Raw genomic sequence first — 279,958 nt, forward strand, 5'->3', positions numbered from 1 at the left:
AAGACATGCTAAAACCTAAGAAAAAAATGGCCATGCACAAAAAATGGCAATCATTAATCATGGCGGTAAGATGGAATGATTCTGTCACTTTTTGGAGACTGACAAACCAGAATAATAATCTAAGTAAATTGGGCTTCGCTAATTCAATAACACTAGTGGACTAGGTGGAGCATTTTTCTAAACTTTTTACAAATCACCAACCCTCTTTGGGATATTATATTTCACTGAATAACACACCTACATGTCTCTCTGTAACCAGAAGAAGTCACGCTTATGATCTCCAAATTAAAGGCTGGGAAAGCCCCAGGAAATGATTTTATATCTCCAGAGCTATTGAAAGTCAATAGCACCGCCCAGAGCCCTCCGGGGATGGGGCGGTATACCAAATTGAATGAATGAATGAATGAATGAATGAATGAATGAATGAATGAATGAATGAATGAATGAATGAATGAATGAATGAATGAATGAATGAATGAATGAATGAATGAATGACATGAATGGTAGCCCAACAAATAAACAAATAAACAAATAACAACAACAACAATGTAACAACAACAACAACAGCAGCCACTAGGGCCAGAACTTTAAAGAGCATCTTCAAATTCGACCCAAGGAAAATTAACATCTGTCAAATGGGGTCAGAAGGCAGCCCTGCTGGGATCCGCATGAATACTACGCCGATACATTACAACTTCCCAGGCCTCTGGGTGAGGCTCGAATTGTAAGGAAGGCCAACAACCAGCTAAAGATCTGGCAGCTGTGAAATCTATAATAATAATAATAATAATAATAATAATAATAATAATAATAATAATAATAATAATAATAATAATAATAATAATAATAATATTGATTGGTGGGCCACAATTCTAGCTGAACTTTTCACCTATATTAACAATACAGGCCATATTCCAACAGATTGGAAAGAAACACCTAATAATGAATTATTCTAAAACCAAAATAGTGCATTTTAATGCCAGGTTCAAGAAGGAAAGATGGACGATTGTAGGGCACCCAATTGATCAGGTCAAATGCTTCAGATACTTGGGGGTAATCTTCAAATATAACAGCAAACCCACACCTCATATCCAATCCCTTATCCAATCCGCTCAAAAGAGCGCCCAAGCAATACTGAGATTCTATTGCACTCAGGAGGGAGGATATATTCCAGCTGCTGTTAAATTGTTCACAGCAAAATCTATTTCACAATTAACATACAGAGCTCAATTAGGTAATATATCTAACTTTACACTTCTGGAAAAAGTCATGACGTTCCTTAGATCTCTATTTAACATCCCAAAATGTACACCCAACATTGAACTGAGACATGAGGCAAGAATAGCTAAAGTGGAAACTACAGTCTGGAAGAGAGCCATTAAATACTGGATCAAAGCATCTATACCTCCAGGGCCTATTATCATCATTTTTGCCAACATCACCATACGCAACCTGGTCAGAGAAGATTATTCTGAAGCTTAAACAGATTGGACTAAAGCTAGACCCTATGTTGGTCCTTCAATGGGTTGTGCCCTGAGCAATTAAGATGGTCTATCAACGATTGGATGACAATGATTCCCAAAATGATAATGCCTCATTTCCTGCTCTATATAGACTGCTGAAATCTTGGATTGGCATGGTAATGGCTCCTTACATTCAACACATTACCACAGCTAAATACCAATGGGCCTTTTCTAGAGCACGGTTTGATGCATTTCCGTCATCCATGCTTATGGGCAGATTCAGGAAAGCCCCATGGCATTTGAGGAAATGTGTTTGTAATTCTGGGGATGAGGATTCTGTGACGCATATTTTGCTGCACTACAGGCTGCCTGAGGCAGAAAGAGAGCTCTTCATTTTACCTCTACTTGTTCAGCATGGCCTGATAATTGCAAAAGATCCTGATCAAGAGATTAGGAAAATGTTGTCAGAAGACAAGGATGTAACTGTCTCTCGGCAGGTAGCAAAAGTTTATGCATTAGCTTATAAAAAATTCAAGGTCCTACTTAGCCAGGGAACGAGCTGAAAGTCAAATATTTATTCAACTGGTTAGTTGTTCCGTAATTGTTGTAATCTGCTGTTATGGATGCATGTTTTTGTTGTTTTTACTGGCCTTTGGCCATATTAAACTATTGAAAATAGGACATAAAAATAAATCAATGGTAGCTGGTACTCTGATGCTGTTCATGTACTTGTAGTGACTCTCCAGACTTCACACACCTGCTGCTGATTCCCCCCACCACTTAGTTTGGGTTTTTTAAAGATGACCAGTAGTAGTATTCTATTGAAATTACCTTGAAACACACACACCCTCCCCACCACCACCTTTGGTGAATATGCTTATGAACATGGTGGAGTATTTAAAGGAATAGTTAAGGGAGTTTCTGGTGTTTGTTGTAAATAACTGAGAACTTCTTGATCAAAAAAAAAAGCAGTCCTGTTTTATCCCAACTGTTTTTAATTACAAAACTTATACTCCATATATATTAAGAGAGAAGCTTGGGCAATAGACCAAGCAATTTTCTTTTGCTTAGCATGAAAATCACTAACTTCTTCCAGTCTTTCTGAGAATGTGACAGCCCCACCTAGTGGGGAAGGTTAGCTAGAGCATGGGGATGTTATCTTGAAGCTGAGGAGTTTCTTCAATAGAAGACTGAAGGGAAGATTGAAGGGAAGGCAGAGATTTAAAGGGAAATTTGCGTTGCTGTACCTCACATGGCACAATTAAGGGGTGAGAGGAATACCCCTTTCACTGATGCTGAAATTCTATGCAAATGTAAGAGCGTAAGAGCCAGTTATCTCAGCAGAATGTATCTCAGCCTGATCATGTCTAGGATTATGTTACAAAAAGCAAGAGATTTGGAGCTGCAGCACATATTTGTATACTATCTTTTTTGCTGTCAAGCCACAGCAGACTTACAGTGACCCCCTTAGGGATTTCAAGGCAAGAGCTATTTAGAGGCGGTTTGCCATTGCTTGCCTCCATGTTGCAACCCTCGTATACCTTGGTATGCAAATACTGATCAGGGCTCACCCTGCTTAACTTCTGAGATATGATGAGATCAGGATAGCCCAGGCTAACCAGCGTAGGGCATCACATATTATCAACTGTCTGTTATATTTTTATTCTACCTTTTCTCCAAAGTACTCAGGGTAATGCACGTTTTAGCTTCATAACAAATCCTGCCAAGAATTGCAAAAGAAATATTTCCACTGGGGACTCCTCAAACTGCCTAGATCAAACCCACCCTCCGTATAAAAACAAATCAAATTATGTACTTGACTTCCAGGGTGGCAGGATTTTTTTCCCTTTAATGCTCCTCACACCACCGGGGATTCTGATAACAATCCAATGAGGTAGACTTAACTGAGTGAGGGAGAGCAAGAGTGACCCAAGGCCACCAGTGAGCTTCATGGCAGAGCTATGATGGGGATCTTACACTGTTATACTTTAACCACTACACCACCCTGTCTATTTGGGCTGACTTAATAGTCCTTTTGGCATAAAACCTAAAGGCCAAGTCCTGCTACTCACTGCAATGCATCCTAACAAGCATTTACTCTAATATATTTATGTCCCATATGGCTTTTTTTGTGTTGGGGAGGGATATTGGTATGTTGCTTTCTGTGTTTTGGAGATTACATAAATACTTTGCTCACATAGTGATTCAAGATGCATGGAGTTGCCCCAAGGCTTTCTGGGGACTGTGTGGCTTGCCCCTTCTACTTCACTGTAACTAGACAGCCCCTTCTTCCTCAAATTAAAATGGGAATCCCACAACTCTGGTATTCCTAGGGAGAGACCACATCCAAATGCATCAAATCAGAGGAGTATTGTAGTCAAGGGTGATTATTCCCCAGTCAGTGGGAAAAATCCTACATTTGTATTTCCTGTATTACAGGAGATCATTTTTAGAAATGTGTTTTTCTTTGACAAGGGAGAACATCAGCCTCATCAGCCTGGAAATACTGTACCCAATATAGTTATTTTAATAGATTTGTCTGATGTAGTTAGACATGGGAGATAAAATCAAGAGAAGTCGTTTTCTTTCCCTCATCCCCTTTCTCTAGCTCTCTCTCTCTTCTTTTGTTATCATAGCCAAGAATACCCTTCCCCCCTACTGAATAAACCTACCAGAGTTGCAGATAAAATACTGATGAGCTTTGTCGAGAGCCTAATTGTATTCACACTCATTTCTGAGTGCCTGACAGCCTATATTTTGCTTTTGGTGGAGGGGGGAAAAATCACATTTTTCCACAAGATGAATGATGGCAAACCCCACCTGCAAATCTGTTTCTGTCCCAGCAATGAACAAGTTCTTAAAATCCTGTCACTGGTGGTGCCTTGTAAGCCGTCTAGTCCAACTTCCCACAGTCGAAAACAAGAGCATCCCAGTAAAGCTCCAGCCCAGGAAATTCCCCCTCCCAGGTCATTACTTTCATTGTTGAATAGCTGTTACCATTAAGAACTTTCCCCAAACATTCCGTTGAGATCTGATGCCCCGTACTTTATGCTTATTAGAGCTACTCTTGCTCTATGGAGTAGGGCTAAGCAGTGGTCCTTCACTGGCCCACATGGGGAGGGGGCTTGAGGTTGAGAGTAGGAGGCTCAGTGGGGGGTACTAAAGGCCATGGAGGTCACCTTCCAAAGTCACCATTTTCTCAAGGGAACTGTGATGGGATAGTGCTGTAAAGTTAGCAACATCACACCTACATGTTAAAATGGTCTTTGATCACCAGATGGGGAAACCAAAAGGCCATGGAAATATACCCAGGATAGGAAGATGCCCAAATAAGGCACTTCAAAGGCTTTGGGTAACTGCATGGCAAGGAGGAAAGTTTCCTTGGAAAGTGAAGGGACAAAGACCAGTGTGACTCTATCATGGGCTAAGCTAAGAGAAGCACCTCTTGGCAGGAGGTCCCTACAGAGCCATGAGAATGTATTCAGCTGAGCAATCTCTGTAACTGCATTTATGTTTTATTTCTTTGATATCTATTTTTCAATAAATCCTAGATAACTCAGCTGGTCTGGAGTCATTGGAGGGAAGAGGACCTGGGATTGGGGCGAGATAGCATGGCTCTCCCAACCTTGATCTCAGCCTCAATCATCATAGGAACTGATTTCTGTAGCCTGGAGATTAGCTGTGATTCTGGGGGAATCCCCAGGTCCCACCTGGAGGCTGGCATCCTTACTCTGGAGCAGTGGAGGACAAAGATGTGTCCTCTTCGATGTGAGAACCCTTCGAGTACTGAGCAGGTATGATCATGTCTGCTTTCTCTTTTCTAAGCTGCTCAGTTCTTTCAACCTTTCATCAAACATCTTTGTTTACCAAATGTCCGCATGGAACGGCTCGCTTGCTCACCCTCTTCTCACGCACTCCCAACACTTCAAGAAATTCAGTCAGGGGGCACAGCAGTTCAATGGCGGAGGACAAGCTGAAGGTCTCTTTTCCTCCAATCCTCTTCATCAGGGGTTTGTAAACAGTGACTTTTGCAAACACAATCACAGCTCCGTACACTGTTGTCCAAACAACAGAGAGCCAGAGAGGGCAACAAACGAGGCTTTCAGGGACCTAGGTGTCGGTCCCACTTCCCGCTGTGACATCCTTCCAGATGTCAGTAGAGAATGAGCGTCAAGGTGATGGAGGGTGCCAGTCTGGAGGTGGTGGAAGATGTTCCTTAGATGCGGGACCCCTTCCTTAGCTGGTGGTCAGATATCCTCTCGCGACTGAGGATTCCCCTGGGGATGTGGGGGCTCCCTTGTAGTGGGCGGATCTCATCATTAGGAATATAGAGAGTTGAGCTCTGTGGAGAGGCTGATGACAGAGCATGGTGATCTGGTTCGCCTGGTGCGAAGGTTATGCGATGCTCACGCTTCGCCTAGATAGGCTGTTAGACAGCGCTGCGGAGTCAGCAGTTGTATCCACATTGGTACTCAGTGATACTGGGAATGTAGCCGGGAGGTTCTGGAAGCTAAAATTTAGGCTGCTAGGAAAATAAGTTAAAATCCAGAACTCTAAGGTGGCATTCTCCAAAATGCTACCTGTTCCGACGCGCAAGAGGGCTTGAAGCAGAAGTAAGCCGAGATACAGGGTCTCAACGCGTGGATGATGAGAAGGTGGTGTAAGGCAGAGGGTTTCAGCTTATCAGGAACTGGGGAACTCTTTTGGGATAAGGTAGGCCTGCATAAAAGGGACGGGCCTTCATCTTAACTCAAAGAGGAAACTAGGTTGCTAAGGCTACCAACGCTAAAAAAAAGGTGGAGAACAGCTTTTAAACTGGATCCTTGGGGGGAAAGCCGGCAGGAGCTTTTCGAGGTGACTCTTCGTCTCGGAATACAGAGTCCATGGGGATGCAGACAGAGAGGGGAGGTTTTTCTAAATCAAATTCACATACAAGCGAGGAGCATAGCAATGCGATAAGTGATAGTGTCTACAAAAGCTAGAGTGGGCAAAAAAACACATAAATCCTAGGTTAGGGACAGAGATAGAGTATACAAGGTGCTCTATGCTAATAGTAGAAGCATTCGACCTAAAAAATGGGGAGCTGGAGTACAGAGTTTTGAAGGAGGACTTTGATAGTGGGCACTCAAGCAGAGACATGGTGGAATGGAGGAGAACTAGTGGGATGCTGTTATCCCAGGCGTCATGGCAAGGCCTCTTACAGGTTGCATAGGATTGGTATGTATTAAAGTGGGGCGGTCCCTCTACATCAAAGAGAGCATAGTGCGTCACATAAAATAGATAATGCAGGGGAGCTGATTCCTCTACAGAAGCACTGGTGGATATCAATACCTACAGGGTGAAGCATAGTTTAACAGTAGGAATATATTATCGCCCCCCCCCCTGACCAAAGCGATTGGGCAAGAGGATTCTGGAGATGGAAAAAGAAATTAGAGAGGCCAAACAAAAGCAAAAAATGTCGCGGGTAATGGGCGAGCATTTTAACTATCCCTACATAAACTGGAAAAATGCATGTTCAGGCTATAGTAAGGGGAGAATATTCCTGGATATGCTAAAATGACTGTGGCTTAGAAGTATATTTTGTGGTTGTAGAACCAAATCCAGGGAGATGTGATCCTAGATCTAATTCTAGCTATGTGGGACTCCAGGACCTGGTGTGTAAGTCAGTGTTGTTGAGTCGATAGGGAACAGCCAATTACAATGCTGTCAGATTCTGCATCTCTGCATGCATCATCAAGTGATAAATCTTAATAATGTAGTTTATCTCATTTCAGAAAGGGAAATTTCAAAGATGAGGGGAGAAAAGCGTTAGGAAGCTGAAAAGGAAAAATCAAGAGAGCTTCTCAAAAAAATGTCCAAGGCAAAGCTTGAGGTTATTTAAAACATTGACAGTCTTGGGCAAGCTCTGCTGGAATGTGTTCCAGAGGGTTAGGAAAGGCAGCTCAGTCCAAAAGAAAGCCACCTATGGTTAACACAAGGGAGGTTGAGGGAACTGCATTAGGAAAAAAAAAGATGTCTTTAGAAATGGAAGTTCAATCCTAACTCGATGAAGCAATACCAGAGAGAACACAAATGGCGGCAAAAGAGAAGCGCTAGCCTGTAAGGGAGGCAAAAGGATTATGAGGAACGCATGGCTGCGTAATAACATCAAGATTCAGCAGCAAACAGTTCTTCAAGCACATCGCTAAGTGGAAGCCAGGCTTAGGGAAGCGGAAAAGTCCAAGCTAGGATGATGAAGGAACAAAAGTGTGCTAAAAGATGACAGGAGATTGCAGAGAAGCTTGAATGAATTCTTTGCATCTGTCTTCACCTAAGAGGAAGTGAGGAAAATTCCTGCACCTGAACCAAGCTCTTTAGGAGGTGAACTTATGAACCAGCCGGCTTAAGTTAGTGGCAGACATGCAAGGAAGAAGTTCCCAAGCAGCCATTGATAAACTAAATGCTACCAAATCCCCTGGCCCAGATTGCATCTCATCCAAGAGTTCTTAAAGAGCCCAAGCATGAAATTCGCTGATGTTCCCTACATTAATATGCACCTTATCCCTGAAATCTGGTGGGCTTCTCCATCCCTGAAGACTGAAGATGGCCAATGTCACACTAATCTTTAAGAAAGGGTCTAGGGGACCTGAACCATTACAGGGGCCAGTCAGTTTGACATCTGTCCCTCGGTAAAATAGTAGAATCTACTATTAAAGATAAAATTATTAAACATGTAGAAAAGCAAGACCTGGGCTGGAGGAAGAGAGCCAGCATGGCTTTTGTAGAGGCAAGTCCTGTCTTAAGCAAACTTACTAGAGTTCTTTGAGGGTGTAACAGACATGTGCATATGGGGAACCAGTGGATACTTGGTCTACTTGGATTTTAAAAGTTGCTTTTGATGTTCTCACCAGAGACTGTTGAGAAAATCCCTCGAGCAATGGAAAGGAATAAGAGGGAAGTCCTCCTAAGGAATTAAAAAAAACTGGGTTGAGAACAGGGAAACAAAGCGGGTATAAATGTAGCTCCTCGCCAATGGAGAGATGTAGTATAAAAGTCCTCTGGCTGATCCGCTTTGTAATTCAGTGCTCTTTAACTTTTATTCATAAAATGACCTAAAGGTAGGATAGTGTGGTGGCCAAGCTTGTAGATGATAACAATTATGTAGGGTGGTAAGAACCACAAAGCGATTGCGCATGATTCCGCAAGCGCATCTCTTGATAAATTCTTCCAGGTGAGAGGGCTTTAAGAAAATGGCAAAAATGCAGTTCAACGTAGCAAAATGTAAAGTGATACAGGGGCATAGCAAAATCCAAACTGGCATATTATTAATTTGGCAGGGAATAAAGTGCATTTCAGTCACAGACCAGGAAATGGATTTAGGCTGCCTGAGCTGATAGTTCCATGGGAATGCTCAACCCTAATGCATGGCAGCTGTGAAAAGGCAAACTCTATGCTGGGATAAATTGTGGGAAAAGGAGCTTGATAACAAAACTGCAAGGATTGTCATGCCCTTATATATAAAGCAGCAGTGGTGCGACTGCGACTTGGAGTACTGTGTTCAAGGTCTCACGCTTACATCTCAAAAAAAAAAAAAAAAAAGGATATCAAGAGATAGAAAAAAAAGTGCAGAGAAGGGCAACAAGGATGATTGAAGCTGAATGGAGCACCTTCCCTTATGATGAGAGAGGCTTTGGCAGCGTTGGGGACTCTTTTAGTCGCTTGTAGAGTGAGACGTCTGAGCCGGGATAAGGATTGAAGTCCGCTATAAATTATGCATGGAGGGTAGAAAAATGCTGACAGAGAGACATTTTTCCTTTTCTCACAATACTAGGAACCAGGGGCATTCATTGAAAATGCTGTGGGGAAGAATTAGACTCACTAAAAGGAAACACTTCTTCACTTAACGCAGGATTGAAGTTTGGAATATGCTGCCACAGGAGGTGGCGGATGGCCACTCTAACCTGATAGCTTTAAAAGGGGCTTCTGATAGATTTATGGAGGAGAAGTCAATCCATGGCTACAAATCTTGATCCTCCTTGATCCTCAGGGATTGCAAATGCCTTAGCAGACTTAGGTGCCCAGGAGCAGCAGCAGCAGCAGAAGGGCTATTGCTTTCACATCCTGCATGTGAACTCCCTAAAGGCACCTGGTGGGCTAACACTGTGGAGTAGCAGAATGCTGGACTAGATGGACTCTGGTCTGATCCAGCAGGCTAGTTCTTATGTTCTTATGTTCTTAACAAAGTTCACAGATTTATTAGCAAAAATTATTAAAGCCTGTGATAACCATTTTCAGGTGTGATTAGGCAAAAAGAAAGATTGCAGGAAACAGAAGTCAACCCTCATACAATGCCCCAACCATCTTTTTTTTTGCCTTTCTCTCAACCTGTGCCAATTGGCTAATTTCTTTCTTTAAAAGTGATGTGCACAACTAGACATAGTACTGCAAAGGAAGCCTAGCTGTCAGGGAAGAAAGTGCAGGTTTTCTGTCTCATTTTGGATATCATGCTTCTATTAATGCTACTAAAATTGCATTAGCCTTTTTGACAGCCACATCATGTTCCCACAAAGCCAGGGAGGTTCCAAGTGAGAACTGAAGAGTTTCTGATGCACATAGCAACGCTAGCACCCAAAGGGTGATAGTTCTTTTCCTCTTCTTTTGTTTCCCCAACTCTGATAAAACTATATAAGCTTTAAGCAATTTCAACATTCCCTCAAGAACAGAAACAGGAAAGCCTAAGAAAAAACGGGGAAGAAGAAGTACCACCAACAGCACCTGCAGACAAAGCAGTGACCCTTCTGAAACTGCCGGTCATGGAGGGGCAGAGGCGGAGCTACCAGGAGGCAGGGCATTGCACCGGGCACATGCCTGGGGTGTGAAAAAAATCACTCCCCCCCCCATCCCTTCCATTCTGGTGACACTTAACTCTAGTGGAAATATGCAGGGTTGAGATGGACTCCAGCTCTTCAGGGTTGAATGGGAGTCGAGCCTGGTGGGAACTCACACTTCCCAGGAGACTCCCTAGAGCCTCTGGGTCTCATGGGAAGTATAGTTCCCACCAGGCCATTTTCAGCCTGTAGGAAACAGGCCACTTTTCCAGGCTGAACTAAGGTAAGGGGGACGAAGGGACAGGACACCACGGAAGGGGGGGCAAGGAAAACACAGAGCAGGCACTAGGCGGGCACCAGGCCCAGAAGCTGACGCCTCTGTGGGAGGGCTTGATAATGCACATCTTCCTCAGTTCCTCCCTCTGCATTTGAAGTCATGGGGGATTTTGTCAAAAGCTTTGCTGAGATCAAGATGAATTATATCTAAAATAATATTTTAATAGAAAGATGATACTGTGCTCACATGGTGCATTTGCCACAAATTTCCTAGCCAGTTAAATTCTCTGTATTCTCCGCACTAGTAAGTTTCAGTTTCTTTAAAACCAATCAAAATTAATATGGCATGGCAGGATTTGTCTTCTGACAAGTCCATGCTGTTTTCTTCTAATAACTGTATATTTTAAGATGCTTCCTGGCTGATCCCTTTATAATGTAACTTGCATCTTCTCTGATATCAATTGCAGCTTAAATCTGTCTGTAGTTTCCCATAGCCTCTACTTTTTGAAAATTGAAACTGTATTTGTCTATTTCCCGATCTGTTGCACTTCGCTGGTGTGCTAGGATTTCTCCCAGGCAATGGAAATTCTGACAGTACCTCAGCAAGTTCCTTTTGTACCCCGGAATCCAGTTCATCTGATTCTGAAGGCTTGTACTTATTTAAAGAAGGCAGGTATTACCTGACTAACCCCTTATCAGTCTTCACCTGCAGTCTCTAGTTCCTTCATCATCTGCTATTTTGCCTATTGGGTGGGTTATTGTAAATTGTTTACCTTTGGGAAAAAGACTGAGGTAAAATGTAAGGTTTAAACATTTTATTTCAGTAAAATGAACATAGACTTAAAACATCAATGTTCATATTCTTACAGAATATATCGAACTTACTGTCTTACACATTACTCTGTCTTTTCAGTGTATCTTCATACCTCATAACGTATTTGTTATAAAACGTATATTGCCTAAATCTTTTTTTTTCTGTGTTGGTTAACCTTATTTTAGTGCATTTTTAAATTTTAGATATATTTCTTAAAATTCTGAAATTAATCTATTATGTATAGAGAATGTTAATTTTGCCATTACTGCCTATTCAGTTAGTTTACTCATCCCTTCATTCAAATATGGAGTCTTCTTTTCATCATCAATTAACATTTCACCATCATTACTGTCATAAACCTGCCCTGGGTCTATGTGTGCTTACATTTTATTATTTATTTATTTATTGATTCTTAATAGGACTGCCTCCCTCGAAGGGCTCTAGTGTATAATGTTTCAATGCAAAAAAACAATATAAAAACAATCTACAATACAAATATGGATTAAAACCAATATTCCAATATACATAAAATACAAAAAGAAATCAGATGGCTGAATGGTATCTTGTTACACATTGCGAGAGTAGGCCAGATAGTAATCTGAAGCATATAACACAGAGCCAAGTTTCAGTTCTCAAAGTCCAGTTCCAAGGTTCAAGCACCAAACACAGAAAATTCCCAAGCTCACAGTGGTAAGTCCCAGGGTAATCCGAAAGCAGAAGGCAAGAAATTAAAGCCAAGGTCAAGCTGGAGCAGACAACCTAACGCATTAGCAATTAGGATAGCGCATTTCCACACAGTTATACCCTTTCCTGCTGCTCATAAACCTGGTACACCTGTAATGCTGTACATCTGCCGGCTGTCTCAGACCTGCTGTTGTGAACACTCATCTTCACTGTTGATGCTGGATCAAGCCAGATTCAGCACTTCTCACTTCTATCTTGTAGGACTCCTGCAACCTTCCTCCTGTGCAATTTCTGAGGCTCCATTGGATAAGTTGAATGGAGGACTGGTTTCTCTACAGCCAGCCGCCCAGAGCTTCTAGGGGCTGAGGGGTTGCTGTGCTGGTTCCTGGCTGAGAGTTCAAGTGGGGGCTCCGTGGGGGCTGCTTCTTCCCATAACACTTCCTCTGCTGGTAGTGGATCAGATCCAAAATCTCTGGCTGACTTGCAATTGGAGGAATCTTTGGTTACTACTGGATTCAGCTGGTCAATGTAATGGGTGAGGAGGACCAGGTTGGATGAGGAAAGGGATCTCAGCTGGGTATAATGCCAAATCGTCCACCTTCCAAAGCATCTATTTTCTCCAGGGGAGCTCATCTTTGTGGTCTGGAGATCAGCCGTAATTCCAGAAAATCTCTAGGCTCTACTGAAAGGTTGGCAACACTAACCTGCATTGGTGGAACACATTTTCAATGCCCTGTTCACAGATTACACTGAACACACATGCAATTTGTGAACAGCGTACACTTGATGCATTCAGTGCACATACAGTTGAACATGTGATTAAAACTGCACATTTATCCAGGTACTGGTCCGCAGCTTCATTTGTAAATTTACATTGGCTCTTTCTTACAAGCAGATGCACATGCACACATATATATGTAGAAGTTACATGCATTCTCTGTAACAAGTGAACTGGGACACAGTCTTCTGAATTCCCTTCTGCTTTGACAGCATCCATACATGACACAAAAAACGCAAGAAGGCATCAAATGCATTTAAAAAAACATGTTCCAAAAGCAATAGGATTCTGCTCTGTGGCTCCTCAGAATATCTCTTATCAAAAGGAAAACCCAGCCAAAACTGTTCTGTCATTGGAGTGTAAAAAACTGGGCATAAGATAACCACACAAATTTTGAGTATTTGTGGATCGTGTCCAACCCCAGAAGTGTTACAGCAGTTTCATAGTAGGGATAAAAAATGAGGGAAACTGAAATGTAAGGCAAGATTGCTCCTTGAATGTCTAAACACCGATCGTGGCAAAGAGACTTCTCAGCAGCTCTAAAAATAATTCAAAGAATGTTATCTCTGTTACAAATACCAAACCCTGCAACATAATGAGAAGGCCTTTCTGTTTATCACAATTTCCATCTCACGCCCTGCTAAAAGTATCTTTTCTTCTGTGCTAATTGAGCCGGCAGTCCAGATATTTGACATCAGAAACTAACAGAATTTCCCAGGGTGGCAAATTTGACAGGACATCACAAAACATTCTGATCTTCTATACGCACATAGAATCCACGCTCCTATCAATAAGCAGTATAATGCTAAAAATCCCAGTGGATGCTGCGCAAATGAATTAGTGCCAGAAAAAGAGAACTGTCGTCAGCTTATAATTTTGCTGTCAGTGGAACTGCTAAGATTACTGCCAGCAGTAGATAGTGTGTGCATGTGGGAGGTGGGGGGGGGGGTGTTGAATAATAAAGTTGCAAAGGAAAGATGAGCTTTGGGTAAAGTTAAACCACGAATGGGGAGGGTATAAAAACAATTGAGAGATAGCTTTGATTTGAAAAATAACCAGTGTGAGAAAGATTAAATGATAGTTCGGCTCAGTTCCTGATTGCAGTTTATAAAACTGGGATACCAGTGTATATGAAATCAAGAGAATTTTTATGATTAGCATCAAAATGAAGTACAAACTTATATAGAAAATATAAATTGTCTGAATGGTTTCACATATGGTCACATGATGAACCTCTAGACTATCATCAACTGTGATTGGAAATCTCAGAAATATGGCATATTTGGAGGTCTGCATAAGTTGGAAGTCTGCAGCAGGAGAGAGGGAATCAGCAAAAAGTACCAGTTTGTTTTATTTAGTTGGGTTAGGGAAATCTATAGAGAAAAATGGGCTAGAATTATTAACTGAGATCTTACAAACCAATGTCCGATTAAAAGAGGGACAAGACAAGGGTGTCCTCTCTCACCTCTACTTTTTAAATTAGCTGTTTCAATGATACAATTAGGAACAATTATAATATTAAAAGAATGAAAGTTAAAAAGGAAATTTTAAAATTGAGAGTTTATGGTGATTATCCAGTTCTAATCTTAAAAGACTCACCAATTTGTCACATATGCAGAGGTGAGCTACGAGGACAGGGGTGGAATCACCTCCCCTGCCCCACTGCGGCACCCTCCTGCCCTCTTGCACTCCCCTAAACTACCTTAGTGAACAGTGCAGGCTGGAGAAGTGGACCTGTTTCCTTCCAGGTTGAAAATGGCCTGGCAACTCTTTACTCCTGAAGATACTGTGAGCCCTGCTGTCCAAGTGGGAAGTATAGTTCTACTATGGCTGTTTCTAGCCCGAAGTGAACAGGCCACTCTTCCAGTCTGAACTAAGGTATGCGGGAAAGGGGTAGGGGAACAGGTGTCATTAGCACAGAGTTCCGTAATCGGCACATTATGGCCCAGCTACATATCTGTACATATGGAGAAGAAACTCTGGAGAGTTTTGGGAAAGTTTCAGGTTTGAATGTTAATAGAGAAAAATGTAAAATATTAGTGAATGCTCATAAAGCACGTCTCCCACAACAATGGAAATGATGAGCCATCGGACAACCATTGTTAATAAAACACACACTCACGCAAATGCTTTTTCAAAATAATTATGAAAAACTATGAAAGGATGTGAAGAATGATTTTCAAAATTTGGAGAAATTAAAATTATTGTTGATGGGAAATTTTCTGTTGTAAAAATGAATATCTTGTCATTAGTTTTATTTCTTTTTCAATTTTAAGCTGTATTTTGAAGTTACATGTATAGTTTGGTTGGTTTATATTGAAAAACACTAGGCTTCTGGTGTTGGAAGGTATGGGGTTGATATTCAGTTGGCACACCTATCTCTGGTATAATAAGGATAAAGTTAACAAATAGTTCCTCCACTATCCCAAGATTGTACCCTCAGTTGCCACTTTGGTTTCATAAATATGTCCACTCTGTTTGTAGATGTAAGACAGATAATGATATTGATAAAAATAACTTAGATATAGTTGAAAAAAAGAAATGTAAAATTAAAATATAGACTAAAATCACAGGAGGAGATCAACATATCTGGGAGAAACTGTAATAGACAGCTTAAGAACTGTTTTTATAAAGAGAAGAAATTTTTTAAGATGGTAAGAGACACAGATGTATTAGAGAATTACTTATTGAAGACCAACTCACATCCGATAAAAAAGATGTTTGAAGTCTGTCTAGCTTTAGACATGGAGAAAGAGAATGTAAAGGACTGTATAATCAGTTGGGCAAGAAATGTGGGACATAATATTATGATAGACACCTGGGAAAAATTATGGACCAAAGACTTAAACTTCACAAAGAGTTATTATATTAAAGAGAACTAATGTAAGATATTTTTTTTGTTCATACATGACACCTCATAAGCTAGCTAAGATGAAATAAAGTTCTGACAGGTATTGGAAATGTGGAGAGGAATTAGGTACTTTATTTAATTCATGGTGGACTTGCAGGAAGGCTAGAGTTTTCTGACAACAGATACATAAAGAAATATCAAAGGTCTTGAATGAAAAGATAGAGATGAAGCCTGAAATGTACTCGCTAGGAATACTAGATTTTGAAAAAGATAAGAGATATGCTGATTTGTTTAGATACCTATCCACTTTTGCAAGAATAAATTGGGCCAAAAATTGGAAAACGTCAAGCATTCCAATGGTGTAAGAATGACATCTTAAAGTCATGGAATTTGTAAGAATGGCTAAACTGACTGGTTATATTTTATGCAAGTCTGATATAGAATTCCAATTAGAGTGGAAAAAATGGGTGGATTATATTTGACAAGGTTATTAGAATGATAATATTGCAGCAGATTGTATAATGTTATAAATAGTTAAAATATAATTATAATGTTATTAATAGATAAGCATATATACAGTTTGAAGAAAGTTGGTGAAGGTAACTGGAAGTAATGTTCAAATATTAATGTATTGATTGATATTGTTCTTGTTACAAATGTTGGATAAGTGGTATAATCATGTAATGTATGTTACTTTTTCATAACGTAAAGGCATGAAGAATGTATTATTTTAATAAAGATTTGCACACACCCACAAAAAGAAAATAGTATATCAAATAGTGGATAATCTTTAAAGTATAAGGTTTATAAGAGCTGTTGCAGAAATTGTAAAAATAAATATGACAAAGTAGAAAATATTACCAGCCTCTACCCACTGAAACCCTCCAAGGAATCTGTGATACTAAGATAGGATCCACATGCCATTAAATGTTGCTCTGTTGGAATCATTCACTTCCTGGATTTTTCATTACGGGCTACACTAATGTAATAGTGCAATATGTGGGTATGATCAAAGTTAATTGGAAGTTCAGTCTATGAAATATGGACACTCTGGTCATTTCTGTACAGCATAATAACTTGTTACATTTGTTATTTTTGGACCCAGGTCTATTTTATTCTGGTTTCTCCCTTTGCAGGGTGCCTGTTTTCCGTGAAGCAAACAATCAATTTTTTTCTGCCCCTTTACATGAATCCCCCTCCCTTTTTTTACAATGCAAAGTGCAAGTGCAAACATCCCGTTCATCCTGCATTCTGATTGGCTGTTCCATCATCACAGTCTCCCTTCCGCTTGTTCCCACCCTCTGCTAAGGGAATGCTTCCAATTGGTGGAGAATCTACAGTAACTTGGGGACCCCAAGCAGGAACTCCCCCTTTCATTTCTCCAGTGTGGAAAAAAAAATTGAACTTTGAAACCACGACAAATGTAAATATGAAGCATGCAGCACACCCCCTTAAAACTGTGATATTCAAAATAATAAAATCTATCCAAATAGGGAGCAAAGCAATATGTCCCATCCACATCCAAAGGTGTGAATCTGCCTAGCTATGTGCTCTGAGCACCCAAAAAAGAAAAGGAAACGGGGCCATTGCGTGTTAACAGCCCCATTTGTTGAGAATCCATTGCTGTACACATTTGAATGAAATGGTGCTTAGACGCTGCCATCAGGAGAAAACGTGTTTGGGGGATGTTTTGGAATGGGTGGGCTGCCACACCAGTCAGTGGCTCAACAGAAATGAAACTGACATGTCATAAGGAGGGGAGAATGGGCAGCAGGGTGGGGAAAATAAAGTGGTTGGGTGCCCGTGGTGCTCCCATGGAAGCAGGTTCAATGCGGGATTTTTTGAAAAAGAGGTATTTTACCATTTTAAAAAAAACTTGGGATGAGGGAAATCTTGTAGGACAATCCCATTTTAGGGATGGGATCCACGTGAAGTTCTTGCCCAAAACAGGATATTTCCCTTTGTCAACCCAGTTTATTAGTACCCTGTGGAATCAGCCTCTGAGCCATTTCCTTCCTCTCTCACTTTTGGTGAATTATTCATTGAGTCCCTAAGTTGCTGATTATGCTATCCTATAAAATATCCAACCACAGTATGTCATTAATATGGAAAAATGGCATTAGTCCACACCCTGTGCAGAATCTGTTTCAGAAGAGTTCACATGGAATCTATGGAACTCATTGCCAACTCATTGTTCTGGGTCAGGGATCTGCAACCTGCGGCTCTCCAGATGTTCATGGACTACAAATCCCATCAGCCCCTGCCAGCATGGCCAATTGTAGTCCATGAACATCTGGAGAGGCACAGGTTGCAGACCCCTGTTCTAAGTGATCTAGTAGAATGACTCCAAATTGCTAGATGGACTCTGGTCTGATCCAGCAGGGTAGTTCTTATGTTCTTATGCTATAGACACTTTTCTTATTGCGAGTCAGGAACCTTTTCTGAAGTGTGCTAAATCATTCATTGATCATTTAGACATGGCATCCTGCAGTTCCAGTCAAGAGGAGCACTCATTGGGATGAATTCTGTAAAGTGCCTAAGGTAATAAGTCTGTGAATATGACCTACAGACACTTTCCTAAGAGTAAGTCTCAATGTGTAGTCCTGAGTAGGAGACTGAATAGAACTACTTGCAAGGTGTAGGGGTCAGGAGCAGGTGGACTCTAATCTGGATAACTGGGTTTGATTCCCCATGCCTCCACATGAGCAGTCAACTCTTATCTAGTGAACTGGATTTGTTTCCCCACTCCTACATTCCTGCTGGGTGACCTTGGGCTAGTCATAGTTTGTTCAAAACTCTCTCATCCCCACCTACCCCCAGAGGCATATCTAGAAGAAATGTGGTCCAGTGCAAAATTCCGCGCCTCCCTCCGCCCCATGACCAAACAACCTGATCATCCAGTCATCCTTAATATGCCACAAATCTGCTGTTTTTGTTGCACCAGGTAACACAACTATCCCTATTACTATGGAGGCAGTAAACAGATTTTTCTGCAAACATAAGGGACCCCCTCCACAAATCAACAGAAAAATCTGAAAACTTTTTTAAGAATGGGAAGAGTGGTTTAATTTCCCCAAAGACAAGAATGTAGTCTGTGCTTCGGCAGACTGTGCTCCAACATCAGCTTGAAGTTCTACAACTGTGCGAGCAAAGGAGAGCAAGAATTTCCAATGTTCCCTGCAAAGCAGCAGGGAGCAGCAGGCAGTGGTGAAGCTGCAGGCAGGGGGAGGAGTCACAGCTTGCCCGCTGTTGGAGGAAGGTGGAGGGACAAGAGTTACAGCTTGCCCCCTGGGTGAAGGATGATGATGTGACTGTGACAGAAGCCACCTCCACTCCTCCTGTGAAGCTGCAGATAGTAGGGGAGAAGGAGGAGTGGGAATGGCTGCTGCCCCATGTATGCTGCCTCATACCTGCTGTGGGGTGGCCAGGTGAACAGGGCAACAGCAGGACACCACTGCAACTAGGGATCCCCCACCCATATCAGATCCTTATGGACCTTGTAAAGATTTAAATAAATAAAATCCATCAACCAAATGAATATCCCTGTTAACACCTTCCGACCAAATTCTGTATAAAAGCTGCTATGTCATAAATGAAAAGTAAACTTCTGTGGCTGATGAGCTCTTAAAATTAGTGTGTCCTGTGTTGGGTAGATGTTCTTTTTAATAGTAGGGATTTGAATGCTGAAAGGGTGACATTATAATCATGCAGTGGGAGAACTGGTGTTTCTTCTGCATAGATTTTTCTTTTGAGGCTGCTAGATCAGGCATCACCTGCTCTTTGAAGCCAGAGCTAAGAGGTGAAGTATTCATCTAATAAATGTTAATCTGCCTCAGTGGTAACAAATGAGAAACAGAAGTTAGGATGTATTTATTTTATTTATTTCCTGCCTTTCCTCATATGGAGGACCCATAGAGGCATACACTGCTCTCCTCTGTATACACTGCATACCCACAACAACCCTGTGAGGTAGAGTAGGCTGAAAGAATATGATGGTCTGAAGGTCCGAAAGCTTCCATGGCAGAGTGACTTAATTCTGTTTCCCAGATTCTAGTCCAACACTGTAACCACTACCCAAGCTTAGCTGCTATTGAAAATAGCATTGGGGGGGGGGAGTGTCTGGAGATGACTGGAGTCAGGAAAAATATTTCAATTCATTTCTTTTGTGGCTGGCCTTGGAACTGCCAAGATCATCTTGAAGCTGATGGCCAGTTTGAAGGCTCCCAGTTTTATTTTCTGAGTTAACTCAGCCACAAATTGGCAGATGGACATGTGGGTCTTATTGTTATTATAGGTCCATGGCAACAGCATGTTACTGTTAAAGTGATGGGGTTTTCATTCTGCTTTCCAGATGTCGCCTATGAAATAGCTGCATTTAGAAGTCCCTTTGGTTTCAGTCTGTCAGCAGAAGGCTGGGTATTAGAGACCCTCTGTTCAAACATAGCCTACTGTCCCAGTTTAAATGGCATTTTAATCCCTTACCTTTACAGTAGGTTATACTGAGAGTATATTACTGGCACAAGATCACCAAGCAAGGAAGGATTAGAAAGCAGGTCTTCCAGATTCCCAGCTTGCCATTCTGACTGTTGAATTACACTGGCTTTGCCAACTCTGTTCCTTTTGCAGCAGCAACGCTTAGTTTTTTAGATGAACACCATGAATGAAGCTGTCTGTTTTTTTCTTTCCTGCTGTAAACTCTAAACTGATTTTATCCTTGTGGGGACCTCAGTGGGAATACAAGCAGCTTGGGGTATGAGGGTTTTCCCCCCAGCTGGTGATGAAAGGGTTAAAATCCTCCCTCCCTCCCCCCTCCCTCTCTGTGCTCCTCTTTAAAAAAAAGCAAGCTCAGCCACCATGTTTGCAAAAAGAAAACAAAGGTAATTCAAATAAAATTCAGATAAAAATGTCATACGTGAGCAACAGGAGGGTTATTTGAACCCAGGTCAAGCACCATCCTGGCGGGTCCCTTTGGCTCGAAGATTCATAAGTTGAGCATGCTTAGCACAGAATGGGTCCAACTGTACCTATTTAACAGACACATTATTCATTTTGTCACCATGGTTACACAGTTTCCATTCTGTACATAATTTATATCTAATGAATTTACCACAGCTCTGTGGTATTTAAATAGGTTACTAACCGTGTTTCAAGATTATGAAAACTTTAGAGGTTCCCTCTGGCAAAACCCCTTTGTCCCTTTAGGTGATGCTTGGGTCAAGAGCAAAACACAACAAGGGGAGTGAATCCTCACTGCCCTATGGTAAGGAACCACCCCCAGCAACCCCCCAGGTAGGAGACTGAGGGACCAAGTCTCCAGTCTCACTCCAGGTATTAACGAATCTACTTATTAGTCATATTAAAGAGTTGGGGCCATGTGTAAATATAGAAGATTCTGTATAAATCTAAATATAACAATATAGAGTAACAGCCCAATCCCAATGGGGACAGGCAGAATGTGGCTTGGGTAGAGGCAGCGCCGGGCTTATCATGCCACAATACATTTGTGCTTATCCCCGGGCTGAAAGCAGTACTTTTCAACTGATACAGCATAAATTCCTTGAGGGTGAGAGAGCAAATAGGACCTTAATCTCACCTCCTTTGGAAGCCGCTTGCCTTCCCAGGAGCTTGTGTCGACCTAACTTGTAGGCTAGTGCAAGTGTGGGCACCCTGGAGACATTTCCAGAGGCAGACATTGGGCTTTCACCGCAGGAATACTGGCAGTGGGAAGGACAGATTTACTGGTGGTGGGAAGGACCCTTTTGGATGGTTTAAATCCATGTTCTCTTATAGAGGGCTTTTGGGCAGCCAGGGAGGCTTTTTGTTTCTTCTGCCTCCCCACACTGCCTGAAAGCTCCCTGGAGGTTACAGGGAGGGAGGCGCAGGAGCAGCAGGAGCAACACTATCCCCGGTCATCTCTGGGGTCTGGATTGTGCTGCCCATGTCAGACTCCAACATCAAAGTAGAGTCCAGGACTGTCTCCTTCGGGGCTTGCCTTGGAGGAAGAACCTCAGAAAATAACAAGGAGAGGTGGAGATTGCAGGACTCTTTCTCACTCCTGCCAGTAATACCTCCCTGTTTACCTTCAGTGAGGTCTGGTCCACCCTACTTGGTTCTCCCAGGGCTTATTTTTAAAGGGCTGCTTATGGGTGGGACAACTCTTGCCTCACACTCCCTACATCCTGGGGAGTGGTGGGCCCTTGGCCCAATGGGAAGCTGCCTGTCTGAGGTCATTTTTTCCTTCTCCTCTCTCATGGGGTAGCCTTATAGGACTTCTCCTCTAGTCCCTGCTGGGGAGGTAACGGTTGATTCCCCACAGTCAATTTATCGCGTGATACTCAAGCGAAATATCAAGGTTTCAGCAAGAATTCCCCACTGCTTAACTGCCAATCACAGATTCATCCCAGTTCTGGCGAGCACTCTTTCCTTTATCATGTGTTTTTTAGAAACCTGCATGGAAGTGCACCTTTTTTAAAAACACACACGCCGAAGCAGGATTGGTGAGGAGGTTCAGGGGACAGAATCTAGGTTTATTTTCCTGCCTTAGGGAGTGACACGGAGCCTTCCAGCCAATCAGAGTGCAGTGGGCTGTGCGTGAAGTGCACACAGCCCTTTTTTTTGTTTCGCGCTGGAGGAGGCTACGTTGAAACATGGCTACGTGGAAACGTGTTTTGACTTGTATGCCAACTGTAAATTGTAAACAGAAATTAGACTTTCAGGCCAATGAAGCTGCATGCGTAAAGAGTTTAGAAAATGTTGAAGCCCCGCATAAACGTGGCTGTGCGCAAAAAACAGCTATCGTTCCTGCTCCAACACAATAGCCAATCAGAAGAAAGCTCCTCCCTGCATAGGCGGGGAAATTCTATCTACATATCTACATGGTGACGTAGCTGCGGGGGGAAAAGTTTTAAAGAACTCCCGCCCCAACACAACACAACAGCCAATCAGGACGAGGAAGAACAGAGCTGCTGAGTAGATCGCGCGTTCGTGGGGAGTGCTGCACTGTTTGAAACCGTGATAGACATTGATGTCCTCATCAGTCACATGCTACAGCTATGTAAGGTGAACCACAAGCTGAAAAGGTTCTTGTTTCTTTTGAAATCCATTGTATCTCGGGCTTTGACCCCTTGACAGTGGGGAAATCACCAACTGCAGCCTGTTTCCTGCCCCACCTTCCAAAGAAATCTCCCTGGCTCCCAGAAAAGAGGAGAAATAGGCCATCACCTGTGGCGGGTTCTGCTGCTTCCCATTCTTGTTGTCTTGTGCTTCTGCTGTTGCCTCAGATCCTGGCCTGCCCAGCATCTCTGGGTGTCATGGCAAGCTTGAAAGCTGCTCCAGTGGCATCACACTGGGGTTCTTCAGTCCTTCCTGGACGTTTCCCTTGGCACGGTCTGGAGACCTCTGTCTCCTTGAAGGTAAGTGTGGGAGTAGGAGGTCTAACCCCAGACAGTAAGCAAGGAGAAATTAAGTCCAAATCCATTCAAAAGCAACAGTATAAGAGCCTATTTTTTTCACAAATTAGAGTTACATGTCTAGGTTAGCAGAACCGATTTTCTTCCTCAGTTTTTTCATACTTTATACCTATTATCACTGGGACCAAAACCTTTCCTCTTTTCTTCATGCCAGTAAGGAATCCAGCAAGTACAATTTTTCATGCTATGGAGATGCAACTTTGAGGAAAGTGGTGCTTGTCTTGCCCAGTTTCTCATTATTATGCAGCTGGTACAAGTTCAGGGACATTGGCCAGCAAAGGAGTAGTTTACCCTGGATAGCATTTCAGGGCCAATGGTGTTGTTAATAAATATTAAGTCTGAGGGCAAACCTGGCTAGATGAAGTATAAGTGCTGAGCCAAACCTTTTTCCTATGAGATGAATGGCACTTCTGCATGCTTGTGAGGGGCAGGGAGAGGATGTCCCCTTCTCATGAAAACTAATACCCCCAGCTGTTCATGAGAACCCCCAAATCCTTCACACAGCACTTTGGGAGATGCACAGGGATGGAGTAAGAAGGTGGAGGTAAGAAAGATCCATTCTAAAATAGAGTCCTGTTTACCATACTTTGGAGCCAACCCAATCTATGCCATTCCTCAAAGATAATTTCCACTTTGGAAAGTAGCTAATTAACTTGACACTGAACATTCTGTATGCAAAGTACTTTGCTTTGATCCAACAAGTTCAGCACAAATTATCTAAAGTTTTTACCAAGAGCTTGGGTTGGATCCAACCAGTTTTTCTACTAGCAAGGAGGCGTCATCAAAACAATTATGTCAGGATGATGGGCCCTTTGAACTGTAGACAAAGGCTAGGTAAAACTGAGACTGCAGTGACAGGAAGGCAATTTGGCAACATCTAACAGCAAAACTGGTAGAATCTGATCCCTCCAGCTTTTTTTCAAGTGTTTCAGGGTGTTTTCACACCCTGGTTGCCTTTTTTTAAAGCAGAATGCAGAGAGCAGTGGCTCTAGAACAGTCTCAGAAGTGCAGCTAGTTATCACTTAAGTTTATTTTTATTTATTTTATTTTATTACTAGCAGGGCCCGGCCACACGTTGCTGTGACTTATTGTGGTGAAATGGGAAAGGAACAGTAGCAGCAAATCAATTCAGAGGCCAGCAATATGTGCTCATGCAAACACACAGCCTGATACTGTGCGATGTCATTGTGTGTGCCCGCATTCCTTGGGGGGGGAATGGAAAGGCTCCCCTCCCACACATCTAGGCTGGCTGGTCATGATCCTTTACCTGGGAGTAAGTTTTGTTGGTGGCAATGGGTGTTGCTTCTGAGGAAACCCTCTGAGGGTCACGACGCAGCCATTCAAAGTATGTCACGGTTGCTGCACCGAGCTTACTCCTGAGTAATGCGTGCCTGGTTTTCTTAACTTTACCTGCAGTATTCAGGGAATCTAGGGTGCCTGGCCCCTCCCTCCCGTCCCTTGCATGTCGCCCCTCACTCTCTTCCCTCCCACACTTCTCTTCCCTTGCATGCCACCCCTCACTGTCTCCCCTCTCTCACTTCTCTTCCCTTGCATGGCTCCCACTCCATCCCTTTCCTTTCCCTCCCTCTCTTCCCTTGCATGCCACCCCTCCCCCTCCCTCCCTCCCTTCCCCCTCTCTCGTGTGTATGTGTGTGTATGTGTTTCACTTCCACTCGAGTAATTGCCTATGTACTGTTTCCACTGCTCATATCTGGCCATCTGAGTGAACATTCTAAGCAGCACGAACATTCTAAAAGTGACAGTTACACACAGGCAGTTGCATGTCCTTCACCAGGGATCACCAGGAAAAAGGTGTTTTACCTGGGCCAGGTGTGAAATTTCAGATATGTGAACATCTAAAAACACTCTCGCCTGGTTGACTATAGTGGCTGGGAATTTTCAGAGGAATTGGCCCAGCAGTTACTGAGGTATATTGTCATCAACAAAAACACTGTTAGCTTTTTATATATATATAGACTAGCGGGCCCGGGCACGCTTTGCTGTGGCTGAGTCGGGTGAAGTGGAAAAGGAAGAAAAGGGGAAGCGAACGGTTTCAACCTGTGTCATTGCACAATGATTGCAAGGGAGGGGAGAGGCAAGGGGCCACTCGCTCCCCTCCCTCTCTCCCGTTCCCTTGCATGGCAACCCTGCAGGTCCCTCCCTAACATTCCCCTTCCTCTGCTAGGGTGGGTGGGCCATGTCCAGGTGGGCTGATCCTGTCCCTTTCACTCCCTTCCCTTGCAGGCGAATTATCTAGCGTAAAACAAGCTGGGAGGCATGAGCCACGTTGTGTTCAAATTTCAGAACATTTGGTCCAGCAAACCCCTGGACCCTCCCTCACCTTCCCCTTCCTCCGCTAGGGTGGGTGGACCATGTGCAGATAGCCCGCCCCATCCCTTTCACTCCATAAGGCAGTGGTTTTGAAGGAAGGCATGGTTGTTTCCCTTGTATCAGAGGGTGTTGCTTTGACGGCCAGCAGATGGCGCTGTTGCAGAACAGAACTGTGGTTCCAACTGTCACAGGTGTAGCATGTACACAATAATGGGCACATTTGTGACATGTACGCAACAGGAAGTGTGGAAACAGTATGAAAACCTGGCTGCACGTGAATGCGACGTTGTGTGAAAATTTCGAAGTAATCGGTCCAGTAGTTTGGGAGATTACCTGTCAGCAGAAAAACGAACTGATAGATTTTTATATAGATAGATGTTTACGCCATGCCCAATTCCCGAAAGAAGCTGGGCTCAGAGTGGCTTGCAATGTAAATCAAAATCTTTCTGCAAACCTAAAATAACTTCAAAAGTCAACGCATTTTGCCATATGGCTTGGTCCCCCCCCTTGCCCATGTGACCTATTGCAGCAAACAAGCAAACAAAAACTCTTAATTTTTTCATAACGCATTGCTCCAGGAAAGCTGCTTTGAACCTGTCTTTGGGCAGGACAGGGTATAAATTTGATCAATAAATAAACACTAGTGAAATCTTTGAACCATAGTGCAGAAAATATACCGGGGGTAATTTTCTCACAAGTATAAATCAGCAGATTTTTTTTAAAAAGAACAGTAGCAAATGTCCCAGCCTAGGAAGATTTGCTTGCAAGGTTCACAGCAAACATGAAATAAAGTGTCACAAATGCCTGTAGGTTGGTACAACCAATAAACTTGCTTATTTATTAGCCATAGAAACACATATTCTGCAGACAGTATTAGAATGTACTAATGTTGGATGCTTAGTTAAAAATTGTTTTATCCATACAACAAAGGGGGGCTTGTGCAACCAGAGTAAAAAAGGAACGTACATTATTTGCACAAGAAATGGCTAGCAGAAAAAAAGACTGAATACATCTCACAATTATTTACCCACTGGGACAATAACTGTACTTGTGAGGTTAGCTGAAAGCGAGGATAACTGCGGAACTTTGAAAATACCACAAGCCTCTGAAGACATATTCAAAGCCAGTAATATACCAGATACTGGCCAGCTTGTGGGTTTTTGATATTACATTAGAGATCCTTATTCATTTGTGTTGAAAAAGTTGATTGAGTTTGAATCTCACTTGATTGTGAAATGTCTGTGAGACAAACTGATTTTTGAAAAGTGGAACTAAGCTTGAGTTGCTAGCCACTTTCCTACATTGTGTCAATACTAATTGTTGAGTGAAACTGTGAGTGTATTCAGTTGTTTTGACTCCTAGCCATTTCTTGTGCAAATAATTTATGTTCCTTTGACTGTGTGTGTGCTAATTCCTTAGGTTCAGAACTTTGTTTTTGTTTGCTGAAACTGAAAATAAAAATGACAGCTTTATAAAGGAGCAAAAGTAGTGTGAGTTATTCAGTAGGCAAAGAGGGACTGGTACATATACTCAAAGGAAAAAACTGTGCCTCATGCAAAAGTCGGTTTTCAAGCTACGGACACTTTTATGTTCTCAATGACTTCTGGCTCCGCAAACATTATTGGTTTTGTGGGATCTATTCTGCCCCCATGATACACTGGAATTTGGCTTGGGTTAGACATGATACCTCAATTGCAATTTTTTAAAACAAAATTGTTTGTGTGAGTTAGGATGAATGTCTAAGACAACTGTGCTAGTAGAATGCTCTCATCTGAGTCATTCAAGAAATATTTACGAGGGATGCCTATTTTAGAATTTACAGAGCACAATACTTTACCCCAATAAAAAAGAAAAAGCCATTAAGCCTTCATATGTAAAGATTTATTGATTTATAATCCATCCTTAGTGGTGTCTAAGTCTCCTGCAGTGTCTTTTCTAAAGTACTGCAACATTTACAATACCATCTAAATTCTAAAAGCTTTCTTTCATACCAAATATTTGATGTAAAATGCTGTAGCTTCAGAACAAAAGCTGAAGATTATAAACTGTAGATTTGAAAACCCTGCTGAGATTCTACTTTGTCTTTATCAATGTGAGCTCACTGTTTTTTCTTCTGTTATAAAATGGGACTTCTACATGACTACATCCCTTACCCCTCCTATACCTTCCTTTCTCTTGAATTGTAAATAGCCAATAAAAATGGCATTCCTTGATCTGACAGCAGGGGGCAAACCAACTTACTTCTCAAAGTACCTTGTTAACCTCAATAAGTATGAGAGTGGGAAATGGTTATCTTGGTTCTGTATTTAAACTGATTTGGTTCTAACAACGGCCTTTCTGTGGACATCCAGTGGCCTTACGTCGAGACCAAGAGTAAATTTTAAAGAAAACAGATGGCATTAATATGAGCCAGTGTGGTATAGCAGTGAAGAGTGTTTGACTAGTATCTGAAAGAGATGGATTCAGATCTCCACTTGTGCCTTAAAAGCTTGCTGGGAGACCTTGTGCCATTCGCAGTCTCTCAGCCTAACCTACCTCACAGGGTTATTGTGATAATAAAATGAAGGAGAGGAAAACAACGTAAGAAGCTTTGGGTCCCCTTTGCAGAAAAAGGTGGGATTCACGCCAATAAAATAAAATAATTTTAAAACAAATTAAAATGTGTATCACCATTAAGTGTAATCTTTGTTAAGATTGACAGTTTAGCTCTGTGGTGGCGAACCTTTGGCACTCCAGATGTTAGGGACTACAATTCCCATCAGCCCCTGCCAGCATGGCCAATTGTCCATGGGAATTGTAGTCCATAACATCTGGAGTGCCAAAGGTTTGTCACCACTGGTTTAGCTCATAAGATGTTTTGCCTTTAATAACTGCATGCTAAGCATAAAAGTACAGACATTTTGTCAGAAACACAGGAGGAAACCTGATGGATGAAGTCTTAAAAATTGTTCCTTTTACCACTTGAACCCAGTTGGCATTAGAATAATATTGTATAAGGTTGATATGGGAACATGTTCAAAACACATGAAGACCGAGTGAGCCAATCCGAAGAAGAAAAGTTACCATAATTGAAATATAATAGCACTGGCAACAATTTAATAAAGTAAAGATAACATGTACTGTCTAGAAGTTCCCGTCTTGTATCTCCTGAGCCACACTGTGAAAGGCACTCTTTGTGTGTAAACATATTTATACAACAGAAAAGAAATTCCTTGCTTCGAAGAGACTGTAACCTATTTATCTCACACAGAAGGACAATAAGGGCATTGTTAGGCCAGTAGTACTAAGAAAGGGGATTAACAACTGGAACTGAATGTTATCAACAACGATTTCTCCACAATCAAGGTCCCTCCAGTACTGTCTGAAAAGAGAAAATGATAGTTTCCCCAGAATGTTACAGGCACCTCAGCTACTGAATCCAGTTATTGTTACATCCCAGCTGTATTTATGTCTTCTAGTGTCCAACCTAGGCTAACTTGTCATGTGACTACTACAGGGCTTGCAATAAGGTAACTCTCTGGCAAACAGTAAACTGCTTTTATCCCCATAATAATATAGAGGTCCTTCTGATGGTCACTCTGTTGGTGGCAGTAACAGCAACAGAAGAAGAAAGAAGTTTGAATTTATATCCCACGTTTCTCAACTGTAAGGAGACTCAAAGTGGCTTACAACCTCCTTCCCCTTCCTCTCCCCACAACAGACACCTGTCCTCGTGAAGCAGGTGGGGCTGAGAGAGTTCTGAGACAACACAGGCCCAATGTCACCTAGCAGGCTTCATGTGTAGGAGTGGAGAAACAAACCTGGCTCACCAGAAAAGAGTCTGCCACTCATGGGGAGGAGTGGGGAATAAAACCTGGTTCTCCATATTAGAATCCACCACTCTTAACCACTACATTACACTGGTTCAAGAGTTTGATGTCAATATAGGAGGGGGTGACACAACTGCTAGGCATTATAAAGGGTATTGTTTCTCCCTTTCCAGTGTGTATCTGTGTGACCAGGATGATGTTTCAGACGTCCAGAAACAATAAAGTGGCACTACCAAGGAATCTTGGTAAACAGTTTGAAAATGTAGAGAGACAACAGGTGCATGCCTTCACTTTGCACTCACACACCCCCAACCTGTGCTCATTTATTTAGAAACAAATCCCATCCCATACCACAGGACTTCCTCTCGGGGAATGTGCCCACGCTCGTGACCACCGAGCTCGTCCCAAGCGTGTTTATTTGGAAGAAAATCCTTTAAGGCTTAAACACGGATAGGTTTGCAGCTTCAAAAACAAACCAACCACTCTCTTTCGGACGGGGGTTTGGGAAGAGGCGGGGATTCCTCGCTCGGGTCTAGCCCGCGTCAAGCCAGCAGATGGCCCCCGATCCCTCCGTTTGCAGCGCAATCCTGGGAAGGAAGGAGGGACCGGAGCGCTTGCTGCTGCCGCTGCTGCAAATGCCCTCGGGTTTTCCCCGCCGTGGCCGCGCGCGGGGAATCTGTGAGCAAACGTGAGGCGGGCTGGGAGCGCGGGGGAGCCTCTGGGCCGGCTGTGGCGCGAGGAAAAAGAGGCGGCCCCTGGGCTGGAGGAGCCCTTCCCCAGGCTGGGCTCTGCGGGCGCCAGGAATGCCGCCTCCTCCTCCTCCTCCTCCCACGCCTTCCGCTTGCACTTCGGGCCAGGAGGCGGCTGCGTGAGGCAACAAGCGGGCAACAAGGAGCAGGAAGGCGAGCCGCAGGCGGGAAGACGGGAGCGCAGCAGCAGCAGCAGCAGCAGCAGGAAAAGGGGATTAGTGGCGCAGGAGGGCAGGGAAGGCGGGTGGCGCCGCGGACTCCGCTCCGCCTTTGGAAAAGCCCCCGCCGCCGCCGCCGCCGCCGCCGCCCCCTCCCCGGCTCTGTCTGTCCCCGAAACGGAGAGGCGTCATGTAGCCACAAGCACCTAACCGAGCTCTTGCTCTTCGGGAGGGCACCAGCAGCAGCTGCAGGACGTGGAGTCTTCGCCTTACCTGCCTCGGATCTATATATAGCTTATTTTTTACATTAAGAAAATATTGGGGAATTGTTTTTTGCGCGTGGCGAGGAGCGCGTAGCCGTCACCAGCAGCAACCAGCCCTGCACACCTCGGAGTAACGATGACGGACGAGACCTCCGACGTTCCCAAAGAGTTGCTAGGTGAGCCTGCCCGTCCTGCTGTCTCCCTCCCTCCCCTTCCTTTGGCGACTAAGGGCGTGAGGCTTTGGAGGGGAGGAAGGGTCGACTCTGGCCAGGAGACGCGGTCAAGCCCCCCCCCCCTTTTCCCCTCCTGGGTCCCTTCCAGCCAATACTCCGTGGGGAAAAGGCGTGGTAGTAGTAGGGGGATGTGCTGGCTGGTTTTCTCCGGCAAGGTGGGCTCCGGGAAGGTGAGCCGCTTTGCAGCTGGAGGGGGCGCTCACGCTGGAAGAGATTTTTTTTGGGGGGGGGGTATAGATCTCCTCCTGGCCATTGCACGCGCGTGGAAAGCCAAGGGAATAAGGGCGCCCGGCGGACTGTGGGGCATTTTTAATCCAACCACTATTAACGATTAACCCCTCGAGGGGTGGGGAAGGTTGCCAGCTCTTTAACGCCGGCATTTCCTCTTTCCCTTTGCCTACTTGGCAGTCACCCTGCGGCTTCTTCTGGCCTCCCCATCTCTCCCCCTCCCCGCCTCCACTTATTAAATGTAGATCAGTTTTCTTCCCGCAAAGCTAAAGGCGTGAGCTGAGAGGGGTCTTTAACCCTTTCTTCTTCCGGCCGAACTCTTGCGGGAGGGGGGGGCTGTCCTCGTAGTCCCCCTCCTCGGTGCTCAGCAAGACGGCTGGCAAATGGGATGGAACCGTTCCGGAGAGGGAAGGGCCATGCCGAGAGCATCTGTTGCTGCTCACACCGTGGAGGAGGTCCACGAGTCCTTTGCCTTTAAGGGGCCAGTGAGCAGAGCCACCGCTGGTCAATTTGAAAACAGGTCTCCTTCCAAAGGTTTAATAGGCTGGTAAAACGGTATTTCTTTACCTTTTCAGTCTGGTTTCAAGCCTGGTTTGGGGACTGTGACAGCACCAGTGCAGTCCACAGTCTGCATGTGCCTTTTTGTTAGAGACTGGTTTGCTGCTAAGATCTACCTGCAGTGTCTGATGCAAGAAAAGTGTGGATTTATACCCCGCTTTTCTCTCCTGTAAGGAGGCTCAAAGCAACTTAAAAACAGCTTCTGGTGGGTTTTCTGGGCTGTGTGGCTGGCATCTTCAGAGGTGTGTCCAGTGTGTAACAGACTTCCCTCTGTGATAGACCTCTGAAGATGCCAGCTACAGATGCAGGCAAAATGTTAGGAACAAGATCCACCAGATCACAGCCACACAGCCCGGAAAACCCACCAGAACCAGTTGAATCAGGCCGTGAAAGCCTTCGAGCTTAAAAACTGTTTCCCTTCCCTACAACAGGCACCTTGTGAGGCAGGTGGGGCTGAGAGAGTTCTGATAAAATTGTGATTGGCCCACGGTCACCCAGCAGCATGGCTTAGACTCAAGGGGGGTGCACAATGCACTGGGCATGCGCCGGGGTGGGAACATTCCCAGGCATGACAAGGGCACAAGGAGCACACGTGCCCCGGGCGCAGTTCCCCCTTTTTCCGGCCCTGCCCAGCAGGCTTCATTTATAGGACTGGGGAAACAAACCTGGTTCACTCAAGTAGGGTCTGCTGCTCATGTGAAAGAGTGGGGAATCAAACCTGAGTCCACTATTCTTAACCACTACATAACCCTGGCTCAAGTTTGAGGTCAACATGGGAGTGGGTGACACAGAATAACCTCCAGGCATTATCAAGGGTACTCTTTTCCCCTTTAGAGTGTGTATCTGTGTGACCCGGATGATATTTCAGATGTCCAGAAATATTTAAGTTGCATTATCACCAGATAAACATCTGCCATTCATGTGGAGAAGCGGGGAATCGAACCTGGTTCTCCGGTGTAGAGTCCACCGTTCTTAACCACTACACAACGCTGGCTCAGGGTGTCAAAACTCATTTATGGCAGTCGAATCTAACATGCCTAATACAGACCGGCCACAAGTGCCATAAACTGTCACAAAAATTGCCCCCACCCCCAGTACTAATCTGATTGCTGTTAATTAAATTCAGTATGAACGCGTGAGTAACTTTGTCAGGTGGAGATGACCAGGATTATACCTGTCACCTTCTGCATGACAGGTGTGCACTCTGAGAGCTCTTCTGGAAAGCAGATGAGGGTGGGCAGGGGGCTGGGAGTGCTTCAAGGTTGGGGACCAGTGTTTCAATCCTGGGTAAAGCTGTTCTCTGTTCCATTGAAATCTATTCTGCGTGGGATTGTGCAGTAAATATGCATGTTGAATTGAGAGAGCAAGGTTGGACAGAGAGAACAAGAGTGAATGGGATGCCAGGTATTCACAGAGGTAAAAAAAAAGGCCCTTTGTATTCTGACAGCCCTCCAGGCGTTCACTTGTGGAGTACCCCAGAGCTCTCTTCTTACGCTAATATCTATGCATGGCCTCTTACTGTCATTCACAGTTCTGGGTTTTACTTATTTAGTTGTACACCCCACTTTAACGATGATCCTGATAACAACTATGAATTGGGTTAGGTTGAATGTGCATCTGTTCCAAAGTATCTCAGCAAGCCTCTGTGGCCAAGTTGAGATTTGAACCTGGGTCTCCCTAGTGCAGCACTCTGGCAAATACGCTATACTGGGTCTCATCAGTCTGTATCTGACAACCTGTTGTGTGTGTATATATATATCTGCTACTGTATCGATTGTCTGAATATGTTGTTGCTAGTTTAAATGCGTGTGGCATTACTTGTGTATCCAGAAACCACCTTCTGAGTACCAAGAAAAGCAGTGCCTCAATATTTATCAATAAAATTCTCACCAAGGCCCCAGATGTGTCAGTGCCCATTATGGAGTTTTGCCTGAAGGGTGTGGCCAAGTGGCTGAGGAAGAACAAGCTTAAGATGAATCCAGGCAAGGTGGAAGCGATGCTGTTCGGAGAGGGGGCAAGTTCACCACCCTTGGATGGTGTAATTATGGCTTTGGTGGATTCATTTAAGACTTGGGGAGCTGGCTTTAAGGACTGAGAAGCAGGTTGGTGGTGTTGCTAGGACTGCTTCCTTTTAACTACATTTTGTTTGAGAATTGTATCTGTTCTGGAATCTCCCCAGTTTAATCTTGGAGAGGGGAAATACTTGTGCCATGGCTGGGGATGTTGCAGCCCCGCTGCCTTCAAAGACACTTCTACAGTCAGCACACTGAAAGTGATGCTGCCCCTCCTCCATGGAAGTGGTTTATGTAGTTCAATGGGCTGGCATGAATCTGTGGGGCTGTTCCTGGGCCAAAAAGGGCTCAGGAAGCTGGTTAAATCTGGCCCCACCCCCTGGAATCCCCCCTTCAGCCCAGGTGTTGCTCTGCTGCATGGCTCCCTGGTGCCAGCATAAGTCCCTCCGGGGTGTCCTTTTACACAGATGCAAGTGGCATTTACGTCGGTGCCAGAGTCACAGCACCTCCTAGGCAGTTTCAGAGGCTCTGTCCTTAGGATTGCACTGTTAGTCTAGCTGATCTAGATTGTTTGAAATTGAATTGCTGTCACATGCTTTATGTAAGACTCCAAGGTGTATTCAATTTTGGAAACGTAAATTGGTGCAAAACATGATTTCCCAGTTGCTGGTGAGAGCTAATAAGCTCTGATTGTGGTAGGTTTTCCAGGCTGTGTGGCCATGGTCTGGTGGATCTTGTTCCTAACGTTTTGCCTGCATCTGTGGCTGGCATCTTCAGATCTTCACTCTGTGATACACCTCTGAAAATGCCAGTCACAGATGCAGGCGAAATGTTAGGAACAAGATCCACCAGACCACGGCCACACAGCCCGGAAAACCCACCACAACCAGTTGAATCCGGTGGTGAAAGCCTTCGACAATACACTAATAAGTTCTGTTGTGTTAATGGCAATTTGAAACAGCTATGTTGGCTACTGCTTCTGTTTTGTAAATGAAGTCTAAGTGCAGTTCAAAGTTTTAGTCTTAACCTTTTAAAGCTCATAGTGGCTTGGGATCCATGTACTTGCTGGACCAGTTCTCCCAGTACTGGCCCCTTAAAGGTGTTGTGCAGAGCAGGGGCTGTTTAGAGCCCCAGGGCTGAGGGAAGTGAAGATGGATTCAACTTGTTCCTGGACTTTTTCAGTGGTAGCTCCAGTTCTTTGGAAGGGGTTGCCTAGAGAAGTTCAAGAAGTGCTTTCAGTGTCAATTTCTAAGGGGGAAAATAATGCACATGTGAACAATTTAAAAGGGTCTTTGCAAATTGGCCTGTTGTGCTGATTGTTTGATTTGTTATTGCTGGCCTAAATGATTACATATGGGATTTTGTTTTTAAAAGAGCATGAAAATGAAATGACGATGCTGTTCCACAATATCAGGAGACAAAGTCTGCTGGTTAAAGCATTGATGTGAACCTCATTGAAATAATTGTGTAAGAGCATGGGGAATGAGTAGAAAAGCTGTGTATTGGAGGAACTCTACTAGCAGAAGTACTTGGAACAAATTTTGCCCCCCCCCCCCCTTCTTCAGATTACAACTCATCTACTTCATTCCACAGAACTCACTGGTATCCATTAAGAATTCCCACCTGTACAATCTTGCCCTGGGATTGTTTCTTATCACACAAAATGGATCCCTACATAGTACCTCTATTATGACATATCCAATGTATCACAATATGTTAAAGTGTACAGAACGCTAGTATTCTGCAACTAGAGTGTCTGTATGGAATGTTAGACACAGAAGCCATTCCTGATGGAATAGAGATTTTAGCATGATGCAAAAATAGCAATGTAGCGTATAATGGACTCTTTCTGAACAAAGAGGAAGATGTACTTAGAAAGAATAAATTCTTATTTAATAGCAGGAGCCATGTTGTACTGCCAATTATTTCAGTCAATGGACCCGTCTGCTGTGCCAGCTGTTGTTCATACAAGCAAAGTCGAAGCAAAAGGGAGACAAATCTGGTGCACATTGGTGTAGTAGAGTAATGCAGTTAAGGGTGGGAGAAGAACAGGTTTTTCGGGAACATCGGGATGTGAGGACCATAAGAATGGAAGTGTTAATGCTTCTAAGAATGTAGGTGATTAAAAGTGCAATCCAAAGGGGGAGGGATGGAGTCTTGGAAGTGGTGCTGTGTTGGTGCAGGTGCCCATTCTACTGATGTAAGGGGCGGATACGTCAGTGGAGGGGCTATTGTACCGGTGGTAGGGCACTACACAACTGCCCGGTTCCTAAACCCAGAAGCAGCCTTGTGTGCCAGCGCCCCTCTGCCACAGGGGTTTGTACTGGCGTGGGTTATCCAGAGCCAACTTTCGTAGGTTCCCAGAGCAGTTTCAGCCTGGGAACACCCCCTTTTTGCAGCTTGGGCTTATGTCACTCCTAGTGATGGGCTTCTCCAGAAGAGAAGATGTTTTTCTCCTTCTCCCCCAGGCAGCACCTTCACCTCTTTGGAGGTGGTACCATGGCACCATATGTGGCTGCTGCTTTTCTGTCCCCTCCTTTGGATTGGGCTTCAACTGTTTGGACGGGGAAGAATGTTACAGGTAAACATCAATGATGCATTTAGTTTAAAGCTATGGTCTGGAAAAAGAATTACTGTGCACAGAAAGTTTGAAGAAAAAGAGTTTGGATTTATATCCCTCTCTTCTGTAAGGAGACTCGAAGGAGCTTACAATCTCCTTTCCCTCCCCCCCGCTCCCCAACAAACACCCAGTGAGGTGGTTGGGGCTGAGAGATCTCCGAGGAACTGTGACTAGCCCAAGGTCACCCAGCTGGCATATGTTGGAGTTCACAAGCTAATCTGGTTCACCAGATAAACCTCCACAGCTCAAGTTGCAGAGCAGGGAATCAAACCCAGTTCTCCAGATTAGAGTGCACCTGCTCTTAACCACTACACCATGCTGGCATAGATCCACTTCGAAATGAATACAGCAGTGTCTTCACAGAAGAATGTTGGGAAATGAAGCTACTGGGGATATAGCAAGAGGTACATTATATTTTACAATATTAATGCTGGGAGGAAATGAATGAAGCAGCAATACATTCAAAACCATAAAACATGTTAAAGAACTGGACTTCAGCTGTTCTTGGCATTATATAAATGTTTATGTTCTAGTTGGAGAAAGTGTCTCAAAGATAGATTTTTAAATACAAATTAATATATACTTAGGAACTATTGCATAGTTTATCCGTAAAAAAGCTATATTGTCATCTATTGCTAACATAAACTAAATGTTGTGTAATCTAACACTACTTACCCTAACATCCGTTGCTTTCAAAATTAAGGCTTTTTGTGTTCTCTCTGGGTCCTCCGGTACCTTAAGAATGGAGAAAAATTCCCTTCTGCTTCATTCGTGCAAGTACCCAAGTTCTTCAGTGGATCAGTTTGCAGGAGTGATACCTTGCTATTCTACACTGTAGGCTAATGTGTTATAAGAGACACGAAGGAGGATGCATTAGTTAACTTGCTTTACGGTAGTCATGGAAACGCACTAATGGCCCTTATGTATTGCACTTAATTCTAGTTCATCATCAACAACAACAACCTTTAATAGGCATAGATTAAAAATTAGCAAGAAACCGATCAAACTGTGTCAAACATAAAATACAAGCATGATTTTAAGGAAAGTACAGAAGGAATTATTCACATGAATGATCAATCGGTTCCTAGGGCCTCATATTTAAAATCCTTCAAATTAGAAGTAAAGATAAATATATTAATTAAAACACTGATGGAAGGAGATATAATATTGGTCTGCAGAGACAAAACAATTCTAACACTTACTATTAAAAAGATGGGTTAGTAAGTTATAGTTTGATTTTTTAATACCGTCGCTTGGAATTTAACCACCAGTGCAGTAATTCTAGACTCTCAATCAGATATCAAAAACTGGATCATCTGCACCTTACTTTAAAATCTTTTGTCCTGAAGTATTCTAGTTTAATTCTTTGGCATTATTTATATATTTTCTATAGCTCATATATAATATAAGCAGAGACTCACAAGAAACTTGTGGGACTGGAGAGTGGAGGCTACAGTGGGAAAGAAATGAACCTACCTGAGGCATTGGAACTGTACTGGGCTGGCCGTGGGAGGAGGCCACCTGTGTCTCACTGTGGCTCCCCCTGCATGTCTTCAATTCACTGCCACCCAACAAGGCAGGGAGGAAGTCCCCAGCCCCATGCTGTTGCTTCATCGTCGGCTTTTGAAGCTGCTTTTGGTCCAAACAGGCTATTGGCAGTACAACATTTCCAGCAGGGCCATGTTTTCCTTTGGCCAGGTTGTCAGGAGCACACCTGTGTTGCTTGAATCTTGGGGAGCCATCCGGAGGATAACAGAGGGAGGGATGGGAAGCATAGGCTTCCCACTCACCAACCCACCTAAATGCCAGCTGGGCATGCAGGGAGTGGGGAGCTGGTGGCCAAGCTGGGAGCCACGCTGGGCCTGGGGGTGCTGGGATCCTTTCCCTCATGCATGGCAGCTCAAGCAGAGGACCTGTTTTCTAATGCACATGCACACAAAAAATATTCTCTATTTCCACAACCCTGAATGGTCCCCAAAGGTTGGAGCCAAATCTTCCTTCTGTCAATATGACTCTGATCTGCAGCTATAAGTATCCAGATGGGGACACACTTGATTATTAGAATATATAAGTGGGGACCCACAAGAAACTTGTGGCAGCAGCCATTCCTTTGCCCCACTTTTATTTATTTATTTACTTATTTATTTACAGGGATTCTGTGCCGCCCCCTCCTAGCCAGGGTCACCTCAGGGTGGCTAAAAACTCGACCTATTAACCACTGAATTTCAGGCCTCTTCCGTGCACGTAAAGTAATGCGTTTTCAAACCACTTTCACAACTGTTTGCAAGTGGATTCTGCTATTCCGCACAGTTTCAAAGAGCACTGAAAGCAGTTTGAAAGTGCATTATTCTGCATGTGCGGAATGAGCCCAACATACATTAAAACTCCCAACAACAGTATCTCTGTTGCTTTGCTTTCTCCTTTCTCTCTCTCTCTCTCTCTCTCTCCCTCCCTATCACCATTTTTCTCTTCTTTCCTTCCCACAACTGCTGTTGTTGATTTGCTCTTTCTTCTTCTCTAGTTCTAAGCCGCACATACACTTGTTTTCTCTTTTTCTAAGCTTGCTCGCATCATTCTTTCACTCTGTCCCTCTCCCTTGGTCCCTTGATTACTGCTGACTGCAGTAGTTCATTCTCTCCTCTTCCCGCCCCAACAGAGTGTTGCTTCTGAAGAGGTAGAAAATGTGGGCCTGGCTGCTAGCAGCAATTCTCTGCTTTCAGCTTTCCCAGCTACCCACCTGGCAGCTTTGCCTCCCCCCCCCCCCGCCATGACTGGCATGGTGCCTCATAGGTAGGGCACACTGAGCTGGGGGTAATTCCCTTGAAGGAGTTGGCTCCTCAGCTAGCAGAAATTCCTCATTCCCATTGCGCTCTCCCCACAACAGTTCTCCAGCCCACAACACAGCTGTGGCTTGCGTTCTTGATTAGGGTGGGATTTAACCCCCAATGTATTAGGGTGGGATTTAACCCCCAATGTATTCGTTAAAAGTTTTCAGATTTTTCTGCACACCTAGGAGGTTCCCCAAGTTTGCAGAACTACCTGTTTCTTCTCCCCTTTATCTGCTTCCTCTTCTCTTTCCACTTACCAATTAGCCTTTATTTTATGTGCCCCCACGATCTTCAGAGTTTTTATTTACTTCGCACTCCACCTTTCTCTCCAGTAGGAGCCATGTTGTCTGTGACTTTTCTTGAAGAAAGCTTTAAAATGTCTTAAGACCTTATTGAGGGTGAGTTGCTGAAGACAAGTGACAAATTGTACTGGGATGAGAGAAGACCAAGCATCAACATACAACATCAGTTATTCCAGTAATACTTTTGTGAGGGGAGCATCAGTATGGCAGGTTTTCATGCTTTGATTTTGGCACTGCAGTACTAAACTGGAAACATTTCTCAGAAATTTTGAAATGGAGAATTGTTATACTTGTGCCTTCAACTGAGCAGTGGGGCCTGCCTGCAGTCTGAGGCCCCTTCCACACACGCAAAAGAATGCGTTTTCAAACCACTTTCACAACTGTTTGCAAGTGGATTTTGCCATTCCGCACAGCTTCAAAGAGCACTGAAAGCAGTTTGAAAGTGCATTATTCTGCATGTGCGGAATGAGCCTGACATCATGTATATTTCAAGGACTGATACAACATGTATCGTTCATTTTCACACGACTGTTCAGTAAGTCCCAAAGTCAGAGATTTAATACTAGATTGCTTGCAATCCTATATTTTGTAGAGGCCTTTCTATATCTGTCAAAAGACATCTGGAACTATTCTAGTGTTACAACTTGTGCTGTTCTTCCACTGGAATTATTTGACTTCCGAAATGTAAGAGAGCCTGCTGTTCAATGTATGTGTGAATGAAGTTAAACCTTTCTGTGAGTGCTTCAGAATCAATCAAACTAAATATAGTTTAGCAGATGCTTATTTCTTGTGAGAGAATCAAACCTGTGATGTCCGCTTTAAACTTAACTGAGTAGAGGAGCACACTCCTAAAAATGAATGAACTGAGTTCCATTTTTAGCAGAGGTCATACTGGAGTGTGTGACTTCTAATTATTTAATAACAGTTGTAAACTTTACTTGAGAAAGCCATCACTTAAAATGACATGGTTGTAAGTATACTTCATTGACAGTTAAATAGCACAATTGCATGTGTTTTTCCTCTTCCTGACAATGAAAGTAATTTTATATACTCTGCTGTTTCAGAAAGCGTCAAGGATATAATTGGAAGGAAGATAAAAATTTCAGTGAAAAAGAAAATTAAGCTAGAAGTTAAAGGTGACAAAGTGGATAACAAAATACTGGTAAGTACATTTCCTTCTCATTTTAAATACGAGTTATATTTTGCAAAAGTCCCTAGAAATATGGCTCTTCTTATCCTGTGTAGTTCTCTTAAGTTGCGATGATGAGCCCTCAGCCAATGGATGCGTGGGACGAAATGAATGACTTCCATTATCCCCTTCGCTTTCCAAAAGCCCAAAGAAGGATTTGCTTGGAAGTCCCATAGAGTTCAGTAAAATGGGCTTATAAGGCTTGCAATCCTATGCAGACATAAATTGGATTTTGGATTAGAATTGTGCCCAGAAGCAACTGCAGTTGGGTAGGAAGAAATGCTCCCCAGGTTTATGGAGGCGCAGTCCGATCCTATGCAAGCCCAGGTCTGTTCAAACCTGACCTTACTCCAGTCACCAGGGTGCGCGCCGGATGGCCCTTGCGTCACATATCATTTACTTAGAAGTAAACCTACCTGTTCTTATCAACACTGACCGTCAAACACATTTGCGATGCATTGCAACCAACCAGCTGTGATCCTCTTAACTATGGCACTGGAAAGGGGCCAGGGAGGAGGAGGTTAGAAAGGGAATGGTGTGTGTGTGCAACAGTAGCACGTGGTGTCTTGGGGGAAAGTGTGCCATAAGCTCCGCCCATTTAGAGCTGCATTGTTTAATGGTGAGAAATTGCAAGCTTCCTCCACTCCCCTACCCCATGTGCATGGAGGATGGAGTGGCCATGGTTGTCCTTCAAAGGCAAGTTGGGATTGCAGGTTGCTTTTTCTCCTTAATTGGCTGTATGGAAAATCTCTCTCTAATTTGTAAGAGACTGGCTCCCGCCCCCCTTCTTCTGTTTTATCCTATTGCTCTTCTTTTTGTTCTGGCAAAGAGGGACTGCAGCCTTTTATGAATAACAACTCCTGTTTGGGATATTTTTGGAGGTTTGGGAGGGGAGTGGACGTTGGGGAGGTGGGGGTTGGGAAGAGGAAAGTAGGGAATAATATTGTAGATCCGTGGTGGCGAACCTTTGGCACTCCAGATGTTATGGACTACAATTCCCATCAGCCCCTGCCAGCATGGCCAATTGGCCATGCTGGAAGGGGCTGATGGAAGGGGCTCCATAACATCTGGAGTGCCAAAGGTTCACCACCACTGCTGTAGACCCTGCTCCAAAGTTGTCATTTCCACCGCTGGAGAAGTGTTTGGATTTATACCCCACCTTTCTCTCCTGTAAGGAGATGCAAGGAAGTTTACAAACTCCTTTTCCTTCCTCTTCCCATAGATACCTTGTGAGGTAGACGGGGCTGAAAAGGTTCTAAGTGAGCTGTGACTGGCCCAAGGTCATCCAGAGGAATGTAGGAGCAGGGAAACAAATCTGGTTCAACAGATAAGAGTTCATAGATGAGCAGTGAATCAAACCCAGCTCTCCAGATTAGAGTCCACCTGCCACTGTACCACGCCGGCTCTGAAAATCAGTTGCAATTCTAGGGGAACTCCAGCCATCACCTGGAAATTGGCAACTGTATGAGGGTATGTTTTGTTTGGTTTTGAAACAGGAAAAAAACAGCCCTTGCAGTTTGTATAGCTAAATGCATAACAGTGGGTAGAAATTTGAGTGGAGAGAAGATCAGTTGCAATGAGCAAGTTTGCACTGAAGACTGACCTCTTAGAATCCCTCCAGGTGCTTCCTGGAGTGGCGTAGGAGGTTAAGAGCTCATGTATCTAATCTGGAGGAACTGGGTTTGATTCCCAGCTCTGCCACCTGAGCTGTGGAGGCTTATCTGGGGAATTCAGATTAGACTGTACACTCCCACACACACCAGCTGGGTGGCCTTAGGCTAGTCACAGCTTCTCGGAGCTCTCTCAGCCCCACCTACCTCACAGGGTGTTTGTTGTGAGGGGGGAAGGGCAAGGAGATTGTAAGCCCCTTTGAGTCTCCTGCAGGAGAGAAAGGGGGGATATAAATCCAAACTCTTCTTCTTCTTCCATCTTTCCATTTGATCCTCTTGCAGATTCGGTACCAGCCAATTGGACTGCATAAAAACCAGCTTACAGGCTATTGCTGGCATGGCAATAGCCTCTAATGACAATAGGATGATGACAACAGCACCGGCAATATGAAATTTAATTCTGCTGCCGTGCTTTTTATTCACGTAATTTTCCAGTTGCCATAGGCTGCGTGGTGAGATAGCCCAGCCTCAGCGGATCTGAGAAGCTAAGCAGGGTCATCTGTGACTTGACCCTGCTTTTCTATTTTTGACATTTGCTGCCTTGGCGACTGTATTTGGGTGAAGAGGCAGTATAAACATCTTACCCTATATAATTTGCTTATGTCTCACCAACGAACCCTCAGAAACAGCCCCCCTCCCACCAACCTTCCACACTTAATGGATTCCTGGGACTAGCGTATCATCACCAGGTAGGAAGGAAGCAGCCTGGGAGGGGGAGGACTGGTGAGGCACCAGTAAAGGCCATTGTGGCGAGAGAGGCTTGCTTGCCCCCCCGCTTTTTAGAGCCTATTGCAATTTCCCCACAATGGGCTTCACTGCTAGTAGTTTAATATTCTGTCTGTAAACCAAGAATGCCAGTGGTTTTACCTAGCTTCTTTTCCTTGTCTTCTGGGAAATCATGGATCAATATATGTTGACTTGGTATACTGACCATCCATTTGTAATACTTTGACCAGCGCTGATGCTTCCTGTGTTCTGTCCTCTGTTCACACTAGAGAACTTAGAGTTGCCTTCTCCTTGTCCCATATCAACAAACTGGGCTTTCAAACAGACAGAAACAATGCTTTGCAGTTCAGGAGCATGGTGTACAAACTGTTCCTTCTTCACCTGAGAGTTGTTCTGAGCAATGGTGCTCTTCACGGGGCCTGGACCACTTGCCCTAGGTCAGTAAATTTGCCATGGTCTAAAAATGGTAGTGAGAGCTACTTTGATTAGAACAATGATGTTTACAGTCTTGTAGTTTTCCTGCTTTCAGTTCTTCAGAAAGTGTGGCTTGAACTTTCAGGCTGACAATTTTCTGTCAACTGCTTATTTATGGTCATGTGTAACAGACACGGCTCTTCCAGTAGATTCCTTTGTGGACTAAGAGTCATGTCTGTTTAGGCCCATTGTCCTTTTGAAGGTACAGATTGTACTGGGATGTAACTATTGGAGATATGCGTGGGCTTGTCTCAAACAGGGTTTGCTTACAGAGCAGATCTAATGGGGTGGAACTCTCTGCCTCTATCCACTACCCCCATCTCTGTTTTTGTTCCTGCGCGTGTTAGTAGACCCTTGTCAGTGGACATCTTAAGAGGCAAAAGTGGAGATCTGCAGCAAGAGAGAGGAATTGCTATCCCCCTCCTCCTTTGAAGGAAGAGCTCTTACGTTTTCAGAACTGTATGATTAAATACGAGCCATTATTTTATATATTTGGCAGTGCTGAATAATTCTTCCCAAACAAAAATCCTGAAACTTGTTTTGCAATATGTTTTCTGCCTTACTGTGAAGGAAAAGTTGGCAATATGAGGAGTTTGTATTATGATCATCATATATATTTAGTCTATTCAAAAGCCCAGTGTATCATCACACAAACTGTCATGGATTTGAGAGGATTCCTGCCAGTTTTTAGAAACTAAACTTGGGCAAGTGGTAGTGGGACTCTATTTGACATGTGTTAAAACACACACTCTCTCTTCATGCACAGGTGTCAAACTCGCGGCCCTCCAGATGTTATGGACTACAGTTCCCATCATCCCCTGCCAGCATGATGCTGGCAGGGGATGATGGGAACTGTAGTCCATAACATCTGGAGGGCCTGAGTTTGACACCTGTGATAGGGAGTGACTATACATGTTTTATCATTAAGCAATAGTGCTACCTATAAACAACCCACTTGCCTCCCAAGATCAGCTGCTTGAAGAACTTGAAACCTGCTATGTAATGGCTGTCTACTCTCTTTCATAGCCCCAGGGACTGAGATTTTAATTTCCCCTACTGTAGGCTTGGATTCTGCAAGTTGGTTGATAGTCTGTGTTTAAAACTATATTTAAATATTTGAATGACAGATTCAGTCAACTCAATAGCACCTGAGCATCTTTTGACATCCCCCAAAATCATTTATGTTATCAGTATCAGTTGATGCTCTTGATCAGTGGCAATTCTCTGTTAGAACTGCTGGAACTTCAGGTAAAAAAGCTTTAGCATGGCTTATCTATGTTCACCTGAAATCTACTTCTCACTGAAAACTTTGTTCTCTAGTACAGATATCCAGCGATAAAATACACTGTGCAAAGTTGAGAATCACAGATACATACACCGAAGTTGTTGCTGTTAATTGTAAACCTCGCAAGTAGCAGCTGGAGGATGATCCCTTTCTCCAGTGCTTTTCACAGGAAAAGGTCCATTCTCAAGCATGATATGGATGTTTTGTGCTTGGCGATCTATTCCTGAATAAAAAAATCCAACTGTTCTTTCTCCGTCGTTGGAATTCTGACTTTATGTGCATTAGCTTAATGGTTAATTAACTGGAGGTAGCTTTGATCATGACTGCACAGTGTAATCCAACAATGCAGTTTTTGTGAGCATTAAAAAGCTATGCCAAGCTTTGAAACTAAGAGCTGAATTGTTCAAAAATAACTGCTTTCCAGGGTAGTATCTCACAGTTATTAACCTATGGGAGATGCACTCATGATCTTTCACAGTTCAAAGACTGTTGTCAACAGTTTGGTTGTCCCAGGGGTCGCTTCAGTCCAGACCAGAATTAGCCCAGAACATGAAGGAACACAGGGGCCTTGTCTTTCCTTTCCCCTGCTTTCATCACAACCCAAGTATTGAGTGATCTGGGAAATCTGAAGTCATGGGCTGTTTCCGCACAGCTAAGGGAGAGAGCCTGCATCGGCATTAATCATGCCGATGCAGGCTCTGGGGCTGTTCGCACAAACGGCCCCATGGGCTGCACAGCTCTTGGAGCAGGCTCCGTGCAGCCCCCTTGCCTCCTGCTGACAGCCGTTGCTCTGCTGTCTCTCTGAGGAGGCCAAGGGACATGCCCCCATGGCCAGAGCGACAGCTGCAGCGACGGAGGCCAGGGGACGTGTCCCCTGGGCTCTTCAGAGCGACGACAGCCAGCAGGAGGTAAGGAGGCATTTGGTGCCAGGGAGGGGAATATGCCGGCTTCCACCCGCTGCCATTCGCATGGCAGCGGATGGAAGCCGACGTTTGCAGAAAAACTCACTTCCCGAGCGAGTTTTGAAAACACTGTTTTGGCGGGAACAGAGTTCTGCTTCATCGATTTGGCAGCGGCGCCTGTGCGAAGGGTCCCTGCCAAAACAGTGTTTTACCAGGCTGAAGGCGTTGCTTTCTGCTCGTGCAGAAACAGCCATGGATTAGCATTTCCTACAGGTTAAAATTTTGTGTGTGTGACTGGTGGTAGCTCTGCATTCTGGGTAATCTCGGTGTCTGATGTGGAGAGAGGAAAGAAAGGAGTTTATAGGAGAGAAAAGCAGGTTATAAATTTAAATTATTATTATTCTCAGCCCAGCTGTTTTTCTATATCTGGGAGGCCACTTTCTGGCCATCCTTGTACAGTCAGAACATTTAAGGCTTGCCATCTGACTACATATCTAAATTGTCACAATTTATATTTTACCATTACTTATGCATAATGGGATACTTGAGCTGTTCCGTTGGGGTTTAAGTTCAAAATTGATCCTGCCTACTAGAAATAAAATTTAAACCACCCCCTCCCCAGTCTTCTCACCTTATTGTGTAGGGCCGTGGTGGCGAACCTTTGGCACTCCAGATGTTATGGACTACAATTCCCATCAGCCCCTGCCCAGCACGGCCAATTGGCCATATTGGCAGGGGCTGATGGGAACTGTAGTCCATAACATCTGGAGTGCCAAAGGTTCGCCACCACTGGTGTAGGGCATGCATTTTTTTAAAAACCTGGCCCTACAGAGGTCTTGGGGCTTGCTGTCTGTGCCTCTTAGGAAGATTGTTTTAGATATGACTGTGTGTCACTGCAAAGAGCTGTTGAGCTTGTAGCTCCCCTTTTATATTAGAGATTTGTCACTTCGTTTCTGTTTCAAAGGGAATCTTTAGGAGATGGACAAGTTCTACCTCTCCGATACAGCTGGAGGCTGAAGTCCTAAAAATTAATGATTTTGTCACTGGCTGTAGGTGTCAGAATAACAACTGTACTTTCTCAGTATCATGTACTGAACTCTGGTAACCAGCTCCCTTAAGAATGAATAATGTTTGTTTACATTGTTTGTTTTGATCTCCCTTTTTGTGCAGCTTCTTATATGGGTTTCTTTTATCCTTTTAGCTCTTGATTAGGCATTTTAATACTTATTACTTTAATACTGGCTTCTGAAGCCTGTCTAATCTGCTTCTTCTTTTGTATTACTTCATTATACTTTTTTCTTTTAAAGTTGGGCATCTGCTATAGGGATGTGCATTCAAATATGTCCAGTTTGAATATACAAAAAATATCTGATCAGTATTTTCTGGATATATTTGGGTCTCTGGAGGTATCCGGAATTTACTGGGTTACCAGGGAATTGGTCCCTCAGAAATATTTGGGATTAACCAGAACTAAAGGAAGCCAGGTTTTTAAACAAATAAAAGAACCCAGATTTTTTTCCTCTTTATTCTGGTGTGTCTGTCTCTTGCCAGGCCTTGGTATCGGTTGACCCTATTGGCTTGACTTTAATTCTGTCATTTTTAATTGGTTTTGTTGGTCTTGTAACATTGTATTCTTTGTGCAAGTAGCTTCCTATTGGGTTTGCACTGCATCGATTCTCTGGTTGTATATTGGTGTAGATTCTCTGATTTTACATTTGTTGGGCTTTAACAGCCATGTTACCGTGTTTCCCTGAAAATAAAACAGTGTCTTATATTAATTTTTGCTCCCCAAGATGCGCTATGTCTTATTTTCAGGGGATGTCTTATTTTTCCGCTCCACAGCTGCATGCTCTGGTGTTCTGTTCGACGGGCATGCTTCCGAACAAAAACTTTGCTACGTCTTACTTTCGGAGGATGCTTTATATTTAGCACTTCAGCAAAACCTCTACTACTTTCTATTTTCAGAGGATGTCTTATTTTCAGGGAAACGGTATATAGAGGTTGGCTTGAATGATTCTCTTATTTGCCATTGAGTTGGATTCTCAGGTTGTACATTTGTTGTATTCGGTTTGCCACATCGTCTCATAATTTTGCCAGGATTCCCTGGTTTTGCATTAGTTCTTTGGGTTGGTTCTGTCTGCTTTGCGAGGCTTTTGCTGAGAGGTTTCTTTGCTTTCTGTTGTGTCTTTGGCTATTCTTTAACCTGGCGAAAGCATGGAATCCTCCTTCCCACAGCAAGTAATGGAGGATGACTGAGGTCCCCTTGTTCAGGGCTCCTCAGAATTGGTTTTCTTGGTCTACTTCACTTGAAATTTGGTGATTTAAAGGACAGGCACCAGCTGCTCCACTGCAATTTGGTGCAGTTTGTTCAAAAAACAGTCCCAACTCTTTGAAAAGGTTTCCAATAGGGAATAATGGAGCCAAATAACATTGGATTCATGGAAAACCCTTGATCTGAATACCAAATTAGTTTTTGGAAACTGGGAATACCAGTATTTTTTGGCTCCCTTGATATCCGGATCTGAAAAATGCTGACTTTTTTTTTTAGCTAAGCATCCCTAATCTGCTGTTTACTTTTACCAGTCACAGGGAGGGTTGAGGTAGGAGAATGGTGAAAATTGTTCTGATCATAATGATGCCCATATCTGCTTTCTACTGATGCATACATGTTGACATAGAAGTCCCATGGAGCTCAACAGACTTGGCTGCAAATTAAGTACTGGTAATAACGCAAAGAACAGTAAGACCTGTCAGATGATGAAACTATTTTTTAAAAAACCCTTTAAAAACTATTTTTAAAAACCCTATATATATTTTAAAAAAACCATACATAGAAATTGATTTTATGCTATAAATTCAGGCAGAGCTGGAACAAGCAGTCAATGCTGCAAAAAAATTGAAAAATTTTAAACAGCTAAATAAATCAAAACCTACCTTTTAGAAGGTATACAAAGTATAAATACCAACTGAAGTCCCAAAGCATATATCAGCAGTGTATTCTTCCACTTTTTATATTAGAATGCATGATAGTTTTATCTGTAGTTCACAGTCACTTTGGAATGCTCCTTGTCCAAGATATTTTTAGCCCAACAGTTACTATGGTCTACTTGCAATTATCTAATGAATTTAGGTTTTTTTAAATAGTTTCATCATCTGACAGATCTTACTGTTCTTTGTGTTATTACTTAATCCTTATTTTTGTTGTTCCAGTTTGTTTGATCTTGACACAGTTGGTTATTTCCCCAATAAAAACAAATTTAGGAATGAGCTTTGGTAAACACAAGTTTTACCAGTTCTCTTTTTCTCCCCATGATCAAAAGCCTTTTTTGTAACTGCTTCACAATGCCATGGTCTGTTTAATTCAAGGCAATTAAGAAAAATCTTTAACTAGAAGTGGGGAATTTATTTAAGAAATATTGAGTTCTGTAAGCAGAAATGGGAATTATTTTTATTAAAGTAAAATGTCCAACTTTTTCTTTGCTCTCTAAGTCTCTGTTGGTATCTAAATTGCTCTAAAAACTTTAAAATCTAACAAGACAGCTATGAATCAGTTCAGTTGTATGAAGTTTGTTAATACTAAATGACTGAGATGTTACAGGGCCCATATAGATGCTGGCAAAATGTGCTTCCGTGTGATATCGCTCATCATGGTGGGGTAATGTTGAAAGTCCCTTATTTCATAAATTGGTCCTATTTCATGTCCTTCCTGGTTGGGTTACTGATTTGGAGACTTGCACAATTGTACTAACACATGTGAATATACAATATGTATGTGTTAGTACCCCCTGGGATGGCAGGCAGGAGTGCTTCATTCATTTTGAGTGATGTCTATACGAAGACTCTTTCCATCATTGTTCTATCATGTTGAATGCCATCACAAGAAGAATGTGTAAAACATCCATGTGGATCTGTAGCATCTACCATAAATTAATGGTCTGTTTTTTAAAAGGATCTGTGATTTTGACAGATTTTTATGAAGACATACATTTATTAGATTGTAACTAAGACCCTGATATAATCTATTTTTAGAAAACAATACAAAAGGACTAGGGCTGAATATTTGTGTGAAGATTTTAGATGACAGATGACTAAATATTTACGAAATCTGGTAAAACCATCTTGCAACAAATTGTGGCCACTATGAAGTATTCATAAAATTGGGAATTGGGAGTGAAAAGCAAGATTGGTGGAAAGAAATAATGAATGCTGGCAAAGACCTCTAAATGCCTTGTTAGTCCAGACAGTTATGGGTTTTGGTTTAGAATAAGCAACTTCTAATACTTTGGTGCCTAAGGAAATCTATAGCAGAGTAATGGTGCGTACATGCAGATTTAGTTACATGCTCTGGGGAAGTGACAGCAGAATTGCAGCGTAAGTGAATGGGGCAGAACATCGTCTGCATTAAGCCTGTATTCATGCTTGCCTTTCCTAGGGTGAGAGCTAGCTGATATTCCTTGGTTGTGATCTCTGTGTTCTTTAGATGGAACATAATGAATGCGTAATGTTTAAATATTACCTGTTCCTTCAAATAAGCAGTAGAGAACATTCAGTTCAAGCATATAAGTTCGTCATGAGCAATGTTATTTGCTATGTTGGGAGGTTTATTTTGAGTACTGCTTTTTAGCTTGGTTTTGAGTCAATTCTCTAAAAGTCTGAAGTATCTGTTAGGATTTTATTGGTCAGTTTCCCCTAAGTTTAACTGCATCGTAAGAATTTTATAATCAACAGTGTGGCTAACTCCTCAAATACATGGCTTTCAGTATTCTTACTTGTTTATATTCCATGCTCAGTGTGGATAGCTCTTCAAAAAAGCTGAACTAACAGTTAATTCATCCTGGATTACTTTCCACAATATCATCAGTTTTCTCTTAATGACACCTTGCTTGATGTTAGATGGAGGCTCAATTTGAAAGTTGCAAAACTGGAGTTTTATCATTTTTACCTGGCTAGGTTATGGGCACCCTTCTTGTCCTGCCCTGACCTAGCCACAGTGATCCATGCAACAGTCAGCTCCAAACTAAACTGTTGGAACTTGCTCTAGGCTGGGCTGTCCTGGGGACTGACCTGGGAACTCCAACTGGTTTAAAATGCAGCTGGCAGGTCATTAACCAGAACCCTGTGGCATGAGCTCATCCATCCAGTGCTCCATTAGCTGTGTTGGGCCTGCAAGTCAGAGCTATTCTACCAGGCCTATGGTTGATATCAGCAACGACAAACCAAAAGAACCAGCCTCTCTCTGCTCCTGCTTCTCTCTCTACTTTTCCCTTTTCTTTTTTGAATTTATTAAGGCATTATTGGTGAATATTATGTTGGAAAACTGTTGCTAGAACTGTTGATTTAAGACTTTAGGAGTTTCGTTATTAATATGTTGTAAGCCATCCTGAGCCCGTTTGGAGAAGGGCACCCTACCAATGGAATTATAAATAAATTAATGGGGTGAAGCAAAATTATTATTACTTTTCTCTTTGCTAGTCTGAAAATTTCCTACAAACGTTGTGTGTGAGAATAAGTGAGGAGGGTTGAAGGGTATCTGCATGTGAAAGAGAGAAAAAAGCAAAAATATATTACTGCCCATTCTGAGGAATGAATACCTTTTAAATCTATATTGGACGAAATTTCATGCTGACACAGCAACTACACAGCAAACTCCTTGTTTAGAGGTCATCGTACAGTACAAGATTGCATGTAATTTGTGTACTCTTCTCATGTGTCTGTCAATCTGTAGCCCCACGTTTCTGTCTTTCAGATCTGTAGGTCTAACTTGTTGCTTAATTGTAATCAAACCTGTTTCTTAAATTTAGCACAATATGCTGGAACACCAAAAGTGGAAGCATTTTAAAATTAAAGTACAAACTAAGTATGTCTGTTCTTATTTCCAGCCACAAGTATCCTTGTTAAGTAAAGGTGTGCATAGGTTTAAAAAATATCCAGCCTGGGCCTTCAGCAAACCTCCCAAGGAGTTTCAGAACTGGGGCAAAGCCATTCCCTGACTGTCATTAGAGGATGTGTGGCTGATACTGTTGTGCAGGTGCCTCATTCTTATCAGTCCTTATCACGATGTTTTGGAAGAGGAGGTGAGCTTCTAGGGATATGGGAGAATAGCTGAGTATGATGTTTTATTAATTACAGGATAGCTTCCTACTTCCTGTCTGCTAAAGGACGATCTAATTCCTCCAGGATTAGCTCAGAGACTTTATGTAATAAAATTTGCATTTTGTCAGTTACATGATGTCAAACTTTTATGAGCCTTCTTCCTTGTATTTTTCTTGCTGTGCACATTCAGCAGAGAAGTCAGTGGTAGGTCAGCCAAAGTTTTCTTCATGCCTTGTTTCACTTGGCCTTCTCTTTGTGTAGCACAGTGGCTAGAAGTGTGAATCTGTTCAGAGTCACTCCAGTCTAAATGCATTGATTTCAGTAGGTTTAGGCAGGAGTGACTCTGAATGGGACTGCGCTGTAAAAACAAGTGAACCAAGAAGCCCCAGTTAATGATTTGCCAAGGGCAAGTCATGCCACTCTTTGTCAACTTCAGTCCATGTACTTCTTTAGAAACAAAGAACTAATGTTACAGTTTCACTTTTAATTTGCTTTGAATAATAATTAGCTAATTATATGCTGTCATAACAGTATGCATTATTAGCCAATGGGATCAGAGATGTGCTACTTCTGCTGGTATAGTAAGAGGAAGAAGAAGAGGAGGAGAGTTGGATTTATATCCCCCTTTCTCTCCTATAGGAGACTCAAAGGGGCTTACAAACTCCTTTCCCTTCCCCCCTCACAACAAACACCCTGTGAGGTTGGTGGGGCTGAGAGAGCTCCAAAGAACTGTGACTAGCCCAAGGCCACCCAGCTGGTGTGTGTTGGAGTGTACAGGCTAATCTGAATTCCCCAGATAAGCCTCCACAGCTCAAGCGGCAGAGCGGGGAATCAAACCCGGTTCCTCCAGATTAGAGTACACCTGCTCTTAACTACTATGCCACTGCTGGCACACATAGCATAACAAGTGGATACAGTCCAGTACGAAACCAGACAGTGATTTTTTGAACACTGCTTTGTGAACTAGATCTCTACACAGTTTTGCTGTAATTTTGCAGCTCTGTTATTATACACTATAATTTAGTACAACGTTAAGTTTGTTTGGGGTGTGGTTGGGATTTAATTAGCAGGCGTAGAAGTGGGAAATTGTTAATTTTCTGAGGCTGGGCGAGTGTTGCAACATCTCTTTGTAATGCTGGGCCTGTTACTTGATTTTATACATGATGTTGAGTATGCATAAAGGTATACCTGTTTGCAGAGCCTAGCTTGCCCAGTATTGCATCTAAGTAGGAGTAATTCTGCTTGTGTGATCTGTGGTAGTATACCCATGTGGCACTTGCTTGGCCCATGTCAAATCTGCACACCTGTGAGATGTGATGCCTGGTGTGTGGGGCTTTGTTAAGTTATCTAGACATACCAAAGGGAGCATTTAAACTGGGGATTAACGTGGTGGAGTGGGGTGAAATAGTTTTCTAGTCTCTCCCTTGCAAGGCCTCCAGGTCCTTTCTAATAGTATAGGCTTCACAGTGGCTTTCAGTCTTACATTAGCAAGATCAGTTTAATTAACTTCACCTGAAAGATCTGGGAAAACAGTCGTCACTAGAATTCACTCTTCAAAAAGGTTTGCTTGCCAAGTATTGTTTGTTTCTTTTTTAAAAAATCTAATGATTATTTTATATTTCTTAATACGGTAGAGACCCTGTCAATGAACATGCTTAATGGAACTAAGCAATTTGCTTGGAATCTCTAGAGGAAAATATAATAGTGATTCATTGCCCCGTATTTTTGTGTCCTCGTTCCTTGTTTGTAATATAGACTTCAGTGGCTGGTTTAAACACTGTTTAACATAGGCATTTCAGTTATGTCACCTTTCAATAATATAAATCAGAAATCCTATTTCTGTCACACCCAGTATTAGTTTTAGGGGTGATACTGGATAGAGCAGAGGTGTCCAATTGGCCATGCCAGCAGGAGCTGATGGGAATTGTAGTTCAAGAACATCTGAAGCGCCAGAGTTGGACACCCCTGGGATAGAGAATGTTTACTGACATGAACATTTTTGAGCAGAATCTGCAGACCAGAGAAGTGTAATGCATCTCTTGACACAGTGTGTAACATACTTCTCTCAATGATACACCTCTGAAGATGCCAGCCACAGATGCAGGCAAAACGTTAGGAACAAGATCCACCAGACCACGGCCACACAGCCTGGAAAACCCACCACAACCAGTTGAATCCGGCCGTGAAAGCCTTCGACAATACATCTCTTGACAAGCTGCCTTTTCTTACTTCCTTTTATCCAGTTTCACAAACTGTGAAGCTTATTGCCTGACTTGATGTGGGATAAATGCTAATATTAAAACCTTCTTCGTTTACTGTACTATTTGTGGGCCTCTGGAGAAACGGATGGTAAATTCATGCTGAATGGAGGTATTAAGCAAAAATTTGTATTTAGTTTGTACAAGGTCAGGTTGACTCACTTTCTTTGCTCTGCATATTTGAAGTGTCCCTTCCTCCCACAATTACTGTCTGTAGTTCTGCATACCGCTGGAATGTGTGTGGATTCTGATGTTTGATCACTGATAAATATGGATCTCAGGTATTCCTTCCTTGGCATGAATTTAGTTGCTCCAGGCTTTCTCACACTGTACTTTCACATTCTTCTTTGTTTGCATTAGTAGCCACAAACTAAGTCCTTTTCACGATTACATCAATATCTTTTACTAATAGTTAAATAGTTAATTAAATGTAAAAGGAAATAAAAAGATGCTGAAAAATAAAAAGGAATTTTGGCTGGTAGTAGTAGTAGGAAAATGCTACTATTCTTCAATTTTGCAAATTAAAGGCTTTTTCTGCACTTAGAACATTTCCAGAACGTTTTGGATCCCCCACCACCATGATATTTGTCCACACTCGCTCCCTCCAAATGTTTTATGGCCATGATGAGTTTTTAAAAATGTTTTGCTTATTCGTTGAAACAGTGCTTTGATTAATTTCTTCAGTGCTCCGTAGATATATTTAATCGATGCTTTATTGATTCTCCCAAACAGCAAAAAAACCCCACACAAAATGACAAAAATGAAGAGGTGAAGGGGAAAGGAGTGAAGTGAGGGATGTAAAAAATGATCTACCAGGCACCAAAGGAAAAGTTGAGTGATGGCACAAAGGCATGGAAAATGGCCAGGCTTTTCAACAGGAAAGATAAAACATTTCAAATATGACCACACTGTGAGGGAAGCCATCTTGGAAACATTTCAGTGAAAAGAAATGCTGTAAATGTGTTTTCAGATAAAAAGGAGAAAAAAGGGTTTGGGAAATATTTCTGAAACCGAAGGAGGAAAAATGCAGAACTGTAAAGAGGAAATGTTTTATGTCCATCTGGAAAACATCATAAATGGCATATGCAGAAATGGCCCAAAACAGTTAACTCCAAAGTAATATTCAGACTTTTACCTTGGCAGTGTCCAGTAGTGGCAGATCTACTACCTGGAAGGCATCAGTTCCCTAACCCATCCTGATTTAGATTCATCTTATTTGCCTTCATTGTGTCTTCATTAATCCCACTGGGACAAACAATTAATGTTATAATCGTATTTTGACAGCAATTGTACTAGCTTAGGTAACAGTCACTAATAATTTAGTATAGCTGTTTTTCTTTTTAAAATTCTGTATAATACATACTGTTTTAGCTGCAAAGTGAGCACATAGACTTTGTGTGTGTGTTTGTGTACCTCACTGGAGTTCTGAAAGGCTGTACTGTTAGAACTGACTTTTCCCAGAGCATAAACAGGAAGAACTAGCTTGCCCTTTCAGTTAGATGCCTGGCCAAAAATAAAGAATATCTCTCAGTAGTGTGGATTTCTCCTTCCGTACATGTTTTTTTTAAAACATCAGCCAGAAAAGTCAGTCTTTGAGAACAAGAATCTTGTCAAGTGGCCCAGCTGGGGAAGGAAACACCAAAGAAAAAAACTGCATGGAAGAAAACTTCATAAACAATCGCTAACTGTTTATGAAAATGTGATCTATCTAGATGTACAGATCGTGCTTATTTAAAATTGCAACCCAGGATAGATATTTGAAACAGTTGAATTCCCAGCTATAGGCAGTTATAGGGAAAGTGAATTTGGACTGTTAAACCATCAGCAATAATGGAACAAAGGGTGTTGTATGATAAATGGCTTCCGGATAGTGAAAACATTGGTATACCTTGCATCACAGTAGCAGTTACGAATTGCTTTATTGGATTTTTTTTTGTATTAGGGGTGATAATCTGTGGTAAATGTTGTTGCTGTATGACTGTTCCTGCGTCACAGAGCTGTAGTGACAAGCCAGTCACTTTCCTCTGAAATCTCTCCTGTCTGTGTCTAAAATTAAAGCATTTGCCTGTCTGTAAAAGCTCCAGAAGTCTGACAGGAAAGCTCAGCTGGGAATGTAAGAACACCGTCGCCTCCTTCCACCAAGAACCCAGATAGTAGAAGAAGAAATGTTTGGATTTATACCCCACCTTTCTCTCCTGTAAGAAGACCCAAGGTGGCCTACAAGCTCCTTTCCCTTCCTCATCCCACAACAGACACCTTGTGAGTAGCTGGGGCTGAAAGAGCTCCAAAGAAGTGTGACTAGCCCAAGGTCACCCAGCAGGAATGTGGAGTGCAGAAACATGTCTGGTTCACCAGATAAGCCTCTGCCACTCAGGTGGAGGAGTAGGGAATCAAACCCAGTTTTGCAGATTAGAATCCACCTGCTTTTAACCACTGCACCACTCTGGTGTTCTCTTGTTATTTTGAACTTAGTTATTTTAATAGGCACCCCTTTTTATAGCATAAGACCTGGGATCTGAAACTTGGGGAGTCTCAATAAGTGACCCAACACTGACAGTTCTTCACTGATGAAGAAGCATGTTGCTGCAAAGAATGCAGCCATTTCAATTTCCCTATCTCAGTGCCATGTCATTCTCAATAACAAATACTATTCAACATTGGAGACATCGCCCAATATCCTGACATACACCAAACATGTCAGTTCATCCCAAGGATGTTGTTTTTTCATAAACCAACTTCTGGTTCCTTTTACTTTTTACTCCCGAAGGGCATTTAAGTCATTAATTTGCCTTCTATCCTGTTTCAGGTGTTGCCTTGCCTCATCCAGACCTTTGAATCCATGCAGATCTAGCTTACCTCAGACTAATTAAAGTATGTTAATCATGCTGCCTCACCTCTTTGGGCTCATGCGGATATAGCTCACAACAGCATAATCAGGGTATCCCCCCCCCCTTTTTTTTCCCTGTTCAAGTTTGGCAGTAGTTAACTTAAGCCAGCCAATGTGATTTAAACTTCTTATTTTGACCCAATCCAAAATCGGAATGGTCGGATCCAACTATTGTGAGGATCTTCTGTCCATAAAAGGAGGACCCCATACCCACCAAATTGTTTCTTAGTTCTCTGCTCCAGATCTCTGCTGTTCAGAACTCTGGTTTTCTTCTGAGAACCCCTGCTGAACCCTGCAGTCATTTTCTGCACGCTTTGATACCTTTTCGCTCTGCTCCTTGAGTGTCTGCAGCAGGATTCCTCCTCACCTCTAGCCCCAAATTTAAGGTTGTATGTCTTGTCCCTGAAACGTCCCAATTTCCTCCCTTCTCCCCATAAAAAGTGCATCCTTTTCTTGGAGTGCACATGTGTGCATTTACGAGTGTTTAAGGAATTAGTTCTCAGGTGCCTAGGGTAGTTTTTTGTATATTTATTTTATTTTGTATACAATAAAGTTATTTGTGTTTACCATCACTCCCTCTCACTGTCTTTTCTTCATAGTTTTGTTTAGGGCACTCCTACTGAGATCTACCCGTTACACAGAGGCTACAATGTTGTGTGTTGTTCCTTTCTGGAACCCCTTTTAAAGCTACTTTTTACTTCTCTGGGTCTAGTTTGTGTAATAGGATGGTGCATAGCACGCATCAGGAATGACAAACATCCCGAAATTGTGTCAATTTTTATTACAACCCCATACCTTAGCCAGCTAGCAGACCAACCTGTGAACAGTTCTAACATTTCTTCACTAGAAGCTCCAGTTGACCAAATGAGTGCACCTCTGCTTCAGTGTCCTATAAATATTTTACCAGTCAGTTGACCTGTCACCCACTTTCAAGTAATCCATCAAAAAGGAACCCTGCCCTTGTCCTTTATCTTTCCCTCCTCAGTTCAGCTCAATTTACTGGTGAGAGCTCTGCTTATTCCACCTCTCCAAAATCCTTTTTCCGTCTGTATCCAAATATATTCTCGTTTATAGCTAAAATAATTTGATCACATGACACATCCTTGGAAACATCTCAGCAATATTACCTCAGGCAAGGAAAGGGTTAATTTTTTTGTGCCAGGTTTTCTGTTCCTCTTTGTTCTCCTGTTGGCTCAAACATTCTGCTGTCCAGGGTCCTGACTGGGCCAAGCAGGTGTTACTGTGCCCTTTTGTATCCAAACACTCCACAGCTGGTGGAAGTGTAAAACCTTTCTCCCCCTGTGCATGCATTCTAAAGGGTTCCCAGCAAATCCCCTCCATCCTGACTCAGGCGGCACTTCCCTTAACTCACCACAAAAACCCATGAAGATATCCAAAACTCCATACAGATATCCAAAGTGAGTAGTGAGATGTGTTTCACAATAGTTCCCTGGCTGTGTGTCACTCTGTCAGATGTTAGAGATGGGAGGTAAAGCTGAATTACAAAATTAGAAAAGCAAAAAAAATACAGTATATGAAGACCTTAAATTCTATTGGTGTTGTGGTGGATTTCTGCTTGCACGAGAGTTTTTGCAGCACAAGTCAGACTGCAGTAGCCGTTTGCTCTAAGTATAACTTACTGAATCTCTGATTTCATGTCCACTTGTGCAAGATTTTGTGCAACCAATTTCTGGGCACTATACAGGGAGGAAAGTGCCAAGTATTGCTCAAGACCTTGCCTGAGCAAAACTGTGTTTTCATTTCTGTGTTTATTGGATCTAACCTATTAATTACAACCTTATGTACTTTATGAAATGCTTGAGGAGAACTGAGAATCTAATATTGTTAATGTCTGAAATATTTTCTCTGTTTTAATTATCTTTTCCCACACTACTTTGTTTCTACTATAAGCGTAGGTAACTTGTGTCTAACATTCCCAGAAAATATTGAATGTGCAACTTGAAACTTGAGTTGCACACAGATGGCCAGTCTTCTCGCTTCTTGGTGACTTTCTTCATTTATCAATGAGATGTTACATACGTACATACACCTTTATTGGCATCAAAAATATAAACTATTATCATAATTAAAAGGAGACAGTTAATTAACATTAAAGTATCATATAAAACAAAAAAGAAAACAAAATTAGATAAATCATATATTATATATTTTACAACACCTAGATTAACACATTCCTAACAAGGCGAAGGTTTATAGTGCCCTGTAGGAAACTGGCTATCCCAGTAGTCTGCAACCTGCGGCTCTCCAGATGTTCATGGACTACAGTTGGCCATGCTGGCAGGGGCTGATGGGAATTGCAGTCCATGAACATCTGGAAAGCCGCAGGTTGCAGACCCCTGGGCTACCCTCTCACACAGATCTGCATAAGTGCTATTTAATAAAAAACACATCAAAGCTGCAACAGGAGAGTCGGCTGCCCGTGCAAGAATAGGGGTTAAGAACTTAGCCCAAATCCCAGGATAGAATGGACAGAAGAATAAAATATGCTGTACTGTTTCAATAGTGCCTGAATCAATGAGCTGTTTATGAATCTGTCTTCAGAATGATCTGTCTTCAGAATGAGCAATAAAGGTAGCAGCCCTCGGAATGGCAGAATTTCAAATATGTTCCACAACTGAGAAAGCTAAGCTGATCAATACAGTATGCACATTTTTTTTCATGTATTGCCTGCCTTTCTCGCTGAGATTCAAGGTACATTACAAAATATTTAAAAATCAAACAACACTCTGTAGTCATCGGCTGTGTGAACATGGCATGCTAAAATGTGTCTTCAGTTTTTAATTTAATTTGGCCCCGTGGCTTTATTTGAGGAAGACAGTATGGGGTGAACTAAGGTGGCTATTTGCTGTGGCAAGCTTTAAAAGTGTCGTGTAGCTGACTCAGCAGGATTGGTGATGATGTGTTTAAAGCCATGATGTTCAAGTAAGAAAGCTGCAGTGAAGACTAGAGAGAGTTCTTGAACTTTGCTTAGATGTTTTTTCTTACTGTTTTGTGTGTAAAGAACACGGACTCAAGGATAAGGGGAAACTGTTCACATAAACCACAGAATTGAAAACAGTGCTCGATTGCATCGCATATGAAGAAGCATCAATGGAAAATGTCTCCATACAATGAAAAACTTTGTTTGTATTGCATTGCTAATGTACTTTATTCACTGCAGATACTTATACTGTTAATGTGTAAACTTTGTAAGTTGGCCGGATAAAAAAGGCCTAACACATTTAAAGCTTTTAAAAAATGCTTTCCTGTCAGTTACTTCGTCAATCGTGTTGAGAATTTAAACAGAAATGCAGCCTTAAGAGACATACATAGGAAACATCTGAGGTTAAGCATTACACACACAAACACACACACACACACACACACAAACAGAGAGAGAGAGAGAGAGAGAGAGAGAGAGAAGAGAGAGAGAGAGTTGGTGATGCATTATATTACTATGATTTTCAGGAACAAGGGATGGGCACATTGAATTAGGCTTTATAATGCAGCTTCAGGAGACTCCATCCTGTATCTTACCATCACCATTTGCTGAATAATGCTTAACTCCTGTTTCCTCTAACTACTAACTAGAACTATGCAGTGCACTCAGGGTTCCCATTATGAATGCTTTTGTTTCTACCACCCATTTAAGTCCAACAAAGTTCTTCTCTTGGAAAAACACAGATCTGAGGAATGGATCAAAGGAATGGATCAAATGGACTGCTTTAACATGCAAGTCTTTCAGTTGAATAGAGAAACAATAACCCTTTTCACATGGTATAGTGAATGCATGTACATCCTTCACATGCATGCATCTATCTGGTTGTAAGAATGAACCGTATGTTCACTCTACATATTAAATAGACTAATACCTAGATAAATGTGTGGTTCAAATAACACATTCTGCTGCACATGTGTTGAATGGACCAGAAGAATTAGTCAACGCACGCAAACAGAAATATCAAATGTACATTTTACATGCCTGTACTGTAAGTTGTGAACAGGGCTCCTATAATGTGATTTTTATAGTGCTGGATTTGGACCAGGGCAACTTTGAATTCAAATCCCTTTTTAACCACCCTTGCACTAAATCTGCAGAATTCATTAGCCCACACTCTAGTCCACAGGTGTCAAACTCGCGGCCCTCCAGATGATATGGACTACAGTCCCCATCATCCCCTGCCAGCATGGTGCTGGCAGGGGATGATGGGAACTGTAGTCCATATCATCTGGAGGGGCGTGAGTTTGACACCTATGCTCTAGTGCATTACCAGTGTAAGATACTGTAGTACATCAATAGGGTGGGAAAATAACTTAACAGCTCCATCCAACTGTGGCCCACCGGCCCACTGCTCCCATAGTGGCTTCCTGGCAGTGTGGGGAGGCTTGCAAAATGAAAAACTTACCTGCCACTGAGAAGCCCCCATGGTGCTCAATAGACTTACACCACCTTTTTGATGGCTTAAGTCTAAAGTATCTGGCGCCCGCATAAGGTGACAAATGACTGTGAGGAAGCTGAATAGCATGAGCTCCTCCCCCAGCCTGCCCCTTCTACACCGGCAGCAGGGGCTCTTGGGATGCTGGTGAGGCATCTGCCACAGCATCCCAGCACCAGGGACAGCTGCAATGACTGCACGCTGGTGGTTTCACCCCTCCACCCAGGGAGGGCAAATCCACTGGCACGGCTGCGCACCAGTCCCATGGACAGATTGGCCCTCCCTTTTGAATGGGCTGTTAGTTTATAGTAAGTACTTTACAGAAGTGTCTAGGAGTTGATTTATTTTTTTTATATCACAGGTGAGTTATGTCAGTGACTATTGACAAAAATGCACTTTTCCATTGAGGTCACTGGACAACCTTCAGGTATCCATACAGTCAGTCATCCAAACTTACATCAGAGGTACTAGGATGAGAATGTCTCTGCCCTTTTGTCATAGGAATAACTTGTGTACACTTTCCACCAGAGGCTGTAACAATTAACAGTTCCCTTGACACTGTTGTTAACTATGATTAATACTAATTGGTGTTAACTTTTCACCACTTTTAGTTCCTAACTAAAAAGAGATCCTAGTTAACGTTTATCATATTTATACATGATGCTGATTTAACCATGGTTGAAGCTGACAGGAATTATGTAGGATGGGACCAAGCATTAAAAATGTTTCAGGCAACAGGAATGTTATGTTTGCACAGACTCTTAATCTGTACTCTGAGGAATTATTGGAGTCTAGTGAAGGGCAGTAGATAAAGTGCTGTATTTTGTTATTGCTGCTGCATTAAAGTAGCAGAGGGGTCAAGGAGAACCTGAATAGCATTTGGAAGGCAGCATCAGAATTGTGAAGGTCTGCAGTGAAAACTCTGTTGCTGCTCTTAGATGTCATAGATTTTTAGTTACTTTGTTGTATTTATGCTGCATTTAACATTCGGTCATTATGTCATAAGATACAGAAGTAACATACCGTAGACTAAATGTTATGTTTATAATTCATTCACTATTGAGGTGAATTTCTATATATGGAAATGAGCAGAAATCCCCCCAATGCTGGAACAGTTTCCTCCTCCACTTCCAAGCCAGCCAGCCTCTCCAGAGAGCAAGTGATGTCGCCAACCCAACCCAACAAGATATTTTGACCCTTGAGAGGCTGCTGTTGAATTTGGAAGCTTGTCTTTTCCTTAGGCTTCACCATCAAAGTCATCCCTACTGGGATCAATAGTGTTGAGAGGAACCAACTTTGGCATAATGGTCATAGTGGATATCAAAAATCTTTGTCCACAGGATGCATTGCAAAAAGTTATGCACTTAGTGGATGCTTGGTGGGCAGAAAGAAGCCTTTTGCAACTCAGAAGACCTCTGCCATTGTGGTGGTGAAGAAGTGGCATGCTTTGATACAATCAAGTAAGCATGATAATACAATCTCAATCCAAGTTTACCGAAATTCATTTATAATTTTGTTCCATTTTCACTCTAATAGGGAAAGCTATTTTGGGCTAATTTGGTGGACAGCACCCTAACTCTACAAACCACTGGATAGTTTTGAAATGGTGAACGATTGCTTAAAAGTAGGAAATACTATAGAAGAGCTGAGTAGGCATGATTATGCGTTTTAAGTACTATTGTTTTTATTTTTAAGTTTTTGCAATATTACATTTTAGAGTAATCCCCTTTCTAATGGTTCAGCTTCCCTCCCCAATTCTCACTTTACCAAAGTTTACAAGATGGGATATACAGAAACTGGGACTACAATGAATTAAGATTTTGGTTGTTGTCTTTCTTTGTTTTGTTTCTGGGCAGCAGGTTAGACAAGGTAATTCCGATTTGCTCTTCTAAATTTAGTATTTTTAAATGCTGCTTATCTATTCATCCTGAATGATAAGATTCCACATCTGTGTGGAAGGCAGGATGAGTGGAAAGGTAGAGCATTGTTACTTAAAGGGTGTGGATGCAGTAATAACAGTTTTCCAGAAAATATTGTGTGGGTTTTATTTCTGTTTACCAGTCCTGTAGTTTCAGCTAGGCCACCCTGTATAATGTGTACTGAAACTGTACATTCCTTTAAAGCTATGCAAGGTAGGTCCTTACAAGCACAAATGCCTCCTATGTTTCAGTCCTTCACAATATTATCAGGTGCTCAGCCGTTGCTTTAGAAAATATGTGTATGTGCATATGCTCATGTTTTCTAAAGTAACACCTGAACATTTGGTAATGTTCAAGTTCAGTATCACCTTAAAGACCAATGCAACTTCCAGGGTATAAGTTTATGAAAGTTACAGCTTTGAGATATCTGGCAGGTATTGGGGGGTGGGGGGGGAGCCCAGACAGAGAGCTCCACTGCTACTGCTTGGTAAGTCAATTAAAAACAAACAAACAAAGGCAAAGCAGCAGCACTCGTAACTCTGGGTGGACAGAAGCCAAGGCAAAGAGCCCTGGTCACTGCTTCTTTGCAAGGCAAGATTTTGTTAAAGGAAATGAACAGCACTCTCCTCTCTGTGTAGCCGGAGGTGTGGGGGCGACAAGGCAAAGAGCCAGCAAAGACATCTTTATTACTCAATTTCTGTGCCCCATTTACATGGTTCTCTCAAAAAGACCCTGCACTGTGGGACAAAGTCAAGATGTACCTTTATCGCATTCCCAACATCATACTGAGGAAAGCAGGGCTTCCGTGCAATCACTCTTTTTCATTCCAAGCAGAGAAGCAGACTGAAAATTGCTTTTGGGATCTAAGACTTCTTCTTAGTGCCTTGCAGCCTGATGTTGAGAAGCTGATATCCCTGCACCAAGCACATCCACCCAATTAAAACTGTGACGACATTATGAATGGGATGCAAGCTTATTTGCTAAAACAGCTCATATTACTAAAACAGCTTTTACTAGGTCATGTGTTATTTGTGAAAGACATACGTATGTTTGCAATATCAGTAGTTGTTTTGAATTTGCAGTAGGCCTAATACAAAGAAAGAGATTTGTGTTCATATGTATGGGGGGGAGAGGCACTAGGGATATGGCCTGGGAGCCAGGGGGGTGGCGGCCTGAAAAAATTGGAAACCACTGTAGTAGAACGATAGTTTACATGCTAACTTTTTAATGTGTGTGAGAGCCTATGTACTTCCTTTTCTTTCTGCTAGTGCCACATACTGCATTAAGTGCCACATACTGCATTGCTAACTACCTGAAGTACTATTTAAGAATGTTGCTGTCAGTTGAGGCTAGAATAATTCCAATAAGATGTCTCCTGCTACAGGTGAAAGTGAAAACTCTGCTTCCGGCACTCTATGCCGACATCACTTTCTCACCTTAAGTCACTTTCTCATTCAGCATTTTATATAGGCATGGCTACTCAGCCTAAAGCATGTGATGTTAATGTCCTGTTTAGCCAAGTTAAATATTTTTGAACATTCCGTGTATATTGCATTCTGTGAATCTCACATACGTATTATATTAGAAATGTTTGCTTAGCAATTCATCATGGAAGTTGAGTTCAGTCTCTTTTGGCTGAATCTATGATGCCTTTTTATTAAATATCTGCACTTTGGTTAAATGAAATGATATTTTACTTATACAAGGGAATAAAATAATAAGTGGCACAAAGCAGATTAATGTGTTTGGGGTTGCGTGTGCTTTTTTGGTCTAGTTTATTTCCAATACAGTCACATTTTCCTAGAGGAACAGTTAATTTTATTCTCTGAATTTGTACACTTGGCATTTTTGTGGTTAGCTACCCAGACATATTAGTAATTCATGTCGACTTATTTAATAACCCTGACAGTCATTCATTTTGGAGGTGTAAATCTGCATTTATATATTAGGGGAATTCCATTATATTTTTCACAATATGTGCCGGGAAAATATTACTCTTCTGCCAATATGGAACATTTTCTGCAGAAATAGGTGTCAGTTTACCAATACTATAATAATTTTTCTAAATTACAGGCATGGCCAGTGTAAACAGATTAAAATGTGTTGTGGTGTGCTGACCTTTTCTCCCACCATTTTTACCCCCTGCTAGAGGCAGTTTCTTACAGTGTTTAACATTATTCATAGTTGAGAACCATTCTAAAAATACAGCGCACCAACAGGTTTTTTTTTTCCTTAGTATGCCTTCTTGAAACAAGTAATCGTTACAACCTGGACTGGTACAATGATCTTAGCTTTTGTTGGCTAATTGAACTCATTCTGCTATAACTTTCTGTTCCTAGACATTATTCTGGGCAATTACATGGAAATGCCTAAAAGAAATCTTCTGTCTCTTAGGCCCCTTCCGCACATGCAGAATAATGCACGTCCAATCCACTTTCACAATTGTTTGAAAGTGGATTTTGCTATTCTACACAATAAAATACAGCTTCAAAGTGGATTGAAAGTGCATTATTCTGCATGTGCGGAAGGGGCCTAAGAGAATTTTTTTTCATAGAATGGCTCCTTTTGCTTTAAAATGGCTGAGGCTGGGTCAAAGATTTGCAATCAGACTGATGATATGGTAATACATTCCATACTGTGTGTCGGACTCATATCTGTTTTCAAGTGAAGTGCCTAGACTTCTGATCTTCTAACAACCAACTATACTCTGTCTCAGAAAAAGATGTAAGTATGGTCAGTTGAAGGGCAGAGGTCGGAAAAATTGTATACTTCCACATTAGAATATATTCCCGAATGAATAGAATTATCATTCATGTTTACGTGCTGCTTTTTGTCAAAACCATTGTTTTGTGCATTATTGAACATGGTATTTTGATGCAAGAGCAAATGTATTTTTGCTTTCAAACAGATGTGGGGAGAGCAGGGCTAAGTAGGCATTAGAACCCAGGAAGAGTATTTTACAACAGCGCATTCTACAAGAGCAGGTGTACTCTAATCTGGAGGAACTGGGTTTGATTCCCCGCTCTGCCACTTGAGCTGTGGAGGCTTATCTGGGGAATTCAGATCAGCCTGTACAGCACTCGCCAGCTGGTTGACCTTGGGCTAGTCACAGTTCTTCTGAGCTATCTCAGCCCCACCCACCTCACAGGGTGTTTGTTGTGAGGGGGGAATGAAAAGGAGTTTGTAAGCCCCTTTGAATCTCTTTACAGGGGAGAAAGGGGGGATATAAATCCAACTCTTCTTCTTCTTCCAACCAAGACCCCCACTTGTTAAGGTCTGGCATGTTAAGTTCTGTGGCAGAAGAATATACAGCTCTATTAATTTTTTTTTTCTGAGACAAAGGTTTTTAATACTTTTGGGCACAGCTGCTGTTGTTTGTATGTGCTTGCAAGGGCAGTACTCTGAAACTGGGTTTGGAAATTCTCATGAAATATAAAATTTATATCATAAATAGGCCTTATTTTCAGGGGCAGTAAATTTATTCATTATTGGGCATGCAATGTTAGATAAACATTTTGAGATGCAAAAAGTGTCCCTGATTCATCCTGTTGTTAGGTTTTTAAAACTTGTAACATCTTAATACAAATACTTACAGAAACTGTGGACAATAATCACATTCTATCAAGACACATTCCCTCCTATGCAGATAATGCCACCTTTTCCTTTGAGTGAGTGATACTGCAGCCTTTATCGATCTCTGGGGCGCATTTGATTCTGTTAATAGAGTGATTCTATGGAAGAAAGTCAGTAGCCAAGGTGTAGAGCCAAGGTTGCTTGAGTTAATTAAAATCCTGCACACAAACACCTATTGCCACGTGAGATGTAACATGGAGGGATTGTTAACCCCCAAAATTCAAGTTACTAAAGGGGTGAAACAAGGTTGCGTATTGGCTCCTACGCTCTTCAAGCTCTTTATTAACGATCTAGCTTCCACATTAAGTGAGGCCCAAGTACATAGTCCAACTTTGGGCTCAACTTCCATACCCCTGCTTTTGTTTGCGGACGACGCAGTTGTACTTTCATGCTCAAGAGTTGGACTAAGGAGAGCTTTAGAGTGTTGTATTGAGTACTGCACACTCAGTGATTTGCAGCTCAATCTAGACAAATCCAAAATTGTGGTATTTACTCATAGATGGAAAGCCACCAATTGGCGGATATCTTAAAGCAGTTTCGAGCAAGTGCAGTCATATAAATACCTAGGGCTTACCTACCATCATAGGGCCTCCTGGACACTGCATAGGAACCGGGCCATCTCCGCCGCTAAATTAAGTGCCTCAGCCATTATACGCTTCCTCTATGGGAAAGGCCGAGGATACATTCCTGCGGCGTTGAGAGCATTTAATGCCAAAGTGAATCAACAAATCCTTTATGGGATACCCATCTGGATAGGGGCATGGAGCAGAGAGGTTGAAAGGGTCCAGTCGTACTTTCTGTATAAAATCCTCGGCTTGCCCCATTCTATCCCCTATGCGGCCCTGTGCTTAGAAACAGGCCAGCATTGGCTGGAAACTTTGGCCTGGTGCTGTACATTTAAGTTTTGGGCCAGGATTTGCTTTAATCGGGATGAACTGGACTATACATCCCAGTGACTCACCATTTTCTATACAACTCAGTGGTGGGTTAAAATCGAAGGCAAACTTAACGAGTTGGGCATTCCCTTGGAGGACCTGCTAATGTTAACAGAGTAGGATGTTTATGTGGCTATTAAGAAGAGACTTTTTGACAGAGAGTTCCAACAGATGCTAGAGGAAGCTGACAAAACCTGTTCCCCGATCTCCCTGGGAATACCCTTGGATACGTTAACTGTAGCCCAGTACCTTTATCTCCTGGTTGAGGCCCGATGGCGTAGAGCAATCACCTTAGCTAGGTGCAATGCACTGCCTTCTTCCCTTAGTCTTGGACGCCACCCTGGAATTCCACATAAAGACAGGAAATGCCCGTGTGGTATGGGTTCTGTGGAAAAAGTATCTCATATGCTGTTGAATTGTCCCTTTTATGAGATAGAGAGGAAGGAGCACATAATCCCCTTCCTGCATGGAAATGAAGACATTACAGATAACCAGAAAGTTATATATCTTTTAAATAGCCAAAGCTACGAGTTGTTGGAAGCAGTGGCTACATTTTTTAATGCTGTTATTTAAACTTGTCTGAAGTTGTAAAGGCTGTTGTTTTGTGGTGTTGATCTTGATGCTGAACTACTTATACGCCATTAAAGGTATCCGATTCGGAAAAAAAATTCAAGTGTGTGATACGGGCATAAATCTTCTAGGAACAAAAAATGTGATTTTTGTTTAATAGAGCTATTTTTATATGCAGATTTAACCAATTGACCAAAACATGATCAAGTAACAGTCATGTGACAGGCTTACTGACTGTCAACACTGTTTTCAAACTCACTAAAGGTGATTGTAGCATAATTTAATTAAGATCTTTTATCCGAGATAATTCACCTTTATTTGCATGTGATCAGCAGATGGCTTAAATACTGAATAAGCTACATATATTTCTTATACACAAATGTCATTTGTATTGCTGTGTCATTTTCACTGTTTTCTACTTCCCACAATTTTGAAGTAGCTCTTTATGGAAATATTCCTGGAAGAGAACCAGACCTTCCTCGCATTTCAAGTTAATAAAGCAGTCATTTATGTACATCACAGGATTTAGTTTCCGCAAAGAATAAGAGAGTTTCTGAAGAAATCTTGTAAGCCAGGAAATGACAGACAACCCATTGCCCTTTAGGCAATGACAACCTTTGGTAAATGTGGAATATATTCTCTGTGAACTGCCAGAGCCCTTGAATCAATGCAGTGAATGGTTAGCTGCAACTGAGCAACCTTAGAAGGAAATTCATGCTTTTAATTAAATATTAACCTGCAAGATTTGCACTTAAGTGACTGTAGTCTGAACCTAAACGGAAAAAGCACAATACATTTTTAGGGAGTGGTTAAGAGGGACTATTAAAGGAAGGCAACCATGGGTATAAGGTGTTCCCCCTTAAAAATGTCACATACACACAAAAAATTGTTATAGTTATAGCCAAGTATGCAAATATAAGATGACCCCCATGGGGGGTGGGGGTGGGGGGGGGTGCCATACCTGGTGAAAAAGCCTGATAGTGTATTTGAGTAGACACTGGTGAAGCTATAGTTCGAAGGAAAACAATTCTGTTGCTGTTGAGTGTGTTTAAATATCTCTGATTTATGGCAGTTTTGATTTGCATAGGGTTGTTAGGCAGTTCCTGGTTACTGGTAGGAGCTTGGGTGGAAGGGATGTGGGGGACATGTAATGTGGTGTTCACTGTGATGGAAAACCTGGACATGATTACAGCACGGTCTAGGAATCCCCAGAAACTTTATGGTAAAACATCACTTCCATGTTGCCCCCATGAAGTGATGTCATGGCACACATGACACCAGCTTAAAAAAAATCTCCCTCAGCTGCTTGGGGTAGCAGTGGGCAACAATGACTGCTGCCAGCCGTAAGTGCACAACAAACTCAGTTTGCATTCAAAGCCCAAATAATATTTTATCCTCACGATAGGTTCATTCAAAGTGTGCTCTCCCTGTTGGCAGTGAGACTTATTTCCAAATTAGTATGATTAGGATTGCAGCTTTAATGCCACACTACGCATAAGCTGTCATCTGCTGGTCGCAGGAATAACAAAAAAAATAGTGTGGGAGTATTTCAGTTTCCCTTGATATCAACAGACTGGAAAACTGCATGCGTCAGCAGCAGCGTTCAAAGGGAGATTGCAGCATGAAGCTGCTGAGTTGGAATTCATACATTGTTAGGAACTGGGAGGGATGGTGCAGAAAATAGTTCCTCTTTAGTGGTTAATTGTGCACTGTTTATCTTGTTTTTGCCACTTCATCAGTAGTTGAAAGCCATCCACCATCATTCTGGTCCGATTGTTTACTTTCTGTTTGTTTGTCCTCTGCATAGTAATATATTGCACCTCTCTCTTGTTGTGCCTTCTGACCTTACTTTATAATAACCCATCTGTCTGCTTCTTCCAATTGAGGGTAATGTATCTGGCAAAGCAGCCCTGGTCCTGGAAAGTTTATGCCAGAATAAAATTGTTTAGCCTAAGGTGTTGGGGCTGAAGCAGTCTCATAACCAGATTTAACTTTAATATTGTACTTCTAGCATGTACTTCTCCTATAACAGTTAGCATTTGGCAGTGTTTATGTTCCGCCTCTTCCTTCCACAACCAAAAGCACAAATTGTTACAGTCCATATGTCAGTGCGATGAAACAACTACTGCTTGCGCACTTTAACAAAATATTTACGCCAGCTACTTTGTCATGCCGGGGCATGCCTAAGAAACAGAACACAAGATGGGGCAGTGCAGAAGTGAGCAGCAGATTTTGCTCCATGGCTGAGGTCATTCAGGTTATCAAAAGCAGGAATTGTGTTTAGTCTTCTCCTTTGCAACGTTTCTGAGTGCAGTCTTGCTGCATTCCTGCATATGTTGAATGCCTGTATCCCTTCCAGTGGGACAAGCTTTAGTATTGTCCTACGCTTGCAATTTCTGCCTCTCATTACTAAGGGTGTGTGTATCTGTGTCTCTGTGCAGTGTCACACTTCACTCCAAGTTTCATTAAACATGCAGCCCTTCCTGCATGCATAATCTAACTCTCATAATAACAGGTACCACACACCTTCAAATTAAGGTGCTTCATTTGGCTGTTGCTACAACTTGTGGCTTTCTGAAAGATTCCTGATTGGCGGTGGGTGCAAAGGAGAGGGGGGCTGGCTTGTTCTCACCTCTGGCAAAGAAGTTGGTTTGCTGATAATTGAATGTAGCCACACCATAGAGTGATACGGAACCTGTGGGAGAATTTGGGAACACATGAATACCTGTAACGTTTTCTTTTTAACAAGTGGTTTGGGCTTGGATAATTCAGTTTCTTCCATGAACAGGCACACCCTCCTTCACCCCCTCCCTCAAGACTTTTGTTTCCCGACATCCAAAAAGTCAGTGGAAATTATGAGGTTACAGGGGAGATGTTTATTCAGCTTGCGCATTGAGGGCTGTGAAATCTCATTTTAGGGAAAATAATTTTGAGGAGATCCCCCCCCCCCCCCGAAGTCTTATTTTTTGAATAACTTTCTTCTCTGAGTTACTTGGGAAATCTGGTCTTTACTTGACTGAATGGTACCAGAAAGTTTGGAGTGTTTTTTGTGTGTTTTTTTTTTTTTGCGGGGAGGGGGGATTCCATCCTACAATCCTACAATTCCATCCTACGATCAGTCCTTCATTTCTAGGAAAGGGGGAAGATTTCATTGCCTGTCCCCCATCCCCACTAACAAGTGCTAAATACAAAGTGGTGGAGGTGATATACCTCTGAAAATGGCAGCCATAGATGTGGGTGAAATGTTAGGAGCAAAAGCTGCCAGACCACAGCCTCACAGCCCAGAAAACCTGTAACAGCCAATTGATTCCAGCTGGAAAAGCCTTCAACTATGTGTGAGAGTAACTGTTGCTGAATTATTGCTTTTCTAAAAGGTGGTCTTTATTGTGGCATTTACCATGAGCATGCTGCCATATACAGCCATAATTAAAAGTGGTGTATATACACAGGGGCATACACACTGTTTATAAACGTGAGGGCTGGTTATGGGAGCTGGGAGCTACTGTGAACTGAAGGGGAACAGTGGTGGCCAAGCAGGCACCTGGATTATCTGTCCAGATAAATGTATAATACTGTTGCTTAGAGCCAAACAGGATGCTTGGAATTCTGCAAATGGAGGTCTCAGAGGGCTTTCTTCCTGTTTCTTTAAATAGCGGGCATTTGGGGACCCTACTTGGATTGGGACTGCCCCACAAGTGAAGGAGGAACTCAAGCTGTTTTTCTGACTTGAAGAGATTGATCCAACTTGGGCCTCCTATGCATGTCTTCTATTTACAGAAGAAAAACCAGCAGTGATTACAGAACTCCAGGCACCATGTCTGATTGGAGCTTTATTGTTTGAACAAGCATGGAGCCTGCATTTTAAGTACTAACTCATCGAAATAGAAAGCATTTCTTACTTACTGCGCTGGATCCAGCTGACTCCTGAATAAATTCATAAAAACCGTTTTTGTTGACTTTCCTTCCCCCAGGAGCTCTTACCCTGGAGTTCTACCCCATATAAGGAGGTAGGAGGAATAATTTCTGAGCCTCCTTCTTTAAGCCCCTCTATGTGTCACAAGACATACTATTCTGAAAAGTTCCCAACCAGGATTTTTGGCTGGTGCTGATAGAATTTATTTCTATGGATTCATGCAAATATTGAGTCCAACCCAAAGTATGTTTTACAGATTGTGACTTGCACTTTTATTGTAGCTGTATTAAAGTATTTCTTGTAAACATTGCACATGTAGCACACATTCATTAAGCTGTAAAGACTTGAATGCAACTTGTTACAAGCCCTTAAAAATCCCAAAAAGTTCAACAGAAGATGTGGGGAATGGGGTACATGTTTGGCATGCCTTCCTTAAGCAATGATAAGATAATATTTTGAATAGAACAAAGTTTATGTTTAAACGTTCAAAAACTTGCTTGGAAGTCAAAATATTCTTGATGAGTGTCTGGAGAACAAAACTAGACAGACAATTACATCATGTTTTCTGACGACCACCAACTGTTAGCATCAATGGCTTAAGTTTAAACTAAAAGAAGTAAGGGGTTTTTTTAATTACTTAAGTGAAAGGTGCAGTAATTCACATTCATAAACTTACAAAATGAACAATTGTGCAGGCATACATTTGCTGAGTAATCTGAAACATGGCATACATTTGCTGAGTAATACAACATTTTCTGCTGATTAAATGTTACTTTCCGTTTTCTCGTATCACAGTGCACATTACTGGAATCCAGCAGTCATGTCATTGTAAATGCCAGAAAACACTTTCTGATTTTTCTTGCTAAGTAAAGAGGAACCTCTGTCGTCTCAATTTTTAGACAAAAATGAACAAACGTATAGGTTGATTTCATTTCGGGCTTGATGCAGCAAACAGGTTTGAAATCCAGGCTTTGTTTGAGTTCTCCTCACTTTTTGCTTTATTCTGTGTTTGTTTTGTTTGAGCCAGGGTGGTGTTTCCAAAACACTATCGTGCTATGCATTGTCGAACTATCGTGCTGTCTAACAGTTTTCAAATGAAAATGGGGATACTTACCTGAATGAACAGGTGGGTTAGCAGTGGAGCTTCGCATCTTAGCAACATTGTGGGGGTAGATCAATCCAAACTCAAATGTACCACGTGCAGAAAGTGGGAGTTAAAACATTGTCCTTATGTATGGCTTCAGATGGCAAAAGCTATGAGGCAAGTCAAATATGTTCAGCATTAGCAGTAAGGCCCATTGAACAATGAAATACAACAGACTCTGGAAAACTTGGTGGGTTAAGGGTGCCCACTGAGGGGGCAACCCCTTCTGCCTTTCCTTCCTCCCCCATGGCCCTGCTTCCCTAGAAACCACAGGGAGATCCTCCCCCACAGGTCCTTCCCCACCTAGAGGTTCCCCCTCTAAAAGTCAGCTACATCTCCCCGGGCTACTCCCCACTTCCCACCTGGCCCAATGCCTGAGGACCGACCTCATCATCATCTCTGTTGCCTTTCCTTTCTTTCAGAGGTCTTCAGCTCCATTGGCCGCTCCTTTCCCCTCAAGACCCTGCCTGAGCAGCCACCGTCTCCCGCCCTGGTGTCCCCGGCCTCTCACAGAAGCTCGGCTGAAGAGTGTTTCAGGGGATACCCCACTCTGCTGCAAGGTGCATGGCTGGATCAGCCTTGCCATAGCAGATGCAGCCCAGGACACTTGCCTCTCTGATTGTCCTGGGGCCAAGGCAAAAACTGGGCCTTTTTGCTCACAAGCTAGGTATAGAAAGAATTGTCAGCCCCCAAGCAAGTCTGGTAGGAGCGGCATAGTTTCTCACGTGCCTGCCAACCAATTACCTGTTTTGTATAAGCCCCGGCCCCAAGCCATGTTTCCCCGGCAATTGGTGGGGAGTGCTCTTCTCTATATACTGATATGCTCCTATTCATTATATTGCATATATACCAGTTAGGAGATGTTGATTCTGTTTTATAGCTGCAGAAACCCAAGTTGCTCAACCCCAGCATCACTGAGTTTGAGCTGTGGATGTACTATTACGTATAAACAAGTACCTCTGGACACATCCAGAGTGTACGTGTTCCTCAGCACTGTAGTTTCCCCCACACACTAGTAAGGTGCTTTGAGAATTTTCCAGAAAGATGTTCTCAGCACTTTTCCCATTAGCATGGCTTGCAGATTTCAAATGGAGACTACATGGAGACTACATTCTGTGGAGACTACATTCTGTGAAAAAGTTGAATATATTCCTCAGCTCTTTTTTCAAGTTAAATTTTTTATTATGAAGACTTTAAAAATTTACAAACCAAATGAAAAAAACATAAAAAGAACATCTAGCAGGCGAAAAGGTAAAGCTCCTGCTTTCACCTGCACTGAATATAAACACATTTAAAATGTTACTATTTGCTCTCTAGTTACTATAAAATTAATTCTTAATTACTGTTACTAATAAACTTCACACTTTTCTCTTTTATATCTATTTTTGTTCCTCAAATCCATAAATCATCAATTCATTTTTTTTTGTTTTAAACAAAAAAAGTCTATTAGGGGTTTCCCATCATCCAAGAATTTACATAAGTTCAATGTATTATTAACAGCCTACAAACAATGCCGGATTGTGACACTCCCCTTGCTGAGGCACTAGGGGACTGACCCTTTCTTGCTTACAGACAGCTTCAACTTCTTACCCACAATGATAAACTGCCCAACAGTAGCACAGACTCTGGTACCAAGGACTGCAAGAAGCCAAGGTGCCAACTTTATTCTCATATAGATCTGAGCAACACCACCAGTGGGCCCAGCTACGGCAAGTGGGCAGCCCAATCCAGATGGGGAGGGCCAAATAGGCTGTGGGATCAGTGGAGGACGGTTCCAACATTTGCCCCCTCTGCTGGAACATGGGAGAAGACAAAGGCTCTGACAGCTGGGCACCCTTAATCTCTGTGGTGAAACCTGAAAGTTGCGTCTGCCATGGAGGTGTCTGATTGGTGCTGGTGGAGGAGCGGGACATTCCTGGGGGCAGAGCCAACTTTAGCCAGCTTCCGCTAGCATTCCAGCCCAGTCATGCCATTCTCTAAACGCACACTGCATAAAAGTGCAATGTAAGCCTGTTTGTTCAATGGGACATTCAGGCAGCCGGAGGGACTTAAATGTCCCCTCCTTTCTGTGCCACCTGAGGCCTTTGTGGAGGTGGCGTGACGCCATTGTTGCCACCATCCCCAGCCACTGCAGCGCACCTACCTAGATTGCACTCATAGTATCTCAGCTTCTACTCCTGCTCATCTTCTAAAGTGATTTATGTCATTGCATGGCAGCAGTGCCCTCCCACCCTCCACACTGGACAAACAGGCCAGTCCCTGTGACAAAGATTAAGTGGCCGTAAACTGACATCATAAACCACAACATTCAAAAAAAAGTGGGGGGACATTTTAACCTTTCAGGACATCCAGTTGCTAACCTGAGAGTAGCAGTCCTCTTACAAAGGGATTTCAAAGGGAGATTAGAAAGAGAGACTGCTGAATAATAACTAATAATGAAGCGCAAGAGAATGCATTCTTGTGGATTGAATACAGACCTAGGATTCCTGACTCATGACCAGTGCTGATTCCCCATGTCTCTACCCCTCTGCATCTTACACCTAATCCAATCATATCTGCTATTGTCATGTGCCTGTTATTGACATTTACATGCTGTTGCTGTTGGGTGTCTGAGCTCACTCTTTTCTACTTAAGGACAGATGGATCCACATTCTAGCTGTATCTGCAGAAGTGAGCTGAGACTCACGAATGGTACCAGAAATTTTGTTAGCCTTGAAAGTGCTACTGGACTTTTGGAGAATCAGAACTTGGATGGAAGACCACCAATGAAGGCAGGGTTGCACCTACTCTTAACCACTATGCCTCCCTGAAGCAGCAGTGGCGTACTGGTTAAGAGTAGGTGAACTCTAATCTGGAGAACCAGGTTTGATTCCCTGCTCTGCCACCTGAGCTGTGGAGGCTTATCTGGGGAACTAGATTAGCCTGTGCACTCCAACACATGCCAGCTGGGTAACCTTGGGCTAGTCCAGGGGTAGGAAACCTTTAACACTCAAAGAGCCATTTGGACCCGTTTTCCACGGGAAAAGAAAACACTTGGAGCCGCAAATAATTTTTGACATTTAAAATAAACATAACACTATATATATAGGGGGTTTTTTTTACCTTTTACTCCGCTCATTCTGAGAAGCGCATGGATGCGCCCGCCCTGCTGCCTGCAGGGCAGGCAAGGATGAAGCCGGCGGCTTGGCCTCACCAGCCGCCGGGAAAACGCTTGCCCCGCTCCAATGGGGCGGGCGAGAGGGGAAGCCCGCGGCGCGGCCCAGCCGACCGTGGACAGTTGGTGCACCTGCCCTGCTGCCTGCAGGGCGGGCAAGGATGGGGCCAGCGGCTCGGCTTGTGGAGCCACAGTGCAAGGGCAGAAGAGCCACATGCGGCTCTCGAGCCTCAGGTTCCCTACCCCTGGGCTAGTCACAGCTTTTCGGAGCTCTCTCAGCCCCACCCACCCCATAGGGTCTTTGTTGTGGGGCAGAGGAAGGAAAGGAGATTGTAAGCCCCTTTGAGTCTCTTTACAGGAGAGAAAGGGGGGGGGGTATAAATCCAAACTTTTCTTCTTCTCTGTTAGTCTCTTGCCTATGGTTGGGGTCACCATAAGTCAGTTATGATTCAGTGGCACATTTTTCTTTAACTGCAGACTCCTGGCCTATGTGGCCAACAAAGTATATGCATTGTACATACATAAGTATGCTGTGTGTTTTCCATGCTCACAATGTGCGTAATGGTAGTCTGTCCTGGTGGCTATATTGTATAGGGGTTTTTGTGTGTGTTTTGAGTTGTAATTAGACATAAATGCGGGGAAGCAGTGTGTTTTAGATTTTAACATACACTTTTGCACCTAAGGGCTTTTCCAATGCAGCATTTTGTGTAGCATTGATAGTAAATGTTCAGTGGTGGGGAAGGCAAACATCTGTTGTGGATTAGAAACTTCCATGGAAATACTTACAAAACTGTAACAGAAGTGTGTTTTTTCCTCTTCAGCATGTGCCAGAGTAGGAAAGGTTGGCTGAGGGCAAAATGAGAATGAACTCAACCAAATACCTTGATCAGACAAGACATCACAGAGAAATTGCATTTCCTAAGAAAAATGCAGGCATGCAGGAAGGAATGGTGGAGAAAGAATTTTCATATTTAGCCTCTAACCAGATTTTGATTGTCAGTGGGGTGTTGTGTCTTTGATAGAGGAAAATCCTGAATGTTACTGCAGGAATCTTTGTTGTTTTTGCTATAGACCTGATCTCATATCAGCATGTGCTATTTTGTGTTGGAAACAGGGCTTAATATTCTCTCTCTGCCATGCTGCTGACTTAGCATGTCCTACAGTGCATTTTTCTGTAATGAAAATACCAGTGTAATTCTCTGGCAGGCTGGCAATGGGAGTGGATTACTTGCTCATTCTTTTAAACTTTTCATCCTTGTGCACTAGTGCTCTGTCTTTCTCTTCCCTGCTCAGTCACCCCCAACTGAGGGAAGAAGGGGACTTTCATAGGCATCTTACAATCTTTGTCATGCTGCCAAGGCCACTCAAAGTGCACATAAATAAATGACTTATTTGATGGCTTGGCTTTGCCGTTGGTGAGGTCTGTTGTTTTTTCTTCTTGGCATTCTGTGTTTTTCCAACGCTTCAAAGCAACAGTGTTCTGTGTTATGCGTGGAATTTTGAGCAGGCTCATGTGATCGTGGAAGGTGGGCCTGGCCTAAGTGTTCTTTACGAGATCCAGGCTGGCAGAAGAGAAGCTCTAATCAACACACTCCAGACAGCCCTGAACCACATATTCTGGGATTGCGACCAGGGAATGCAGGCAGGCGAAGAAAATGGGGCTGTCTCAGGCAGTACTCAAGATGTAGAAATCTGTTGAGAGTTCATATTTGGTAGTACTCCGTAGGAAGGCAGAGGGCAAAGATCAGTAAGTGGGAATGTAAGATTTGGTTCAGTCCTATAGCTTCAGATTATGCTGATGCACACTTAAGACAGCAGCCATGTTTATATTCAGGGAAACCAGTATGAAGGCTGACTGATGTGTTGCCCTCTTTTTCATTATTGCCTGCAAGAGGGGACTCCTTTGCAGTGCAATCCTTACTAGAGTTACACCCTTCTAATCTCATTGACTTTAATGGATTTAGAAAGGTGTTAGTCTGTTTAGGATTGTTCTGTTGGAACAATTAACCTGGTGCTTGTTAGGGGCATTTAGCCCTTTTCGTTCCAGTGCTGTATTAGTGGTGCATTAAAGTTTAATCTGTTTGAAGTTGTTCTTCAAGTTAGAAGTTTGAGCATGGGGGATTATGAAACTGTGAAGGCTGCTCCGGGGTTTTAGAGTAGAAAACGAGACAAAGTATGAAATGTTAAGAATCCACTCATTTGTAAATGCATTATTTTTATACTGTTTAAACAAGTTTTAAAAATTTGTATTATGGAGTTCTTAAAAAAGACAACATTCACCTATAAATTGTTTAATTAAGTACTTCAGATGTAGTTTACCCAAAGTTGTCCATTGATGTTACTTGATGCGTTAAGTATATACCTGTACTTTTTCACTTGAAATATATTACCTTTGAGTTGTGCCTTTATTTTCTAAAGTCTTTAATAACTCCAAGTAAGATCTGAATGATAAAATATGGACCAAGCTATGCGAGTATAATTTTAAAAAGTTAAAATATGATCAACAGTGAGTTGATTAGTGCATCTCATTTCCAAGATTTGGTTATTATCCTGTGTTTACATGCTGTTTCAAAATACTTGAGTGCTTTTATAATTCTAGTTAACTAAACAGAGGCCAGTCTGAAATCAGTAGTTTCTAAAGTCCAATTACAAGGTGAGTTTTTTAAAAACAACCCAGTGTCACACACATTTGCTTTGTTTATGGTTTTGTTGGTGGCATTTACATTTGTGTGCACCATTTAGTTCTTCTGAAATTTCTATAGCTATTTATCATTCTACTTAAAATGCTTGCCATTATCCTGCTGCTATCTAGGGTTCATTTGTTGTTCAACATGTCGACACAACAAACTCCCAGGTTTCAAATTCTGTTATGTTTAATTATTCATTCCTTGTGCTTTGGTGCCATGTGCCTTACAGTATTTTAAAAAAAATTAACAACAAGCCTCTGGGTTCTTGAAACCAGAAATGACTGCCTGGTCCCAAAACCTTTTAGGCTTCATTCATACAGAAAGAAATGGTTGCTGCTCGGGCTGAAAACAAAGTAATTCCTCACACATGCTCTCAATTCCAGTGTCACAAACCGTGGCTTGTTGCATGAGCCCTGGTTAGTTTACTAAGCATAACTGTTTGCTAAACCATGGTGCATCCATTTTCTGCTTCCAAGCAGAATCCATGAATGATTTCCCAAACTGCTTGGCCTTGCCCGGCTGTTGGCACTATTGATTGGCAGTGAAAGCAGGCAGGGCATCTGGGATTGGGAATTGATTGAAAAGCAGAGCATTTCCATTTATACCCCACCCTATACCGAAGTCCTAGGGTGGCCTACATAATGGGATTAAGAGCCCCATTGAAACATACAATCCTAACATAAAAGCATAAAACCAGCATGACCTACCCAGAGCACTGCTGCTTCAGTTTGGGCCGTGGAAGAGACCTGGAAGGACAGAGCTGATCTGCTGAGAGTTCTGCTGAGCCAGAGGCAGGAGGGAGGAGTGAGTCTGAAAGACTCCATAGGCCGGTGGTGTCAAACTCAGGGCTGGATATGTCATAAACGTGACATCTGTGACATAAATGGTTGGGCTGGGCTGAGGAGGTGGCTGCCCAGCACTTGGTGAGAGGGGGAAACCTCTGATATTGAGCCTGTAATTGGCTTGTTAGGCCAGAACAGAACTGGGGGAGGTGATCAGCATTGGCCGTGGTAGTGGCTGCCTCAGCTGCCTCACAAGGCCAGATTGGGAGCAATAGGGGGTGGGGGGTATTTGCCTCAGCTGGCTTGTGGATCTGATAAGCCCTCTCAGAGGTCCAAATCCACTATCTGGATAAAAGTATGCAGTAAAAAAGAGGTCTCTTATCCCATTGTCTTGATTAGTTCTCATTGGTGGGATGTCTGTATAAAATTAAGATTGAAGGGAAAAGTCTGAAGGTGCCCTGAGAAAACACCATAGATGTTTTCTAAACATGTTTTCTAAACAGCTATTATTCCACTCCAGAAAAAATGCAGTGGAAAACACCCTCATCTCTCATAGCAAGTATTGAAGATTTGACCGTTCAAATATCAGCATTCCACATATTCTTTCAAATGTCAGGGAATACCCACATCTTTCAAGATTTGTAGTATGCAATCAAGAGCAATCTTTTGCCTGTACGGGAGCCCAGTTTAGATGTGCAAAAAGTAGCATCACTGCTGACTGAAAATTCAGCCATATGGAGAATGGTACACTGAATGTGTGAAGAGGCTTTATTTGAATGTCCAATTATTCTAAAACAAGCTATGTAAAGGAGGGACTAGGACAATGGAGAAACTCGCCATAACCACAGCTGCTTTCAGATGCCACAAACAAGAAAAATAATAGTTTAAATACCACTATTTAATTCATATTTGGTTTGTATGAAAATAGATAGACCAAAGTGTGGTTTGTTAATAGGTGCTAACAGGATTTTAAAGCAAATTTTTACATTTAGTTTGATAACATCTGAATTAAGAAGTCGCAGGTTGTTAAGTAGAATCATCCTTCTGAGGTTTCTGTATCCACAGACAGCTGCACAGAGCAACACAAAACCCAGCTTACAACTTTATTCCAGAAGAAGAGCATTAATTTAATTTATTGTTGAAGACTTTCACGGCCGGAATCACTGGGGTGCTGTGTGGTTTCCGGGCTGTATGGCCATGTTCTAGCAGCATTCTCTCCTGATGTTTCGCCTGCATCTGTGGCTGGCATCTTCAGAAGATCTTCAAAACGTCAGGAGAGAATGCTGCTAGAACACTGCCTTACAGCCCAGAAACCACACAGCACTCCATTAATTTAATTATTTAGTAAATGTATATGCTGCCTTGCCAGAGACTGAGCACTAGTATATATTTTTCACCATTGTGGAAGAAATAGAAATCTGCTATCTCGTCTGTTCTTCTCTCATTGTTTTGGCACCGAAATAAGCAAGAAAACTCCATAATTTGATTGTGCTGAAGCTTTATATGTGGTCATGCTTAATGCAGGTTCGAGCCCTGTGAACTTTTTATTTACTGGATAGATTTGGACACTAGCCCAATTCTCAACCAGGTGGGTCTGTGGCCTGTACCATGTCAGACTGTAATTCATGTGATTAGATGTCAGTCAAAATGCTTGCATAGAGAAAAGCAGCTGAGAGAAGGCTAGGCTAGAATATGCCACAGAGAACTCTACTTCTGTGTGTCAAGGAAAATGGTGTTCTTTGGAAAAACTTTTAGTCCTATGATCCTAATGCTTGTAGTCCAAGATTCTACAACCCAGTCACAAGGTAATCCCCTTGAGCAAGAATCAGAAAAACGGCGTCATATTTTCTTGGGAACAGTAGAGCACACACCCTTTAAGTCGTGGAAGTATGCTAGAGAAGCGGTTGTTACTTTGAGAAATTGCAACGTTTGTGAAAGGTGGGTGTAGAGAACAATCCTAATATACTTAACATGTTGACAGAAAGTGATGTGAAATTGGCAAAGCAGCAAGGCTTGATTTCACAAATCTTTGTTTAGTAAGATTTATTTTTGTGGTTCAGTCTTTTTTTTTTAAAAGCCTTATTCAGATCAGTGTGTTTTAGTGGAACGAAGTGGGTATACTTATCTGTGGGAGAGGATATACTGTATGTTTTTAAACACAGGCTGGGTTTTAAAGCTGTTAAATTTGCTGAAGCTATGCTTCTGAAATAAATTGGTTGTTCTTTTTAAACTGGATCTGGAAACCCCAGTGTGCAACTGACTCATCTCTGGCAGCGACAGACCTGGACTGCATAAAGGATGTTGTTGTGAAAGAATATATCTTCCAATGAACCACATCACTCCAGAGCTATTTCCTGTTCTATTGTTAATGTTTTCTCTGAAATTAACATTCAAACCATCGAACAGTCTGTCTACAGTTACATTTGATTAGGCTTTCAAAAAGGCAGTTGTAAAATTGTTATTGGTAACATTTCAGGTAATGTTCTTGTGTCAAGACTATAGATGTCCCAAAGTGAGGTTCTTCAGTGGATCTTTTAATTTTGCTGCCTGTATTCAAATGCACTCTGACTTGGATAGCCCCAGGTTAGTCTGATGTCATCAGTTCTCAGAAGCTAAGTAGGGTCGGCCTTGGTTAGCATTGGGATGGGAGACTTCAAAGGAATACCAGGACTGTGACTTGGAGGCAGGCAATGGCAAACCACCTCTGAGGGTTTCTTGCCTTGAAAACCCCACCAGGCGGCACCATAAGACAGATACGACTTGATGACAAAAAAATCATTTACAGGACATTTGCATTGTCGTCATGGTAAGTGTTGAGTCTAATGCACACTTTTATCTCAGCAAGATGGATCCAAACAATCAGTTTTATGATGTCTGACTGTGGGTAGATGCTGACAGTTACTTTGCCACACATTAGCCTGTGACCTGTGGTAGAACTCCTGATTGAGGGATAACAGCTTGCCAGATGGTTACATACTTGCGATTGCAAGTTACCACTTGATAATAAACAGTTGTATGCTAATCTGTTACTTCACAATTCTCCTGCATCTAATTTTTATGTTTATGTCCGGGAGCGGGGGACCCCCCTTCCCTGGACTTACTGCCTCCGCTGCCGCCACGGCCTCCGCGTCCGCCTCCGCCGCTGCTGGGGCAGGGAGAAGGGATCTCCCTGCCATGACGGACGGACGGGACGGGGAGTCCCTCCGTCGACTGCCCGTCCAGGTCCGCCCCGCTGGCGGGACCTCGCTTCCCTGGCGCTGGACTGAAGCCAGAGGGGGGAGGAGACAATGCGGCCCGGAGCACCAGGGCCGGCGACATGGGAAACGGCAGCCGGCCGCTCCCCCAGCGTCGCCTGCCTGCCTGGCTGCTGGCGCAGTCCTGGGCTCCCTCCCTCCCTCGATGATGATTATCAGCAGCACGTGAACTAGTTCTTACCTTGGTTGATTGCCTGGTTTTTGTACCCCACTTTTCTCTAAGGAGTTTCAAAGTGGCTTACAAGCACCTCCCCTTCTCCTCTCCGCAACAGTAGGTGGGGCTGAGAGAGCTCTGAGAGAACTGTGACTAGCCCAAGGTCATCTAGCAAGCTTCTTGTGGAGGAAACAAACCCCGTTCCCTAGATTAGAGTCCACTGCTCTTAACTATTATACCTTGCTGCCTTTCCTTCAAGTAACATTGTTTAGAATTAAAGTTTTGGTTATCTTAAAGGAGAACAACTCTAGATTTTGGGCAATCAGCAGGCAGAATTATGTCCAAGCTTACAGAGCATATCTGAGAAACATGCTGGTCACAACAATTGATTAGATGCTTGCTCAGCTGAAATATTTTTCATTTTTTCCATCAGTCACCAAACCAAGAGGTAACATTTGGAGTTCTTATAAGTCTGAAAGTTGTGACATAATTTTGTAAAAATGAAACATCAGTGTTGCTATTTTTCTAATGTTATTTGATTTGTTTGCTGCAAAAAACATTCTGGATGGGATCCCACAATAGAGGGGACAGATTTTTTGCCAGTTCCCATCCTCCCATTGTAGATCTTGGACTCACCCCTCATGCTTTCCCTGGAGGGCCTCGGGAGCAGCCTTTGGGGGAGCCATTTTGGGTTGCAGTGGGAGGGTCGAGCAAGTTGCACAGTGCTGATAAATGTCCTGCCATTATTTATTTATATACATTTCTATCCTGCCCTATACCTGAAGGTCTCAGGGCGGGTTACAACATAACACATAAAAATTACCTAAAAACAGTTATAAACTGTGCACAATAAAACCTGTTTAAAATTCCTAAAAACCTGTTACAATTAAGAAGTTATGGAAATGTTTGGTAGACTCCAAACCTTTATTTTAACTATCTTTCAAAACACCCTTTTGGGTGGGGGTGGGGAGAGTGAAGCACCTGCTGTGTTTTACTGGATAGATTCTATGTAGGTTTTTCTGACACTTGTTTGCTATAATTGGTTTTGCTTTCTGCTTGTGGCATGTTCACAAGCCAGAGGACGTGAGCATTGGATGGAAGTGTTTCTTTTTTAAAAAACAATAATAGTTATATGATCACAGTTTGGCAGCTGGAACAATGGCATGACTCCCCCATCAGTTCGCACCAAGCATCCCTACATCATAATTGCAGTAGCAGTTAAAACCTTATCATTCCTCTCCTTATTAAATTATACCCTTTTGATTAGGTTTTCAGACACGTTTTTTAAAAATTAGTTTTGCAGTGCCTAGTTACAGGCCCTTAATATTCTGTCACTGTTAGAGGAACGATGTGATATTAATTAATTTTATTCACATTTTCCTAGGCTCCCTTTCCCTCCAAATAGGGTCCCCACAGCAGCAAATGTGAAAAATTAAAACACTTCAGTATTGAATGTGTTTTAAAAATCAGAGTGGATCTCTGAAAGAGACTGTTCTGGCTGAGCCTAGTGAATCGAGTTCCTCCTCCATGTTGCATTTTTCAGGCATGGCTGATCAAAAAGTTAGAGGAATGCGGGGAAAGATGCAGAAAGAAAGTCCAGTGAATCTGAGCTGCTCCTGTGGGGGAATTCTAGAGAGAGTGTGAGGAGGCACAACAGTATCTGTGCACAGCTTGCTGGGATGCCACTGAGATGCTTTAATTGCATCCTTTGTACTCTCTAATTGCTGCTCCAGTTCTGGAAATTGATGTCTCTCGCTGTCCTTATTACTTTTTCTTTGCTACCTTCTTAAACCTTTTTCAACCTAAAGATGACAAGAGATGTGAGAATTCATCCGCCATTTCCCGGACCGTCTTTGTTCTAGAATGTTCCGATTGGGTCTTGGTGCCTACCTAGTTCTGTCTTCAGGGCCCAAACAGAGCATTCTACAGCAAAGATGGTCCAAGAAACGGCGGATGAATTCTCAAATCACCTGTCATCTTTAGGTTGAAAAAGGTACAGCTGTTGATTTAATGGTCTGCCTCCCTTCTTAGTTCAAGCTGTTTCTACAAACATAAAACTCAACAAACTAGGCAACTGATATCACTAGAAGAAAATCATAGAATGATTAGCATAAGCCTACATGTGGACAAGTATGCATGAGGCGAAGTCAGTGCCTGTACAGTTCCAATTACAATTTTTTTTTGAAATGTGGGGAAGGTACTCTTGAGCAAGAAATACTTTCAGTCTGCATCGTTTATAAACCCAATAAATTAAACATCTTAATTAACATTTTACATCTGAATACTAAACCATGACTATCACACATTTCTTAGCAAATGAAAAGTGAACAAATAGCTGGCAGAGGCCTCCATGAGATGATTTCACAGGAATGGTGTATTTGTTATCTCCTCTCCACAAAACTTTCCTGCACCATTCTGAGAATCCAAAGGAAGTTGACGAAGTAGATAAGCTAGCACTGTGGCTTCGTTGTTTCTAATACACACAGGCGTTTGTGCGCGATAAGCAAATGAAGGAATTGCTGCACTATGGATCATGACTTCCATATGTGGCAGATACTTTGCCTTCTGTCCTAGCCTTGTGCTTCTCTTTAATTCTTTCCTGTTTCGCATCTCTCTTTTCTCCCTTTGCCATCTTTCTTGCAACCTACATATGGTTCCTGATTGCACATCCACAACCTTCCTTGGAGCCCCTCTCCTTCTTTTTCATCTTTCCCTGAAGTATTTCAATCCATGGCTGAATTTTAATTAAGAGTCTGAAATGAAGTCTTAACTGGTTAGATTTTATGCGATTTGTTCAGTTCAGTCTTTATTTTAGTCCGCAGGCCATTCAGATACAGAGCAAAACAAAAACAGATAAAAGCAATATTATAACATTAATTATCTACATAAAACCTCTCTATGCATCACTCATTCTAACACATCTAACAGTTAAAATGTTTGAATTTGTATAAATCATGTACTGAATGTTATCTCGGCCCATGTTTTAATTGCAGAACACAAAAACATTGTCACAGAAACAGCTGTTCTTTGGTCAATTCCTGCCAATAAGATCTGGAGAGTTTCTGCTTGGGAAACAATTTCTTAGCAACCAACAGAGGTTCCAATAAACCCAAGTGTGCCCATGCATAGAATCTACAGTAGAAAAACACATGAACTGATGTCTCAGTCGGGTTAATAGAGCAAAGACGAAATCTTTAATTAGATAGAATGTTTCCGTACCTTCCGGACAAAAATATAGAGGGCAGCACATTAAATCTAGCCAGTGTAAATGCACGGCAACATCTTAGAAGTGTTTATGGGTAACGTGCATATTGATGCGGGATCATTGGCTCTAAGATAAATAGTAGGAGAGAGAGCAAACAACACGGAGTTAACCAATGTTTGTTAGAGATCAATATCCGTTGTACAGTCATTAATTGCTAAACTAGCTTCACTTAACCCCATAGTTTTTTAAAAGGGAGGAGACATGGTTAATTTTTCATCTGTTGGGTTGAACCAAGCGGGCATATTAGGATCAGTCATTAGGCTGTAAAGAAAATTGTTCTTATCAATGATGAACAAAAATTGGATTCTAAATATAAAAACTGCTATTATTGTTATTGTTGTTGTTGTTTTAATTAATTAGGGCGGTATACTAAATGTAATTAATTAATTAATTACATTTAGTATACCGCCCTATCCCTGAAGGGCTCAGGCCAAATTTATACATGATGTTTGTAAAGACCCGTGTCTAATTTAAGGACCATCAAGAGTGCACACCTAGGCACCTTAAAATTGTTCTTAGGAACTTGAACTGAATTAGTTTGATAGCAGTAGCTGCTTTACCCAAACTGGAGCTGCATATAGAAGCTGATTAAAAATCATAGTGGTAAATAATTGGAGCACTGCTGGAACATATTGTGCTTCCATCATAATTTTTTTCACCTTAATCTTTTTTCATCATAATCTTTTTTGACCTTAACTAGTTATAGATTCAGTATGCATTTTCCAAAATAATAACCTTCAGGTATTTTTATGATTGAACTTGTTCAATTTTATAATTTTATAATTTGCTGTCACCCAGCTATTTAGTAGGTGAGAGACAGTTCCAAAAGAAATGATATTTATCGATATTTCATATTTAGAACAGTTTCTAAATTATATTTGCAAGATTTTCTTATTCCTGAATTAATTATATCATCTGCATTTAGGGGCATGTACATTCTCTCCCTGAAAAATATTTCTCACATCGCTTTGTGATAGAGAGGTTAAAAAGTTTTTAACAGACAGAAGTTTGTAAGGGGTTGCTCTAGGAATGCAGAAAGGGTTGCTCAAGAATCTTTAGCAATTTCGCAGAAGTACAGATGCAAACAGATATTCGTTATGAAAAAACGTAGACGTTTGCTTACACTTACCACAAAACACAGGTAATAAAGGCCATTAGAAATTATTATGGGAATTGGAGGGGGCTTGTTACATACGGGAAGGGGTTAATATATGTTTATGTAATAGGCACTTGGAAAGCATGTGATTCCAAGTACCCTTGACCTATGGGACAACGGAGAGGGACATGAATATCGGGAAAAGGGAACTGTATATATGTGCATGTATTGTGGAAGGTAGGTGGGGACTGCCCTTAGCAGGGACAACTCCCCTTTCTTTGCAAATGAAGCTTTTTAGAAACTCTCTTCTGTTGACTGGCTACTTGATTAAAGGAATTTTGCGCACCACAAATGTAATACAAGTTAAGCAACAAGGGAGCCAGCACACAACCTTTCTGAACTCCTTTCCGTCAGATGACCAAACTGATTGCCATGTACGTTAGCTGTTGTGTTATGATGGAGTAAAAATCAAAGTCTGAGATCTATATTATACCTTTTGGAGTTCAGATCACAATTTTTCACATGATATCTTGTCTAATGCAGCCTGGAAATCAATAAAGGCCACTTGTAGAACACCACAAAGAAGAAAGCGTAGCCTATAACAATTATCAGTCTACACTTTCTGCATCCTGATTTCTGTCTATTAGCAATAGAGATTCAGCCCAGTCTGATAGAAACCATAGTAGATTTAATGCATAAACCCTTCCCTATAGTTGACAACATACTTATGGGTCTATAATTATTGGGATTATCTGCAGGATTCCTTTTCCATATGTGAACGACAGATTTTCTCCAAGCTACTGGCATTATTTCTAAAGGATTTATCAAGGTGAATAAACGACCAAGTAAAAACCATTAACAGTTCAGCAGGTGTATAATCTCCTCCTGGAGCTTTGTTAATTTTTAGCTTAGCAATTAATTTCTCTATAGGGGATGTTTTTGTGCCACTTGTTTTAATTCTGCAGTGCAGACAATCTTAAGGCAGAGAATCAGTATAGAAATAGTATTGCAACACTTAAAATTTGGATTATCCAATTTTTTAAAAGTTTCCTAGGCCAATAGAGCAAACGTTGTCTTATTGCACAGCTTTTGAAATGTCTGAAATGGCCACCTCTACCCTTAATACTATGGAAGCAAATTTTGTGAATTTTCCCTTAAATTTGATTTTCAAAGCACTGCCAATCTAAATGATATACTATATGTAGGCTGGGGTGTGCGTATGGATAGCTAGCTAGATATGTTCACAAGTTTTAATCACAAAGACAGCATGGAAGTATGAAATGCACAAATTATGTTTCCAGGTGCGTAAAGAAATGAAGACAATATATGATTATTTTAGAACTATTTAGACTTCAATCCCTGTCGTAGAGAACTGGAACTCTGGTAGCAATATTTTGTAGCACAAGATATTTAGGCCTCTAGATATTGGAATGCTGTGAGTCATGTGGGTTAGAGTGCATTTGCTTGTTTCCCCCTTTGTGCTCTGTATGTGAAGGAATGTACTTCCAGTCAACATAGGCATATACTTCCTAAAAGAGACAATCTTTGCTGAAATTGCACTTGATTGTCCCACAGTTCTTCTGTCCAGATAAAGTACTAGCTGTCTCCATGCTGGCTAGAAATAGCTTGGCAAGGATAGGTATCCCCAGCAATCTAATAACATTTCTAGGAACAAATTATAGCTACTTCACATGATTTTTCTAATGCTACATCTGAAGACGGTGGTTGGAACTGGAATTGCTCTGTCTGTCAGAAAGGCTTGAGCATTCTTGCGCTCTACAGCAGGGGTGTCAAATTCATTTGTTACAAGGGCCAGTCATAAATGTGACTTGGTCGGGTAAGGCCCAGCAACGGGTGGGGGAGCTGGGACTGGCAAGCCAACAGTGGCATGAGTTGGCTGCCTTGAGAGGGCTTATCAGGTCCACGAGCCAGCTGAGGCAACTCCCCATGCTCCCAATTTGGAGTGGGTGAGTTGCCTCACCTGGCTTCTAAGCCAAATAAGCCCCCTCAGGGGGGCAGATTCAACCCTGGGCTACATATTTGACATACCTGTTCCACAGTGTTCAGGGTGCACAACTAAAAAAGACTAGGATTAACTCCTCATGGAAAGATACATTTGCATAGTTAATAACTGTAGGGGAAGTCCAGAAAGGGGTATTGGGGGGGGGGGGGGGGGGGAAGATGATTTTTTAAATTTATAGTAATCCTTATCTTCTTAGTTCAATTTCAGTTGGATTATTAGCTTAGATTATTATCAGTGCTAGTCTTATCTATCATAATATAGATCACCATAACTTTCCAAGCATTAGTTATAATAAAACGCTTTAAATTAAAGTAATGGAAAACATAAAGGATTTTCTGAACTGTTTAAACTAAGTTGTTGTGAGATAAGTGAATTACTTCTTATGTTGTATTCAAAGTAATTGTATACTTTTTGTATGTTTTTAATATTAATAAAAAAGTAATTTAAAAAAAAGAGAGATACATTTGCATCCAAGCATACTGACAGATACTTGGTTCAAGTGAAACTTTGCTATTTTTATTTTAAGTATTTTCTTTGTGGAAGAATTTAATGAATGGATTTGGCACATTTTTTGCACAGATGTATATCTTCATTTTGAACAAATCGATGCCAACATGAAAATGCCAACCTATATAGAATTGATAATATGATATCCAGGGTCTGCTTTTAAGGCTCTCAGTTCTGGGAAAATGCCAGGTTGATGAATGCTATCAGAGTTCTGTTTTTATCCTGTTTCACAAATTGACAGTCTTTGGAGTAAAGATAGATCTACAATGGATACAGGTTTCTGATATCTTGGACATTAGATTAGTTTTGTTGTGCCTCATGTATTTAACATTGTTCTCACTGGAAATAGTTGTTTCTGAATGATAAATGAACAGTTATCCAGTCTCCAGACATAAAGGCAGGAGGCTCGAGGTGCCCAAATGGTGATATGTTTGGAGATAAAAATTAAAAAGTAATTGTGATACTACCATCCTGTAAGTGGAGCTGGGCAGCACACTTGGCAGGGTTGTGATTGTTTTCCCTCCTGATCCAATCGTAGAGGGAACACAGATATCAAATGGGAACCTAGGAGGAGTTATATCCTCTGGCAACTGCTTGTACCTCTCTAGAACAGATTGTCTGGGTGTCTGTTGCTCTGTGAATCATGTATTTATTTAAAGAAATTATCCGACATCATTTGCAGTCAGTATGCCAATACCATAGTGCGGAATTCAAGAGTTTAGTGTAGTAACATCTTTGATTATATATCTTCCCCCACATAATTGACTAACATGCAAAATGTCTGAACCCTCAGTCAGCGGGTGCTCACAACTGTTCTGCTTGCCCATTGGTTGAGGTTTCATCCTCGCCTCCCCATCCTCTCCTCTCTTAAATGACAAAAGCCGAGCAGGAAAGGGATGATCACTTCCCTTCAGGCTGCTGCGGATGGAAGGAGAGTGGTTGAGGGGCAGGGAAGGGTGCCGAGCAAAGGACGAGCAGACAAGCGCTTCCCTTCTGGCCTGTGTGGCTGGCTGGCTGGTGGTTGGGGGGGAGGGGAGAGAAGGGGATCCAACCAAGGCCAAGGGAACAGCTGGATAAGAAGGTGGGGGCAATGGGAAGCCATGCACCTCCCTCTCTCAATGACACCATGGACAGTGCCACTGGAAGGAGCGTGGTTGGGGGTGGGAGGGCAGGGAAGACCACCACACTTTCTCCCCGTTTCTAGAGCTCATTTCATTTCAACCTGAAATGGGCTTTCCTGCTAGTGCAATATAAACTTCAGCCTTGCTACAATACAAGACGTGGGGGAAGAAGCTGATACATATGAGTTAAATTATTTGACTAGACTCCTCTGAAATGACAGGGTTTTCACCACTCTTGTTTCTTCATAATCAAGTTTTGTCTACAGCTGAATAGCATGACACATTTAAAAGTGGGAGGAGTAACACTGAAGGAAAGTGGACTGTATACATATTGTGTTACTTCCGTTTAAGTACTTTCCCCTTGTATGCTGTAGTTGTAAATTTGGGAGTAGATAGTGTATGAATTGGAGGACATTGTTAGAATTTTAAAATGCCAGCAGAATGTCAAAGGAAGACAGCAATATAGCTAAAACTGTATCTACATGTGCAGAAATGTGCCCTAGAATTAATGTTATGTATGTTTAAAATCTGTATATATGCTTAGGGGACACAGCTCTCAGCCTGTTTGTGTGTCTTCCTGTCTTGTTTGAGGCTCTCAAACAAAGGAAAAAACGCCCACCTCCACATAAGCTGGAACATTTTACTTAATTTACCAGTTTCTCTAGTTTTACTTGTAAGTTTAGCAACTTCAGTTATTACTGAGGAACTGTATTTAAGCTATTGTAATTTTTATAAAGATGTTGACTTAGCCCTGGAAACATGTCAGTTTTGGGCCTAGAAACTTCTCATTTTATTTATCTGTCATACAGAGCAGGAGGGTGCAATTTTGTCTTTCACCAAGTGTTTTGAAGCCTGGAGTTGCCTCGAGCTGTAACGCCATCCATTCCATAGAAAAGCATCTGATATGAAAAGATGAAAGCTTTCCTAGTATTTTGCTTTCCCAGGGGGCCAAAGGGATAGTTGTTAAGCATTCTCATTCAACCCATTCTATCACAGTTTCAAAAGTATTTGAACTGAGATGCTAAGTTTAGGTACTAGATGTTGAGGTTTGCCTTTTTATTATGGGCTGTATCAATTAAGCTGGCAGGACTGTTGCTGAGCCCAGTTGATGATATTGGGAATAGGTTTTTTACTGAGCCTTTCTAAGCAAAGTTACACCTTTCTATGCCTGTGGACTTAGAAGGATGTAACTCTGTTTAGGATAGCACTGTTAATCATATAGTCCTGCACAAGCTCTACTCTTAAGTCACCCTGCTCTATATTGCTAAAGCCTCCTTCGTTTGTTCTGTGTTCAGTATTTGGGTCATATCACACTTTGCTGAAAACATATGTAAATGTGAACTGAATAAGCAAAACAGACTCTTTGATTTTGGCTTCTATAAAGTATGTGTGAACTATTGATTAGTTTTATATAAGTGAGTCTCTAGGGATTGGTGCCAGTTCATTTTCATATGCTGGTTCTGGATTTTGTTTTACCTGAAAGGAAGAAGTAAAATTTGTATGCAGTTTGATGGTACCATGTGGTATTTGCAAAAAAGAAAAAAATGTTCCATCAAGTCAGCTGATTTATGGCAACCCCGTAGGGTTTTCAAGGCAAGAGATGTTTGGAGGTGGTTTGCCATTGCCTGCCTCCACATCACTCCCCTGGTATTTCTTGGAGGTTACCTGTCCAAATACTAACCAGGGCCACTCCTGCTTGGGTCTGATAAGATCAGGCTAGATTGGAGCTAATCAGGTCAGGGCATTTGCAAATTAGGGCAGATTATTCTGGATGTTTTGGCTTCTTGTGGAATTATAGAACAGTCACCTTAATTGTATGAGAGGGATCAGAGTTCTTAATAACTGCATACTGATACCTTCACAGAGCTAAAAGAAGTTGCATGCATATCACTTTATCCCTGGCACCACTACTGCTGCCTGCAGTAGCTAGGCCCTTTTGGTTCTCCCCACCCCCATTTGTATGTACTCTCTTTCCCACTTGCTGTTTCTTCCCCAGCCCCAACACCTATTTTTTTTTGTGTGTCCTGCCACTAACTGTTTCCTTTTTCTTCCTAGTTTTGTGTATTCACTACTTTTGGGCAGTGAATCCGCTCTGTTTCTTGTATTCCATTGTGTAGTTGGAAAGCAGTGGATTGGTACAGGCGATCCAGTACATGTTTCTCATAGTGTGTATGTGAGCCCTACAATAAGGCATCATAAATCTGTTTGGCTCCAACTTTTTGGCCTTTCTGGGAGTATTAATTTCCTGGTCTGAGTGCTATTAGGGTAGGGAATACAGTGGCTCATACAATCAAGTAAGACACAGGTCAAATTTCTATTATGTCATGAAGTTTGCTAGGTGTTCTTGGGTCCATCATCAGTTCTCATCATAACCTACCTTACCAGGCAGTTATAAGGATAGATGACTGAGGGGAGAAATGTGTACTTTATCCTGAGGTCTTTGGAAGAAAGATAGGATAAAAAATATGCTAGATTGAATATAGTAGACAGACGAGAATTTGTGTGTTTTTCTGACCCCTACACTTTTTTGTAGTAGTTTATCAAACTGTTTTCAGCAGTTTTGTGTTGATTTGTTTTTGCCATCAAGTCACAGCTGACTTATGGTGAACCCTGTTGGGGTTTTCAAGGCAAGAAGTGTTTGGAGGTGGTTTGCCATTGCCTTCCTCTGCGTCATGACCTTGGTGGAGGTCTCCCGTCCAAATTCTACCCAGCGTCAAGGCTGAGAGGGTTTGGCTGGCCCAAGGTTATCCAGCAAGTTTCCATGATGCAAGTGGGGATTTGGTTTTCCCAAATACTAGTCTAACAATTTAACCACTACACCATGCTGGCTCTTGCTGCATTTACTAGATCATAAATCTAACAGTGTTTACAAGTGGACTTCCTCTTCCCAGTTACTCTTGGGTGAAAAGAAAAAGGAGTGTGAAAATAAACATAACTCTTATTTCTGGTAAACAGAAACTTTATTTTCCAAGAAAAACAATCGTAAATTAATATGAAGTGATCTAGCAGAGCATAAACGTTCTCTGCGATAATTGTTTGATTTATTTTCCCAAGATCCTGTTCTTAAGCCATCATCAAACAGATATATTTAAACCACTGATATAGTGCCCAGTTGCATTATTGGTAAGTAGGCATCAAGCAGGAAAACTGTTATGATTATAGCAGATTATGGTGTCTTCACATTTATAAACTGAAGTCTGAAAAGAAGATGACACAATTAAAATAAAGACATGCAATTAGACGTGGAGTCATTGTTTAGCGCTGGATTGGCCCTTCTTACAGCAACAGCGGTTTATCTAAAGGGAGGTGGATAGCTATTATATGGTGCCTCAAGTTTCAGTCAGAAGTTGCAGAACCAGCAGAGCCAGCATACCAACAGGATGGTTTCCAGACTTTTTAGAAGCCCCACATCAAAACACTTCAGGGTCAGGAGGAGAACTTTGTACTTCCTTTCCTTTTGTTCTTCATTTGACACCCAGTAATTGTGGAGAGTGTAAGTGAACAGATTATCTACGAACGATTAAAGCACAAGAGGCTTTGAAGACTGAACATGAAACTAATATCAACATATTATACTGAAATCTCTTGCTGCGTTAGCTTTTGTCCCAATTGAAGACATGAGAAGTGTTTTTGATAACCTTGCCACTGCATTTCCAGATGAAGACAGCTATAATGAGATGCTCACATACTTCTTTTCTATATTTATTGAAAGTGCAGCTGGTGGAGATCCTTAGTTTCCTATAATAATATGGAATCATCATGATGCAGCCCTGGAACAGTCATCAAAAACTTCAAACTCTTGTGGGGGATTTCACCATGTTCTTGTGGCCCAATCCAAGGGGGAGCGGACACACCAGCAGATTTGTCCTCCCCGGGACACTTGCACCAGTAGAGGCACAGATCCACCAGTGAGTGGCAGCTGCATCCTTCCCCAATGGCATATCTAGGAGGAATAGATGGGGTATATATCTCAGGCACCACTTTCAAGCATTTTTCCATATGAGCATTTTTCCTACGAGCATTCATGACTGTGAGCATTTTTATGGAACTGACTGCATAAAGAAATATTTCCTTTCTATGTCCTATGCTTAATTTTTTTTCTCAGATCAGCTTCAAGATCCAATTTCAGATGCTTCCACTCAGTGGTGGGATTCAGCAGGTTCGCACCACTTCGGCAGAACCGGTGTTAAAATGGTGCTTGTAAACAACCAGTTAAATTATTTGAATCCCACCACTGTTTCTACTCTTCTCACTTCTTCATAAAGCTGCTATTGGCAAAGGTGACTTAAATCATCACACTGCAATCTTGTTGTACTGGTATAATAATTTTTTACCCATTTGTAGACTTCAGAATCCTTGCTGAAAAGTTTCATCATCCTTAGTATTAAGCAGGAAGTTACATTGAGTTTATAAAATACAAACATTGGCTTTAGGAACTTTGTAAATAATATTCCAAAGTTCAACTTTTCCAAGTTATACTTTTAAATCCACATTTGGTAGACGGGCTGGAAGTAATGTTGGTCATTTAATTTCCCACAAAACTGCTGATTTTCAGTTGTGCAGGCAGGGATACTTCTCAACTTACATGGTTCTTCCTGTGAAAAACTGTATGTAGCCAGCATCCCTAAGACATTAGCATATCAAGTAGCCACTGTTTTTGCATTCTGCTGAAGTTCCCTCTAAATTAATGCCTTCTGATGTACTATACTGTAACTTTACTGTATATGGATGCCAGAGAAAGGAACTGGATACTTGATGGATTTTTCCATTGGATCCTTCACAAAGTGATTCAGATAATGAAGTAATCCTGATACTGGCCAAGTTAGCTGGCTCTTTTATTCTGCGTCTGAGTTAATAAGCTTTTCAGCATATGCCAACCGAACTTGGCATGTCTTCAGAAAGTGATATTACTGTTCTTTCAATTACCCTTTAAGCTCTTTGATTAAACTTGGGTTATGTCCTTGAGTGGTAAATGCATGAACTTATTTTTATTAAAAGTCTGCCCGGGTGATAGAAACAAGAATAATGAAACATGTATAAAGGGAGAGGTTAAGTTCGCTCTTTTGCTCCATGTCCTAATTCAGCTGTAAGAGTTGTGAGAGCAATTACAGATAAGTCAAGTACGCTCGTGACGATTTAATGCTCCATGCTGTGCATGAGCACCAGATAAACTCAGTGTGAAATGTGGTGTTTTTGCATTAAAGGGGCCCTAGGCCATCTTTGGCAGAAAGAAGGCAGAGTAGAGTGCACAGCTTGCCTAGTGCTGCCTGTTAGTTTGGATTGAAAACTGAAGCAGGAGGCAGCGCACAGTCACAACCATCTTAGTGGTTGGGGTAGGCAGTCGGAATAATGGGTAAGAGCAGCTGAGTAGTGACAGATGCACCAGAAAAAGATCCAGGATTTTGTTGCCGTTTGCCATTCACCTTCTCATTAGGAGCAGTTGCTGCTTGCTGTATGACTGTCATCTTACCATTGATAAGATATGGCAGCGTGCTTCGTTAACTACTTTCTCCATTCGGAATTGATTTCATTTGGCAGGAAGCAGTATGGCACAAGTCAAAGTGTGACACCAGTTCCTAGGCCCACCTAACACTGTTTGTATCCTAAAATCAAAGGACGAGGCAGGGAGCAAAGCTTCTGAGGACCACTTGTTCATATAACCTCCTACGCTGCCTGGCAAGATGTTCCAGAAATCTGGGGAAACTTCAGTAAAATGTCTCCAATCATGGTCTGATGACAAACTGCCCTACTGTACCCATGGACATCTTCATATGCCTTAGTGAACAGTCCTTCTATGGCTTCCTTACTGCTGCGTGGAAGCTCGCTCTTGCTGAGCGGAACTGAGTCACCAACAAGAGCTCCTCCTGCCGGGCAGCTGCCCAACCTGCGCGGCACAGATACGATGCCTGCATGGCCACACGGCTTACAGGGATTGTCATTCCAGTCTAGGTCCATTTGGAAAATCTGAACAGAGCAATATTGAGCTGTTTCATTCAAAGTAGTTATGTGTAATCCATGGAATGTTTGTAAAGTTAGGCATAACACATGAGTTTTATTTAAGGAACAAACTTACATGAATGGGAAACTACTAGCTTTCAGTTTGTCTGAAAGGAAAGGATAGAAAGAAGGTGGGTGCAAGAGAAGGTGAAAAGTAAAATAGGATTACTTGAGGACAAAATGGAAGGATAGCCCTCCCCTCCCCCTCCATGGTTTGAATACTGTTCAAAGAGCTCCCTCTCCTGTTCCAGTCTTTTCTAGCCCTTAGTCTTGTAACAAAGATACTGTGAAGTTTATCTTGCTGTGTTTTTAACCAACCATGGTCCAATAACATATCAATATATCTGCTGAAAAATTCATGAGGTTTTTGCCCTGGTTACCAGCTGGGCAGCAGTTTATTCCAACAATTCTTAAGCTCCATCAAATAGTAGACCACAGTCTTAGTGTGCTCTTCGAAAACAACATCTTTTCTATTGCTGCCATGTGGAAGCCTGTTTGAAAGGCTTCCAAGTTAAAACATTTTGCCTCCTGCAGTCTGATGCATCTTTCTTTTACATGGAAATCCCTTGGCTGTGATACAGTTCATGTGTGGACCTAATGCTCTTTTTTCAGTCACGTCCACTGCAATTACACCGAAATGAAGGAAGTGACTAGTTATAATTCTGCATGAGTCACTGTTTGGGGGAAAGATCTTAACTGAGATATTGGGAGTTACCCTGAGGCATTCCGTCAGTTGGTAGCCAACGACCTTTAAGAATAATAGGTTTATACTATAAAAATAAAGAGGATTATAACCTGGGAAACGCAGGTTCAAATCCCCACTCACGCTGTGGAAGCTTGCTGGGTAACCTCACATATACTCAGCCTTGACTCTGGCTTTTATTTGGATGGAGACCTCCAAAGGATACCAGGGTCATGTCATGGAGGCAGGTAATAGCAGACCACCTGCACACATCTCTTGCCTTGGAAAACCTGCAGGTTCACCAGAAGTCAGCTGCGACTTGATGACAAAAAAAATTAGAATTTTGTTAAAAGAAACACAAGAAATACATGCCCTACATGCCAAGGTGGAGAAAACTACTGACGTTGAAAGTAACAGAAGAAGGCTGGCAGACAACTATTTGTGTCCAAGTGGTAGATTAAGTAGGAGAGGGTACACTGAAGTGTGTTTGAATAAGTTCTATAATATAAGGAGGAGAGTTTGGATTTATACCCCATATTTTCTTTACTGCGGGCATTTTCATCTGCTGAAAAAATGCTTCATTTACACTAATCTGTAGTGTCTACTGCCTTGACCTGGATGGCCTGGAATAGCCCAATCTCATGTATCTTGGCAGCTAAGCAGGATTGATGATGGCTAGCATTTGGATAAGAGGCCACCAACAAATTCCAAGGTTACTGTGTAGAGGAAGGCCATGGCAAACCACCTCTGTAAAACTCTATCCTTTAAAACTATATGGGGTTGCCATGAGTCAGTTGCAGCTTGCCGGCATTTTACACACACAGTGTTGACTAAGTTGACCAGGGACTACAAACTCGTAACTAATCTATATATATAAACGTGAAATACCACTCACTGACTGACTGACTGACTGATCAAAAGAACTCAAAAACCACCGAAACTACAAAGTTGAAATTTGGCACACTGGTTCGTTATGTGCTTTAGGTGCTTGCTAAGAAAGGATTTTCCAAAATATTCACTTCCACTCGACTTATTAGATATTTACTGTTCAACTCTTTACTGGCCATCTGCACGAACATTCTAAGGGAGACAGTTAAACACCACGAGTTTCATGTCCTTCAACATGGTATTTCGATGATTTTTGAGTTCTTTTGATGAGTCAGTCAGTGAGTGGTATTTCGCATTTATATATATAGCTTCATTTCACAGGACATTTTAATGAAGGGCACTTTGAAGCTCTAACTCCATTTGTCGCATTGACAAGTTCTGCTAATGCCCACCAAACAACAAGCACGATTCGTCCAATGGTGCACCAGCTGCATTCTAACACTGCCCTCCTCAACACATACGAACCTGTTCCTTCTGAAACCGCTAAAGGAAGAAGAGGAATTAAATGCAGAAAGCGATTTACACATTGCATTAGAAAAAGACAACTACAGGAAGCTGCTGCAAAATATGCGAAAACCAACCCGTCAGTCCACAGACAGGCTGTGAGGAAATATGCTGCATGTTACCCCAAAGTTCACAAACAGGCTGTAAAGAAGTATGCTGAATGTCACCCCGAAATTCATAGAGAGGCTGTGATGAAGTATGCGTAGCGAAGCACGGGTATCCTGCTAGTATGTCTCTAATTCAGAGGCCCTTTCCGCACAGGCCCAAAACAGTGCATGGGGGCAGCGACTACAGAGCTGTCGCGAAGGGCAGGGGGCGTGTCCCCTGGCCTTGGCAGCGCGCTGGAAGGTCGGAGGGAAAGTAAGGCGTTTGGGCGACGGCGCAGCGCTGTGCTGTCTTCCCCACCCCTACCGGGACCGTTTGTGCGAACGGTCCCGGGGGGTGCGTTAGCGTCATATACGCTGACGTACCCCCGAGCGTAGCCGCGCAGAAATGGCCAGAGTGTGGAACTGTACCATCTCTGCATAAGAAAAGCAATAACCTTGTAGACAGATTCTCTTTTTTTAAATATGGTTGGAACATAAAAGGTTGGAACATTCATGATGCTATGCTATATGGACTTTGTTAAGAATTGAGTGTCAACTTCCTTTTTTCCTGACATTAAGCTTACAGAAATAGATTGTTAAGACTGAGCTACCTGTCAGAGCAATCTCATTCTTGCTGTTTTCTACAGGAATTGGAGAATGTACTGAAACCTAGGTTGATTCCACACAGGCAACACTGATTCATGGAACCCATTTCTGCTGCCTGTGCCACCATTTGCATGGTGGCTGCAGGGGTCAGCTGGAATCACTGAGATTCCAGTGGCAAGAGGCTGCACAGTTCGCACAGAAACGCTATGTTTCCGTGTGAATTGCACAGCTTAGAATCCCCCATCCGAAAATCCACCCACGAGAATCTTCCCACCGGAGAATCCACCCCCCCAAGAATCCACTCCCACCCAAGAATTCCCCTCCATTTACCTGCATGGCATGGCAGCTGCCTGTTGGAGTATCCACTCTAATGGTGGTCACTAGGGTTATCCACCATATGGACAGAAGGGGGTGGGGATTGAGTGCTTCCTGCTTGCTTCCCAGGTTAAAGAAAAAAGTCGCAAATTTAGCAATTTCATTTAACCTGGGTTCTGGCTAATAAAATGAGTTATAAGCGTTTGGGGAACGAGTTCTGTGGCATCTCCACCCCCATGCTTTAAAAAAGGGCCCATGCAGAATCACCCCCACTGAGCTACGTGTCACATCCATATGTAGAAAAAGGAAGAGTGTCAAACTCAGATAGGGAAGGAAAACAAAACAACTGTGGGCATTATTTTGGCTTTGTATATTGTGGTTTCTACAGTGACCATATCTGACTGATAGGAAACATATTTTGCATGTACAGTTTATTCAGTATCATCCTCTGGCATTTCCAGTTACTGGATTAAATGTGACAGGACTGAGAAGAATTTACGCCTGAAACCATTGAAAGTTTCCAATAGTGTTATGATAGATCTCCCAATGGTCAGCTTTTGGTGTATATAAAATTAGGAGAAATGCACTGTTAAATAACAGTTAAGAGGATCATAGGCTTTGGAAGGTCATTTAATAACTGCTGAATAACAGGGTCATCCACTGATCCTCCTCCTCACTGAATAGTCAATATAATTAACATGAACATATATTTCATTTTAGAATTTACTGGAATTCAGCCTGCAAGGTTACAGTGCTTTCTAATGCAGAGTCCTTGCTTCTAGTATTTATGGTGGTTACTGAGAAAATTTTTGAAAGTTAGTGTGGTACCTCTGTGTTCTGTGAGTGAGAGTGGATCTTGTTCATCTTGAACCTGCAGAGATACCAGTCTCTTTTCCCTCACATTTTAGGGATAAGCCCTGGCTCTAGGTGTATACCAACTGCAACAAAATACATCCTGCTTTGCAACATCTGTTGGTTTTCATGGTTTATTTATTTATTTATTTATTGTTATATTTCTAAACCGCCCTCCCCCGAAGGGCTCAGGGCGGTGTACAGGTAGATAGGTAGAGCACATTAAAATCGGTAAACCAAATTCAGATAAGCATTAAATAATGGCTCTATATTATTAAAAACCAACCCCATTAAACTCTATATTATTAAAAACCATATTATTATGGTTTTTATTATTTTTATTTTTATTTATTATTATGGCTCTATATTATTAAAAACCAACCCCAGGTTGCCGTTCTGATCCAAAATGTGTTCAGCAAAATTAGAAGCAAGTTTCACAGTCTCGCGCAGTTAGCGTATGCAACTCCTATTTAAAGCTGGGATAGCCATATTAATGCCAGTAACCAATTTTTTTTTCTGTCAAGTCACAACCCTTGCTGGGGTTTTCAAGGCGAGGGAAGCTTGGAGGTGGTTTGCCATTGCCTGCCTCCACCTCGTGACCCTGGTGTTCCTTGGAGGTCTTGAACCCATCCAAAGACTTGCCAGAGTTGACCCTGCTTAGCTTCTGAACTCTGACGAGATCAGGCTATCTAGGGCTATCCAGGTTAGGGCCAGCAACAAACAGTGATACTTATAACCAAGGATTTTCTTATTAAGTGGAGTACCAGGACAGTTGCCCTGGTGGCAAATAGAAAGGTAAACCCTTAACCTAGACCTGGCATTACTTATGCCCACCTGTTCCAAGTGCCATGGGGAAGTGGGCAGGCAGCAGTTGAAGTATTCAAAAGACAGAAATGCAAATTAGGAACAAACATTATTTCTTCCAACAGAAGAATAAAATATGTTGAGTGAAACGTGGGGTGGAGAGAGGAACAGTTAATGTGGAAATATTCGTTTCTTGCAGCATTTTAAAAGCAGACTATTAACATGGTACTGGAGGGCAGAGCTGAATTGATTTGCAAATAGACAGAGAAGCAGCTATGTTACTCCTGGCTTACACTAGAGCAGTGGTGGCGAACCTATGGCACGGGTGCCAGAAGTGGCACTCAGAGCCCTCTCTGTGGGCACGCACACACAGAGTTTGTCTTGTGGGGGGGGGGAAATAGCCCCCTCCCACACACACATCTAGGCTGGCCTGGGCTGCTGGACTTGATGTGCATGCACCTCAGCGAGCAAGGAGGACTTGGCTGGCGGGCCTGGTGCCTGTGCTCCAGGTGGCTGCTGCCCGGGGGGGGGGGGGGCAGAGGCAGCAGAGATGCTAGAGAGGTGCAGAGTGGCGCATGTGGGACTTGCTGCAGGCTACAGCAGGCTGGCCCCTGCTCAAGGGGGTTATTCAGGTTAAATTGCCGCGTTGGCACTTTGCGACAAATTAGTGGGTTTTGGGTTACAATTTGGGCACTCGGTCTCGAAAAGGTTTGCCATCACTGCACTAGAGCGTGGTCTGTATTTGATACAACCAATTACAGGGATGCGATGGGATAGGATAGGATATTTAATTTATATACCGCCCTCCCCCGGAGGGCTCAGGGTGGTGTACAACATAATAGGAACAATAACATGATAATACAAAACCATAAGGCTACATATAAAGACAGTATCAATTTCAGTGGATCCACAAATCAGCAATTCAAAAAATAGGTTTTAAAAAAAATCTATTTGCTTAAAGATTGATACTGATCCCTTCTTCTCCCACACATTCAGACACCCACCCTGAGAACAGCTTCTGAATTGTAGGGAGAGACTTTCCAGGACAGCCCGACTGCTGCAGACAGTGCCAGATGCTTATTTCCTAGTCAGTAGGGGGCAGTCCCCCCACCCCACAACAATCAATATATAGGTTTCTTGTGAGCCTGAAGAAGAGACTGTACCTATTCAACCATCATGGCCCCAAGCAAGAAAACCTAGGAAGCTGTTATTCCCGTCAGATCTACTGACCTTGATACCCCTCTGGGCATTGACTGTGTGGAGAGGAAGTGTAGGCATTCTATTCTATTTACATTTATGAATGTGTTGGCCCCTTGCTTCTCCATGGTTGTCAACTTGTGAGCACAGTGTATCCATGCAGAGGCAGTGTCCACGCATACCCTTCTTCCCTGTGACCAGGAATGTTGCTTTCTGAAGGCTATTGATCAAGGGGACAGTGCATGCTCTTGTATGCTGCCCACAAGCCCCACCCATAAAATCTGGTGATCCTGTGGAAGGAGGGGGTGAGTCCAGGGCACTTGTGCCCATTCTGCACGTTCCACCTGTTCCGTCATCATGCAAAGTGGTCATGTAGGTGAAATGGAGAAAAAGGGATGTGACTTTGATTAATGAAATTAGCCCAGTAATAAAGCAATAGGAAAATTGACATGTTTATAGAGTATTACATATACACTCTGACCTGGGTAGCCCAGGCTATTTTAATCTTGTCACATCTCAGAAGCTAAGCAGAGTTGACTCTGCAAATATTTGGATAGGAGACCTCCAAGGAATACCAAGGTTATGATATGGAGGGAGGCAGTGGCAAACCACCTCCAAACGTCCCTTGCCTTGAAAACCCTGAGTGGTCTCCATAAGTCAATTGTGATTTGACAGCAAAAGAAATCATCTTTAAAACATACATGCTGATGGAGTTGTTACCATACTGCCCTGGCATATTGGGGGAGGGGGAGGGGGAGGGGATGCTTCTCAGGTGCCCCTGCCCATTTGCCAGCCTAAAAGAATGATGTTGGCATTGCAGAGATGCCCATTCTCTGGCTATAGCCAGGTCTACTTACAAGAAGTTTCCATGAATTGTTTTTCTGTTCTCACGCTCTCAGCATATTTTCAGCTTCACAGCCAAGGAAGAATGTGTTCTCCAAGGTGCTCATTTTCAGCCACAAGAAGACTCCTGATGTCATTGCCTCCCCTGATTATCTTAACCCAGTTACTCCCTTCTGTAAACAACATCTTCTGACCACCTCACAATACACTTGATTGTTTTTCAAAACAGTCTGACACCTTTCAGAGGTTGTCCAAACATCCCCCAAAGGTTTTCCTGACACCCCCAGAGGTGGATCTTTACACTATAGGAGCAGCTTTACCCTGTAGGAGCAGCAGTGGCGTAGGAGGTTAAGAGCTCGTGTATCTAATCTGGAGGAACCGGATTTGATTCCCAGCTCTGTCGTCTGAGCTGTGGAGGCTTATCTGGGGAATTCAGATTAGCCTGAACACTCCCACACATGCCAGCTGGGTGACCTTGGGCTAGTCACAGCTTCTTGGAGCTCTCTCAGCCCCACCTACCTCACAGGGTGTTTGTTGTGAGGGGGGAAGGGAAAAGAGATTGTCAGTCCCTTTGAGTCTCCTGCAGGAGAGAAAGGGGGGATATAAATCCAAACTCTTCTTCTTCTAAGATCCTATCCGCTCCTCAAAGGGCCATTTTCCCAGTGCCTTTGACATTTTTCGTCTCTGTTGCTGTGTCCAACGTGTTGCCCCCCGCCCAGAACCAAATGCTGGTCATTTGGCTCTAAACTCTGGACCTTGCTTCACTTCATGACCAGGTCGTATTACCCATATACCCCATTCCCTTTTTCTATTCCAAAACTATTTTCAAACCTATCTGCATCTTAGGAACTTCATGTTTGCTAAATTGAATCAAATGCTTGTGAACCCCTTATCCCTACAATAAAGATTGTCAGATTTGCATTACCAGTATATCCTTCTCTGTGGATTTTCTTCTAAGAGCTGATCTTCATATATACTGGTACTAAAACTCTCTTACCCAGCCTCTCGGAACATTAATAAGCAGTCTGCTCTAAGCTGATATCCCCCACTATATTGAGAGACTGTGTCTCCACCTTGGGTAACAGAATAATTGGAATTTTTCCTACTTAAAATAGCTGTCCTAAAGCAAAACATGAAGAAATAAATATAATTCACCAAGACTACTTCTGGGACAGACCTTTACCCATTCAAAGGGGTTTCTCTTCTTGCCTTATTCTGGAAATAGCTGTGCATTCAGTTGGCTTTTTTTTATTATAGCCCAGGGCCAAAGACATATGCAGACCAGCAAAATTTCATGTTACTTAGGAATAATAAACTTCTTTATGGCTATTCATAAACATAGCAAAGTCTTCAAATAATCTATAATTGAATCGTTTGAGCTTAGAAACCATGTAGGATTATGAGGAAAATGTATCACCGTGTGGAAAAAAGAAGGGGTAATAAATCCAAATGGGGAAGAGAGCTCCATCATGTTGCTGTGGTACTTTAGTGAGATGTGCTATGTTGATCCTTATAGCTTTATAGCATTAAGAGCTTCAAAAGGGATAAGTATATCTGTAAACTTAAGTAAATGCATTACCTCTTTGTTATGGGTTTTGACTTGTATGTATTTTGTTATACTGAAGTAATAAAATATATTGATTTTAGTGAAAACCATTTTCATGGCCTCTCTCACAACAGGAACGAAGCTGTTAAAAGAATTATGCATTTAATTTGATTGTGAATTGCAAATTTAAGTATGTAATTTGTTTGTTGTTGCTTCAGTATTCAGTGCTCTACAAATTGCTTCTCTAGAAACTACTGTTGCCGTTATTCTATGGAAGGTTGTTATGTTACAGCAAGGCACTTTCAGAGTATTGAGAAATAGGAGTAAATCTGAAACAAATAAATGTGAGGTTCTGATCTAAAGTAGGCTAGCTCATAAAGTAGAAGATACGGTGTACGTTGCAAGTCCCTTCCTATTGATCTTCGTCATTATTTGATCGCACTATAAATGTGTTATTTTATTATATACTCGCAAGCAACATGTCTGTATTTTTGGTTCATATTTTAGTTTCTTTTCCCCATTTGTTTCTAAGCTATGATGTCTGAGCAGTTCTGTTGGTATATCCAGTTCAAGGTGTGCATTTGAGACATTTTGAGCAGTTGCTGTTCTTTACCAGCCATACAGGAACCCAGAGTAAGTTGCAAAGAAATGGAAGTTGCACAGCATGACTAGAAGAGAACAAAAAAAGCTAAACAGCAGTGGTAGCTAGAAATGGGGCCATTGGTAATGATGCAAAAGTATATCTTGGCCATAAAAAGTCTCCCTCACGCATAGAGAGTTTGCATATTCTGGAGCAGAGTTTTGAGAAGCTTAGACACCCAGACAGGCAGCTGATGACTTCATTGTAGTACAATAGTCTTTTTATACAGCTGATGTTACAAATTGAAGAACCAGTGTAGATGTAGCATTCCCAGTACCTTGGCCACTATTAAGCCGATCTCTGTAGTCTGGAGATGAGCTATAATTTTGGGGATCTGCAAGGCCCACCTGGAAGCTGGCATCCCTCTTCCCCACCATGGGTAAAATTCAGATAGGTGCAGAATTTCATTATGGTCATTATGGTTAATGCCAAGTGTGGCTATCTAGGTATTTGAACCAACATTTCTTTCCCTGTGCTTAATCCCAGATTTAAAACATCGTATAGTCCTAAACTAACTCCCCCTCTAGAGTTCCCATAGGGGTCTTGTGTTATATGGGAGATAATCAATCAACTGGGCAGTTTGTGGTTTTTGATAAGCCTGCCATGAATGCTATGAATCATTGGGAAGTACTTTTTTTTTTACTTGGAAGGGAAAACAGGCATTATTCACAAAATCTTAAAGGTGCTTAATTCCATTGTGCTAGAAAGCTGATCACCAGAGATCTGTTCATTTTATATGTATGGTTGCCTAGGAAAAATGCCTAATTAATGGTAAAATGCCACGTTTTCAGTAACATTAACATGGGCCTATCACAGGTGTCAAACTGGCGGCCCTCCATATGTTATGGACTACAGTTCCCATCATCCCCTGCCATCATGATGCTGGCAGGGGATGATGGGAACTGTAGTCCATCAAATCTGGAGGGCTGCGAGTTTGACACCTAGCTGTTCTTTTGATACCTAGAAGCTTATAAATGACTCAGGGAGGTTATATCTGTGGCTGTGCTTCATCTTGTTTATTTTTTAAAAAACATATTTACAAACTTATATTTTTATTTGTGTTTTAGGTTGATTTTTGTTGCCTGTTTGGGGCTGTTTAGAGGCACAAGATATTAAGATTGCTGAGGTTAATACTGGGGGAAGTGTGGCTGTTGGCGATTCTGTGGAGACTTCTAGAGATTTCTGTGCTGCTCTACTTGGCACATTTGTGCTACTGAGTTCCATCTTACTGAGTTTATTGAGCTCCACCTTTCTCTGCCAGAATTGTCAGAATGGCTCTTGTTTGACTGGGTCCCCCCCCCCCACCCCCACTTCTCTGAGATCACAGTAAGAAGTGAGAAGTTTTGTTTATGTACAAGTATGATTTTAAATGATCAAAAATCTTACAGAAAAGAAGAGATTACTAAAAAGATTTACAGTGGTTTGCCATTATATATTTTTAATTGTTTTTATATTTTATAAAATAGCAAAATTATAGATTCAACAAAAATAGCTGAATAAACCTTCACAGATAAAAATGACAAAAGACACACACATAGAGAGTCTTGACTTTTGTTGTATTCTAAATTATATAGAGCCATTTTATCTATCATTGTTCAAGTAATATAATGGTTAAGATTAGTCTTCTTTTAAAGGTCAGAATAGATGAAATATCTGCTACACATTAATTATATTAACTACAAATCAGACAGTTACCCCTCTTACTTCTCAAAAACATCTGTAAATAATACCATACTGGATCTATTTTTGAACAGTAATACTACAATGGTTTTCCATAATCCAGTAAACTCATCATGCCCATAGTTTCACAGTGACATAAAACAGACATTTCTCTTGAGCTGGCATTGAGAATGGAAGTGAGTTGAAGCTGCTAGTGCCATCTGGGAACAGTTCCAGTCTGAGTAGTTTATGCAACTTTGTGGTAATGGAATAATCCTAGAGAGATCCCATGATGAATGGAAAATATGTTGGGTAAACCACTCCGTAATCTGTTTTTCTACTATTATTCCTGCAGGAACATACTTCCCATTTAAAGTTAATTAAAATAATTTAGATCTATGAAAGAGCAAATTCCTTTAACTGATACATTAAATCCCAGTTCAGACACAATAGTGGAAGCAATCGAAATAATGGCATAAACGGCGTACTTCTATTCCTTCCCCTTTGTGTTATTTGAAGAGCTTCTAAGCTCTTGCATTTGAATTTCCTGTTAACAGTTACCCACTGTTGGTGAGAAAGGGAAACGTCAGGATAGATGAACTGACTCTGTCTCAGCTTTAGATGTACATCAATCCACACGTACATAACGTCAGTTGTAAAAGCACACATGTCACTTTGCTGATACACCCACTACCTTCATGCCAAAGTCAGCCTCAGGGGGAATGTGTGATTGTGCGTTGAAGGAAAAGTAAAGTATGGCCAGCTTTTATGTCAGTCATGAAGCACCACCCCCACCCAGTCCCCGCAGCTTGGAAAATATTAAAAGCAAGAATCAAGCCTAACATGCCAACTTCCAAACAGAGTTTTCAGTGAATCAGCTTGCAGGCGTACTTACAGGAAACAGTTTCCAAAACAAAGTTAACATCCCATATAAAGTAAGCCTGGAGGATGGGGATACATTTTCAATCCAGAGCTGTAGAATTGGGGGGGGGGGGGCAGGGTTGCCAGATATCCTGGAGAAAATGCCCTGCCCCTTTAAGAAAGGCTTAGTATTTGGAGATTGGCAGCTAGAACTTCTCATGTCATGGAGGTAAATACCTCCACCTGATAAACCTTTCCTGAGCCCTATTGGAGACCTTCTGACCAGCCCCCAGGCTTCCATTCCTGGGCAAGATACTAGAGCAGGTAGTTGCTTCTCATCTCCCGGAACTCTTGACAGAGGTTGGTTTTCTGGAACCCTTTCAAACTGACTTCAGGCCAGCATTTATAAAAGAAGTTGCTTTGGTTGTCTTAGTGGATGACCTCTTCTGGGAACTAGTGTGACCTAGTTCTTCTGTAGCTTTCAGCAGCCTTCCATACCATCGTCCATGGTATCCTACTGGCTGCTTTGATGCTGGGACTAAGCAGCACCATATTATGGTGGCTTGAGTCCTACCTGGCAGATTGGTCTCTGAGTGTGCTAGGGGATTCCTGTTCTGCCCCATGGTGTATGACCCATGGGGATCCATAGGGTTAGATCTTACCCCCATGCTATTTAGTAACACCTGGCCACAGAGAGAGGTCATTTGAGTTGCAGTGTTAGCAATATGCAGATTGTACCCAGCTCTGCCTTTCTTCTCCATCTAATTCCGAGGAAGCTGTTGATGTTCTGAATGAGTACTTAGAGTCAGTAATGAGGTATAAAAGGGTGAACAAGTTGAAACTTAATCCTGACAAATTGGAGATGGTCTGGGTTAATAAAAAGGCAGACTTGAGAACACCCCTGTCTTGAATGGGATTACACTCCCCCCATCCACATTTGCAGTTTGGGACTAATTGTACCTTAGAAATCATTTGGCTGCTGTGGTTAGGGTTGCTTTTGCCCCTCATTAGCTGGTTTGCCTGCTGTGCCTGTTCCTTGCACGGTCTGGTAAGTTGTTTGTGGTTTAGTTGTGTATTGTTTATTTTAAGATAAACAATCCTTTCATTGTTTCCTTTTTGTTTTTTAGGTGCTAACATCATGCCGAGCCTTTATGCTAACATCTCGTATTCCTACAAAAGTAAGCCAACTCTGTTTTCTTTACTGTTTCTTAGTATTTCCTAATTTGAAACCATTGTTCATGATTGTGGAAATGAATGTAGGAACAGAGGGACATAACTGAGAGTGATTAATTTTTATGAGAAATGCTTCGTATCAACTCTTCTGATGGATTTTAATAGATAAATAGATAGATAAATAATTCCACGGCATAATCCAACTCAGTAGGGTTGTTTGAGTGAATTGTTCCATCGAAAACACATTTTGAAACGGGAAGTTTACTGAAGTCCATTGAGTTTCATATTGAGTCAGGGTATACTAAAGCTTGTCCAGAAGCTTGAAACCTATACTGCTGATTTCATCGGTGTACATCTTCACCTGCTGTTTTCCTTTCCCCAAGCAGATGAGTACTTCTCCATCTTGCTTCCTCAGATGCCGTGTTAATAGTAAAGACTGGCTGATCTGCAACTTGCTAACCTATAGCCTATGTTTAGGCCTGACATCAAAGGAGTCTGTTTCAATTCATGGATCCCTTCGGAGAATTTACTAGGATGTACATATCCCATTCCCAGTATTGTGATGCATCTTACCTAGCCAGTTCTCCCAAACTGCTGCCATGGTCCCAAGTTTTTCCAGAATTCCTTTTCAATCCTGTTTTTTAAAAAGCCAGGAATGTTAGGTAGTTTAGTGTACTTTGTTTATTCTTTTTGGAACAGTGTCTGTTGCATCTCTGGAGGCCACAGTTGCACCTCATGACTTGTCTAACAGCATGTTCCATAGAATATTTTGATTCTTCTGACAGCAGGAGATAATTACCTTGGCAGAGGAAAGAGTCAGTGTTGCGTACAAATGATGAATTTGTATCTGGAGATAATAGCACACAGCTAGTGGCTAACATGGTGTAGATGTCTAATTTTCTGCAAACTTATTCAGAAACACTAATAAAAGAAAACTGAAGGGGATGAGGAGCCTTGAATTTTCATCTTATTTAATAGAATGTATGTCATATGTAGAATCTTTAGTCCCATTGTATTACCCAGAACTGGAATCACAGTGAATGTGCCACACTGGCAAATGTAACATTTTCCTTGGGGAATGATTACTTCTGGAAAAGGAGGCTGCAGACTATCTGAACAGAAGATGTCTGTGTTCAGTTTAAATAGCAGACTGCGTTATTAAATTAACTTGGAAGTTCTCATGCTTCTGCCTTCCTTCTTCTCTCTCTTCCCTTAAGGCTAATTAACAGAAGAATCTGGAATTCACATGAAATCATAATTTGTTGTTTTCTATGAATAGAATGAAATTACAGATTTATGGTTTGGATCCTTGTTTACAAACTAGAATGAAGTAATGTTCAGAACTCTGGTTTGTAACAAGAGAACAAGTAGCAAATCGTAGTTTGTTAGAAACACAAAAGTCTTCTACTTTTGAGTAGTAAGGAAAGAGAAACATTCAGTTCAAGCCGGAGGACTTCCAATGATCAGTTGGGTGTACAATTCTTTTATTAGTATTGTCATGCAAGTTAAACTTCTTTTCTGTTCTGTTTGGATGACAGCTAGAACTAACTTTCAGCTACTTGGAAATCCAAGGAATCACCAGCAATAAACCAGGCCAGGTGAATATTTTAGTTATTAAAGGATTTAATGTTGCATTGATTAGGGTGATGCTTTTTTTTCAGTTTAACCTTCATTTAAATAATTAAAGGGAAAAGATACTGAAGAAATACATAAATAACAATGTTTGTGTTCATAAGATGCAGTCAGGGCTAATTCCAATTCAACATTGTTCTTCCTTGCACAAATTAGATATTCTTAATATAGTGTGTTAATGCCAAATCCCCTCCTCCCCAAATTCACATGGAGGAGACAAAAATATAGTCAGCTGTTTGCAGATTGGTTGTGGTGGGTTTTCTGGGCTGTGTGGCCATGGTCTGGTGGATCTTGTTCCTAATGTTTCGCCTGCATCTGTGGCTGGCATCTTCAGAGGTGTATCACTTCCCTCTGTGATACACCTCTGAAGATGCCAGCCACAGATGCAGGTGAAACATTAGGAACAAGATCCACCAGACCACGGCTGCACAGCCTGGAAAACCCACCACAACCAGTTGAATCCAGCCATGAAAGCCTTCGACAATACATTGTTTGCCGATTGTTTTTCTTCCACAGTTTTCCAATTTTCTTTGGCATTCTAATATATATTTTTTCTTACATATTCTTCCATGGAGAACATAATATGTTAGTTGAGTCATGATGTTAATCAGTAGAAAACGAAAGCCATGAGAAGAATCTCTTTGGAAGCTGAAGTTTTCTATTTCAGTTGACCTTGATTTGGTCCAGCAACAAATCAACACATTCTGATTCGAAGCTGATCTACTACATGATTAATGCATTCTGGCCTCTTCGTTTACATCAGCTGAGGCTTAATGGCTAAGGGAAAACTTGGGAGTTGATTTTTTAATCAAAGGTATATGCCATTGTTTCAAGTCTTGCATATCTCATTAACCAATGAAGTGTCCCAAGAGGAAAAGTTGTTAATTAGCCATGGGGTCATAAAGTCGAGTTGTGTAGTTTGAATTCTGTGCTGTATGGCTGCTCGTCTTTTTTATATACCATGTACACTCAGATGATCAACAATGCACATGGACCTCTAACTAGTATTAGCAATGCTAATCAAAATATGCCTACTTTTTGTAGAAGTGGGAATAGCTAAAAGAAGAATTATTTGTACCTTTCTCCAGTTGAAGGAAGAAGCTGACTGAGATGCACTTCAGTTTAATGTTGTCCCCTCCCCTTCCTCAGCAGTTTTCTGAAAATGAACAGATACTGTGGTTTGGTAGGAGAGTGTGTACAGAAATAATTGTGTGTAATTCCATCCCTGACTTGAGTAAATATCAGGTCTGGTGATCTCTGATCATCTTTGTCTCCTGAAGAAATGGAGGATGTGCAAAGATGTTCAGATTAGAAAGGAGGAGGCTTCTATTGCTCCTCCGGCAGTCTGTTACTTGGGAGAAGATGTTTGGGCCCCTGTTAACCCAGATGACTGGCTGATAATAACAAACTCTACGTTGACAAGATGTAATTTCATGCAGTATTAGGAAGCAGGTTCTTATTTGGAATAGTCTTTTGTTCAGCATTGCTAGATGTTCCTTGTGCTACTGTTTACTGAGACTATTTAGAAATAAAAAAATATTTAAAGAAAACTAGGATTCTTAATTATTGTCTATCGTTTATATACAGCTGATTGTAGAAACAGAAAAATGCAACATTTCTATGAAGTTGGCGTCCTCTGAAGATATCCATGAAGTACTGGCACACATTGGAACGTGCCTTAGGAGGATATTCCCTGGTCTTTCTCCACTGTAGGTGCTCATTACTGAGAAAACTGTAGCGTATGTTGAATATTAACTTACCAAGACTGCGTGTGTTCATTGTGCTGTTCCAGTACCTCTGCCTTATTTGCAGAAAGAATATAGAAGAGCATTTGGTTATCAAGTTTACCAAGACAATGGGGGCAGAAGGGTAGATTCCATTATTTGCTGTTGTGGGGCTTGATGGCTCTGTGGGGCTTGATGGCTCTTGTTTTGGTTCACAGCAATTATGTCCTCCTCATACACTTTAGTATAGAGTCCAGAACCCAGTCAGAATTCAGATTCATTTTCAGACAACCAGCAAATTAATCTGCTAATTCTGATTATTTTGGAATGAGATCTGAGTATACCCATGTGTTTCCACATATAAAAAAGTGTGTACACACACACCCATGCATACTGTCAAGTCACAGCTAACTTATGGCGACCCCCTGGTAGTGTTTTCAAGGTAAGAGACATTCAGAAGTGGTTTTCCATTGCCTGCCTCCACATCACAAAACCCTGGTATTCCTTGGAGGTGTCCCATCCAAATCTATCCAGGCCAACTCTGCTTAGCTCTGAAATGTGATGAGATCAAGGTAGCCTGGAGTTATCCAGGTGAGATATATTTATACTCTTGTCTGCTGGTTCTGATATCACAAATACGCCGCAGGCCCATGCATTCCATTTCCCCTTCACTTTGCCCTTAGTGTCTGATGATTTCTTCCTCTTGGTTCATACTATTGTGTACATCAGGAAAAACATAGTTGCTGATAAACCATAATCAACCTCAGAATTAGAAAGGAGGAACTGCCTTATATTGCGTCAGTGCATTGATTAATCTGGTTTATTGATTGGGTTCTTCTGATACCAGGTAAAAAGAGATTTCTTTTTTACTTTAAAAGGCAGAGATTGAACCTGTAAACCCTGATGTGCAAAATCTTTGATATATGTTTAGACTGATTTAATCATGTATGATGAAATCAGTGTAAGACAAGTGGAAGCAAATTAAGGAAATTCTTACAGTGGTGAGCCCAAAGCTATAAATCATATAGCAAAAATCAGCAATAAATTATGAATATAGTAAACATTTCCTGTGACTCTAATTTTCAGTTGTTGCCGTTGTAGAGGTGACTACATCAGGAATCATCTAGTTCGTACAGTTAACTTGTTCAAAATGCTGGCATTCCTGGGGATGCATGGGAATACATGGGGCAAAAACCTGAATAGTCGAGCTAACCCTTAGACTTAATAGAAAGATGTTAAACAGTCATTTTATCTCAAGAAATCGTGGTTTTAAGTTTTTTTGTTGTCATAAGATCCATTATAAAAAATCCAGGGATTAGTTAACCGGAAGAGGAAATACTGAAAGCGGAACTTCTGCTTTATGTCAATTTATGTTCAGATTTTTGCCGTGTCCCATGTCCCCAGTTGGAAGTCCATGGTGTTTTCTTGAAGTACATAGTTATAAAACACTCAATTGTACATCTGGGTTTCTTTTAAATACCGTGTGTATTTACTTTTTGCATACAGGAGAATAATGAAAAAAATTATTATGGATCCCCCAGAAAGATTGGCTAACCTGCAGACACTTTGGGACAGTCAAAGTGTGGCAGAACTAGGACCATGTGGTAAGTATGTGCCTTTTCGAATTGAACCATATAATTCTAGAGTTGGCTGTACTAAGAAGTCAGCTTCTATTTCTGACTTTTTGGTTTGGCTTTTGGTAAAGATATAATTAGCTAAAAGGTGTAGTTTGGGATGGGGAGGTACTATTTTTAAGCTTTTTTGTATTTTGCTGTGTATTATAGGCAACATGGTCAAGGCTTAGTTTCTTTCATTTTGTGTCAGCAAAGTAGCAAGAGGAAGGAAAACGGACTGTGCCTCTTGAGATATGAGCATCAGCTTCAGATTCTTATTCCTGATAGAGAAAAATGGTTTGTGTTGCTTTACTTTTCTTTAGGAGGTTTTTCTCAAATGTACGCGTGTGTCTGTGACTGGCTGGGGTTTCCATATAGGGAGGAAGTGCAGTGGGTAAGTACCAAACTCTTATTAGGGGAGTTCGTTTTCAGTTAGTTGTATTTATTTGTTTCAAAAAATGTATACCTTAAAAATATATATATTAAAACCACATCTTACAAAACTATTAAAACCAACTAAAGCATATCATTAAAACAATTAAAACTGAGATAAAAATAAACATACTAAATCATAAATACAGCAATTAAAACACTGGTCAGGAGGGAGGAATGTACAAAGATAGAGGAACAAAAAAAAACATGATCAGACCCATTGTATTCCACCCACACACACTTCACCCTTCCAGTAATTTGCAACACCAAAATAATTATGTTCTGTTTTTCTTTTTCTTTTCCAAATAGGATGTTGATACAATTTATCTGACTCAAGATACCAGGGAATTGAATTTGCAAGACTTCAGCCATCTGGATCACAGGTGATAGCCTATCGGAAGCTTATTCTATAAACTGGTTTTGCTGCATAAGGTGTTATACATGTGTAACTAACTGACCAGGTGTTATGTAGCCACCGTGTGTTATTTCTTCAAGACCAAATATCCTGGTACCAGTAACATTATTACAAAAATATAAAAATGAACAATGCTACCCATTCAGTGTGTCAATGGATCGAAAATACCATCAAATCACAAGCGACCTATGGCAAGGAGTGTTCAGAAGTGGATTTCCTAGGCATCCTCCCATCCAGGTACTAACCAGGGCTAACCTGGCTTAGCAATTGGTATCTGAAGAGATCATGCTAACCTGGGCTATCCAGGTCAGGGCAGTCAGTATGTTAGGGTGGCAGAAATTACAACAGATAGGTGAACACCATTCACTTTCATTGGCAGTGAGCAATTTGGTTGAGTAGGAATATTTATTCATTTCTAGACTAATGAGAAAGTGGACCCAAAAAAACTGATGATGGGAATGAAGCTTTTGAAATGAAAGCAAATATTTTAAAATGGCACAAGTCTAAAATGTACGATTCCAAGGAATCTTCTGGTGATCCTGTTACGTGTTCCGGAGATGTTTCATAATGTGTTCTGATTTAACAGCTTGCATTGTATGACTTCATTTGTATGCTAGGATCAGGCAGTCAGGATAATTAATTGGGCATTGCACTCAATTTAGCATCTGTAGTTAAACTTGTGACTTTTCTGCAAGTGGTAGATATGCAAATGGAAGAGTCCTATAGAAATGTAATGAAATTTCATGTTGAGATATGTTGATTAGAAAAACTTGGAAATTCTTGGGACTCTCGTTTGAGCTGCTGGCGGAAAATAGTTTCATGTTCAGACGCCGTTGGAATATGAAACTATATCCATTTAAAAAGACTTCCGCCACTGTGGGGCAAAACTGCTACTGTTTCTCAATACTGGGGGGAAGTTTTAGATGCAAATTTGTTGATAAAATTGCTGCATGGTAGTGAAAAGATGTCTGTAATATTCAGTACGTTCCTTCAGAAAGCAGACTGCTGTAAGTGTTCTAAGGATATTTGTCTTCATGTCCTCTAAGATAACAGAGGCTATGTGAGATGTACTTTCTCCAACTTTTATAATAATGTTGCATGAAGGGTTCTCAGGTGCCCACTGACGGTGTGCAGTCTCCCTCTGAATCCTCCTACTGCCCGCCGACACTCAGTTGTTTGGTGGGTGGAAGTAGGCCAGCTAAAAGGGAAGGAGCAGTTTGCATGCATTTGCAATGATGTCACTTCCAGTGTGATATGGAAGCGCCGGCATTGCTCAAGGAGGACACTGTATCGCTCTCCAAAATTCTGTGGAAACTGTAGAGCTTTGGAGGCAAGTGCTAGAGTGTCCCCTCCCCATATGACATTGGTGCTTCTGCATCATGCTGGAAGTGACATCATTGTGCAGGTGTGCTGACCAGTGTCCCCTGTACCCATCCCCCAAGATCTTCCACTGGTTGTCAAGAGGGACCTGGCAACAGTAGTTGTATATCTGCCTGCCCAGAACTTCAGTGACAAGGAAAATATTACTTTGTGGAAATGGTGTCACTTATTAACTGTGCAGAAATGTGGCCTGGAAATCTTTGCCATGAACAAAGTACATGTGGGCTTCAATGTAGCATCAGTGACGGTTGAGAAGTCATTATGGAGTGAGTATGTCTGTGTTGCCATGCAACAGAAAGTGAATTCATTTTTTTCTGTGCTGAGATTTCTGCAAGAGAAGAGAAGACACAACATTCTTAGTATATCAAGTGTCCAGCTTAATCCCATCAAGCAGAAAGGATTTGTGTGCTGCTTCTTTCAAGAAGGAAATCTGTATTGTGCCGTTCAGCATTGATGACAGACTTGATGTATCAATGTGTGAATAGGAAGAGCAAAAGCAATCTTCAGTGCTAATCTCCTGGGTGGGTTCTGACATCCTTGTGTGGCAACACTTTCCTTCTACTTATTGTTACCGTCCTGGTGTGTGCTTGTGCTTTAGTATCTCATCATCCCAGAATATCCAGAGGTGAGAATGGAGTGGTTCACCTTATGTATACTTTTGTGTTTTCTTTTGGGACAACCGATGTAGACTTGTTACCCCTCCCCGCAAAGCATTTTCTGTTGGGACAAAATGCCTGACCTTGGGTTAAGAAATGCTAAAGCCAGAAGGGCACAGATGAGAAAGCTGACAATTAACACAGCAGATTGTTGCCTCCAAAAATACGTTGATAATAATCTTAGCATTAGCTGGACATATTGAAGTCAAAAATAGCATTCAGATGCCCCTTTTGCAGTGTGCTTTAAATACATCACGTGACTTGTGTTTCCAAGGTCTCTCTAACCTGACTGTTCAAAATTGTTCAAAGAGAGCAGAATTCTAAAAAAGGATGGTTTGCCATTGGTGATACGAATTTGTTTCAAGTTGTACTCTGAGACAATGAGACAATTACATGATTGGTAATAGCTTTTTTTCAAAGCCAAGAAACAATGAAATGATAAAGCAGGGGTGTTAAACATGCAGCCCGGGGGTGGGAGGATCCAGTCCCTTGAGGGAACTTACCAAGCGTGTGAGCCAGCTGAGGCAGCCCCCCTTTACTCCAGACCTGGTGACCTGATGCATGGGGCAGGGGGTGCCAGAGTTGGCTCCCAGGCCTGATAAGTCCTCTCAAAGCAGTTACCCCACCCCATTGCAAGCTTGCTAGTCCAGCCCCCCCCCCTGATCTTCTGGGGCCAGCCGAAGCAGTTCCCCCCCCCCAAGCTTCGCCCGCCCAAATCACAGATGTGTCATATCTGGCCCTCGTAACACTGAGTTTGACACCCTGCAATAAAGAGCAAGGCATATTGCATTAGAGACTGTCTATCCACTTTACTCCAGGTCACTAGCTGCAGTTTTATATAGGAAAATCTTTTACTATTTATGGAAGATGCATTGACATCAGTAAGCCTCTGAGGTAGAATATGTTCACAACTGTAGAGTTGCCCCCATGAAACCTAGTTCTTTAAACTAAAATGCAGGTGCTGTTGAAAGGAGGCTTCTTGCCAATTTTAGGAATGTGTTTGGGATATGTGCAACCCTTACCTTGAATTAATACGTGACTTGATATCCTGTGGCCAAGTGCCATATCGTCATGCATTGTGCTGCGAACTGCCATAATCTATAGTAGCTGTGGTCCTACACTTGATCCAGAAGACAGTTCTCAAAACCTTGCAGACACACATGACATTTTAACTTTGCTGCTGTGTATGGTTTTTACGCATGCATAGAGATATCTATGCCTTTTATTGGGCTGCTTACTCAGGAATGACCTTGCTGGCTGAGATCTGAAGAACTGCACAGTGAGATCCAGGGACGTACAAAAAAACCCTTGAACTTGTATTTTTCAAGCAAACTTATGCACACCCAAACACACGCTTCATGCTGGGCAGCAACTGTTAAGACTAAGCGGACCTTCCAAACTATATTTTGAAATGGCATAGGAGGTTTACTGTTCAAAAGGTGGGCGGATAACAGTCCTCTGTGCATATTCCATTGGTAACTCTTGAAGTAGCCCTTTGAATTCAGATCATGTTGTTAGATTTTTTTTCTCTGTCATATTTGTATACGCTTATTTTTATGCTAAGTCATTTTCTTTCTTGCCGACTCTTGAAGATTGAATATCTAGAAGAAGAAAGTTGCCAAATTATGATGATGAAGTGCTCTTTGTACTAAAATGGTTTAGGTTTTAAAGTAAAATTGTGCTTTTTATGATCCTCTGTGAGCATTTTGAAATATATAATAGAGCATCTACTATCATATTCATTGTGTAGGGCAGTTATCTGTCTTCTCTGCATTCGAGCTGTCTGCCACACTAAAGGCTATGGCAACTCTTAATGTGATTTTGCTGTAGTTAGCATGCAGACATTCACCAGTGTTTCTATTAGTATCTGTTTAATGGATAGAATTATGCAGGAGGCAGGGGGACGTTTTGAATTCAAAGGCTAGGATTAAAGAAGAGAAAACCATTCTAGGATTTATAGACAAAATCCCCTTTACAATTAGAAGAGAGACTTTTTGTGGAAAGCGATATTACCTTTTGCAATCCTTCAGCTTCCTTGGTCACTCTAGAGGACTAGATACATTGCCTGGATTTATTCAGTCATAAGATTATGCTAAACTATCAGGCTGTCTAAGCTTTTAAATATTCAGCTCAATTAAGAATATCAATGATTATGTGGATCAAATACGAAACAAGCTGATAAAAAGATAAATTGTACTTTCATGAGCTAAAACCAATTCCGAGTCTGGTTCTCACTTCACAACATCTGCAATGGGATGGATCCAGGGAAAAGATTAATGGAAGGCACTGGCAAAGAGGAATCTTTTCCTACCTTCTTCATCTGAAAATCTTGGGGCGGAGCGGGGTGGGGAATGCAGGAGACCTTCATGGGGTACAGCGGGGTACTGTGACAATAGGGAAATCCAGTAGAAGTGCTTCCTTCACCCTTTTCATTAGTGGTTTGAGGCAGAAGAATCATTTCTTCAAATGATTCCTTCAAATGATTTTCCTGAGTTCCTCTCATTAATGCAGCACCAAGTGCTATTTTTCAAGGCCTTCCCAACTGTTCAAAAGGATTTTCAGAGCAAAGAGCAGCCTGCTTGGGAAAGAGAAGGCAGAGAAAGATCTATTCTAACTCTTCTGTGAATTCTCCCAATAGGACCACTCTGAGGGCCAAACTACATGATATGCTGGACACGTGTCCGATCACTGGTTCACAACCAGACTAACAGCCAGAAGGACATCAGGGGAAATCCCCTTAAAACTGCCTATGCTGTCAGTCCTGCAAGGGGGAAGAAGAAACTTCGTGCCCTCTTTGCTTTCTCCAGCAGAAAGTATGACAGTCAGGGACTTCATGCCCTTTTTTGGAGCCAGAGAAAAGGAAGGGAAAGCCCCCACCAAATCCCTTTCAGCTGGCTAAATGGGATGGAAGGGACCTGGAAGCTCTTTCTGTTTCCTCTCAACTGTGAATGAACACTTTTTAAGGTAGTTTCCCACAAAGTGGGCCTAACTGTGTGTCTGGTTGTATGCCAGTTACCCAACAACTTTGGATGTAGTTAGGCCCTGAAAAATCAGACAAAACAAAATTATTTGAATTTTCTTTACCACCTGACCATTTGCTGGAGAAATACAAATGACAAAGCACTGTCAAAATGTAGCTGTTAAGCATCTCATGTACTTCAAAATGGTAAAGCGTGTCCCTAAGATTGGTGGATCATCTCATCATTTATGTGAATTGTTTTCTAAAACTTGATGCTTTTTTTTTGTAGGGATTTAATACCTATTGTTGCTGCTCTAGAATACAATCAGTGGTTTACAAAGCTTTCCTCCAAGGATCTAAAATTAGTAAGTATAAAGGGTAAAGGGCAGATATTGATATCATGGCTTTTGTAAGTTGATATTTATTGAATTTGTGGTGATTTTGGAGTACAGTAGCTATTAAAAAAGAGATGTACAACCATAAGTTCCTTGGAATAACTCTGCTTCAATATTGCATTTTGCATGTTTCGGTGTAGTCAAATGTGCTGCTGTTGAATTATCATCTTATAGTGGACTGCTTCAAGTAGTTTCAGATTATGGAAATCATCTTGTCTGAGAAAGAAATGAATGCAGTAAAAAGGCTGCAGGAAACATGCAACCCTGTATTAAAAGTAATTAATGTTTCTGTGCTCTGGTGTTAGCCTGCAAGAGATTTTGAAATGCACTGTTGTTTAGATGAAGCAAACATGACAAGTTGGGGAGGGGTGTGTGTGTGTGTGTGTGATTAGAGTCACTTTCAATTGATTCTACCCATTAAGTAAAATTATAACTGGAACTTTTATGCATGACATAGAAGAGAAGAAGAAGAAGAAGAGTTTGGATTTATATCCCCCCTTTCTCTCCTGCAGGAGACTCAAAGGGGCTGACAATCTCCTTGCCCTTCCCCCCTCACAACAAACACCCTGTGAGGTAGGTGGGGCTGAGAGAGCTCCGAGAAGCTGTGACTAGGCCAAGGTCACCCAGCTGGCGTGTGTGGGAGTGCACAGGCTAATCTGGATTCCCCAGATAAGCCTCCACAGCTCAGGCAGCAGAGCTGGGAATCCAACCCGGTTCCTCCAGATTAGATACACGAGCTCTTAACCTCTTACGCCACTGCTGCCAACCCAAACAACCTTCTGTGTAATGCGTGCTTCAAACTGGGACTGTGATATTTATAAGTAGATTCTTGTTTGCCTCAATCACACTGGAAGTGTGTTAACCAATACATGCCTTCAGAGTTCTGTTACAGACTTCAGATACTTAGGAAAAAAGTAGTCCTACCTTGCAATAGCAGTTTTTGGCAGTCACCCATGTGATTTTGTTTTGATTTTTATTGATACCTAATCTGGTTTTTATTGATACCTAACATTGCAACATTGCTGCCGTGACAGTCCGCTGATGTTTGTGAGCAGATCTTGAGAGTGGTGAGCAGATCCAATAGACTGGAAGAATTAGTACTGGAGAATGCAGGTCTTAGAACGTAAGTGGATTTTCATACATCAGTTACAAGCATTTAGCCAGGTACAATAATGTCAGAGTGATGTTAAATTTTTAAAGTACAACTTCAAAGTTATGCCTCTTGTGTATTTCATTTCTTTGCCAAATAATGTGCGATATATCTGCAGTCGACGTTGGTAATGATTCAAAGGAAACCCAATCAGGAAATCATTCAGATCTCATTTATTGCCTAGTGAGAATCGGTTTGACTAGAAGTATCCTTACAAATGCTTTTCAGTTTAGTGTGTGTGTGTGTGTGTGTGTGTGTGTCACAAAAGAGGTTTGCATACAAAAACAAAATACTATGCCTGCTTTTAGTAATTTTTGGTGCATTACAATGATCTACAATGCTACACTGTAGTGTTGTATTCTCAGATATGGTCCTGGGATCTTTTCTGCAGTGTATTCTTTTATCTTCGTATGGCTGGGGAGAAGCACATAGGGAAAACAGCATTCATGTACTATTTTTATTATGTTTTAATCACGCATTTATATGTAAAGCTGCCTGGAGCCCTTCAGGAGATTGGCAGGATATTAATGTAAAGTAGAAGAGGAAGAAGAGGAGGAGGAGTTTGGATTTATACCTTCCTTTCTCTCCTGTAAGGAGACTCAAGGGGGCTTACAATCTCCTTTCCCTCCTTCCCCCTACAACAAACACCATGTGATGTGGGTGGGGCTGAGAGAGCTCCGAAGAGCTGTGACTAGGCCAAGGTCACCCAGCTGACATGTGTTGGAGTGCACAGGCTGATCTGGTTCCCCAGATAAGTCTCCACAGCTGAAGTGGCAGAGCGGGGAATCAAACCCGGTTCTCCAGATTAGAATGCACCTGCTCTTAACCAATATGCCACCGCTGCTCCTCAATAAATAAATAAATAAATAAATAATGTTACAGATGGGCACAGCCAGCCTTAACGTTAGAGGAAAATTGTACCTAGATTCAATGCAGCGCTTCCCTGTTTTCATTTTCAAATTCCATAGTAGTCATTTCAAGCTATTGCCTATGACATCATGCAAAAGATGATATAATCCTTTTTATTGTTTTGGATTTTTTTTTCTTGTAGAGATTTTGCACAGAAACTGGCCAGTGCCCTATCCCATAATCCCAACTCAGGACTTCATACAATTAACCTTGCCGGCAACCCCTTGGAGGACAGAGGTACTGTAACACTTGTATTTTTCTCCCTCCTGACACAAGCCTAATAAGAGGATTAGCACTATTTCATTCAGGGTTTTTTTCCTTGAATAATACAGCAGTCTGGCTGGTATAATTGCTTTGTAAATATCCTTTGTTCACAAATGACTGAAAACTGTTTGTTTAGTTCATGTCCCTCAGCTTAAGCTGCCAACCAAGCACCATTTAATCGTTATAGTGTCTACAAATTTCACTAAGTCTCACTTGGTTTCACAAAGATTGCTGACTTTTCAGTTAAGGCAGCAGAGGATGAGTAGTTTTGGATGGAGAGGGGAAAATGGCCCTGTGTTAATGAAGGTACCTTGATCATGAAGATAATAGTTGCACTCGAGACAACAATGATTATCTTGTTCCATTTCATGAGGCTTCCCATAAATGTATATATTGAAGAGAATTGGGCATCTAATGTAAGTTTAGAAGCAGTATTTAGAGAAAAGAGGTCCTTGTACGCATCCAGATTGTAAGTATCTAGAGCTGGCAGTCAGCCCAGTTAATAATGAATGATAAGGCTATCACTGTATAACAGCGCACTGAATCATTTTTAAACCCATGAGATTTGGTTTCGTTTCTGAGTCATGCTCGGTTGAATGTTTCAGTGGGCTGTGATGTTTGTCCATCACCTTTCCTCTACTTCCTTACATGGAATGTTTTAAAATCTCCTGTATGTACATCAGCAGAAGGATTCTCTTATAACGTTGCCTAACATTCTGAACAAAGAGATCATATTAATGCGTGCTGTGTTTCATCAAAGTACCAAAAATAAATAGCTTGAGGGATGGACAGAAAGAGGCATGGCTACATGTAACTTTGTGAGAGTGATGATCGGAAGACTTGTGATCCCAATCTTAAACATATTTTCTTAAGAGCTAATTCCTTTGAAGGAGCCGCATGGCATAGTGGTTAAGTGCTTTCACTGCCACTCACACGGTCAGGAGTTCGAACCCCCTGTGGGTCAGATATCCTGGCAGCTGGCTCATGGTCAACTCAGCTATCCATGCGTTCCTTGGTCGGTAAATGAGTACCTAGCACAGAGCTAGGGGGTAAAGAATAGCTGGGGAAAGCAATGGCAAACTACCCCCAAAAAACGGCTTGCCTATGAAATCACTGCTTGCAGTGGTACTCCAGGGTCGGACACGACTGAAGGGGAAACTTTACTTTAATTCCTTTGAAAGAGCTTTTCTCCCAGCACATATGCTAAAAATTATTCCTAAGGGTATATATAAATCTGTAGTCCTTAATGTGGAATTTGTGGATGCCCTGGGGCCTACTGGCACCTTTCTTGACATGGCCAAGTGTTTTTAAAAAGTGGGTGGGACTTTTGACCCACAAGGTTTCTGATTGGCCATTGGAGACCTGATTGGATGTGCAGTTGTTTTTAAGTCACTTCAATAGCAGCTGTTGTCACTGCAGCATCTTCACTGAGTGGCTGAAGATAAGCTACGTGTATGCAAGTAAATAATAGTAAACAACGTTCAATTAAGATGTACCCTGTTGTACAAAGTTTCTGCCTGAAATGTTGAAGAGTGAAGAAATCCTGTTTCTTTTAAAAAGTGACCTCTTGAGATGTTCCATTGCCATTTGAAATATCCTATTCTCAGCTGCTCTAGTACTGGCTGAACTACCTGCTTGTCCCCAAGCAGCTTACCCGTATTGCTATTTTTTTTCTCTAGACATTGTAAAAGCAGCTCCAAGTGGTTATTCAGTGAAAAAATGGCAAGATTGGAAAGAATCAAGTAGTTCCACATTAAGGATCCACTTAGATCGTTTTGAGCCTGTAGGCACTACAAAATGGTTGCCACAGGAGGTGGAGCCTGCCATAAAATGGCTGCCACAATTTCCCTTCAGCCTCACCATACTGATCCTTGTGCTGTGGTGGCAGCTGCTGTTGAAGCAAAACTTTAAAAAAATCTTCTTGGCCAATCACAGGAAGGGCCCAAGGTAATCCAGCAGGCTTCATGTGTAGGAGTGGGGGATCGAAGCCAGTTTTCCAGATTAAAGTCCGACACACTTAAGTGCCACCGCAATGCCGTTTCTCTGTACATCTGCAGATGGTTAATGAATCCATACTGTATAATCACTTAAACATTTAGTGTCTTACATCCAGTATGATGTTCTTTATTTCTTTACAGGTGTGTCCTCACTAAGTGTTCAATTTGCCAAACTGCCAAAGGGGCTGACGCATTTAAATGTATCTAAGACCTCATTATCACCGAAAGGTATGTTTTGACGGTATTGCCTTAAATGTTTTTATTACTTTTTTAGCATGAAGGGGCACTGTTTCTTGTAGCACTCCACTTCTTTGCAAAAAATGACTTGCTGTAGCAGCTGTGTTCTGTATACTATAAGCCCATCGGTGTTAACTGAGTTCAGATTTAACTATCTCGTGCAGACCACTTTGAAGACATGTGTACAACTGAAGCTAGATTTAGGATGTATTTGTGCAACATTGATTAGGACACAAACAGCTATTTGTTTGGCATACAGTACTGGGGAAACTATGAGGTGACTCTGGCTATCAAAGTCTAGGCAATTGAAGGTGTTATAACTGAGGAAGAACAGGAGAAGAGTTTGGATTTATATCCCCCCTTTCTCTCCTGTAAGGAGACTCAAAGGGGCTTACAATCTCCTGCTCTTAACCGCTACACCATGCTGGGTCTAGCCAGAGAAACCTTATACAACGTTGTTTGTGCCTTCCTTTTTCATAGACTTTCTTGCACTATCTGTTTGGGGAAGTGCAGCTCCAGAATCCAGTCATACAGGAAACTCCTTTGCACTACGCCCATTTTATAATTAACCAAGAGTGTGCATGGTCTTGTGGTGTCAATAAAATCCTGTTTGTACTTAAAAACATTAAAGACCATTCAAACCACACTCTGAAGCCATAACTGGCTTAAATTCATGTGCCTTAGCCAGGTTTCTTATTTGACTATCTTTAGCACAATTTTTTTTTGTAATGGCTTTTAGACATACACAAGTAAAATTGGACTTGACTTGACAGTTGACTATTTGGAGACCTGTGTTGCTGATTTGTATCTTGAAACCAATGTGTAAATAAATAAATATATTCTTTATTAAAGAACTCTTGCCTCAGTAATCTCTGTGTTGTGCTTGCTCACCCCAGTGCTTACCTCACAGCAACAAACCTACTTATTACCCTCAGAACATCATGTAACTGAGGGGCAGGTTTACAGTTTAAAACAAACCTGGTCCCCTTCCTTTCTAATCATTGCTTGCTGTTTTCTGGACATTCACATGTTCTGCTGTTTTTGGTGACGGCAGATGGTCCAAATAGTTATAAAAATAAACACACTGCATATGAATTCCCTTTTGCTGATCTAGTTTGTTTAGTCCAGTTTCCTGCTTCTATAACATGTTTATTAGATTATCTTTTCTCTTTTAAAGCACAACTCTTCTGTAGAATCTTACTTGGTTCTAGGGTTGCTAGGTACCCCCTGGCTGCTGCCAAGGGATGGAGGGGTAGGGTTGCCAGATACACGTTAGGAAACCCCTGGTGATTTTGAGATTGAACCTGGGGAGGACATGAACCTCAGTGGGGTACAATGCATGGAGTTCACCCTTCAAAGCATCCCTTTTCTTCAGGAGGGCAGATCTCTGCAGTCAGGAGATAACATGTAATTATGGGAGATCTCCAAGTCCCACCTGGAAGTTGGCATCCCTCCTTTGTCCCCTAAAGCTACATGTGCACACAAGGTACACATTTTTTCAGCCAGCTCTTCAATCAACCCTTTCTTTCCCTTCACATTTTTCTAATTTGTGTCATATAAGCTATAAACTTACTGAACGTGGACTGACGTACTTCTGTGTCTCTCACAGCAGTTATTTCTCTGATCTATTTGTCATAAGGAACTGAATTGTTAGTTTGTGTTAACAACCAAAGGGATATATCTGCTCATTTGTATATGTTTTATCTATTTGTGGGTCAATGACTGAATAAACATGATGATCATGATCATCATCATCATTTGTCCAAATAGCATCCTACTAGCTGGTAAACATATTATAAGATTATAAAATATGTTTCATCTGTGATCAATCTTGTATAGACATTTGTATTTGTACGATGCTTTATCTTGCTACGTAAAGCAACTTTGCATTTCCAGTAAGGACAGAAGGTGATCAGCATATAGAAATTCTACCTTTCTAGCCCACAGCTCACTTCAGTATTAATTCACTGTTTTGCTGTAAGACAGTCTGCAAGATCTTTAAATTTTTGCAGAAGATATATACTTGTAGAACAATTGCTAGTTCTTTAAGAGTGACAGAAGTAACCATGAAAAATTCTGTTATAGGGGTGAACAGCCTTTCCCAGTCACTGAGTGCCAACCAGCTGTTAGCTACCACACTTACTCATTTTGATCTCTCAGGGAATATTCTTCGGGGTGATGACCTTTCAGTAGGTACTCCTTTTTCTCCTAGTTTCTAAAGCAATCTGTCATGTTTAAGCAATGAGTGAAGACAAAAAAATTAGGTTATTAATAGTTCATACAAACCTGCAGTTTTAAGGTCCTCTTTTTAGTGACAATCTCTTAGTGAACTATAACCTTTGGCTAGGAGCCGCCTTCATTTGCGTAACCTGTTACAAAGTACTGTATCCCCATTAGCCAAAAGTGGAACATAAGAAAGAGCCTGCTGGATCAGACCAGAGTCCATCTAGTCCAGCACTCTGCTACTTGCAGTGGCCCACCAGGTGCCTTTGGGAGCTCACATGCAGATGTGAAAGCAATGGCCTTCTGCTGCTGCTGCTCCCGAGCACCTGGTCTGCTAAGGCATTTGCAATCTCAGATCAAGGAGGATCAAGATTGGTAGCCATAGATTTGTTTTATTTTGAACCCCATTTTTTTATTTTGAACATCCCCAAAATATCAGCTTTATTCTAGCCTTCTTGCTTTGCTAATCACATGTGAACAAAGCAAGGTAGCCGACATTCTGACAGAAAATACTAAAGAAAAAAATGGTAGCATCACTTTGAGTTTCTTCAAAACTCCCAACTCCATTGAATAAGTGTGTCTGCAGTGTTCCTTCCCATGTCATAGGAAGATAGCATGTGTATTCTGAGATTAGAATCCTTTGACAAAATGTGTCTCTTTCTTCTCTTTGCTAGTTCATGCAACAGAAAATGAATAAGGCTATTCCTTTTCATCTACAGTTGCTTGAATATCAACAGTTGAGAGCAAGAGCCTTGATGGGAACAGATAATGAATATGGAGGCTTAAATTTCAAGACCTCTGTTTGTCCTAATGCAGCCAGTAATTTTTAAAGAAAAAAATGTTTTGAGTTTGAATATGTTTAAGAGTGAAGGATCAGATTAGCAATCATCATCAGATTTGAAGAGTTGAGATTGATAGGGTAAGAAAATTAAAACTTTTTTTCCCTTTTCTTGTAGCACTTACATAACTTTTTGGCCCAGTCAAATGCTATTACACATCTGGATTTATCCAACACGGAGTGTGCATTAGACATGGTAATTTTTTTTAATTTACAAAGTAGATTTCTACCTTTATTATTGCAAACTGATTTATATAAATTTTCTTTTTTATCATTTAGATGTGTGGAGCACTTCTTCACGGATGCCTTCAACATCTTGCCATCCTAAACCTATCCCGGACAGTTTTTTCTCACAGGTCGGCATGCCAAATAATTATCCTTGTTGTCAGTTAGGGTATCATCTCACTATTCTCTACCTTGGCGTGTACACACTGCCCAATTGTCCTTTTATATTGATGTCAATCATATACTTCTGCTCACATCAACTGCATGTCCTATTATTTCTAAAGTTTCTGCTTTTTATTCCCATCATGCTGATGAGTTTCTAAGGTTACAAAGATTGTACTTTTATTGTTCAATTTACCACTGAAAGTCTTGGAACTTCTCCAGAGTATTAGTTCTAGTCAACTTACCCTCCAATCCTCCCCCTGGTGCTGTGTGGAAGTTCCAGAACACTACACAGAACTAAGCCGCCCTGGGAGAGCTCCCCCTGCCTGGCAGCCCCTTATCTGTATGGCACCAATATGGTGGCCACAAGGACACGCCCTCCCAGCTTATAAGGAATGTTGGTTCTAGTTGTGTTTTACAGTCTGGTGAGCTCTTCAAAAAATCTATTCTCGATGTCTGTGATAAAATATTTCACCTCTCATGGTAGAAATCCCACCACCACCATACCTCCCTTCTACCTCTCTCTTTTTTTGGGGAGAACTCGAAATGAGAAGGGTCAATTTTCATCCTGACTTCTGATCTGAGCAGCTAACTAGGTTGGGATTCCAGTTTGCTTTTGAATGATGGTGCTGCTCATTGATTTAGGTATTTGATGATGACCAATGACTACAATTACAGTATATGAAGAAATGTTAGTATAATCCTATCTTTTGCATAGCAGATTCACTTAGGTGCAATAACTACATGAGTCTTGTATAGGAAAATAATCACCAGAATACAGGCACTGGATATTTCAGGGCTTTGGGATGGTCATTTGCTCTGCTTTCTTTTACAGAAAGGGGAAGGAGGTTCCTCCATCATTCAAACAGTTTTTCAGCAGTTCACTTGCTTTGATGCAAATCAACCTTTCAGGGACCAAACTCCCTCCCGAACCACTAAAGTAAGGATCTCATGAACGTTGTCATAAGATTTTATTTCTACTTGCATCATGACATTGTTTACATAACCCTGTAGTTAAATAGGAAAGCTGAGGCTGCTTTGGATATCACTTTTTATAGACAGAGTAACTAACACAGAAAATGGGCCTCGCAAGCGGGGATGCACCGGCATACTTGATGCCAGGGCACCCCCATGGGGCCGCATTCGCACGGGCCTGCCGGCGAAGCTCCCCTCTTACCTTGTCTCCCGGCCTGTCACACTGGAGAGGCCAAGGGACATGCCCCTGTGGCCATGGCGACACCTTCAGGGCATGACATCACTGAAGGGGCTATGGGAACCTGAAGGGGTTATGGGAGATCACTGAAGGGGTTATGGGAGCCTGTGGACATGTTGTCAGCCACCAACGTGTGTTTTTGTTGGGGTTAAATCTGAACAGAATATATTTTCAGAATGTATATAAGCTATAACTCATCTTTAAAATTACATTGCCAAGTGTCTTTTAAGAATAATTTGTATTGTCTTTTTAATATGGCTTATCTATTGGTTAAGCATCCTCTATTCTGCTGTTCTGTGACAATTCAATTTTATTTTTCAGAGCACTCTTATTGGGCCTTGCTTGCAACCAAAATTTGAAGGAGGTGTCTCTAGATCTAAGTAGCTGTGAGGTAGGAAATATTAAGCACGTGGCATTTTAGTCACTTTATAAGTGATAGCAGCATGTAATTATGAGTATATTAATAGAATTAATGTTATTCCTAATGGAGAACAAAATAAATGGGCGTTTTTGCTAGTATGCTTTCTTTTCATAATATACCAGCATAGATGAAACTAGGAAACATAAGCTTGCAAAGGACACAGTTTCTAATAAATAAAACAGGAAAGAGAAGTACTAGCTATCTAATATCGATTGCTTGCTACTTTGCGACCTCTACATCCTTCCACTCTTGGGAGGGATGAGCTTTGGAATGATAGAAGGTCTGACAGGATGCTGATTCGCTGGGTGTTTTTGCCCCCAAACTGAAGCGGTTTTACCCCTTCACTTTCGAGTTGTCTAGATCGCTGTAAGGCCAATCGAATCTCAGGGGCCAGATCTCTAAAAGCTCACCAATGTTCCGTTAGAGAACATCTGGCTCACTGTTCTTGATGGCTGTATCTGAAGGTATTGACAGATTTTAACCTCTCCCTCTTGACAGTGGACTCCAGCTGTTTCTGCTCTCCCACAATAAAAGCTCAGGCTTCTTTCTTGAGACCAACCGAACAAGATTTAGAACTTTTTTCCCCCACACACTTCTGTGTATTCCCTTCCCTTCATTCACAGCACAAGTCCCTCAACCCCAGGTGGGAATGGGGTTCAGCTAGGAGGGGGTAAGCAGGGAAGATGTGTGGGTGCAGTGGCCATAGGATCCAGCCCATTAAGAGTAAGTGCGTAGAAAAGCCTGAGGACTAAACTAAAATGGTTTCTGGGTCAGTTGTGTTCCATTTTGTGTTCAGTGTTTTGGGCTAGACTCTACTCATGAAATTATTTGCTTGTGCATTTCATTTTTGTCTGCAGCTCACTCAGGCCTCTTCTGCACACGCAGAACTATACATTTTCAATCCACTTTCACAATTGTTTGCAAGTGGATTTTGCTGTTCTGCACAGTAAAATCCAGCTGCAAAGTGCATTGAAAGTGCATTATTCTGCATGTGCGGAAGGGGCCTTAGCTTGGGCTGCCCAATTTGAAAATTCCAATGCTGATCCAAAGAATTATAGTCTTTTTCTGGCAAATATATCTCTCTGATCTACCATCTCCTAAACATCCTGTGAAGAATACGTTAATATCAAGAAGACAGCCAAACACTCTTACTGTTGGCAGTGTGAACATTTTCTGATAGGACTTGAGCCCACTAAGAAATCAAACCTTTCTTTCCTTGCTACCTCACGTATCCAGAAGCAAATTAATGGCATACTAACTCTAACCCAAAGCTTAATTATTTTATGTTGCTCATTTGTTAAAGAAAATGATTTTAATCAGCACTGATGAATTTCCCTTTTCTTCTCCTGCTTGCATAAGCTTGGTCACTGCGTAAGTACTTCTCCTGGCCTTCCTAACCATTAACTCAAGAAACCGCTCACTCCCTGCCTATCTGCTGCATGTATTCCCCTTTCTGTGTCTTTTGTGGAGTACTGACTATCTCTTTGCTGAAACTTAGTTGAATAACAGAGTTGATTATTTATAACAGAATGGATCAGATTGCCAACTGAGACCTGAAAAATTGCAACTTGGTAAATGAGGAGAGCTGACTTTCTATGGTAATTTTCCATGGCTAACTAGAGTGCAGATCATATACTGGTGTTACACCAATGCTCCCTGCAGCAAATATGTAAAGTGTAGATGGTATGTTTGTGCCTTTTAATGGCATGTATATATACCAGGGCTCCCCAGTGCTAGAATATTACTGACAATTCATGTGTTTGCTGCAGGAACACAAGTATAACTCGAGTGCATCTTCAATTACTGTGTCTTCTGTGTAAAGCTTTGAGCTGACTTTGCTGAAGCTCTAATCCCATCGTACTTTCCTGAATAGCAAGTAATATGTAATCAGCAATGGATTTAAGTGATCCTAAGCGTTCTGTGAACCTTCACTATGCTTAGATATGGAGATGGATAATAAGTAAGGGAAAATGTGGGGTATACAACACCCTTCTTCAAACTAGTTCAGATGTTTCTTATCCAGTCAAACTGGGGTAGGTATGGTAGGAAGTGTGAGCTCAACATTTGACCTGTGTCATAGCAAAGCACAAAGTAACAGTTGATTGGGATTACTAGTTGAGTTCATGATCTTTGAGCATAGTATTCTGATACTCAAGAAGCGTTTCTGTTTCTTTTTAGACTGAAGCTTTCATTTCACAAAAATTATACTTTCAGAAAAAATTGTATATATAACTGAATAAAATACTTGTGTCTGTTCTATTTGGATGAAATAAAAATTTAACCTATATTTTTAATGTAGAGATATTTATATTTTTAATTTAAAAAACGGAAGCATTCATTTCATCTGAATGTTCACTGGAGGTTCGAGTCCATAAAAAGCAAAATGACATTACTCTGCTTAAAAATTATTGATATGATTTTTTCCAGCAAAGGCTGACTTTCCATATATATTACAAACATATCTTTTGAAGAGTTCCTTTCTAGTCTATTTGGTACTGTCTTCACTGTCTTTCCCCCAGTCTAAACCACTGACATGTCTCAGATACAGAATGTTGTACAACTGACCTCAAATTATGCTAGAAAAAGTGACCCCAAGCATGTCTTTTCAGTTCAATTTTTGGCACAGATTGAAGAACTCCAATAGAAGTTTAACACAGTCTGCCACATTAATTAGTTAAATTGCTGCTTGCAGGAGGTTGATTGATTGCTGAGGAAACCTGAACATTTCTGTCATCTTGCGTTGAAGAAGAATAGGATGTTATGAAATATCAGCTACTGCTGCAGGAATTCTAAGACCGATCAATACTACCAACTCTGTAAATTCCAGAGAGACATTGATTATACAGCAACATTATACTCCCTCCACTAGACACGATCAAGATAATTCATGAGTTGATTTTTAGGTTTTCTTTGTAGTGAAACATGTTCAGATGATTAATCCAAGGCAGATCAGTTGTGGGAGTGAGTGAATGTAATATGGGAGAATAATCTCCATTTGAGAGCAGTTGTTATGGAACAGAGGTGAATATTGGGTTAAAGCTTCATGAATGGCCTAGGTGAGAGTTGCTGATTTCTTATCTGAAGAAAAATCGATATACACTCCCTAATGGTTGCTATGCAACCATTTTATAAGACAATTCTGATCGTGTGAGTGAGAATTGAGTGGCTGCAGACTTATAATGTGATGTGTACCATTTGGTAAAAACTCTAGGATGTGGTAGTAATAAAAATTTTACTAACTCATTTCTGAGTGAAGATGCACTGAGGATAAGCTTTGTACATAATTTTTAAAAGCATAGAAATGTAGAGGTGCTGATTTCCCACTTCTAAACAAAATACTTCCATCTTGAGGTTTCAGAATATTTTTTTAATCGAAAGTTTATTTTGCTAACTACTAAAGCTTTATTTAGAGCTTGTAAGGATTTCAGTTCTTAATGCTATGCCATACATATGTCTAAATATAGTTCCCCCTAGTTCATACCATATTATCTTTAATGGATTAAATGCCAAATTGTCGTCTCCTTTCAGAATATTTCAGCCCATTTCTCACTTCCATGCTATTCCTATGAGTCTGCCAGGAAACTCCCAGCCCAGCTAAAGCTAGTGTGTCTGGGAGAAGTTTTGCATTCTGTGGAAAGCACTAGTTTTCTGTATGCAGTGAATGTTTCATATGAGAGAGTCATTCAAGTACGCAATCCCACAACCTGCATTCTAATGTACTACACTCCCAGAACAGCTACGGTACTGCTGTTTTATAGTAACTATCAGCTTGGCTTTGTAATGCAGCTAAGTAGACATTCATCCCACCATCAGTGTGATGAAATATTAGTGACTTTGTGCTTCTGCTTTCTTCTTCTTAAATATTCATTCATGTGTACACTGTTTGTTTTGTTTTGTTGGGATGGGATGGGATGGGATGAGATGGGATGGGATGGGAGCCAACATGGTCACAGACATTTGCTTTGCAATAGTACCAGACTTGGACATCTCGCAATACACCTCAAGCCAGTATAGTCCTGTTCATTTTCTTGGTTTTTTCCTGGCTCTGAGTGCAAGAGGAGACTTGATAGCAAACAGCCAAGCCGCTGGTCTTTGTTTCATCTGGAGAATCTTAAGACAACTGGCAAAATATTTATTGTGATTGATAATGAGCACTAATGGCTTAAAAACTATTGGAGCTAAGTGGGCGTAAGACCTGATCACTGCCCATGTAGGAGAACAATGTGAGTCGCTCATAAAACTTTAAAAGAAATAGCATGATGGAAATTGTGGTGTTTTAATAATAACTATTTGAATTAGGATTTGGCCAGCCCAATCCAGAGCCCCCAGTGACAGAACATGGTTCTGCCCCGCTGCCTCCAAAAGGGCTTCTTGGTGGTGTGGGGGAGGCTCTATGGACTTATGCCAGCCCAAAGGGTGGTGTAAGTCCAAGCCCCCGGCACTGGCATTCCTTCAGGCAAAAGCCAAGTGGAAGTTGACTAATGTTGGCCCCTCTCCTAGCCACCCCTTTCTGAAATGCCGGCAAAGCCTGCGTCTGGCCACTGTGGAGGGCTGTGGTGGCTGCCCACCAGCAATTTTTCCTCTCTGATGGGGTAAGTGTTTTGGGGGAAGGGTTAATCTGCCAGCACAGCCCCACACCACCTCCATAGGCAGATTCAGCCCCCCCCCACACACACACACACACTTTGGATTGGGTTGTTAGTGTATTTCTAATGTAAACCCATTATGGTACATGCTGGAGAAATTATTCCCCATTGAATAGGATATTATTAAGGCAGCATTTTAAGAGTTATGTTCAGATAGATGAAGTATCACACCTTTGGTTATACTGTAATTGCCATTATTTGCAAACCCCCTGCTTTTATTCATGTGTTCTCTGAATTCCCTTTGGTGGGAGAACATGTCTGACTTTTCTTCCTCCTTTTAGCTAAGATCAGGAGGAGCACAAGTTTTGGAAGGATGCATAGCAGAAATACACAATATCGCCAGCCTAGATATTTCAGATAATGGTAAGATGATTCAGATAATGTATGTACATACCACTGATTAAGAAATGTGACTGAATGAATTATAGTACAATCCTAGTACTTGTACTCAAGAGCTACAGGGCCAGTCCTATTCTAAAAACCCCACCTATTCTAAAGTGGGTGCTAGAAAAGGTGTTGTAGAGGCCTCATGGCATCCCATGGAAAACAAGACATTGGGGACTCTTGACTTAGAACTTGCAGGTATATGCACGTAATAGAATCCCTACAAAAAGCATCTTCAAGAAGTGGGTGGGAGCAGTCAGCTCAACTGTTTCCAGTTTCCTTCTGCAAAATGTCTGAGTTCCCCAAGCACTCATACGTGCGTGCACCAAGTACTCCTCTCGGGAGAAAATTCAGTGTTGTGTCCCTTAACAGTAAATGCTACTTAAGGAATAACTATAGTGATTTGGTATGGTGTTGCATGACTTGGTTGATTTAAAGTCTTCTGGAAACATAAGTTTATAGGAATTATTTTAATTTCTGAATTTAATCTTACTATTCACAGGGCTAGAATCTGATCTTTCAACCCTTATAGTCTGGCTTAGTAAAAACCGATCAATAAGACACCTGGCTTTGGGCAAAAATTTCAACAACATGAAATCCAAGTAAGGTGTTCATTTATTCCATTTTTAAAATAAGAAAACATAAAATCAGTGATTCAGTCTTCTAATTTTCCTTTCCTTCTATCTTGTTTCCTCGTGCAGGAATTTGGCCCCTGTTCTTGATAATTTGGTACAAATGATTCAAGACGAAGAATCAGTGAGTAGAGTTCTCTCCATTACTTCTGTGCATTCTAAGTATCATAATATCTTAAGTCAGTTTTGTTTTTAGGTTTCTGATTGGTACTAGAGCCCTACTTCTGGGGTATTGTTTACTGAATACCCCATCTTGTCAATTGCATTAACTCAGTCTGCATCATCTGCCTTGAGTCCAAGTGAGATGCCTAGGCGAAGAATAGAGTCATCATGTTTAAGAAAAGGTTATTGGGAAGCAAGAGCCCACTTTTAGTGCTGTAGGAAGTGGAGCAGCGCAGTTAGGACAGCAGGTGTGACCGTTGTAAAAGATGGAAAAGATGTGGGCGAAGGCTGGAGTTTATCAACAATTCAGTATAATAATGGTGGTCTCGTTTTGCATGGATTCATTTTTTATTCCAAACAGTTGTGTTCTGCCAAGCTGAGTATTTTAGAAGGTAGAGCTTTGTGGTGGAATCCTATTATAAAGCATGAAGCACCTCAATTAAACTTTTGCCACTATTCCCAAGCTCCACACTAATGTGAAGTTAATTCCTTCCAAATTATGTGATGAATAGAGAGGGGATGCATTAGAAGATTAGGCAAATTAATATAGCAATTTGATAGCTGTCATTTTAATCTAAAGTGGTTACATTTCTTTGTCAAGGACTGGCTTTCCAATTATACATTCTCATGGTTCTGCTTTCCTAGTTTGTATAATGTCCTCTTTCAGCATAATGTCACCCCCTCTGGGTTATTAGTCTCGCACATGAAATTTATATGTCTAGAAAGACCCACTAATCTCTTAAAATTTCCCACAGAATTGCTGCTACTTTTACATATCATAAATTCAACCACAAAATTTATCTCCAAGTGATATTGGTGTCTTCAAATTTTGTCACCTTAAGGTTCCAATTATTCTCAGCCTAAGAATACCTTAGGATGAAGACGGAAACATTCTACACTTGCAGGAGTGGCCAACCTATGGCGCTGCAGATGTTCATGGACTACAATTCCCATCAGCCCTGGCAGAAGCTGATGGGAATTGTAGTCCATGAACATCTGGAGCGCCATAGGTTGGCCACCCCTGTACAGCATGGTGAAAAGGGTCTGAATGCCCACTCCCTGACTTTTGTGTTAGAGCAAATGGCAGTTGCCCATATAACTACCTCTTTTAAAATGTCTATCTTCTCCTTAAAACAATAGAAGACAGGTTCAAAAAGCTATGGGACACTTCCACACATGCAGTACGCTTTCTGATATAGAGTTTAGATGCTTTCAGAAATGACCTTGAGTCCTGTAATCCAGCTGAGATGGATAGTTTTCAGGGGAAGAAGTCAGTCACTTGTATGGGAATATTTAGCAGTATAGCCAATTTGAGCACGCAACGTCCATCTCTTTCCATAGACTTGAGCCATAAGACTATATTCCAACATTGGGCCTAACAGCCCAATCCAGAGAAGCCTGGCGGACAAGGACAGCGCTGTTCTGGCACCGTCCTGCCCTCTCCAAAGGACTTTCCCACAACATGAGAAGCCCTAAGAAGTTTTTTTAAAATCCACTGAAAATGTACCCACAGGGCAGAATAGAGATATACCAAGAATATTGTGTCATATCTCCGCCGGCAGCTCTGCTAGTGCACGGGGCCTGGCCGGACTCTGGAGGCCAACTAAGGTTGACCCCACCCCCCAGCCTGCCACCCGAATGCCCTCGTTTGTGTCGGCACAGCATTTTATGTTGGTGGGCCTGAGTGATGGAGCTGGCTTCCGGGTTGGCCACGTGGAGCCCCACGGCTCCTGGCTACCCAGGTAAGTTGCCCATCTGCCAGCTCATTTGCCTCTTGCTCCAGTTGAATGGGAACTCACACCAGTGCAGGGGTATGCTGGCTGCAGAGAGGGATTTGGCCCCTGCCCTGGGATTGGACTGTAAATCTCTTAAATATAGAAAATGCTTAGCAAGAAAAGTCTCATTCTGTAATAGTTGTGAGCTTACTGTAAAGGGAAGAATGCTTGTGTTTCTTCTTCTTGATAAATGGGAAATATTAACACATAGTGAACAGTTCATGAAATATAAGAATATAAAGCAGCAACCATATAGAAATTGTAGTGACTGTGTATAGCTTTTTAAAAACAAACCCCTACATAGTTGGCAGATAATGCCCAGCGTGGTGTGATTGTTAATGCACACAGTTCTTTGTATTTCCCATTTTTGATCCTGTTCCTTTCTCATCCCCGCCATAATATATTTTTATAAAATTTGCACATTGTTATAAATTTTTGATCGGTTGTACTTATGCACACACCCCTCTACCTGTATAAATAGTTGGAAGTGTATAAGGCTGTTTGTTTGTTTGTTTGTTTGTTCCATTTATTCCCCATATTCTCTCAGCCAGGCTAGGTTCAGGGCAGCTTCCAACAATAATTTACAATACAATTTCAATGTAAATATCAAATTAAAACATTGCATTTTAACCGTTATTTTCAATATCTATGCGTAACGGGTTTGAACAGAGCTCCATGCTCTCTTCCATAGCAAAAGCAGTCCTCAGCTCTGGAGTACGTTTTTCCTCTGGTGGTAGCAACTTCTGCTCATGCACAATTAGCATTTTTCAATGAACTGAAAAGTGCCAAGCACTAGAAGAATGCTTCTGCAATAGAAGGGAGTATAAACCAAAACAAGGCTCAGGATCCAAGCTAATAGAACTGGTGACGTATTTAGCATCATTTCTCGCTAATCAGTCCTCACAGTTTCAAAGGAGCCTTTGAACCTTCTGTCTGATGCTGTGCTGTTTCAAAGCTACATTGTTGATTGGTCTGTGGTCTTTAAAAAAAACCATTTAAAACTAATCCAGTTGGAATGTGATGATGGTGTTCATTGTTTTTATACCCCTCAGCCCTTGCAGTCGCTGTCTCTAGCAGATTCCAAGCTGAAGGCAGAGGTGACTATCATTATCAATGCACTGGGGAGCAATACCTCTCTGACAAAAGTGGATATTAGTGGAAATGGAATGGGAGATATGGGGGCAAAGATGCTAGCGAAGGCTCTTCAGATTAACACCAAACTCAGGTATGGAAATTATTTGTGTTTTAAGCCTAACATCTTGGGACATTTCCGTATTGTGTGTTGTGTTGTATGCCGTGTCCCTTGATTCTTCCTGGCAACAGGTGATACATGTAAACCAACTATTTTGCTTTAACTGACAAACAGCATCAGAGGTTGTGATTAGGAATGAATGAGTTTTGGGGAAAGGATTTCCCCCCATCTGCTCAAAAGTGTCCCTTCTCTCTCAGCCGTAGTGGGAATGATTTTTTGGTCCCATGGAATGGACAATGTTGAGTGGACAAATGGAAGTAAGAAAAAGGATTAAATTATCCTTAATTTTTCAATGAACTGAAAAAATTAAAGGAAGTAAGAAGAAGGATTAAATTAAATTAAAGGATTAAATTATCTCTCCCAGTTAGGATCCCCCTATGAGTCAAATTTGGACTTCAGGGTCACTTAGGGTTGCCAAGTCTCCTGGCCACTGGTGGGGGATGGGGTTGGGTTGTCAGCTCCATGTAGGAGAACCTCTGGAGATTTGAGGGCGGAGCCTGGAAAGACAGAGATCTCGGTGGGGTGAAATGCCATAGAGTCCACCATCCAAAGCATCCACTTGGAGGCTGGCATCCCTGGGGTCACTGTATGGATGCCATTTGGACAGGCTAACATTTTTTCTTTAGGCAAATTTAAAACGTAAATTTAAAATGTAAATTGCAGGTTGCTTGCTTAATTCTCTGGAAGTATTTTAGATATGTATTTCAGCTTCTCATTTTTAGACAATAGGCCAGTTTGTTTGTTTTAGGAAGGTTTCTGTTTACAGTGCAGATATACTCACATATAAGTCTACTTTTTCAGCACATTTTTTGTGCTGAAAAAGGCCCCCCTCGACTTATACACAAGTGAACGGGTGGCGAGCGGGTGGGGGGAACGGGTGGCGAGCGAAAAAAGGCTGGGAGCTGAGGGTGTTTTTCTGCACCTGCTCCCTGCTATGTGGACACAAAGGCAGCTCCCAGGTAAGCCTTGGGCTGTTGCTTCGCTGCACTACAGGTGGCCAGTAGCTTAATTCACAGTGAATATTCAGTGAATAGGTGTGAAAATTAAATATTAAATGTATATGTTACAGAATTTCTGTTCAGGCCAGGAAGCTCCATGAATGCTAGGGAGCCATACTCATTGGGAAATCCGCACCATTGGAGCCCATGGTGGCAGGAATCCCACAGGGTGCCCTGGGGTGCAGCCACTGCCAGCACCTTTCTCGGCCCCCAGTGTTTTTGGAAAGCAGGTGGTACTTCTGTCCAGCTGAGCTTGCAGACCTGCAAAAAAGACTTGCTTTGGGGCAGCGGCTGCCATCACCACACAAGCATCTTCACTGTGTAATGATAAGCTATCCATGTTGAAGGAGAACCTGTAGGGACTTTTTTCCCTATGAAACTCTGAAGAGATAACTGTCTGTGAGAGTTATATATTCCACTTCAGAACTTTTAAAGTTATTGTTGGTACCATACTATTTTTCTTTGACATAAATATTCAAGAACATTTTTATTGTTATCTATTTTTATTTTTGAAATTTACCAGTAGCTGCTGCATTTCCCACCCTAGACTTTTACTCGAGTCAATATGTTTTCCCAGTTTTTTGTGGTAAAATTAGGTGCCTCGACTAATATTCGGGTCGACTAATACATAAGTATATATGGTATTTCAATCTCAAAAGTGTGTGGTTTGGATCCAGTGATGCACAAGCAGAAACATAAACTGACTTAGTTCTATTCCAGTTTTGAAACACTAACCAGGTTCTTCCCTGTATATTATAAACCCAGAAACTGATTGCACAAATTCTTGAGCAAGTACAAATGCAATTAGTTTAACTTAGTACAAGCAGCTACTACAGTATTTTTCTTGTGTTTTCATTCATACAAGTACTCTAATGCAAGCAGAAATTTAGCCCTGGATCCAACCTATGAGTTTGTGTGTGTGTGTGTGTGTGTGTATTCCTTATTGTTACATTTTGTTCACAGAATTTTACTTGTTAGTTGTATTATTTAAAAAATAAAGATCTGCTCATTTCCAAATGAAAAAAAAATGCATTCTGGCAGGTTAGTGTTCAGCTTGTATGAAATGGCTTTATGCAATTTCTGATTTTCCAACAGAACTGTTATATGGGACAAGAATAATATTACTGCACAGGGCTTCCAGGATATAGCAGTGGCACTAGAAAAGTAAGTTCTATGATATTGTCTGTCATAATCTACACCAAATTGTCTGGATTTGTATTTTTTTGTGTTTGGGTATAACTTGGTAAATATATGTAGTCATCTTCCCCTCGTTCCACCATGGACTCATTAAGGAGCAGCAGTGGCATAGTGGTTAAGAGCAGGTTCATTCTAATCTGGAAGAATCAGGTTTGATTCCTCGCTCTGCCGCTTGAACTGTGGAAACTTATCTGGGGAATTCAGATTAGCCTGTGCACTCCCAGACATGCCAGCTGGGTGACCTTGGGCTAATCACAGTTCTTCTGAGCTCTCTCAGCCCCACCCACCTCACAGGGTGTTTGTTGTGAGGGGGGAAGGGAAAGAAGATTGTAAGCCCCTTTGAGTCTCCTACAGGAGAGAAAGGGAGATATAAATCCAAACTCTTCTTCTTTTTCTAAATTTGGCACCTCAATAATAAAGTTATGCTAGCATAAAAACTTGTGTTTGTGGGCTAGTATCCACTGTGTAAGATACAGGTAAAGGGTTTTCACTAGATAACATACAAAAGTATTACAGAAAAAGATTATAAACAGCAGGAAGTACAGGAAGAGATTTATATTAAGTATGTATATGCATAATAAGAATTCAAACACCATTCATAAATGACTGATGGTAACATCATTACTCTAGATTTCTAAGCTAGTTAATACTTACAATGGCTAAAGCATTGCAGGTCCTTTCTACATCCTTGGGAAATGGTGACAAATCTTCTTGATTCTGAAAACAAATTCACCAGTGTCTCAGGTGAATGGCTGAGGAACTGTGACTTTTAAATTAGCAAAATAGTAAAAAGTGTGTGTGTGTGTGGATTATGTATAGTAAGGGCCCACTTCAGTCACCTAGTTCTGCAAAGTTTATGCTAAATTAAAAATTGTTTGTCATTAAAGGTACTACAAGTCTCCTGTTTGTTTTTGGCTAACCCTCCAAAATATTTATTGAAATTAAGCAGTTCAGTTGTTGGGTGTAATTAAGGTTCTTACACTCATTTTCTCAAATCTTCAATCAATGTTTCTTTTTATACAACTAGTTACGTTTAAATGCAGTTTTATGTATTATAAAAGCTAGATGGTGCTTTTTTCGATCTTGAAAGGTTAGGGAGGTAGCTTAACAAAGCTATAAAGAAAATGTATTTTAATTGTTTTATTAGTCAGATTTTGAACATGGATCTAGAATATTAGTTCTTACAATTACAAGCCAGAGCTAAAAAAAATTCCCCCCCAAAATCCATTTTTTAAATTGTGTGCTATTTGCATATTTTTCATGGGTACTTTAACCTATTCAATGGAACAGCGTCAGTTTCATTTGCCTGTGACTCTTATTTCTGGGGGAAATTCAATTTAAAAAGCAACACACCTGTGAGCTCTAAATACCAATCGGAAGGGGAAAGCCCACTTTAATAAGTTCCATCAAATTTTACACACAAGGCAAAATCTAGTGCATCTTTATGCTGGATTGCAGCATATCCTGTGATCCCATTTTTAAAATATTGTTAGATTTAAAAGTTGATGAAAAGTGTGGGAGGGGGAGAGACAGTGAATGCTTAAAAACTTTAGTTGTTTGATTTATCAATTTTAAATAAGTTGGTGCTCGGAGCTCTGTTTTATTCAAAGTTCAGCGTTCAGCCATTTAGCACAACTGTTTAATGCTTAAACATGATGACACTCAGTGAAATTAGTGAAAAATAGTACTAAGATCTTATGGGCAACTTGGAGAAAAATGACCCCTTCACATGCTAACAGTGCTCAGTTTGCTGACAGAAATAGTCTGAGGGGGGGAAAGCAATTCAAAATTCTGCCTTTAATCTGTGTTTTTCATTCTGTCTGTCAAGATAAATGAAAAAGGGCCTCCTCCTAAGATTGACAGTGAAAGTATGTGACAGAAAACGGAAATGTTGATGTGGATGCAGTGACTGTAATTTTCTAAAGGTGACAACGTATTTACTTAGCATGGAAGATCAAGTCGTCTGCCGTCCACTTCAATATTCAAAAAAGCAGAGAGAATATTGGAGTCCCAACCTTGATTTTAAAAAGCTGTAAATGTAAATGTGGGAGGACAGCTTTTCCTGTCACCACTGGATAAGGAAAGGAATTATCTTTTACACAAATATATTTCAAACAATATTGGAAACGTTGTCTCTTGACAAATAATCCAACCATTCTTCCATCCTCGGTTTTGTGGGTTATAAAAGTATTTTAGAGAAATTGTGCCACCAGTAAAAACTGCCTTTCCTAGCAACAAGAAAAGAAACAAACAATAGCCCACTCCATTTTGGCTACATGAAAATGACTGAAAATAGCATTTTGAAGGTTTTTTCCCCCAGCTTGGCACATGATGTTTGTATATTAGCCACAGAAATCTGTAGCCCATTATGAAGAATAGTACAGAATGGTGCATTCTCTCATCTTAATTACTTTGGTTCAATAGGGAGTGATTTATTGACAGTTGCGCTGCAGGACTGAAAATGTAAAGTCTAGCATCTGGATGAGACAATGCTGAGAAATCCAATTGTGCATTATGATTATAGCAATTTTCAGAACACTCTTTCAAGGACTGTGCAGGGGAGAAAAACAAACTCACTGCATGGCCTCTAAAAAAACTTAGTATCATCCAAGAAACAAAAGAGGCAGGCATACTGATAAAGATTGTGCCAGTTAAAAATATGCCAGTGTGCAGCACAGGATGGGGCTGGAACTCCCTAGTTTGATGACATTTAGGCTGATAATATGAATTGTTGCTTAAGACAAAAATTGTTGCTTAAGACAAATAAATTCTACTAAAGGTAATACATTCTGCAAATCATATAAGTACAGGCTTGTGCCCTGTTGAAATCAGCGAAGCCCAGACATGTACCATAGTTAAGTAGTTTATTGTCCCCTATCCAAAAATGTCATATTGCAAAATTTATTTATTTATTTATTTTATTAGGCTTTTATACCGCCCCATCCCCGAAGGGCTCTGGGCGGTATACAGCATATAAAAATAACAGTATAAACAATCAAACATTGAAGCAGCAGTAAAAGCTAAAATTTCAGTTATGCAATACATTGGCGTCCAATTTTCCAGATTAAAGTTCCCCCTCCCCCGAAAAAGGGAGGCATGGTGAGTCTCAACAGATGGTAGGTGGCCTAGATGACAGGCCACGAAAAAAGGGGGGCACCATTAGTGGTCGGCTCTTCCAAAGGCCCGGCGGAACAGCTCCGTCTTGCAGGCCCTGCGGAACTCGCCAAGGTCCCGCAGGGCCCGGACAGCTGGAGGAAGAGTGTTCCACCAGGCCAGGGCCAGGGCTGTAAAGGCCCTGGCCCGTGTGGAGGCCAACCGCATCGCTGAGGGGCCAGGGACCACCAGTAGATTGGCCTCCATCGACCGAAGAGGCCGTGCAGGGACATATGGGGTGATGCGGGTCTCTAAGATACGATGGAAAATGCAGTTGGTAGGTTATATTTTTATTTAACACCTGAAGCTGCTGTATACTGAGTTGGACCACTGTTTTGCCAAGTCAGTATTGTCTGCTGTGACTGGCAGCAGCTCTTCAGGCCCGTCACATCACCTACTACCTGATTCTTTTAATTAGATATGTCAGGGATTGAACTGCGGCCCTTTGTAACTGCAAAACAGATGCGCTGCTACTGAACCATGGCCCATCTCCCATTCAGGGTTGATTTGCTGCATTTGGAAAAAGCAGTGCAGTTACTGTTCAGATGTGCAGTATTTGGTGGTTATAATATTAATGTTCCAAATAATTTATTGACATGATAATGAATCACTTGATTTGAGTGGAAGATGCATTTTGCCATTTCTGGTAACATTCCAAAAAAAAGTAGCAACTTTTGCAGAAGGAAAGGCAAATTGAATTCTGTGTGGCATGAAGGATCAAACGCCGCTGCTGAATAAATTCATTAGTTTCAAAGAGCCCCCTCACTGTGCGAGCTTGATTTCAAGAGAGGATGCACTTGTATGCAGATTTGCAGTCTGAATTACTAAAATATGCTGAAATTTTGTAACTGTGGTTCAGAATGACCCCTTATTTGTACTTTCCTGACAAATGAGAATACTTTAGATGTTTCTTTTCATGGCACTCCAGCTGTGTGTCAGTATATACTAAAGAAATGCAGTATTAACTGCTATTTATGTTTTGAAATGTTAATCCGGAACCCTTAACATGTTCGACTGCTTGTGTGGTAGTATGACAAAAAAGTGTTTTTAATACCGTCTAACCAGAAGTAGGACAGCTTTTTTAGATCTAATATTGTTGCCTATTTTTTTTAGGAATTATACCCTAAGATTCATGCCTATACCTGTGAATGATGCTTCTCAAGCACTTAAAACAAGCCCTGAGAAAACTGAAGAGGCACTCCAAAAGGTATTGTCTGCAGTTACCTATTACCTGCACACATAGGAGTGGAACTGCACACATAGGAATGGAAAGGGAAAACCAAGTATCTGATATGCGTAAATGATTGTGGTTTCATGGTTGGCTAAATAGAATTCTCCTGTGGACTCAATGAGCGTTTGATTTCCATATGATTGCAGTTAAACGGGTTCATCATTGTGTCTTCAGTGCAGTCTCGCATGGGGCTGTGTAGACACAAGCCAATGCAGGCCTGCTCAGAAAACACTGAATGAACAATTTCAGCTAAGTGTAACTTTGTTTTATGATAACTAATAATCTCTACAGTGTGACCATATAGAATGTGGATAACTGAAACAAAGGCTGAATAGTTAACCATCATATAAGAAATCAAGCCATTTCATGTATTTAGCAGATATAAATGTGCAATATTTTTGTGCTTGTGTGCATATTCCTAGGTATTGGGGATGTCTTAAGTTTACGTGCCATTATTTTTCAAGTGTGGAGGATGTTCTGCCCTGCAGGTGACAAAAGAATAAAACAACACATTTCCATTAAAAATCCACAGCACTGGGTTATCATGAGGGTGATTAGAACATTAACGAACATGAAGAGCAAAAATGCTTGCAGTTTGTTTTCATGCACAAGATTTAAAAACGTTTTTACATTTAAAAATGGATTCAAAGAGCAAATGCACTTAAACATTGAGCAATTTAAGACAATAAAAATAAACACTATAAATGAAGAACAGCAGAAAGCATATGAATGCTAAATAAAATCTTGATGGTTTAAAAAACATTTTAACATGCTTCCTGAATTTCAATAATAAGAAAGAATACCTGCCCAGAGAAGGTTATACCTTTTTGTACAGTTTGTTCCTGATGTTTTCCAAGTCATTTGAATTATGACATTTCCAATTTTGCAGGATTCCCATTGCCCACCACAATTGAATGTATGGTTGACCATATTCTTTGTAGATGTTCAGTTGTTTTACTGATCTCTTGTAAATATGGTGTGCTTCAGATTTACGCAAAATATTGTCTGAGAGTTGCATTTGCTGTTGCATTTTGCTTTAAAATGTTTTTGGAGTATAACCCCAATTGGTTATGGTGATCAACAGTTTTTGTTCCCTGATTTGTATGTCTCAGCTGTTTTTCCTCTGGATTCATTTTGGTTGCATGTTGCCAAATTAATTGCAGGTATCTGAGAATTCCATCTGGTGAACCAGAATTCCATCTGGTGAGCCTTGGTACTGCTTTCCCTTCAATATGACAGTTTTCTTTTCTGCCAGGATTTGATAGCTGTGTCATATGTAGGAAATCAAGATGGATGGTCTTAGTAGTGATTATGACCTTAGATCCTGATCTTTATATGCACATAGTCGCAACAGGCTGCATTAATTTAAATGAATCCTTGGCAGTGGGTTGGATTGAATAATCTGCCAGTGGAACTCTGCTCAAAAATTAGAAGTTTCCTGTCTCCCTCTGCTACTGTGATTTGGGGAGCCCCCCCCCCCTTCCCAGGACTATTAGAGACAATGGGAGAAGCACCAGAAGAAATCCTTCCTCCTTCTCCACTCATGGGAGTCCTGGTAGAAATCCCTCATTAAAGAATTAATGTATTAAATTTTGTATGCACTGTATTAAGCAATTCACTAATTTTAAAATGTTATATTAGTGGCTGTGTGTGCAGATGTGTGTTACCTGCTCTTGTACATATATACATAATCCTGTATAGGGAGTGAATGCTCAATTTGACTTCTGGTCTTAGATAGAAAACTATTTGCTTCGAAACCATGAAACCCGAAAATATCTACAAGAGCAAGCATATCGACTGCAGCAAGGCATAGTTACTAGTACGACACAGCAGGTGAGTGCCCTGTATTCTTTTTAGCAGGATAAACTTTCAGTGAGTTGTTTCTTCCTGAATGTTCAAGATGGTTGTATGTGTAGGTCTTAAACATGGCCACTTGCAGAAACCTTATCAACCCTCAAGAAATAAGCTCTTTTATTTAGTTGGAAATATGCTGATTCTGCAAATAGACCAAACTTGCCACCTCATTTGCTTCATGATGCAGCCCCTTGTTGCTCCAGAAAAGCAACTCTTGGGGACTGGGGGTCACTTTATGGAACGGGGCCTAGGAGCTGCCCCATATAGGCGTATGCCCCATTTTCAGAGATAGTTGTTCTTATGCAAGGTAAAGCAGGATCAAGTTCTGCCAGTTCTCTTTCATGTGTCATATTCCATAATATTTCTGAGGCCCTTCAACAGGCTGGAGTGTCTTTTCAAGCATTCTGCACAGGGAAGGAAAGTTCAACAGAAAGATGATGCGGGAGCTCTTTTCAGCAACAATACTGGGAAGACCTGAAGGCAATGTACTTTCATTTTCCAGAGATAAATCTCAACCTGCTGTGGTATTAGTATCCACATGCATTCTGGACCTTGACACACAAAGATACCAATGAGTCAGCCGAGTTGTACTTCATTTATTTGAAGTATTGCCTTTGTCACGTGATTTCTTCTTTGCAAGAAGAGGGGGGCTAGGAAGGTACTGGCTTAAGATATAAATATATTATAGTGAGTGAACAAGGAAAAAGTATTCACTTACATTTCATTGTGGTTTACTCTGCTTTAATTTTCCAGTTTTAAGCAGAATTTTTTGTAGATCAAGTAGGTTAACCAAAATCACCCATTTCCCAGCATGATCTGTCAGGCAGATATCAATGATTACTTCTACTGCTCTTTCTGCCTTTTATATTCCTTATAAGGGCTTTTGCCCTTATATATCCCATTATACAGGTTTCAGGGTAACACCATTGCCATATATATGAAGATGTTGAAATTTGTTAGATCAGACAAAAGATTAGCTTTTCATGGCTTCTGTCCATCTTACAGTTTAAGATGTTATATTTTTTGTTATTGTCTGATATTGCTGTACCCTCCCCCCTTTTTTCTGTAGATGATTGACAGAATATGTGTTAAAGTTCAAGACCATCTCAATTCACTGAGGAACTGTGGCGTTGATAGTATCCAAGAAGATCTGAAATCAGCAGAAAGGCTGATGAAAGACGCTAAGAACTCTAAAACAGTAAGTGACACTAACTGCTTCATATCAGTAAAATATCAGTTCCACTGGAGCAGATGTCTTTGTAGATATTGAAGCTAAATTTCCAAATTTATTTGTTGTAATTTGTTATGCAGTTGTTACCAAACCTGTACCATCTTGGTGGAACTTCATGGGCGGGAGCAACTGGTTCCTTATCCAACCCAATTCAAGAAACACTAGAATCAATGGCTGGAGAGGTCACCAGGGTCGTGGATGATCAACTCAAGGTATTAACCATGAAATAGCAAGCTCGGAACGAGAAATGTGGCAAGTGGTTCAAGAAAGCATCTAAGTTTTGCTGTGTCTTTTTTGGTAAATTTGTGCAAAACATTATTTCAGACACTTTTGAAAACCCTTTTACTTACTGAAATCTTAATAAGATACTGGTTGTGGTGGGTTTTCCGGGCTGTGTGGCCGTGGTCTGGTGGATCTTGTTCCTAACATTTCGCCTGCACTCTGTGGCTGGCATCTTCGGAGGTGTATCACAGAGGGAAGTCTGTTACACACTGTGTTCAGTGAGAATGGGAATGTTTTAGTGGGGTATAAAATTGTCATGTCCCGGAGTGGGGAACCAATCAGTAAGTGTTTGGGTTTTCTTAGTAAGATAATTTTCTGAAGTTTATTTCACTAGCAAAATAATACCAGGAAGAAAAGTAATACATTATAAGTTTTGTTATGCATCACTTGATTATTGAGAACACTCAGTTAACTGGCATTGCCTGGGTGGTAAGTCCCTCCCCCTCAGCCACCACATTCCTGTATCTTCAGGCTCACAGTTATCCCATTCCTGCCTCTTCAGCCAGCCATGTTGATTCCTCCTGCTGTTGCTGGACTTCCAACAGCTGGAATCTCTAGCTGATGTCATCCTTGTGTTCCTGTTTTCCTCTAAGCCTGCCTTAATATGATAGCAGCCAATTTCTGCCAGAAGGCTCCTGGGCGACTGGCCCGCTTGCATTCCTGCCACAAAGAGTGGCTCTGTGACCTGGAAGGAAGGGGAGGGGTTGCTGCAGGTGTGAGGTGCCCCCATGGCATTCCCACTGTGGTAGAATTTAGTTGTTGTTGATTCCTCAGGTAGGGAGCCGTGCAGAGGCATGAGTTTCTAGTATACTTTCCAACATGAGTATCCAACATGCTGAATGAACTGGCAACCCTCATTTGCCATGCATTCCGTATGAAGAAGTTTTTGTACATAAAGTGGGATAACTCTTCTAAGGCCGTCAAAGGAACTATCATACATCCAGTCTTGCACATAGGAGTGCCCAGTGTAGTTGATCTAAGGGGGGTTTTTTGCCATCAGTGATATCTGTACTTATTTTTTAATTATGTCATTTATACCCTGCCTTTTCCCTCAATGGGAACCTAAAGCAACTTACGCTATAAGGTACTGAGAGTGTGTGATTGGCCCATTGTTACCTAGCAACCTTCCATGGCAGAGTGGGGATTTGAATTTTGGTCTCCCAGTTCTTAGTCTCCCAGATTTTTAGTCTGTCACTCTGTTGTCACTGGCAGACCCTTGGCACAGAGTGATAAACAGCAGTACTGTAGTCAAAGCTCTGCTCACGACCTGAGTTCAGTCTCAGTGGAAGTCCAGGTTGACTTAGCCTTCCAGCCTTCTAAGGTTGCTAAAATGTGTGCCCAGATTACTGGGGGTAAAGTGTTGTAGAAGACTGGGGAAGGCAATGGCAGAACCACAGCGGAAACAGTCTGCCCAATAAAGGTCGTGATGAGATGTCAGTAATGACCCGGTTCTTGCACAGGGGGCTATCTTTACCTTTTACACTCTAACCATTATACGGCACTATATGGAAGTGGAAGCTTAAAAAGAGGCAGCATTGTGTAGTGGTTAAAAGCAGTGGGCTCTGATCTGGAGAATCAGGTTTGCTTCTCCACTCCTCCACCTGAGTGATGAACTCTTATCTGGTGAACTGGATTTGTTTCCCCACTTCTACACATGAAGCCTGCTGGATGACCTTGGGCCAGTCACAGTTCTCTCAGTATTCTCCCAGCCCCACTTACCTCACAAGGTGTCTGTTGAGGGGAAAAGAAGGGAATGAGTTTGTAAGTTGCTTTGAGTCTCCTCACAGGAGAGAAAGGGGGGCTTAAAATCCAAACTCTTCTTCCAATAATAATAATAATAGAATTATCTATGTTGTCTTTTCTGTTCCTAACTCTGTGCTCGCAACTATATTTCTGAGTTTATTAGCAGGCTAAAACTACAGATTTGAGTTCTATTCATCTGAGACCAAAATAAATGCTTTAGTCAGTGGGAAGGTAATGAAGAACTACATTACTAATTATTTTTTCTAAATTAAAGGAGTTAATGAGAAGGAAAATATTGCAGTTTAGAGAGTGTTTTGTTCCATTCTCCCTTTTGCACGTGATAAGGTGAGGATTTTGCTTATTGGGTTTTACTTCAAATCTCTGAAGTGCTTAAGGGTTAGGAGAAGCAAAATGATAATTTCTCTGCAAGATGCCAGACTGTAGAGAGCTTCAAGGATTAGCCACTGATATCTGCATAGTCAGTTATCTTTCCTCTGGAGGCTAATGCATTTTAAGGAAATTTCATCCACAGAGGGATTGCTTGAGGATATCATGTCTAGTTCAGATAATGTTATACTTTCTCTTTCAATCAAAAATCTTGCATAAGAAATACTCTGTGTACTCTTCTAATTTGCAAGGGACCATTGATCCGCCATATGCCTTGAGAAGACCCGTGTCAAGACTCTCCACAGGGAAAATGGGTGGCCTCTGATTTGTTTAATGTGACCAGTTGTTCAGGGGACTTTACTAGAAATTAGCCCTAGTTTGGAAATGAGACAATTTGAAATTACGAACATCAGGTTATTTTCTGAGGAATTTTTATTCTGTGTAGGTAATTGAATATTTGCTTTCAAAAGTGCTTAATTTTTAGAGGGATATCTTAGTTGCAGATTTTCTTTTTAAAATTTCCTTATTTCTAAAGAAACAGATTGTTTCTGAAAATACATTCTGGGGTGTGTGACTGAACCTGGGCATTAAAGGAACAGACTGTCGCAGGCACCAGGAATGGCTAGAAGTAGCTGGCTGGATTACCTCAACAGATACACTGTTCTATGGGGAGACATGGTCCTTAAGATAGATAACATGTATATGTGTTGATTCTAAGACACTTCTGCAAATGAGCATTTGCTTGCTTCAAAACTTGGGTTCATAGTTTAATGTGGTGTTAAGAAACATTTGAGCTTTCTATTACATGGAGTCGTAGAATTAGAAAGGTCTTGTGTTCCAGGCTTATGTCTTCAATTGTTAATATTTAAGAGAACAGAGAAATTGTTAAGGAACATGGATTAAATCCTTTTTAATGAGGCAGCTATATAGATTTGAAAAATCTGTATAAATATATTAGTTTGATGACACAGTTTTGTTCTGTTCTGAACAACTATATTCCCACACCTTTTTCACCATAGTCACATTTCAATATCTTAATTAGCACATTATAGGCATATTCAAACTTACCATACTGAGCAGTCACCAGATATTATTGGAATAGACTTTGGTGATTTTTAAAGATTCTGAATGATTAGAAACAAAGACACAAATGCTGAATTTTTTATTTTTTGGCATGTTTTCTTCTTTCTTACAAAAAAAAGTCATGTTTGTCTTTTTAAGACTGCAGATAAAATTCTTGGACGCCTCATGCTAATTATCAACAGCAGCTTATACTAGAAAAAAGCTGGTAACCGAAACTGGTTACTATCTTTTGTCTAGAATAGCTAGTTCTTGATGCCATCCAACTGTTTATACTGAACAATCAGAACTGATAATACAGGCCAGTGGTATGTCAGATAGTTTTAAAAGACCAAGTTCATGAGAGTCTGCAAAGGGATAGATTGGCAAGATAGCCACGTGGTGGAAGAATATGATATTTGGTCTTACTTTGATAAAAGTCTGTAATTTATGAATCCCAGGTGGTATTTATAATGGAGAAATGTAGTGGTTTGTGTATGGTTTTTTCCCACAACTATCTTGTTTTGTGATGCAGACATTACTTGAGTCTATGGTGGATGCAGCTGAAAATCTCTGTCCAAGTGCAATGAAGAAAGCACACATACGGCAAGATTTGATTGAAGCCTGTACTGAGAAGATTTCCATCCCACGGACTTTTGTTAAAAATGTTCTGTTGGAGCAGTCTGGAATTGATATCCTCAATAAAATTAGGTGAGAATATGCGTTCTTGTTCATCAGTGGGTACACTTAAGCTGTAGATTGTTTCAGCAGACGTCTGCCCTGAGAGCAATATGAACTCTTCTGGAATGAAATCTGTTTCTATGTTCCTCTAAAACAAGTATTCATGCCCTTGGATACCCATGTGCTCAATTTCTCATATACTTCCTGGACAGATGAGTCTGGATGCAGGCATAAGTTATTTTTTAAAAAAACAAATTCTATGGCACTGCTTCTCGTGAATGCCTCGCTGATAATGACCCTGTAGTATAATAGGCCGAAAAGCCACATTTGGGATCTAATTTTTGACAAAAAGGGTTTAAATAAGTCAGCTTAACCTAGACCTGATTTATTTTCTGATATACATCAGAGTAAATTTTTATTTTTTTCATGTTAAAAATAGGTTACCATCAATTTTGGTGTTAAAAATCATCATAATTGATGAGAAAATGTGCAAGATAAAGATTAGTAATTCCTTATGAAATGTCTTCTGCTCCTGCTCTCATATTTTTAAATTGATTTTTTTCATGGAAGAGTCAGATAAGCCTTGCACAATCAATATTGTAAGAATATTTTGCGTGAATTAAAAGCTTGTGTGTTTTGATTTTCTACTGTATACAGTGAAGTGAAGCTGACAGTGGCCTCTTTGCTTTCGGACCGAATAGTAGATGAGATCCTTGATGCTTTGTCATTTTGCCATCATAAGCTGGTAAGTATTTGCTCTGTTTTGAGTCACCCCAGAGATTCATGAGCTTCATATGATTGAATTGCTACACTGTGCGCATTTACACTGTCGTTCCCAAATGTATACCTGTCTGACTTTTGAATATTGGGGGCATAGTTGCCAGATGGTGTCATAAAGTCATAATAACCAAAATATATCTATCTTCCTGTTTCTTGCACTGGTGGCAGCATGGGGAATTTTATGGTAAAAATGTCTCTTGGCAAAAAGAGAGAAGAAAAATCCAATTACACAGGTTTTTGTAACATTCATATGAAATGGTATACACTTACAACTCTAGGCAAAACAAACCTGTATCATCCAAGAAGCTTTAATTGTTCAAGAGTGGATATTCCAATCCCTTGCCCAGCTGATTAGGAGTTTGGGGCTAGCTTGTTATCAGTATGCAGATAACACCCAGCTATATCTTTTGCTGAATTGCCGGCCATATACCGTCCCAGACAATCTGGCCAGGTAACTGGGAGCTGTAGTAGAATGGTTGAAACTCAGTCCACCAAAAATGGAAGCACTGTGGCTTTGTGGGGAAGCATCAGGGCTGGGATCCCATCTGCCAAATTTAGGGGTGGAATTAACACCTACACCTATCATCAAAAGCCTGGGTGTGATTCTGGATGCCTCCCTTTCTGTGCAGGCCTGGGTTGCAAATACAGCTAGAGTAACATTTTGCCATCTCCACCAGGCTGGTACCTGTTTTGTACCAACCTGGCCACAGTGATCCATGAGCTAGTCACCTCCAGGTTAGACAACTGTAACTCTCTATACACAGGTTGTTGCTCCCGGAACTTCAGCTGGCCCAGAATGTGGCAGCAAGAGTTCTTGCAAGAACATCTGTAAGATCACATATTCAACCTGTATTTTTCCAGCTGCACTCGTTACCAGTTGAACATTGGATCAAGTCCAATAAAATGAAAAAATAATACATTGTGTGTGTTCTTTTTTGCTGCTGGGTGTTAGCCAAGTAGCATCTAGAAGGATTGGTCACTTATCACAATCTTCTGAGTTCATCTCTTGCCATTTGGAAGCATAAGCCTCACTTACATAAGCATCACTTTACACTGGTGGTTTATGGTTTTCCAAAGAATGTTTGAACTTTTTACCCAGGCTGACCATTTGACCAGGCGAGGCAAACCCCTGCCCCACCAGGAATCATTAGAAATTGAACTAGCACAGGAAAAACCTGCTAAACGTTCCATCATCACAGTTGAGGAGCTGACTGAAATTGAACGTTTGGAAGACTTAGACACATGCATGGTAAGATACTTTTATTCCTTTATTCTTAACCTGTTCATGAAAGAATGAATGTTAGACCATTTCAGTAACTGTTCTTGAATTATTTGGTGACTAGCAGTAAAGCCCATTGCAGGTGAAAATGCAGTGGGCTCTAGAAAGTTGGGAAGGGGGGCAAGCAAGCATGTTCTTCCACAGTGGTCTTTACTGCTGCTTTACCTGCTGCTGCTGCTGCTGCTGCTGCCACACGCACACACACAGACACCAGCCTGCTTCTGACCTGATGATGATCCCAGAACACTGCTGTTGGCTTGCTGTTTGGGGCTGGGGAACTGAGTGGGTATTTGGGGAGTGAGAGAAGGCAGAGAGAGGATAGAATGGGGAGACTTGGGTTGGGCTGGTGGGCAGCGTGCAGCTACCTGCTGGTGCCTTGCCAGCTCAGGTTGCTGTTTGGGGGCTGGAAGAGGGTGGGTGAGGTAGTGGGGAAACTTGGGTTGGGCAGGGAAGTCAGTGAATTGTAATCTGCTGCTGCCCCACCAGCCCAGGCTGCTGTTTGTGGGCTGAGAGAGGGCGGGTGAGGGAGTAGGGAGCCTTGGGCCAGTTCAGAGGGGCAGCAGATGCAACCCACCTATGCCCTGCAAGGATCAGCTTGGTTTGTGGGGGATGGGAAACAGCAGGCGGGGGAGTGGGGAGGGTGCTGAGGAATAGGGAGGATGCTGGCAGGCCTCCCCATCAAGCCAGCTTGTTCCTCAGTCACAAGGGAGGTGGTTGGAATGTGAGTGACACTTCCAACCAATGGGCGCACAGGATTCACTTTGTGCATCCAGCACACCCACTAATGGAACATATGTCATCACCACATTCCATTCCTTTGACAATTATGTTTAAGGGTGTTTTATTGACTTTTCATGTATTTGTCTGCAACACAAGACAAATGCAAGAATAGCACTTCTCCTTGTTACCTCATCTTGTAATCTCTTTATGATAGCTTTTATGGCATTCTGTGCTGTTCCATCATGTAGATGGGACAGTTGGCATATAGATTGCCTCAATAAATCAGACTGTGCTACGTGACAAACTGTTGCTTCTGATGACATGGAAGTTTCTGCCTGTGTCATGATTCTGTTTGTCAATGATCCATCTTACTTCATGTTGAGTTTTTGTGGCATAATGATTCTAACAGAGGGATTTAAATGAAAGTTATATTTGTTTGTATGTTTTTGTTTCATGATGTTTAAGGTCCATAAGGCTAAAGGTAATGTTTTACAAATTGTATTCAAAACCCTTCTGTCTCAGCATTTTTGTTTGTGCCTATTTTCTTTTGATATAATTCTGAAGGAATTAAGTGGTGTTTGAGTGTGTTGTAACTTGGGTTTTCAGTGATGTAAACTTCTCAAAAGAAATATAGTTTGCACTGTATTCTGGAAACTGAACTTCTGTACCAATCAGAGCAATGTCAAAATAAAGAACTTATTCAGCAACTTAGCATGAATTCTGCATACTTTCAAGTTGATGGAACTTGTGACATAAGAAGCTTGTAGAAGCAGCTGTATAGGGAAAAGGTCTATTGTTCTTATTTTTATAAAATGTCTAGCATTTTATTGTCTTTGCAACTGGATTCGCCCCACATTGGTCATAAAATCATAACTTGCATGTTTGTGCATTAGTTGTATGATAAGCTAGATAATGCATTTTCTGTGGGATGTGCATTAGTTGTGTGATAATCTGGATATGCATTTTCTGGCTTGAACAGGGAAGAAAAGTTATCATACTCAATTCCCCTCTTCATTGCAGCCCTCAGTGCACATGACCTTTTTGCCTGTGAGGATTCCCCTTCTCTCACAATGCCTTTTCAGGAATCAAAGGGCTGCTAAAGGAAAGGAGAAACAGGGAAAGATCTGTTTTGCCAGTACTTCAGTGGCAATATGCAGAGCTATTTTATTTCAAGCATAGTTTTAAGCAACATTTGTTCTGGAATGATTGTCTTTTTATACTTCTTTATCTGTTATACTAGAAAGACATATTTATATTTAGCAAAGCATCTGAATGGAATCTTATCACATACTTTTCCATGCAATTAGTAACACTGCTAGTTTGCATGAGAAAGCATAAACCCTTAGAATCATGTTGGATTCTATTGAGACTTCGTATTGAAACTTTCCACTAAACATGCAGAGAGGTGGAATGAGCCCTTTCACAGTCCTAGTGAAAACTGTTTTCAGATTTTGGAAATATACAATGTTAGATATTAAAAATAAAAAGAGACTTTGCATATGACAGTCGTGGAAAAGCACATGATGCTGTTCTTATCCTTCATCCGACAACAGAAAGACTTCACTTATATATAGAAGGTTGGCTCTGTTGGATCCTGGGCTAGATTAAGAATCTTTAATACTTGTAAATTAGGTTATATTCAGGATTTGCTTTGTACTTTCAAAATGTCCTTTAAAATGACGTGGAGTTATGATAGTGTTAGCCTATTTAAGGGTGTGCTTTTTCTGCATCATTTAGATCAGAAAGAAATGGAACTCAACTTCTTGTGCCATCCCTGATGCTTTTTGTATGGTTTCCTAAAACTGTGACTTGTTTCAAATATTATAATTGTTCCTCATGAACATTTTCTGCACACTGCCATTAAAAGCTGTAGTTATCAGTAAAAATTCCCTCCTGTAATCCATACGAATTCCTGCTTAGTCTAAATCATGGTTGTCCCTGCAGCTCCATGGCATTATGAGCCTGTCATTTATTAAATATCAGCTAGACGCATGCTCTGGATTTTCTTTTTGTGTTTGTAAGTTTTAAGCTGCTGGATGAGCAATAGGGAGTTCCTGCCTTTGTCAAAAACCAGGGAGTTATAAAGAGGAAGGAGGAAGAAATGTGAAATGCAGGTTAAAATGAGTTCTATTTGGGTTTGCAAGAAAGGAGAAATCTTGAATCAAAATATGAAATTCAAGAATTGTGACAAGCCATTAAGGAACTGAAAAATGGTAAACAAGCAAGACCTGATAGTTTAATGGCAGAATATTGTAATTTTTTGGAAGAAGTAATGAATGAAATAAACTTGGAAACAACATTACCACCATCATGGCAAGAAGCACAAATAACTCTGATTTGTAAAGAAGGAAGTGATCCGAAACGCCCATGGTCATATAGACCGGTGTCATTATTAAATGTAGATTAATAGCTTTTTATGACTATGATGGTGAGCAGATTGAGAAGCTGCATCAACAGATTGATAACACGAAAATCAGACAGGTTTTGTGCTAAAAAGATATTTGAAAGACAATATACGATTTGTAATTAACGCCATTGAATGTGTTAAAATGAAGAAGAAAAAGACTGCATCTATATTTTAAGATGCGAAAAAAGCATTTAACAGCATTTCTTGGACTTTTATAGTAAAAACACTGCAAAATTTAAAATGTGGCTTAAGATTTTTTAGTTGGATACAAAGTATGTATGTTAAACAGAGGCCAAGGTCTTAATAAATGGTGTTGCATTGTGATGTGCAGAGGCTCGCATACCAATAACCACAGACTCAGCTTTCTTTGGAATTAACTTTGGCTGCAGCCCGTTTTATTAACCACCATAGGAAGCTGGGCAAGCATAAGGGGCACATCCTAGCCACCAGGCAGCAAGCCTGGCACCATCCCTATTGGGGCCCTATTGGGGACAGAAAGTTACTAGGTGCCACCTGAGCACATGCCCATTACATGACACCCCTTCCTGCCGGCAATAGCAGGCTCCCTAGCAGAGGGATAGATCAAGAGTGTAACTGATTAATCATAAAACAAGGGATGTAAAGCTATATTAATAGTTAATGGTAAATTATATAAATTTAAGTAAATGCTGAATATTGTCATAAGAATAGATAGAAATTAGAAAATAGTGCATAAAACTATTTTTAAAAGTAAGGGGAAAACTAGGTCAGGTTGAAACTCAGTTGGCCCCATGCAACTTGGCCAGATATTTCCTGGGAAGAGGCTGCCAGGGGGATAGGAGGAGGAAAAGCTGAAGATGAGAACAGATCGAAGTACTTTGGCTGGTGGGGTGGGAAAGAGAAGGAAGGAGGCAGGAAAAGAGGAGAAGTGTGGGTGGTTTGTTGCTAGGGAGGTAAAGTGCAGGTAGGGGTGGCAGGGGCTGGTGGGAATTGTAGTCCATGAACATCTGGAGAGCCGCAGGTTGCAGACCCCTGATAGATGCTCTCCAACTCCTTGCAGGCCTTCTACTTGTTCCTGTTCTAATACAGTATTTCTAAGACTTGGCAAACAGAAGCTCTTTCAGTTAAAGTAGTGTCCAGTAAGCTTGCCTATGGTTGTTAGTTTTCTTTCAGATTTTGTGTATATTGATTTTTCAGTTCAGTCTACTTCCTACTGTTCTTAATATCTGTCATGATTAGTGTAGTCAATCTTTCTTAGGCTGTTGAGGCCAGTCCACCTACCTTATAGTATGGATCATTCAATTCTGCTGTGTAGTATTTCATGGTTCATTCCCTTTCGTTTTAAAATTAAATCATCGTCTTCCTGGGGAAAAGAGATGACTTCTGTGTTGGTGTGCTTTCTTTTATCTGTATTGATTGTATGACTTCAGAGAGTACTGAAAATGAATCCACTTCCAAACCTGAGGAAAGGAAAAGGAACTCTTGATTGTACTAGCATGCATAAAATGCTGACTTGGATCCAGCTGACAATTTCCATGAGCACGGATGGGGGTGGGGTGGGGTTGCTGATTCTTTCTCCCTCTGCAAGAGACCTCCAGTTCCCTCCATGCTGTATTTGGAAAATCCCTGTCTTACAGGAGTACCAAATACAGGAGGGTATTTTGGGCTGCTAGAGAAACAAGGAATCAGTGAGAATAAGAAGAAGGAGAGGGAGGAGGAGGAGGAGTAGTTTGGATTTATATCCCCTCTTTCTCTCCTGTAGGAGACTCAAAGGGGCATACAATCTCCTTGCCCTTCCCCCCTCACAACAAACACCCTGTGAGGTAGGTGGGGCTGAGAGAGCTACGAAAAGCTGTGACTAGCCCAAGGTCACCCAGCTGGCGTGTGTGGGAGTGTACAGGCTAATCTGAATTCCCCAGATAAGCCTCCACAGCTCAGGCGGCAGAGCGGGGAATCAAACCCGGTTCCTCCAGATCAGAATGCACCTGCTCCTAGCCACTGCTTTTAGCCACTACGCCACTGCTGCTCCTACCACTCCTCCTTGCACAAATGGAAATTCTAGGTGGGATTCAGATCTATTTTATTTTCATAGGCAAGTGTGGCAGATAAATATTTTGTGCCTTATACCATCTTTTGATAAGACTGAATGGAAGACAAGTTTTGTTTTTCTTTGACTTAAAAATATCCTTGTGAATTAATGTGCAAAGGTGTCTGAGTTCTTATGCAAACTCTCGTGCTTGCTAAGTTTCCAATAGTGTGCTTGCAAAGTGCTTGCTATGTTTCCAAAAGTGTGATAGCTGAAGTTCACAAACAGCCAAGCCCTTGGGAGAAGTGCTGTATGGATAGCTTCTAACTCTGATGTGGCAGCTAGTCACACAGCTGGTGGAAAACTTCAGATATTTTCTGCCTAGCATGAGCAGCTGTGGGTTCAAGATCAGCATACTAGGAAGATTATGTCTGAAGGTGATCATTGTCTTGGTGATATTTCACCCAACTTAGAATCATAGAGTTGGAAGAGACCGCAAGGACCATCAAGTCCAACCCCCTGCCATGCAGGAACACACAACTTCTGGGGTCATGTTCTAGTATCAGTATTCATATAAGTCAATATTTTATATTTTCATTTGAATTAACTGCAAGGCAGTTCTGGGGAGGGGGTGCACTTAGAAATAGTCCAATGACATGTCTTTGTATAGGTATGCTGGCAGAGTCTTAAGCTACTATAGCAGTTTCATTATATGCAATGCTAGAAGAGCACTCTGCCCTTTTCCTTGTAACATCAAGGATAAATATAGGGCTACACCTTTTAGCGGGTGCATTGTTGGATAAGTGAAGAGCCTATGGATCTTTCTAGCCCATCAGTTCTAGGAGTTGCAGAAGGGGCAAAGTTTTTGAGATGGATGTATGCATGCTGAAATTTCACAAAATGGGATGGAATCAGTTCCTATCACCATTACAAGACAATTCTTAGGGCAATTCTTGGAGCTCTGAGTTGGGTTTTATATTGTGTACAGTTAACGCAGAACATCAAATCAAGCCCAATGTAAATCCACAAAATAAGTGCTAGTTCATGTGCACAGATTTTAGTAGTCAGATTCCCCACTTGTGGAGTGCTTTCAGTTACCTTTTAAACGCTGAACATAAGAGGGTGTTTTCTACCATATCGGAGTATTTGGTTCATGTTGCCTTGATTTTAGATTTTTAAATGTGGGACATCATAATAGGTACATTTGTTAATCTGTACCCAGAATTATCACCATTCAGCTATGGTACTCCATGGTACTATATACGTGTTACGATAATCTCTAAATTGGAGGGACTAATTGCCCCAAATCTTCTTGAATGAAAAATAAAGGTTCTTAAATGCCATTAAATTCTACACTAGAACCTGCATACTCGCTTGCTTCTCTATGGACATCAGTACAATTTTATATAAAATTGCACAAGGGGTGGTCATCATCAATAAAGCCTCAACGACCATTACTCTCTTATCTGTATAAAAGGTATGTAAAATTTTCAGTTTTCTTGCTGTGAAGGGTTTTGCCTTAATTTTTGCATATCTCTTCTTTGCTGCAAAAACTTCAATACTTCTGCTTCAGTTATTTATTTATTTTTGATTTGCCAAATTTCAGCGCTGCTTACTTCCCGTCCCTTTCTCTTTTGAAACGGCTCTTGCTTTATCTTCTGTCCATTCATATTCTTTTTATCTTTCTCTTTTGGCTGCATGGAGACTCTCTGCTGTACAAGTGTAAGTATTTTTTTTAACAAAGCTCTGCTGTTTTTATCCTGCTTTATTTTTTTCCTTGCTCCATTTGCTTTTGTAACGCCTTACTAATCTCTGGGGAGAATGCTGTTATTTGAAGAAACAGACAACAATTTGGAGACGGTGCTGGATTTTACAAGAAGTTTAGTGAGTAATAACGTGTGATGAATTTCAATCATCCCTCAGAAGACGTGAGAACAAAAACCGAGCAGAAGCCTCAACTAGGATCAGTTAATACCCAAGAAAATCTCTTGATTAACAGAAAAATCCATGCTAAAATCAGTGGAATAAAAGCTTTAAAAGCACAGAAGGTATGATTTTTCCTGTCATAGACAGTTACGACGACATACCTTTTGGTTACAATGAATTGTACTTGGGAAATACCTGTCAAATATGTGACATTTCTATTTTTGGAAGGAGTATGAGAGAGTGAGTTGAATCTGATCTGAATTAAAATGCATCCGGCAAGTTTCTACAACAGGAATAAAACTCTTGAGCTCCCTTAAATAACAGTGTAAACACAGAAACAGTATTTAACCTATTCTGGAGAAATTTCAGCTAATATTATGCCAAGCCTTGGCTTTTTAAGTGTTTCCTAAAATCAACATTGAAATTTAGAACTTCAAAATTTGAAATATGGTTTCCATTTCCAATTATAACAGTCTATAAAGAGAACTTCCTGCTTTTCCCTTCCCCAGCCTCATATAGTGGGAGAATCAATATGTTAGGCTCGTTGGCGTTGTTTCAGATACTTTGCTTCCTTTGGCAACACCAGTTTCCTTGTCTGTCCTTGATAGTTTGCCAGCTCAGCATTTAAGGATAAACATCATATACAAATGCCATTGGAAGTATGTTTTATTTGTAATGGGCTGTTGAACTATGTTTGAAAAAACTATGTTTAAAAGTACGATGCTTAAAAAATCATAAGGTTGCTGGGTACTCTCTGGTCCCCCACAGGGGATGGAGTGTAGGGTTGCCAGCTCCAGGTTGGGAAACTTCTTGAGATTGGGGAGTGGAGCCCGGGGGGATCAGGGACCTAAGCAGGGTATACCCTCCAAAGCAGCCAATTTCTCCAGGGGAGCTGATCTCTGTAGTCTGGAGATAACCTGTAATTCTGAGGGAACCCCAGGCCCCACTTGAAGGCCGACATCCTTAAAAAAGCACCATGATCCAGTGCTCACATCAGGAAATTAGAGATTTCCATTGTTGCGCAGTATAAGAGATAGGCAGTGGTTGTTTGGAGAACTTTGCCCTATCTCCCTCCACCAGCTTAATTTGCAACAGCAGGATATCTTGGTTACATTTTGGGAAGGGTTGGTTTATATTACTTGCCTCACATTTGCCTTTTGGGGTGTCCTGCTTCCTATGCTCCTGTCCATAGTGTGCATTTTCTTAATGTACTTTCCTGAAAAAGAGTCACTTCAGATGTGAAAGTGTTATTTTCTACACATAAACTGTGTCGAAAAGTTCAGGTAACGTCTGTTTTGCCAGTTGTTAACTCACTGGGGCATTGTGATTCTTAGTATCACACACACACACGCCTGACAAACAAATCATGTACCTAGTTGTCTTTAAGGTGGATTTAAAAGGAGAATCTGGGGTCCCTAGTTTAAACAAGTGATGCTGAAATCCACCCCCAAACAGCATCATTTTCAATGGTGTTTAAACTAGGGAGCCCAGATTCTCCTTTTAAATCCACATTAAAGGGAGAATCTGGGGTCCCCAATTTAAACAACATTGAAAGTGATGCTATTTTGGGGTTGATTCTCCCCCACCCTGAAACAGCATCCCTTTCAATGTTTAAACTGGGGACCTCAGATTCTCCCTTTAAATCCATGCCGAAGGATTTAATAACAACAACAACAACAATAATAATAATGATAATAATAATGATAATAATAAAAACCTTTATTAGGCATTGAGAGAATAAAAGAAAGAAAGAAAACAGGCATTGGCAGGAAGGGAGTGGATTTAAAAAGAGAATCTGGGGAAATTTAGGGGTTGCCTGTTGTCAGGGGTGAAATTATTAAGATAGCAGCACCAAAATTTCAGAGTATCTTCATGAGACCGTACTGATGATACCACCCAGGTTTGGTGAAGTTTGGTTCAGGGGTAACCCCCATCTCCTATTAGCTCCCATTGGAAACAATGGGGGATGGGGGCACTCCCTTTGGAAGTCTATACCTTTGGACTCCCTAAACCAAACCTCACCAAACCTGGGTCATATCATCAGGAGAGTCTCCCAAAAAAACCCTGAAATTTTGGTGCTGCTAGCCTACAATCTGCCCCCCCCCCCCCGCAGGCCAAAAACGGAAAAAACACTGATAATACAAAATCCCCCACAAACGAACCTGCAATTTTGTCACCCACCACAAGGTGGCGCCCTGGGCAGCTGCCCACTTTGCCCAATGGGAGGAACGCCTCTGGGTGGGATTTCATTTCCGTATTCCTTCTCTACCATACTGTTTCTCACCAAAAGATCTAAGGAGATTTCTGAATTAATCTGCTGCTTCTTCCTGGACCTTCTTTGTGGTGGAATGCTCCACTGTGGTCCTAGTGCTTACCTAGTTCTCCCCATTTCTGAATCTCAAAAATTATTACAGACTCTTTTTTAAGTGCCGCCACCATCAAAACCATTGTTCTGTGCACTATGAAACACTGAACTTTGATAAGAGAGCATTTATAGTGCATGAGACGACTATCAGCAAGACTTGCCTGTTTGTATAGTAGTGCCCACCGTTTTCTTCCCCACTCATGAGCCTCTGTGCTACTGCGGCCATCTTTCCAGCAGTCTACTCTGCTTGCAGCTCATCTGATGGGCTTCCCCCTATGTAAAAAAACAGATAAAGTTTGTTTAGCCTGGTGATCCCACATATGTGTGTGTGTGTTTCGTTTTTTCTTTGCACATATGTTTGTACGTTTAGCCATCTCCACTCACTTGTAGCACCTGTGGTGGTGGTGGGGAACCCAAACTTTATTTTGCTGGAAACTGAAGAGCTATAGTGTAAACATTCTTCCCTTTTATAGAATGTGGCTCATGGGATATACGCAGTTGGAACTAAAAGGTAATTAGTGTTCTCCAACAACAACTGTCCCATCAACTGTGCTGTCTGACTGCAGTTTGTGACATAAGTTATTAATAAAGTAGTTCAAATTTCAATCTCTCAGACACAGAATAATGGTCTTGGCACCTATTCTCTCTGTGAGCCTGGAAGAGATTCTACTTGCTCCTAGCTTGTTTACTGATTCCTTCATCAATAAGGAGCTGTAAATATCCAGGTCCTGCCTGATGATGGAAAGGGAGGGCTTGAAGTGAGCTCCCTCGCTGCTTAGTGCAGAACATTTTCCCCAGTCCTGTCAGAATCCTTATGGGAAGAAAAGTGTGTTGATGTATTTGCTTGAGACAGGATCCACAAGGGAAATCATGCACATCCTAAATTTCTTAATTGAATCAAATGTCTGGTAACACAAGAATCTCTCACTGTAATTTAACTGATTGATTTAAGAAAGAGGAAGAGGAGTTTGGATTTATATCCCCCCTTTCTCTCCTGTAAGAGACTCAAAGGGGCTTACAATCTCCTTGCCCTTCCCCCCTCACAACAAACACCCTGTGAGGTGGGTGGAGCTGAGAGAGCTCTGAAAAGCTGTGACTAGCCCAAGGTCACCCAGCTGGCGTGTGTGGAAGTGCACAGGCTAATCTGAATTCCCCAGATAAGCCTCCACATCTCAGGTGGCAGAGCGGGGAATCAAACCCAGTTCCTCCAGATTAGAATGCACCTGCTCTTAATCACTACACCACTGCTGCTCCTGTGTCTTTATGCCTACATTTCTCTTGAACATCTCAGGACCCAGTGCCTGTAGAACTGGCCAAGTCGTGGAAGGGAGGCTGCCCCTATGCACAAGCAGGAGGCTGCCAAAGATGTATGGCTAGAGGTTCATCTATCCAGTAGAATGATAACAGTGCCAAGGAATTTTGCTCATGCCTCTTAAATAGCATCTTTTGGATTGCTAAGCTGTGTTGACTCTAGCCTCCTGCTCCCAAAACAAATCAGGATCTCTGTGGATCCTATCTAGATTCACTATCTGGCAAATAGAAGAGTGAGGTGCTGTTGACCTGTTTGCTACAATCCCTTCACCATCTGCCAGACTGACAAACACATATTTACCCAGTATCTGTTGTTCATAATTTCTGGCTTAGCCATGCTTTAATTAACCTGTGGTTGGTGTGATTTTGTAAATGTCACTTCACTAACTATGGTTAGATAAGTTAGCCAAACCAGGAACTGAATCCATGTTCTGAAATTTGTGTATAAATGTTAGTATTAACTATGATGTCATGTGATGTATGAATGTAGACTTCCAGCCTCGATTCTGGCACCTCTCTGTAGGCTATGGAGCAAAGATAATAAAGCCAATGTTTGTCAAGACTCACCAGGGTTTGAGTGATTACCTGCCAGCTGAATCTTGGTTTCACAAGCTAGTCATAGTTAAAGTAAACAACAGGGTTTTTTTTTGTTACACATGAACATGAACAGAGCCTGTATCTTACTAGTGAATGAATTATTTTTTCCACAGTATTATCTTTGTAAGGTAAAACAGGAACCAGCTTAACTCCTGTGCAAAAGTGAAGGAGTAGTTGCATTTCTTTTGAACAGTGAGCCGCATAATTAATGAACCATTTTAAAAGGAGTGTGATCTGTAAGTAACATTGATTCCTCTCCTGAGGGGAAGTTTATAGTGCTTCCCTTAATGGGATTGATTGCTTGGGCTACATCTTTCAATACTGAAGATTCTACAATAAATTTGTTTAACCATAGTCCAGTTATGTTAGTAGACTCAAAAGCAGTTTTAAGATTGCTGAGAATTCAGGTCATCAAACAATGTGTTGTACATAAGGGGATGGGAGATAAAACAAATATGCTGTCTCTAGAAGTTTTGCTTGAAATGACACCTAGTGGGATTCCTCAGTTACTAGATTGGTTTTGTCAGTCCCTATCACCTTCAGTGTAAGTCTTCCTAATCGTATTTAATAAAGAGATTGGGCAATAGGCACATGGTCATTTGTGACATTTGATATTACTGTTCTATTCTCTAGTCCGGCTGCAATGGCAGCGGTAAAGGCTGTGGTTAGAGCTTGCGGCCTACCAGTCTGGACTGTATGAGAAGCGTTTGAACGTGGTTTCTCTTTTGCGTGCTGCCTTGTTCTTTTGAGTGGATGCTAGTAGACCTCTTGTACCCATACTGGAATGAGGCTAAATTAGCATATCCAAGCAGAGAATCCATACTCAGAGCTTAAGGATCTACAATTATAACAATTAAAGGCAATTAAAAAAATATCTAGATCTGTGTTTGTTCAGTTTGTCTTCAGGGCTATTAATCTTTATATTTGAGCATTTCATTGCAACTGTATTTGAAACTATGACCTCCCCCATGTAGGCATCATAAAATTGCACAAAAAGCAGTATATAGAGTTTCAGGGTTAACAGTTGTACAAGACTAGTGCAATTCTATGAACGCTTTCCTGGAAGTAAGCCTGGCTGAATAGAACTGAGTAGGATGCTAAGTAGACTCACTCAGAATTTCTGCTTGTTTTGTAGTTGATGACACCTTATGGTGATTGCTTACGGTAGTTAATAAAAGAAGCATGTATCAGTTTTGAGTGGTCCCCTCTTTATACCACTTCAGTTATTGGACTAAAATGTGTCAGAAGTGAAAACGGAAAATGGGACGCACTATTCAAAGCTATCAACTATAAATAATGATCATACTTTTTTTAAAAAAAGGGGATGTTTTTAAAAAATGTGAATTCTTTGAACTGTAAAGATGTGTGACCTGTTTAATTATTAGTTTCAATCCATGCTTTTTTAAAAAGAAGAATTAAGCTAATGTCACAAGCTCTGTATGAATTATGAACATCAAACCTGGATCCTTTCCAACTCTTCCATCATTATGAATAAATATTTCTGAAAGAGCTTAATTAACACTTGAGCAGAAATAGAAATAGAATGAGCTGAAATAGAATTCAGTTTGCTCCATCATTTGCAGCTGTGTTGACACTATAGTATACAGAACAATACTGCAATCCTAGTCACATGGTAGTATTTGCAGTAGTGCTGTTAAGTTTTGTATTCTGATTTTGGAAAATGGTAAAATGCCATGAAGTTTTTCTACTTCTTCTTTTTTTAATCATAGATGACTCCTAAGTCAAAAAGGAAGAGCATCCACAGTAGAATGTTGCGACCTGTGTCCAGAGCATTTGGTAAGTGTTATTTTAGCTATTGTTAACACCTTGGCTTTGTTTCTTGTGACTTCTTAATGCTGTTAAAATTCTCAGATTAATAGGAATGAGAGACATTTTGGCTCCGTTCAGCAGACAAATTATGTTTATACATTTTGAGTTTGATGTGGATCAGATATGCTGCGTGATAGGCAGTGGCGTACGGCCCTAGGGACATGGGGTACCCCTTGTCCCCGGGCGCACACCTTTTGGTCATGTGGGGGGCACCAGATGGCCCCCCCACATGACCAAACGGGCAGCCCCTCTTCCCTGCCTACAAGCCAGGTGCGAGTTTCCCTCGCACCTGGCTTCTAGGCAGTGCAGGGGAGTTTGGCAGCATCTCTTCCCTGCCTACAAGCTGGGCGCAAGTTTCCCTCATGCCTGGCTTCTAGGCAGCGAAGAAGAGCTGGAGCCTAAGTCACAATTAAGCGGGGCTTACTCACGAGTAAGCAGGGTTTACTCACGAGCAGGCCACACTTACTCCCCAGTAAGCGGGGCTCTGCATGCGGGGGGTGCGCCCGGACAGGTTTTTGTCTTTGGACGCCATTTAGCCCCGATATGCCTCTGGTGATAGGCCTGTTTTACTTCTTCCAGGTCCATTCCTTGCCCTGGGAATCCCATGCTCTGACATCATGTGGTGTGTAGGGCTGCCAAGCCAAGTCTGACAATAAGTAGGAGACAGTGGCTTAGCTAATGGGGGCGCAGAGGAGCAACTGCTCCTCTTGACCACATTTTTGAAAAGTGGCAGCTTTTAAAAATTCCCACCCCACTTCCCCACACCTAGGTTCTTCCTTCCCAGGCTCTGGCCCCCACCACTATTTGGTACGTGTCATGGCACCTTTTTAATATGCTCATTCCCTCCAACTTTAGAACCTGGCCATGCCCCTGGCAGGAGAGTTGGGAGGCATGGACACTGGGGGGATGGGATGCCGGCAGCATCACCAATGTCATTGCATCATTTCCAGGCACAATTCAGAAGCGAATACTCATGTAGAGGCAGGCAGTGGTTTATTGTCTTTATTTTCTCTTGCTGCTGCCCAGAGAGGTGTCAGGCAATGAAGACTATCAGTGGCATCTCGCAATCTTGCATGGGGTTTGGATCAAGAGCTTGACTCCCATGCAGAGGATGCTTATATTTTCTCTCTCCTGATCTGGAAAGACATTAGAGACGCACTGTTTGCATGTTGGATAAACTTATTGTGTACTGATAGGCTGCACATATACCACAGGTATTTCTTCCCCAAGAGGGCTTGTAGTACTTTCTGGGCCATTTTAGGTATGAGACATGGTTCGGAGGGAAGTCTTTTAAGCTCCACTCCATGTATTCTGTGTCCCAGTTTGAATTGGACTCCTGCAGATTTGGGAATTGAGTTTGGAGTTTGGAACTTCAGATCTCTCCTTGTCCATCAGACCCAGGGAAAGACCTGTGAAAAGTATAACTTGTAATTAGGCTCCTGGTCACTTGATTGTTCAGCCTTACTCTATCATCCTATTTATTCCACTTTTAAAAAATCACAGGGTATTGTATTTAAATGTGTTTGTCACCCTGTACACATTAATGGTAAACCACAGCTTGATCTTTACTTTAGGGCGCACTCTGGACTGACGTAAATGATGTAACAGTGTAAATAAGATAATCACAATTCAAACCATTTTCGGAATGTCGTGATTTTCATTACTGTATGTTTGTGCAGTGACTGGACCCAGGTGGTTTTGAGATGCTTCATAATATGTACATGTTTTTATTTAGAGGCCATATGAAAGAAAATATTAACTGGTTATGGACACTTTTTAAAAAGAGAGACATCATTTGCTTACTGAATTATTGCTATTTTAAAGTAACTGACCAGAAATAAAAAATTATTTCCTTTAGAAATGGAGTTTGATTTGGACAGAGCTTTAGAAGAAGTTCCCATCCACATAGAGGACCCCCCATTCCCTTCAGGAAGACTGGACAAACGGGGTTCTGGGTTCATTTCAGAGTTGCCTTCTGAGGAGGGGAAAAAACTTGAACACTTTACAAAGCTAAGGCCGAAAAGGAATAAAAAACAACAACCCACCCAAGCTGCTGTGAGTGAAAATGCTACTAAAGACATTACACTTTATACGTACTTGGTCAGTATCTAAGTTTTATGTCCATAGCCTTTAAGATTCTTCATAGTTATGCTTAGCTTCATTTTGCAGCTTCCTCCATAAGGACATTTATTTTCAGACCAATAGTCACATTCTTTCCTCAACCATAACACTTACTACTTATGGTTACAAAAAAACCATATCTGTTTTATCAGGTCACTAGTACTGCAGCACCCCATGACGGAGAACAGAATGGTCTTATGGGAAGAGTAGATGAAGGTGTGGATGAATTTTTTACCAAGAAGGTGACAAAGATGGATTCAAAGTAAGTTTCGATTCTCAAGTAAACCACAGAAGATGTGGAAATGATGCTCAATGATCTCAACTAGGAATCAGAGTATTTTGATGTATGTACCGTATAAACTCGTGTATCAGCCGACTCGTGTGTAAGCCGAGGCACCTGATTTTACTACCAAAACCTGGGAAAACATATTGACTTGCATATAAGCTGAAGGTGGGAAGCCAGGAGGCAGAGGGAGCTCCTTATTTGGGCAGTGACTCCCCCTGATGTCATTGCCCAAATAAGGAGTTCCCTCCACCTCCCCAGGCAATCAGGAGGTGGAGGGAGCTCCTTATTTGGGCAATGACATCAGGGGGAGTCACTGCCCAAATAAGGAGCTCCCTCTGCCTCCGGCGGTTTGAGGAAGCCCAGCCAGTCAGGGTTCCCCTTCACCCTCCAAGGAGGGCAGCAACAAGCAGCTTGTGCAGCCACAGGGAGGTCGTCCCAGCCACACCCCCAGCCTCGGCAGAGGTCTGAAGAGCCGGCTGGTAAGCAGTGACTCGTGTATAAGCCGAGGGGCATTTTTCAGTCTTAAAACAGGGCTGAAAAACTTGGCTTATACGCGAGTATATACGGTATTACTTTTTTTGAAAATGTCAAGGAAGTAGCCTGAACTTCCTACAGTGCTGACAGAAGCTACTGTACTAGCTTGTATTTTAAAGTGTTTAGAATATAAATAGCATATACTAAATATAGTCTAAAAAGGCTAGTTTGGAATTTATTAGGACACCAAGTGAGGTAACAGCACAGCTGGAATTAACTGTTTCTTGAGTTTCATATAGGCTTGTATAAGAGTAAAGAGGTTGATTTCAGTTCCTAGAGGTTCAGCTCACGAATTTCCTGCACAATGTGCAAAAGGGGGCTCTGAGATATGATACCCCATCCTCAGCACACCCCAGGTGCAGTTGTGATCTTCTTGTTGACAGTTTCTATGCACTGCTTATTAGCCGATTAGCACCGAGACCTCTAGTCTAAATCTGGTGTCCTCTTCTATTTTCTACTCTTTGAGTCTGCTAGGAGTTGACGAACCGTTTGTGTCAGTGAAATTCCCTTCTTTTTCCCCTGTGTTCTTTTCAGCATTTTCTTTCTTTGCCCTCATTGACCTCTGCCCTAGTATGTCATGCAACGTGATAGATTCTCAGGTATAGGTAAATTCTGTGGCTTGCCACAGTCGATCAGATAAAACCGTTATGTAAATAAGCCCAAGGACAGTGATGATAAAGCAAGGTGAGAGGCATGATGCTGAAGAGCAGAACTAGCTAAGGAGACAAAGGATGCAGTGAAACAATGCAAATGTTCAGTTTGGCTACACTAACATCAGGGTGACTTTCAACACTAGAGATTATTCCATATACCTTTAGTACAGTCCTTGTTTCAATACCTGTATGTCTTGGTTACTGCGTGTGACCTTAAAATTAAGGTATTATTAAAATATGAGCTGGCAGCAGTTTTCTAGTGAAACAGACATTTACCAAAATATAAAAGAGCAGTTTGTAAATAAGGCTTGTAAATTAAATTGTAGGTAATACATATTATTTTGCAGAGCAGGAATTCACCCCAAGGACTAGCGTACGAGCTAAACTAATGTTTTAATAAAACTGAATGTTAAAATGCTCCCATTCCTTTAGTGTGAATTTCCAAACAAAATATAAGGACTGAAGCTAATTCGTAATTAACTGATAGACGCTTTGTATGTTTGACACAATTGTAAAACTAATGCAGAGGGAAGATTATGTGTACATTACTAAGCCACATAGAGATTTTAAAAAGTGGTAAGTTTTAAACGTGAATAGTTATTAACTTTTAGCACATGCCTAAATGGAGGGAAGCAAGTATGATGATCTATGTACTATATCGTGGAATGGTATTAGGAAAAGCTGCTAAATACTTCTTGCAGCCCAAAGAGCAGGAAGAGGTTGCTGAGAAGGGAAAAGAGGGGACCAAGAAGTATTCAGAGAACTGAGTGAAACAGGCTTCATGGAATACAGCAGATGGAGCACTGGCATGGCATAGGATACCGATCCAGGCAATGGGCGACACACCTGTCAACCAATGGAACCCTTCCCAACCCACATGCTGGGGAAAAACCTGAAGTGGCAAGCCAGTGTGAGGGTGTGGGAAGGGTGAAGCTAGTAGGCTGATGGTGGGTGTGAGGGAAGATATTGGGGCAAAGGTGTGATCCCTGGCAAATCTCCCCCACTTTGCCAGCAAAGAAAATTAAACTTACGTTCAAAGCGGTGTTGCTTGTCGCAGGGAGAATGGAAATTGAAAGCGGAGTTCGGGGAAGTACATCTGTATAAGAAATCTTGCTGTGCAGGATACTCACCGCTGCTGTGCAGCAGACACCTTGTTCATAATGGCCCACCAACTCCACAACCTTCTCATTGTTTGCCTTCATGGGCTTAAATTCAGTCGATGTCTCCAGGATCCTGGCTCTAGCTTTCTCCCCTTTTCCATTTCCCAACTTAGCATAGTCTGCAGATGTCAAGGAAGAATTTAGGTAATTTTAATTCGTAGGTAAATTAAAGCAAAGCAGAGCTACCTCAAGGAGAGGGGGTGCCTATACGTTTGTGAGCACAGTCTAAATTCACAGGTATTTAATCACATTTACTTAAGAACTCAGTCTGGTTACTTGGAATGCAGCCTAAATCTGCATATCTGCTGTTCTGGTCACAGACTGAAATACTTCATAATTGGGCTTAGAATGTTTAAGACTGGTTATTCTCCCTTGAAGGGGCAACTTGAGAGTCTAAACCAAATATTTCTAATAAACAAACCCGTTCTTATGTTTGTTTTTCCTTTGGATCCACTAGGAAGTTCTTGACAAGAAGTTCAGACTCCGGTGACGCTGGAGAAGCAGTTGATGAAAAGAAAAAGAGAGATTCTAGGAAAAGCGGCTTTCTGAATTTAATAAAATCTAGATCCAAATCTGAACGTCCTCAGACTGTAACAGTGTCAGAAGAGCCTTCAACGCCCAAAGGGGCAGTCAGAGGCCCCACAGCAACAGATTCTACAAAGAAAGAAACCAAGTCGGTGGAACAGAATGGCAGCACTGAAAAAACGGAGGAATTAAAAACACCAGACTCCTTAGAAGAGGCTTCCTTGGAGGATGCTGGGAAATCTGAGAAGAGTGACAGCAAAGGCAGTCCTCAAGGAGGGCGTAGATATGGGGTGCAAGTGATGGGCAGTGGACTCCTAGCAGAAATGAAAGCTAAACAAGAACGAAGAGCTGCATCAGCACAAAAGGTGAAGGGGGCTCTGTTCTCGTTTTGGTGACTGGAGCGGTCCTTAGCTCCTTGCAGCTTCATGTTATTTCTTGTAGGTGGGTTATTAATATTAAGCAGAAATATTAGCCATGGCAGGCATCAAAGTCCTCTTGGGGAGCCACAGTTTCTGTGTTCTTATGTTTGTTATGTGATATTAGCACATCATCTGAGCTCTGAAATGCAGATGGCTCTTTAAATTGAGATCTAGCCAATGTAAAAACAAAACCATAAGGAATTTACTTTTTGAGGCATGACCCAGTACGCTCTTGTTACAGTTACAGATGATGAGCAGGTGTATGAGATGAAAAGATGGCAGATGCTGTTTTGTGTTGCTTTGAATTTAATGTTGGAATTAGGTACAGCATTTGCAAATATCCAATATTCAGTGGTGATCTTGCTCCACCTAGTGTTTGAAGAACTCAATATTCACGCAAATACGACTGCATAGCATAGATTTAATTAGTTCGTCGAAGGGCGGGCGACCAAGAACTGTTCAGAAACAGATGAATTCGATGGTGTTTTAGATGATATAATCAAGGGCAACTTTCTGTTTATTACATTTGCCAGAAAACAATTAAGTGTAAACTAGGTATTGTTTATGTAAAATGAATCTCAATTGCATTCGAGTTCTGATAGCAGATTTTCCATTTGCTGCTTCTTAAATATATACAAATTCATTTGATTTTCAGTTAGTTTCCATTTAATAATTACAATTAAATGAAGTGATAAATCATTTGTTTATATTGTTGTACAACCATTGAACCATCTGTTCACTCATGAGAGCACTCTTTGGCTCGCATAGTTGTAATTTGAAACCTGCTAAAGCACAGAAAGGCTATATAAGTTTTTGTTGGTTGTGATTTTGAAAAATGAAGTTTGTGTGGTTTCTTAAGCTAGTCTAGTATCACTTTATGTAGCCAGTAAAGTAACTCTCTGACACTGAAGCTAGTCTAATATCATTTTTTGTGGCCAGTAAAATAATTTTCTGACTTTTTTCATACTGGCATATTTGTTGCAGAAGATCCATTTTTGTGGCCTCATCCTTCAATAGCATATGGTGGGCTTAGGGTGAAAGTTGTGATAAGGTTGTGGGGGTGTCATGTTAGAGTGCTCAAGACAAGCATATCAACAAGTTCAAACCAGATGTATAATATTGTGGCCAAGAGGGGCCACTTCTTCTTCCTCGCAAGGAGGGTAGTCAGGGCACCGGTGCAGCTACCTTGCTCGTACTTGGGCTGCCTTCTGTGCAATGAGGAGACAGCAGCCACTGCCTACATTGCATTGTGAGGGTGGTGATCCAGGTGAGGGTGCAACAGGTACCTCTGCATGTGCTCCTGGACTGTCATCTTCACAGGGAGGTCTCTGTAATTAGCCAGGCGGGATTATAATGTCAGACTGCAAGATGCATCATAGGATGTGGGCCTATTTCCTGGGCCCTTTTAATTTCCCAGTTCACCCCTGCAAATAATGTTTTTGGACATGACACAGAATTTGATTAGGATGGGACGCAATGGTGGCAGAAATTAAAAGTTGTGTTGGGACACTCACATGCATCATAGAATTTCTGGCCACGATGCAACAGTCTTTCTATACAATAGTCACCTCTTCAGTTGTATTTCAGAGGCTGTTAATAAAATTTTAATGAACTTGTTACCCTGAAGCTTGTAATGTTGCCATGGCAAAGGGATGCTACAAATGTTAATAGCCTAATAGGTTAATAAAATAATGATCATTCAAAGACCAAAAGAAGAGCTATCCAGCAGTTTTTCATTCTGAAGCCGTGGAGAAGAAACCATTAGATATGTATGTTTCTTTGGAACAGGACATAGCTCTGAGCCCCAGGGTAAGATGAGTTGTTGAATGAAGTCTGTGGTTTGTATTTCTCAAAAGAGTCATATAATGTTAAGATATTCTAAATTTCTCTCTCTCACTCTCTTTTTGGAAAGAAATTTGGAAATGACGCAAGAGACTCAGCTGAAATCTCTGTGAACTCAGAACGGTTGGATGGAAGTAGTACAGGTGCGTTGCTCCAACTTAGTTATAGAGAGAGCCTTCTAACTTAAGGCCTCATTAACTTGAAACTAGTTCTCTAAACTCACCGGTACTAAGAATCCAAATGAACTATTAGAGCAGCAGTGGCGTAGTGGTTAAGAGCAGGTGCACTCTAATCTGGAGGAACCGGGTTTGATTCCCCACTCTGCCGCCTGAGCTGTGGAGGCTTATCTGGGAAATTCAGATTAGCCTGTGCACTTCAACACATGCCAGCTGTGTGATCTTGGGCTAGTCACCGTTCTTCTGAGCTCATGTAAAGTTTGATAGATGGGTCCAGAAAAATTAAGAAAGCCTGTTTCTATGCTTGTAGAAAAGATTCTTGGTGTGTGTGTATGGAAATGAACCCTAATGGAGACAGGGAGGCTGGGAAGAGGTGATCAAACGCCACCTGCCTCTCTGCCAGTTTACTGTGGGATTTGTTTCAAGCCTAAGTACAAAGGAAGAGACAAGACTCCAGTTTACTTTGAAAGCACAACTGCAGCTTTATTGATTACAGAATGTGGCCTAGGAACAAGCAATCCAGGGACTCTCACTCCCAGTCTCCAACACAGGTACACTGACACTCATCCAAATGGCTGACCAGGCTTTCAGTCAGAATTGGTCAGGATTGATCTTAAGCAAGGAGAGAGTCAGGAAAGAGTCTTTAGCAAGGCCTTTTCCACTGGACCCAGCACACACCTCTCCCACCCACCAAATACCCTCCTAGTACCCTGGCCACCCTTTCCCACCCCAAGCAGCAATTCAACAGCAGTGCCCTAGGATCATCAACAGGTAGAAGGTGCGTCAGCAGTGGGGAGAGGGCGGGTAAAGCAGCAGTAAGCCCATTACAGGAGAACATGCTTGCTCACCCCCCTCCCCACATATTTTTCTGGAGCCCATTGCATTTTCCCCTGCAATGGGCTTTACTGCTAGTTAAAGATATTCCAGGTTATTCAGGTTCCAAATAGCAGTTCAGTATTCAGCTCTAGAAGGGACTGTGGTGTTTCATTGGCTTGGTTTGAGCATCCTGGAATTATTCACGTCCATTATTCCCTATGGAGAATCTTTCTGGGAGGCGGAAGTAACTTTCAAGCAAATGTCACTAGCATTGCAGTGGTGCTAGTGATCCCTGTTCAATAAAGAGCCCCCAAGTTTCAGGCAGATTGGATGAAGGGGTCTAAATCTGTGGCCCCCTTCTTCTTTCTGCTGTGGTTGATATCTCACCAAATGGGGGGCTCCAGTCCACTTGGAGAGAAAATTTTACCTGTCAAGAACCTTGGAGGAAAACAGAACACCTCCTTTAAGAAAGCTTCTCAAGTCTTATTAACCACATCCTTACAAGTACCAATACTATTTGTCTCTCTACACCTTTTGAAAACCATAATAAACTATAATCAAGTAAGTGCTTACTTCCTATTTTGTTTCCTCAGAATGTCCCAGACAGTCAATGGTCTGTTTTCAAAAAACCAAAATGCAATAAAATTATGCAATTCTTTACTTCCCTCAAATTTTCCAAAGTATACTACTTAAACAAATGAACTATGGCGTACTTTATTTCTTGTGTTCCTCTTCAGAGGAGAATTCGGATCTGCTTTTCACATACTTGCCATCAGCTGTTTGTTGATTTCTTTGTTTTCATTCACTATGAAGAGGCAAACCTAAGAACAGCCTGACAAGCACTAATTAAATTACCTTATTGTCTATGCCAGATTAAGACAATCAAAGTCAAGCCTGCATGGACGTAAACAAAGAAAGTGGATCTGAATGTTTTGTTGTTTTGCCTCTAGGGTTTTATAGAATTACTTTATGAATTAAAATGGATGGATGAGAAACCTTTTGATGTTTTTAAAAATAAATTTTAAAGTAGGAGATGCCCACTTTAAGAAGCAAAACGGATTATCAGAAATAATTTGTTCATGGATGAACTTTTATGAGTTTTCTCAAAACTATATGAGACTGCTGCCCAAGTCAAACCATTGTATGAATAACACTCTTTCTGCTTCTGTTTGGCTTCTCTACTCCTTCACATTGATACTTCCTTGTTATTTGTTTTTGTCAAAAGTTCCTCCTGCCCATATGTACATATCTATACATTTTCTTCTTCTTTGTCCTTCTTCCCCAAGTATAATATAATCTGCTCCCTTCTTTCCCTCAGGTCTATGCCTTCTTGACCACTCTATTTTCAAGTCCCTGCTTTCCAATAAATTGCAAGTTCTGTCCCTTCCCCCTTATCCTTCCTTTGGGCTTTCTTCCCGTTCTGAATCCCAGCCCTTAGCCTCCTGACATCACTGGCTCCCTCCTTCTTCCTGTTATATGAGTCAAACTGACCTTTGACTTTATTTACTTAACCATATAGCAGCTTGCCTCTGTCTCTTCCTCACGTAATGCTCCTAACTTCCAGGCAGATTCTTGTTCTTGTTCAGCAATAAGGCTGAAACAAAAATAATTGAATACAATATTAGAATTCTGAAAGTTAGGAACAACAGGGGTTTACAGACCCTCAAGTCAAAATTACAAATCATTTTCTAGAATGGAAAATGGCTGTTTTGTTCATAATAGTTTAGTATATGGAAAGCGTTTCCACAAAGGAAATTGTGTGTGTATATGTGTATATAAATAGCCCATATAAAGCATATAGAATAGATAGTCCTTGTGGCAGTTGCCCAAGCAGCTTGTTCACATAGTGGACATGGGAAACCTGGGTGTCAAACTCACGGCCCTCCAGATGTTATGGACTACGGTTCCCATCATCCTCTGCCTTCATGATGCTGGCATTATGTAGTCCATAACATCTGGAGGGCCGCGAGTTAGACACCTGTGATGTATACAATACCTGACTGAAATGGTTTGATCTCTAAATTAGCCAATGGCAGAAGTTGAACTGGCAATAGAGAAGCTAGGCACGCTAACAGTGTCCTGCTGAAAGACTTACCAGTAGCAGTTGGTAGAACCAAGCCAGTATCCAAAATTGAGGCAGTGAAGTATTGTTCAGATCATCCCAAGCACCAACAAGAATTGGAACAGAAGTTCTCTTTAGATTTTACCATAGAGGGAAGTAGTATACTGGTTCCCCCCACTGGGATTGCTTATCCCTTCTATTAAAGGCTTGAGTCTCACTGTTCAGAACAAAAGCTAGATGTTAGAAGGTAGCAGTATTTGTTTTTACTGAGTAGCTGTTTTTCACACACATTCTCCCTGTGCATCCCTCCGTGCGCATGTGAGTTCTCTGAAACTGTAGAGCTGAAATGGTATGTTTTCTCATTAGATGCAGAAAATTCAAACCAGAAAATTCACTGCTTATTATTTTAGAAGTAGCATTTTCACTACGCTTATTATATGGAAAATATTCTGAATGCCTGCTGGCTTGTTTGTTTCAGTAGCTAAGCTCCATCAAGCCTCTCCAGAGAGCCGGTTGGCCTTGAGCAAAGGTGATTCCATCTCATCTTCATCAGAAAAAATTGCAAAAACTGAACCAAAGACAGAAACTGGGGTAAGGACACGAAGTTCTTCCAGTACACCTACCAGTCCAAAGCCTCCGCTTCAGTCAACAAAGCCCAGCCTTGCCGGGCGGCCAACCGTTCCTCAGAAGCCACGTTCTGCCTCTCGGACTGGTGAGAAACCTTTTAAAACTAAATTGGCATTAACATACTGTCTGGTATATTAAATGCTGATGGAAACTTTAAAGTGAAGCAACAGCTCCTTTGTGTTCATTTTTCTGTTTACTATTTAACTATTTAAAATTATGAAAGGGAATAAGATTCCCAAAAATACAGATATGCTTTATAGCAATGTTATTATTTTATTATAATCGTATCTAAAGGTCCTGAGGGCACACTGTGGTTTCCTCCTCTTGGAGAAGCTATACACTAGAGTGGAAGGAAAGTGAATAATCATCCGTACAGGGCTTCTTTTCAAATCTCCACGTTAAAAGTATGCAAAACTGTTAAAATATCAGGAATATTATCTAATTGAATGCAAAATGCAATTCAGCGTACTGGTAGAAAAGCCAGGCTTTATCACTTCTTCTTCCCAGATGGGTGCGGGAGAACAGCCGGGACTGAGAACACCATGCCACGTTCATTGGGTTAATTTGAAAGAATACACTTGGCTATTAAAGTAATTTGCCTGTTCATATGATGTTTCCACAGAGGATATCCCAGAGTCTCCATCTGGTCCAGGTTCCCCTAAAATAGCTCTGCTTCCACCTGTCTTGAAGAGAGTTCCTTCTGATAAAGAAAAAGATGGGCAGAGCAGCCCGCAGCCTGCTATTAGGTCTCTTTCACAGGAAGGTAAATATGTTGAATCTCTTGTTCAGCCCCCACCTCCCTTTTTTCTTATAAGTGTCAAGATGTTCACTTATTGGAAATTGGCTATTGCTTTCACTGTCGTTGCTTATAGAGTCTTGTATACATGTGTATTCTGATGGTATATATGCATGCACATGCATTATCTGACTTTAGATCTACTTCCACAGAGATGGCTTCCATTCCTGGTTTGTGGTCCCAGGTACACCAACTTTGTTCTGTTAACATTCTCCATCTTGCAATTCCTTCTCACTCTAAAATCCATGTTGTCTACCCACATATCTCCTTAGTCCTCACTTGGGTGACCAAACATGACTGCTAGAAATGAATGCCAAGTACCAGTCAGAAATCTCTCAAGTGCTCCATCTGGTGACAGAAAAGCAAAGTGTGGAATGGTCCCAGTGGTGCGGTATGGAGATGCTCAAGAGTTATTGTGCGCACTGTGGAGAAAGAAACATTGTATGGAGTAGCTGCAGCCAGTAGTGGTTTCATGACAAGTTTTGTGGTATGATGTGCTCCTTACACATTTAGTGTGAAGTTGCTCTTAGAGGACATCTGCTTTTCATTATAACTATCAGAGCAATTAACAATGACAGCATTTTACTAAAGTGTATGTCTTCCATCAATGCATGATGTTCACTTTATATTGATTTAGGTTGTATTGTGTTCACATAGGGAAAGTCAGAATTATAGGAAAAGGGGGAAAGGTATTTGGGGTATGAGTATCACAAGTGAAAGTTGTGAATTCTAAATCACTGCCTAAATTTGTTTGGCAAACACCGTGATAAAGCTCATTCACTATCCTAATGATACATTATAATTTATTTTCCTATCTGTATCATTATGGTATTGCAAAGAAAAATCCAGCATATGGAAATCAACATTTTCATGCTAAATTGTGTGATACAAATCCAAGTATGTTGCTGATTAGCATAATCAGGTTTCAAAACTGGAAGTGTTCCACTCCAAGTTATTTACCACATAACGTGTGTGTGGGCAGGCAGGGTAAGTCCTTTTAGTTTCTAAATTCAGGACATGTCTACCCTAGTACACTGATCTGTAGGGAAGATGAAGAAAGTTCAGGCCATTTGAAACGAGGCAACCCTTTCTTCAGTCTGTTCTCTTTCTGTGTTCATACTCTCCTGTACTAGTTAGCTGTGGGCCATATTTCCTTTAATTTGAGTTGAATTAATGCCTTTTCGACAAACTCAAAGAAGGAAGGAATCTTCAAAATCCTTACATTCACAATAGCAGTCACAATAGCAGTCACACCATGCTCTTCTTCTATACATGTTATGTTTCCCTTCCTTGTTATCATTTATAATACTTGATTCAGAGCTTTGTGAGGGAAAAGAATCAGAGGTTCAGGCAACACATTGTGAGTCCCTTATCATATGCCATTTTGTCTCTGTTTCTGCCCCCATGCAGAGATCTGACCTTCCATACTGTTCTCCAGTGTGGCAACTGGGAAATCCACAATGAAAGTGTCAAATATCTTTCTTATCCAGCACCTTGCTTCTGATAGAAAAGAAACTTATTTCTGCAGCAGAAGCTGATTCTTATACAAACATAAAATTTCATCCAGATCTGAATGTTGAAGCAATTGTAAAATGTTTCCTAGAGTAACTGTTAGTTGGTTTGACTGTGGCTAGTAATTACCTGGCTTTTCTAAAAAGCTGTGCTTTGAAAATGAAATACAGTATTTACAAGCTGAGCTTGAACTTCATTAGTGTCATTTCCAATATTTCACTTCTGAAATCTCAGCTGGGAAAGGACAGGAAAGCAGGCCTAATAAAAGTAAATAAATAGCTTAATAAGTATCTTTCTTCAGTTCTTCCCTTCCCTGAAGTTAGGGTAAAAGAACAACCAGGCAGTAATTTTAGTACACTCTGAGTTGCCTCCTGAAATTTTGCTTTAATTCAGTAGAAAAAGTATTGAGAAAACCACTTTAACGTTTGATTTGAAACATGTATTTGAGAACCAAAGCATCTTCAAATGAAGTACATTTTACAAACGAAATGTGCTTTAAAATCTCTAAATACATTTATTTTATTGTCTTAATCCAGTTCAACAAGAATGGCCTGTTTTTATAACATTGTTACCAAAATCACAGACTATCAGCATTAAAGATTCACAGCTGAGGATTTGTTTCTTTGGGCAAAATAGGCCGTGGAAAAGAAATGGAAGTCTAAAAGAGGGAAGGGACTTTTACATTCTCTTGCCAAGTCTGGATGAATGACAAATGTAGGAACTGGCATGAAAAGTTCCTTTTTTTCCTGATCACTTCCACAGTTTTTATGTGGCAGGGACTGCTTTTCATCCCTAGAGCTTTTCAAATGCTGTGCCGAACAAAAGCCCTGGCAGCAGAATTGGTTGCTGTTTCAGCTATTCAGTACAGATACAAGAAGGCTTTCCAAGGCCTAATTACTATGTGTTGCAGCTCAGCAATCAAATGTCCAAATGCTCGTTTTTGGTTAAAAAATAATCATAGATTTTCACACCATGTCTTCTTTTTCCCCCAGCTTCTTGGTCTTTCTTTTAGTTTTCTGGCGAATGTTCTTCTACGCATAATGAACTGTGCAAATTCCCTCTTTTTTGTGAATGCTCACTGCTGAATAATGAAAGGTGGTGAGCTCAGCTGTGAAAAATGCAGGGATTTCATCTGTAATGTTTGAAAATGAAGCTCTTTTATATGTATGGTTTAGTTGTTCACCTGTAACCCCAAGGCACAACACAAAGGAGCCTGAAAGGAGCCTTAGGCACATGGGTTCCTTCCTACCCTGTTTTCCTTGCCTCATGCCACATGTTCCCCTCCCTTCCTGGTTTCATTTTATTCCAACTCATTCACGTTAGAGCCAAGCCAAACCACGGTTTGGCATTCCAACTGAGCCAAGTCTCCCTAGGCCAATATCAGAGAACTGTGATAGATGCCAAAATAATTCCATCTATCCTTGTGAGTGACAGTCTGCTGCTTGTTGTCAATTTAGGAATCGTCCTAAGACTTATTACTTGTTAAGAACACATGACGACCTTGAGTATTTATTTGAAATATTTATAACCCACTTTTCCACAACACCTAAGACATTGTGCAGTGTTGTTCCTATACCAAGATACATATGTATATGCTTATCTATTGTAATAGCCTCTATTATATTTGCAGTATGAGCTAGTTCTGGTTTGTGGTTAGTGTTTTAAATTATCATTTTCCTTTCTGCTGTTGGTTTTGTTTAGTAGATTTCTACAAATCCACAACTGCTGCAGGCCACATGTAGATTCCTTTCGGGATCTTGTGTTAGCTTGCTTCTTCAGGGTAAGCGTGTGCTGGAATGAATCCTGTTGAGATCTAGCACAATGCAGGCTGCTTTAACATCACCAGTCACATCTTTGGCATCACCACCACAACATGCACCAGAACAAGGGGCTGGTGCTTTAAAAACTGCCTGCACTAACCTTCCACGCAGCTGCCCTATGCTGAATGTGACCATTGGTCTGCCACAATCAGTGATGTCTACTCAGACTAGCAGTGGCTCAGGGGAAGACTTTCACATCACCTGCTACTAGGCTCTGTCTCAGAAAAAGATTTTAGTACAGTCAGTTGAAGGGCAGCGGCCAAGAAAATTAGAATATAGCCCCAAACGAATTTGAGAATTATCATTCATTTTTACTTGCTGCCTTTCTCAAAACCATTATTTTGTGCATTATTGAACATGGTGCTTGGATACAAGAGCATTTATAGTTAAATCGAATGACTATCATCAAACTTGCAAATGGATGGGAAGAACAGGGCTTGGTAGGCACTAGGAACCAGATGGAACATTCTACACATGTTGAGTTCTGTTTCAGATTCAAGGAAATCAGATCCAAGTATGTGAATCTTACTCCTTTACATTTACCCGATCTCCCCGATTTATTTAGATTACACTACTTGCTGGACAATCCTGATCCTTCTCTTTGTATGATAGTGGCAGACTTTCTCCAGGAAATTACTAAATGCCAGTCATTTTCCTCCCACTTAACATTTATTTCCTGTATTGTATATTTTTTAAATCAGTTTTTTACTATTGTTGTACTATTGTCTATGCCAATAAAGGCTTGCTGCTACTTGAGTTCTGTGGCAGAGGAATATTCAATCTACTAACTTCTGTTTGTGAGACAGAGTATAAATCGGTTGTGGTGGGTTTTCCGGGCTGTGTGGCCGTGATCTGGTGGATCTTGTTCCTAACGTTTCGCCTGCATCTGTGGCTGGTATCTTCAGAGGTGCCAGCCACAGATGCAGGCGAAACGTTAGGAACAAGATCCACCAGACCATGGCCACACAGCCCGGAAAACCCACCACAACCAGTTGAATCCGGCCGTGAAAGCCTTCGACAATACAGAGTATAGATCCTTTAACTGCGGGTGCTAGGGAATGAACCTTGGGCCCTCGGCATGCCAAGCAGATGCTGTACCCCTGAGCCGCATCTCTTCATCCAGAAAGCAACTAATTGTCTACAACATACTGCCACACACAAGTCCATTCTGGATCAGATGTATCTTCCCATTTCAAACAACTAGTATTGTGCATGCAAAACATCCACTTATTCCAACCCCCCTCCCCCACCCCGGAGATGAACGTTCAGGAAATTTTGGAGTAAAAATATACATAAGTATGGAGTTGTACCAGTGTATACCACTCTGCAGTGGGTACCTGAATTATATGATATGTGAGTTTTTCCTGATTGCGCATTCTGTATTCTGATGCAGGTCCAAAGAGACAGCAGACTTACGAATTCCAAGAGCAAAAACAGAGATCTTTAAGTAAAGACGGTCAGCAAGGAAGCAAGTCCAGTGATTCCGGAGAAGAAGCAGATAAAGATTTTATTTTTGTTTAGTTGCTTCAACATTTGCTCGGCAGTGCAAGGTGTTTGTTTTTGGTTATTTTTGTAATAACAAGGATACAGCTGTTGGTTACTCTTTTTAAACCGCTGTTTTTTTATAGAGGTGTAATCAGATTTCCTAAATTGGGCTCTTTTTTTCTGACTTCCTTGATTCCAGTCATTCCCTTTTAAACCTTTGCTAAAGCCAGCAACTATGTCATGTTTCTACTTGAATTTCTCTGAAGCAGCTACGAAAATAATGCCTTGCACTTGGGCTTTGAAGGAAAACCAAGCAAATGAACTGGGCATTTTCTTACACTAACCCACCTTGTACAGCGGGCGAGATGTTATACCGCTTAATGTAAATGTGTCAAACTTGCACGCAACTTACTTTATAAATATATTCTTGCTGAATGCAATTGCACATTGTAATTATAATTATATCAACAGAGCACACTAATAAAAGAATTTGGATAAATAATATATATTAAATGGCTTGGATACGGTTTTTACATCCTCCTTTGGGAGACTTTTTCCTGTTTGTTGTACTGTATATAAGAACACAACCTCTTACATTTGTGTACTGTTTGAAAGCACAACAAAGAAACTGACTGAATTACTATTAACTCGCTATGCTTCCACATCTGTAGGTAAATGTATGTCGTCGATTGGAATGAGGGTAATGACATTTTTTATTACTATTGGTATTTTCTAGAAACTGCCTTAGATTCTGGCTACATTATAACTTTTAACACATACTTTAAAAAGAAAAGTAGTTTGTCATCTGTAAAAGCAATTTCTGCTTTTTTTAATTTGCATATCTCACAGACATCGACTTACAAAACTGTCTGAAGGAATTTATTCATAATGTATATTTGTACCAATAAAAATGATTTTACAACTGCAATAGGAATCTGTTTTGGGAAATTATGTCATATTATACATATTATACAATTATGTCATATTATACAAAAATACTATTTCAGAGCTACTTTTGAAGCAGCTTCATCATAGTTCTGTATGACCTCCCAGAATACCTTGTGTATGCATCTGGGACACAGAAGCTGTGCCTTTCAGTGAAGTGTGTGCAAGAGTGGATCATTTTGGTGAGTGTCATTTCAATCATCACTGAGGATGATTTCCAGCTTTCTAAACCAGCTTAAATACCTGTCCGGTCCCTTCGGTTCTACATACCTTAGGTATGTAGAAGTGTTCTGCCAGAATTTCTTCTGTTGTAAAATGAGACGGGAATCCACTAATCACTGAACATGACATTTTAAAGGTTAATTCCCTCAATCTTCATTTATTTGATAAACCTTGAATTTGAACCTACTGCTTTTTAAACAGGAAATGCATTAGAATTCCCAGATGTGATCCCGTGACATCTGTAGATGCATACATGGGGAGAAAGGAACACCTGTGCAAAAAGAAAGAAGAGTTGAATCCAACCACCTTTTCCACTGTTGAGCGACAGAAGTGGAGGGTCCCCTTGATGACCCAAAAAAGCTGTGTTGAGGATCATGGACTGGTATGCTTTATTTTGAACTGGAAGCTGCTTTGCTTCTTTAACAGTATGGGGTAACTGTGGTGGAAACATCAAACAATCTGCTTCCTGTGACAGTACACCAGGGTAAAACAAGAATTTGCAGGCAAAAACAGTTTTCTAGGTTTGTGGTCAAATGTATCATTTTAACTTTCCCCCACTCCCATGCACCTGGTGACACGATGATAATGAAAAAAATACTAATTAAAAAGCATCCTTAGGAGTTTCTGTGAAGGCAAGGAGCTGTGAGGTGGTTTAAAACCTTTGTTGCTAGAACTTTTCTGCTCACAGTTACTCATACCTGCACACATCTGCCGGTTTCTTCCCTTTGAGTTTCCTGATGTATAATTACCATTCAATTTACAGCTGGGATACCATATCAGGAGGACAAGTTTAGGGGCATCTTTTAAGCAGAAAAACTGATGAGGAAAGGATTGAGACATGGTGTTTCTCCACACCAATCCATAGCTTCCCCAAACTGCCTATCATTTTTTTTTAAAGCTCAGGCATTTACATTAAATATATAGTTTCCCATAAGAAAGAACTCTTATCGGAATTTATATATAATGGGATCGATATAATGTGGTCATTCTATATAATGTGATCAAGAAAGCAAACAGCTCAAAGAAGTACAAAAACTCGTGACTGATCCATAGAAAGAAATTCTTTGTTTAAGGAAACCACAGGGACAGATTCATCGACTCCCCCAGAACTAATATTGTAAGTGGGTCCTGAGAGTATAAATTGGATCAGCCAAGCTGGAAGGGGCTGCAAATCTTCCTGATCTCTTCCCAAAAATAATGTTGATAATGCCAATATGAGGGGGTTGTTTTTAATTTTATCCAGTGATCCCTGCTAGCTGACCCCAGATTTTCCATCCTTCAGCTTATTTGAGGTGAACGTGATGAATCAGAGGCTGATAAAAGCCATCTTGGAAGAATTGCTTTGATTAGATTGCTACTGCCGAGGAAGGGTAAGAGAGAGGCTTCTATCTGGGCAAATCCAATTTGATTGATCTGAGCAAAATAAGCTCTCGAGTTTCTGGTGGGAAGATGCAAGGAAGGAAGGAAGAAAATTAGTATATCCCACATACCTGTTTAATTTCCAGTGTTGCAACCCAAAAAGCCTCATGTAAGTCCATGCATCTTTTATTGGCGTAGTACTGGAAAATCAGAGAAGTTTTGATTTAGGATCTAGACAGAGGCTGGGAGAAAAGCAGCTGTATATCAATTGTTTGTATTAGATTAGAACCATGGTGGCGAACCTTTGGCACTCCAGATGTTATGGACTACAATTCCCATCAGCCCCTGCCAGCCTGGCCAATTGGCCAGGCTGGCAGGGGCTGATGGGAATTGTAGTCCATAACATCTGGAGTGCCAAAGGTTCGCCACCACTGGATTAGAAGCTCATTATTCACTGAGCATCACCAGCTATGCCAAGGGGAAAAATGGCTAATTTACACTAGAAGTATGAAAAGAGAACCTGGGGGAAAGTTTTTCTTCTATCACTGATGCCAAAAATGAATACTCTCTTCAGCTTTACGTCCTGTGAAATGCCCCTACTGATATTTATATATATATATGTGTGTGGGAAAGACAGTCTAATCTTTCTTTCATATCTCAGTTAATATCTTAAATAGCAGGATATGTATGAAATCTAATGTATCAGCTTTTCAGTGATCAGCGCATTGTCTTGCGCTCTGAATGTTTACTTCAACATTCAAAGACCCCTTAGTGGGCTACAGTTTGTTCATTCCAAATACCATCTGAGCTGCTTTGAACAGCTTGTCAGGTAAATGCCCAGATGTCACGTTCACTTTCAACGGCGTCTTCTGTGTTTAGTTCTAGAAAGATGCACTTGTTTTCTTTGTGGATTGATACTCATGAGAGTGATGGATATTTCACTCATCAATGGGGGCACATCTTCCAAGATGGGGGACTGACAGTGCTTCTGTGATTATTTCCCATGTGGAAATCATCATATATCCTCTTACGTTTCCATCTAAATGTTACTGGAGTGACAAGCTACGAACAGAAACTAATAGCTCCTCTGCTGCATTGACAATGCATGAATTGGAGGTGATTATGATTTGCCATTTTTATTACTTAATCTTGGGTGATTCTGTGACTTTTGGGATTAAAACACGTTTTCTACATGCAGCAACTGGATCATTTTGGAAACTGATGAATCATTGCCCCAATGTTGATAGAGAAATTGTAGTCACATTATGGGGTTAAAAAATACCGACATATCTGTGGCACTGTTATTCTATTCCATGTAGCCACTTAGATGGCTCTCTTGAAATCGTTACAAAGTAATGCTTCTACTCCACATGTTATCAGAAGATAAAGTCTGTTCTTTTTTCTTATGATGACCTGTCCAACACAAATGAGCTTGTAGCAGCAAATGAGGAATGGTTTCTTCTCAGTGATTTTAATTTCATGAACTCAATCAGGATCATAGTTATGGTGAAATCAGTTGCATTTACCAGAGACAACTTGTACTGTACATGCAGCAGTAGCTTTGCTGACACGTTACTGGAAAGTTATGTCAGAGCCCATGTTGTCTCAAAGAGCTGTAGGAATACTCTGAATCTGGCTCCACTATCCTCTAGAACAGGGGTAGGGAACCTGCGGCTCTCCAGATGTTCAGGAACTACAATTCCCATCAGCCCCTACCAGCATGGCCAATTGGCCATGCTGACAGAGGCTGATGGGAATTGTAGTTCCTGAACATCTGGAGAGCCGCAGGTTCCCTACCCCTGCTCTAGAACAAGGGTCTGTAACCTGCAGCTCTCCAGATGTTCATGGACTACAAATCCCATCAGCCCCTGCCAGCATGGCCAAACTGGAGAGCCGCAGGTTGCCGATCCCTGCTCTAGAAGTCATCTCATAATCATCAGTAGCCATTACCCAGGCACTTGGGCTTGATACTTGCATATGTATCAGTGCCAGCTGTGATTTTGCTTTTCCTTTGGATGAAGGAAACGATGTAAATGTGGGCATGAAGTTCAATGCAAGCCATCATGCGTGAAGATCATGGTGGACCTGTGGCCAATTATGTCTTACCATGCAGTGTGTACCCGAACAGGCAACTGCCAATATTTTGCTATTGCCATTAATATGGTTAATGGAGTCTGTACTTGCCATATCAGAAGGCAAAATTAATGCAGCATCCAGACTCAGGTTTTTATTCAGATTTCTAAGAGCCTACCAGTGATTCTGAATGACACTGATATAGACAGTGCAGCATTCACACTTCTTTGTTACAGAAAGGCAGAAGGACCTGAAAAGCACTGGGTTTCTCCCAATGCCGGTGGTACCATATCAGATGAGCACTGGCAAATCCCCCGTCTCCTGACTTACTGCAGCTTCTTCCTCAGCCTTCTCTCATTGTATTTTTGAAAGCTTTCACAGCTGGAATCAACTGGCTGTTGTGGGTTTTTCAGGCTGTGCAGTAGTTTTTGCTCCTAACATTTCACCTGCATCTATGGCTGGCATCTTCAGAATCCTATCACATGAGATGTGACATGCATCTGAAGGTGTCAGTCTTAGATGCCGGTGAAGCATTAGGAGCAAAAGTTTCTACAACACAACCACACAGCCCAGAAAACCTACAACAGTCACTTCTCTCACTGATTTAGCTGGGACAATGTCTTAGTAAACATGCTTTGGATTATATCATCCATGCTTATATCAATCCATACAATTTTTTACCATGCAAGGTTGAAGCAGAACACTCACATCATGATGGCTAGTAGGCAGACTATCTTTACAGGGTGGTTTGCCATTGCCTTCCCTCATCATCTCTGCTTTATCCCCAGCAAGCTGGGTACTCATTTTACCAACCTCAGAAGAACAGAAGGCTGAGTCAACCTTGAGCAAGCTACCTGAAACCATCTTCTGTCAAGATCAAACTCAGGTTGTGAGCAGAGTTTTGACTGCTACTGCAGCTTACCACTCTGTGCCGCGGGGTTCAACATTTTATTTTTCAAACCAAACTTTGTACAAACATCAAAGACATGGTGAAATAGCTGTAGAAATGTTTCATTAATATTCTTGATCTGTTGTCTATGAGAATTGCCGATTTGGTGTTTTCACAGCATGAAGTGAAAAATTATTAACAAAATAATAAAGACAATTTAAATTGGTGGTTGTTTGATTGTCTTAGTATCTATTGCAATTTCTTTCCAGTTTTATGGCTAGTCAATGCATTTTGTTTTATCAAGGGATAAGTTGAACTCCACATTTAATAATAATACCTGTGTATTGTTGAAGGCTTTCCCGGCCAGAATCACTAGGGTGTTATGGGTTTTCAGTATGGCCGTGTTCCAGTAGCATTTTCTCCTGACGTTTCGCCTGCATCTGTGGCTGGCATCTTCAGAGGATCTGATGGTAGTAAAGCAAGTGGAGTATATATACCTGTGGAATGTCTAGGGTGAGAGAAAGAACCATTTGTATTGGTTAAAAGTGTTAAGGGTACAATTTGCAGTTTTAATTTGCATGTGTTAAATGGAATCCACCCATTTTGCATATGTATATAACACTGAAGTTGCATAATCAATTAGTGAGTTGCATAGCAGTTGCCTGGCATTTAATCCATTTAATTGCTTAAATGGGGGACAAGTCTACGTAGGGACCATGAAACGCAGCGCTCAGACACGAATCAAAGAACATGAAAGGCATTACAGACTAATTCAGCCAGAAAAATCAACAGTAGCAGAACATGTGATCAACCAAGCTGAACACAGAAGGTTATTTGAAAACACAGAAATTCTGGACCACTCTGACAGCCACTACATCAGACTACACAGAGAAGCCATTGAATTCCACGAGCACATGGACAATTTCAACAGAAAGGAAGAAACTATGAAAATGAACAAAATTTGGCTACCAGTACAAAAACACTAGAATCAAGACAATAGTTAGTGAACACCACCCAGACACAGGATGTCTCTCTGCAGGAAGCAATTAAATGGATTAAAATACCAGGTAGCTGCTATGTAGATGCCCTCACTAATTGATTATGCAATTATGCACTAATTGATTATGCAATTGATTATGCAGTGTTACATACATATGCTAAAATGGGAGGATTCCACTTGACCAGGGGTCTTCAAACTATGGCCCTCCAGATGTTCATAGACTACAATTCCCATCAGCCCCTGCAAGCATGGCCAAGTGGTAGGACTCATGGGAATTGTAGTCTATGAACATTTGGAGGGCCATAGTTTGAAGACCCCTGCACTTGACACTTGCAAATTGCACCTTTAACACTTTTAACCAATGCAAATGGTTCTTTCTCCCACCCTGGACATTCTATAGGTATATATACTTCACTTGCTTTACTATCATCCGATCCTCTGAAGATGCCAGCCACAGATGCAGGCAAAACGTCAGGAGAAAATGCTACTGGAACATGGCCATAAAACCTGGAAAATCCACAACACTCTAATAATACCTCTGTTTTATATGTTGCTCTTTATTTGAGTTTTGAGCTCAGATAATGGAAGACACGGAAACATGTGTATCTTGTTCTGAAAGCTAATCTTCCTAATTGGGGAAAAAACAATAAAAAGGAACATTGAAAGTGGCCACCAAGGAATGCCTTAATGACAAAGTTCATCATGCCAAATGAGATTAAATTGACTTCTTAGCCATTTGTATTCTACAAAGAATTCTGTGCAGATTTCCAGATGTCCTGCGCCATCAATTAGAAGACAATGAGAAACGTGGCAAGCAGCAAGTACAAGAGAAGGAGCCAGGAAGTGAAAACAATTTTGCACTCAATTGCTGACTTTCTGTCTTACAAGGATTTAAGGGATACCTCACAAGTAAAAGATACAATCTTGAAATGAGGGGCATTGCTTTAATTCTGAAAATCCTCTATTAAATGTATCGGAGTCCTGTGGAACCAAAAAGGCTAACCAGTTTATTGTGGCATAGACATTCATGAGTGATATCCTACTTCATAAGACACAAGAAACAATTTAATGGATCCACTATTTAAAATTTATGCTACAGTAAATGTGTTGGTCACAAAACACTCTTTTCCCCTGTAGCTCACTAGGTAGTGTTTTGGGACCTGTAGGTAAGTATTCCTCACCCCTGTCCTCTGAGGTGGCCCATCCCCTGAACAAACCACAAAAGTAGAAAAGGTGGTTTATATAACAGAAATTACAATGGTCTGTTGTTTGGGCTAAGAGGTTTTAAGGGAACAGAATGAAAACCTTCTAAGGTTCTTCCTGAATGACTCCAGTTCTACTGGGTAACACCACAGCTGATAGAGACAGTGAAGGAGCGACCTAACTTCCTGGGGCTTCATTGAGGGAAGTTGGCAAATATCACTCCCTGTAAGCATGGTAGAAACAAACTGAGGCCCCTTCCGCACACGCAAAATAATGCATTTTCAAACCACTTTCACAACTGTTTGCAAGTGGATTTTGCTATTCCACACAGCTTTAAAGAGCACTGAAAGCAGTTTGAAAGTGCATTATTCTGTATGTGCGGAATGAGCCTGAGTGTTTGGGCTGGAAGGCGCAATGGGGTTAAGAGAGCAGTTATCTGAAGCTCCTCCTAAAGCACTTTCCCATAAGAAAAAACTGCAATGGCCAAAGGCTTCTAACTTCAACAAATGGAGAAAGAAGGACTCTCCATTTCTAGCACACCAAACAGAGAATCAAACTATGCTATTATAGGCATGTGTGTGTTGTCAAGTCACAGCTAACTGCTGGTGACCTCAGCAAGGGACTTGCAAGACAAACAGGAAGCAGAGGATTCAAGAGGCCTGCCACTGAAGTACAATTCAAGAACAGACTGGAGGAAGTCTGTACCGTGTGTAATGAATCGTCTATGATTGCTACATGATATAACATAATTAAGTATTAACATGGTCTGGAACACTGTTCAATTGACTTAAGGAAGTTCCCTTTGAAAAAAGCTAATACTTCCTTGATATTTCCATTAATGCTATTTTCTGATTTTCGTTGGAGGATTTCTTAACATTGCATACGATCAGTGTTCTATAACATGTGAAATTAAGAATGTCTTTTAACAGTGAATGTAAGGAATATGTCCTTTTCTGGGTGTATGACCACTTGGGAGGCTGGGGTTGCATTTGCATAAGATTTATCTTTTTTGTTTTCAAGTACAGTCAAGAGGTTATCCCGAAAGAAGCTGCTCTTTGCATTAGCCTTGATGAAAAAATAATTGTATTAATAATTACATCTTTATATTTTGTGCTGGAGGTAAGTAAAGGGGAACAGGAAGAGGGCATGGGCAGGTCAGAATGAAATGGGAGTATTTATGAGCTAAATCAGGGGTCTTCAAACTATGGCCCTCCAGATGTTCATAGACTACAATTCCCATGAGCCCTACCACTTGGCCATGCTGGCAGGGGCTGATGGGAATTGTAGTCCATGGACATCTGGAGGGCCATAGTTTGAAGATCTCTACGCTAAATGAACATTCAAAGATATTTTGACTCAGACTGTTAAAAAATGGTTATGTGTACACACCCATAATTCTAAAACTGAGCAACATCACCATGAGAGAGGGGGGGAGACTCTTTCTCAGACTTCTGTTAAAATCCAAAGATTTACTAAGACGAATTTTCCAGTTCAAAGAACCCATTAAACTACATTCCTGTTGTATCTTTGCACTTTAAGGTTTTCTGGCCCAAGAAACAGTCCCTTCTTGTGCTTCTGCCCACTGTCACTGCTGCTGGAAGTTAATTTTGGGAGTGTGGCTTGTAAGGAGGTAGTGATGAGGAGATCTCCAGGAAAAGGGAAGGAATTTCCTTCTTTGATTTTTAAGAACTGTGGTCTTTTAGCTTCCAGGGAAGTTTGTGGATTAAATAATTGTATTGTCAAACGTTTTCATGGCCAGAATCAACTGGCTGTTTTGGGTTTCCCTGGGTTGGTGGACAAAGTCTGGTAGTTTTAGTACTTAATATTTCACCCACATCTATGGTTGGCATCTTCAGAGGCATGTCATGGTAAGATGTGTTTCTTTCCATGGTGCAGTTTGCACATTTTACCATGGCATGCCACTGACTGTTGTTAGTTCATTTCACAGGGAAGGAGTAATCCCCCCCCCCCCCGCAAAAAAAATGCTTGCCCAATCTAATCAGGAAATAATTATGGATTATATTTGAGTTGGGTTTTCTTTTTGCAATTTGGAGACAGCCATTTATGCATCTTCAGCATATTGAAACTACAAAATAACTTCTTCCTGTTCACTAGAGCATACTAGCTCCCTTGACAGTAGGCTGCAGAAAAGTACATGTGTTCTGTGTATTGTCGAAGGCTTTCACAGCCGGATTCAACTGGTTCTGGTGGGTTTTCCGGGCTGTGTAGCCATGGTCTGGTGGATTTATCGTTTCGCCTGCATCTGGGGCTGGCATCTTCAGAGGTGTATCACAGAGAAAAGTCTGTTTCACACTGTTATATCCACCAGACCACAGCCACACAGCCCAGAAAACCCACAAGAACCAGTACATGTGTTCTGCCAATAACAAGAGGCTGTGGCGTTCTGGGTTTAAGACCACATTGGTGAAGAGCTTTGTTCGGTCAGTTTCTCTCAAATGACCCTATCTCACATGGAGAAAAGGGGGACCATGTACCCACTGAACTCTTTGGAAGAAGGGTCAGACTAAAATGTGTTGGATGAGGTATGTTTCTGGTCTTTGCTCTCTATGATCCCTCCTAACTTAATTTTTTTACAGTATACCCCATTTCAGTCTAATAGTGCAATCCTAAAAACACTTTTTCTGGGAGTAAGCCTACTGAACAGACAAGAGCAGGACTCTGAGTAGACCTGCTTATGATTGCTGTCTAAGTATAGCTACATTCATGAATTGAACAAGACAGAAGTGGTGGTAAATTAGAAGATTCCTCTTTCACCTTACGATGAATACTAGCATGCTGTTGCAGAAAAACTAGTGGTAACATACTTTTCAGTATTCTTGGGTCAGTGGATATCAAAGTACAGGAATACTGAAATTTCCATATTTTCCAAACCAATTGACTGTACCATTCAGTTTACCAACAGAGGCTAATAAACTTCACTAATATTTCAGATGTCTCAAGGACGTACATAAGCAGTGGAGGGTGGCAACATTATCCCCTGATATTACTGACCTTCTAGGGGTATACTATCCATCTCGTGCAGAATGAACACAACTGCAAGCAATATTATGAGTTAATAACATTTATTTACCTCCAATTTGAGGGTTTTTTAAAAAAAACTTCCCATTTATTTAAAATTAACAATATACTTGGCAGAACTAACCACTAAAGGGTCCCCTGTTTCAAAATATAGGCAATCTCTAAAACCCTGTCAGGAAACAAATAGGAGTATCTGCTTAAATATTACATCTACATTTCATTCCGGTATTAAAGCAAATTTATCCATCAGTCCCACCAATTAAATCCCTTTAATATTTGCAGCATGGTAATTTTCCTAAATTCTCTTTAACCTGGTGGGGAGACTCCGACTTAAGTGTCAGCTCAACTCCTAATACACACTTCAGTCCTTAGATACCCTGAATTCTCTCTTTATATTGATATATTCCAGGCACCTCTGTTTAGAAGTGGGAAGAGAGGATGCAAGATTTCTCCCAGCCAGATCACAAAAGTCCCTTCCTTTTATCAGGTGAGAAGAGGCTTTAATCGGGTGGGGTTCGCTGCAGCACTTATCTGGGATCGTGCTCTGCCCCTTCTCACTTGCAGCAAGTGGAAGTCTAGGAGTTCTGGGCGTGTCTTTGGCTTAGCAGCATCCTGACTACCCACCCTTCTCTTTATCACTCCGGGGTTAGCAGCCAGATCAGTATTGCCGCCCAGTCTCCATCAAAAGGGTTGGTCTCTGAACTTTGCCCACCGTGGCCTCTTTGCCTGCAGCACCATGGACAGCAACCCTCTGGCGCGCTTGGACGCGGCTGATTTCCTGCATGTCTGGCAGCACTTCGATGCCGACGGTGAGCTTTCCCCCCCTGGGATTTGAAAGGGTCGGTGGTTTATGTTGAGTATATCTGTGAGAAATGGACACGTTCATGTCTATCCAAGTTCGTTTTTGCCGTTCTAATCCGTGAGGAAGTATTGTTTGCATGTATATAATCCTCTTCTACCATTGTCATAATTTTGGATGATTCCTTGCAGTTTGGAGTTTTGCCTAGAAACTTCACAGCTATAAACCCCGCATTTCGTGACCATTTCACCTGTGGTTGTGTACAGTGTGTTCATGTCTGTCTGTGTCTGCCTGCACGCCAATTGAGAACTCGCCTCATGCATGTGGAAAAGTGGGCTCCACCCCATGCATGAAAACTTTGTCCCAGAAGTCTTTACAGAGTCACAAGATTCAAAAAGTGTTTCCCCTGGCTGGATAATGCATAGCATGAAAACTCTCTCCTGTTGTATTTCTGTGATATCCAAGAGTATTTTCTATGCAGATACGGGTGTCCGTAGTTAGGGGCATGATAAGATTAGGTCTCTTGGCTGCTTGAAAATATTTACAGTGGCATCCTAAGCACCCTTCTAAATCTACTTTAGTCAATTCTGCTTAAGAGTGCACTGTAAGTTGGCAAAGAATTCCTTTTATACCTATACATATAGTGCAATCTTAAGCAAAGTTATATCCTTCCAAGCCACTAACATCAACAGGAGGACATAACTCTATTTAAAATTACACAGTAAATATCTATGTTATCTATCACTCTAAAATGATTAGCTAAAAAAACTTAATATATTATCTGCACTCATAGATTGTTTACAACCACATCAGTAGTGAACCTGCTCTTAGATTTCAATCAGAGCTCTTTATTCTAATTTTAAACCTACATTTTAATTACCTGATGGGTGAATTCATTGAGACTTTCACTCCTTTTCGCTAACATCAGTATTATACACCTAAAGAATCTATGAACTTTCTGGGCCTGCTCTGGTAGAGGCAGCTGGTGGCTTCTACCTTTATTCACCAATGTTTGTGTCAACATTTATGGAAATCTCCAGAAACAAATATCCAGTTGAAATACACACTTGTACAAAAAAAAGGAGGTCCAGGTGAAGAATTTTGTCCAGAATTTGTCTCTATCACCCACATGTTATATAATTGTTTTTTTTAAAGAAAGATTGCATATTTTAAAATCCAGCAATATAAAAAGCCCACAAGTATTGCTACTGTAGGCTAAACTGGTCGTACAGAAGGAACTAATAGATTTATAAATTGTCTGTACTATGCGTCACCTGCATTTGAAATCTATGCACTCAGATACAGTTATTTCAAGTAAATATAATATCTATATTCATTTATTTTAGGCAACGGTTACATAGAGGGGAAGGAGCTTGATAACTTTTTCTGTCATCTGCTGAAGGCGTTGGACCACGGAGTAAGTATTGAATTATTATGAGAAGCCTGGCTGATGGATCTTTCAGATGCACCCTCCAGCCTTCTGCACAGACATCCCAAGTGTGTATCCTTCACTGGCCCCAAGGCTGCAGCTTTTGTAGCACAGCCAGTTCAGAAAGATGACAGTTCTGCTGTTCAGCTGCTTCTGGGTGTGGGTGGGGAGGGCTGGGGTCCATCTTCCCACTCCCCTGCCAAAAAGCTTATCCAATAGCAGCAACCTTTTTGAAAAGGACCCATTGGACGCAGCTCCAGCCGCCCTGTGCATGCTGCTCTGTATCAAGGTGAGCGTGTGGAACCTTATTTGTCATTCTGGCTACCTGTTCCCTAAGTTATTGTTTCAATAAAGGCTATTATTCTATGCTGGCACCAAGTTCCATTTCAGTTGTTTTCACAATAGGTACAAAAGCCTGATCACAGTAGTCTCCCTGCTTGTGCTCTGACGGCCTTTTTTGCCACCCACTCACTGGCCGGTACACAAAGCATCTTTGTCACTCTAGCAAATGGACACGCCCCTGTTTGCTTAGATCAATGATGACAAGCTAGGAAGCTTTAATGTGTGTTACTTTGGGAAAGAAGAGGGAGAGAAGCAGGTGGTTTGGCTTATTCAGAACAGTGCTGATTAGTTTTGCAAATGCAATATTTGGGCTTCCAGAATCAATTAACATGGGGCTTTTCCCCAGAATTTATTTGTACTTGCATAGGAAAATGAATCTATTTAAAAGTAGATGTAAGGCTAAGTGAAGTGTCAGCTGCGTGGTCAATCATTTCCATGCCTTGTTTGTTGCAGTTGTTTCATTTCACTTGACACATTGGCCTTTTGTTTTTGACTGCCAGCTATTCAAGACAGTTTATAAAAACAAGGCACAGCCTGAAGCTCAGGGCTTTCCTTTCTCAGTGTTTTTTTCCTAAATGTTAACAAAGCCATTACAAAGATCACAGATCTCCATCAGTTTGGAACAGTTTGGAATTGTGTGCATACGGCTACCACAATTTGAACTGGGTCCATTAGTGAAGGGGGAAAGGCAGTGATGGGATTCAGTAGGTTCGCACCACTTCAGCAGAACTGAAAGAAACACATCTTACCAGTTCAAATGGTAAAGATGGAGGAACAAAAGAGTATGCTGAGGGTAACTGCTGAGTAAACATTCAGTCTACTTACAGGTCAATGTTAAATTGGGTTAAAGGTAAATTAATCTTGAGGTTTATGATTCCTTGATTTAATTTAAAAAATCCCAATTTTCACTATTGAAAACCCAAATGTGATCTGAATTGATGACAATTACTGGTAAACTTGCCAGATGTTGATATCGGGTTGGATTTCCATCTGTGGTAAGAACTTTCCTGCCTCCCTCTCCCATGAAGACCCACAGATCTGCACCAAATGCTGCCCCTGAGGAACAGGTAACCCTGAGGAATGATCTGAGGGTGGTCTGCAGCTGGAAGGGGAGTCAGTGGAGACTGACAGTTTAGCTTGGTGTCATGCACACACTCCATAGCAGTGGCGTATCTGCCAGAGGGACATGGGGGGTCAATTGACCCCAGGTGCCACCCATTAGATCACATGGGGGCGCCCGGCGGGCCCGCGGCAAGCTCCTGGCCCAACTGCTCCTGAAGGAGCAGCCAGGCCAGGAGCCTGCCACGGGCCCACAGGGAACCCCTTGGCCTGGCCTCACCAGGTTCAGCCCCGCCAGGCTGCCCAGGACCGCCACCGCCCTCCTCCACCAGCTAAGGTAAATGGGGCATTGGGGGTGGGGGTGCTGGGGGGTGCCCTGAACAGGTGTTGCCCCAGGCACCATTTCCCCCTGGAACGCCTCTGCTCCATAGTCAGAGTTCAGTCCTAGCATCGAGTCCAAGCAAGGACAAACTGGTCAACACAAATTCAGGAGTCAGAATGAAGGTCAGAATGAAGGAGATAATGCACAGACACACATGGCTCAGGTGGCAGCAAGCAGTCTTTTGGCTTCCATTCTGCCTCCTATTTTCCAGTCTCTTTTCACAGAGTGCTACCCTAGTAGCTGAAGATAGCCAGCACATGGCCATTGTGTTAGTCCTGCTCCTGCAAACACTCCTCTTTGCTGTTGAGGCTGGGGTGGCCCAGGGCTGCTAAGCGAGCACTCCTTCAGCTCTGCAGGTCACTCTGCAGCCTTCTCCTGTGCCACTCATGGGACTCAGAGGATGCGGGAGGAGGGGAGAGCACACTGGAGTTCCTATGGATGGCCTGCCATCAGGAGACTGAGGGGCTTCCAAGCTGGATCCTGGCTGTGGCTCAGGATCTGATCCCACAGCCTTTATGCTGCTTTCAAGTTGTGGTCCTGGGGCTGAGGGAGTTCCGGAGAACTGTGACTAGCCCAAGGTCACCCAGCAGGAATGTAGGAGTGTGAAAACACATCTGGTTCACCAGATAAGCCTCTGCCACTTAGGTGGAGGGGAATCAAACCCGGTTCTTCAGATTAGAATCCACCTTCTCTTAACTAACGCACCATGCTGTTCATAACCATGTAAGACCATCTTTATCATTTTCTCATCTGAAATTTGTGGATATACTGGGCATGACAGAGTTTCTTGCATGTCTGTTCCAGGAATGACAGGATGGTGTATTTTTGTTTTGCTCATCAGTAGTAAAGTTCCCGAGCTATTGTTTAATGGAGGACATAATTTAATATTACTCTGATTTGCCACTACAATAAGAGTCACAAATCTTCACACAAATGAGGGCACTACAATGAATTCTCAAGGGAAACAGTCTTGACTGTCTAGATGTCATCTACTTTAACAGAAGTAGATGGGGCTGAGAGAGTTCTGAACAAAAACAGAAGCAAACCTTTTTAGCAGATACATAAGTCGAAGATGTGTGACTAAGGAAAGACTTAAAGTGGGTTAGGACTTTTAAAAAGCAAGTTGAAGAGCTACTATTCCTTTCTCAGTGTTGTCACAATTTTTCAGTACTTTAAATTGCTCCTAAACATTTCTTGTAGTTTCAAGTTGGAAAATTTACACTATGATAAAATGAGATATTTTAAGAAGATACTGGGGAAATTAACCTAGGCCTTTGTTACTTTTATTTTTTTTTAAATCCTAACTCTATTGTTCAGATGAATGTATTATCATTTTCATGACTTCTTCAGTTTAAAATAAGTAAGCACTCTCATGTGACACTTTTAAAATACCTGATTTTAATTAGCTTCATTCTCACAGAAATAACCTTTGTAACATTGGTAAAGCTGAGCTATATTTAAAATTTGAATCTTGACTTTCTTTTGAGCAGTTTTCAAGATCGTTCGTCATGTTTTTGGATCTGCTTAGTTCATTTCTGTAACATATCAGCCTCCAAGTCACTTCATAAGGAACCATCTGGATCTGGCTGTAGCTATGGCTCAGTGGGAATGTTTGCATGGGAAAGGTTCAGTCCCCAGCAACTCCAGTTAAAAGGATCAGGTGACAAACAAGGTTTTGTTGTTGGTTTTTTAAACCACAATTTGACTCAATTGTGGGGTAGAAAAGTTGAAGAATTTTGATTTATACCCTCCCACTCTTTCTCTCCTGTAAGGAGACTCGAAGTGGCTTACAAATTTCTTTCCCTTCCTCTCCCCACAACAGACACCTTGGCTGTTTCCGCACGGAGGCGGAAGCGGCTAGGTCGGTGCATTTCGCGCCGACCCGACGACGCTGGGACCGTCCACATGGACGGTCCTGGAAAGAGCCGGGACGCTGGCGCCGCGGAGCGCTGGCGCCCGGCCGACCCGGCGTGTCCCCGGGCCTCCGGCATGTCGCCGAGGCCTGGGGACACGCCCCCCCGGCCCTGCGCGCCTGCTCCAGCGGCGCAGGGCAGGGGGCGTGTCCCCAGGCCTCGGCGACGCGCCGGAGGCCCGGGGACAAGGTAAGTGCCGGGAGGGAGTGGGGGGGGAGGCGTTTTGAAGCCGCTGCCATTCACTTGGCAGCGGCTTCAAGGCGGCGTTTCCCCAACAAGTACGCTTCTAAGCACACTGGGGAAACGCCGGCTTCGCGGCGGTCGGGCGGCGTGAGGGCGGCGTGGCTGCGATGCAGCTGCGCTCCCTGTGCGAATGGCGCCCTGTGCAAATATGGCGGCAAAAACGCCGTCCCCATGCCGCCATATTCCGCCCGTGCGGAAACGGCCCTTGTGAGGTAGGTGGGGCTGAGGGAGTTCTGAAAAAACTGTGACTGATCCAAGGTCATTCAGTAAGAATGTAGGAGTGGAGAAACAAATCTGGTTCACCAGATAAGAGTCCACTGCTCATGTGAAGGAGGTAACCAAAACAAAACCTTCCTTGCCAGAACTATCCATCCCTTCAGCATAAGGATTATGCCACTAGTCTTACACTTGAAGACACAGGAAAGAATGTAATACTTCCTGGAGAACTCATTTTATCCTTTTGCTTTTCATATTGCAGGGTACCATAACAGAAGAAAAAGTTCAGAGGGTGAAAGAACAATATATGTCAGCTTATGATGTGAGTGCAGATGGACGCTTACAGATACAAGAGGTACGTGGCTGTCTTTCATGTCAAAATGCTAGAAGGAGTATCATAGAGAACTGAGAAATTATAATTGTATCATAAAGAACTATTCTTAGATTCTATTGTAGCAATGAATCTTTGTCCAAATATACTTTGAACCGAAGCAGCCTATTCTAATTTAGATTCCGTAGCTGCTTCTGTTGTGCCTGTTTGATACAGCCCGCAAGTTATTTAATCTACAGAAGGGTATGGACCAAGTGAGATGATTAGATTAAAGAAATATCATTGTGCTTTTGTGTTTCAGCTTGCCCACATGATCTTGCCAGAGGATGAGAACTTTCTGTTGATTTTCCGACAAGAAACACCCTTGGACAATAGTGTGGAGTTCATGCGGGTGGGTAGAATTTCTTCCTGTGTGCTGCCGCTTTTAAGTGATATTAGATTTTTATTAAATTAAATAGCTTTCTTATTAAATTAGGTTTCTATATTGGCTATACACTGAGACTCAGACTCTTCTTGATGGAAGTAGATGTGTACGTTTAAAACCAGGTACATCCCAGTCATTAATGAAAGTGTGTGAAGTTGGGTAGAGGAAGAGGTCTGATTCTTAGAGTTTGGGAATAGGCTGGGTAAGGGGAGAGGAACCTCTTCCACACCCAGCACTTACTTCCCTGTAGCCCCTTCTCTCGAATACTCTTCTTTAGTGGAACCCCCTTCTATTGAGGCTTGCCAACTGACCTGGAGAAAAATTCTCTGTCCTTTTAAAAGAGGCTTAAAAGATGATGGTGTCATTTTCCTCCATGCTACAAAAAGTTTTGTCTGTCCATCTCCACATATTAAATTTCTCTTAAAGGGAAGGGACATTTTTGCCAGGCCAGTTAGCAACTCTGGCTCATTCCGCACATGCAGAATAATGCACTTTCAAACTGCTTTCAGTGCTCTTTGAAGCTGTGCGGAATAGCAAAATCCACTTGCAAACAGTTGTGAAAGTGGTTTGAAAACGCATTATTTTGCGTGTGCGGAAGGGGCCTCTGCTTTCCCGTTATCAGGAAATAGTTTAGAATAAAACATCTGAGAGGGCAAGTTGCAGAGAAGTAAGCCAAGGGAAGGCGAGGATGGAGTGCCTCTTGCTCCTATTCCCCCCCCCCCACTGCTGCTTTAGAAATTGGATCCTCACCTCATTGTTTTATGAATGAATGGAACAGACTCAGATTTAAACACACAAATCTGTTTACTATCACATGTAGTTTGAATCTCATCACTATCTCTCTGTATTCACTGTAAGAGACAGGGTTTTTTAGTTTGCACGATACTGAACGTATTTCCTGTGGAAGAGGCAGTGAGCCTTCTGTTTCCGCAGATTGTCTGTGGAGTTCATTATGCCAGCTTTCACTTTAAAAAAAAAGGCACAATCAAGTACTGTGTTTTGGAACCTTGGAAATAAAAGTGTGAACCTCAATGTAATGGAGGATTGAATGTGTCCAGTCATGATGGAAAAATACAGAGAACTTCTTGCTGGTGCTTCTTGCCAGAATAATCTCTACCTTGGATCTATCTAGCACAGTGATGGCGAACCTATGGCATGGGTGCCAGGGGTGGCACTCGGAGCTCTTTCTGTGGGCACACACAGAGTTCATCATGTGGGGTGCAGAAAATCACCCCCCCACACACACACACACATCTAGGCTGGCCTGGGCCACTGAGCACGACGTGCGCACACCATGGTGAGCAGGGAGGACTCGGCTGGTGGGCCTGGTACCTGTGCTCTGGGTGGCTGCTGCCCGAGGGGGGGGGGCGCAGAGGAGCAGAGATGCTAGAGAGGCACAGAGTGGTGCATGCAGGACTTGTTGGAGGCTAGAGCAGGCTGGCCCCTGCTCGAACGGATGGGGCGGAGGAAGAGGGAGCCAACCGTTTTTTTCTAAACTAAAACCTCAGCATTCAGGTTAAATTGCTGGGTTGGCACTTTGCGATAAATAAGTGGGGTTTGGGTTGGAATTTGGGCACTCGGTCTCAAAAAAGTTCGCCATCACTGATCTAGCATGTGTGGGGTGGGAGGGACAGGGCTGAGTAGTACTGTTTCATCTTATTACTGTACTAATCGAATTACTATCAGCAGAGGTAGAACTTACGGCTATTGATCAATGCGTGCATATTTCTCATTAGAAGGAGATGGACTTGCAACGTTGCTGATGTACATAGTCGGGTGAGCACAATAATGAAGCAGAGGCGATTGCTTATAGAAAAATGGTTTAGTTACAAAAAAGGGGGAAGGGTAACTTGGAAAAACAAAACAAGAAAAATCTATCTGGTTAGCTAGCTCCTTCATGGAGCTTGTTGGTGGACAATTACATGGCTAACAAAAAGCTACTCCTGAGCACATGCAGAGTGTAACAAAGAATATATATCTAATGCCTACGTGTGGGACTGCATGTAGCTCATGCCGGGTCTGCTTGACCAATAGGTACCCATTAACTGGTCAGTGACTTCTGACTTCACTAACTAATTAGCATGCATCAATTAACTCCTTCATTACTGGATTGTGTGACTGGCACTTGCCAAATCCCATCACAACAGAAATGGTTGACTTTTTTTATATTGCCAAACATTTTAGGGGCATCTCCTCCTGTACAACTGGCATCATGATGCCCATCTTTAACCTAGGCCCTACCATTGCAATTGAAGATGGTCTTGATAAGGTTGTGGTATCCTAATTACTGAGAAGTGGCTACCTAACAGAGAGACTTGAAACGTTCCTATGGAGTCCAACAATATTTCCATACCTGATTTTGAGCATTAGGCTCTATTCTTCATTACTGGAAACGATAAGGAGGAAAGGAACATAAAACTAACAGTGTCATCCTAAGCAGAGTCATCCCCTTCTAAGTCCATTGAAACCAGTAGACTTTGAAGGTCCTAAGATTGCACTGCAGTTATTGCTTCTGGCCATTTAAATCAGGACCAACACTTCTCCTTGGGCTATGTGAGGTGTTGAATAGGATACAGCACATTATATGAAAACTGCTCTTCCACCCACACAGATGCTTCTATGTAAACTGAAGGACAAAACTGGAGCTGTCCTTCTGTCTTTCCGGTTCATTATAAAAGCTGGAAAGGCTAAACTGCAACTCCTTGGAAAAATCTGGAGTATTGGCTAAGAGCATGAAATTGATCCCTTTAAACTCTACAGTTTTATATTTGTGGAGACCCAGCTCTGGAGGATTTACCTCACAATATTTTAACCTGTCCCTTGTATGTGCAGCCTAGGGATAGATTTCTTGCAGAGTCTTTGAATGGCTTAACGTTTTCTTCTGACACTGATAAATCAGCACTTCTTTCATCAGCTACAGACTCATACGTCACATATAGATTATTGTTGTGTTCCCTGACAGAAAAGGAGTTAAATTTTTAAGTACATCTCAGAGAGAGAAACCAGTTTGGACAATTGTTCCTTGGCCTAATGTATTATCTAAGTGTTTTATTCATATTTTATTTTAATGTTCTGTTTATATTTTAGTGTTTTATAGTTGATTCATTTTGTAAACTACTACTACTACTACTATCAATTCTAGAGGTTGGATCCACACACTGCTTTCTTCTGGTGTAAGGTGTTCCCATCATCAGACTTTTTTTCACTGAATTTCCACTTCTCAGAGCAAACAGTTTCTATCACTTGTGCTGTTCTGAGGGTATACTCGTGCCAAGGAACAGCATTTGGGGGCATTAATGGGCTGAAGCAGGAGGAGGAAAAGAGATGGAAAGATCCATTTCATTAGCAGTGTTATGCCCACTTACTTGAAAGTAAGTTCCACTGAATAAAATGTGACTTGTTTATGAATAAACATGTGTAATAATAATGAGTGGGAAATTTAGATCCATTTAAGTTGCGAAAAATGTTTCCACTAACTTCAGCAGTGTGATGGAGCACATTCATAATTAGAGAAATGAGTTAAACAACATGACGTCTGCATGTACCAAAGGCACCTACATATGAAGCAAGTCAAAAGCTTAATTGCAAGTAGAAAGCAGTTAATTACTTAATTGCAAAACTCATAGTTTTATGTCATGGGGAGGGGCTGACTCAATGTGGCTGTTAAAACCTCCTGGATAATGTTGTCACAGTTAATGTATAACTTCTGTTGATTGATTGAGATATATAGATTGCTTTTTACTTCATTTGACACAGCAATTCTGCCTTGTTGTGCCTCAGCTGCAGGTGACTTGTTCTGCTACTGCCCACTCAAGAGCCTGGTCGCTCTTCTCCCTCTTGTAAGGGGTTTTCAGTAGTGTGTCCATTCCAGGCAAGGCTGTTCTGTTCCTGAGGGCATTTTGTTGCAGAGATTATGACTGTTTGATTGGCAGCTGTATTCACACTTATTTAGCATGAATGTGTCACATCATCAAATTGGTGGTTGTAAATTTGCTTTACCAACTCAGGCATATTTCTTGTTCTGCTGTAAACTGCCTGGAGCTTTATAGAAAGGTGGGCTATATATCTTTTAATAAAATGAAGCAAATCATCCACCATCCCAATCATTAATTTTCCATGGAACATTAATTTTATAACACAAAACATTTGTACATTTTGGTCCCCAAATACAGTTGAAGGCAAGCTGTCTGGAAAAGATGATTGTTCTGGTTCTGTTGTTTATCTGGCACATAACCAATTTGAATCCACTGCCCTGGAAATTGCATGTCCAGATTAACAAAGAAATTGACATCAATCCAATTATTCAGTTCCTGAAGAGGAAACATGGCAAGAATGTATTGGTGACTTCTAGACTCATTGAAGAAGGCCTTTCACAGTTTTGTCACTGTTTATATTGTCATTCTGTCACCACTGAAATGAGCTGTATTATAAAGAGTAATGAACTAATCAAGGCCCAAACAGCAAACTGATTAAAACAAACAAAACAGCATTTCTCTGAATTTTATATTTTGAAATGGGTCTACCAAAGTGCAAACATGACAGAGTTTGAAGGAATGTGGGTCTCCTCTGATACTTTAGCCCTTCTGTGGCCAAACTCTTTGACAAAAAGCCTTTTAGTTATGCATAACCATTCCACCAAAGAACTACAATATTCCTTTATCCCAGCCTCCTTGAAATGCAGTTGTAGCTCAACAAAATTGCCTCTGAAATCCAAGTTTTAAATGTTCCTCAGCATATTTATAGATATTAAGTTGTCATACCATCAAGTTCGATACCATCAAGATTATCCTCCTATGGAGGAGTCCGATTGCTCCCCAGGGGAGGGTTTTAAAGGAAAGGATTCTCCGGGTGCCTTTATTATGAAATTACTGCTGTTTTAATGACATTCAGTATGTTTTTATGTTGGAGTTTTATGGGCTGTTGTTGTTTTATTTGTATGGTTTGCCCCTAATTTATTTGTATTAATTGTTGTACACCGCCCGGAGCCCCTCGGGGATAGGGCGGTATAAAAATCAAATTAATTAATTAATTAATTAATTAATTGATACACTTAGTTTTAAATATTTTTTTAATGGTATCCTCTTACTACTGTGTGTTTTCCTTTCAGATCTGGCGTCAATACGATGCTGATGGCAGTGGCTTTATTTGTGCTGGTGAACTCAGAGTAAGTCTCTGTCATGCCTGATCCTCTGCCCTCCAGAGGGATTTCTTTATGCCTGTACTTCTAGTGTTGTCGTGGGCAGTTTTTAAATGCAGTGTCTGAAATTAGATCCAGTGGTATTCCTTATAGCAGGGGTCCCCAGCATGGCACACACAGGTACCATGAAATCTGCCAGCACCATTCTCGGTGCCTGCCAGGTGTTTTTAGCAAACAGGGTTTTTGATGTTTATGGTATTCTGCTGACAGTGAATTTATGTCAAGTACCTTACCTATGCAAATGGTTGAACAACGGCCCTTTCCACACAACACAAATAAAGCGTTTTGAGGAAGGTAAAAAAAAAATGCTTCTTGCAGTAATCTGCACCGCTTTTTGCCCAAAACATTTGGGAAATATTTTATTTCTTCTTGAAATCTTTTCTTTTGGATATAATTAACTAGCAATCATTTCTGAAAACGTTTTAAAAACGTTTCCTACTTGCTGTGCAGCATTCAAAAAACGTTTTATTTCTCCTGCCTGATTAGAAGTTCTCACTTTTGTTTCTCTTGAGCCAGCCATTTTGTGCTGCTTCAGGAATTCTCTGTGCTGTCCATCATTTGCTGAAGTTTCTTGATATTATTTCCAATCATGCAGTCCAAAATTCTTTCCTCCATTTATAGAACTTTCTGCAAGATCTTTTTCGGCAACATGGAAAAACCATTTCAAAGGCAAAATTGCAGGAATATACTGATGCCATGGTAAGTAAACAGCACCTATTATTTGCATAATTTAATAATTCCTAGGAATTCTAGGCAAACTGGAAGACTGCTGCTTAGACAAGCTTGGAAAATATGAGTAGAAAATGCCTGGTGGAATTTTACGTGTTTGAGATGATGGTTAAGTAGGATTTCTACTGTAATGAGAACAGAGATTCATTACCTCACCTCATTCATCACTTCTCTAGAAGCAGAGTGAATAAGTAACTACATGTAATTAATTTCCATAATTTCCATATAAACTGGAAAGAATTAAGAGAATACTACTAAAAGAATCTGAACCACAAACAGTGACCCACTATGCATGGAACATTTACCTCAGGACGTTTTTCTGAGCAGTGGACTTGCAGATGGCTCTCTTCACATTTCTCTGTTTACACATGAGGAAGCACTCCTGCCTTTCCCTGAAGTTTTTACACAGTGAGCTCTCCAGGCCTGATTCTCTTAACTCCACCCATCAAGTGATTCTTTAAAGACACAGACCTCATCAAACCCAGTAGTCAGGACTGCTGGCCTAGCCCTTTAAACTGCACTTACGTTGATATTACTGTTCCAAAAGTAATTCCCCCCTCCCCATGAAAGATGTAAAGCAATTCCCTAGACCACAGATTTTGCTACAGAAGGGACTGTCCTAGAGCAGATATCCTCTCCCCTCCCCTCCCCTCCCCTCCACACAACACTTCCTGTTGCTGTTGCCACTGTAGGATAGAGGCTTGTCATTTCCAAGCTCTCCTTATATTGATGTGTTGAAATATCAAGAGAATTAGAGATCAGTGTTGTGTGAGTGTGCTTCTTTTCTGTTACTTGAAGCAGCTGGCAACATGAAAGGGGATGAGTGGGGAAAGATGCAGAGCTCTGGCAAAGCAAATTAAAAGTTGTGTTAAAAGTGGTCTCACTTGCCGCAGAGAGAATGGAAAGTGAAAGTTGGGCTTGAGGAAACAGGCCTGTACAGGAAATCTTGCTGCAACAGAAATTTGCCCCCATCATACAGCAAGCACGTTGTGTGTAATCAGCCAATATTTCTTTCTTGAGGAACCCCAAAGTTTGTAGCTTGTTAAAGGAGCTGGAATACCAGTACACAAATATTTAGACCTGAAGGAACTGTAAAAGAAAACAATAGGATAAAACTAAGGACCTATTTTCTTTGGTGTGGGAGTCGCAGCTACATGGTTTCTTCTGTACATAAGAATCAGCTAAAGTGTCTTGTGTCATCTTGTGTCATCTATCTCCCGGGACACTGGGCAAGGGTTGTCATGGCATTATTGATGCCTTCTATATCATCTCAGGGTGTTGTGACTCAAATTAATGTCTATCGCCAGCTGATTATTACCCAGTGACCTGCTACTCCAGGTGTTTATAATAAAAACACAAAGGTGTTTATAATAAAACACCTTTGTTTACACAATAACACTCAGTTCTTGGGGCACATTAAATAGTCATGTGTTTCCATGGAGATCTTGCTTGTATTAATTCTATTCCTAGAACATTGTGGCCTCTAAACAACATCTCTCCAAACCCTTTCTAAATAAATTAATACACGGGATGTCAAGCTATTAGTGAAATCCCTGGATAAATCTCTACCTTAGACGGTTTTTAGTTGATTTTCAAGCCAGGATATGTGACTGAGATGAATTGCTTGTAAGCCTAGTAGATGACTTCTGTCTAAATGTAGATAAAGACTATGCTTCTCTGCCGCTTTTTTCAAGTTTCCTGATATTTTGGAAGCCTGATGAACCTGAACCTGAATTTTACTGAATGTTTTCCATTTTGCTCAGGCTTACTGTAGAAAGTTGTGCTTGCTTGAACACACACATGCATACACACAGAGAGAGTTCTTCAACCCTAGCCCGACCACATTATTTTGCTCTACTAGGAAGCTTTGTTGTAGATTCAAATCATATTTTGTAATCCACTTGCTGACTGAATAGTTTTTGTCATACTTGTCATCAACTTTGAGTCCCAGTGAAAGAGGTGGACTATAAATTAAAAAAGTTAAAAGGAGTCCGGACTAAGAAATCCAGCCCTTTCCCACTGTATTAAAGGGTATGCAAAACTGTCTGCTTATCTGAAGTGAATAGCTCAGCTGCAGGTTGCTACCTATTGGTTGTTCCCTTGTTGTACTCTGGCATGTAACCAGAGACTAGGCTTTTTCTGTAGCAACTCCCATCAAACAGAATGAACTCCCTGAGGAGTTGACGAAAATGCCATGCCCACAGATTTTTTGGGGTGTGGATGTTTTGTTTACCGTCACTTTTAATGAGGTGTAGGCTACAGGCATTTGAAGGGTGGAATAGGATCACTGGGGATTTTATTGCATTTTGTACTTTTAAAAATTTGGAACTGTAAGCCGCTGAGCCACCAAGAAAATATCTCATCAGATGAGGCAGTTTTAGAATACCTCATGGAATAACTTTACATCTGCTAGAGTCACTGGAAAATGGAATCCTTTTGAACTATTTTAAAACTGATGTGGTGGAATGAGGTGCATATTTTAACACAGAGTTTTGGTTCTTCGTAGCTGGCTAATGCTTTTTCTGAGAGGCTGGAAAACAATGTTCTCAAGAAGCAATTATGACAGCTACATTCTTTGCTCACTAGTTTGTGTTTTTTAAATACCACATATCCATTAGTGTTGTCATTCTAGTTCTGCAAGCCATTCTTGAGATAAAATGTTGTACCTTTCTTGCTTTTATAGATGGAGTTGTTTACTAGCATAATGAACCTGGTTTGTAGAAGTGTAAGGACGAGATATGTTTTAAATCATATTGTCCCGTATGGGACTCTCAATAATTTTATAATCTCTAAAGGAATATATTTCATAGAAGGCAACATAAACACTAGCTTGGTGCTGCATATTTCAGACCAGTAGCCAACCTGTAAAATATACTAATCTCTTTTTTGCACTGAAAAAAACAACTTTTCCCAAACACTTTATCATGAATTATTCATATATCTATTTCATTCAATCTTTTTCTTTCTTTCTTTCTCTTTTGTGAAGGTAATGTTTCCTTATTACCTCGTACAGAACATAGCTCAGAAAGTATGAGGAATGGAAACACATTGACTATGTTTTTTTTAAAAAAATGAATACATTGTAGAGAAGTTAAAAGATCACCTTCTTTCATCAGGATGACAGCTCTAACCTAAGAGCCTAACCTTTCCTGACTGAAAAATGTCCTTGCAAAGCAAATCTTTTGCCAGATGATCAAGGAGGAGTGCCAATTCCAGGTTAGGACATCTATGGAGGTTTCAAGGCTGGAGCCTAGAGTGACCTCAACAGGTTGTAATGCACCCTCCCAAGCAGCCATTTTCTCCAGGGGAAATGATATCTGTAGCCTGGAGGTCAGTGTAATTCCAGGGGATTTCTTGGTTGCTCCTTGAGGTAGCAACCCTGTCACGATAAAAAGATCTAAAAGAGCACAGTAATATTAAAACCAACAGGACAGTCTTATGTTCACTTAACCTAATTTTAGATGGTGTTTTAGCCTGCCCTGATTCCCAATGTCGTGATGAATGGCAGGGCAACTGTAATGGTTTAAAGCTGCTTTATTTGCAGCTAACAATGAACTACTCTGTTTCCCCTAATATAAGACATCCCCGAAAAATAAGACATAGTAGAGGTTTTGCTGAAATGCGAAATATAAGGCATCCCCCGAAAATAAGACATAGCAAAGTTTTTGTTTGGAAGCATGCCCGACAAACAGAACACAGGAAAAATAAGACATCCCCTGAAAATAAGACATAGCACATCTTTGGGAGCAAAAATTAATATAAGACACTGTCTTATATTCGGGGAAACACGGTATTAGAACAATTAACAGCTAACAAACAGCTCTCAGCCTTAAATCTCCCAGGTCTCAGTTCCAATTGCTTTTTCCTGGTCTCTTAATGCTGCCCATCAACTCAAACTCTTAAAGGCACATAATCAAACCCAAATTCTTGTTCTTAATACACATTGGGGGAGGGGGGGGGAACTGAGATGAAATCGAACTTCTTAAGTCTAATTTAGGCAGAAGTTAACAATAGGATGTTTGGGAGGATGTTGATTCATAGGGTTGCCATAAGTCAAAATCGACTTGACGGCACGTAACAGGCACACACAATTATATCATAATCACATACATAAGCAGCAACCAGTATGTAGAGAGAGGGAGCACAACGCTGCCATTTCATGGGTGACACAAATTTACTGTGCTGCAATGGCTGAGAGAACTTAAGAGAAATCCTGGAAGGCCCGAGGACAGTATTTCCATACCACAGCAGAAACATGTCAGTTTCAATCCACGCTATGTTAATTCAGAACAGCAGGAGAGTCTCCCTGAATAGCAATATTCCCCTGTACACGCTGTTCCTTTACCAGCTTTCCTTATGTTAACATGTCACAGAGTCTTCCTTCCTCTGCTTTACAGATGAAGATCTTTGACAAAAATAAAGATGGACAACTGGACCTGAATGATCTAGCAAGGTAGATTTGAATGGTGCTGACAAAGTTTAGTTTCTTTTAAAAAATAACCTTTTTGAATCTGATAGCTCCTTACAGAAAGCTGCAGGGCAAACATGTGCAACTGTTGTGTTGTTATTCTCCATGCTGTGAAAAACTATCCTGTTGGATTTCTGCCTGTCCTCCAGTGCTAAAGGTATAGAACCTTTGGTTGGGAAAAAAAGTAGCACTCTCTCTGTGTGTGTGTGTGTGTGTGTGTGTGTGTGTGTGTGTGTGTGTGTGTGTGTGTGTGTGTGTGTGTGTGTGTGTGTGTGTGTGTGTGTGCAATGGCTGAGAGAACTTAAGAGAAATCCTGGAAGGCCCGAGGACAGTATTTCCATACCACAGCAGAAACATGTCAGTTTCAATCCACGCTATGTTAATTCAGAACAGCAGGAGAGTCTCCCTGAATAGCAATATTCCCCTGTACACGCTGTTCCTTTACCAGCTTTCCTTATGTTAACATGTCACAGAGTCTTCCTTCCTCTGCTTTACAGATGAAGATCTTTGACAAAAATAAAGATGGACAACTGGACCTGAATGATCTAGCAAGGTAGATTTGAATGGTGCTGACAAAGTTTAGTTTCTTTTAAAAAATAACCTTTTTGAATCTGATAGCTCCTTACAGAAAGCTGCAGGGCAAACATGTGCAACTGTTGTGTTGTTATTCTCCATGCTGTGAAAAACTATCCTGTTGGATTTCTGCCTGTCCTCCAGTGCTAAAGGTATAGAACCTTTGGTTGGGAAAAAAAGTAGCACTCTCTCTCTCTCTCTCTCTCTCTCTCTCTCTCTCTCTCTCTCTCTCTGTGTGTGTGTGTGTGTGTGTGTGTGTGTGTGTGTGTGTGTGTGTGTGTGTGTGTGTGTGTGTGTGTGTGTGTGTGTGTGTGTGTGTGTGTGTGTGTGTGTGTGTGTGTGTGTGTGTGTGTGTGTTGCAAGCTGCCGTTTTTGGAACTGCTCACTAGCTCTCCATGATCTTGATGAGAATTGTCTGTGCAGCCAACAGCTGTGGGAATAATCATTTGGATTTTTTAATTATTATTTAGGATCCTGAATCTTCAGGAGAATTTTCTCCTTCAGTTCAAAATGGATGTAAGTGGCAGTATTTTTCATAGCTATAATTTACTTTTCTTTCTTTCTTTCTTTCTTTCTTTCTTTCTTTCTTTCTTTCTTTCTTTCTTTCTTTCTTTCTTTCTTTCTTTCTTTCTTTCTTTGCTGAAGACAGTTTTTTGTGTGTTTCTTTAATCCTATTTTTCCTTCCATACAGGCTTGTAGTGCAGAAGAAAGAAAAAGAGACTTTGAGAAAATTTTTGCTCACTATGACGTTGTAAGTTTTTTGGTGACCAAGGGACACATCAAACATTACAGCCTAACCATGGGATAATGTGCCAGGGCTTTGATGCTGGTGTAATGGCATTGCAGCAGCACTGAGAACCAGTGACTGTCCGTGTAATTCAGTAGCAATCCCCTATAGAGAGGGGATGGTGAACATGCAGGACTTTTGACAGTCCACTGATAATCTTTCTATCTTACTTGTACAGCTTCAGGGTCAGCATAGTGGATGAGGCCCAAGATCCTGCAGAGTGTCCACCTCTAGCTGGAGTTTCTTAGCTGTGGTCCCTCCACTTCCACTCAGTGATGGAGGATCCCCTCAGAGGCCCCTGTGATGTCACAGGGTTCTCTAGGATGATTCCCAATGGAGTAATGGAAGGCGCCAACGGGTAGTAGCCATTCATGCTCCACTATTCCCCTAATTGTCTCTGTAAGTAAATGGAAGATCACTTCAAAGGTTCCTGTGACATTACAGAGACCTCTGGAGCAATTTTCTATTTTCTGGGTAGAAAGAGGTTGGAGCAAGTAGAGCAAGTAGAGCAGAGACTCAATGGCCAGACGCCAGTAAAAGCTACCAGATGAAAAAGCCCTCTGTGGCCCTTTCATATCAGCCCTCTGTGGCCCTTTCATATCAGACTGAACCCAAGTATCATACATGAACAAACGACATCATTTTCTGTAAGCATGACTAGGCTACTAATTGGTTCTTCAGCCCCTGCTGCAGTCAATGCCTGATTGTCATGAAGGAATACTGCTGTCACTACACAGGGGACATTTAAAGCAAGCATGGCCCAAGAGGAACCAAACTTCCCTCTCCTTAAGTCCGTGAGAACACAGAGCAGTGAGGGGGGTGGGTGGAGGACTGGGGTATGATATTAGCAACTTACTGCTGAATGTATAGCCACACATCAGCAGTGCCTTCCAGAGCCTGTGATGCTCTCCTCTTGGCTGCCTTTCATGGATAGGTACATCCTCCATCATTTGAGTCCACCTGATGCACATTTTGAAATTGTTGTTATAATACTACAATACACTGGTTAGTCTCTAGCATACCATAATGCTGGGAGATCCACAAGTATGCTCATGAGAACAGTCATGCAGCCCTCACACGCTCTTCTGTATAACATTTGAACTGACTCTGAAAGCCATCTTCCAGGGGTGTAACACCCAGGTGGACATATGGGGTCAAATCTCCCCGGGCTGCAGTCATTTAGTCACCTGGGGGGCGGGTAATTGCCCCTCCTCCTTCCCCCTGGGTCCATACACTGACTTCAAGACCTCGTGCAAAAAAATGTTGTTTGGTCATGGTGGGGGAGGGTGACCGCCCATACGGGGGCAGGGGTGGGGGTGCAGAAAACTCAGATTTTGCACTGGGCTACATTTTCCCTAGATATGCCTCTGCCATCTTCCAAGACCATATAGGAGAGATACCATATAGGAGAGATACAGGTAGACATGGAATATGGACTTTCATGTGGAAACATATAAGGAGGCATGTAGATAAATAAGATATGATGTCAAAAGCTGGAAATAATATCAGTGGGCGTTTCCCCACTCACGCCGATCCCCCCTATGCCGCGTGCTGCTCTCAGTGCGCGGCATCCCTGGTGCACACCCAGGCATCCACACAACCCCGCGCTCTGTGCGGGGTCATCAAAAGACGCTGTTTTCTCCAGCGCCAGGGATGCCGCGGGCTGAGGGGGCGCGACAGCGGCAGCGTTGGGGCGGCTGCGCTGTCGCCGCCCCTGTCGTGGGGAGTGCCCCGGGACCCCGCGCTACTTGAGGAGAGTAGCGCGGGGCTTAAGGTAAGTGGGGAAAGGCCCAGTAAGAGGGCATGTAGAAAACTATTACTTTATGTATCCATTATCGTCTTATTATGGATTTTTATGTATTCTAGAGTAAGACGGGAGTCCTTGAAGGTCCAGAAGTGGATGGGTTTGTTAAAGACATGATGGAACTTGTCAAGGTGACTTCTTAATGGTTTAATGGTCTATGTCCTGCAGTTTTTATGGCTTATTTCATTTTGTTTCAACAGTTTGAAAGTTTAAATCATGAGAGCACAAAGCTTAATGGACTTCAGTTTTTTTTTATGGAGCAATAAAGCATAAGGAACTGAACGTCCTGTTAACAATGTACCTGGATAAACAGACGATACTGGCAAATTATGATGAAGATTTAGCTTTCTGTATGTGCATTTTTCTGAACCACTATTACTTGAGTCCGTTAAAATGTCTTACCCAAAGATAAACAGGTTTCGCAAGGCAAGCTTGGTAATCAGTTCAGACTTGCATATTTGCAGGGTGTTAAAATCCACTTTCAACAACAGCTAGCTGCTGCACTTAACATGGGCACACATTATTATTATTATTATTATTATTATTATTATTATTATTATTATTATTATTATTATTATTATTATTATTATTATTATTTATTGTTAATAAACCGCCCTCCCCCGAAGGGCTCAGGGCGGCGAACAAACAAATAGATAGAGCACAAATAAAATCAAATTTTAAATAGTTATTAAATATGGCTCTATATATTAAAATCGACCCCCATTAAAATGCAGCAGCTATCAAAATTACCGATGGCGTCCTACTCGTAGTCCCCTAAGAAAAGAGTGGGGGAGGAAAGAAGAGGGAGGGGGAACGGCAGGGTCCACAGATTTTAGAAAGAGACATTCTTGCTTTAATTAATTATCTTATAACTTTAAACTTTAATTAATTATCTTATAACTTTATAACAGAGCCCTTCGGGGATGGGGCGGTATAAAAGCTTTAAAAATAAATAAAAATAAATAAAATAAACATCATACGAAGTTATCTATACTAAATTATCTTCTTAAAGTATATAAAAACTATACTATCGCAATCTGGTTACTTTTTGGGGTATTGTGTGGTTTCCAGGTTGTTACTTTTTATCATAGCAAAGGATATTTTAAAAAATAAACAAGTTTCTTAGAGACATGATTATCTGTTGGTTCTAAATTAATATACCCCAGGGTGGGGGTGGAGGTTAGAGAAATGACAAGGATGCAGGTAGAAGGGGGGATCAGAAAAGGTTGGGAGTGGGACGAGTTCTATGGGTGGGGATAGGAAGGGACCAACCCCCTCCACCCTCACGTGGCTCCCCACTTTTTATATTTGTTGGTATTATATTATTTTGAATCTGCTAGAGGTCATATAAGTCTGTTGCTCCTTTGTTTTTTACCCCTCTCCAAAGTTATTATGTTCTGGGTCTCTGGAATATCTATTTGGCATGGTTAGTTAGGAGACCAGGCCCACCCTGTTTGTGGCCTTCTAAAGCACACTCCATGATATTTTTGATCATGACTAGCAAATGTGCCCCTATATCCCTGGCCATATGATATCCATAACAGTATGAACACATTGATCCCATTCAGCAGCTCAACGGTGTACAAGAGAGCACTGAATGCCCTTATTTTATTTATTTACCTTATTTATAATCTGCCTTTCTCACAGGGACTATCTGGAGTTTCCACTTTCTTTTCATTGGTGCAGGAAATGTTTCACCCATGCACAGAGAAAATTGTCTTGTGTAATATGGAGCATTCCTTCCCATCATAGAAAAGAATGGGAAGCCAACGTCATACACAGAGCTCTGGTCATTACATTTGTCTCCTTTTCTGTCACATGCACCATAACTGGCTCCCATCTTCATCTAAAACATAGCCATGTGAGTAGTTGATTGAGGATTAAAATGTTGTTAACATTCTTCCATCTTTCCTTTCAAGAACTGAGGCTTACTACGTGTTTATACCCGTTTACTCTTTTCATTGCGCTTCCATCTTTATGGGATTCTCATTAATGTGTGATGTTAACCACCAGGGGAGACATTTCATCCACTAAATGTAGCTGTCTTTATCTTCCTGTAGCCCAGCATTAGTGGCATGGACTTGGATCGGTTGCGCCAGATATTGCTCCGCCACTGTGATGCCAACAAGGATGGGAAGATTCAAAAATCTGAACTTGCTTTGTGTCTGGGAATTAAAATGACCCCATAGACCTCAGTGAGTTTTTCCTTTGGTTTGCCACTTTTATCCTTCGTAAGCCTGCTGGAAGAATATTTTCAGTGCTGTGTTTATAATCTGCTTTATATTACTGAACCTGGAAGATAAGGGCAACTCACAGTTGTGATGAACATTAATCTGCAAGGATGTAGCCAAATAGAAAGCATGTTAGGAGCAGTAACTTGTTCCATGCTATTCCAGATGAGTTATCTGTGGGATTTGAGATGTCTTTAAGAATGCTCATATCCTCAAACCCAAGAATATATCGGGATAGGCATTCTTCAACAGAACTGCTGCTATGAAAGACTAAATGTATTGTGTTCAGTTACCTAGGCTAAAATCAAAGACCCTTTTTCCTTCTCAGTGTTTATGTCTGTTGCAACTATTTGATATGATACTTGCTGTATTTTTAAAAGGTGCATAAATGTTATGATATCAGTTGCAGCTTAATGTATTTGCTTAAGAATAAAAGCAGCTACTTAGAAGACAGAACATAATTTGCATTGTATCTAAGACTTAACAGCCACACACTAGTTTTTCTACACTTTGGTTATTCGTTGTCTTTCACTCTTTCATGGAATATATCAAATGACTAATGAGTTCACTGCTGGAAATGGCAGTGATTCGCTGATCAGAATCACCTCCCCCATCTCAGCCTCTTTCCTGATCAGTGCTCCTAGTGGTCCTCTTCGGCAAATGGACTCCTGATCTTGAACTAGAAGAGGCTTGGGACTATTATATTCCAACTTCTTTCAGTCTGGTGCACCTAGATTTTCTTTCACCTTTATTGTGTGTTTCATTCTTGTCTGGAACCAACTCTCTGCTTCTCTGTCTGTGTTCCCAGAAACCTTGGCAGGCCCCCGTGTCTCCAGCAAGCATATGTTAAAATGCATTTGTAATCGGAGAAAAGCATAAGAGGCTGGGGGAGTTGGGGTGGCTATTTGTCCATGCTCTTGCCTTTTCCTTACTGCAGTAACCAGACTGGGGCCACCAGGTACAGATGTAGCATATTTAATTCACAGGCCAACTCAGTTTACCAAGAGACTCTCCTAACCAAAACATAACAGCCTGCTCAGTTTTCTCTCCCAGCCTCCCCTCTGCCCTGCTAAATTATCATTCATCTTTATGTGCTGCCTTTGTCAAAACCATTATTTTGTGCATTATTGAACAAAGTACTTTGATACAAGAACATTTGTAGTTCATTGAACGACTATCACCAATACTTGCCTTTTGCAAATGGTAGGCACTAGAATCCAGACAGAGCTTTCTACAACAAAAAAGATCCAGCATGTTGAGTTCTGTGGCAGAACAATATACAACCGCTCTAACATCTTTCTCTGAGACAGAGTATACCTGTTTCCGCATTGGGTTGCCAATCATACACCGACTTTTCTGTCATTTTTTCCTGAGCTTTCTGTCAATTTCTGTATTTTATTAATGCAGAATTATTAATAATTTATTATTGCTCCATCTATTTTTCCATGATTTGAAGAAAATATCTGTGCTGGTTTATTTCACTATGGCTTCTTGTGTTTTATACATGCGCTATATGATTGATTGGACATTTTAACATCTTGTGAGTCGAGGAATGGTAACATAATTAATTCAGTTTCATTCCATGGTGTTGTAATAATATACATGAGATGAGAATATTCATAAGAGTTTAATAAAGTTTTTTTTCCTTCTTAAGAGAAATATCCCTTGAAGATTAATATCAGAGAGAGTACTATGTTAATCTGTAATAACAAAAACAAGAAAAAGATTGTGGTTCTTAGAAAGCTGAGATTTATTGCGGTCTAAACTTTCACTGATTTGCAGTAGCTAAATCAAAAGGGGACATCAATCTTTCAATTGTCCTGCTTGTGTAACCTCTATCTGTGGGTTCTGTGGGGCAGAACTTGGAATGAGTTTGCAACAAAAAAATTTAAAAACAAAATGGTTTAATTTCTTAACATATAACATCAAACATCAACATTTAACATCACACTTCAAGGTCCTGTTCAGGTTGCATTTTCAAGTCCTTATATTTACAGTCTACTGATACTGCCAAGTCCAATTCTTCTTTGCAAGTGGGTTGGCTCCTGAAGACTCCAAGGGCTTGATGAACAGGATTCAACATGATGAAGGTTTCCAGGAGAACTCTCACCCATTACAACCATACAAAAAAAACCCCTGAAACAATAAACTCCAACATTTACAACATAGCAAAAATAAACAACTACCTTCCCAGAAGTTCCCAACAACATTGCAGTTACCTTAACAAGGTGTCAAGGGCTTATACAAATCAAGGTCCGAGTCTGGTAGTCTTGTCTCCTCCAAACTACATGAGCTGCAGCCTCCTGCTGCTTTGAGTCTCCGCCCCTTTTTGGGTCAACCCATTCTGAGCATGGGGGTTACACTTGCTCCTAGCATGCGATGAAATGAACTCTGGTCCGCGAAAGCTTCATGTCACAATACGCTGTTTGGACTTAAGTTGCCTAAAACTCTTTTTTGTTTTTAAAGCTAAGATATCATTTCAGTTTGCAAGACCTGAGCATGTCTGTTAACCATGGGATGTTTGGGATGTCATTAATTCATATGATCACTGTAAATTGGAAGTGACTTGACACGCAGAAGATATCATTGTACTGATTTCCACTACTGCTTGAGATTTTATAGGTATTTATTATGCTTCTTGAGATGAACTGCCGAAATTAATCTATTCAACTGGGTGTTGGGGGTTTTCCGGGCTTCGTGGCCATGGTTTTTGCTCCTAACATTTTGCCCACATCTATGATATCTTCATAGTCAAGTGCATTTCTCTCTGCAGCAGAACATTAGGAGTGAAAACCTCCCGTACAGTTTGGTTTGGCTGAGTAGCAGAACGTTTTTAATCACTAGATGGACAAAACTCTGAAACTGTTTCACTAGTAGAGCTCTAGACAGAAAACTTATACAAGGAGTTTTTATTTTTGCATGTGCATCCCTCTGTATGTTTCATTCTGTTAATCTGTGGTGATTAGTTTATTGATATAAATTTTCATTGATCTAACATCACTGTCAATGGTCTGACTTTCCCAGCAGTGGAACTTCCAAGGCAGGTGTACATTCCCTGGAAGATTCTGCACAACTGGTCTTTTTGATACAATGCAGATAACCAATTCTAACCACAATCCATCTAATATTTCTATCACTGCCATTTGTTTCACACTTCACAGTAAGAACATAAGAACCTAAGAAAAAGCCTGTTGGATCAGACCAGAGTCCATCTAGTCCAGCACTCTGCTACTCGCAGTGACCCACCAGATGCTTTGGGGAGCTCAAATGCAGGATGTGAAAGCAATGGCCTTCTGCTGCTGCTCCCAAGCACCTGGTCTGCTAAGGCATTTGCAATCTCAGATCAAGGAGTATCAAGGTTGGTAGCCACAGATTGACTTCTCCATAAATCTGTCCAAGCCCCTTTTAAAGCTATCCAGGTTGGTGGCCATCACCACTAAGACAGTTCTAACACAAACAACAACAAAATATTGTCGAAAGCTTTCACGGCCAGATTCAACTGGTCCTGGTAGGTTTTCTGGGCTTTGTTAGTACACAGACCATGGCCACGCAGCCCGGAAAACCCACCAGAACCAAACAAAAAAATATTTCCTCACTTTGTTCGAATGTTTTAGATGGGAAGTAAGTACTGACCCTTTTCTTATCTTACCCCTCTGTTCTTGGCTGAGAATATCGTCTTTGTACCAGTCAAGTGAAGCGCACTGCCAGCTGCTCTCACTTGTTTACTGGTGTAGTACAAATGTAGTGTTCATGAAGAAAGCAAAATGGAGCCATGAGAAACATGAGAAACATAAAATGAGTATTCGGAAAGTAAAAGCCAAAACACAAAGTAAAATATGACAATAATGCTGGTCTCTTACATTTTGCATCTTTAATTTGTCTCACATGGTCTAATCTGCATGATGCCTGGTTGAATGCAGCACTTTGAATGTGTGCAGGATATTTGACTAACACCGCAGCCCTAAGGATAGCTGTGCCTTTCTAACCCCATTGATTTCAACAGAATAAGAAGGTTGTAACTGTGTTTAGGACTGCACTGTAGATGACTCTGTGCACTTTCCAGCTATTCTGGGTCTCTGCCTTTATTTTAAACAGACATATACAAGTATCTAACTAAAAACTAGTATAGCAAAGTTTTCAAGAGGTCTGCATTTGCATTTTGCATTTCTCATCCTCCATTCACAGCCACCAGAAATCCAAGTAAGTGAGTTAAGCTAAGGGCCACTCCACCAATTACAAATGATAAAAGAAAAGAAGCATGTTCAAAGATGCTGAATGATGCATTTTATTCCACTTCCAAAGTACTTTAGAGATTGCTTGCAAGTAAACTTTGCCATTTCACATGGTAAAATCCAGTCACAAAATACATTGTAAGTGGACTGAAAGTGCATTTTTCAGCATGTGGGAAAGTTCCCATAGCAACACCTCTGAAGTAATTTATCATCTTTACAACTATATTTGCTGGACTGCTACTTTAAAGCAGAATGGCCAAGTGCCTTCTTCACTGCAGAAACTGCATTACAATTTAATCTGAATCTTTCCATCTCCTCCCAGCAACAGTTACAGGGGCTGAATAGGTGTCTGACCTTCAATCAGCAAATTTATATTGTAAAACCTACACATCAGCTTATATTTTACCACTGCAAGGATATTGCTTTATGATGTTTCTTGTGGAAACAAAGGGAGAAAGAAACAAGCCAGGGAGGGAGGGAGGGAGGGAGGGAGGGAGGGAGGAAGGAAGGAAGGAAGGAAGGAAGGAAGGAAGGAAGGAAGGAAGGAAGGAAGGAAGGAAGGAAGGAAGGAAGGAAGGAAGGAAGGAAGGAAGGAAGGAAGGAAGGAAGGCAGGCAGGCAGGCAGGCAGGCAGGCAGGCAGGCAGGCAGGCAGGCAGGCAGGCAGGCAGGCTGGTTATCAGCCTTTCAGAACTGACACAAGCACTTCCTTCTCTCACTCCCCTGAGGTAGAATGGCTGAAATTCTGACCCTCACTGTCTTGCTCCTCCTCCTAATTCTGCAGCACAGCAGGAATGGACATTGCGTAATGTCATTTTCAAAGAGATTCAAAGTTAGAATTTTAGTTTTCAAGACTTCAGGCAAGGTCACACCATAAGCCACATTACAGAAGGAAGGTGTGACAAGCTGATCCCCCCGCCCCCCGAATCATCTCCCTCCTCCCACCCACCCAGAATCATCTCTTTTAAAAGCACAGGAGGAGGGGTGCCAGCGGAAAAATGTCCTTCTAAAAATCAGGTATGGGAGGTCCATGGGTTTTGAACTTACGTGGGGTTAGTATCATGATATGCATATCAAATTTTTTTCTAAGCTAGACATGATGGAGCCCCATGTTTGCTTATTCACATGCCTGACCCATTTCCATCGACAGAGGGGATTTTTGTAACATGTGCATCTGATTAAGTGGAATTGAACCTGCCAGTCTCCCTAACCGGTGCATCACTATATGCTTCATCATTCTGAGCATTTTCTTCTCTTCAGCCCAGCTCATTTCTGGCATCAGAGCCAGGATGGGAGAAACATATGGAGCATGAGAGGGGAAGGCAAGGCAGGGAAAGAATTCAGGTTCCTTCACATACACAAACACTTTGGCCGTTTCCGCACGGGCAAAATATGACGTCGTCGCAACGGAAAAAGAAGCGTCAGAGCGAGAGCGTTCGCACGCGCAGCGGCGGAGGTGCGCAGTCGCGCCGTCGCGAAAACGCTAAACCGGCGCGAAGACGGTGTATTCAGAAAACGCTGAAAACCACTCTTTTCCCCATGTGACGCATCGACGCCAAGACTGCGGCGAACAGCCGCCACGGAGCTGTCGTCACAAATGGCGTCGGGCCTGCACGGCTTCGCAAGTGCGCAGGACTTAACGTCGCGAGACGCCGCTTCGGCGCTTCCGTGCGTAACCCGTCCACATTTCTGCGGGGCTGCGGACGCCCGCAGCTCCGCCTGTCTGTGTGAACGCTTTTTTTGGGATGCGTCGCGATTTGCGACGTCATCGCGTCGCTGCTTTTGGCCGTGCGGAAACGGCCACTGTTTTTCCCAAAAACTGGAATTCCCCTAACACTATTTTACATGAGAGGCAGATGTGAAGAGAAAAGGTGGCAGTAATCAAAACACTGGTTCTCAGACTTTGAGGCAGGTATTACACTACAGCAGACTGCATTTTGTGGGCCCGTTCCACACGGGACAATAAACATGGTTGTAGGACAGTTAAAAAATGTTTTTGGGGGGAACTTCACACAGATTCTGCCCCTAAAATGAGTGTTATTTTCCCCAAACAGGTTTTTTTTTTTAGAATTGCACCATTGACGAGTCTTTTGAAAAATCCCGAGTTGTAGCTGTTCGCGAGCGAACGGCCAGGCAGGAGGCATTTTATTCGCTCCATTTTCTGTCTTTTTATTTCGCAGCTTACATTTGTATAGCTACGCAGGTGCAGATGTTCGTATCATGAGACATCAGCATGGCTGTGGGGATTCATTTGTGCAGGCCTGTGTAGCTACGCATCAGTGGGAAGTAAATTTTTAAAAAAGAGTTGTGTCTCCATGCAAAGGCACGACAGCAACCTGGATTGTTTCCACGGGCTCCAATCACTGCCTGCACAGATGCATGTGAATGCAAAAACAGGAAAATGGATTACTTTATGCTGACTGCAACATTTGCTGCACAGAAGGGGCCATGGATTCAACCCACTATTTTTGCCTGCCTTTTCTTTGAAAATGAGTGTGGAAGTCAAGAAATCATTTAAATTTAAAAACTAGACTTGTGTCCAGAATGCCTGGATCAAAACTCACTCCAATATCTCTGAGAGTGTTATAAACAAGCGTTACCTCAAAAGAACTGAACTGCCAAGCAGATGTGCTGAAATCCTTCCATTTATTCAGTCATTTAAACAAATGTCAGCATATTACAAAGAACTGAGAAAAGTGGGTTTTGTGTTCCTTTGTTCCATTCGAGTATTCACCATCTATATATAGCCTTTCTCTGCCTTTCTTGAACTTTCATTCCGAATTAGATATGGTGGCTGCAAGCCAGATAAAATTAAGCAGACTGCATCATTGTTCAGTTGAATGTTCCAAGTCTTCGTGATTCCACTGAGACATAAATGTGCTTTACTTTATGGGTAGTACATTCAATGCAACAGTTTTTCCCCCTTTTTAACCTAGAACAGAAGCAGTGCCAGCAAAACATGTAGTTGGATAGAGTGCTAGGCTTGGGTTTAGTGGCAGAGGCCACTAAACATGACATTTCCTACATGTACACTTTTAGATTACTCTACAGTTACCTGCCCTTCACTTGCAACCCCCAGGATCATTGAAGGGATAGGTAGAGATAGTGGAAACTGATGTCACATGGACACTGATGTCACTTCTGGTTTCTTATCTGGAAGTAACACTATGATGTCAGTTGGCCTTTCCCCACTTACCTTAAGTCCCGCACTACTCTCCGAAAGTAGTGTGGGGTCCCCCGGCACTCCCCACGACAGGGGCAGCGACAGTGTAGCCGCCCCGACGCTGCCACTGTCGCGCTCCCTCAGCGCGCGGCATCCCTGCCACTCTTTTAAACGGCGCCTTGTGACAACCCGGGCGCATGCCAGGGATGCCGCGCACTGAGAGCAGCGCGCGGCATAGGGGGGATTAAGGTAAGTGGGGAAAGGCCCAGTGATGCTGTAAGAATGTCCCAAATCTCTGTGTTTTTTACCAGAGTATTGTGTAATGCCATGATGGCAAGAACTGATGTCGTATTATTGTGGAACACCAGTCTCTCCAGGTTTTAGCTCCCCATGCTCCATTGAGGGCCAGTGAGAGAACAGAGCATGAATTCAGTCGGGCAGACTTAGGTTACTCTCCTGGGAGTGTTGCCAAAGTTTCCTTATTTCTTTCTTTCCGAGGAATGTAATCACGCCTCCTTTTTTCTCCCCACCAAGGTAAAAGTCCTTTCCTTTTCTACTGGTGGGAGTAAAGGCCTCTACACTTTTGGTCCTAACAAAATGCATATGACATTTGCAAGTATGGGCAGTCTCACATCTGGTTAGTCCCTTAGCCTAGAGTGTAATGTAATCATTCAAGCAACAGATTAGGATTCAGTCATTAATTGGGATTCAGCCATTAATTTCACCAACAGTGACAGTGTAGGCAACTTTGCAATAGCCTTTGTCAGCACTCCTAAAAAAATTAAACTATTTGTATCACATTGTATTTCTTCTCCAAGCCAGATTCCAAATTTCTGGAATTATTTTGAACTCCATGTGCTTTTTTTCTGAGCAGAAAGAATACAGTAAGAGGTAAATAGCTGTACTTCAGTTTGAGCAAGTGGCAAATGTACTTGAACAAGTGACAATGTCCTGAGAGGGAAACGTTGCAGATGTTTCTCTCTGCTTTATGACAAAAACGTGACATTGAGGTGGGAATTTAACTCAGATCAGTTATATAGGGCTTGAACAGTTGACTTGGATCAAAAATTAGTTAACAATTGAATTAACTGGGTGAAATGGATTGTTCTAACCATTTAAAATTAATTAAATTGGATTTAATTTGTTCATTAATGATCTGGGAATCTGGGTGAGCAGTGTAGTGGCCAGGTTTGCCAATGACACAAAATTACTCAAGGGGGTGAAAACAAAGACTGACCATGAGGAGCCTCAGGAAGATCTCTCTAAATTTTGTGAGTGAGGGGGGAGTGCTTATTCACAGGTATCCCTGCCCATGTGCCAACCTAAAGGGTGATGCTGGCATTGGAGAGATGGGGAGTCCATTCTCTGGTAATAGCCAGGTCTACCTACAAGGAACTTCCAAGATTTTTTTCTCTTTTTGTTCTTATGTGCTCAGCTTGCTTGGCATCACAGCAGCACATTTTCAGCTCCACAGCCAAGGAAGAATGTGTCCTCAACATGATACAGTAGCTCAGCTGAATGGATACTCATTTCCAGTAAGAAGAGGACCCTTGACAACATTGCCTCCCCTGATTATCTTAACCCAGATACTCCCTTCTGTAACTAACTTCTCCTGACCACCTTACAATGCACACTACTGTTTCTCAAACAATCCATCCAGACACCTCCCAGAGGTTATCCTAGCACAGTGGTGGTGAACCTATGGCACGGGTGCCAGAGGTGGCACTCAGAGCCCTCTCTTTGGGCACGCACAAACAGAGTGCCCCCCCCCCACATCTAGGCTGGCCTGGGCCACTGGGCTCGAATATTAGCATTAAACCTAAGTCCTAGTTTTGGGGAAGCAGTGTAGGTAACCCTGTTAAGCGCTGTTAAATGCCACTGATTTTCATGCGAAGAACTAAAGTGCAATCTTTTACCTGGGAGTAAGCTTGGTTGCTGGCAACGGGGCTTGCTTCTGAGTAAACCCTCCTAGGGTTGTGATTCACCCGTTGGAAGAATTGCACAGTTGCTTCAAAGCAAAGCCACCGACTACCACCAAGCGTACTCCCGAGTAACGCATGCCTCGGAGCCAACCGTTTTTTCTAAACTGAAACCTCAGTATTTGGGTTACATTGCCATGTTGGCACTTTGTGATAAATAAGTGGATTTTGAGTTGCAATTTGGGCACTCGGTCTCAAAAAGGTTCGCCATCACTGTCCTAGCACATCCCAAAGGTCGTCCTGACACGGCCCAAAATCGTTCTTCGCCCTATAAATATCTTTCCCTCCAAAGGGCCAATCACCCAGTGCCATTGACACTTTTCCATCTTTGTCACTGTGCCCAACGCGTTGCCCCCTGGAACCAGATGCTGGCCGTTTGGTTCTAAACCCCGGATCTTCATATCATGATCAGGTCATATCTCTATATCTATCTCTATCTCTATCTCTCTATCTATCTATCAATAAAGAGATAGAGAGATAGAGATAGATATAGGAGACACACACACACCCTTTATATTCCAAACCAATTTTCCAACCTATTTATATCTTAGGAACTCTGTGTATGTGTGTGTTTATTGCATTGAATCAAGTACTTGTGAAATTCTCATCCCTACAGTAAAGATTGTCAAATCTGCATTATATTCCTCTCTGTGGATTTTCTACCAAGAGCTGATCTGCTGCTTCCACCATACCTGGCTGGGCTGTCTGACTGGCAGCCCGGCAACCTTCTGTGCTTACCTGTTCCACAATCTGAGCATCTTACTATTTTGAAAACCCAGTGCAAACACCAGTGATGTCCATCTTCACAAGTATTCAGATCCATCACACCTAAACGAATGAATCAGATACTGTTGATTAGCTCTGTACAGAAGATGTTGGATAAACATCATTAAAAATTATTCATTACCCTTCACTAAAAAAAAGTCTTTGCAAAAAAAATGGACTGCAAAAGCCATCCATCCAAAAACGATTGCATGCCAAGTGAGTATTTTCCTGCTTTTTGTTGCAAAAAGCACACAGTCCTCTCCCTGGAGAATCTCTCTTTCTTATTCTTCAAAAACCTGTGAAGAGCCTCCAGGCCCTTCAGTTAGTCATTGCTGCAGCAAGAGCTACTGTGGCAATTATATCCCCATGAGCTCTAGAGAATGCTGGGAGGAAGCGTGCCAGTTTCTTCTATTGTACAACTCAGACAGCAATCCTAAAAGCTTTTCCCCCCTCCAAGCAGGAGATAATTTTTAAAGTACAGCCAGACTCTCTATTTTTACACATCATTATTTCTGAGTAAAACATACTTTCCTACTTTTCTAGCAATGATTTCTGAAGTTAGGGTTCAGTTGAATCCTTGTTACACTGTGTTCCGGCCCCCTCTCGTTTTTAAGTTCCTCCCGTTGTTTGCTGGAACTGCTGATACAGTGTGACAGCTCTTGATCACTGTGTGAAAATGTCCCCAACCCAAATGTGCATTTTGTGAGCCTTTTATCTCCAGTTCCTCCTGGATTTAACTCCATTTATTTTATTGGAAATGAGGTTATAAAGCTGCCGTCTATCTTTGAAAGCGTTTTTATCGTGCCTCCATTTCATTTTAAAGCATTACTACCAAGATCAGTCTTAAGGGCAAGGGGGCCTAATACACAGATCCCATCTACTTGTAAATAAACCCCTGCTGCATCCTGCCTGTTGGTTCTTAGTCATAAAACTTTTTCAAGGTCAATGACACACACTCTTACCAAATGGTGCTGGTGTGAACCTGGCAGTAAACACAAGCCAGATGAGATTCTTGAATGGAGAGAGCATGCTAGGTTTGTGAGGCAATTACTTCTGTTTCCTAGCTCAGCATGGTGATGCACATGGTGACCTAGTGAAATGGGAGACCTCAACCGATTTAGCTACAGGCAACTGAAATCACCTTCACAGATCTCTCAATTTATATTATGGGATGTGTTGCATTTATTTTTAAACACCCACTCAAACATTATGGAATAGACTTAGAAATTAGGCACTTTCAATGATGCATATATGAGTGCCACCCTTCTCCACCATCCTTGCAGAGTAGGATCAGACCCTTGTGTGACATATACAGACACTTAGGCACCTTCAGGTAGTAAACTGTAGAGAGCCTAAAGGGTTATCATGGAACTCCAAGTGATTGGCTACAGAGAACTGCAGAGCATTCTTAGCCAGAGCGCTGAGAATTTTGAGAAGAGAACTGAATTGAATGCCAGGGGAAACAGGTGTTCTGTTAGAGTTCCATTCTGTGGTGGCTGAGGGCCTGTTCTTAGTGAGCTGAGCTACTCTAAGTGGCAGGAAGGAAAGATTTAAAATAGGGAATCTGTGCCAAAGTCCTAGAGTTAACCACAACACAGTGACAATGATTAATCATACCAGTTACTTAGTTAATTTATCTGAGGAGAACTCACCCAGACATGGGATGAAGGGTGGCTGAGTTTTAAGACAGAAAGGATTGGTTTTCCTGAAGGAATGCAGGAAGTCCTTCTCTAAGAAGCACCGTGTGAAAAATACACTCTAGAGGAGAGCTTGTCCTTGAGTTAGTGTCTGAGGAACTGTATAGGTTATACATACCTGTGGGCAGAATTAATGGTTTAGCACATAAACTAGAAAGTCAAACAGAAAACTGTACACCTATACTGGTGGGTCTTCACTGTGTGTATTCTTGAAGTGACAGTAACATCTTGGAGGCACTAAAGGAGGTGACCTGTATGAACCTTGTGTCAACTGTAAAAAGATACTGAAACAACTTGTAAATAGTAACCTCTTTAAAACCAGCTTCGTGTGTGTGTGTGCACGCGCGCGTGTGTGTGTATCTATATCTACATATATTTCCCTTTTGGCAGAAAAACTTCCTAATTTAGTTTTTGCAAATAAAACCATTTGATTGTTTGTTAACTATACAAGCCTCTGGTGCCAGTTTATTATCAGTTTATTTTTTGACATTAAGGAAAAGGTTATTTAGGTGTCCCTACAGAGCTGTTAATCTTCCTGTCCATGAAGTGCCCAAGCTGAACAGCTAAAGAACACTCTTACTGTTTGATTTAATTTATAGAAGTGGAAAAAGGCAAAGTGTATTCTCAAATTCTAAATCACCACATCCATGCTACTGCACAACAATATTGACAGACCAAATGGCAGTAAAAAAATAACTCACTGTTAGAATTTTGGAGGGGGGGAATCGCCAGGGCATGAGGCAGTGAGAAGGCTTGAAGGTACCAACACCCCTCCCTCTTATCATAACTCAGTTCTGAGATTCATAAAAAGAAAATCTCTGAACTGAAAACAAAATTAGCCTTGCAACAGTCACGGTCTTCAAGTCTGGGGTGCCTGGCATCTTTTATAGCTGCAAACTTGCTTGTTAAAAGGAAGAAACATTTTAAAATCTGGAGAGCTTGGCAAAGAGGTATTTCTGGCTGTTGGTGAGTGGCTTTTTGAAGGTTTTCACAATAAAGCTAAAATCATGTCTACAATCCAGACATTGAAGCTCCCTGTAAACACAGTCATCAGAAAAAACTGAAGTTATTTCTAGTGATCTGGAATATAAGTTGCTAACTAACTTGCAGAAATGCCTGTGGCTTTCACTCCAACTGAATGGATCCATAGACGTATCAGACAACTTCTTAGCTGGCACTGAGTGGTATGGACTATTGCTGCTTTGAGGCATGTTCTATAATGTGATGGTGATTAGAAATGACCTGGTGCAAAAAATCATCATTTGGTAGGGAAAGGTGGCTGCCCATACAAGGGGAGGGGGGGCAAACTCAAGTTTTGTCCCTGGGCTCCAGTTTGCCTAGGTACGCCCCTAGCTGGCAGTCATTGCGGTGATGGTGTTCAGTGATTTTTCTGTCCAAGAAGAGTTCCTCAAAATACTACCTCTAAAAGGACATACAAGAGGTAGGGATATATTTCAAACTTTGAAAAACTATGCTATAGAGATAAACTTGCCTCTTCACAAACTATCATCTATCATGACTGACAGAGCACCAGCAATGGTATGCTGGATCCATTCTCCTCTGCACAAAAGATTATTCTTTCCCATTCATTCCCAGGATGCTTTGTCTGTTATTTTGTGGTTGTGCCCATCTCTTCCAGCAACCATTTTGTGCTTGAGGCCACACCCCATGTCACAAACTCAAAAGTGCTCAGGCTCAAAACAGCTGGGGACCCCTGTCCTAGAGAGCTACTTCCAGTCAGAGTAGGCAGTATTGGCTATGCTAAAGCAACGGTCTGACTCAATGGAAGGCAGCTTCATGGTTATGTGTTTTGCCACATTGGTTTCAAGCTTATCTTTGCAATTCTGAAAAGGAACTGCCTCCACATTTTAACTGCTTCCACAGCCCAGAAAAAAATATTCTCAAAGGGCACAGGCTGCATGGCCTGATCATATTAGAATCATGTGCTCCCATCGGCCATTACAAAGGGTCGTTACTTATCCATCCCTCTCCAGGATCAGGTTTGTCCACACTGTAAAAACCAAGTGGAGACTCTTGCTCACATTATACTCGACTGTTCAAGATATGTGGGCATTAGGAATTTCTCTCCCAGGCTGACCCTAGACAAATCTGAAGGAGACTCTGACAGTTCTGTTGTGCAGTTTCTGTTAAACAATGCAGATGTCGTGCTCTTGGAAAAAGTAGCAAAATTTCTTATACAAGTGACAGAACTTTCTAAGTAATGTGTACTGCTACATACAGTCTTTCTGTCTGCATTTTGAATGTACTCTTGATTTGTACTTTATAAATGTCTGGTAACACTCTAGAGCAGTGGTCCTGAACCTGGGGGTCGGGACCCCTTTGGGGGTCAAACAACCCTTTCACAGGGGTCGCCTAAGACTCTCTGCATCAGTGTTCTCCATCTGTAAAATGGATGCATGTTAGGGTTGGGGGTAACCACAACATGAGGAACTGTATTAAAGGGTCACGGCATTAGGAAGGTTGAGAACCACTGCTCTAGAACCTTTTTTAAATGCCTAATAAAGGTTGTTGTGTTGTGTTGTAAAGAATTATGTGCTCTTGAGTGGATTTTGACAGTAGATATAGAGAGACAAGGCATCTCCTGTGTCTGTTGCAGATATGATAGCAGCTAGAAGCACAATCAAGAGCCTAAAAATGCCTTGGGGTTCTTTTTAATTACTCTACACAGATGGGATATTTTTGTTATTTACGTAGCAAGAAAACATTATTGATATCAATGAGTAGAAGTGTCTTTAAAGCTGCCAACACAGGGATCACTGAGCATCTGCCACCTTATAATAATAGCCCATGCTGAGTAACATCCGAACTATCAGCAGCATCTTCTAGTTAAAAAAACTGGAAGTGATGTGGGTAGCTCTAGAAATTGCCAGAAACTGTATAGTAAATTTCTACAGGCACCCAATATCATTTCTGGGGGGGGGGGGGTGTTAACCCAAAGTTATGTGGTGCCACACACGATGTTACAGGGTTTTAAAAAATAATTCTTGGCAGTAGGCAATTGGACTCTTAGAAACAAAGGGGAGCTGCAATTGAATTGAGGGCAGGCCCACAGTTGAATGCTGGTGAGTGGGGCTCACCCCGGCCCCCAATCTCCATGTGGAGATTGAAAACAGAGTCAACCACGCTCACCCTGCCCTGAGGTCGGTGTGAGGGCCAGTCAGGTGGAACTTGGGGGCAAGATGGAGAGGCTGTGTTCTCAGTCTGAGCCTGGATTCAGTCAGGCATGGATCCAGCTCCGAGCTGCAGGCTGGAAGCTATAAGCTGCAAGCTGAGACCAGGCTCAAACAGGCACTTGTTGCTCTGATCTCCTTGTGGAGATTGGAGACAGGGCAAGCCCCTCCTGCCGGCTTTCAACTGTACCCCATCCTGAACTCCATGGGGAGTTCTGGATAGGGCGAAGTTGTGAGGAGGGGGACACAGTCCCAAACTGCGCCCCAGCAAGTGGTGCCTGGGGTTCTAGCTCCCCCCCCCCCAGCAAGGTGTCCCTCACAACAGACACCTTGTGAAGTAAGTGGGACTGAGAGAGTTCTGAGAGAAATGTGACTGGCCCAAAGTCACCCAGCAGGCTTCATGTGGAGTCGTGGAAAATCAATTCTGTTCACTAGATTAGAGTCTGCTGCTCTTAACCACTATACCACACTGGCTAACAGTGTGACAGAATGTGTAGCCATTGGTTTGAATTTCTCATATATGCTGTTGCAATTATATTATTTAAAACATTTCTATGCTGCTTTTTCATCCAAATAGGGTCCCCAAGGTGGAGAAAACAAGACATTAAAGCTTTTAAATCACCAAAATAGCATTTAAACTAAACCATGCAATAAAGACATACCGGCACACAAACGTGATAAAAGCTGGGAAGAGGGTCACCAATAGTTTACAGGGTGTACAGTTACATAAAGCAGAGAAGTCTTCATCTACTAAAGGAAGAAAATTACAGAGGGATCCAGGGAGGCAGAATAATTTTCTGTCAATTCACAGTGTGGCCAGGATTTGATCATCCTAAGGGTATTCCAGAGGAAAGGCCAGTGTCTGGGACAATCTCCCTCAAAATGCAAGGGATTTTTGCAAGACTGCAGTTGTCCAACTTCTCTTTCTTCTGAGGAGTTTTATTTATTTACTTGGGAACTGCTTATAAAAATATTGTTATTGATTAATTTCCTGTGTTAGTTAATTCATCAGTTCATTTCCTGTCTTTCTAAATGGATATGTTAATAAATTTCTCTTGAAAGAAGGGTGAAGCACAGATTGTAAATTAGGTAATGATCAGAAAACAAAAAGTGGTGGAGCAGGATGAGTACATGCCTAGATTTATAAAAAGGAAAGAGAATGTGAGAGTGAGAGGTGGAAAAAAACCTACCCTCAGAAAAGTCTTTGATTATATACTTGCAACAGATTGGGAAGGATGGGGGGGGCGGGTTTTTTTGTCACCACTGGCTTTGAGCCTGATATGCCCTCTCCAGCAGCCACCCCACCCCCTCTGAGGGTTCACCAGTCTGGGCACTCTTCCAGTGCTGTTCTGGGGCCAGTTGGGGCAGCCCCATACCACCACCACCCCAGCCGACCAAGTCAAATTTATGTCATATCCGGCCCTTGTATCAAATGAATTTGACACCCCTGTAGTAGAGTGTAAAGCTTTCAGACCCTTAGGGACATAATTGAGCAAAAGAGCCTCAAATGACAAGGAGGAGTTTAATCCGAAGCCAGCTACCTGAGCAAATTTTCTAGTAATTTTTTGCTTGCAGGCAGGCCCACCACATATGACGGAAACCTGCTCTCAGTGATTTTGGTTTAATGTACTTTAATGTACTCTATCTTATCTATTTTATTTATATTGTAAATGAGGGGGCACAGTCACACCTCCCTGGGGAGGTTGTTTCATAATTCTGGGGCTGCCACCAGAAAGCCACTCTCTCATGTGCCTACCAGAAAAGCTTCTTTGATTGGTGGGATAGTCAGGAGGGCCTCTCCCTGTGGTCTTAATTCCCAGGCAGGAACATATTGCAGAAGATAGTCCTTCAGATACCCTAGTCGCATGCCATGTAGGGCTTTAAAGGACAAAACCAACACCTTGAATTGGGCTTGGGAGCAGATCAGTAGCCAGTATAATTGCTATAGTATAGGGGTTATGAGTTCTTTGTGGCTGGCCCCAACAAACAGTCTACCTGTAGCATTCTGCACTAGTTTCAGTGTCCAAACACTCTTCTAGGATAGCCCCAAATATATCACATTGCAATAGTCTAGTCTAGATGTAATTAAGGCACGGAGCACTGTGGCTAGATCTGACTGAACCAGGAAAAGGGGACAGCTGACACAGCAGCTGAAGCTGGGCAAAAGTATTCTGAGCCACTGAACCCACCGAAGGTGACTACCATGTCAAGTGGCACTCCCAAGCTGCAAGCCTGGCTTTTCACGGGGAGAATAACCCCATCCAAAACAGGAGAGAGCTCAAGTCCCTGATCCATCTTTCTTCTAAATCAAACACCTCTGCCTTGTCAGGGTTAAGTTTTAGTTTGCTCGCCCTCACTCACCCCATTCTTGTCTCTAAACACTAGTTCAGAACATGTGGCATCCTCAGAATTAGGTGGAAAAGAAAGGTAGATCTTGGTATTTATCTGCAAACTGATGATACTTCAGTCCATACCTCCTCATGATATCTCCCAGTGGTTTCATAAATAGCATGTTTTATTTCATTGCACAGTGCAGCATGGAGGGAAGGTACTATTTATGAATGCGCAACTGAATTGTCCCCCACCAAGGACAAAAGCAGATTTCAGTTTTCAGTAGGAAAATGAGGCAGAGACTTAAATATCCTGTTCCCCAGCTCATTCCCCTTCCAGCAAATGCATTCTGCAAAAACAGAAAATATCCTTTAAAGGGATCAAGGAACCATACATAACATGTGATTCTATCCTCAGAAGCATGAGTTCCTCTTACTATCAAAGATAGCCTTTCTATTTTGTTATTTCCTACAAGTTTTATTTTGCTTGCCCTATCTGTGATGAGGGTACGCTGTAAGACAATTCAGAGTAGGAGCAGACAATTTCAGACCGTAACCGGATGAGCTGTCCTTGGAGTTCGAGGATACTAACAGTGAAAACCATAACTGTGTGAGAGAGTATCAGTCACAGTCACCCTCCATTTGAACTGTGCCATTTATTTTTGTTTGTGCCTCTGATTGCTGATATGTTCTTTGCACATTTGTTTTTCAAGAAACTAGAGAAAATGTTCAATTACATATTAAGTATTGTATACATAAAATTGATTTTAAAAAATATTGTATGGGACACTCCTATACATATACAAGGGCTGATTTCAGGAACAACAAATTATTCCTATACCCAGGTGATATTTTTTTCCACTTAGACAATTTGCACTTTTTATGCGGCTAATTTATTTACTGCAGTGTCTCTAATAGGTTTATGTTTCTATCCTTGCATTTTTGAACACAGAGGTTCTTCTCAGACAGAACTGTGTAACACAATATTTTTTCCTTTAGAACCAACAAATGGCTTTATTTTTTTCAAAAGCTTTTAAATATTGATTTTCTATTTTTAATGGGCTATGAAACATTTCCTGCCAGTCTTTTTTTTTTTTTACTGTTCTGCAATCTTCATTAAGTCTTTTTGGACCTCATTTTCCTCATCTTGTAGTGATTCATGAATAAACACAGCACATTTCTTGAATTTGCTCCAGAAAGGAAACCTGGGAAAGTTATTTGTAAATAATTCTTAAACAAATATATTCTAGATAACGCAGCCCTGGGCTGTTGTTGTGGCAGGAGACGGGGAGAAGCAAACCCCAGCTCCCGAGCACTGCGCACGCGTGCACTTGGGAACAGAGCATGGCCCTTTCCCCACTTACGGTTTGCTGCGCGCTACTGCCCCCCAATAACACGTGGTCCAGCGGTGCTCCTCACGAGTCCGGGCGGCGACAACGCAGCCACCCCGACTCTGCGCTCTAACATCCCTTCAGCGCGCGTCATATCTGACGCTAAAGAAACGGCACCTTCTGACTGCCCCGCGCTGCGCGGGGCAGTGGGGAACATGACCCTGGGGTGGAAATCGCTCACACTCAGAGTAGCGAGCTGCAAAACGTAAGTGGGGAAAGGCCCCATGTGACAGGGCCCTCCAGGTCCTGATCACATGACAGGTCTGAAAAGGGGGCATGTGCGCCTATAAAAGAAGACGTGTGGCATGCTCAGACCTCTTTCGAGGCAGTCGAGCGAGCAGACCCGCCTTCCCTTCCCCTTGGTTAAATGGTTTCAGTTGGGTTAATAATGTTTGTTAAATGCTTTTTACGTCGTAGTCTCGGTGGGTATGGGCATAGGAGCACATCCTTTCTGGGGAGGCCGAGCTTGTGCACCAGACCTCCCCATGGTTGGGGGACTCAATAAGAAGTCTGGGGTAGGGCAGGCTTGATAACAAAAGCTGTGGAGGCTCTGCTAGGAAGCCCGCTACCCCTGCAGGAAGGGGTGTCACATAATGGCTGTGCGCTCAGGTGACATCTAGTAACTTTCTGTCCCAGTTCCCCAATAGGAATTGGGGACGGTGCTGGGTTCGGCAAGGGTGCTGCCCTGCTGCTAGGATGTGCCCCTTATGCTCACCCAGCTTCCTATGTTGTGTTAATGAAAAGGGCTGTGGCCCAATTTTATTCCAAAGAGAATTGTGTTCATGTTATTGGGGCAAGTGAGACTCCACATATCAGCACACAATACTTGAAGGGTGTTTACTATAAACTCAAAACAGGAAATCGGCACAGCAAACCAGGAAATGTGAGAGGCAAAGTATTTCTCTAATGCTTCTCGTCTACTTTGTCTCTTATATTCTCAGTGCCCACCTACTGAAACTCAGTTTGAAGTCCTTTCCCCTTTAAGCAATCTTTGGAGAATTGCCCCTTTAAGAAATATGTGAAGGCTTCACAAGAGACCAGCCTTCTCCATTGATGGAGGGGGAGGGGGCAGCAGGGGGAGCAGGAGCCTGCTTGGTGCCTCCCCCCACGTGACCCACAGGCGTGCGCCCAGAGACATGGGCGTCCCCATGTCTCCCCAGGCAGTATGCCTCTGTTTGTACATTAACAAACAAATTACGCCTCCCCCGCAAACAAAATTGCAATCCAGAAAGTCAGCCCCAAGCAGAAAAAATCATGCAAATTACTAATTGGGGTGCCATCACATTATCTCCACTTATAAATCAATCAGATATAATTTACGAAACACAAATCTCACGCAGCAATAGTAAAAGTGGTGACAGCTTGTGAATACTTTTTTTATGACAGCGGCATGCTCTTTTCCTCCTCCAAGTCGATTTAATTGTTTGGTATGCTAGCTGCAAATGAGGCTGAAGAAAAGCCACTGGCTCTTATATTTCTACAGCATCTGCTGTATTACCTGGGATATTAACTGTGTGCCGCCATTATATCGTTTTTCATAATTGCCAACTGAGCAGAACAGAAACCAGGAGACCATTTTGATGCATTTTAATGAATGACTGCAATGAATTCCCTCCCTTAATCATCACTGTGACTTCTCCTGTTCACCCTGCAGGTATAAGCATATGGTGATCAATTTGAGCTTTAATTGACAGGAAATCTTTACTAGACTTGAAGATGTCTATGTGAGTGGCTGAGACATTGTCATGAAGAGTACTGACCAAGTCTTGTTCTATAGAGGCTGAAAGCTACACAGAATTCATAGTTCATTTTTGAGATGGAATGAGCAGTACCCATGTGACCCCTCCATTCGTGTACATATCTACTTGTATGTGCAATATGGAATGCCTCCATACATCCACAGGTTATTTTTTTAAAAAACCATTACTTGCATATTTTACCTATGGCCTTTTCCACACAGGTCACTTACAACGTTTTGGATCTGGAAATAAAACATTTCCTCCATAGAGTTCCACATCCCCCCACCCCACCCTTTTGGTTTCAGAAACGTTTCCAAAACAGTTTTTCTCTGCCATTTTTGAAACTCCTTTTAGAGTGTTTCTTTCTGCTGAAACATTTCCAAGTCAGCTTCCCTCACAGTACAATCATATTTAAAACATTTAATCTTCCCCCGTGGTTGTTTTTCACACCTGTGCAGTTAATAAACAACAACAACAACTACTACTACTACTACTACTACCTGTGTAGTTTTCCTCCCACTTCCCCATTGGCATCATTTTTTCATGTCCTTCATCTCAGTCTTTTCCCCCTCACCTCAGTTTTCACCATTTTTCACGTGTTTTTGTTACTGTTGTTGTTTTGATTCAGTCTACAAAGTATTGATTAAATGGAGCTACAGAGAATCAAAGCAATGATTCAACAAAGCATTCTTTCAATGAATAAACCAAATAAAAATAAAAAACCCTTCACAGTGGCCATTAAATATTTTGGAGGCAGTGAGTGCATATAAATATTGTGGTATAGAAGGGAACTGAAAACATTCTGGAAATGTTCTATGTTTGGTGTTTTATTCAGTATATCTATTTTTATATGATAACATGTGCACATAGTGACTACTCTACCCTGGAATCCAGTTGTTATGATTGGGCAATGCTATCTTATTGATATATGACTTTCTTTGTCATTTCCCACCCATTCTCAAAGTGCACTGTTCTCCAGACATTACACCATTCCCTGTTTACCAGGGAGGAAAACCAAGTTTTCCCTTGGAGTGACCTCAAGAAAAATATGCATACAAATTACAGGTATATGTGGGAATCAAAAAACATTTTGAGTACCTTTTTGGGGGGAAGTCCTTCTTATATCCAGGGTTGTCTTCCTTTTGGATAAATATGCGGTAATGTTCATGATGGAGTACCACTCAGTTGCCATTCCAACTTACACCTAGATCCCAGAAATGATTATGACAGACTGAGAGTGATCACTGCAATCCATACCCGTTATAGAGATCAGTTCTTCTGGAGAAAACGGTTACTTTGGAAGGGGGATGCAATGGCCTCATACTTAGGTCCCTGCTTTCCCCAAATCCCGCCCTTCCCAGCTCCATCCCCAAATTTCCAAGAATTTCCCAAGCTGGAATTCCCAACACTAAGTCAACTCCATGCTACCCTAGGTTGCTCAAAAATAGACCGTTAATGAAATGTAATTTTTGCAACTTTTGACTTGCATTATCAGTTGTTAGGATTAGTGTTGGGACGGATGGCAGGACTACCATAGTGGGTTTCAAACAGCTTTATTTATAGTTAACAATTGAACTATCTGAAGAGTGAACAGCTAGCAGAAGCTCTACATCTGAACTCTTCCAGGTCTAAGCTACAACTACTTTCTCCCCAGGTCTCTTAACTCCGCCCATCAATTCAAACACTTAAAGGCACGCATCATCACAATTAGGGCTGCCTCCACAGTGATTTTGACAGTGATTTTGGTACCTCCTGTGGCCTGGGCTCTACTCTCCATCCCTTTCATTTCCCTGCCAAGCGTCACTGTAATATTATGGCACAACTCATCTGGGAAAAGAAAAACACCCATTTAAGGTGTGTGGGGGAGAGAGATCTAGACCCTAGCACTGCCATTTTGAAGGTAGATTTTCGCTCTGCCCTTCTCTACGTAGTGGCTAAAGGGCAAAGTGTGCAGATAGATACTCCAGCTGCAACCATCCTGCAGGGTACTCTCTGAACTGGATTAAAGTATGCTAATTTTTAATCAAAGGGGTAAGCACACGAAATCTGGATGCTCCCAAAAACGGACAGGGCTGCCTGCTGCCCATGTGCAGAGGAAAATCCCTGTGTGGAAGCAGCCTTGAACAATTTTTGTTTGCACCACAGAATAATCTGTGGATCAGACTTGGGTCTAGGGACTTAAACAACTCCAGTGAATTGGGCCTCTTTCTTCAATTATCAAGTGTTGATTAAAACGTGGTCAAAATGCCACAGACTCCTGGACTGTATTTATCCGAGAGCATTTGCTGTTGTTCCTGCTTGTTTTTTTAATCACAGATGTTTCCATGAATCAAGCATTCTCCGAAAAGCAATAAATGTAGTGTGCCAAGACACCTGTCGTTGATGCTCTTAGCAGTTATTAATATTCATAGACTAATTAAGGGAATAATTCACCTATCACAGAGAACTGCAGTACAGCAAAAGTCATGGTGCTCTTACTAGAAATTAAAAGTCCCTGCAGAGACCAGGATGAAAATTGGATTTAAGCCATGTACGCTTTCAAAGCAGCTAGGGATGTCGTTCGTTGTCGGGCACAGACAGACCTGCTTGCCTTATTTTATAATTGTGTCGGTGGGGCCCCCTCCAGCTGTTGCTGAGACCACTCTTGAAACTGATGTTTTTCATGGCGGCCTTTTTTTTCCTCCCCAGTTTTATAGTTCTCACATCATGAGTCTTAAAACTGGTTTTTAGCTATCATTACAAACTGGAAATCAGGTGTGTTTCCTGCATAAATCTGTGAGTTCCAGTTGAAACTGTACTCGAGTGCCAATCATTTCCATCTTTTGTGAATGGGCACTTAAACTGTGACATAGGCATAAGTATGACATAAACACCGTGTTCAATTCCCTCTACAATCATCATCATCATCACCATCATCATCATCAAATCCATCATGCTAAGTAGCATATCAGGCAACAAGTGCTCTCCAGTATTTCCAGTCTTGGGTAAGTGTTTTGGTCTCTTCTCATGCAATATTCAGTGCCTTCAGGTCTTGCTCAAATGTTCCCCTCCAGGTGTTTTGGGGACATCCTCGCTGTCATTTGCCATCAGGAGGTATCCACCTCATTGCCGTCTTTGGGATCTGACTGTTCACCATGCGAAGGACGTGGCCAGCCAGTCGAAGTCTTCTGTGTGCAACGATGGTATGGAGTTCACACATGCCGCTCCTTCAGAGCACACCTTTGTTAGTGATGTAGTCATAATATCAGATCTTCAGGATTTGGCATAGGCGCTTCTGTTGGAAGACGTCAAACCTGTTGTTGATACTTGTTGATGCCTTCCAGGTCTCGCTAGCAAAAAGGGCTATTGGGATCACAGTGGATGTGAATAGGCAGAGCTTGGTCTTTTAGGCAATGGTCGGTGAACACCAGATCTTATTCATTCTCCGAAAAACAGCTGTAGCCTTCCCAATGCAGCACCTGACATCTGACTCAGCACCTCCACTCTGGGGGATCACACTGCCCAAATAAGTGAACCTCTCCACTTTCTCTAGCTGCTGTCCCTCCGCCATTGCCTGTTCCAAGCCCGGATGTAAAAGGAGGAGGGTTGAGCGTTGAGCTAGCAACCTGTCCCCGTAAAACTCCCAATCGCTATGGAAACAACAAAAAGAAACCCAAGAAAAGGCAAAATAAATGTGGGAATATACATAAATGAGACTATATATGTGGGAATATCCATACACATGTCATAGGAGAATATAAAATGGATTTGGAACAGAATGCATAAAGGAGACCCCAAGCATCAGGATGCATTGTGTGGGGAGAGACAGTGTGGTCTGAGTGTTCAATGAAGCTTGGGGAGATCCATTATCTTGAGTATATCCATTCCCTTGTTTTATACCTTGTTGGGAGAAGGGGGGGGTGGAGCTTGGGGAAAGAGATCGTCACTAACATTAATGGTCCCTGGGTGGCTCTGCCTTTGGAATGGAATTTGAGTTCTCATCATCACAGAACAACATCTCTACCTTTAAGCAGGAAGGACTTCATTTAAATTTCATTTCATAATATTTTTTATCATGGACCTCATTCCTAGTTGTTCTCTACAGCTTCAACTTCTTATCTCCAGCATATGCGTCCTCTTTTGGGTTGAATTTAACGAGCTTTTTCTCCTGAAAAAGAAAGGAAGGGTCCTCTTTCACCACTCAAAAAAGCTACGGTAGACATGATGGAAGTTGCAATAAGGAGAGGAATTGGATGAGATTGCAAGGAAAAATCTGGCTAGATCCAGCCTCATATTTGTGTCTAGACCTTAGTGGAATCTAAATGAATGTATATCACCACTTTGTTACACTATTACAAACCTCAATTAATGAATGTTTATTTCATAGCTTCCTTCCACCTTGATATCTTCTTTGACTTCATGGTCAGTCTCTTATCCATCTATTTTCCAGCTCCACAGAGACATTGCATGAGTTGTAATAAAGAGACCTAGAATTTGGTGTCATCCTCTTACAGATAACTGTTCTGCTCCCCAGGTGGTTATTTAGGTGCCTGCACCCGGCCAAAGCAGAATGTAAGACTCACTGACTCAGTTAACAGTTCAATACTTAAAGCTTTAATTGTAACAATGTTGACAGACCCTGACTCCTCCCGGGTCTAACTAAATAAAGGTTACTTTGTTGCAGAAACTTTCTGGAGTCTGGAATTTATTGTAAATACTGTGAGACTATAACATCTATAACTGTTTAACTTAAATACTGTGAATCTATAACATCTTTGACTGTCTAACTTGTTGCTGTCACCCAGCTTCCGTTGGCACCTAACTGCTGCTGTCACCCAGCTTCCGTTGGCCCCCAACTGCCAAAACAGACAGGTTGCTGGGTAATAACTGCCGTAGAACACCAGCCCTAGGGCTTCTTAAAGGGACAGAACTAAATTCGGTTCCCTCCCACTGAATACTGTACAAAACATAGCTAAACCCATACCAACTGTGGGGAAACTAAAGGGGAAACAAACAAAGGCTCTGTGGGGGCATGACACTCCCGCCTAAAACTTCCTCTGGAAGTTTTACCTTTATCAACTTCCATTAACTATACTTAACTATTCTTACTGTACTACTCTTAATCACTATCTATCCCTAATACATAATATCAACTATGCTAACTGTAAATTTCTATGCTAACTATAACTATAAACTTCTATGCTAGCTATAAACTTCTGACAATCTTGATTGCAGAATTCAAACTGCTTGTGGTTCACTAAAGTTCAACGTTCAGGAACTCTGAATAAAGAAGAATCTCCATCTTCATTCTTAAAATCAGGGTTAAAGTCATTAGGTAGCAGAAAATGGACGTTTTCCACAAGACATTTATCCATCGCTACAAAGAGAGGAGTCTCTCCTTTCATGTTTGTCTGTTGCCACACTGTGGGGTCTGAAGCTTTCAGAGTTATTTCTAGAGTATGTTTGTTGAGTTGAGCTGCCGCATCATGTAAAGGAAGGCAGCCATCTCCGTCTTGCTCCTGGAAAGCTGAACTGTGGCTTATCAATTTCAGCAAAGTCTCTTCTTCACCTGTCATGCTAGTTGTCTTTATGTTAACCTTACGCACTCTGTGGTCCTCTCCTGGAACTACTTCTATCACAATGGCCAATGGCCAGAACCTCCGTGAAGATTCTTTTTCCTTCATCAAGACCACGTCTCCTACTTGAGAAGATCTGGTTGGGGTTCTTCCCATTTGCTTCTTTTTTTGTAACAATGGCAAATATTCTCTCCTCCATCTCTTCCAGAATTCATTAGCCAAAGACTGCACCTGTTGCCATTGTTTGTAGTGTATTCCTTTTAAATCTGAGGCTATAGTTATATTGGTCCACTCTGGAGTTTTTAAAAGTTAACAAAGTTGCTTGGTGTTAAAATGCTTGGATTTTCTGGGTCCGATGAAATTGAAGGCGTTAAAAGGCTGACTATTGACTATTATAGAGCCTACCTCTGCCATCAATGTAACTAAGACTTCGTGTGAAAGATTGCTAACATTCAAAGGCATAGCATCCAGGAGTCTTTTTATTATCCCTATCACTCTCTCCCATGCTCCTCCCATATGGGACACATGTGGTGGATTGAAAAGCCATTTGCAGACTCCCTGCTTTAGAAATTCTTGTGTGTTTCTGAGAGAGGATATTTTCATTTTTACTTCCTGTTTGTGTTGACCTGTTGTTTTCTCGAACTTGTCCAGAACAACATTCGATTCTGTGACATGTCTGGAACACCTCCCAGAGTGCCAACTGTTTACTATGAGATCATCTTCTGGATCTGTGATGTTTTCTATCTCCTTTCCTGGTGCACATCTCTCCTCTTGCTGCACAGAGGGATGTAACAATCAACTTAGGCATCAAATCATCTATCTCAGGTTCTGATTCAGTACCATCTCTTCTCACTTGCCTTTGGATTTTACAATGAGCTGATTTTGCTTTTCTGTACAAGACTTCGTTTTTCTGCCCTGCTGATGGTCACAGGAGCATCAGGTACACTGTTATCAGATGAATTACTGATGGATTCATCATGCTCTAAATACTGGGGTTTTTTTCCATGTTTCTTTGTAGTTCTTTCAAACGTTGCAGTGTCATGACACAATTATTTGGTAACTTGTCTCTGGGTTCTTTGAAGGGTAAAGGTGCGATCCAATTTCCTTGCTCATCCTGCTGACACTCTCTTTCCATTATGGCTAGGAAACGCTTGTCTTCTATGGACAAGGCTGGCTGAGTCATCATGGACTGTAATTTTAAACACAGATGACTCCAACTCCTCTATGCTATGATGTTGTATCTGGATGTGATTTGGGCAGTCCAACATCCAAGTGGGTCGTCCATTTGGCATAAAACCCCATGCATAGCTGTGTGCATGTTCAGGTATTCTTTTGTGGTTCAAACAAACTGGGCCTAGAATGGTCCACCCCAGCCCTAACCTCTGAGCAAATAGCATTCCTGGGGGACCTTTCACTTGTTCTTTGACTACTAACACCTCTCTGGACAATCTGTGCCGATAAGCAGCAGAATTTTAGCATTTGGGTCAAGCTCTGGTATCTTGTCTGCTATAGACTCCAGGTGCTTGTGATGCGTGTGATGCTTCTTGTTGGGATTTGTCTTTTCGCCTTTAGGAATATGTTGGACATCTCAAGGAGAGTAGGTAGTTTAAATTGCTCTGTCCCATCAGTTGATTGCAGAACAAAATCCTGGTGCTGTTCTTCTTCCTGTCATGATTTGATTTCCACTACATGTGGTCATGACATATTCTATCTCTTCTGAGTGTATGTTAAACATCTCAAAAAAACTCTGGAGTGGCTAATGACGATCGCTTTGTCGTCCTAATACCACATACATACGTTGGGCTTGATGCGGTTGAAGCTTTTGAGTAAACATCTCGCGAGACAAATCGGATGGCAAGCACGATCTTTTTGTTCCATCGCGACATGGTAGTGCATGTCGCTGTTGCCGTTCTGTCCTCCTTTGGTTGTGATGGTTTCTCCAGGATATTTTCTATGCCTTCTTTGGTCTCTTTCTTTGGTAACTGAAGTGGTTTTGTGCGATGTAATGCTGAACAATGCTGTTCACTGGAGCATTCTTGGCACTTTACCTTTCTTTGCATTCGTTGGCCATATGGTTCTTGAAAGAGCAACATTTAAAACACAGTTTCTGCTGCTTTTATGTAGGACAGGCTCTTCATAAAGGCATTTCTCTGAACTCTTTGCAGTCATTGAGGTTGTGCAATTTTTATGAACTGGACACATTAATTTCCAATGGCTTACTTGCTAATTGTTTGACTGAGTTTGTATTTGTCTCTGTCTGTCTCTAACCATAACTTGAGGTTTACCTTTAAACTCTTGGAACGACTTCTTCTCTTCTAACACCTTGGTACAAAGAAGGGAATCCTGTTTGAGGATCATTTCTTTCTTTAGCCATTCTTGATATAAATCTTACATAAGATATGAATATGGTGGATACCTTTGCTGATGGTTCTCTTTGTAATTAAAACTTCTTTACCCATTGATCTTTCAGGGGCAAGGGCCACTGGTCGATAACTCCTCTTTGAGGCAAATGCTGATCCAACCATGCAAGTCCTGGCAGCGCCGGGTTTTCTTTTGCAGACTCCATCTATGACAGCAGATCTGTGAAATCCCACAGTTTCTTGCAATCTTTCATTGCAAGTTTGGGAAAGGTTTTAAGCCTTTGTAGAAGTGAAGCTTCTATTTCTGAAGATGCTCCATATCTTTCGTCTAATCTACTCCATGCTCAGTTCTAAAGCCATGTGAGGGTTTCTTACATGTGCTGCATAGACTCTTCTTATTTGGCGCTGACGATGTTGTTCCCAACCAAGCTATAAGCAAGGTCAGCTCTTCCTCGGCATCTAGTTTTCAGGTCTTTGAGAGCTCTCTGGAATGTAATTTTCCAAAGTAAGTAGTCTTCTGGCTTATCAGAAAACTTCTAGAAATGCCTCTGTCTGCTAAATCTCTTCTAGGATTTCTGGAAGGGTAGCTTTCAAAACATCTGACAAATTTGGGATGTCAGGTTGCATAATGGGATTTGTTGCCTGATGATGCGGAGTAGAGTATAACTGTGAAGCTGATACTCCAGGTACAACTGTGTCTTCAGGAGACTTCTGCTGCTGTCTAAAACTGTATAGTCGAAATTGGGCATCGCAACTGGAAGTGTGACGGTATTGCTCCCCTCATTCTGTTCATTTGCTAACTGACTTTGCTTGTTGATTACTTGGGGCAGCTCCTTTTGTGGTACTGTCTGCTGACTCACCACTACTGGTGCAACCATGCTATGCTGTGGTTGGAACTGGACCATGGATTGCTGCACTCTGGACATCTGGGACATTAGTTCTGCTGATTCTGCAGCTGCCAGATGTTCTGTCACTCTGAATTCTTCCGAATCAGCAGTCACTTCTCCAAAGTTGGATGATTGTTGGATTAAATAGGAAGATACCTTCATCATAGGGTCTTCTTCCTCTATTTCCTCAGAGCGGAAGGTAAATAAACTCTCTTTAAGGCCTTGCTCCAAAACTTGAGCTCTCGTTATCAGCTTTTCTGCCTTTGCTCTTTGTTTTAGTGTTGACAAGGCTGCTTCTACTTTGCTTGTCGAGCCTCTTCCTGAGCTTTCAACTGGGCTTGATGTGCCTGATGGGCTGCTTCCTGGGCTTTCAACTGGGCTTGATGTGCCTGATGGGCTGCTTCCTGGGCTTTTAACTGTGCCTGACGAGCCGCTTGTTCTTCAATGATTTCTTCTTTTCGTTTTAAGAAATCTACTTGTTTTGCAGCCCGCTGCATCAGCTTTGGCTTCCAGGATCTTCATTTCCATAGCCACTTTTTTTGGGAGCCGACAAGAGGCACTGCTATAATTTGAGCCTGACTTAGTGCTTCTTGTTCTGTGGGATGTGTGGGAAGAGCGAGGTTTTAGTTGCAGATTTACTGCCACACACTTGCTTGGCACTTCAGGTGTAACCTTTCTTGGAATGTGAGTGACATTCCTCTTCCTATTCCTCTGCATGTGGGGATGCAGTGTCTACAGTTGGTTTGGTGGATTGTTCTTCTTGCGTGCTGGATCTCTGATTGTTGACTTGCTTGCAATCCCTGAAACTTGCTGGATAAACCACACATAATGTTGTTAAAAGAAGTTTGCCTTTTCTCTCTGATCCTTCTCCATCTTTGTCTTGATATTCAAGGCTTCTGATGTATTCATAAGCTCTAGGAGGAAATCATTATTCTTAGCTGACCTTTCCATAAGGTACCGTTGTTGTAAGGTCTCCTTACAACTTAATATTTCTTCTTCTTGTACAAGGCATTTTTCCAGATTGATAAATAGCTAGGAGGTCTTGCCATGCCTTTAGAGCATTTGAGCTGCAATACATTCACCTGATCCTGCAAAGATGCTAACATTTTGGTAGTGGGCTTTTATTTCTAGCATTGCTTTGTGAAATAGAGCTTGTTGGCTCTGAGTGAGTTTCTTCTCTTTCTTGCATTGCGGTGCTCCTAGCAAAGAAGACTTCAATTTTCCTATGCCCAGCTTCTTTAGGGGCTTCTTATAGGAACCAATCTCTCTCTTCTGCCAGTGCTCCTAGCAAAGACTTCAACTTTCCTATGCCCAGCTTCTTTAGGGCTTATAGGAACCAATCTCTCTCTTCTGCCAGTGCTCCTAGCAAAGAAGACTTCAACTTTCCTATGCCCAGCTTCCTTGGGGCTTATAGGAGCCCATCTCTCCTTTCTGCCAGTGCTCCTAGCAAAGAAGACTTCAACTTTCCTATGCCCAGCTTCTTTAGGGCTTATAGGAACCAATCTCTCTCTTCTGCCAGTGCTCCTAGCAAAGAAGACTTCAACTTTCCTATGCCCAGCTTCTTTAGGGCTTATAGGAACCAATCTCTTTACTGTTAAGTAGGCAGACTTTCTTTGTTCCTTTACTGCAAAGGCTCCCTGTCTTGCTTCTCACCGACTGAAACTTTCAATTCGGACTTTTGGAAACTGGAAACATTCAAGTTAGACTGTTCTGCTCCCCAGGTGGTTATTTAGGTGCCTGCACCCCAAAAGCAGAGAATGTAAGACTCACTGACTCAGTTAACAGTTCAATACTTAAAGCTTTAATTGTAACAATGTTGACAGACCCTGACTCCTCCGGGTCTAACTAAATAAAGGTTACTTTGTTGCAGAAACTTTCTGGAGTCTGGAATTTATTGTAAATACTGTGAGACTATAACATCTATAACTGTTTAACTTAAATACTGTGAATCTATAACATCTTTGACTGTCTAACTTGTTGCTGTCACCCAGCTTCCGTTGGCACCTAACTGCTGCTGTCACCCAGCTTCCGTTGGCCCCCAACTGCCAAAACAGACAGGTTGCTGGGTAATAACTGCCGTAGAACACCAGCCCTAGGGCTTCTTAAAGGGACAGAACTAAATTCGGTTCCCTCCCACTGAATACTGTACAAAACATAGCTAAACCCATACCAACTGTGGGGAAACTAAAGGGGAAACAAACAAAGGCTCTGTGGGGGCATGACAATAACACCTTAGTTTAAATCACTGCTACACTCTGCCTAGTGCTTTCATCATGTTCAAGGGGGCAGAGAATTTGATGGAATCCTGTGGGATTCCAAAAACAGAATCGTCAGGGGTTGGTGAGCAACCCCTCTGTACCATCTCAGCATTTCCCAGCTGAGAATGAGCTATGGAAACAACACAAGAGCAACCCCCTAAACACCTGCAATGTCAATTCATGTTCATATTTAGCTATAAAAGAATGAAAAGGTAATGTGCAAACAGTTTTCCATGACATAAATATATCTTAGGCAGGATCCAATGAGGTATTCCTCTGATGAAAATGGAAGAAAGTGGTCCCCTCTGAATGGCAAAAAAGACAGTGCTGAGGATCTTGGAACTTGTATGGGCAAAAGCCTTGTGGGACGGGGGGCTGGATAATGAAAGGGATTAGGTGATGCTGAGTGAAAAAAAGCTGGCTAAATCCAACACTTTGTGTGTTCTAGGTTTCAGATATTGACTTGGAAGCGTAGGTCATGTTTCAGGTTTCCGGTTAACTTCGATATCATGAAGCTTAATGCAGTAGTCTTGCTAATCCCTCTTCTGAGGGGAGAAAAGTCAGGACATTAAACAGGAACAATTTGTTTAAGGCCACTTAGCAGTTCTGTTGCTGGGCAGCCACAAAGTACACTGCATGAATGGATGAACAGAGTGAGGAAATGGGGGGAAACGTTATGTAAATGTGACAGCTGGCTGCAAGAACTATTTCACTTCAGTAGAAACAGGTGGAACAGATGATGGCAGGGGCTAGGCTGATGGGCTATCAACTGACTTTACCATCTCATCCCTTTACAATGGCTTCAAGAACATTACAACAATATAAAACATAACCTCTCCGTGAATCTGTCTAATTCCCTTTTTAAAACCTCTCTATGCTCATAGGCATCACTGCTTCCACTAGCAGTGAATTTTACAATGTGACTAAGGAACTATTTCCTTTTGAGTGTCCTAAATCTACAGCTCATTAGCTTCATTGACAGCCTGTCACTGCTAGCAGTATTGGGGGGGGGGGGGGGTTCTGCCTATCTACTTTTTCCACCCCACACATAATTTTATAGATCTCCATCATGACCCCAGCCACTTGCCTTTTTTTTAAACAGAGAAGTCTGAGATTTTCCAGCCTTTCCTCATAGGAAAAGTTCTCCGAACCCTTAATTATCTTGGATGCCCTCTTCTGCACTTTTCTCAGCTCTTCAATATCCTGTCTGATATTTGATTTGATATGGCAGCCAGAACTGTACACTACAGAACTGGAACAGAATACAGAGTCTTCACATGAGCAGTAGCTATAGTTTGCAAGAGCTTGACATCTTTCTGAGTCCCAAAGAAAATAGCTTCTGACCTTTTGGAGTTGATTGAACTCCCCCCCCCCCACACACACACACACACAGACACACATTTCACCCTTACATATAAAAGTCAAGACATTTAGCTGTTTTCTAGATGTTTCCCATAAGCTCTGGATACTCATAGCCCTGGCAAAAAGCAAATAATTTTGCAATATTGCTGGCTTTCAGATATCCCTCAGTAAAACATTGGGTCTGTAAACCTTAGTAAAGAAAAGATAATAGCTTTTAACTAGGCACTTCTTATACTTGTTTGAGCAGAGACTGAGTTATTGGTTTATGTCATGGATCTCTTGCTGCTGATATTCCCTTTGCTCTCCTCTCTATCCCTTTCTTGTCCCTTATCACTTCTGTTCTTTCTTTCTCATCTTGCTTTTCCAATTTATAGTATCCTCTTCTATTGTTAAAGTGTTGTCATACTGTTACTGTTTGCATTCTTTAGGAATTTCATTGCCAATTAGAACAATGAAAGTTCATGAAAACTGTGACATAACATTTCATGCATGTTGCTGCTTAATAACTCAAGTTCTGAACTAATATTACTAACTGTAATAAAGCCCTGCTATTTTTGCAGATGTTAATAGAACATGTTCAGAATGACACTGGATAGACATGGCAGAGTCTAATCTATTTTTTTTACCCTAAGCTAAATCCAGAGTAATCATGTTCGTTTATTGCAGCAAAAGTAAACAGGAGTCTTGTGGCACATTAAAAACTAAAAATGTTTTATTCTAGCAAAATCTTTCATGGACAAGAACCCTCTGGGTTATCTATATATATAAACGCGAAATACCACTGACTGACTGACTGACTGACTGACTGACTGACTGACTGACTGACTGACTGACTGACTGACTGACTGACTGACTGACTGACTGACTGACTGACTGACTGACTGATCAAAAGAACTCATTATGTGCTTCAGGTGCTCGCTAAGAAAGGATTTTCAAAAATATTCACTTCCACTCGACTTATTAGATAATATAGATTTGCTGTTCAACTCTGGCCATCTGCACGAACATTCTAAGGGTGACAGTTAAACACCTCGAGCTTCATGTCCTTCAACATGGTATTTTCGATGGTTTTTGAGTTCTTTTGATGAATCAGTCAGTCAGTCAGTGAGTGGTATTACGCGTTTATATATATAGCTTCGTTTCACAGGACATATTAATGAAGGGCACTTTGGAGCTCTAACTCCATTTGTCACATCGACAAGTTCTGCTAATGCCCACCAAACAACAAGCACGATTGATCCAATGGTGCAGCAACTGCATTCTAACACCGCCCTCCTCAATGCATACGAACCTGTTCCTTCTGCTGAAACTGCTAAATGCAGAAAGCGATTTACACATTGCATTAGAAAAAGACAACTACAGAAAGCTGCTGCAAAATATGCGAAAACCAACCCCTCAGTCCACAAACAGGCTGTAAAGTATGTCACCCTGAAATTCATAGAGAAGCTGTGATGAAGTATGCGTGGCGAAGCACGGGTATCCTGCTAGTTGTAAATAGCAACAGCTGAGGATGCATGAGTCAGAACAGTGGAGAAAGCAGAAGAAGTGGAAGGAAAAGATGGAATTTAAAAGTAAAACAGGCATGAGAAGAATAACTGATGGTAGTTGAGGGTTAATGATTTTCAATCAGCAAAAGGCCATCAGTTATTTAAACTGCATCGAAGGACATAAAGCAGCTGTAGGAGGTTATGTTCAGAGATGGTTAAAACTGAACAATGCTGAAATGAAGTGATGGAAGACCGTGTGCTGCTCATTCTGTCTCTGCAGCTCTCTCTCATTTATTTGAATTTAACTAGCTGTCACATCAGAAAGAAGAGCAATATTTCCAGCTTAAATATTCACAGTGGGCAAGATCCAGTCTTCTATGGGCACAGGGTCTGCAGTGTATACAGGGATTCCCATCAGCCCATCCAAAACCTTCTTCCTGCCCCTCCCCCTCAAAACCTGCACAAAAGGGCATGCTCAAGCAGCACACCAAGCCCTTACAGGAACCGGGGGAGTCTTGGATGATACCCCATCGAACCCTCCTCTTTTGCTCAGTGCAAATTATTTGTGGGTAGGAGAAGAACAAGGAAATATTATGTCTAAGTAATTTCCACATGAAAATGAGTTATTTACTAGATTTTCTTGAAGCTGGTTGAGGTTTTTTAAAAAATAACTAAATAAATAAATTGGCAGAATAAATACATTCCTTCATGAGGAAGCAATTACCATAGTTAATCGTTGCATATGAAAAAAATGTGCACAATGTTGGTAATATCATGTGTGATCTTTGCTTTAAGTCGTCTATTTGAACAATTCTTCAAACAGAAGAACCATCTTTATTTGGTCAGAGGGAATAACGATCCACTATCACCTGCCCTGAGAAACTGGAAGGCTTATTTTCATCATGTTCTATGACTAGGCATAGCAACCAGGTCCTTGACAGCATGTCTGTCCAAGGTTTTTTGGTGACAAAGTCAATTGGCTGGTTTCAAATACATCCATTCCCTTCAAAATACCTATTGATTTGCATAGGGTAATCTGCCTTGACCCTGACCTGAATGACACAGGTTGTCAAATCTCATCTGATCTTCAAAGCTAAGCAGGGTTGGCCCTAGTTAGTATTTAGATGAGAGATCATCAAGGGATTCCAGGGTTGCTACGCAGAGGAAGGCAATGGCAAATCTCTTCTGCATGTCTCGTGTCTTGCAAACCCAAGGAATTTGCCATAAGTCAGTTGCGGGTTGGCAACACTTTCTCCCACCACCAGTCCACCTTTACCTTCCCGTGAGAAAGGCAAACAAGAAATATCACAAAATAAATTTTAAATATTCTTATACTCTGTCTCAGGAAAAGGTGTTATATGTTCAGTTGAGGTGTAGCAGTCAAGAAAATTACATGCTTCTGCATTAGAATATAGTTCCAAACTAATATGAGAATTACCATTCATTCTTACAAGCTATCTTCGTCAAAAACCATTATTTTGTGCACTATTGAATATGGTACTTTGATACAACAGCATATACTTTATTTTCCTCTGATATTCAGCTTTTAAATTTCAGAGTGATATTTAAATTGATACTAGTGAGGACCTGTGAGGGAAAATCCTGGAAGGACAGTGTAAGAGCAAAGCAAAACAGGGGATATTTTCCCCCTTCCATTTATCTTCACCATTCACTTATCTCCTTGGATCCGAAGGAGAAGAATTGTTGACACCTATTGCCTCATCCATTCCCCTATTTTAACCATTCCTGGATCAAGTTAGAGGAGCTGTAGAAGTCATTCAAGGAGCTAAGGGTGTTGTATGAACTTGGACCATTTAAAAACTGTTCAGCCACTGACCTCGAGATGCTCCCCCACAGTAGCATTTTGACTGAAAGGATGGGGGAGAGCGCTTCCTTTTCCAATCCAACCTCCAAAGCTGTGGGAAGGGAACTGAGCAAGAGCATGGGCAACTGACAGTGTGTGTTCTCCTAGGCTAAGTGCCCTTGACTAATCTCATTTACTTCATTCTCCTTCCTCTTCTGGCCCATTGCATCCATTCACCTCCTCTGAATTTAAGCAGTGAAAGATATTGTTAGCCAGAACACCCAGCAATGGCTTCATGGGGAAAGGGACCAGTCTGGGAGGAGTTGGAAGGTACCCTCTGGCATGCATCCCTCCAGTCTGATGTCAGTTCCCCCTGATTTAAGTTCCAGGATGAAGGGAATTTTGCTGTCTTCTGACTCATCTCATATCCTGCTCTGAGGCCTTTTTCTGTGTGCCGTTGCTTTCTGTTCAGGTCTCCTGACAGCATGAAAAAGAAGAGTTTGGATTTATACCCTGTAAGGAGACTCCAGCAGCTTACAAATTCCTTTCCCTTCCTCTCCACATAACAAACTTGTGAGCTAGGTGAAGCTGAACGAACTGTGACTAGCCCAAGTGTCAGGATTTTACAAGTGCCTGCTTTATTCAGTCAAGCAAGAGTTAACTTCTGAAGGCACATGCCTAGAATCACATGAGCTACTGGAAAGATCTCTCTCCTTCTTTCAGCAAAAAGGGAGAGACAGACACACAGGCACATATAGACTGCACAGTCGCCCAGTCTGAGCACTTGAATAGATGTCTTTGCTGTTTCTATCTTTAGTGTAAGTTCATTCGTTATCTAGTAAAGTTCTACAAAACACCTCACTCGCCTTTCTACCCCATTATTTACTCTGCTATCTCACTGCAATACAACACCAAGGTCATCCAGCAGGAATGGAGTGGGGAAACAAATCTGGCTCATGAGGAGGAGCGGGGAATCAAACCCGGTTCTCCAGATCAGAGTCCATCTGCTTTTCACCACAACACCACACTAGCTCCCACGCTGGCATGAGGACATTTGAGCCTAGCCTTCAGACTCCACTGGTTTTTAGAAGTTGGAATGAGCCCATTTCCCCCAAGAGGAGCGTTTCCTGCCTGCTTTCGCACCACCGCACCACCACAGGTGATCATCCTGTCTCTCTTCTAGGTTCCACTTGTGTCCCCAGCATAGATAGAACCTCAGATCCACAGGTGTCAAACTCGCGGCCCTCCAGATGTTCATGAACTACAATTCCCATCAGCCCTTGCCAGTATAGCCAATGCTCACATTGGGAGGGACTGATGGGAATTGTAGTTCATGAACATCTGGAGGGCCGCAAGTTTGACACCCCTGCCTGCTCTATTGACAGGGGAAGGATGATGTCTTCCAGCAGCCCAAAAGCTAGCTTTGACTCCCTCTAGAGGCTGTAATAAACTAAACCATCACAGAGGGCTTCTCTGTATAATCTGCACAGTCTTTCAATGCATTCCATCAATCTTTTTTAAAGCTAGCATTCTGAGTGTTTTGTGTTTGACTTGATTTTCAAATATATCAGGTGCATAGAGTCTCATGTGCTCCTCTTTGTTTTCATTGTTAAACCACGGTTACTACTGTCCATAAGAATAGCAATCAAGCATACCACCCCTGCTCTCCTTCCTTGATGTCTGGGACCCCCTTCTTAAACCTGTATTCTACATGCAGCGGAATCAGGTGGTAGAGTTCGGAAAAGGAAGAATGGACTGTGCCATTTTAGGCTGCAGGTGAGGTTGTTCCCTGGAAATAAAAACTGAGCAATCAGAGAGAAAGGTTCTATAGCCTAACCTGTGATGTATGGAGAGAATTAAATAAAACTCATCATAATGAAATCATTTCCTCACTGGCAAGAAATACAAGTTGCTGCAACCAATATTTTTGAGCTTGACAAAGCTCCATATCATATTTTAGGGTCAGCTATATGGAAACTGTTTCTGAAAAAGAAGAAGAAGAGTTGGATTTATATCCCCCCTTTCTCTCCTGTAGGAAACTCAAAGGGGCTGACAATCTTCTTTCCCTTCCCCCCTCACAACAAACACGCAGTGAAGTAGGTGGGGCTGAGAGAGCTCAGAAGAACTGTGACTAGCCCAAGGTCACCCAGCTGGCATGTGTGGGAGTGCCCAGGCTAATCTGAGTTCCCCAGGAAAGCCTCCACGGTTCAAGCAGCAGAGCAGGGAATCAAACCCAGTTCCTCCAGATTAGAATGCACCTGCTCTTAACCACTACGCCACTGCTGCTCCTCATTCTGACTGCAAACATGCAAACGGGTTTAGTTTTTCCTATATGAATCTCCAGCAAATCCTAGTTATTAACTAAGCTGCAGCCCATCCCTTTAAAAAAAGGATAGCAGCACCTAGCGGAGCCATTTACCACCAGGGTGACCGTAAGACCCGTCTCCTTAAAAGCTGATTACCGACAGACTGCTGTTCAGTTTAATCTCTTAAATCCCTTTGGCTGTCCATCCAAAATGTTACATAGGCATCTTTCACTGTTCTCTCCGGGTTGTCATCCCAACAACACCATCAAATTACAAAACAGCCTGTGCAAAAGGAAGATAAACTCACCACTGTTCCTTCTGGTAAACCAATTGGACCTCATCTTAACTATATCACTGAAGCCCTCGGGATAGATGAGAAAAGGCTTGAAAACCTGATGAGTTGTTCCCTGTACCAGCTCATCTCTTCAAGTGCTATAATTGAGTGGTATCACGTTGTGTTGAGAAGTTTCATTATTTCAAGGGGCTGGAATCCTCAATCATATTCATTAGGGGCTGTCAAGACAAATCTTAGAGGGAGGTCAAACTGGGATCTAGTTAGTTTATTTCGGAGAAGACTGTAACAAATTCAAAACCCGCATTGGTTGGTTTTCCAATAGCTCAGCCCTCTTTAATTTCTGTGGGTTTGTTTCAGTAATTGTAATAAATGTTCACCTCCCTCCTCAATCTTGTTTGGTAGTAACTAGGAATTACTGGGACAAACTTGCTTTCAAAATACTGAATTGCTTTGTCCAGGTATTCCAATTATAATGGGCAGGGAACTGAGCAAGTATATTGGAGTCTATGTTGAGGCATTTTGAGCTTTGGCTTCCTGCCTGATAGAGATTACACTTCTTGAATCTTTATTAGGCCAACTATCTCTAAAGATGGCACCCGAAATTCTAGTGGTAACTTCTTATTAAAATTTATATTCCAACTTGGTTTGATGTGGTCAATAGGAATTTGAAGTTTGATAAAGCATGTGATTTTACCTATTCATTATAAGGGGATATAGGCGCACAATAGATCATATTTTGTTTTCTCTTCTATATCAGGTAGAATAAAGTTCTTTTATTTGGGCAACCCTAATGGTAGTGAAAATATGCCACTTCAATTTGAGTTGAACCTAGATTTTGGCATAAATCATTGTACTAAGCCAATAAGAGTTTTACAAATTATAGAATGAAGAAGTGGAAATCAAGGTTAGCCCAACAATTAATTAAAAATTTTTATTTATTGAATTTAATATACCGCCCTATCCCCGAAGGGTTCAGGGTATTACATTCCTTTTTGATGATGGCTATTGAAAAGTAAATTCTTAACGAGTCAATGTGATAATAATCCTTTTTCAATGGAAATGCCATAGCTATGTTTGTTTGGTATACATTTTCTGGTTAGAGTTGCCATTGCCAACATCTAGGTAGAGATCAAGTTGTCCCCAAATAATAAAAGATATCTGGACAATAGAGGTCCAGGCTGTACATGGCAACCAGCAAGGGGCTTAAGGATGCTGACATGGAGGCATGTGTGATGTCATATACCCAGTTATGTCGCTTTCACAGAAAATGAGAAGTGACAGAGAATAGTCCAAGGAATTTCCAGAAATGCAATGTCTTTATCATAGAAATTCCAGTGATTCCCAGAGCAACTCGGTGTCACTTCAGGATTTCCCCGAAAAGTGATGTAGCAGTGCACACAATGCCAATATTTTTCTTCTCCTTCAGGCTCGAGGAGAAGTGACAGACCAGGACAGCTGCTGGTGGGATGCCTGACAACAAGCTGGAGAAAATGGCAGCTGCAGAGGGCAGATTTTATGATATACCATAGATTCTAGATAAAATCCATCCCCAAATTCCCCTCTCCATTGGTACCACCCTCAAATCCCCAGGAATTCCCCAGGTTAAGAACATAAGAACATAAGAACAAGCCAGCTGGATCAGACCAGAGTCCAGCTAGTCCGGCTCTCTGCTACTTGCAGTGGCCCACCAGGTGCCATTGGGATATCACATGCAGGATGTGAAAGCAATGGCCTTCTGCGGCTGTTGCTCCCGAGCACCTGGACTGTTAAGGCATTTGCAATCTCAGGTTGAACCTGGCAAGCCTATGATATTTAAATAATATCTAAACAACCTACTCTGTCATGGTATTTGCCTAGGACTGAATTATTTGCAAATCTAGGAAGATCCCCAAATTCTGAGAGATGAAGATTAGAGCAGTAGAATACTTAAAAGGGGTAAAATTGTATGAGTTTACAATTGAATGCATCAATTTAAGGGCTAAAAAGATGGTCTGTGTTGATTAAATAACAGAATCTACCGATGCATGCAGATCTAATTTTAATATCATTTAAACTGTGATTATGATTTTCTCATTCATTTTTAAGCATTTAGCTGGACTTTTGTCAAAATCCACTGATCAAACAATATTTTAAAGATGTTTTTTTCAAAAAGAAAAAGACTTTGGAAGAAGGGTGTCCCTGCCTTAAAACTAATTAAATACATTTGCTCCTTCACTGTTTTCTGAGGGGCCGCCAACATTCTCTTCCTGTGGAATGCGGAGATGCTTCAGCTCACATAAAAGTCCACTAGATTTAGCAGCCCTTGTTGACTTCCAGTATTTTCCAGTGCCTTCTCCACTCCTTATTCTCTGCTGCCACTGCTTTCCCCACCCATTTTTTGCTGTTATTGAGGACTTGATTTTTTTCATACGTTACTAAAACAAAAAGGCAGCAAGCGTTTGCTATTGTTCAAAGACGACCAGAATTTCAGATGAACTCCCAGCAACCCTGCACGAGGCATGGCTTCTTCAGGCTTGTACTGATATCATTTCCTGCCCCAAGTGCTGTTTATTTTATTAGCTTTGTGGAGTTTTGTTGCAGATATCCAGATGGACTAAAGTTTAGATTACAAAGGTAGCTTTAGCTCTGCCAACTGCAAATGTTGGGCCTGTATAAATGCACTTCTTCAGTAGAAAGTGCCAAAATCCACAAGAAGATATACGACAAGTCAAAGAACACTTTACACTCCAGAATCCTATCGACCTGCAAATAAAAAGACTGTTGAACTGTGAAATCAAAATTTCATACAGCTGGATATTATTTGTCAGTATGCCTCCTTTTATGAAAACAGTAGACAAAATTGGCTGACTGATTATAGTGCTAAAATATAAATTGCATTCTAGCCTTCAGCAAAACAAACTGAATTATTTGATAGAGGCATAGATAGGGGTTGCCAACTCCAGGTTGTGAAATTCCCAGAGATTTAGGGTGGAAGCCTGGAGAAGGCAGCGTTTGAGAAGGGAAGGGGGCTCAGCAAAGTATAATGCAATACAGTCCACCCTACTAAGCAGCCATTTTCTCCATGGGAACTGATCTCTGAAGTCTGCAGGTGTGTAGTAATTCTGGGAGATCCACAGGCCTCACCTGGATAGTGCGACCCTGTGCAAAGATCATCGTGCTGGGCGCAGAAATTACATCTTTTTTTAAATTTGCTTTTGATTATTTGTTCTTTTGAAATATCATGATTAGTAGTATACTACTCAGATCCTGAGTGAGCCAGTGAACACTTCGAAAATTGCATATTGTCACACTCTGCTCGCTTCCCTGAGCAATGAGACGTCTCAGCACAGTGCTACCAGGTTTGGCTTCCTTAGGAGGAGAGTGTACTGGAGACTTACAGGGTTGGATGCTGCCAGTGTTTTCATTTCGTACTGGTTGATTCTTAGGCTCTTCTGTTGGTAGAGGAGGCTCTTTCATTGACAGAATGCTCCTTGAACCAGAGGAACAGGCTCGTGTCAGTGAAGTGGACTGGTGGGAACAACACAGGGCATTTTAATCATATATCCCCATGGTGGAGAACCTTTGGCACTCCAGATGTTATGGACTACAATTCCCATCAGCCCCTGCCAACTGGCCATGCCAACTGGCCATGCTGGCAGGGGATGATGGGAATTGTAGTCCATAACATCTGGAGTGCCAAAGCTTCACCACCACTGATGCTTTACTGCCAAATATACAAATGTAACATGGGCTAATGTAAAGAGGCCTCCTTCCAAGGTGTCCTTGTCACAGTGAGGGGAGGAACATGCAGTGAGGGGAGGAAAATTAGACATTCTGCATTTGGATTCTGAAATTTTGTAGTCCTGGCAAAACCTCCACTTCTAGTAGGTTACAAATAAAAGTATGTAGAACTACTCTGGAGGGGCCAAATTTGATATGATTGAAACCCCACAGGAGAAATTTGGAGGGAGAGGGTGTGAGGTGAGCAGGGTTTGGAGATGAGATATAATAATAATAATAAGCCTTTATTTGGCATAACAATAATCATAACACAATAAAAAACCTGAGATAAAAGGTATACAAATACAAAGGTTTAAGATAGAATATAAATTATTGATTGTGCATCACCTCCAGTAAAAACTGTGCTACCAATTCACAAGTTTCATTGTCAGAATTGTCCAGAAGGAAAGGAAGTCTACCTGATTCTCCCATTTCACTAGGTATCCTAGAAAGAATATTGGAATATTTTGATCTGATATTAGCAGATTTAGGGCAGCAAAGAAGTTGATGTGCCAATGTTTCAATTTGTTGTTCACCACAAGAGCATACCCTTTCGCTCATTTCCAAGTTGTTAAATCTACAACGCAATAAAGCGGAGGGGAAAACATTGAAGCGAGCAAGTGTGAGGGCTCTTCTCTGCATTGGATTAGTCAAAAAATACAAATAGGGAGCCATCCTGTTTTGATATAGGGGTATTGAAAGATGTAAGGGTGAACCCTTACAGATGAGATATACTTCAATGTAGAGTAATGCCATAGAGTCCACCTTCCAAAGTGGCAATTTTTCCCTGGTGAACTAATCTCTGTCACCTGGAGGTCAGTTTTAATCCCAGGAAATTTCCAGCCGCCACCTGGAGATTGCTAACCCTAGACTTGAGAGATTCATCCACATAGGGACTAATATGGAACGGAATGCAGAATGGCTCCTTTTTCTTGCAATCCAGACACAAGGCAAGAGAAGTCAGCAGAAGGGCACAGACTGAATGTCCATTTTGCCTGATCCCAAAGCACCTGCGATGCCAGAAGCGCCAGAACGCAAGCCTGAAATACTTTTACAGTCCTGCTATTGTTTTTTTTCCCCGAGAATTTTTTATTTTAGTTGGACTTTCCATCTGCATTGCATTTCATGTTTCATTTCCCAGAGTCGCTTATTGTTATTCCTCGGGAAGCCAGAAAGTCTAACGTTTAGGGGGCTGCGTTTTGTTTAGTAGTACCCCCGGGACAGGCTGTAATTGATTAGATGCCATTGTTGGAGCTCAGCAGGTCCCATCTGAAAGCTGTTATCATTCTCACCAGTGAACGTTTGCCTTTTGAAATTTGGGGATGGAGCTCGCATTCTTCTGTGTCTAGTAGGGAGACGTTCAGTTTCACCTTGTTTATCCCCTCGCTATATTTTCTTGCTGTTTTTGCAGCCACTGCTTTTGGGGACTCAGGTAGTTGAAGTGTGCCACCTACAGGAAAGAGGGAGAATTGTTCTTGTGTCGTAACTATTCTCTCATTTGGAGATGCCTGATTGATCCATGAAGTCCTGCTCAGCGTTAACTATTTTTATTTTATTGTCTTTTTCCTATGTGAAATAGAAAGTGCAATACAAGGAGATTCAGGGCTGGGACATGGCAAAAAATTTCCCTGGAAGTTTTATTCCCCTTTCAGGCTAGACAGCAAAATGGTAGGCTTGCTTTCAGATTAGGGTTCTAGACCAGAATTTTTTCTTTGTAGTTTAATCATACAGATTAGTGGTGAGATCCACAGGTATCTGGGGTCTCTCTCCATAATTGCAGTGAGTACACATTTACTTTTGTTGTTTTTGTTTTCCGCTGTTGATGCTTGTCCATTTGTGACCCACCCTTTTTGGATTCAAAGCAGGTGGCACTGTCAGGTCAGTATGTATCTGTGCATGTTAGAGGGGCAAGGACTGCGGTTTAGTGGTACAGTGTTTGCTTTTCATGTACAATATCTGAGGGTCAATCCCCAACATTTCCAGGTAAAAGGATTAGACAGCAGGTAATGTGAAAGATCTCTACATAAGACCCCGAGGAGCCGCTGCCAGTCACAGTAAGCAATTCAGACTTGGTAGATCAATAGTCTGACTCAGTAAAAGGCTGCCTTGACATGTTCATGTGTGTACATGGGTTATCAAAACTGCCACAGAGAGTCAGATTAACCAAAGGTGGATGAATACGTGAGATCATGTGTGTCACAGGCTACGAACATAGAGTATTAATCTGTCTAAAATTAGTATGACTATAGCCTGTGCTGACATTTTATTATATTTTATTTTATTTTATGATTTTACATTTTATGTTTTCATTACTACTGATTGTTTCCTGATTGCTTACTAGACCTATATGACAATCATTAAGTGCTGTACCTTATGATTAAGTGCTGTACCTTATGATTCTTGACAAATGTATTTTTCTTTTATGTACACTGAGAGCATATGCACCGGAGACAAATTCCTTGTGTGTCCAATCACACTTGGCCAATAAAGATTCTATTCTATTCTATTCTATTCTATTCTATTCTATTCTATTCTATTCTATTCTATTCTATTCTATTCTATTCTATACTGTTCAATAAGAATCACATATTAAAGAAATGGGGTAAATTCCAATCTGTTATCACCCGGTGTGACGAATGAAAGATGTTCAGAGCATACCATTAGACCTACCATTAGGCAAAATGAAGCTGGACACTTTCAATTAAGGGATTCCATTAAAGGGCAAACTATTGTCTGTAACTGAATTTATTATTATCTTTGTAACATTATGGCAATGCCTTTTGGCCTTTATTTTCTAAGCAGTGAAATATCTTAGGCCATATCTGGGAATTCAGCACAACTGACTTGGTGATCTATAATGAGTGAGAGAAAGTGGGAAAGAGGGAATGAATCAATGTATATACTCATTGTATCATGGTTGCCAAATTGATTCAAGAAGACAGACTTGTCCAACAGTTTTGCTTTCTGGCCAAAAAACAAAAAAAGGGTCAAGGGTAGTTTTTTTCTTCAGCCATTTTGTAAAGTTATACTGCTTGGGTTCTGCCCCACATCCAACTGTGATCCCTAGATTCCAACCTCGTAACCACCAGAAACTGCTCAATCTTGCTCCATAGCATTATTGAGGGTTGCCACCTTCAGGCAAAAACGAGAAATCTCCCTGAGTTACAATTCAGATGACAGACAGCTCAATCTGAGGGGTGGGAGTGGACCTACCTCTGGAGCCAGTGCAGCCCTGTGCCAGCATGGGTGCCCACCCCACCAGTGCAAGGGGCAAATGCACCAGTGGAGGGGTGACTTACCCTGAAGCTGCTGACCTTCCCTAAGCCCACTGGACCACTTAGCCTCATGCACCAACAGAGCCGGTCCTCAGAGGTGTAGCTGCAAGGGGACAGGGGCTGTGACGCACTGGGCGTGCACCCCTGTGGGGGCATGGCAGGAGCAGGACGGGGTGGGATGGGGGCGTTCTGGGATGGGAAGGGGCGGAGGTTGCACCAGTGCACAGGGCGCTTTCCCCCTTGCTACACTTCTGCTGGTCTTGGAGATATCACCACATTTTTGTGGCATATCTCCATTATCCCCTATGAGGGAATTTTTGCCAGCAGTTAGTTTTTGTTATGTTTTGTTTTAGGGCTTCCTGTGCCACAGGGAAGCCCTTTGGAGAGGGCAGGATGGAGCCAAAGCACCGCCTTTCCTGCCCACTCGCCCAATCTAGATTGGGCTGAGAGATCAGTTCCCTTGGACAAAATGGCTGCTTTGGAGGGTAGGCTTCATGGCATTATGCCCTGCTGAAGTCTTTCCCCTGCCCATGTTCTGCTCCCAAATCTCCAGGAATTTCACATCCCAGAGTTGGTAACCCTAATACTGTCTGTTAACACGCCCAGGAAACCTTCCTCAGACCTGTGGAGCTCCCCTTCTAGGCTCCAGTCACATTCTTGAATCTCTGATTTCTGAAGCTGGCCACTTTACACACTTGTATCAATCCAAGAAGGGTCTGCACTAAGGATGAAATCTGTGAGATCGATTCCATCGCCATCATCAAAAACCAAGTTGTTCCACCGGGCTTTGGGGGAGGCTGGCCGCAGATTGCCTGCCCCCTCTTGATGCCCCATATATCATCTATTCTGTCATCTTCAGCAATTTGTTGGTCCCCTCCCAAGCACAGAATTAAGCATGGGATTGGGCGGTGCCTATACATGTGGGATGCTGCTATGGTTTTAAATTTTTTTAATGTTACAGTATATTTTATATTTATAACTTGTGTTTTATTGTTGTTTGTCTGTGGTTCATTGTACACCACCCAGAGCCCTTCAAGGATTGGGCAATATATGACATTTGAATAATAACAACAACAACAATAACAACAACAAAAGGCCAAACAAGAACGCCTCTCAGGTGTTGATGCTTTCACATTTACCTCCTCTTTGCTGCCTTTTTGTCCAACCAATGTAAAACAGTACTGGGAAGAAATATAATTCTCTGTCTGTAGAGATAGCCCCAGACTAGCCTGGTTTACCATAAATACATATTCAAGGATTTCTAAGGAATGTATAAAACAGTTTCATAATATAGAACTAAACCCATTCAGCCACACTCAGACCATTTTAAAAGAAGGTTAACAGCACACATATTATAGCTCATTTTGTAAGGGTTTGCTTTCACTGTTTATTGATGCCTGATAACAAAAAAAATTATCATAAAAATTTTATTGCAGGTGAGTTTACTGATAGCTTTGATCTGTCCTTCCCAGTCAGTTTTATTCTATCCTTCCCAGTCAGTTTTATTCTTGGCCTTTTAGCTTTTTATTCTGATGTCCCGATATCTTTTGTAATTCATTTGTGGTTTTGTATCACAGGGAAATTCAGCCTAGGGTACTGACCATAGTGAGGCTGGATGTGGACAACATGGTCATGCTTATTTGGTTTTGAAGCGGGGTTTGTGAAGCCTTCTTTCATCCTTCTCTCTGTGCTCACTGAAGAGTGCCCCATTGTTTTCCTTGGTTTACTGAGGAGCAGATGAAAGTAATAATCTACTGCCATGAAATGATCTGCTCAAAATATTTATGAAGTTCTTCAAACACAGGCTGTTGTGGATATGCCATGTTATGTGGTAGTTTTTGCTCCTAATGTTTCTCCTATATCTATGGCTGGCATTTTCATGTACCATTATGAACCTCTTAAGATGCCAACCATACATGCTGACAAAACATTAGGAGCACAAACCACCAGACCATGGTCACATAACCCAGGAAACCCACAACAGCCAGTTAATTCCAGCTACGAAAGCCTTCGACAATACATCTTCAATCACAACCAGAGGTGGGATCCAGCAGGTTCTCACAGGTTCCCAAGAGTAGGTTACTAATTATTTGTGTGTGCCGAGAGGGGGTTACTAATTGGTGATTTTGCCACATGATTTTTGCCTTAGCTACGCCCCTCCTCTCAGCAGTAGTGCACAGAACTTGAAGCAGTCTGGCAGGAGGTGCACCGGTGTGCGTGGCAGCCTGCGCCTGCGTGCATTTGTTTCCCGCCCAAGGACTGGCGCAGCGGCTGCGTCCTTGCCACAGCCCCACCAGGAATGCCCCGCCCAGGAATGCCCAGCCACGCCCCCGTCATGCCCTGCCCAGCCCCATTGGCGCTACGCCACAGTTTGAATCCCACCACCATGGGAACCTGTTACTAAAATTTTTGGATCCCACCACTGATCACAACTTAGCCATTGTTGCTGAGATGATGTTTCTGGTCCAGTGAATGTTTGACAGGAAAGATTAATTGCTGAAGAAGTTGCATTTTTGTGGCCATTGCCAGAGGAGGAAGAGGAAGAGAAGAGTGAGTTGGGGTTTTAACCTGCCTAAGAAGGCCTCTAGCAAGAAATCCCTAGGCATAGCACCAGGGTTAGAATGTCATCTTCATTATTTATAAATTTCAAAAAGCTGACTGCAACAATTTTGGCCCTGCAAAATCAACACTGAAATCCCATGACAGCAAAATCTGAACTCTCAGTCAGGTGGATGAGAAGCACATGTATAGCAGAAAGTATTTTGGAAAGCATTACTGCGTTAAGTCACTTAGGTGCTCAGACAAGTTGATTTTAAACAGAAAACAGTTTGGCCATTTTGCCAGACAATCGGCTGGGGGAAAAAAAACCCTTTCTAAATGCCTCCAGCTGTGGGTGCCCTGTTTCTCACCTGTGCAGATGGCTGTCTAGGATGGCAGCCAAGATCCGTGATATTTTCATGACACTTCTTCTCATAAAGCAAAATGCAGGACAGAATCAAAGAACACAAGGATAACTGAAGAAGCTGTGGATATTTTATTAATATATTTACAACCATCTTTCTACCTGGCAATAAGAAGCCGTTAGAAGGAACACAAATAAGATTAAAAGCATAAGGCAATAGTGATTGATGATGTCCCTGGGGGTGGGGGGTGGGGGGTGGGGGACAATGTTGTGGAATGTCCCCTCCCCAGATGTTTCTGCAGTTGCTCCTCAATAGCTATTGTTGAAAGGCCCCGTGATAGCCAGCTTGCGAATAATCCCTTTCAGAAATGTTCTACCTAGCAACCAGGGTCAAACAGCACCACTTACAGGGAACAGAAAAGAGCCATCTATATGTTTTAATCGCCATCCAGAGAAAAGACAAGACGCAAAGCGTACTTCGTCTAAGTAGGGTTTTGCGCTTCTGATCTCAAGCATGCTCTATTGTTCAGCAAACCTACGTTCCACTTGAGCCACTTAGCTATAATAGACACCACATCCTGTAATCAGAAAGACACTGGGAGATGTCTTTCCTACAATGTTCTAAGTAATAAATGGTTTCAAATGTCATTTTGTGCAATTTTAAACAATTAACAAGGCACAAAGTGATAAAGATGCCCTTCCAACCTTGGCCTGCCTATGGCGCTGTCCCCAGTGTGTACCTCTTTTAAATCTGTCAAGGCTACGTTAATGGCTCATTCAAAATAAGCTCGTATTCTGAGAATCTTCTCAGTTACATACCACAGTCCCAACAGGTTTTTGCCTGTAGCTTTTTCCACGCTCCAAGCATGACCTTTTCATGGCATTTATTTTTCACTTGCTCTGTTCATAGAAGTTAAGACAGATAACAAAGCTTTTTGAGATCTCCCACTCAGGGGTCTGCAACCTGCGGCTCTCCAGATGTTCATGGACTACAATTCCCATTAGCTCCTGCCACCATGGCCAATTGGGGCTGATGGGAATTGTAGTCCATGAACATCTGGAGAGCCGTAAGTTGAAGACCCCTGGACCAGACGAATAGCGCCAAGGTTTGGCAAGTTTTATTTGTATGCCATACTCTCTCCAAGAGTCCTAAGATAGCAAACATGGATTACCCCTTCTTCAGTGTATCCTCATAAAAATCCTGTGAGGTTGGATGAGAGGGAGTTGACCAAACCAAGATCACCAAGGAAGCTTCCATGTCAGAGTGGGGGACTTGGAGCCAGGCCTCCTGGCTTGTTCCTAGGCCAGCCTTCTAACCACACTGGCTCTCTGTTGCTCTCCCATGAATCCTGTGAGAAGAACACAGAAGTGCATCTCACAAGTGATGTGGGGGATGGGGGTGCCAACGTCAGCTGACTTAGGGCAACTCCGTAGAGTTTTCAAGGCAAGAGGTTTCAGAGGCGGTTTGTCATTGCCTGCCTCTGTGTCATAATCCTGGTATTCCATGGAGGTCTCCCTTCCAAATACTAGCCAGGGCTGATCCTACTTTGCTTATGAAATCTGATAATATCAGGCTAGCCTGGGGCTACTCAGGTCAGGACCTGTTGAAGTCTAGGGTGAGGTAAATACAGTCACTACCCTTTCAGAAAAACCTTTCACAAACCAAATAAATACCGGTACCCATCTGGACTGTAGATGGCGGGCACACTTTGTTTTCTTTCTCAGTCGCTATGAATGGCTGTGTTCCGTGTGAAAAGTAAGCAAACAGGTTAGTCTGGGGTAAGCTAAGAGGGAAGGGAGGGTGAAGATGTGAAATTCTGAAGCAGGTTGATACTGGCAGTTCTCTCTTCCTTTGTTCTAATCATCAAAGTACACACTGACTCCTGAAAATGGCTCTCAAATACAACTTTGTAGGTGCCACTGCCAAACCCAAACATTTACTTAATTAGTTTCCCCAGGGTTCTTTAACAAATGACTTAAAATGCAGAAATATTTCAAAAATATGTATTTAAATGATCTTCCACTGTGTTGTCGTCAGCTCCAAGTGCCGTCTCGAAAACCTACCTAAGATCCAAAGGGTTGTAAACCATCAGTTTATTTCTGCAATATGCAGATTGATATCGTTTGCACAAACAAGGGTGGATGCCAAACTGCAGCACATGGACACATTGCACTCCCTCTGGGAAAAGTTGCGTTCTGGCATGGCTCTCTGTGTTACCAAACATCCGGAGCCCAATTTGTCATCATATGATCATGCTTTATCATATCATGTGATCATGCTTTATCATACTCCTGCCCTACTTGCCAAGTTTAAGATTCACACTGAGGCAGTAAATTGAGCTCTGGGCGCGTGGCCTGGGAAAAAAACCAGCGTTTCACAGAAGGAGAACAGGGCACCAAGGGATTTTAAGCTTCAGTCCTGGGCTGTTGGTTGTTTACTTTGATGCAAAGCCCTGACCTGCAAACTGAAGGAGCTATCGATTTGGCTGCCCAATAGCTGGCATTCAAAGATCTTCTGACGGCTTCAGTTCATCGGCCCACTTGGCGGGTTTCCCAACAGCGCTGGAGTAAGAGGGCTCCAGATGTGAAATATTCCTGCTCTCTCTCTCGCTCGCTCTCAGCTTTGTAGGAAACAAAGATGATCCAGGCAGTTGTAAGAGTGATGAATGGCGTGCTACTACGTATGGAGCCTGCGCTCTGGCAGAGAAGCCAGCTTGTGCTCATCAAGGTGCTGACTGGAAAGCTTTCCCAGTTGCCATGTAAACTGTTGCCTTTTAACGGCAGCCACCACTTTGTTTGGCAGGGCAATCAATAATCAGCTCCACTGCTTCTTTGCAGCTGTGTACAGCTTGGCTTGCAATCATCTGATGATCATCTCTTTCTCCCTTCCCCTCCCTCACTTCTGTGATGCATTTTCTAGCTGATAAATTGCCATCAGGGAGGGACTGGGGCTCAGCAGTAGAACGTCCACTCGGCATGCTGAAAATCCCAGATTCGTTCCCTGGGATCACCAGTAGAAAGGATCAGGTAGACAATACTAAGCTAGCTCAGCCAGAGGTCTGGTTCCGTCTATGGCAGATGCACAACTTTTAAAATATGCATTATATCTATGTGTGTCGAAGATCTGGCATAAAGGTTCCATTACCAAACTGACAGCACAGCTTGTTCCACATGGATAGTTCCTTGCCAGAATCCTGTTATCTGTTCTATTGGTTTTGCATTTTTGGCCCGTGTGTATGATCTTCCACAATCATTTTTATTTATTGAAAACCTTGTCAAACTGTCTCTCCGCCAAGTGCTTGAGGCTATTATTATTAATTCAATAAATAATTAATCCCTCTCATCTCGGGCTCAGGTGGTGTACAACATTTTTAAAACAATAAAAACACTTTAAAGCAACTTATATCAAGTCAATAAAAACATATCTCATGCTGTTTATTTTATTGATTTACACTGTGTAATCTGCCTGGAGTGATAAAGGTAGATTATAAATAGTATAAATAAAATAAAACAAACATTTTGAGACCTGGGCATGCCACTTCCTAATCTGAATTCCCCAGATAATCCTCCACAGCTCAGGCGGCAGAGCGGGGAATCAAACCCGGTTCCTCCAGATTAAAATGCATCTGCTCTTAACTACTACGCTACTGCTGCAATAATGAATTACAACCCTCCAAAATTATTATACAGAAAAAGTCAAACAATTTTCAAACAAATTTTAAAATATCCCAGTGCTGTTATGATAATCTATATATATAAAAATCTAACAGTGTGTTTGTCCCTGATGGTCTCCCTCAGAAGCTGCTGGACGGATCGCCCCCAAATTTTCACAGGACGTCCCTCCCTGTTGCGAGCAGGTAATCGGACCTTCAAATCACTGAAAGGTAAAATGTCTTTTTCCTGGCGCACCAGGCCATGAATCCGCCTCTGTTTAACTGTCACCCTTAGAATGTTCATGCAGCCTGTCTGTCTGTGGCCTGAGGGTTGGTATGAGGGCTTAGAATGTTCGTGCAGATGGGCAGAGATGAGCAGTGAAAACAGTAAATAGGTAATACTGTTAGGTAATACACGTGGAAGTGAAACACATACACACTTTGCCATGTGAGACGTCAGGTGGGGTTCCCCCCCTCACACGCAGGTAACTTTCACTCTCTGTGCCTCACCCATTGCTACCACACAATACACATCCAGCTCATCGTCACACACCTCACTCTGCCCTCCCTCACATCCAACCATCACTCACCCACTTCTTCACCCATATTCGCCACAGCTCTCTTTTACTAAAAGCAAGCTGGAGTTTGCCTTTTTCTTCTAAGAAAATCCACGGGGTGGGGGTGAACCAACACTACTGCCTCTGCTTCTTTTGCACATGGCCCTTTAAGAACCCAGGGAGCTGGCCTTGATCTGAGCGCTTCATCACTGTGCCTCTGCTGCCTGACTGGGATAGCCTGCTTGCCCCAGTTCTGCCTTACCCAAACCAGGACTTTGCATGTCAACCAGCCTCATGGACAGCGGGATTCGCACTCTGGACAGTTCTGTTGTGGAATGGAAAGGGTTACCTAATACTAAAAAAACAAGACAGCACTATATAACGATGTGCATTGAAAAGGGAAAGAGGGATTCCATTTGACCACCCCAACAGGCTATGCTGTGGATCATTGGACCTGCATGGACATCTGTGTGGGTTGCGGACTGTGATGAGAAGGACAATTGCCACAGCAACGCATGGCCAGGCCTGCTAGTTAAATTTAAGAACAGCAACCAACCAAAGACCATATAATTAATAGCAGTATGTGAGGGAGGAGAGGGTAAAAGTGATTCAAACACCAGAGTTAACAGAAAGAAGGAATGCGAAAGTGTGGTCTAGAGCCAGTGGTGATTTTTGCTGACTTGAAGGGATTTCTGTCAATGGCAGGGGGGGCTTCTTGTTTCTTTGCAGGTGGGAGTTCTGCTGCTGGAGAACAGCATAAGGGATATGTAATCACTCTTTTCATTACTGGAAATCTTCCACTAGGTCCAAACTTGTGTATTTACTTGCCTGTGAGTCTATGGCACCTGCTGTTTCATGTCACTATTTTCAGATGGAGGTTATTTGCCCTTCCTGTGACATCAGAACCGTGAAAAACCCCACTTCAAACATCTGCAGCAATTTATGTTTCTTCATGCAGTTGAATCAAGCATCCAATTGACATAACTTCTGTTCAAAAATCATCACTGTTGGATTAGGCTGCGTAACTATTACAACATGTGTACCAATAACGACAGAAGTCAAATTACTAGATGTAATTTTGGAAGGAAGCTGTGGCACATTATGTGCAAAGCAGAACTCCCTTTTCAGGGCCTGGTAAAGTAATGATACATTCTTAGAAATTGTTTTGAAATAGGAATTATACACATAATGCATAAAATGCACAAAAATGTAGATCTGTTATATGACTTTCAATACAAAATTGGTAGTCATGTAAATATCTACTGGAATACTGGTAACATTGTTAATGTCAAGAAGTATGCTGGAAACGATATTGAATGACATTTACAAAGAAACTATGTTGGGTGGTACTAGCAAATGGAACAATTCCTTTTGTCCATATGTTACAATCAACCCTAAGTCTGCTTTAACTTATTCCCTTTCTTTTTTACCTTTGTTTGCAGGAGACAAGGAATTGGTTACTAGCCATCTTTGCAATTCACTCAATTTGATTTCAACGGTAATCTTTCAATGGAGACCAAACAAATCCAGTACCCTAACATGTGTGGTCAATTGGAATATAAATGCCATAGTAAACTTGTGCAGTTTACAGCTGTCTTCGGTAAAACTTGGCAGTAAAACTTGCAAATGAAAAGAGGGGTGATTTCGAATGATGACACCTTTTCATAAAACCAGACCCATGGCTTAACATTTTGCAAGGCAGAGCTTAAGGTAACAAAGGGGACAGAATCGTAACAATGGGAAACAGAAAAACAATAACACAGGAAACAATCTTAGATGGGTCTACACAGAAGTTCCATCTAATCAAAGGGAAAAGTGTTGCCTAACATAACGATGCTGAACAGACCTATACTCTCTAAGACTATTGAAGTCAATAAGTTTAGAAGCGTTTAATGCAGTGGATTCATTTAACAATTTAATGGATTAAATAAATCAAACTTTATTTTAAAATATTTTTAAAACAAAATTTTCAAGTGAAGTCCCTGGCCCTTCAATGATGCGGCTGGCCTCTACCCGGGCCAGGGCCTTTACAGCCCTGGCCCCTGCCTGGTGGAACACTGTTTCCCCAGCTGTCCGGGCCCTGCAGGATCTTAGTGAGCTCCACAGGGCCTGTAAGACCGAGCTGTTTCACCGGGCTTTTGGTAAAGCTGGCTGTGGATTGGCTGCCCTCTTGTAAGGCCCTGCCATGGTTTGTCATCTCTGGCAGTGCCCCCACTGGTTTCATCTTTGGGCGTGGCCAGCCCCTCCCAGTCTTAAGGCCGGCCTTAAGACCAGGTGCCACCAATATGGTTAGTCTGTTATTATTGGAATTGATGCTGCATATTGAACTTTAAATGTTTTTAGATGTTTTCAAGTAATTTATTGGTTTTTATTGTATTGTAAACCACCTAGAGCCCTTTGGGGATGAGGGGGTCTACGAAATCTAATAAATAAATTAAATTAAATTAAGTGCTAGTCAAGTGACAGGAATATTTGTTCTTGGGTTCCAGAATTTTGCAAGGCAGAAGGAAATTTCTCTTACTGAGGAATTAGAATAAGAAAAGAGGCTAGTGTTGTTGTTGTTGTTGTTGTTGTTTAATGAAGCTGAAATTTCAGGGAAATAGACAAGATTATTCCCAAGACAGGCTCTTGCCTGTGTCTCTGGCCCATACAACAACAGTGGCCTTCCTTTGGCTTGGTCCTTTACGAGACAAATCCAGACTTCTATTGAACCAATCTGACCAATTAGATTTCATAAATTGTTTAAACTGATAATAGTGATGGAATGTAACCAATAAAAATATAGCCAATAATATGTTATTATATATTAAAGTATCCAACGTTAGCGCTTTCACGAATTTTATGAATCTGTCATTGTGGGTTTGTTTGATCTGACTCGGGAGAAGAGACAGGGATTTGAAAATAATTTGATGTTCCTTTCATAGCTGCTGATGTTTCCTGATAGGGCAAATCATCTGCAGTGGTACTATCTGATATGACTGCACACATGAAGAAGAGAAGAAGAAGAGTTTGAATTTATATCCCACCTTTCTCTCCTGTAGGGAGACTCAAGGTGGCTTACAAGCTCCTTTCCCTTCCTCTTGTGAGGTAGGTGGGGCTGAGAGAGTTCAAAAGAACTGTGACTAGCCCAAGGTCACCCAGCAGGAATGAAGGAGTGCAGAAACACATCTGGTTCACTAGGTAAGCCTCTGCCATTCAGGTGGAGGAGTGGGGAATGAAACCCGGTTCTCCAGATTAGAATCCACCTGCTCTTAACTACTACACCACACTGGCTCCACACTGAACACAGAGTAATCAGATCATTGGTCCACCAGGGTCAGTTGTCTACTCTGAGGGGAAGTTCTCACAATGGAGAGATGTAGGGAGTGGTGTCCCCCAAGGAGCTGGGTATTGGGACCAGTGCTCTTTAACCTATTCATAAATGCTTGATAAATTAGGTGAGTGGGCTCCAGAAATGGCAAATGTAGTTCAATGTAGCAAAACATAGGGGCAAAAGTTCCATGGGAATGTCAACTCAATGCATGGCAGCTGTGAAAAGGGATAATTAGGAAAGGGGAGTACTGTGTTCAGTTCTGGCCTCCGCCACATCTCAAAAGGATATTGAAGAGAAACGAGGGATGATTGAGGGGCTGGAGCACCTTCCTTATGAGGAGAGGCTTCAGCGTTTGGGACTCTTTAGTTTGGAGAGAAGACGTCTGAGGGGGGGATATGATTGAAGTCTATAAAATTATGCATGGGGTAGAAAATGTTGACAGAGAGAAATTTTTCTCTCTTTCTCACAATACTAGAACCAGAGGCATTTATTCATTGAAAATGCTGGGGAAGAGTAGGACTAATAAAGGAAACACTTCTTCACCAAGCGTGGTGATTGGTGTTTTGGAATATGCTGCCACAGGAGGTGGTGGTGATGGCCACTAACCTGGATAGATTTATGGAGGTCGATCTATGGCTACCAATCTTGGTCGCCTTGATCTGAGATTGCAAATGCCTTAGCAGACCAGGTGCTCGGGAGCAGCAGCAGCAGCAGAAGGCCATTGCTTTCACATCCTGCATGTGAGCTCCCAAAGGCACCTGGTGGGCCACTGCGAGTAGCAGAGTGCTGGACTAGATGGACTCTGGTCTGATCCAGCAGGCTAGTTCTTATGTTCTTATGTTCTTACTCTGACTGGCGGCAGCAGCTCTCCAGGTTCTTGTGCAAAAGTCTTTGACATCGCCTACTGCGGGATCTTTTTGACTGGCCTTGCCGGGGATAGAACCTGGGACCTTCTGCGTGCAAAGCAGAAGCTTTTCCACTGATCCACAGCCCATTCCCCAAGTGCTTGGGATGGGAGATGATGCTACAGAAAGAAGGAGCACTTGGCAGATTTGGATGTGCCGACCAAGAAAGAGGGAAGCCGAAACCTCTGCTGCGGAAAAGGGAGCATCATTCTCTCCTTCCCTTTCCATCTCTGAAGACCTGGTGCATTAGAATGAATATGAAGCCTTGAAAGAGTAATATCCTTGCCTCTCTGCTGGCAAGGCATGGCGCTTTTGTGGAGTCATTGCCAGTTCTTCCATCATTGCTGCCTCCTATTTATCCTACTTGGCCCCCAATCCCAAACTAGAACAGCTAATGGTCTGTCCCACCAGGCTTTTAACACAACACAACATGCCCAGTAGTTGACGGAAGTGGGTAGAAAGTGCTAGGGGTGGCAGTTTCCAGTGGTCTTGGAGAGCATCCCGTATCAAGGCACCACAGCTCCTCTACTTGCCTATTTGCAAATATAAAGCAGAGATCATAAACATGCCTCCAGTGCTCTCCCAATGGAATCGAACAGTACAATCCTAAACCTTCTGAGCCCACGGACGGCAGAGGACATACAAGAGTGCAACTCTGCTTAAGTTTCCACTGTAAACCTGACAGGGCTGTTCCTGGAACTTCACATTGGATAGAAAAAGAAGAATTGGATTTATATCCCTCCTTTCTTTCCTGTAAGGAGACTCAAAGGGGCTTACTCCTTCCCCTTCCCCCCTTACAACAAACACCCAAAGACCTGTGACTAGCCCAAGGTCACCCAGCTGGCATGTGTTGGAGTACACAAGCTAATCCAGTTCACCAGATAAGCCTCCATAGCTCAAGTGGCAGAGCGGGGAATCAAATCTGGTTCTCCAGATTAAAGTGTGTTTGCTCTTAACCACGACACCACACTGGATAGGGAAGTAAGAACTGTGTAGCTCTGTTTAGTTTTCAAAAATTTTCAGAACTTCAGTGTAATTTTTTTTTTGCTTTTTTGCAGTGTAAACAAGTGTATATTCTTGCTCTGTATGTATTTTATATGTATTTTATAAGTCAGATTGCTATTGGGGGCCCACCACATGATTTGCTGTAAGACTTAAAATGCAGAGCAATCTAGGCAACTCTTCATAACAGTGTGTGTAATGTGTGGGATACACAATGAAAGGCTGGACAGCACTTGCAGCAATTCCTGCTTAAGATCGGGGGTATTATTTCAGTGAAGTGCCTTTAAATTTCTCTTGTTTTAATAGGAAGGCATAAGTGCTTGTTCACAGCTCTCTTGCTGAAATCTGTGGAATTCAGTGTCCAGTTTATTTTTAAATCTGAGCACAAGGCGTAAATCTGAGCACAACCCTGTAGGGTTTCCAAGGCAAGAGAATGTTCAGAGGTAGTTTGCCATTCCCTGCATCAGGATGGGAAGAGAGAGTTCTGAGAAAACCGTGACTGGCCCAAGGTCATGCAGTAAGCTTCATGTGAAGAAGTGAGGAATTGAACCCAGCTCTCCAGATTAGAGTTTGCCACTCTTCACCACTAAAGCATGCTGGCTAACTACTCCTCATACACTACACCACATACTGTAGTTTAATTCTTTTGATTCAGCAATGCCTTTTTGGTATGTGGCAACTGTTTTAATGGTGCTCCTTCACTGACATTGATTGTCCCATGCTCCATATTGTTTCTGTGGAAGAGCAGCTCTTCACAGACCTCAACAATATATGGGCTTTTATTTTGCCAACCCTACCCCACCCAGCCTCTATTGCTAAGACTCTGCAGTATCTTTCCAGTTCAACCCCCATCGTCCTCAAAAATGACTGTCATTTCACTGGTTTGTATTAAAATACTATAATCAATTAATTTAACATAAGAGTTAAGAATAATTCAGATTGATTCAAGCTGTAAGAAGTATAGCAACTGTGAACTGAAGACTCGACCTTATTTTAAGGGCTGCGTAATCATTAAAGACATTGTACAACCTCTCTTACAAGTTCAGTTCCACGCGCCCACGTTTTGCTCAAGACCTCTTGCTCCATACCCTGGGAGAAACACTGATAATGAACAGAATATTTGTGGTTTAACAGAGAACATCTCACACCTTAACAACACAGGCACTCCTGCAACTCTTTAATTCAGTATTCCCATAGCAAAGATAGCCTGTTTGGCTTAGCAGTCAAAATGAATGTGTGCAGTTGGAATATATCTGACTATCTCTCTAAACCAATTTTCCCTAGTTGGTTTACAAGGGAAAACAATGTTACAGCCAATGATTAACAACAGTACAAACAATGTTTGGTTGATAATTCCTGGAACTGCAGGATCCCTGGATCTCCAAAGTAACTTTGTATGTAGTGCATTAGGAGTTAATAAACCATGAATAGGTGAACATTTGAATGACAGGAAGTCATAGGTTTCTAGGATTTCTGTATCTTGCTGCAATCAGAGGTGAAAAGAGTTCACACACAATGGGCATGTTACTTTCAAAGGCTGGAAATTCTGGGAAAGGAGGAATTTCAAAAGGAAGTCTCTGGGAAATTATACAGGAACCAATAGACATTCTTGAATAACACTTGATATACTTGATACAGAAAAAATAAACTGTATATTCTTAAGCACTAGCCTTGCTTGTGGTCTCCTGGAACATCGATACAATCCTGCAAAGAAATAAGTTCTTTGTTCTTGATCCTGTAATGCCTCAGTGTGTACTGCAAAATGCGCATGTTTCCAGCTGACAAAACACCTTTAAATGTGTACCATTTAAACACACCCATGTTGCAAGAGAAAAAGAAAACCCAGAATCTCAAAACAATCTGACCTAGGGGCTCATACCCTTCCACAGCCAAATATGTAGAACTTTCTTCTCTTTCCAGCAACAGAGAAGCCAGATAGCCGTCACATAGATGAAAATGATATGCAATACTGTTCTTGGATCTGAATGGCAGGCCTTAGAGTTAGGGGTGTCAAACATGCGACCCAGGGGTGTGGATCCAGCCCCTTGAGAGGGCTTATCTGGCCTGCAAGCCAGCTTAGGCAATCCCACCCTCGTTCCCGATCTGGCCTGATGAGCCACTTCCCCCCATGAAAACCTGAGCAGGTGAGCGCACTGCAGGCGTCTCATCCGAAGCAGCCTCCCCAATGCTGATCAGCTCCCCAGTGCCTGCTGCGGGGCAATCACCCCCCACCCCCCCCAGTGCTGAACTGGGCTGCAAGCCTGCTGTGGACTCACCAGCTGAGGCAGCCACCCCCCAACCAGTGCATATCACACACCCCAGTGCAGTTCTGGGCTGGCTCACCAGTCTAGGTAACCACCCTCCCCACTGCCTGACCCAGTCACATTTATTTCACATCTGGCCCTCATAACAAGTCAGTTTGACACCCCTGCCTTCGAGGGATGGTTCCTGCAGCTAAGGCGCCGCTGCTCCGTTTGGGTTTACTTTTGCAGATGTACAGATTTATTGATGGCTCCTAGTGATGATAGTTCAGTGAACCTCCATGTTTTAAAGCAGTATGCCAGATGCTGGGAACAACCAACAGGACTATCTATTCCTGTACTCTCT

The 279,958-nt window shown here is 41.7% G+C and overlaps 2 protein-coding genes across 7 annotated transcripts; both read left to right on the forward strand.

Annotated features, from left to right (window-relative positions):
* Nucleotides 1-29,875: 29,875 nt before the first annotated feature.
* Nucleotides 29,876-186,459, forward strand: CARMIL1 (capping protein regulator and myosin 1 linker 1). Of its 5 annotated transcripts, none has more exons than XM_048507671.1 (39): nt 29,876-30,628; nt 40,298-40,395; nt 109,918-109,968; nt 111,502-111,561; nt 113,183-113,304; nt 114,826-114,923; nt 115,256-115,326; nt 115,674-115,747; nt 121,064-121,139; nt 122,204-122,292; nt 123,371-123,465; nt 125,631-125,717; nt 127,812-127,915; nt 128,906-128,983; nt 129,067-129,143; nt 130,010-130,114; nt 130,709-130,778; nt 132,168-132,179; nt 135,736-135,817; nt 136,341-136,440; nt 136,540-136,594; nt 139,460-139,632; nt 141,753-141,821; nt 146,121-146,214; nt 147,973-148,071; nt 149,162-149,290; nt 149,404-149,535; nt 153,330-153,505; nt 154,133-154,220; nt 155,355-155,504; nt 162,371-162,388; nt 168,596-168,662; nt 170,554-170,750; nt 170,969-171,078; nt 173,907-174,339; nt 176,306-176,378; nt 179,768-180,001; nt 180,539-180,679; nt 185,438-186,459. In XM_048507671.1, exons 1-39 carry the CDS (start codon nt 30,589-30,591, stop codon nt 185,563-185,565), a joined length of 4,155 nt encoding a protein of 1,384 aa, XP_048363628.1. In that variant the 5' UTR covers nt 29,876-30,588; the 3' UTR covers nt 185,566-186,459. The 5 variants fall into 5 exon arrangements, with proteins under 5 accessions (XP_048363628.1, XP_048363629.1, XP_048363631.1 ...); XM_048507672.1 differs by having other exon boundaries at nt 179,771-180,001; XM_048507674.1 differs by lacking the exon at nt 162,371-162,388.
* A 10,487-nt stretch (nt 186,460-196,946) lies between these two features.
* SCGN (secretagogin, EF-hand calcium binding protein) lies at nt 196,947-219,642 on the forward strand. Of its 2 annotated transcripts, none has more exons than XM_048508121.1 (11): nt 196,947-197,068; nt 198,405-198,475; nt 202,905-202,997; nt 203,275-203,364; nt 208,505-208,561; nt 209,216-209,293; nt 213,721-213,776; nt 214,835-214,880; nt 215,056-215,115; nt 217,018-217,086; nt 219,016-219,642. In XM_048508121.1, exons 1-11 carry the CDS (start codon nt 196,996-196,998, stop codon nt 219,142-219,144), a joined length of 822 nt encoding a protein of 273 aa, XP_048364078.1. In that variant the 5' UTR covers nt 196,947-196,995; the 3' UTR covers nt 219,145-219,642. The 2 variants fall into 2 exon arrangements, with proteins under 2 accessions (XP_048364078.1, XP_048364079.1); XM_048508122.1 differs by lacking the exon at nt 213,721-213,776 and adding an exon at nt 214,289-214,344.
* Nucleotides 219,643-279,958: the final 60,316 nt, after the last annotated feature.

Source organism: Sphaerodactylus townsendi, linkage group LG09 (assembly GCF_021028975.2).
Source record: "Sphaerodactylus townsendi isolate TG3544 linkage group LG09, MPM_Stown_v2.3, whole genome shotgun sequence".
Classification (NCBI taxonomy): Eukaryota; Metazoa; Chordata; class Lepidosauria; order Squamata; family Sphaerodactylidae; genus Sphaerodactylus; species Sphaerodactylus townsendi.

Coding starts and splice junctions, on each gene's coding strand:
- CARMIL1 (XM_048507671.1), top strand. CDS start 30,589: ATGACGGACGAGACCTCCGACGTTCCCAAAGAGTTGCTAG. Junction 127,916..128,905: donor TTCGGGGTGATGACCTTTCA/GTAGGTACTCCT, acceptor CTTTTCTTGTAG/CACTTACATAACTTTTTGGC. Junction 136,595..139,459: donor TGATTCAAGACGAAGAATCA/GTGAGTAGAGTT, acceptor TATACCCCTCAG/CCCTTGCAGTCGCTGTCTCT.
- SCGN (XM_048508121.1), top strand. CDS start 196,996: ATGGACAGCAACCCTCTGGCGCGCTTGGACGCGGCTGATTTCCTGCAT. Junction 197,069..198,404: donor GCAGCACTTCGATGCCGACG/GTGAGCTTTCCC, acceptor CATTTATTTTAG/GCAACGGTTACATAGAGGGG. Junction 202,998..203,274: donor GACGCTTACAGATACAAGAG/GTACGTGGCTGT, acceptor TTTGTGTTTCAG/CTTGCCCACATGATCTTGCC.